Source organism: Filicampus tigris, chromosome 12, assembly GCF_054856515.1.
Source record: "Filicampus tigris isolate MCC_2025a chromosome 12, RoL_Ftig_1.0, whole genome shotgun sequence".
NCBI lineage: Eukaryota > Metazoa > Chordata > Actinopteri > Syngnathiformes > Syngnathidae > Filicampus > Filicampus tigris.
The window spans coordinates 12,069,173-12,294,223 of NC_141228.1; the positions used below are offsets into that span (position 1 = coordinate 12,069,173).

General features: G+C 41.4%; 8 protein-coding genes across 13 annotated transcripts; 4 read left to right on the top strand and 4 right to left on the bottom strand.

The window, feature by feature from the left end:
* The first annotated feature begins 2,180 nt into the window (after nt 1-2,180).
* On the top strand, nt 2,181-20,592 carry cers4a (ceramide synthase 4a). The gene is made up of 11 exons (XM_086047670.1): nt 2,181-2,323; nt 2,857-3,027; nt 8,037-8,154; nt 11,596-11,714; nt 12,416-12,473; nt 12,696-12,746; nt 14,310-14,402; nt 14,915-15,043; nt 17,794-17,900; nt 18,329-18,485; nt 18,775-20,592. The coding sequence occupies exons 2-11, from the start codon at nt 2,858-2,860 to the stop codon at nt 18,967-18,969; spliced, it is 1,197 nt and encodes a 398-aa protein (XP_085903796.1). The 5' UTR covers nt 2,181-2,323; nt 2,857; the 3' UTR covers nt 18,970-20,592.
* Nucleotides 20,593-21,624: 1,032 nt separating this feature from the next.
* LOC147138382 (kelch-like protein 23) lies at nt 21,625-24,330 on the bottom strand. Its single transcript, XM_086047308.1, has 3 exons — nt 23,370-24,330; nt 22,005-22,416; nt 21,625-21,928 (listed from the first exon to the last, which is right to left on the bottom strand). The coding sequence occupies exons 1-3, from the start codon at nt 24,292-24,294 to the stop codon at nt 21,625-21,627; spliced, it is 1,641 nt and encodes a 546-aa protein (XP_085903434.1). The 5' UTR covers nt 24,295-24,330.
* An 852-nt stretch (nt 24,331-25,182) lies between these two features.
* On the top strand, nt 25,183-26,425 carry lsm7 (LSM7 homolog, U6 small nuclear RNA and mRNA degradation associated). The gene is made up of 4 exons (XM_086047309.1): nt 25,183-25,250; nt 25,514-25,604; nt 25,681-25,752; nt 26,014-26,425. The coding sequence occupies exons 1-4, from the start codon at nt 25,245-25,247 to the stop codon at nt 26,154-26,156; spliced, it is 312 nt and encodes a 103-aa protein (XP_085903435.1). The 5' UTR covers nt 25,183-25,244; the 3' UTR covers nt 26,157-26,425.
* A 2,893-nt stretch (nt 26,426-29,318) lies between these two features.
* On the top strand, nt 29,319-37,262 carry tmprss9 (transmembrane serine protease 9). The gene is made up of 15 exons (XM_086047579.1): nt 29,319-29,457; nt 29,557-29,684; nt 29,776-29,843; nt 29,934-30,109; nt 30,219-30,263; nt 30,659-30,772; nt 30,864-31,029; nt 32,215-32,489; nt 33,037-33,179; nt 33,900-34,185; nt 34,262-34,375; nt 34,455-34,623; nt 35,329-35,594; nt 35,960-36,096; nt 36,699-37,262. The coding sequence occupies exons 1-15, from the start codon at nt 29,319-29,321 to the stop codon at nt 36,858-36,860; spliced, it is 2,388 nt and encodes a 795-aa protein (XP_085903705.1). The 3' UTR covers nt 36,861-37,262.
* Nucleotides 37,263-38,047: 785 nt separating this feature from the next.
* On the bottom strand, nt 38,048-39,851 carry timm13 (translocase of inner mitochondrial membrane 13 homolog (yeast)). The gene is made up of 3 exons (XM_086047321.1): nt 39,588-39,851; nt 39,276-39,344; nt 38,048-39,132 (listed from the first exon to the last, which is right to left on the bottom strand). The coding sequence occupies exons 1-3, from the start codon at nt 39,705-39,707 to the stop codon at nt 39,034-39,036; spliced, it is 288 nt and encodes a 95-aa protein (XP_085903447.1). The 5' UTR covers nt 39,708-39,851; the 3' UTR covers nt 38,048-39,033.
* A 5,410-nt stretch (nt 39,852-45,261) lies between these two features.
* enc3 (ectodermal-neural cortex 3) lies at nt 45,262-59,770 on the top strand. Its single transcript, XM_086047780.1, has 4 exons — nt 45,262-45,505; nt 48,219-49,254; nt 49,779-50,555; nt 58,594-59,770. The coding sequence occupies exons 2-3, from the start codon at nt 48,232-48,234 to the stop codon at nt 50,523-50,525; spliced, it is 1,770 nt and encodes a 589-aa protein (XP_085903906.1). The 5' UTR covers nt 45,262-45,505; nt 48,219-48,231; the 3' UTR covers nt 50,526-50,555; nt 58,594-59,770.
* A 20,175-nt stretch (nt 59,771-79,945) lies between these two features.
* Nucleotides 79,946-127,641, bottom strand: arhgef18b (rho/rac guanine nucleotide exchange factor (GEF) 18b). Of its 5 annotated transcripts, XM_086047356.1 has the most exons (33): nt 127,610-127,641; nt 126,557-126,709; nt 121,733-121,917; nt 118,473-118,975; nt 117,172-117,334; nt 116,365-116,491; nt 115,995-116,049; nt 114,683-114,727; nt 113,377-113,451; nt 111,905-112,013; nt 111,088-111,262; nt 102,882-102,949; nt 102,504-102,549; nt 101,994-102,201; nt 101,559-101,665; nt 100,186-100,326; nt 99,651-99,901; nt 99,440-99,565; nt 99,236-99,353; nt 98,872-99,126; nt 98,710-98,786; nt 98,280-98,458; nt 98,121-98,194; nt 97,053-97,238; nt 96,781-96,927; nt 96,351-96,466; nt 95,899-95,967; nt 95,722-95,769; nt 94,989-95,270; nt 94,762-94,911; nt 84,902-85,253; nt 83,270-83,413; nt 79,946-82,679 (listed from the first exon to the last, which is right to left on the bottom strand). In XM_086047356.1, the coding sequence occupies exons 2-33, from the start codon at nt 126,630-126,632 to the stop codon at nt 82,336-82,338; spliced, it is 5,001 nt and encodes a 1,666-aa protein (XP_085903482.1). In that variant the 5' UTR covers nt 126,633-126,709; nt 127,610-127,641; the 3' UTR covers nt 79,946-82,335. The 5 variants fall into 5 exon arrangements, with proteins under 5 accessions (XP_085903482.1, XP_085903484.1, XP_085903483.1 ...); XM_086047358.1 differs by lacking the exon at nt 114,683-114,727 and having other exon boundaries at nt 113,398-113,451; XM_086047357.1 differs by lacking the exon at nt 114,683-114,727.
* Nucleotides 127,642-132,184: 4,543 nt separating this feature from the next.
* Nucleotides 132,185-215,144, bottom strand: insrb (insulin receptor b). 2 transcript variants are annotated; one of them, XM_086048521.1, is made up of 23 exons: nt 208,809-209,990; nt 186,027-186,575; nt 155,799-156,007; nt 155,566-155,699; nt 149,186-149,325; nt 148,473-148,617; nt 148,178-148,392; nt 147,512-147,638; nt 147,133-147,383; nt 145,870-146,037; nt 145,592-145,790; nt 144,444-144,576; nt 143,959-144,112; nt 143,202-143,350; nt 142,512-142,668; nt 141,223-141,319; nt 141,004-141,071; nt 140,680-140,909; nt 139,837-139,947; nt 139,596-139,758; nt 138,929-139,058; nt 138,700-138,834; nt 132,185-137,243 (listed from the first exon to the last, which is right to left on the bottom strand). In XM_086048521.1, exons 1-23 carry the CDS (start codon nt 208,894-208,896, stop codon nt 136,889-136,891), a joined length of 4,107 nt encoding a protein of 1,368 aa, XP_085904647.1. In that variant the 5' UTR covers nt 208,897-209,990; the 3' UTR covers nt 132,185-136,888. The 2 variants fall into 2 exon arrangements, with proteins under 2 accessions (XP_085904647.1, XP_085904649.1); XM_086048523.1 differs by lacking the exons at nt 132,185-137,243; nt 138,700-138,834 and adding an exon at nt 215,123-215,144 and having other exon boundaries at nt 138,925-139,058; nt 208,809-209,995.
* Nucleotides 215,145-225,051: the final 9,907 nt, after the last annotated feature.

Here is a 225,051-nt window from a genome sequence, read left to right on the forward strand (position 1 = left end):
TTTACATCAAAGAAGTGTTGATGCTTCAAGCATAATTTCGTTGTTCCCGTAACAATGACAATACATCTTGAAATCTGAAATCTGAATCTGAATTTAGTTTTAAACCACTGCAAATTACGACCGCAGTGGCACATCCCAAGTCAAACGTAAGTGCAACATTTTGAAGTCCTATCGAAACTTTTGAGGAATAGTATTCCTCCGAAGTGAACCATACTGTAACGTAGAGTTCAAACCATCATCATGGGTGACATCACGTGAGACATCAGCAAATCCAAACAACAGTGATGATGGAATTTGATTAGTTCTTTTTAAGGCAAACTGGTTAATGTCGCTCACGTGAATGACGATGAAAGCTTGCCAACTAAATGGCACATTAACATCCCCTACCCTCTCCATTACTTGTCTGTCAAGTATCTTCAAAGGGTGAGTATTTTTATTTTAGTTTAGTTTTATTTAGTTTATTTTTCATAAAAGTTAGGTTTTCCTTATACTTGTGTGACTGTTTGAATTGTTAAAATGTTATTTAAAAAATTGCCTATAGAGTTAATTAAGGTTTTAAGATGGAAAACATTTTTTCTACATTGCATTATTTTCATTTGAATAACTTGGAACATATGCTCTGGATTTCTGCGGTATCACTTGAATAAAAATGCTTAATTCATACCTGTAATACAGTTTTAATCAATAATATGATACAGCACATTGTTCCCGTGATAAATTTGCCAAGATTGCAGCATGGACTGCATATGTTCTCCCAGAGGTCATGAGAATGAACAAAGGTACCAGATATATATAGGATGTACATATAGGAAGGCAAACGTTTGTACCGCTTATCTATTTTCTGGGTGGAATTTTCCTCCTATTTTTTTCCTACTGTTAGAGTATGACTGGTATGAAAAGCAGCATCATGTGAGCGCAGTTTTAAATCTTATCAGTGTAACCCCAAACTGATGAATGATATCAGTGACAGTTCAAATACCCAAAGCCACACACCCAATTTTGACACATGTAAAAATGTAACATTAGATGATAACTATGTAATGTAAGTAAATGTTAAATATCGTAATAATATCGACATCTAATTCAACACCCATATCACATATCGCATATAACTACTTGACAAAAAGCACCTCATTAAAGCAATTTCATTTGTGACGAATACGTGTATATGATTACTGGGGGTGTGCATCTCTCCACAAAAGACGATTCAATATAGTTTTCGATACGTAGGGTGCAAAACGATTCAAGGACAGTTCGATTTGAAAGTGGAACAATTCAATTCAGTTTGACTCAGTGGAATTCCAATTTGATTCAATATGGTACGGCTCAGTTGAAAAGGGTATATGATGCAATTACATTTTTCTTGTCATTTTACATTTGAATGAACTTCTCAGTTCTGTGCATGTGCTATTTCCTTCTCTTCTAAGATCCATATCGCCAATAAAAGACGATTTGATATGTATCTCGATATATTTTGAAATGGGACGATTCGATATGGTTCGATTGATACACTCGCATCTTTTAAATCAAGAAACGATTTTCCGATTCAAATTATTTTTTGTTACCTCCCTAATGATTACATACTTAAAAGACATTTGATACACCATCATTTTACAGGCACTGCACTGAATAACAATGCATGCAGTATAAACACAATAATAGTAATAATTTTTATGTTGCCTTGTTTTCCACTACAACTATAAATACTGTATATCCTAAACTGCCGTTATTTACTCTACAACACTAAATACTTACAGTATGTTCTTCCTTTCTATGAAGCTTTTATATTTGATTTCTTTTAATTTGTTTTTCTATTGAAAAGTTTTTTGAGTGCTAATCTGTTAAGAACCTACCTTTTCGTATATTGTATTTACAAACACCATAATTACATAATTAAAAGTACGTTATGTCCATAAATATAAAAGTCAAATGAAAAACCTTAAGTACACCAGTAAATGACCGTGGCCCAGCCTTCTTGTGCCACATGACGTTAGCAACCTCTTAACTCATGCTGGGACAGTTAAACACTTAATGTCGATTTAAAATACAACTGAGCATTATCATCTTTGTTTTGTTTGTACAGTGTTTTTTGTTTTGTTTTGTTTTGTTTTGTTTTTGTTATTCTGCTGCCTGTTATCCCCTCTTCCAGTGGCTGAATTATAGCTCCCCCGCAGCCACTTCCGGCAACCCCCCTCCCTCTCTCAGGCGAGGTAACGCTAATGACGTCTTAGCCCCGCCCCCAGCGTGAGTGTCTGAAGGCTCCTCCTCCATCAATTTGACGTTGGCTGTGCGCTTGTCATCCTCCTCACAGGAGCGCGAGCAGGTGAGAGATTTTGCGTTTGTCTTTCGGTCTTCTACTGCATTAATAAAATAGACGTGTATGATGTTATAAAAACAAACAGACAAACCACAGGCTGGTTTACATGGCTGTGTGTATATGTGTGCGTCATACGTGTGGTGTGTGTGTGTGGGGGGGGGAGGCGGGGGGGATTTTTCTGATATTTTCTAGCGTTCATGATGATGATTATTACAAATGTTAATACTGTAATAGCACATTGTGTCTTTTAAATACAAGCCCGTTTCTCCCGTAGAGAAGAAGTGGCGTTGTGTTATGAATTGTTATGAATGAATTGCATAGTGGGGCTTCCCTTTCTACTCAACACGTCAGTCAATCAATGTGACTGTCGAACCTATTAGAACTCATCAGCATGTGCAGTCACTGTTGTACGTGTGTTCGTTTTTTGCAAAGACTAATGCTGTGTGTCTTGCACTGTGATGTAAGCAGATTAAGTACAGTATATGATTGACATCCGTTTAAACAGGTCATTTTAAAAGAGCGCTCTCCTTTCCCCTTAGGATGGAGGCCCTGCTAAATGAGTGGCTGTGGCAGGACCGGTACTGGCTGCCTCCTGGCATCCACTGGCAGGACATGGATACGAACGAGGGTCACTATCCACTACCCAGAGATCTCGTGTACACCTTGCCAGTGGCCTTTGCTTTCATAGCCTTGAGATATATTTTTGAGAGGTGAGTGAAAGGCTTCCTGCTTGGATCTGACTTTTTTCATCACGGTCCATCACTCTGCTTGCCTTCCTATGTGTTACAACAGCTGTTAGTTACCGTAGCTTTATGAGGGGGTCTCAGTATGTTATTGTACAGTTGTACGCCATTAAAATCTACAACCACAACAGTAAACATATGGCTTGTGAGAGGGATTAATTGAGCATGAATTTTCCTCATGTCAATCTTAATCATCCCGCCTCAGTACTCTCAAAATAAATTCCCGTAGCTGATGTCATGTTTTGTCTTCCAACCGCAAACTATTTGAGACTTAGTCAAGAGCAACTCTCAATTTGGTATTGAAATGACAAAGGATTGTAACCATGGCCACAACATATCATAGCAATTCCCCTATGTTTCATGAATAGTATGCCCCCCGTGGCTGTGAGCGGCATAGGAATGACAATGAATTTCAAAAGGGGGGGGAATGTGTTGTTGGGTTTCCTCTGTGTACTCCGGCTTCCTCCCACTTCCCAAAAACATGCATGTTAGGTTAACTGAAGAGTCTAAAATGCCCATAGGTGTGAATGTGAGTGTTGTTTATCAATGTGTGCCCTGCAATTGGCTGACAACGAGCCCACCTCTCACCCAAAAGTCAGCTGGAAATGGCTCCAATGATGACATGCAAAATCGCGTATGGGTGGATGGTTGCAATAGGTGCCTCGACAAAAGCAGCTCGCCCGTCTTCTACCTTGTTTTGTGTCAGTTTAGAGTTCCTCACTATTAGTTTTGAGGTTTCCAATGTATGGATCACCGTCATGTATGTAAATGAATAAACTCTTACGCAATGCTAGAAACAAGCTAAAATGTGGTTGCCATAATAGGTCAAAAGGTCCAATACAGGTGATGACACTTATCTTCTTCAACAAAAGTTTAATATTTTCTCAATGGTACGTGTTTGGGTTTATGGGGTAGCTCACGCACCCGCAAAGCATCGTTGAAGATGCGTGATGATCAATGTCAAGGCAAAATGTTTGATGCAGCTCATATTGGATCCCATTAGATGCGGTGTACCATGTTGTGGTCGCTAGCTGTATAATTATGGGGGTGTCGAGTTCCTCCTTCAACTTGTGCCCGTCACGCTGGCTGGTTTGCTGCATTAGAGTGCGAGTGGTTAGGGGGGTGTTCTTCAGACGTGCAGGGGGAGGCTGACAATGTGAGTAGACACTTTTAGCTGCTGACTGCAGGTTCTCCTCTAAAAGCATCTGACCATACAGAACATAAAGTGGGTTTAACTTAAGTCAGTAAAAGCTGTGGTTGTATTTTTTTTTTTTTTTTTTTTGTGTTATAGCTCATATACTGTAGATGTTTAAATCAATCGTGGCTAATGGCTCTGTGCTGATCCACTACAAGCTTTCATATATATATGCCCAGTTGTGCTAATTACGCTATTCCCTGTGGAGCAAGCAGCGACAAAGGCAAGCAATGTCGTGGTGATGACAAGAGGGAATTTAGTGGTCCTATCTCGTGTGTATTGTATGATATAATAAATATACTCCTTGAGAAAAATTCAACAGAACTTTTTAAAGCCTGTGTTTTCATATTCAGGGCTATGCAGGGAAATGGCTGATGATTTTTAGAGGAGTTGAAACAATTACCCTGTGTGTCATTCAGCAAAATATTCAAAAGAAAGCTTTCAAAACAGGATTTGAGTTGATACTAGTGACAGCAGTTACGAGCGGCATGTGAAATATTCCCAGCTTGTGCTGCTTTCACTGCTTATAGATGGTGTATTGAAGCAAGAAAATAATAGGCGGATCGTTACTGATCATTTTGTGTTCTCAAATGCACTACACACAACTCCCAACGGTTATTTTAGCGTCATTATTACTACTGTTGGGTGAGAAATATACAGTCAGTGGGGACTTACTCAACTTAATCCACCTCTTCGTACCACCGCGATTATGTCGCAATTATAGAAACCATCAATACAATTCATAAACAGAAACACAATTATACAGCATGCCATTAAAAATAGAATAAAATACATCACACTCACCAAAGATGCTGTTTATTAAATGGATTGATGTGTGCAGATCGCTCGAACAAGATTTGCTCGGACCAACCAATCAGAGGACGGAAAAATGAGAATGTTGTTATGAGCCAGCAAAGATCCTGTCGAATGAATTTGAAATCTGGTTGGTCTGCTAATAAAGTAAAGTTACATCGACCAGCAGTATTGATTCAAAAAACCTTGGGCAGATTAGATTAACATAGCTGCACCGAGAGGCTGAAATCTGATTGGACAAAAAAGTCTGACATCATCTATGTCAGACGGCAATAAAATGTTGGGAATACATGAATACAATTTAATTGATTTACAATTATTAAATTCAGGTTCTAAATGTAGGCCAGTGCTCCTCGGAGTGTTTTAAGTCAGCAGAGAAGGCCTTCGTGGCCCTGACGGCTCACAACAGCCATGTCATCTTCCAAAGCGCTCATCCTGTACACGGTTGCGGGGAGGTGCTGGAGCCCATCCCAGCTGACAATGGGCAAAAGGCAGACTACACGCCGAACTGGTCGCCAGGGCACACACACAGACACACACTGAGCGGGAACCGATCCTACGCTCTCCCGCACACAACTCAGGCGTGTGTACCACTACACTATCAGTGACCTCGACCGGCTCACAACTGTGTAATACAAATGTAACTTGTTGAAAGAAACATTACGAGCCATAATTTTGGGCTTAGCGCAAGTCTTGAGTGGAGTTTTCGTTCCTTTGGTATTTTTATAGAGTGACGCAGTTAGAAAGGGGCGCTTGCGCCGTTGCGGGAGTGAAAACTACCGGCTTGCTTTCCCGGCCAATGGAAGCGGCTCCTCCCATTACCTTTAAATTCAGCGCAGGAGAGGCTCACACAGTCTTTGACATGTACGCAAAGTATATTTATAAGGAACCGCATATAAGGAACCGCACGCAGACCTCCACGGTGGATGATGTAAAGTTGGCCAGGGCGATCACAGATCATTGCTGTGAAATGGGCATTTGGAGACCGCCTTCCACCTCGATCGTTCATGTTCGTGTCTGTTAGACCTGCCCCGAGCTGGTCTAAGGTCAAGTCTACTTTCCGACACCAAATTGTTAGGTGCGTCGGGGGCATGTCAAAGAAAATGCCCTCGGTCCACTGGAACACCCAAATTCCCCAACCCGCTCAAACTACACTTGCTCCTGCACGAAAGTAAAGCTGCGGCAGTTTTTACACGGAGTGCATATGTGTGCTTTCTAAAAAAATATAGCCCTACTCTACATCTTTTTTGAAGAACAGTGGTTCAGGGAAAGGTTAAGGCGCACACTGGACTGGTTGGGCTGGCTGACAGCTTGTCAACAATAAGCAGCAGTCAACAGTGACAGAAGTCTAACGTAGCGATGTGATGATGAACAGATATGGAGCCTGTTTGACATTCCTTATCGCAGAGTCAATTTTATCGGCCCTAACACTGAGCATTAGTACAACGGGCTTGGTTTTATCCACGTCTAATCCCTTTTTAACTCCAGATGCCTATGTTGTACTGGTGTGTATCAGTGACAGTAATGAACCATCAGGGCTAGCAAGGCCATCTCTGCTGGCATAAACACGAGCAGATGCACTGACCTACATTTACTGACTAATTCTAATGTTTGTTTCATGAAATTGTAAGAATTTTTTCCCAATATTATACGGTTTTCAATCGTGTATCTCTTGGCTGCAGTGCTTCCAGTCCAGGTTAGATTTGTTTTGTCCATTAGGATTTGATCAAATCGGCAATAGTTAGACGTGGTTCCAGAAGGTGTAAAGTTTAGTCTACTCTCAGCCACCACATTGTCAGCATAGGCCAATTTTTACGCTACTAATGTAGAACCCACAGTGTCGCTTTTTCAATCTATTCTGCCAAGGGCCTTGATAATCTGTAGTGCTGGCCATTGTAGCTAAAACAATATTAGCATTGAGTCTCTGCCTGCAATTGACAATGATTTTAATAATTCGATTAATTTGATGATTATTTTGTCGATTAATCGGATAACATTTTTATCCGATTAATCGACAAAATCTTTTTTATATAAAGTTTTAAGTTCCATCCCTTTATTAAAAAATGGGACATTAGTTCAAATTAACAGTGCAGAAAACAAATTATGATACAGTTTCTGGTTTGGCCTGTAACAAGTCCGAAAATAGGCAAAAATGTGGACAAATGTTATTTTCCAAAGTAAAAGCAAATGTTTTACTTTGATTCAACTTAAAGATAATCAGTCTGCTATCATGGAGGACAACAGAAATCATAGAATAGTTACTATAGAGGATTTGGAGAAATTCAAATTAAGGTTGCATGCTGTCTTATTGCATTTTTGTATATTATACATGGTATCTATATTTGACTTTATATATACATGATGATTCAACATGACAGTGAGGTATCTAAAGGTGCATTAAGTTGTGCAAATCCCCAAAGAGGGATCAGATACCAAATCATGGCCCGCAACTGATCAGTGTTGTAATAATGTAGAAGTGAAAAAGATCAATGAGATATTCTGGGTGGCCATCATATCTTAACTGTGTGTGTGCTTTTATGTTTGAATGTGTGCTTGACATACCCTGAAACCAGAGGCTGTGTGCGTGTGTGTGTGTGTGTGTGTGTGTGTGTGTGTTTTTCCTGACCTTCTCATTCTTTCTGACCTCTCCCTCTCTGCCTGTTTCAGGATGATTATTTTTGAGATAGTGTTACAAACACACGCAGTAATCAAGCTCTCTTGTGAATACGACAACATTGTCCGTCTTCTTCCACGTCACTGTGCGGGACACACGCATGCGGATCAAGTGTCTCCTTGATGCCGTAGTCAAAGTCACAATGTGTCACACGGGAGCGGCTTAATGACCTATCTGGTTGCCGCTAAAAGTTACATTGCTGATGTGATGTCACGTTGGACAGCTGTTGATGACATGAATATTGAATGTGCTTGAGTAATTCATCCCCTTATATTCTCTTTCTGTCTTCGCCAGGGTCATGGCTGTCCCTTTAAGCAAACATTTAGGTGTGAAGGACCGGATTAGGATTCCAGTCACTCCTATTCCAAAACTGGAGAACTTCTACAAAAAGATCAATCGTCAGCCGTCACAAGTACGTGATTGTGTTCAGTGTTCCACCTTTTTGTTTATGTGATTCAGATAGCAAGCATGTGCAAAGGGCAGATGAAGCCGAATGGGATGTTCTGTGTGACCTTTACTATCTAAATTGGATCCTCTGAAAGGTCACGGTGGGAGTTTTAGTTTGGTGGGTGGAGAAGGTGTGTGTGTTCTATTAAATACTGCTGCATCACAACAGCCCTGGGTGTTCGCTGCTTCTCCAACTACAGAAAATGGATGGATACTGCATCCAAACAGTTTGTGAGCATCTTGACTATGGACACTGATTTCTATGAACAGGCCACAGCGCTGTGTCGTGGCACACTAGTATACCATTAGATATCATCGGGAAATTATCCAATTTCACTCAATTTGACGTAAACGGGTATGTGTGTATATAAATAATATATATATATATATCCATATTTATATATAGATATATATATACCGTTTATATATGTATATATATATATATACCAGGGCGGCACAGTGGTCGGTGGTAGCACGTCCGCCTCACAGTTCAGAGGTCGTGGGTTCGATCCCGGCTCTGGCCTCCCTGTGTGGAGTTTGCATGTTCTGCCCGTGCATACGTGGGTTTTCTCCAGGTCCTCCGGTTTCCTCCCACATTCCAAAAACATGCTTGGTAGGTTAATTGGACACTCTAAATTGCCCCTAGGTGTGATTGTGAGTGCGGTTGTTTGTTTGTCTCTGTGTGCCCTGCGATTGGCTGGCAACCAATTCAGGGTGTCCCCCGCCTACTGCCCGAAGACAGCTGGGATAGGCTCCAAGCACGTCCGCGACCCTTATGAGGATAAGCGGTATAGATAATAGATGGATGGATATACTGTATATATACCATAAACCTGTGTAGCTGCATGTTTACATTCATACAATAAATGAATCATAGCTTCCTGTGAGTATATCACCTTTGTGTTCAGGCCCACATTTCACAAGGAGTAACTACATTTGTGAGTAAATTGAGATTGTCACTATTTCAGTTTTCATACTTTTTGTGACATATTGTAAACATTGAGAAACACTGACCTACGGAACTTAATTAATACTGTAGTTTGTTCGCTGTGACGTTTATACGGATACAAAACCGTGCCTCTGGAAAATGATCAAATGCATAAACATGCTAAGCATTTCTGTATATTATTCTAAAGCTATCCGTCTATCTTTTTTGTTTTAACTGCTTTGTTGACGAATGGCGGTTGCCTAACAACTGCCGGTTGCACTGGAACCTATTTGGATGAGTACTTGGCACCTGTTTCACAACAAGGACCTGTTTGAAAAAGTACCTGTGAGACGAGCCATGATGACGGATGTGCCGTCACAGCAGTGCGATAACTCCTACAATCATTTTTCTGTGAGGAAATCCCTGTTGACTTCCACTACATAAATCCTAAAAATTAAAAAGGCGCAAGTTTAAAAACTGTAAAATTGGCGTGGCTAAACCGAGACAATTTTTTTCCCCATCATCGGTGAACAGACAAGTTTCAGACAGGTTCATTACAGGATCACACCTCCACCCTCATCTGCAATTTCCTCTGATGTTTCGTCATCAGCATTCATGTGCAGACAGGCCCGGTTTTGCACTCATTAAATATAAACGTGTGTGCGTGCGTGTGTGTTTTACGTTACATGCTTGCAAATAAAGTGGAGCAGCGCCACTGTTGTTTTTGTTTCACCCATCACTAGGCATGGGAAATGATACAATTTTTTTTACAATATTTCTATTTTGGATTCTTTTTAACCATTCAATTCTTTGTCAATTCTTTTATCGATACTTATTTGGGGAGGAAAAGAGATGAAACAAGTAGATTACAATCCATTTTGTTTTATGTCTTAATTGTATCGATAAACAAGATGCATTCTAGTATCTTGACCTTACAAACCCATCAGTGGGGTCTTAAGAGGGCCATATCCAGGGCGTCCCCAGAATAAAAAAAACATTTGTTTTGAAAATGCCGTATAAAATATATTCTTCAATAGAAATTTACAGAATACAACCTAGATTGTTCTGTGGCACTTACAGAATAATGTCCAGTAAGATTTCAACTCTCACATATAATATAAATGGGCATTCCATCAGACTGACAAACCAGTCTGTCAATCCGTCACTGACGGCCATTCATTTTGCTGACGATTGACGAATGACGGGACACCTTTTAAAATAGACGGACTGGCAAATGACGGAAGTGGGTTTCCATCCGTCAATGTAATCGTCACTAAGCCCGTCCGTCCGTCACTGGCGGACACCTGTTGTTCTGACGTTTTTGGGGGGACCGATTGACGGACCAACGGACTTCTGACGGACTGATTCAGTTCGTCTCGAAAAATGACAGACTGACGAATGACAGACGGATACCCTGGCTGCTGACGGATGACGAATGACTTAGTAAGATTTAGTAAAAAGCCGACCTCTGATAAGTATAACTACGTCAACCAGTGACAAATACATTCAACTCAAATCCAGCTGTGATCTGGGAACTCACTCTTTCCTTACTTGGCGAAAGGGGAACCTAGTAGTAGACTGGAGCTGGCACTACCAGTCTCTGAGCCAGTCAGACTCTGTCTCTCGTCACGCAGCAGGTTCTACAATAAGATCAAAATGTCACTAACATAGTTACCTGGACACAGGAGAGGATGTGGTCACGTTGACGCCGCTGCCGCTGTTGCTGCTTCTGAGTTGAGCACTATAGAGTGGATCAAAAGCGTGGCCGTCATCTAAAAGTTATCGCATGCTGTGTGTGCACATTGCTTTTTTGCATATTGGTAGTGGTATCGATTTTGCAAGTATTGCAAGTTGCCCTTTTGTTATCCTTTCTTGCCATGTTTCTTGCTAGCCGCGTTAGTAAATAACATCGCAAGGCATGTTGTGCTACGCAATGTGCGCGGTGACGTCATTGATAAGGAAATCGTTTATAACAATGACAAACGATGCCAAGAACTCAACAAGAACCGGTTTTCGATTCCCATCCCTACCCATCAGAAAAATCAGGAGATATTCTTAAATTACACTAGAACTGAAGATACAGTAATCCCGTTATATCTTGGTACCATATCACAGAGTTTTCTGTTAATCATCCATTTTTTTGTGTTTAAATATGTTTACAATTGGTGTCAAAAGTGTGTTTAAATAAGTCTCAGTGTGATTAGAGTGTTGATATCCTTGAAATATTAAACAACGTTAACAAAAGTCTGTTAGTGACACGTACATTACTGTTGCATCTAAGAAAAGTCAGCAATTTTACTTGTCAAGAAGGAGAATACAGCAGGATGAAGAAACACCACAAGCTCATTTGCATTTCCTCTAATGAAATGGCAACAGAAATGTCAGCCAACAAGGTTGAATACATTTTGCCTCTCACCCAGAGAGAGCCTGCAGTAGTGTGAAGCTGATGTTGAAATGGTGTCTTTGTGTTCCTCTCAGAGTGAACTGGCGATCTTGGGAAAGCTCTGTGGACTCTCCCAGTCAAAAATTCAAAGCTGGTTCAGGCACAGAAGAAACCAGGACCGACCCACCAACACCAAAAAGTTCTGCGAGGCCTCGTAAGTCTCAAACACATTTTCTTCTGCTCCACCGCCACAAGGGATCAAACAATCGGGAAATGGACATAAGGACACATTCCCCAATGGTCAAGTCTGCTCGCAACCCTGGAGCGTGTTTTTCACTTACTGAAGACAAAATATGCAAAAGTGATTAGGCCGTCTGCCTCAGAGCTCTGAGGTTGAGGGTTTGAGTCTCGGCTCCATGGCCTCCCTGTGGCTAGTTTGCCCATGTTGCTTTGCTTTCTCCAGATACTCCCAGCAGCATTACAATAGTTTGGGATTTTTCATTATGGTTAGTTTTTATTTCATTTTGTCTTTTGCTTTTAAATTCAGCTGGTTTTCATTCGTTTTTAGAGAGGGGTTGTTACTTTTCATTAGGCACACCAACCCTAAAGTGGACGAGCGCTATCCAAAATGGATGGATGGATGTCATTCAAACTGACATTCAAATTTACATTCGGGCCACTATTTCCAAATACGCTTGAGCCCTTGCAAATGGAGGTAATGTTCCTAATTGGACTGGACAAATGGACTGTCATTCCTAATTGGAGGATCATTTTGCGAAATTAGGAAATTGCGAAATGTTCAACTTTGATTAAGCAATTAATTGTTGAACGTCCACATCTTGACTGTTTAATTTCAAATCATAACAAGTCTGCCTAATAGCGTATTGTAAATTGTTTCCTTTTCATGTGTTGCAGTTGGCGCTTTGTCTTCTACCTCGCAGCTTTCACAGCAGGGCTCGGCTCTTTGCTCGATGTAAGTCTGCTGTTTGTTGAACTTAACGCTTCCCTTGTCTCATCTCATTCAAAGCAAACAAATTCAAGACATTTTGATGACGCTTACAGTGCTCCGCTTTGATTGACATGCAGTAGATACTGAAACTATATACTGTGTGTGTATGATTATAGTTCTATTTTGCAGTAGTGTAGTGACTTTGTTGATGTCAAGACTTAAGCTTATGTTTTTGTGACTTTCTAGGCTCCGTGGTTTTGGGATCACAGAGAGTGTTGGCAGGGTTTTCCTAAGCAGGTAAGAAAGTAAGGAGGGATTCTGGATATTACCTGATAGATTTCCGAGTGTGATAATATTACTCCTACTCATCTTCTTGTTTTATCAACAAACATTTTCTTTGGATTTTATTTTGTAGTAATGAGTCACAAAGATAGGGAAAATGTATTAAAGTATTCATTTTATTTAGGAACTGTGGTTGAGTTGAAGTGAACGTTTCCAGCAAAGTAAACAGCAGTGTATGGATTTGTGAAAATTCCATTTCAGCAGCGTAATGATGAGTTTGTACTCCATTACATTACGAGACTGAGTAGTAGTCACTGACGTAAATCAAACTGTCGCCAATTTTCAAAATCACTTCAACCACCGCGCACCTACTCACGCTGCTGTTAGCGCTGGTTTGGAAAGCTATTAACTCCGACGGCAGTTAGGCATGCCTGAAAGTCGGCATTCCTTCAGAGAAGCCAACCTTTCCTTTAGGGTTCATGGCCTCAAACTTACAACATCGAAAACAGATTTGGAGTTGTTGGGTGAATATCATGATCCTACTGCTTATATTGTTGCAGCTTTTCCTTTCTGGGGTTCTGTTGCCTCTCTGGGCTTCCTCTCATTGTCTTGAGTACTGCATGGGCGACAAGAGGTGTTTTCATTCCAGACTGTCACCCACCTCTTTTGAGATTTAAGAGCAGGCTGCCGCTTGGAATGTACTGTATATCATACATGAGTGGAAGGAACTTGTTATAGTCTTGAGCTTTTGAGACAAGTGGGTGGGGTGATCCTCTAACAGGAGACCAAACCACAAAATGCCCTCACCCCAAAAATCTTGAGATTTTTCTCCCAATCAAGTTGCTATCTTGCGGCAAATCCTTCTTGCTAAGCTTCAAACTGATATGATTGTCCATTCATCCTTTTTGCTGTAGCGCTTACCCACATTAGGGCTACAGTGTTGCTGTAGCCGAAATCCCAGCTGACTTCAAACATGCAGGCATGGTACACCCTGGAATTGTTGCCAAAAACATGAAATCTCACTTTTATGACCCTAGGGATGTATGACTTCAGAGATTCCACTCTATGTATCTCCAATCCATAAAACAGCCACTGTGTTACTTTCCACAGCGATGTTATTATAGTTAACGAAAACTAATGGAAGACTAAAACTAAAATTGAGAATTCGTTAACGAAATGCTTTTAAAAAACAAAAACTAACTGAAACGACATCAAATGTTTATAAAACAAACTAAATCTAACTATAATTCTAGTGAAAAATGTCCTTGGTTATCTTCTTTATCAATCACTATCATATATGAGCTTTCAGGGTTCATTTTAAATGTATTTATTTCGGTATTGATGTACAAAATAAGTCTTTTGAGAATTGCAGTTTACCTTTTTACACAATATGAATGACCTTTTTTTTTATCTTGCACTTGACAAATACTCCATATATAAAAAAATACAAATAATTAACAAAGCATTTTCGAAAACATAAAAATGAACGATCCTGCTCCAAAAATATAGTTAAAACAAACTGTATTTAAAAAATAAAAGTCAAAATGAAATGAAAGTACTTTTCATTTACTGTTTCAGGTTGTCACCAATGCCCATAGGTGGTATTACACCCTGGAGCTGGGCTTTTATCTGTCACTGCTTCTCTGTGTTTCTGTGGACGTGAAGAGAAAAGTAAGCGTAATCGATTCTATATCGTGCGCACACACACACACAAAAACTGCAAGTAGTTTGATGTTGCAATTCCACTGATTCAATCTGACTGGGCACATATTTTGTCAAAGTTGTCAAAAAACACACTTAGCTACATGGTTCTGTATTTCCTTTTGCTTTCTTCTTGCACTACAAATGTCGATTATTCACCAATTGTATGATGTTACATCACAACTGTTCATTTCTAACTCCTCCCACCAATAAATGAGTCAAATTTGGGTTTGATAAAAATTGCTATATTTTAAATGCTCAAAAAGGTTTCAATTATTTATCTTGGTCTCATTTGTATACCTCAAGCAAAAAAAGGAGTTTACATGTTTTTTCACACTCTTTACATCTGCTGTATATCTGTCATATTTAATATTTTAAGATGGATAATGCTGGACTGCAGTTTTGGATAATGCTGGACTTCTGTTAAGTCTGTGTAAATCTTCCGGACACTGCATAATCTTTTTAAAATGCGTGTGTTTCAGGATTTCAAGGAGCAGGTCATTCATCACATTGCCACCATATTTCTCATTGGCTTCTCCTACTGCGCCAACTACGTGAGAATTGGCACACTTGTAATGCTGGTGCACGACTCGTCCGACTTCCTGCTCGAGGTACAAATCGTGTCATCCCTTTCTAGCACTGAGAAAAATCTGTTCAAAATTGACTGTAAACATGGATCTGAAAATGTTGATTTGATAAACACCGATTCAGGCAGATGGACTCGGATTCAGAGTCAGTCATTATTTCTCATTAAGAATCACGGACTAATGAGAGATAATGATTGGAAACTTAAGTTGGAGAAAAAATGTGCATATTTAACCTTTGACCCCAGCATGTCATCTTGTGTCTGCTGCCATCAAAAACCAATAATGTCATAAGGGCTGAGAACATGAATCCCTATGGTTTGTAGAAAATCATTTGAAATCTGGCACCTAACTAGTAACACGTGCATAGTCTTAACTGATTTTTATTTTAAACGTCTTTAAAGACTTTTTTTTACGGGTTAATTTGATGTTAATATTAACAGTGACTGAATGATCCTTTTACACTTTTGTGACAGTTACGCATGTTCAATGTTACATAATTTTTTCAAGTTTTTTTTTTTTTTTCAATCCGAAGATGATTAAACTTGACTATATGACGGTGACTTTTTTTTTCTACAGTATGTACTCATGAGAGATCGAAGGGCATCGACAGTAATTCCAAACAGATTATTTTTTACAGTTAGGATACATTGTCACCATATTACATCACTAAACTACGTTAATGGAGTAGTAAAGTCATAATTACCGTATGACAAACGCTACAAGGCCATAAACATGAAATAATAAAACAGAAAAACATTAAGTACGGTGACAACTGAGCATGCCTTCATGCCGCATGATGACACCACTACGCAAGTTAGTTAGTCTACTACACACAGTGTGACCTTAATATGTCATAATTACAGTAAATGTTTGTATGAAAAACAATCGCAGGCCACAAATATAAAACAATCAAATCAAAAACAGGAAACAGTAAACCGAGCATGCCTTCTTGTGCCGCATATTCATCCTCCTGTCTTAATCTGAGGACCCCCCCATGTATTGAAAATTCTACAATTGGTGTCAAATGTCACATCATCAGCTCAAATTCAGTATAAATGATATCGACAATATACGTGAACTTCTTTAATTGCCGCCACATTACAACAAAAGATAAGGAGAAAACTATGGAGAAGTTGTCCTTTAAAGGAATCCTTGAATGAGGCTTGTCACAGGGTGTGTCATGATTGGCAGTGCATTATCTTTTCTAAATGTAACTATTTTTTTAGTGACATCACAAGTATGCCTGACTTGGAAAAAAATGCATTGTGGTTTTATCACAAAAGATATTCTTATTCCCACACACTGCCGTGTTACAAAAGCCCTTCTGTGGTTATGAAAGACTCGTGAAAGAATGGGTGCATTATTAATGATTTTACATAGCGGAATTCACTTACAAATTTGTTTGACGGCATGCAAAATACATGAACGCCTCCTAATGTGTGCTGCAGTAACATTTATTTTACAATTGAAATACAGTAGACGGTTCCATGCAAGTGTGCAAACGCCACTAATAGACTGGTTGTTTTAGTGACCTTTTTCACAACAATCATTTCATACTAGTAACACACAAGACTGTGTAGAGGGGAGATGCATGGGTAAAGGAAGACCCTCTTTAATTTTGATAAGGATCCAGTTGGTGAGTGGGACTCATTTTCAGCCCTGGAGTTTCAGGACTCCAAAACTCCAGGGCTCAGGCCATCACACTTTACTTCTCAATACATTACATACATACAATTTTACTCTTGTTATTAGTGTATCAGTTTAAAATATCGTTCCATTCCCTCCAACCATATTCATGTTTTACTTTATCAAATATAAAATGTACAATTGACTGTGCTCACGAGATCACAATCAGTGTTCATCAGAACAAGTGTGAGAACATACATTGTTAAAATGGGCAAACGCACAAAAAGGGACCAATAGGCAAGTATACATAACATGGGATAAGACATTTTACACTAGCGAGGCAGATTTTATCAAATGCTGTTAAGCTAGCAAGATTTAGACAGCTAACTTTGCACTTCAGGTTGGCGCTCTTATTTTGTAACCTATTCACACCACTTCTGTCTTAGGGTTAGAGCACTACTTAGCAGAGTGATGTTAACTTTACAACAGCAACAGTAATCGGAGGAGGCTTTCCTATCATGCTTTGTTGCTGTTACAAGTAACACTTGGGGTGTAGTATAGTAACAGTGTCGTTGTTTCTAGTCGTATATTAAATTCTTGCTACTTTTGGTCTTAAATGAATGTGACTTGATGGCACCCCTAGTAACTAAGAGGGTAGTCAGTTCTATATATAATGTAATGGCCTGCTGCAGGTGTTGATAATGCAGTTGTGAGAAGATAATAGGCTTGTTCAATGTGGGAGGTTGAGGCCCAGCGGGAAGTAACCAGACCGTCAAGATTACTCACTCCAGCCCCGTAAGGATCGAAATAGAAGTGCAGGGCCAGGAATTGTTTCATCGGTTTGAGTCAATTTGGCACGACGGGAACAATCCACCTGTCCTCCAACCCACTTGAACTACGAAGTATCATGGGAACCATTGTGGCCTCCACCAAGTGCCGTTGTAGGTATATCATGGGATTGCTAATACAATAAATCTGAAGGTCACCTTTTGCACACACACTTATTAACGGGTGTCGCGTGACTGACTTGACATTTTGGACTAAAACATGCCTCTCTTCAACATCTGGCAGTGTTTCAAGTTTATGTCACTCTGTAAAACTATGAGTTAATAAGGCTGCTTCTTTTTTTTTTTTCTTTTTTTTTTTAGTCGGCCAAGATGTTTCACTACGCTGACTGGACGAAGACGTGTGACTCACTATTCGTAGTCTTTTCTCTGGTCTTCCTGGTTACGCGGCTGGTAGTGTTTCCTTGCAGGTATGTCGACATTGTGGGAAAATGTGCTATTACATTGTGTTGTTTTTACAGTACAGTGCTGCCTTGAGACTGAGTTTTTGCCACATTTGTTGCTTGAATTCAATGGACATTGTGCTGCACCTTTAATTTTAATGTGCTTTAATTATATTTACTTTTAAAGCGTAAAATGTTGTTTCAGTTATTTCCCATTTTTTTAAAAGCATTCTGATTTTTATTTCAATTTTAAATTTAATGATTCCATTAATAACCTTGCCAAAGTCCCGCTGGGAAAGAAAAAGGCCCTCCCCAAACTGTTCCGACAAAGTTGGAAGCATTCATTGTCTTACCAAGACATTTTGGACAAACGAATAAATTATAGTCCGGAAGCCTTTCTCATGGCATTGGCATACATAACTTATATCTAATCATGCAAACTATTTGTTTTCCAGAATCATCCACACAACATTGGTGTTATCGCTTGACTTCTTCGAGCCCTTCTTTGGTTATTACTTCTTCAACGCCCTCCTGTTAGTGCTGCAAGCTCTGCACATCTTCTGGGCCTACCTCATCCTGCGTATGATCTGCAAGTTTATGTTCAAGGGAAAGGTGAGAACGTTTTTGGCTGAGCCCATGTGTATTCATTACCAAATCATCAAATTAACTTTGAATAAAATCAAACAAAAATTCCTGTATTACACCTTACTTAATTGCCAGTACTTTAGGAGCAGCATTTTTAAGATATTATGCCAAGACTGCATTCTCTCCCAAACCATTTGAGAAACTCTGAATGTGAAAGCAGCCTTATTTTGATCTGTCTGCACATCTTTGTCCTAACACAAAAATGATGTCACAATGACTTGTTGTTCAGCACTACCCAACTCATTTTCGTCTACAGGTGGAGCGTGACGAGCGCAGTGATGAGGAGAGTGAGGCGGACGAGGAAGAGGAGCCTGAGGAAGAAGATGAAAACAGTTGGGAGCAGAGGAAGGGTGCCATCAACTCCAAGCTGGCGTCGCTAGCGAACAACTGCGTGCTCAACAACCTGACCAACCAGAGGAATCTCAACAGCAGACTGCCCAAAGCCAGATAGAGTTCGGGCAAAGTTTTGGTCATTCTTGACAAACATACCTTACAATGGTCCATCGATTTCACGCCACCGTCAGCCTGCGTTTTTCGTTTCTTCATTCGACAAAAAGAGGCAGCAAAAAAAGCACAATTGATTGTAAATCTATGCGCCATTCCTCTTGTTATGTCACTCTTGTTTTCATTTTGTATTTATGACATTTATTTTCAGTGTTTTATACAGGATATATTTTAATGGAACATATTGAACATTGAATTTGTTGAGCAAAGGCCTCCCATTTTTACATTCCAAAAATCTCATGGCACACCAGCAAACAAAATGCCATAAAAAGTGTGAAAACTGAAATTATGATCCCGTCTCAGTTCTCTCACAAATTTACACATCAGTGGGAAATATGGACCTGTTCAAGTGATCACAAAGCGGATGCACTACAGGAAGTCATGGCTTAAACTGTTATACTTAAACTATGAATGGCAACAGCTGGATAATACGAAGGTTAATTGTACCTTCTGACATCTGCTGGGAGAGCATTTAATTGTTCTGCCTGTCACTATACGTCGCTGGAATAGATAGATAAACAAAAAATATGTTCGTAATTAATAAATACATGTAATCATTTTTGGACAAATCAAGTGAAACGGGAACATTTTCTACAAAACCCCTGACGATATCTAACAGCACACTAGTGTGCCACGGCACCCTAGTTGGCAATCACTGGTTTAGAAAACTATTTTTTTGTTTTGCTGATTGTCAAAGTCAAATTTCCCAGGAATACTGTATATGACAAATGTTTTAAACAAGAATTTCCATCATCATAGGCTGACTGTTCATAGGTGTTTCATGGGGAAATTTCTTTTTTTTTACCGCTTCAGCGACTATTTTTTATCATGTTGCCCATACGCCAATACATTAAGGAGTCAAGCTATTCTTCCAGCAATGCAACTTCTTTTCAGGGTGACCCTCCTTTGTACAAATGTGTGGAAACATTATGTCACGCAATTGTTTCCATTTTTTTTCACAATTTTGTTTTTCTCCGGGACAGCACGTGATTGCGAGACGTCTCAAAATACCACAACAGAGATACAACGCCCCCAGGTGGACGATGAAGAACATATCCTTGTATATAATATTCTCCCCATACCCCAAATACTGTTGTTGCCTTTTAATAATAGATGCTCCTATAGGCTTCGCTGTTATTTTCTACTTTAAATATCATGTGACATTTTTTGTTGCAGTTTTCTGTACAGCACTTTTGTTTTATGCCTTAGCCTTACTGTTTTTACACTACCCTGTGACGCTTTACAAACTGGAGGTCATGCATCGCTTAAACGTTTGGTGATCCAGTTGAGCATGGTATGCACACTAACGGGCATTACTGAAATGGACTATAAGGTCTATGAAGGCAAAAGTGGACTCTTTAAGAGCAAAACACTTGATCAAATATCTGTTTGAAAGGAGAAACATCATGAGTATGAATTTGTGGTTACCACTGGTATAGCACAGAGATACACTAACATAAAAGACAAGTGTGCGACAGCAAAGTGGTGGACAACAATATGGAGCACTAAAAGGGCTGAACAATCAACCTGTGGTCATATTTGTTTTTCATTAAAAGTGGCTAGAAACCTCCCTGCTAAGACTCCTGTCATGTTTTTCATGTATATAATTTTATGAAATTTTGCTTAGGCCACGGATGGGCAACTGGCGACCCCACACTTTGAGTAGCCCCTTGATTATTTTTATATTTTTATTTATAAATATCTATATAATAAATACAGACTTGAAATATCATTATTTGAACAAACCCAAAAGATTATTCAAAAATGCTGAGAAATTTTCAGTATGCGTTTTCTATGAAAAACAGGAAATCAAAAACATGAAAAAAAAAAAAGAAAAACATCTGCGACTATGCAAGTCTGCGGGTGCCGAACTGTAAATTTGCAGGGGTCAACTCTAAGTTTAAGTTGTAATATCACCAATCACCACTAGATGGCATACATGTCTTAGTTACGCTTACACTGGGTCTTGTACGTCCCTATATTACTATATAACTATATAACTTCAGTAGGCCTCATAATTTTGGGGCAGATTTGGAATTATTTGCAGGACAAACATAGTACCTCAATAATATTACAATTTTGAATGAGTTGATTTTTGTGGGGAAATGTACAGAATGACATCACTGTCGTGTGAAAGACACTTATGTCTAAATTTTAAATTTTTTAAATTATTATTTTACATGAATGCAGTTTCCATGTTGTTGACATTTTTTGTTTTTTAATGACAAAATTGGACATACATGTCTTTCACAGGACAGCAACGATCAGTTCTTGGTTTCTTGTTCAGCGGTTTTGTGCCGTCCTAGAAAAAAAATACAGGATGTGATTATTTTGTTGTTTGCTTCAAACCTTTTGTTGTTGGGTTTGGATAGTGGATTTTTCATACATGCATTGAAGAAATGTATTACCCAAAATGAAATATAGTAAGAGCATGTATTTTTGTAAGTGCATGGTACTATATGACCCTCCCACAACTGCTACCGTCCACCCCACCCGCAGTAGCATTGATGAAATATTGTGACCCAGCATTTAAAATGCCCATCCCTGGATTAGGTGTACTTAATGTTTTCAGTGAACGGATTTATTTCAACCTCGCACACATTCAAGTAAGCACTTTAATGGTGACACACCCTCTGAGTGGAACAGGACATGGTATAGCGTCGTCCACCTTGATGCAAGTGTCCACGTAAGGGTCAAACAAAACCATATTGGGGAGTGCTTTGTTACCCTTTTTCTCACACAACAGGAATATCTGGCCATTTACTGTGGTGCAGCCGCAGAAGAACTTTTTCTCCAGTGACTCCTCCTGCAGAACAGTCCACTCGTCTGTCTCCACGTCAAAGCGCAAAGCTTGCCCTCCAAACAGATAGATGGCACCATTCAGCTCAGTGGCAACCAAGTCATACCTAAGGAATGGTACGGATTATCCCACTATGCATTATCATCAAAAGGTCCATGCTTAAAGATTGTAAATTGACTCACCGTGGAAAAGGAGAATAGGAGACTACATCCCAATGATTCTCCCTGGAGTCATACCGCTGTATTCCACCAAATGCCTCTCCATTTTCATCCAGACCACACGCTACATAAATACACTGGCCCAGAGCGGCTACAGCTGCCCTCTCCACCGCCCGACTCATGGGGCTGACATTTTGCCAACCCCCGTCTGACCCCAGGATCAGTCTTTCAACATCAGCCACCAGCCCTTCGTCCATGCTGCCCCCCAAGACGTACAAGACGGAATCCAGCGCAATGGAGCAGTGGCTGTGCCTGGACTTCTGTAACGCAGGACCATCCACCCACCGCTGGCTCCCACATTCGTATCTTCTGACCCAGTCCACGCTGAACCACAGCACGTCACGGAAGTAGCCCCCTGTCACAACAACACTGTCTCCTACACGTAATGAGGAAATACAGAAAAATGTCAGGACAATAAACTGGCAAGTATATTAGATACACACACGTTGAAAGTGGTGTACACACATACTGACAAAAAGGCAGAAATGTAAGACTTTCTCTCCCTTGTGGTCAAGAAAGGCCCGATTATTAGATGTTTCTCAATGATTATCTTGGTGCATTATCATATTGTTCCTGCTCGACCTGCTCCGAAAATGGTTGAGTTGTCAATCATAAACGTTAAACCTGTTCAAAATGCACTTGTGCTGTTAAATAGAGGAGCAACATTGTGTTAAGTTTTTGTATAACATGTGTTAAGTTTGTGTATAACATGTCTCCCATCACCACAACAACAATGACAAGGAGATATTGTGCAGTTACCAAATAAGCTAACAGTTGGTTGCTACTTGCTAGCTTGAAGAGAAGCTAGCAACCAACTCTTTTCTTCCTCTCTTTCTCACCTCATCACCATCCATGTAACATGTTACTAACCTGTTTGTACTGTATTTATCTTTCTCTCGCTCCCATATGGGAGGTGCTCTCTGCTTCAAATGTATCTGCTTGTCATCTGCAGTGGTGAGACAGTGGGACGTTGGTCTTGGGAGCGGACCAATATCATTGTTGTTGCTGTTATCATGGAACTATTGTTGATACGGCTGTTGTTGTGCCCATTGGTCTCTCGAACCCTCATGCATGTGGGGTCTGACACGTTTAAAAAATTGGTTAAGATGTTAAAATCAGTATGTGTGTGTGCCCTGTTGTATGGCATCCAATACAAAACATGCATAGAAGGTTGCATTTGAAGGAGTCATTAATTTGGCATCACATTTCTGCTGCATTAAGATGTCTATAGCTTCAAAATAAAGCATCATTAAACAGTATCTTTATAAAAAAAAACTTATTAGATTGTGCAGGTCTGTTTAATGTGGCCAATCAATATCCAACCATTACCTACTGCTGCTACTGAGTACTGCGTAAGGTTCTTCCTCTGCAGAGGTGCACAATTTTGCCATCTCCCACTGAGTGGATGAAACTGGTAGGACGCCTGCTGTTCCTGATCATGAGGTCCTCCCACTACAAAGAGACTTTGTTTGGTCCTTATTAGTGACCTCCCAATTGACCAGGATGTCGGAAAATGTTCATTCAGCATGCAGATGAGTTTGGCTCTCGGGTCAGAACTGCTTGTCATAGTGTCCAAAAGTTTAGAGATGAATGTCAACGACAGAGACTCAGGTCTGACCAGCTCAATGAGCTCCAGGAAGTGTTGCTCTCTTTTTTTGTCAAATGACACCCAGCGTAGGGCGGCCTCCAGTGCCAAATCCTCTCTATAGATGGCCAGGTCGTCGCTGGCTAGAAGGTGTGACACGGTCTCTTTAGACAAGGACAGAAAGTCCTCTTCAGAGACAACAGCAGAGAAGTGTGTGAGGGCTACCTGCCTTGCTGCAGTGTAGAGCTGAGCGCAGCCGCGCTGCCAGGCAAAAGCCATCATTCCCAAACAATTGCATAGGTGGAGCTCACGTTCAAGGAACTTGCAACACAGCAACTTGGCTCGCTCCAGCTGGAGGAAATCCGCAGTCTCAAGGATCCCCAAAACATTTTCTCTGTCCAGAGTGAGAATGGAAGTCCGACTATGGTGCATTAACACCTTGAAATGCTGCAAGCGGACGCCTCTGAGCTCTATTTTCCTTTTTGTGCTTTCAACACCACAGCCAAAGAAGAGAGCCCGGAAGTAGGGGCTCTGAAGTGCAAGCTGATGACGGTTGGTGTAAAAAGACTCTCCTTCTACTTGTAGCGTGACGTCAGGCTGTAAAATAGAGTCATATTCCTCGTGTTGGTTTGTCCGCTCAAAGAGAATGTTGTTTGATCTACAGGCCATATCACAGCAAGCAATCGTCTTCTACATGGAGCCTAATGACCTTTGGGTTACAGCTGACCAACTGGTGATATTAATAGACTCCTTGCGCCCCTCCTGCCTGTCCAGTGCAACTTGGAGAAGTATTATGAAAACAAATCCTGAATCTCAGTCTGCTATGTTATTTTATTAAATTAAATTTAAATTTAATTAAATTTTAAAATAGACGGACTAAGCACAGTCGGAAGCCCATGTATTTAATCCGTCTTTCGTTTGTAGTCCGTCTTGAGTCTATTTTTCGCAGCGAGGCTTCGATGGCCACGGCAAGGTGACTTTTTGTTGCTTGGGGAACAGATTTGAGCGAATAACGGATGCTCAGTTTTTAGTAAAATGCCCACCTCTGCTAAACAATATAGCTCACAGGAATTTCTTGTGGCAATTGGCAACCCAAAAAAAAGCTGACATGGATCATCTTTTACATTATTTGGTAAAGACTCTTTATCTTCAAGGATTTGGTTTGGAGTATAGGCTACGGGTTATGGATTCAATAGTAGACCCGTTATATAAGTGAAGAATTTGTTATCAAGAATGGTACTTTTTTTCCCCATTTTTCTTTACTAATTTTCTACCCATTACATTACAAATTTCAACTGTTTCTGTTTGAAAATAGCCATATTCGCACAGAATGAATGTGATGTGTTCTCTATTTTAACCTACAACAGTACAGTATAGAAAGAAAGAAAGAAAGAAAGAAAGAAAGAAAGAAAGAAAGAAAGAAAGAAAGAAAGAAAGAAAGAAAGAAAGAAAGAAAGAAAGAAAGAAAGAAAGAAAGAAAGAAAGAAAGAAAGGATAACGAAAAGAAAAAGGGGGAGTCGGCAAACTATGACGTCACTCCCTCCATTTTGTGCGCAGGGAAATTTGATTGGCGGAGCCCCACCGAGGTCAAAGTTTCACTTCCGAGATCCGAAGCCAACATGGGGGTGAGTTCGCGCAGTTTGCGTTTTCATTTGAATGCCATACACTTTATTGTCATCAACGTTCACGCAAATATTCATAAGCGGCATCGTGTCGCCGTTCGCTATCATTTGTGATGTACAGCAAATGCTTGTTTGGGGATCATAGCCATTTTACAAGCTGCTAATCCTATGCCGAATATAGCTAGCCCGCTGCTAAACCACCGATAAATTGTGTGTGTTGCGAGTCTGCACGCTACTAATTAACAACATTTCACTGTGCTTGCAAGGACAAAGAAAAGAAGAAGAAGGAGAGTATCTTTGATTTGTCTAAATACATCGACAAGCCGATTCGGGTTAAGTTTCAAGGAGGACGAGAAGGTGAGTGCGCCGATGTTCCTTCGCTATGGTGTTACAATACAGTATGACTTATGTTTCAGTATGTTTTGCTTTTCAGCTAGCGGTGTCCTTAAAGGGTTCGACCCACTATTGAACCTTGTATTGGACGGTACCATCGAGTATATGCGTGGTAAGTGCTGTATTTTGTGTCTTTTTCCCCAGAATTAACCACTTGGTTCATGAAGTATACTCTGATTGCTTAATGTAATGTTTCCTAATGTAAAACATGTCTTGGAAAAACTGTGCTTACCTACCATTATTTGACACTGCTATAGTAAAACTACAACCATAATAATAAATATATTGTTAAACCTGAGATCTAATGTTATTTAGTCAGGTTTTTTGGTGGGTTCCGTTTTTTTTAACCTGCATTTTGTCCCTTTGTGTCCAGATCCTGATGACCAGCTCAAACTGACAGAAGACACCAGGCAACTGGGGCTGGTGGTCTGCAGGGGGACCTCAGTAGTGCTCATTTGTCCACAAGACGGCATGGAGGCTATTCCCAATCCTTTCATACAGCAGCAGGATGGCTAACACACCCCTTGTTGTATATATAAGTGCACATGAGGATATTTTGAAAGTATTTTTTTATGTTTTCCATTTTAAAATCATAGTAGCTGTCAGTTTTTGTGTTGTTTTTTAAACATGTAAGTTAGTCAGCTAAAAAACTTGCAAGCCCTTCACTTTGCCGTGTGAATTTCAGTTGAGGCTTGGAAAGTGTCAGTGTTTTGTCAGGAATGAGTCAACCCACTACCATTTGTTCTTGTTTTTGATAAAAATAAAGATATTTTGAGTTTAATACATTCATATTGTTTATGCACTTATTTATACATTATACATGTACTGTATATGAAATGCACTTTCAATTTGACAAGTGCAGCTCGACAACTTCAGGAAAGTTGTCATCGCACATGCGCAGTGGAAGCTCTTATCCCATCTCTGTAATGTTCCTGGAAGTGAATTTCTATAGGCAGTTGTATAGAAAATCATTTCCAGCTGGACATGAATGCTGTAGGTTATTCTAAATGCAGTTTTCAGCGGAGTAGAACTCCACGGTATCATACTGAGAGCTGTTTGTGATATTTTGCCCCTCCTGGCATAAACTTTAATTAACGCTATTATCATAAACACCTCAATCTGATACAGGGCAGTTCTATGCCGCTGCAAGCTATAACAAGCATATTGTGAAAGGGAAAAAATTGGATGCAGCTTTTGTACTGGATCCCACTCAGAGTTATGGCAGCACTTAGGTGGATCAATACAATGGAATACAGGATCATTTGTTTCAGTAGTTCAATTCATAAAGTGGAACTGAAACATTCATTAAATCACGGATGGGCAACACGTGCTCAGCGGCCACATTTAATTTTTAAAATAGTCGGATGGGCTTGCTCATTCTTAGATGAAGTTATAAAAAAGTCTTAACTAGGTTATTTTAAAAATCTGATCATTTATTCTCATGTTTTCATTTTATAATTACAGTAATTATTTAACCAATTAGGTAATCAAATACATTTTTTGTAAATGGCAATCTAGGTAGGATTGTGTATTTTACTATTTGTATATTTTTAATTTTACTATTTACTATAAATTAACCATTTACTATAGACAACAAAAACATTTAATTTCAATGTACATGTAAAATTGCTAATTTTATCAATATATTCGAATAAATAGAATAATTATTTAATGTTAAATGCATTTGTAAAATACTTTGTGAGGTCAAAGGTCAAACAGTTGTTTGAAATTGTATACCTGTAATTCATTACACAATTTAATGACCATTTTTTTATGTTGCACTCGACAAATACTCCATACAGTAAAGAAAATTTAAAACTAACACTAAATCTAATAAAAACTGAACTGAAATTAATCATTTTCAAAACCGAATTAAATCTCACTAAATTTTTAAAACAAAAGTCAAAACGAAATAACAACTAACTAGAATGCAAAATCCCAAACTATTATAATCCTGCTGTGTATTCATGTCAATCCTCAGGTGGAAACACCTTGTTCTTAAGTGCACCAGCCCCATCCTCTTTTTCAAACATTTCCCACTTTGTGTTTACTTGGTTCAGGGTGTTGCAAAGATGAGTCTGTGTGCGCACCAGCAAAGACACCTTTTGGGATTAACTTCTTTGAGCAAAATGTTGCCGGATGGATGCAACTCTGCAAGCAACCTGACGCTCTTGTTGGGACTGTACATTGAACACGAAGCAATGTGTGAACAGATTCAACAATTTGGGCACTGTGGACCTTTCCTGGTGATGTGATCCGGCATGGAAAAGGAATTCCAGCCTTCTTAGCTCCTCCTCTTTGTCCAGTCAGCGTGTCCATGGAGCACATAGGTGCAGGTTTGCATGTACAGGGAGAACAAGGAGGCTCTTCAGAGTAGCTTTAAGTTATCCTTATAGAAGTTGAGTTTTTTTTCTGTAGATAATGCAGGGTGTGACTTTGAACAAAACACACATTTAAGTCCAGAGAGGGATTCATGCCGATGGGAGGAGGGCGTAAAAGGGATTTGGGATGAAGCATCGGTTTGCTAAAGTCAACGGAAAAAGGTGAGTTACCTGTGGGACACGCCCCCCTGCTCAGGTGGAACAAATAGGGCGTCTTGCAGACCTTTCCTGATTCACTCATATCTTGCTGTGCGGGATGTTGTAAATGTCTTTTGGCAATGGACTGAGGGAACAAGAGGGTGAGTGAATATACGTTTTGTTTGTGATATTTTATACACACATATTTTATACATGCTCATTTGATGAGGTTTTTGTATTTTTTTTATCCAATCCACGCCATTTATCTTGAATGGTGGTGTGCTAATGTCAAAATGTACAGTGTAAATTGTTGACAGTAGATTTCCATTAGTTTTTAACCTGATATGAATATGAATTTATTATATTTTATATATTATACACTTTTATTGTTTATCCAAGCAAAATATTGGATCCATAGGAAGTAACTGTGCAGCTGTGTATTTCTTGTCTTCTTTTTGGACTGAAATGTAGTACAAGCCATTACACCATTATTGATTTATTTTTAGTACCCCTATAGGAATTTAAAAGTTGCCTATTTTCAAGAAAAAGTTGAATTGTTATGTTCGTAATTTTCAAGATAAATGTGCTGTAATCTTTACAAGAACAAAGACTTGTTTTGTCAGGATAAAAAAGCCATAATATTACAAGAATAAAATTGCATTTATTTAAGGTTAAGTTGCAATATTCTGATGTTAAAATGCATTTCGCAAGTACATTATACTCATAATAGTACGTATGTTACATATGTATGTACTTCATTCCTGTAAAATTAGGCCTGGTGTTGTTGGGAAAAAAAAGTAGAAAAAGATTTCATTGATGCAGGGATGTAAGATTTACGTGATGTTACATCGCAGTCATATCAGATTTTTTACTTGGACCAAAGCTAAGATAGGGAGGAGGAATCAGTAAATTGTGTATGTTTTATTGGTGTGACAGTACCCACGTGTACTGTAGTTATGTATATATATATGTACATATGTAATATAGTAACATATTCAGTAATATTTATTTGCCAAGGCAGAATTTCTCTTGTGCAAGTGTACCTAATGTTGTGGCCGGTGAATGTACTGTAAGTGACAGTATAACCATTTCAGAACGTGACCAGCTTTGGATTTCACCTGGCATGTGAATAGCCCAGTGTTGTAAATCCAACAAGGAGATGACGAATGATGGAGGCGGCACGTGGTCCACTCCTGGACCCTCACCTGCTCCCTCCAGCCCCACCTGCTACAGAAGTGCCCTCATATTCTGCCTCCTCTTCTTCCTCGTAGCTGGAATCTTTGTAGGACTGCTTATCGGTGATGGTTTTTTCTTCAATACCAACATCAAAGACATAGACAGCATTTTGTTATATTTTGAAAACATTTGTTGTCCTCTCCATATGCATATGTGTGCAGCATACTTGATACAGGAGCAGCATTACTTCATGGAGACAGTTGAGCTGAAGGGTCTCAAGCATGATCCGTCTCTACAGGATCCAAACTCGGGCTTCTCCCTAGTCCTGACATCTGTACTAAATTCAAAGGTATAGGGCAGGCTTTCACCACAATACTTCTCAACTCAACTCTCAACTCGTCTGACATTTTATGCCAAATTGTTCATATTTACTTTCACAGATCAAAAATATTTTCGCTTCCTCGTCCGTATCGCATCACTATGTCGGCTGTAACATTATTGCCTTTGGGTAAGTTCACCAAAGAAGCAAAATCACATCTTCATTTTTGAGAGATGGAAATGGAGCTTTTTTGTGTGTGTGTGTTTTTGTTTCCCTCAGCAACATGAATGGTGACGTGATGGCGACATTCAGACTGGTCTTCACGGTTTCCAAATTCCAGCAGTATTCGGAAAACTTCATTCAGGACCTGCTGAGGGCAGGGCTCACCTCAGTGATGCACGGCAATCCGCTGGAGGTCCCCGAGTTTGGACACATCAATGCTATCGTCTTACTAGGTTGGCAACAATAGTCATCTGTTATGTCCCTGAAACGGGCCTCAGCTGTGCATTGTCGTTCGGCTTGGACACATTTCACGTGGATTTAATCCTTCTACTTTATACCCAGGTGCAAGTGGGAAGTCGTTTTACAGTATTGGAGATGATACGCTGGGTGAGGGTGAGTGTGTTAGACTTGAAATACATTTCGCTCTTGCGATATTAGCATTTCTGTGGCTGAATACATACTCGTTTATAATGTGAGGTAACACACATTTCATAGAGAGCTGCATTTTATAAGGTTGCTACCTTGCTCAACCTCTATGTGAGCAAAAGTATTGGGACACCAAAAGGGAATAATAATGGGGGAAAATGACAACAATGGCAAAAGGTAACAAACTATCTATCTACAATTCGATTCGGTTTTGGATGAAATCTGGAGGCATGGATTTCATCCAAAATGATTTAGGAATTTCTTGCAAGATCTAAGACAAACGCTGATTGATTACTTCATTGATCTAGTGTTGTGTCTATACTCGTGTCTATCAAAGATTGTCCTCTAACTCTTAGACAGTTGTCCCGAGAGCGCCTTCACGTGTGACAACGGCGAATGTATCACCAAATTAAACCCGGAGTGTGACTTTGCATCAGACTGTGCAGATGGATCTGATGAAGCTCGTTGTGGTAAATGACTCCTTTGTCTTTTCTTTCCTTCTCGTTTTGTTGTTGTCTGTGATGATGAAATCCTTAATCTTATTCTATTCTTCCCCTCCAGCCTGTGGCACACGTAGTGCCACGGGGAATCGTATTGTGGGTGGCGAAGATGCCCGACAAGGAGAACTGCCGTGGCAGGTCAGTCTCAGGCTGCATGGACAGCACACATGTGGAGCCTCCATCATCAACGAAAGGTGGCTGGTCAGTGCCGCGCACTGCTTTGAAACGTAGGTCATTCGACTGTATTACGGACTGTAAATAAAACAAAGTAACGACTTAAAGGGGAAATCAACCCAAACACATTTTTTTCAAGAATATATCTGAGCCCTCAGCAGTTGTGATGTCATTTACAGTCGACAGAAGTGACAAAATGGCTGCCCCCGAGATGGTAAAAAAAAGGGGTGGATTTTGCTGCTTAACTCATATTCCACAAATGCAATTTTAATCAGAATGCCGTATTTCAACTAGTGGGCCTGCATAGAACATATTCTTGAAAAAAATATGTTTGGATTGTTTTCCCTCTTTAAGTACAAAAGTAAAGAGTAAAAAAGATTTTTGGAACGTGTATATGTCATGTTTGCTGCTATAACATTTTCTATGGAAGCTCTTCCATACCAAACTCATCCAATCATACTTTTTATGGACCTATGGACATTATGTTATGCCATGGGGCATATTCAAGTCATTCTCTAAACCTGGCATCACCAACTCTGGTCCTCAAGGTCCCCTATCCCTAATCCGCTTATTATATTTATTGTGATTCAAAATATAAAAATGATGAAAGTACAATTATACATACCGGTATATGTTTAGCATTTTTTGTAGTTATTTTGTTAAATAATTGTTTTTAAATTATAATACAATTAATCATAAATGTTTTTTTAATGTACGGACTGCTGCATACTTCAATCCAGCCCACTGAGCTTTTATGTTAAGTGTCCTCAAATATAGTTTATCAATTTTTGCATTTTATCATCCTAAGATTTGCTAGTTGAAATGTATTCAATAATTCTTCACTTAAATGGTTTATTTCTTTGCTTAAATAATACATTTAAAAATATATTATTAAATACAGTACATCTCATCTTTTTTGTTAAATAATTGGTTCATTTCTTATAATTAAATGAATTAGAAATAATACAATTAAAAATGAGAATAAATTATTGAAGTGCAATATTTGACACATTTTGCAGCAAGAGTTTTCCTTTTTTCGTTGTTGTTGTTTTTTGTTTTTCTTTTGCACAACTCTATCAATTTTTGTACAAATGACCTGGCTATGTGTCCCTTTTAAAATTCAAATGTGACCCTTAACACAAATTTTTGCCCACTACTGATATAGTGTATGAACACTAACTACAGTAATACAGTAGTGTTAGACATGCTATACATTGTGCTTTGTTTCCCATTTCTAGCGCCAACAACCCCAAAGAGTGGACAGCCCTGGTGGGGGCCAGTCTGGTGAGCGGGGAGGAGTCCGAGTCCAAAACAATAAACATCAAAACACTGACGATGTCTCCAGACTACAACTCCATGACCAGCGACGTTGATGTGGCCGTGCTGGAGCTGGAGAGCCCTCTCACCTTCAACCCTTACGTCCAACCTGCCTGTCTGCCCGCCTCGTCTCACGTCTTCGCTCCCGGCCAGAGATGTGTGGTGTCAGGATGGGGATCTCTGCATCAGTTTAGTTGTGAGTCACGAGCAGGGCTGCATCCCTGTGACACATATAAATAGTGCAGCTAAGGCTAAACTCAAGCCCATTTTTTGCGTGTTATGTCAAGCTGCATTCCAGCATTTAGGCCTAAGGTTACAAATTACAGGAATTTTCCCAAACGCTTGAACATTTCCACGGGAATTACCAGGAGTTTATACCGATACAGCTTAGCAGTTTGAAAAATGCAGTGCAACACAAATACGAAGCAAACGGGGTCGTGGGAGGTATAATTGTTAGAACAAATAAGTGCCGTCCCCCAGCAATGCTGCCCTGTGCAGCCACACATAATGCGCATGGGAAACCTCTGACTCTCATTTAGCTAAATCAGCTAACCAAAATGTTAAAACATCCCTCAGTATGATGTGGTTTTGAATGACTGCAAACTGCAACTGCATTCAAAAACAGTATGACTGTAAAAGGTATGTACAGCTCTACTGGATTTCCTTCGATCGTGCGGGCTACCTAACACTGTGGCCAATGCATGTATTAGAGTTCTTAGTGATTGCGCTCAACTGTCTTTCAGCTGAAATGCCTTCCACACTGCAGAAGGCCGTGGTGAAAATCATCGACTCCAAGCTGTGTAGTAAACTGCCTGTGTACAGAGGCGCAATCACTTCCAACATGATGTGTGCTGGATTCCTGCAGGGCAAGGTGGACTCTTGTCAGGTCAGTGCTGCTTATTGGAGCAACAAGAGCATCGATTCTGTCTTATCTTGAGGCACGGTTTGCATCATAAAATAGGGTAAATGTAATATTCCTATGACATTCAATATTGGAATCTATTCATCAGTTTTCTATGCCGCTTATCCTGATTCTAATTTAAAGCGGAAGTCAACCCAAACATATTTTTTTCAAGAATATGTTCTATGCAGGCCCACTAGTTGGAACGTGGCAATATGATTCATTTGAAATATGAGTTAAGCAGCAAAATCCACCCGATTTTGGCCATCTCAGGGGGCGGCCATTTTGTCACTTTATCACATAATCAATGACATCACAGTTGCTCAGGGCTCAGATAACGACCAATCACGGCTCACCTGATTTCTGAAGCTGAGCTATGATTGGTCGTTATCTTATCCCTGACGGTGTGTGATGTCATTTTCAGTCGACAGAAGTGACAAAATGGCCGGCTAAAAACGGTTGGATTTTGTTGCTTTAACTCATATCCTACAAACACAACATTAATCAGAATGCTGTGTTTCAATTAGTGGGCCTGCATCGAACATATTCTTAAAAAAATATATGTTTGGGTTGACTTTCACTTTAAAGTAGAAATATCATGCATTTTTTTTCCCAATATTTGTCAAATCAATAATTACAGCATACTTTGCACCCCCTTCTTTTGCTTAAACTGGACTTAGACTAAGTTGTGTGTTTTATTTCCAGGGTGATTCCGGGGGGCCTTTGGTGTGCGAGGGGGCTCCAGGGAGGTTCTTCCTGGCAGGGGTGGTGAGTTGGGGTATAGGCTGTGCCCAGATCTACAGGCCTGGGGTTTACTCGCGGGTCACCAAGCTCCGCAGCTGGATTCTTAGTCACGCAGACCCCAGCTCGGCCCATTACTTCCCCAAGCATGAGCTCACTCTGCCGGTCACTGCTCAAGCCACGAGCGCTTCTAATCCTCCACTTCCCAGGACAGTGGCCATGGATGTGCAATCCGGCCCAACATTTCCTGGTATCGTCCAAATGAACAATAGCAAATGTTTAATAGTTGATTGTTTGTCCAAACACATTCCCATAATGTCTTCCAGTCTCTAACTGCAGTGCAAGCTTCCAGTGCAGTGTCACTTCCTGTATCGACAAGTTAAATCCAGAATGTGACGGCGTTTCCGACTGCCCCAACCAGGCTGATGAAAGAAATTGCGGTTCGTTTAAATATTTCAAGCAGAGTCTGAAAATCAATTATGGGGAAGCATCTAAAGGTGATTTCATTTGTCTTTTCAGATTGCGGTGAGCGTCCCGCGTTGGGCGCCAATCGGATTGTGGGTGGCGTCACGGCTCGCAGGGGGGAGTGGCCTTGGATCGGCAGCCTTCAGTACCAGAGACTCCACCATTGTGGCGCCACTCTCGTTCACAGCAAATGGTTACTGACTGCCGCACACTGCTTCAAAAGGTGTGAAATGGGCATACTAAACTGCACAAAAAGAAAGGCGACACACACATCCCAGATCTTGATGATGAAATATTCCAGTTTCAATCAATTGATTACATTCCGCTCAGTAGTATGTATGTGCTCCAGATGCCTCTATGCACTTGCATGGTCCGGGCATGCTCAAAATGAGTCAACGGAAGGTCAAATATTTTGGTCACCTCATTTAACCCCATGGGAGGGAGAAATTATTAGAAAAGGCTCTTGGTATGATGTTTTGTGGTCCTGTGAATACTACAACCACAAAAATAGACGGGGCTTGACCAATACAGATTGTTTTTTCCTTTATTTATTATTTATTATTTAGTTATTATTCTTACAGTTGCTGTGCTGCTTGTCTCCAAATATCAGTTGCTTAAAGGTTTATATATGTTTTTCACATTATGTGTTAGCATTAGCATTGAGCTCTGACATTACGTATTACCTTTGTAGAAGCAAAATTTCTGAGACAACTCCTGTTGTATTGTTGTTTTACTTTCAGTATCTTACATTAAATTGAAAAAAGCACAATATGACTTTTGTACTGCTAATATAAATCATAGTGGGAGACCTAAACGGAGCGTTGTTATTTTTGTCATGGCTAGGTTTTTGTTTCAAATTGATGAGATTACTCAGGTTTTCCCACTGGTGTAGTTATGAACTTTGACTAACTTGAACTCACACTCACAGTGATCCCAGCCCCACCCACTGGGCAGTGAGCCTGGGCTCTGTGCTGCGCTCCGGTGTGGGAGCCGTGGTCATTCCCATCCAGCGGGTCATCATCCACCCAGCTTTCAACGGCACCAGCATGGACCACGATATGGCCCTGCTGGAGCTGCTCATCCCGGCCCCCATGTCCCACACCATCCAGTCCGTCTGTCTCCCATCACCTGTGCACCGCTTCTTGGAAGACGCTGAGTGCTACATCTCAGGATGGGGATCCATGAGGGAAGGCGGTAAGAAAACCTTTTAAACTTCTTAACCATCCATAAAGCCTTTCATTTTATATGCCGCTTTCGTGATTCCCAGTCACTGTGCCACAAACAATTTGCGAGATCATCACATATGCTGTGAGAAAGTATCCAAATGAATTTATTGTAATTGGTCTGAAAATTATTTATTTGCTACAAATAATAAAAGTATCTTTCTTTATCTATCTATGCTAGCATACTGACATTTCACCAAAAGCTTAATATCATACCTACTGTACAATATATGCCTTTGCTCAACATAGTTTGGTAAAAGTGGTCTAAACGGACTGATTCATTTCTCAATATCATCACTGTATAAATGACACTCACATACATTTCTCACTCGGAAGGTTCTCTGACCAACCTGCTGCAAAAAGCACCGGTGAGCACCATTGAGCAGGCAGACTGCCGGCAGTCGTATGGGAACAACCTGACTCCTCACATGATGTGTGCCGGTTACATGGAAGGAGGCAGGGACACCTGTTTGGTAAGATGGACAGTATATCTATATCTATATCTATATCTATATCTATACCTATATAGATTTGGAATAAAAGCACTTAAACTACAGTTCCCTTGTAAAAATGAGTGTGAATGCTGAGAATAGCTGTGATTGTCGCTTGTAATGTAATGGCTAAAAAAAATCAGCACAATAATCGCCAATAAACCTCACAAAGTGAAGCTCAAACTCAGTCTTGAGTACATAACAAAGGTGGGATGTGAAGGTGGTTTGATTTGATCCAATTTTAAACATTCTTTAATCTGTCAAAACAAGTGTGAAGAGAGAACTGTTAACTGGTGAATGTGAAAAGAATAAACCGAAAATACGAGTCGTAATGCTTTTTTGCTGCAATTTGTAGTAACCTACAGTAACCTAAGTTACTCTAGTAGTAACCTCTTCTTCTCTTACCTCCCTTTGTTGTGTGAATATGAAAAAGATTTTTAACAATACTATAGGGTTCTGTCATGAAAGTAAAGTGTCATGTTTTCTCCCAGGGATATAGAAATACCACTCTTATCTGGGTCCACTATTCAATCTTCTTATGTAAGAAACCCCACTTGTATTCCTGTCTCTTCTCGCTCATCCAGGGAGACTCTGGGGGTCCTCTGACTTGTCGTGAAGGATCCGGCCGATGGTTCGTCGCCGGGGTAACCAGCTGGGGACACGGATGCGGTCGCGTAGGTTTTCCGGGGATTTACACTCGAGTGACTTCTGTCCGGAATTGGATATCGTCATACCTGCCTTTCTGAAGTGAGTGAGGCAAAAATACAGCAGCTTTAACCAACAACAAGCCAAGTGGATATGATGGCATTCTTGATCAGGTCGCCTTACCTGCCGTTACATCAATCTCAGTCACTGCAGTATTGAGTGTGGCCTTGTGTGGTCATGGGTGCTGTTTGCAACACTGTGCAATCATCTCAACCATCTTTACTGGGACATCGCCTCTACGTATCAACATGTACTGACGATACAAGGATAACCTTCAACTATTGCTCATAGGCAATGGGAAAGCAAACTATTTAGTATTTATTCCATGTATTTATTCAAACCCAACCCAAACTGTGAGGCAGATGTGCTAACCACTGTGCTGCCCGTTACAGCATTATAAATTTTGCATGACCCCCAAATAACTGGAAAAAAAAGTTTGAAGAATCACCATACCACCAAAAAAAATTAATACACTATACAAAGACCAAAATAAGCAATTTCGCGTTGCATTTTATAGGTCAAAATTTTCATTTTGCACCTGAATAAAACACATTGAATAGCAAAACTGTGTTTTTTATTTTTTTCCGAATCAAGGAAACTGTCCCAAAAACCTTCAATGGGCTGGACACGCGCATGTTAAACGTTGCCGCAACACTTCGTACGTCACCTGCATGCGGGACTTAGGCGGTCAAGGTAAGCTCGGTGCTACCACAACCAGCTCGCTAGTAAAAAGCCTCATTTGGCTACTACTAGTATGGCAAAACACGTTGCGGACTCGCTCCTGAGTAAGTAATCTTCGCCTCAATCTCAGCGAATAAGATACACATCTGACAAGCATCGTTCTCACACAGGGATGCCTGCAAAAAAGTGCTCCTCAAATGAAGACATTGATTAGCCAAACTGCTCTGCAAAGAAAAAGTTATTTCCAGCCTAGCTATGTAAGGCTAATTCTGCTCCACCACATTTATACAGTTAAACTGCTTTCAAACTGCTCCCACTGCTACAAAAATTGCTTTCCTTTCAATTTATTCGAACGATACTGTATATGTGCGATCTCATATGTGATTTATGTGTTAAGAGACATACGGTGTATGGACGCATGCCCCTTGCAATGACTGTATGTTGTAAAGATTAGATTACAATCTAATTGGTTGGAATACACATTAGTGAGCGAAATACTGTACGCTTATCCAAACTTGCTCAAATAAGGTTACTCTTTTTGACAGTAAAATGAATGACAATTTATTGTTCCGGTAAACAATTCCATGTACAGCATTCACCAGCACGCCCTAAACCGCACCATTATGTTCAGAGGCAACCTCTGTGGGATTTTTACAGAAAAAAAAAAAAAAAACAAAACATTGGTTCTCTTTGACGTATGTGCACACCATGTAGGTTCTGTGCCCACTGCATCTTAAAGTAGGGCCTGCCGGAACAAGCCGCCTACTGTGGGGACGGTGGGGATAGTGTGACAGCTGGAAACAAAACTTGGTTTTGTTCTCAGAGTTTGGAGACATGCGAACATCGGTGCTTTTTTAACAATCAGATTTGTATATTAAGCGATGCAGCAATGAGATCCAACAAAAAAACATTGAAAAAGAGATTGAAAGTACATATTGTTACAAAATTAATGCGATCCAAACAACATCCATTTTGTACTCCCAAAATATCTGTTGCAGTGGCACACAATAACAGGACTGACATTTGTCTTCTGATATGATTCCTATTTATTTTAAGAAACCAAAATGTGTTTTATATATACACACACACATCACTGTGCAATCCAGTGGAAATTATTTTTATGGTAAGTGGATGTCAACCTCAATATGGTTGTGCTGAACAGAATTTCAAGTCAATCATTGCTCCATATCAGTCACATACACACATTACCAGATATTGGGACACATACAAGGGCCTGTGCAACACTTCTTTTAGGCACAATACCAGTTTGTCATTGCATAAAAAAAAAGCTAACAAAAAAAATATTTGTTACTGAATTTAATGTTGTCCACACTGTTATGGCTGCAGTCCACAGGCTGTGCCAGCCTGCTCGAGGTATTGTGGGGAAAGGCAGAAAAAAAAAAGAGCTGCGGTTGGTTGTGTAGCATCCATGAGGAACCCCAGAACATCATGTGACCTCAGACTTCCGTAGGTGTGCAGTGGTCAAAGGAGGGAAGAAAGGAAAGAATTAAAGGAGTGGGAAGGGATGCACATTCACATGCGAGCTCTTTCCTTCTGTAATCTGGAGTTATATGTTCGGGAAACGGTATTCCACGCATCCATATACCGGTCCATGCACATGGCGATGCATTTCTGTAAGATCAAAACAGGGAGAGAGAAATTACTAAAGAGAAATATATTTACAGGATCGTGATGATTGTAATATTTTTAAATATGAGAGTGTGAAAAAAAAAGAGATGAATAACCCCTAATAAACTTTGCATGAGTGAACGTACCTGCTCCGAGTTGTCCAGTGTACTACCAGGTTTCCCTATACACTTCTTGAAGCATTTGTCAGTCATTCTCTGAAACACCACAGAAAACAAAGTTAATTTACCATTAAGTCTTACATTTACACATTCTCACTAATCAACACTGGTAGTAGTGATAGTTAGTGATAGCATATTTGGTATTTCTATTCACCCACTAAAATAAAATGAAATGTTCTACATCGACCAAAATAAACGGTGGTTATTGTCCGTTTTTACATAATGTGATGTATTGGGTGAGCATTGCTAACTTTAGCCGCAGCTTCCATTGCTTTTTACCTGCAGCAGCTCCTGTGCGTTCGCCACAGCGATTTGAACTTTAACCTGCTCCATGATCGTGCCGGTGTCCACTTTACCACCTGCCCCACCTGCTGAAAAGTCCGAACCGAAGCTATCCATCGCTGGGAAAAGAGTAGTTTATTTTAGTCGTTAAAAGGTCGCCAGTAAATACACGTGCAGGACAGCCACTAAGAATTTAGCTAACGTAAGATCCTGGTGCCCTTGACAGCAACGGAAAATGGAAGACGTAATTTCCTGTATGTTTTGCCACAGAGATGGGAATTGTAGTTTTGGGGGATGTGCATCGCCCACTAAATTAAATCGCCCACTAGGTGGCAATGTAGTCCCCCGGGAAAAAAATCTAACACTCGTGTATTCAAGCTTCAATTAAATAAGAGATTTATATACAGTTACAATAATTGTATTTTTGTTAGAAATATGTCTGTCTGTCTCTGACTTTGTTAAATCATTAAATAGTTGTCGATAAGACTGGTCAGCAAATTTTTACAATTTACTTTAATGAGAGATGCAAGTAAACTTTTCTAGATGTTTTTAGCACCGATTCCGAATCAACCCTCGTTTTTCCTCTAGCACATCAGGTTTTCACAACCGTAATAATCATCATCCTCATCATCAACATCAAATAATAATATCATAGTATGTAGGACAGTAATATATTTAATAATATTTATGAATTAAGGGTTAGTTTCAGCAACAGGTGAAATTTTATTCTGAAACGTCAGAGCTATAAATTACAATGCAGAGTAAAATAATCAGTATTGTACAAGCTTTTATAGGTCAAATTTAAAAACAAAAAACTGACAATATCTCAAAAACATGATGTGCTGGAAAAATTAAAGACATTTTTGAAATCGGTGTCAAAAATATGTGAAGGGACACATAAAGCCATCTCTGATAAACATTTGCTGTTGACCAGTGAAATGATTTTTGAAAAATCCATGATCAATGTATTCACATAGATGAATAACAATAATTAATAATAACATATAATTAAAAGTAATTTACCCAAATTTGTTCCTTCTGAAATGCATATTAAAAAGGTAGCCCTCATTCATCAGTGCCCAAAAAGTTCATAGCTATCACTTTAAAAAAGTTAGTGACCCGTGATTTAATCTATCATAAACCAATTATTGTTTTGTTGCTTCCCGTGTTCAAATGTGAATATTTGTTGTTTTTAAAGGTTTTTAACGATAAAGAAGAAAATTAATTTCAGTACTTTGCAAAGTAAAGTCTAGCTTTGTTGTTTTAATTAACAGTCATTGAGACACGTGGACACAGGATTCTGATCCATTCCGACCTTAAAAACATGTACAGTATATAATTGTTTCATACTAAAATGAGTATATCCACAGATTGTTTTTCGATCAAACTTTTCAAATCAATCAAAACTATTGTAATGTACACCGTGTTTTTTATCATCTCCGTCCCTTGAAAACGGGTTCGATCTCATTTGACTTAATAGCTGAATAAGTGCATGCAACATTGTTTTAAAACTAAAATGCAATAAAGAGCAAGCAACTGAAATAGAATGTAACTGGAGTTTCATTATTGTTTTTAGTCTGGAGTCCTGACCATGAGGATGACCCCCCCCCCCCTTGTCCTCCTTATGTTTCAGACAGTATGACCTCACTGAGCAGACCACCTGCCTTGGCTGAGAAAATAAGTGTACAGTGAGTGTGCAGGCCAACAAAAGAGTGACGGTTACTGTCGTCTAAACATGCTTGCTAAGGGGATTGTTGCAATGCTGGGGGCACTGAGGAATAATCACGGGGGGTCTGATTAGTGGCGTGCCCGCCTCAGAGTAATTAATGTCCAGTTGCACAGTCAACACACATACACACACACACACACGGCCCCATAACACACATGTACACATAGGATCAGTTTGGCTTCAGGCCACAACACTTAGGGGGGGGTGGTTCAAGTGCCGCAAAATGAATTAACCCTAGATTACAATCATGAGTTCATTAAATCGTCTTAAATTCTTAATCTTCTTTGGGCACACTTGTGTGCATGAAAACATTTGGCCCCATCAGCTGAGAGGAAGGTGCAAATCAGCACTGACAACAATGGGAACGCATAAATTGACAGATAAAAGAGGCTTTTTATGGGGGGGATTCCCCAAGCAAAATAAGCACATTTACTCAGAAAATTAAGAATATATTGAAACCTCATGAGAAAACACAATTTTAAAGAAGTGTTGACAGCCTTTGCACATACATAAAGCTGAGAAGCAGCAGCAGCATCTTTTTAATCTCCCAAAAAAGCAGCTGCTGAGTGTCAGCGAGCAGCAAGATGAAACCTGAGCAGCAGCAGCAACAGCAGCAGAGCTTGTAGTGTTCTGGTGGAGGCTGACCGCCCCCACACTACTACCTCAAATGTGACAGTACAGCAAGTTTATAATAACAAAGAGAATCTGTGCTTTTTGTTGTAATTGTAATAATTTTCATTTATGTTGTTGTTACATTTTATAGAAGCAGCAAATTTTTTTTGTATTTTCATGAAAATTGGAATTACATGTATTATTATTATTATTATTATTATTATTATTATTATTATTATTATTATTATTATTATTATTATTATTATGTTTTACAAAAAGGACTTTGCATTGATACAGCCATACGTTATTCTCCCTGGGACTGACAGGTAGAAATGTAAAAATTGAATTACTTATCCTGTCAGACATGTTGGGACATGCCCGCACTTCTTCCTCATTTGAGTCCGCCGATCATCTATCATCCATGACCTAACAACAACAAAGAAACCTGTCTTGAATTTCCGATTCTTCTTTTTTCATCTTTTTACACTCTGCGAACATATTTGGTCAGCACAAGCTTTGTTCAGTAAATACTGTGATAGAGCAATTATAGGCATGAGCAGTGACATGAATTAGGGTTTGTTGTCATTTAGGTTTTACATTGTGGTGCAATTTGTTGTTCAATATGCTTTTCTTTTTCTTTGGCTTTCTGGTGTTTTTGTGAAGCCACGACTGAAGGATAACGTTGACGATACAAAGGAGATCTGTTAACACCGAACAACAAATTGAACTTACGGTGACATATGGGAAAGGGTCTGGGAGTTTTTATTTTAATTTAGTTTTATCATAAAGTCGTCAATTTCTCTTTGGACTGGTATGACAGTTAGGAATGTTACACTGTTACAAGACATAAACATTGCCTGAGGAGTTAAAAATGTTGACTGTAAGGTTCCATCTCATGGCGAAAACATTTCTTGAGAAGGCAACGAGCATCACATAACAAAATGTCTTGCTCTTCTTTAGAGGTGTGTATGTCTAGCAATATGTCAATAACTGTGTATGGTCATCATAGCACTTGCTAATAAACTACTACAATGATGGCCTGGCTTAGAATGTTGCACAGTATGTATAACATATCAAAACAGTGTCTACATTGACATCACACATTAATATGAATTTGTGTATAGCATTTGTTCACTATTCGAAGCAGCCTATAAAAGTATGTGCCTGTTGACATTGCATGCGCCTTATCGTGACGGCCTTCTTGGAACATCGACGAACATTCACAAAGCGCACAGGTATTTCAATTCTTCCGAGAATGCTTGGAATTCTGCCGGAGACACAATCCCATGGTTCACGGTGGAGCTTGAACCTGCCATCATATGATCGTTAAACACTTCTGGTTATGTGGAGCTGGCACATGAGCAAGGACAAGGTTAATCCTGGACATGCTGATTGTGAGGCATTCCTCAGAGTTATGGCAACTCTCAGTCAAACAGTGTGTCAGGGGTTACTGACAATAAGTTTGTTATTTTGTTTGCAGCTGTTTTGAATATATAGTGGATATGAAAAAATCTACACACCCCTGTTCACATGCCGGGTTTTTGTGATGTAAAAAAAAAAAAGACCAAGATAAAGTATTTAAAAGCAGACCTTTACAAATCAATTTATTTCAATATTTTTTTTCGAGAACTAACAACTGAGATATTGTGGTTGCACAGGTGTGCACATCCTCTTATAACTGGCGATGTGACTGTGTTCCAAATTAATCAATCCCATGCAAACTCATTGAATGGGAAACAGTCCACACCTGCCACCATTTACGTTAAAGTAGGCCTACCTGTGATTAAAGAGGAGGTCAATTAAAAAATTGTCTTGACAATAATATGTTCTTTGCCGGCCCACTAATCTAAGTACAGTCTTATGAATAATATTGCATTTGTGGAAGATGAATTAAGCAGCAAAATAAACTCATTTTTATCCATCTCAGGGGGCAGCCATTTTGCCACTTGCTGTCAACTGTAAATGACATCACAGTTGCGCAGGGCTCACTTAACGAACACACTTGTGGGAAATGTGGCCGAAAAGTTCAAACTTGGTTTCATTGGATTAGAATAAAACCTCCTAAACATATGTTGCAAAAAATGTTTCTCCGAGTTCTAACTCAAGAGCGCAATGGTGTTGGATGTTCTGCATGCTCTGTATTTGTCTGTACTGACAGTTTGGGTCATTTGCATTTCTCCGTCTGTACATGTCTTTTGCATATAGTGGTGGGAGGGCTACGTTTGCTTCTGCTTTATCTGATCAGGTCCATTGTTCTATGCATTTGTGAGACATCTAATTGTCTTCAGGCAGCTCAACTCGAGGAAAGCCTTTCCTGGATTCAGACATCTCCTGGCTTCCTAGCTAGCTAGCTGAACTGTGAGGCGGACGTGCTAACCAGTCGACCACCGTGCCGCCTCAATAAATAAATAATCATTTTTGTAAAAATTAAATGAACAGAAGATAGGCTGTGTCATTTCCTATCACAGGAATGCAAACACATGTTGTTGAGTAGGGTGTTCTTGTCGAAACTTTCTGTTAGAGGTAAAAAAAATCTTTTTTTTTTAAATAACAGAAATTGTTTTATAAAGGATCAGGTTCTGTCTATGGTTACCCCAATGTATAGGAGATGGGTAATGTCGAGGTCCTGATTTTCTTTGTGATCATTTAGGTCAGCTGTGTCAAACTTGCTTTCATCATGGGCCACATCGGAGTTTTGGTAGGTGGGGTGTGGGGGGGCAGTTATTAAATTCACAGTTCAGTTCACATTGGTGCCGTAGGGGAACAAAATGGAAAACAAACCGCTATTCTTTTGTGTAAACAAAAGTCTAATGACATTTAAAATGAAACATCAACAGCAAATTCATCCGCCAATCGTAGAGCATTCCAACCATTCACACACAACCATTCAAGCATCGGGAGAACATGCAAACTCCACACAGGCGCCTGGATTTGAACCCACGACCTCTGCACTGTGAGGCAGCCGTAGTCATCATTGATACCCTCTTAACATGCCTTTTAATATTTAAACATGCAATTTAGGGACCCCGATTGCAATTGAACCAATCCATTGTCATGGTTTGTGGACCCCTAGTTAGTCTCGCCACGATGCAGCGCAGTTCAACACAACTGCAAACCACAACCTATCAATGGTCAATGAAATGTCACCGTTGTTGCCTTTGTACCACAACGTGTACCTAATTAAGTGGCCCTATGTGGGTTGTAAAGAGTGGGACAAAGAATAAAATGCATCCCGATTCCTGAGTCTGATTGGCCAAGAGTAGCAGGAGGGGGAGGAGCCAGCAAACACTACAGAATGCTGCCGTGTGCTCCTCCTCCTCTTCATTTACTCACTGCAGGCTGTCGTGGAACCCAAGTAGCTTCCTAACTTTTCCTCCTCTCCGAAACTTTCCTCGGGATCGTGACAAATGGCTGACAAGCCCTCCGACTGTTTAACTCACAGAATAGTCTTAAACTGGGAAAGCTGGCTCGCTTAAATTGTGACTGAAGAAAAAGGCACGAAACACTTTTCGAGTGAAGTCGTCGAAAGCCGACAGAAAGAATCCGGAGACGCGTCGAGGCCATCTGTTTAGAGGTAAGTTTGTGTCCACCAAGCCTCCGTGTTTACTTGACTTTCCCGCATGCTTGACAAGTTATGTCGTCCCCCCGATACACACACACACACACATACACACACGCATTCCCGTCCTCATGAGCGCAATTTCACTTTTTGTGGGGTGCACAAAACCAATTGGATTTCACGCCGAGTCCGTCCACGCAAAGCCCACACAGTCCACCGAGATTCAAAAGGCGACTTAATGTGATCCGGCGTGGAACAAAAGATAGAATGGAGGCGAGTGGAGCTCTCAGTGCCATGCAGAGTTTATTACTGCTTTACGGCTTTCGGGTTGGTTTGCAATTACAATGAGCAGAAATGGCTTTAAACTTGTCAAAATGGGCCAGTCTTCCAAGGTTGCTTGCACAAGAATGTCACCCTCAACTTACTTGTTCAAGCTGTGGATTGATAACGTTAAGGGTTCTTTTGTGGTAGCCTTGACGTTTGACTTACATAACATAGTCTTTTAGAATATATCTTGTGATCTTTTAACCCTAATTTATACAGTGCAGTGCTATAAATTAGTGTTAACAAAAAATACCCCCCATGAACAACATTTGTAATCGTGCAATTGTTTATTACACCATTCCTTTGCTCAAATTATATAATGTATTTTAAAGAAAAATACATTTTCATTCTTACTGTTTTACAAAAAAATAGTACAGATTTGTATTTCGTGATTAAATTGTCAAAATCAGTTATTGACTTGCATTTCTGTACACAAAAGAAAACGTTTTAGTGCCTGAATATTATGCTTGAGAACAGCAGGGTGGGACTCGTGTTTAGCACTGCCTCACAGTTGAGAGGTTCTGGGTTCAAATCTCTTGTTCTCCCCGGGCTTGCATGGGTTGCTGTAGCTTCAGGCCACTTAACAAAAACACGCATGTTAGGTTCACTGAAGCCTCGAAATTTTTCCTAAGTGTGAATGGGAGACACCAGAATGTATCACGATCAAAGTCGTCTGGGAAAGGCTCCAGCTCAGCCGCAACACTAATGAGTTTAAGTGGAAAATTGATGGATTATTATTTCTTGATTAAGATGTCAAATTTGAGTCATTTGCTTGCATTCCTGAAGAGAAAAAGTTGTTTTAGGGGTTGAATGTTATTCTTGAAGGTAGTGAGGTGGTTAATTAAGTGTTTTACCACGTCTGCCTCACAATTTGGAGAAGGGTTCCATTCTCTGCTCCATACATCTTGTGTGGCGATATTTGCAGAATGACAATTTAGCCGAGAGTTTTTTTACATACAGAAACTAACGGTAAAATGTATTTGTGTATGTAATGATTAATATTCTTTATTAAATGCTTTGTGTGACTGACTGCAGCTCACCTTCAAGCCTAATGGGAAACGATCATTAAAAAAAATGCATGGATGGTGATTGATGGAAAGGTGAATTGAGTTTGAAAATTCTTCAGAGTGGGGAAAAGGTGGCGACCTCACTGAAACTGAAAGGCTCTGCATTAAAGTCCTAACGGTGATATATGACATGATACGATATGACAGGTGGTCTAATACATTTTTAAGCGCTGCATATGTCGAGCTGAACAAGCTTGGGGAAACCCCGGCGCTTCAACGGCACTACCTTTTTAGAAGGACGTACTGTACATTATTGTTGTTGACAAGAATATATATATATAGTGCCATCAAATGTACTAATTGTGTACCTGTTTCACACTAATCAAAATTGTCATCCTGCAGTTCAGAAACTTATTGTTGATAGATTGAGTGTCAAGGGACAGAAATGGACTATGACGACAGCAGTAACCTAACAAACACTATCCTAATATATGCTAACTGTAATATTGTTCTTTTAGGGGTGCGCAGTTTTTGTGCCCTTGACTTGGAAACATGCCCTTGCCATTTGGGTCCTAGAAAAGGCAGAAAAAATACCTTGGAGCCTAATAATTAGCCCAGTTATTGGGGACTGCACTTTGAAGGGAGAAAAACCGACTGTCTTCTATTCCTGACAGGTTTTAAAAAAACACTGCCTGTAGTTGGAGAGCCAGCAGGGTAATTCATTGGCTGTCACAGTGGCTGGATTTGACTCACAGGCTTGAAATGTTTATAGGGGTGGAAAAATGTGATATAAGAAGGCACACCGGTGTCATTAGTAACAGTGGCGTGTGTGAAGGCCAGTTGTTTGGACATTCTCACGGGTTTATTGATATTTTCTGTGGGAGTGCTCTGTGTCGGCTTGCCTTTTAACTCCCAAAAGTCTAGAGTTCATTTCCGTAGCAACACATCAAGCAGAGTTTTATTACTGCCTAACAACCTGCTGGACAACTACCTTTTTTTTTGTTTAATCAGGAAGGTAAAGCAGTGTTTGTACACGTATTCGTACATAGTCACCCCCATTCAAGCTGTTGGAAAATATATACAAGAGGTGTTCCATTAAAGCGGAAATGTCGTTAACATGGCAAAAGCCACGCTGTGTTACCACTGAGCTTACTGATTTTATAAAGATATATATAAGAAATATATGTATATGTATATGTTTGGCTAAAAACGTTTAATACAAATAGACACAGGAAGTTACCTCTAGGTTAGTAAAAGACTATGTCACATTCCCATGAATGTACAAATTCAGGATACACTGTGTAAACTGGACACAGTTGTAAGCCAAGGACCCCGTGTGCATAAAGCAGTGTGTTCTCTCAGCTAATATCGTGCATGTCTTTTTTGTTACTCCCCAGCTTCAAATTCAAAATGTCCGTCACCAGCCACGAAAACCGAAAGTCCCGCTCCAGCTCCGGCTCCATGAACATCCAACTGTTCCACAAGACGTCACATGCCGACAGCCTCCTGACCCAGCTCAACTTACTTCGCAAGCGTAAAGTCTTCACAGATGTGGTCCTGAAAGCCGGTAACCGGGCCTTCCCCTGCCACCGGGCCGTCCTGGCCTCCTGCAGCCGTTACTTCGAGGCCATGTTCAGCGGCGGGCTGCGAGAGAGCCGTGACGCCGAAGTCAACTTCCACGACTCCCTCCATCCGGAGGTGCTGGAGCTGCTGCTCGACTACGCCTACTCGGCCCGAATCATCATCAATGAGGAGAACGCAGAGTCCCTGCTCGAGGCCGGCGATATGCTTCAGTTCCACGACATCAGGGATGCGGCGTCAGAGTTTCTCGAAAAGAATCTCCACCAGTCCAACTGTCTGGGGATGATGCTGCTGTCAGACGCCCATCAGTGCCAGAGACTGTACGAGCTGTCGTGGAGCATGTGTCTGGCAAACTTCGCCACCCTCTACAAAACGGAGGACTTTCTAAACCTTCCCAGAGACAAAGTGCGCGAGCTGATCCTCAGCGAAGAGCTGGAGGTCGAGGACGAGAGCCTGGTGTACGAGGCCGTAATCGATTGGGTCAAGGCCGACATGGAGCAGAGGCACAGCGAGCTGCCGGAATTGCTGCGCTGCGTCCGTCTGGCGCTTCTCCCCGAGACGTACCTCCTCAACAACGTGGCTTCGGAGGAGCTGGTCATGTGTCACAAGGTGGGCCGAGAGATCGTCGAAGACGCCGTGCGGTGCAAGATGAGGATCCTTCAGAACGATGGCATCGTGACGGGATTCTGCGCTCGGCCCAGAAAAGTCAGCCAGGCCTTGTTGCTGCTCGGAGGACAAACCTTCATGTGCGACAAAGTCTATGTGATTGACAACAAGACCAAAGAGATCACCCCCAAAACTGACATCCCGAGTCCCAGGAAGGAATGTAGCGCCTGTGCCATCGGTTGTAAGGTAATCACGTTGTGAAATGTAAATCAAGCATTTGAGATCTTAAAGTGGAAGTCAACCCAAACACATTTTTTTCAAGAATTTGTTCCCAGCAGGCCCGCTAGTTGAAACAAGGCATTCTGATAAATATTGCGTTTGTGGAATATGAGTTTAAGCAGCAAAATCCACCCATATTACCAATCTCAGGGGGCGGCCATTTTGTCACTTCTGTCGACTGAAAATGACATCACAACTACTCAGGGCTCAGGTAACGACCAATCATGGCTCAGCTTCGGAAACAGGTGAGTTATGAGCCCTGAGCAACTGTGATGTCATTTTCAGTCGACGGAAGTGACAAAATGGCCGCCCCCAGAGATGTCTAAAAATGGGTGGATTAACTCTTATTCCACAAATGCAATATTTATCAGAATGCCTTGTTTCAACTAGCGGGCCCGCATAGAACATATTCGTGAATAAAATATGTTTGGGTTGACTTGCCCTTTAAAAAAAAAAAATCGTTTTAAGAGTGGCGCTATAATGTGTTGCAGGTCTATGTCACCGGTGGGCGTGGCTCTGAGAATGGGGCCTCCAAAGATGTCTGGACCTACGACACTTTGCACGACGAGTGGTCCAAAGCGGCGCCCATGCTAGTTGCCAGATTCGGACACGGCTCAGCAGAGCTGGACCACATGCTTTACGTTGTGGGAGGACACACTTCTCTTGCAGGATCCTTTCCCGCCTCGCCATCCGTGTCACTCAAACAGGTGGAGCAGTACGACCCGCAGACCAACAAATGGACGCTGGTGGCTCCGCTCCGAGAAGGCGTGAGCAACGCTGCTGTCGTCGGTGCGAAAAACAAGCTGTTCGCCTTCGGAGGAACCAGCGTCAACAGAGACAAATATCCCAAGGTTCAGTGCTTTGACCCTTGTCAAAACCGTTGGTCCGTTCCGGCAGCGTGTCCGCAGCTTTGGCGCTACACAGCGGCGGCGGTGGTGGGAAACCACGTTGTCGTGATCGGGGGCGACACCGAATTCTCAGCCAGCTCCGCATACCGCTTCAACAGCGAGACGTACCAGTGGTCCAAGTTTGGCGACGTGACTGCCAAACGGATCAGCTGTCATGCGGTGGCATCGGGAAACAGACTATACGTGGTTGGGGGGTACTTTGGGGCTCAAAGGTGTAAGACGCTAGACTGCTACGATCCATCGTCGGACTCTTGGGACAGCGTGACCAGCGTTCCTTACTCACTCATTCCCACGGCCTTCGTCAGTACGTGGAAGTACCTGTCGGCCTAGAAATGCACGGGCACGTCGAGCTCCCCTACGGTGAGTATTTCTAGTCCCCAAAACACCTTACACGGTCTGAGGTGAATGTCAGTTGGAGCCGGACTAGGCCGGTTTCCAAGCCTGCACTGTTGCCAGGGTTGCTACTGGTTACAGTTACACATTATCAAGCCACAGTGGTGACCGGGTGTTGGATAAACACGCCGGTCTGCAGAGCTGGAGGAATGTCAGCGGCGTTGCTAATTGCAGAGTGCCGCAACACAGGACCTCTGTCATTGGATCAGGCCTGCGCTTGCGGTGCCAGGTAGACGGATGAGCCGGCGTCAGGAGTCAGCACCCACAATTCAGCAGGTTCGAAAAGCAGAATGTAAATTAGGGCTGGGTGGGCAGTGGACCCTGTTAATCGAGGGATATGTTCCAGACCCGCCCGCAATGGGTGACAATCTGTGATATAGAGAGACTATATTAAGATTTCTTTTTTTAATCTACCTTCCCACAACAAATTTAAACGCGTTTTAAAAGTATTCCTTAGCACCTCTCTCCTGTTCAAACAGTTCTCCAAGTAAGAAGCCAAGTGTGCTTGCTTCAAGCTGTTTGTCACTCCCAGTTGATGTTTACTATAAATCTAAAATATTAAACACAATTCAACATACACATTGTATATTTAAAAACCACAATCTTCAATCAAACCAAATAATATTGTCTAAAAGTCCATTAGCTTAACGATAACTCTTCTAGGAGACCTCAGTGGTGCCAGCACGATGTGGTACTAAACTGAAGGTGCGCAACTTTGAGTTTAGACTCGACTGTATACTGAAAGTACCCATAAAGAAAAAAAAAGATGCTTAGAAATCTGCTTGCATCAGAAGCTGGTCGGTCCATAATGTTTTGGACGATTTCAGTAAATTGTCTCGGATAATGGAGGCATTCCGAGTTTCTGCTGGTACATGAAATTCATATTCAAGCACTCAATTGAGGGAAAGCCGCTTAGCGCTGTGCAACTCACTCGAGTCGCATTTAAAAGACTGCCGCGTCTTTTTAATTGTTGGTTGGCGGTTTGTCTTTATCGATCATTTAGGTTGAAAGTAAACTCGAGGCGGGGTTTTATTACGATGACGAGAGTCATTCAGCTGCACGCGTGTGCACTTAGGTTTATGTGCTGTTGATTCATTGGTTTTGAGGGATTGGTTTATTTTGATCACAGCCCATATTTTTTTTCTTCCTTCTCTTTCTTCCCTTTTTTTTCCCCAACCTACGGGCAGTTCCTCGTGCATAGAGAAGCTTTGATCTCCGTAACTGCATAGTGTATGTAATGTAAATAACAATTCTCTCTGTGTGTTGCCTTTCCTATAAGGCATGTTATTTTCACTTTGGCAGATCGTTTTTGGGGACTTGACAACAACCACATTTTTTGTCAGTCTGGTAAACAAGATTGTAACTTCCATACGGGCGTGTTTGTGCGATGCCAAGACGGTGACGTATAGCAGAGTGCGAGCGAGGGCGTCTGCTGCGCCGCCTGTGTTGACTGTACACAGCTGGTTGGGATGTGAGCTTGGGCGGGGGGGCAGCATAGCATGACTGCTGCTGAGGACCACTGTCTCTGTGGCAGGCATTTCGGTTTTTGGGGGCATGGTTGGAGACAGACAGACAGGCTGGCTTAGGAAAGATCAAGGCACCGCATCACTCTGCAGTTACCGTGGCGACAGCTCCAATGCTTTTGTTTAATTACAACAGAAGAGGGGTAAGAAGAAACAGAGATCAGGGGGCCAACTTGTTGAAGCAGGAGAGTAGTAGTGTGTGTGCGCTGTTGTCTTTTTGTGGCAATGAAAGAAAAAAAAACTACACGCACACACACGCGGAGTTGCAAGTGCAACGCAAGACCAGAAGTAGCAAAGCTATATTTTGCCCACTTTGGCAGCCGAAACTAACGCCTGCCTAAAAATACTTAGCTACAGAGGCTGTCAACTTTCAGCTGGGGTCAGAGCGGCAGAATAATTGTGTATCTGTAGTGCTTGCATGTGTTTCATTTTTTGTTTTTGGCAGGGTTGAAAACCTCCACTACTCAGCTGTTTATGAACTGCATTTATTTGTGCTTTTATGCAGTTGGAGAGCTTTTGCCGATCAATCTTTCTCTCTCCCTCTCCCTCTCTCTCTCCCTCTCCTATGTACAGTATGCATACACACAAAAAATATGATACACAGATTGACAGGGAGCTGCATTGCTCACATTGCCTGTCCTCCAAAAAAAAAAAAAAGCCATCCAACCTTATTCTAATTTTGGAGGAATGAGGTGCGGCCTACATTTTTAATAGTAAGGATGTGTGAATGTCGCCTGTAGGACGTTACAAGAATTCCACCAACATTGTGTTTGGCAATTTGTTGTAATGTGCAAATATGCTATATCTTGAAAGAGCACTAAAGGCAACCGTGATGTTTTGTTTTGGCTTCAAAACGTTTGGTGTCTATAGCGTTTTGTCCCCATTGGTGTTGCAGGTGAGCTGGAGCCTGTCACGCCTGACTTTGGTTAATAGGCGGAATATACCCTGGACTGGTTGCCAGTCGATGACAGGGCACAGCCAAGCGATTTTTTTTTTGAAAATGCTTGAGTCGCAACAAAAGCAAACATGGATTAGGACCATGGGGATGTTGTTGTCACTTCTCCAGCAACATTTACTATAACGTTATTATGATGAAGTCACATCGCCAACTAATGTTTTTCCTGCACAATCTTAATGTGCGCTCGGTTTCTGGCGTCAGCTTTTGAGCAGACAGGATGCAACCAGGCCTCTGTGCCTAAAGTTCAACACAATGTCCCCCTTGACACCAGTGAACTGTCACAACCTCGCAAATGACTGTTATCTATGCTTCGGCCTTTAGTCTCTCCACCCCCACCTCCCCCTCCGTCGCTCTCCACTCATCGCCTCTCGTCGCATCAAAATCACAAACATAAGCACCACTTTTAACGGCTTCAACTGAAGCCGTGTGATGGAGTACACCTGGCGGGGGTCCGCCCGGGGTGGGTGGGAGACGTCGGCGAGCTTGTGGCGTCCCAAGACAGCTGCTGTAAAACGGAAAGGTCGCAGTGGGATCAGGGAGAGGAGCGCCCGGGCCACCGCTCACTCAATACTAATGTTTTATTAATGCTGAGTCGTGAGGGCCACCAGGAGCCCAAAGTGAATGAGGCTTTTATAATTGCATCTGTGGACAACAACCCCCCCCCCCCCCCTTCCACACACACACACAGTTAGTAGCACGTGCACACACACACTTGGCGCCCAGTCCCTTGAGTAATCAATCTGCCGATTTGCATAATCCTAATGGACTTTTTATTAGGCTTTTCTCTTTGCTGTAAATTAAGAGAAAGGGAGCGGGGAGAAGATGCTTCAAATGGCTGAATAATCGCCCGCGCTAATTTGATTAGGCCCTCAGAAAGTGACGAGCCATCATACAGTTCCAGAGGCCTCTTTAGGGGAGCCAGCTGGCATGAGCTAAAGTGTGTCTGTGTGCCTGGTAATTAATCTTGAATGACGTAATATTTGTGCCTCTGAAGTGGTACCGAAGTGGCACGTATTGAGTTACAGAGGTCCTCTTTGTTCCACTCTTTTACCTCAAGGATGCCCCATTCTCCTCCACAGCTGCACCAAGACGCTGGTCCCGCCACTCGTTTACAACGCAAACAATTGCAAATGCATGTAAATGCCCGTGATTCACGTGAGGGTCTATACAGTGGAATGCTAGGAGGTGATTAGTAAGCACGGCACAGGCCTTGCTGGACTCGAAAAATGAAGAAGGTGGCCTTGTGAGTAAATGGGAAGACGTATTGTCTCATTGTGCGCAGGCAATTTGCTTGGTAAACATGATCTAAGTGTGTGTTGTGCGTTTCTTAATTGTTGGTGATTACCGTACTTCATTGTTGTTAGCCCACACGTTATTGTGCCTTGAATAACTTTCTTCGGGGGCAGCGCAGCGGATTTAGTGGTTAGCAGCCCTGCCTCGCAGTTCTGAGATATGCATGCCCTTTCTTGTGTGTTTCTGATAAGCTAGCACGGCCTTGCTGTCAAGGGTTAGTTATCGAGCCACTTGTTGCTTTGTCGTGAAGGCGTTTTCATACGGACGCAATTCACATCATTTAGAGTCTTCAATTACCTTAAGCGTGTTTTTGGAATGTTGAAGAGAGTAGGAGGACCTGTACAAAATCCATTCAAGCACATGGAGAACATGCAAACTGCACACAGGACGGCCCGAGTCAAGTTTCAAACCCGGGACCTCTTGACTGTTGAGGCAGTCGTGGTTAGCACATCTGACAAAATAACCAAGCTATATACATGTACATGTCCTGATACCTTTACATACTAACGTTCTAAAGGCGTGTTGAAATGTTTATGTGGATGGGCCGCACCTACAATCAATTCAATAACAGTTTCTCCAGGCAATGTTTTTTCATCTGGATTAGGCTTGAACTACTTCCCATAATAAGCCTAAGAAGTTAGGTAATGCTTTTAATTCTAATTAGCTTTCCATTTAGCAGTGTTGACCTCAGCGTGTACTCCGGGAGATCACGGGGGTCGTTCAGAGGATTGCGGGGTTGATACGCACAGAGACGTACGGTTCGTTTACCGCACTGGCATGTTCTTAGTGTGTAGCATTTGTTGTTAACAGGCCAGAAAAGATAGACATGAATACACTAGGTGAGTAATACACAAGTGATGACTCTGATTAAAAGTTAAAAGTTAGGCTGTCGCTCACCATTTCCATATTGTTAGGCCCGAACATGACAGACAGCTAGACGGTGAAGATGAGTATAAAAGACAGCTGACTCTTATTATTAAAAAGTAATGATGGCCGTCACTCAGTAAAGTACTAAGGAGTGAGAAACCGCTTTGTCATCATCTCCACTTGAGAAAGATTAAACGCGTGGTAGAAGCACTCGACAAGAGCAGGCATTAACTTGTACACGAGCAGATCAGTGGGTTCTTAAGTAGATTTTTTTTCAGGTATGCTTGAGTATTTCTGGCTTTTTACTTTTATTACGTATTTCCAATAATTGTATCTGCACTTTCTAATCCTTTGACACAGCATATGTTTTGTTCAGCGCAGGTTAGGGCGGCAGGACGATGGCGGCCTGGGTCAAGCTTGCCGTATTGGTCGCTGGTTGCTAAGTGATCAAACAGGAAGTGGCTTGGTGCCTTGTCCCTCGTGTTAGGACACGAAGTAGGCTACAACATGGCAATAAGGATTTGTGTCACATTTATGAAAAGCTGTGGCTTTTACTGACGAGGAGGAGATGAGCGGCAGCAAGAAAATGGGAATGTTTGTCCGATTATAAAGACACGGCAGGATCTTGGGGAGTTCAGGTTCGTCGGTGAGCTACAGCGATTTGGAGACTCTTTTGGAGGAAGTAATAAAGGAGACACCAATTGTCCTCTACGCGCTTCTTGTGTGTGAACAACAGTAGCATTGCAGCGCGGATCAGAGCAGGCTTCGGTCGGTCCTGTTTCATGATCCAAACAAAGCAACCGCAGTCAAACAGGTTGAGATTAGAGAGCAAGCGCTCATCCGCTGACAAACGAGGATAATTAGGGGTAAACATTGCGTTCCTCCCTTCGAATTTCCAGTGGAACATTCCATGCTAACTGCAGGGCACTGAATTATCTGCGGTGGCAGCTGGGGATCCCAGATGCCAAATATTTAACAGGAGTTGTGAAAATGGTGCTCAACTGCTGCAGGAATGTTAACACGGATCCAAGAAGGAGGCCGTCGTGTATTGGCCAGTTGCAGCAGATGGTTTGCACACAAGAGCGTTACCTCCTTCAGCGTTAGCAGTATTAGGCAAAAATCAATTTCCGTGCTATTAAATTTTGGAGAATAGTGCAGATCCATTTTTTTTTTTCTTACCCATGGTTTCCACAATTTTTTAACAATAGCTTAGCAACTCTTACCAAAGACTCAAGAAAACACTATCTGAGCTGGGTAAGGTAAGCGGTACAGAAAATGGAGGAGGTTATATTTCATTGTTATTGGTGGCTAAACTTGTTAACAAGTTCCTCAAAATGTTTGCCCTTTTTCCACTGTATGCTTCCTACATGCCTTGGGAGAGCTCGTCTCATTATTGATCAGGGTTCCCACACGTCCTGGAAAACGATTGAGCGATTTTCCAGCCACGGAAAACATTTGGAAAATGAGGAAAAAAATTGTCCTGGAAAAACCTCAAATTCTCTCTGCCTCGTGGGTGAACGCAAACAGGTTAAACAGACCTGTCTGTATGTCTCTTTTCAGCTGCCTCAAATGAGCAACATTGAAGTGTAGCGCTTTTCGGCTTCATCTCTGCTACTTGACACTACCAACCAATCAAATTGCATATTTCCTTCAAACAGTTGTGGTGCCCAGTGTTTCCATATGACTTTGTTGCTAGTTTTACAGCTTTTTCGGACCCCAAGGCTTTATTTTCTCCACAGAAGTGGCAAAACTGGCGACTTTGAGTTCATGAGTGTTGCTGTACATCGAGTGTAAGGTTTTTGTCCCTCTCTCAATTTCTTGTGTTGAGTGTCAGAGAGCTGTAGTGGGCGCGCCGTCACTTGGCTGTGCGCTCTGAGATGATATACAGCACATCTCTGGTTTCAGTAGAGCCGCAGCGACCATGACGACAGCTTCAAGAGAGCGACGGGTACCAGTAGTCTTACTGGGCCACATTTCACATTGCCCCATTGTCCGACAGCATCCATCCATTATCCGAGCCGCATATCACAGAAACAGAAAAGGTGCGAATGAGGAAAAACGTCATTAGGAATTCAGCTCTATTAAAATACGGTGTATGTGCAAAGAGCACAGAGCTTCAACTTTTCATGCAGTTTTTAGTTAGTGTTACGCCCCTGGGTCTGGCTATCAGTCTGGCTGATAAGGCACAATTGTAGATAATAACACTTGTCCAAATTTTGAGGGTGGAATTTATTAGTGTTCATTGTGATAACTTGACTTATACTGTAACTGATGAAATAGTCCTGGAAAATAATTTCAAGAAAAGAGTAGGAACCCTGTCGATGCGTTTTTTCAATAGTAAAAGCGAGTACTACGAGGTACCGTTTCTTGTACTAGAGTCCATATGGATGATGTCAACCATTGATGATCACGCACTGGGAAAGCAGATTTGTCACTGTCACGTTGTTTTAGGGATACACATGCTGTTCGCTATCAAGTTCGGATCTGACGGATGGAGGTCAATGCGGCGTTTTCTTCCTCGTTTTTGTGTTCTTTCTTAAATGCCCTAAGATGCTACACGATTCCACCAAAGCTCTGTCTGAATAGGAAAGTAGTACAGTAATTTGGTGTCAAGGAAGTATGTTGAAGTGATACATCTCGGCTGAAAAACTAGCTTCGTTGTCGGGGCGGAGCTAACTTTAGCCTGGGTTGTTAGTGGTAATTACGGAGTGTGTTTAGGAGTAATGTAAGATGAGTTTGAAATGATATTAAACTCTTTCGGAATCATAGTTTGTGATATGTTTACGGTTTAAACTATTCATATAGGCAATTGTAAACATTTGGGCAAGTGGAGCCTCTCATGTTTAGATACTATTTGCGGCAGGGCTCAGGTCCCTTTCCCCAGTGGGCTTACTGTACTATTTTGAAGTGGAAAACTTACCACTCCAATCTAAGGCGAGTAGAAATGGGTTTATGTTGAAATGTATTTCAAGAGCTCATGTATAGATATCTTTTCAAAGAACGATGCATACTGACAAAATTCACACATGTGCCACAGTTGGCGTAAAATGTCTTCTGCATTGGCAGAGTGTACACTAAGTCTTCGTGCTTTTAGTTATTTACGCAGAAGAGTACTGCAGTTTATTTCTTAGCGATTCGCACGAGGGGCTGGAGCATCTCAATCGCACATTCCACGGGGAAAGCGGGTCGGCGGCGCCGTTGACGCTACGCCTCATGAGCCGATGTTAAGCTGTATAGAATGTCTCTTTGACAAGCTGACGGGAGACCTGGAGGCCTCAACGCGCATTCTTGTGTGGTCATGTACCCTCGCTGGGTCGTCACCGGACCGGAACATTAATCTCCTTCTTTCACCTTCTCTCCACAGCAACGAGGATGAAGGGCCCCGTGTGTTCCCCCGCCGGCGTTCCCGGTATCGTCAACATTGGACTGGCTCGATTCCTGGAACGTGAAGACTGAAAGAGCGTCTTCATCGCCTCCTACCACCGGATGTGTTTACCCAGAACGTCTTGTGTAACTTTCCCATGTAGCCCCTAAGCCGGTTGCGGTTGCCATGCGCTCTTTGGAACATGCGAAGCACAGCCAGGGGAGGCCCCGGAGCAGAAAGCTCCATAACTTAACGGCTAATGTTTGACTGAAGTCCTGCAACATTTCGCCAAAAGCAAGTCTTTCCTTCCCTCCTCCTCGTCACACTGGGCTTTTCACTCAGGTGTACAGTGACGTATCGAACCGCTGACTGATCGACTGACTCCATCGAAACGTGCGTTGGCACACGAGTGTAGAAGTGGAGGAGACGTGCTAAAAGTGTATGATTTTATGCACTCTTCCTGTCTCTATTTTTAGACGTTGGACTTGGGCTTCCCTCAATTTTGGCCAGCTTAAATTTGGGTCTTCCTCCTGAAGTGAAAATACAAGCTGGCAAGGGCCGTTACAGCTGAAGAAGTTACTTATTTTTGTGTGTGTCTCAGGGTTATGTACATTTTTTTTTTTTTTTTTACTGCATGAAGAGGCATGAACTGTATTCGCCGAATGATGACCTCTTTATTGTCTGTTTTTAACAATGCTCTTCTTTGTGTGAATGTACAAGTTTGATGACAAAGGTTTTTTGAGATGACATCTGCAGTGTTTTTGCATCCGAAAGTTCAAACGTGTGCTTCTTATAGCGGCAGTCATATTGGAAACACAGACGCTGCCAAAACCTGACTAGTAAAACTTTGCGGCATCTTCATTTAAAGATATGTCCCAAGTTATTTATAGCTACTGTATCATGTTGTTTTTGTTTTTTTTTCATTTGAGCATCTTAAATAGACTGACAGATAGTTTTTATATTTTCTTAATAATTGATCATTTCTTTTTGATTTGCACAGTTTGTACGAGCTCTCCGTGGTCTTAACTTTATTACGTCTTTGTCTTAACCCGGCTTTGGGTCGTGCGAATGCTTTTTGAATCAAGCTAACTTAATTTGATCAGACATGCTGATAGACTGTCTGTGACTTCCCTTCCTCTTAATGTCAATAAAGTACGGTAATATTGTGTTCAAAGCAGCGCCCTTGTTGTCTGTCATCTGTTTTGCTGGGGATGCTTGGAATTAGGAAGCTCAAGCAACCTTATAATCACACAAGCTATCAGCAAACATAACCCTCAGTAAACCATGCTCCACACATATTTGGATAATTCGTTTTTATCATGTTGCCCTGATACAGCACCGCAGTGAATTTGAAATAAACACCACTGAAGATGTGAATTTGAGGATTGTTTGACCATATTCCTAATTTAAGAGAGCCCAGAAATTAAATTCTGTCTAGTCAGAATGTTTTTCAAATTGCTTGCAATTCGCGCAAAGGGTGATTTGAATATTAAACGGATCACGCTCTTAAATATTTAATCAACTCGAATGCAGCTCACTTAAAAAGGCGCCTATAGGTTATACAACACACACAAAATTGCTCCTAAAGTTTAAGGCCTATAACTGGAGCGGTGTTTTGCAAGTTAAATGTTTTTCAAGAGAGCCGAGGCGGACTGGGACTGTTAATTGGATGTAAACAAGAGGCGGCTCCGAAAATGCCCCAGTGAAGCTGTGACATTATGCCAGGAGCAGCCCACGCTTAGTGGAGCATGTAGACATGTTCGTGTCAGTGTGGGTCAGTGTTGCAAACTCATTTTCATGGGATGTTGCTAAAGGCAGCTCCATTTGTTGCTAAAGTGATAAATGATGTTGTTGCTGCTTGATGATGTCATTGTGTAAGTAGAACATTGCACAGATTTTACGCAAATTGACTGTGTATGTCAGCAAAAAATGATGATTAGATTATCATTATGTTTAATATAAACACAACACATAGGTTCATTTTGTTCATATTTCTTATACGTATTCAAGTCTATGGTCGTTTGGTTCTAACTGCGTGCACCGAACCGTGAAGCCCGTACCGAGACGGTTCGGGACGAATACAAAAACCGTTACACCCCATATATATATATATATATATATATATATATATATATATATATATGTATATATATATATATATATATATATATATTCGGAGAAGAAATAGATCGAAACAAATGTTGAAGAAAAATGGCGAGTGCAGGAGAAAGCATGGAATCGGAGAAGCATCTGCAGTCAGACGCTTCTACAGTGTATTGTATATATAGTATAATCAGCCGGGAACATTTCGGCTACTGTACGGCGGCGATGGAGTGCAGGGTTGCGGACGGTGAAGTGAACAAGAACTGTGTGTCGGCGTTGTTGGACCTCCGTTCGGGATGTTGCAGGTAACACTTCAAACATGCTAACATCACCCCGATACAGTTACCGGGGATCGAAAAAAAGAAAGCCGCTCAACACCAACAACTTATCCCCGCTATACTTTTAAGCAGCCTAGAGATGTGAAAGCAGACAGAGCCAAAGATATTAGTAATTACTGAAGCAATCGGCACATACATAGCAACATCTATGCGCCAATATGCTTTAGACGAGGAGCCGGGCTTCAAACGTTTATTAAACCTGCTGGAGCCCCGTTACAATGTTTCATCCCGGAAGCATATTAGCATATACAATCGCACAATACAATCGCACAAGAGTCGTTAGAAGAGCCGTGGTGGAGCATGTGCTGTCCTCTGCAGCGCCGTAACTTTTAAAATGAAGTTAAAAATTACTAGAAAAAAAAAAAAGGGCTTATGCATTTGAGATTTATTGCTGTACCGAACCCGTACCGAACCGTGACCCCCATACTGAGGTACGTACCGTATATATATATATATATATATATATATATATATATATATATATATATATATATATATATATATATATATATATATATATATATATATATATATGAATGGTTAATTCTGAACACAGTGACATTCTCAGTTAAAGAGGGTGTGCACACTTGTGCAACCAAATTATTTATTAACCGCCTTAAAAGGACGAGGACGGACGGGGTCGGAAGACGATAATTGTTATGAATAAAGACGGAGGGACGAGGACAGAAGGTGACCCAGGTCGCGGACAGACCGGCAAAAAAGGGTCGAGTGCCCAGCTCTGGTAATTTGGCATCGATGGGTGCAGCCACTCATCAAAGCTTCATTTATGGATTATTTAAGACAATGCACAAGTGCAGCAGAAGATGAAACACGCCTGTTTGAAAAGAAGAGTGGGGCAGGGGGTATAGTCGGCGACAAGGGGGGGCAGGACTGATGGGCCGGTCAATAGCTCCTATTGTGATGCAAACTGCACAAAGCGAGTGGTTTCAAACACAACTCGCCGACAACGCCATTAACCAGCGTGAAGAACTAGTCATTTGAACGTCGGCTGCAGACAAAAGAACATCAGAGGCCCCAAAACAAAACAAAAAAAAGATTAGGGAGGGGGCACTAACTGCCGTAACAATCTGTGCATATAGGAAGGGTGGGGGGTGATTTTGCGCATGTATGAGGTGGGAGGAGCGTTGTTTGGACTTGTTGTTAAAGGAAGCAGCGAGGTGGAACGGACAGAGACTTTTGCACAACCAAATATTGGTGTGCGTCTGCTGGCCTGAGACCCCCAGCTGGGGCCCCCCCCCGCCCGTCTCGCACGGACACAAAGACGCCTTGATGAGACCACAATCAACGTCCCTTCGGCATCCCGGAGGGGCGGGTGCCCGTGGGACGCGGCCACCATTGATGGTGGATCAATGTACACCTTCTGGCCAAAGCAGATTGGGTGTCTGATGTCTTCTAACTTTGAGGCAGCAGTGGAAGTCTGCTCAGTGGCAAGAGGGTCAACAAAGTATGGAAATCCGGCCTGATGGCGGCGAGGAGCCAGGCCGTTCTCTCGGCTCTCTGGCGCTGTGGGCGTGTCTGGTGAATGCATAAAACCATGATCCGCTCAACTGTCAATCAAATGCCACTACTTCAACCAGGAAACATGGATGCCACTTCATCTTTGCTTCTTTCTTATGGCTACACATAACTACCTGCACGATTTAGCCATGAAAATATACCCGCTTAAAGTCTCCAGTGACTGGAATACATCCCAGCGGGCCGCGGCAGTGCTTTTCCACGCAGCGATAACGACGCGGTCTAAAGCAGCCCTGCCAGCGTGAAGCCCCGGTCCACACGCTGGCTGTCACGTTGCATTAAAAAAAAATGTGCCTCTCGCTCCTCCGCCTTCTGTCTGTGACATGCGCGCACTGGCCAACAACAACAACGAGGCGCTCTAAAGCAGCCACCCCAGCGGACTACCCAAAGTATCGTGACATTTGTGCAACATTTTCTCATTTTGTTTTGTCTAAACTTAAATGGACTTTGAGTGGATTATTAAAACCACATGAACTGTGCACATGTATGCCAAGACCACGAGCACAGTATCGATTCAACTCTACTCGCCTTAGTTTGTTGGTTTTCCATTTCAGGAAATTACCAAAAAAAAACACGCCACGTTGAACACATCAGTTGGAACTAGACTTAACAGCATGAACGGAGGACATCAAGGGTGTCCAGAAGAGACAGAGGGCATGCTGCAGCAACGTAGAGACTGTGGAGTAAAATTGCCACGCCCAGATCACAAATCACAAACAGGGTATGGTAGGGTCCTCCAGTATTTTACTCCACAATCTCCACGTTGCTAAACTCGATTCTACAAAGTTTCGTTTGTGACAGCCCAACCGGTACCAAAGGGTGGACGCATTGCAGTCCTTTGATTGGCCCACAGTCAAGCGTCAATTTCACACGTCCAACAGAAATGCAATAGTAATAACACAAATGTTTACTGAATTTATCACAACGCACCTGTGTCACACTGCTACTGTAGGGTATCGCACTATTGACATTTTGCTCATCTTGCCAACACACCCCACAGTGCAAACACAAGCCAGGTCATGGTGCGTGTTTCCAAACTATACAGTAGCAAGCCACAAATGACTGTAGTGAAATGGCAAAACACTGCGGTAAGTGTACCGACCACAACAAGAAACATGTTCCCGCAATAAAAGCGAAGACCTCAGCTAGCACTGTTATTTTCGATCAATAACAAATGGAGGAGATCAAGGGTCGATGGAAGTTTGGAGATACTGTGCCGACCAATGGCCTCAACTATCTCCAACATATTACGTCTGATACCCTTGAAAGTAAGTACGAGTCTTGTTTTGACACCCCTCCAATGTCTATAGCACTTGTCCTTGCTAGGGCGGGGAATTGAAGCCTATCCCATGTGAGTTTGGGGCAACATGGCAATCTTCTAAAAAGAGGCTAAAAGCGGTTTATTGCCACGTTCAATTGATGATTACTGTCAAACTAAACATGATACAAAGAGAATTAAAACTCTGTAGGGCGAGCGACAGATCCATTTTTGTACTCGCGTATGACAACTTTGAAATATCACATTTTTCGCCAGGCCCGACGTGTGTGCAAAGTTCGGTGAGTTTTTGTTCATGCTGAGGTCCTCCAAAATACGAATCAGAAAGGAGATTAATAATAATCATTTCTGCAGAAACAACAGGGACATAGCAACAGTTGCTGCTCGGGCCCTAATTACACGTTGTGTATTTAAAACAACCACATGGCCTCTGCTACATTAATGCTAACATACAATGGGATCTCTATAGGCACACAAGATAATAATTTGCATCTATGTGGCTGGGTAGTGACCAGAGCTGGGCAGTGACCCTCCGTCCCTTGTTTCCGTCCTGCATATTCAATGGACCCACGTGGTCCCGGCAGGAAGGACCGATACTGTCGTACCGACAAGCCGAGACGGAAGCTTTATCTCCAGCACAGCATACCAGCCTGATTTGAACCTCAAAAATCAAAACCGGGAGGCAGACGTGATAACCACTTAGTCCAGCGCGCTGCTGACATTAATACCTAAAAGTTCTGTTTAAACGCGCCAATCAGACTTTAAATCTATCTGGTCAGAGATCATTTTGAAATATTAAAAAGCTGAAAGGCAATCACGGGCTTCCTAATGACACATTAAAACAAGATGACTAAAGAAGTGTACTGTGAGATGCTTGTGAAAGCACTGCAGAAGGATGTTTGTGAGCCAACATTTGCTCAAACACAGCCCCCCCCCCCCTGTGCTGAGGTCTCCCAGTGGAGTCATGAGGAGCAAACAGGAGGAGTGAGACAGACAGACTGTCAGCAGCGTGACCACTGGAGCGAAAGAAGACTTGTCCTGTGTCTGCCGTGTGTGCGTGCGTGCGTGCCACAAAGCCGTAGAGTGTGAAGAAAAGGTCCAGTTGTTGGTTGATGTTCAAGTGTTTCACTTTAGGCTGTTTTTCTAGCTAGTTTTAGCTGAAAAACATGTCGCTTAGCTAGTCATATTGGAAACCACTTATAAAACCAAACACTGAATAGTACAACCAAATGTTATTCATAGTTACTATTGTACTGTATAATGTTCTTTTCATTGCACATTTAAGCATCTTAAAAGGATTTTTGTGGATAGTTTCCTACTAGAGTGGAACGTCTAAGGATAAAAATGTGATCCATTCCGGGATGTGGGTTGACCTTCAATTTGTTTGGATTTAAAATGAGCTTTTTTCCATAACAAATATGGTAGGCTTATGAGTTGTGTTTAATGTTTAATTCATGCCATGACCAAGCACGGAACTCACTTGAAATGTCAAACTGTTCCAGCCCCGCAAATACAAATATTTGTTTTGTTGTGCTTTTAATACCGAAATATAACACTGTACATAGCTATAAACTATTGTAAGTGTGAGTGTAATACCTCACATACTGTGATATTCATGTGCTATGTGTGACTTTATGGGGCCTGGCCTAGTGAGTAAGGTCATGAGCGAGAGTCAAGTTTTCCAGTTAGTTCGGTGAGAGCTTCTGTGCATGAGTTCTTGTCATTTTGCATTTGCCTGTTTGTTCCATTCACTAAACAGCTGAAAGTGCATCGGCGAATGTGGTTCGCCGATTTGTGTAAATGTAAATGTGTAAATTCTTAAAATATTTCTTTTTTTTGGGGGGGGGGGGGCAACTTCCATTTTTCTCGGAAAACACTCATTGGTGGTATATCTCCACATACTTGAGAATTTTTGGGGTTGAAAAAAAAAACATTTTTTTCCCAATACAATTGAAAGGGCGTCAATTTTTCTCAGATTTTTTCTATTCATGGGCCGGGCCGGTCCCACGTACATACACAGCCTTAACTTTGACCAGTGGTTGTCCATTCCTTTATCAGTTTTCCACTCACAATTGGTAGTGGAATCTCAGAAAACAGGAAAAGAATCCCTTTTAACTAGTTTTTTTGAAATTCGTAGTTAAAGTGTGATTTCTTTTGAGCATCAAGCGGTTTGAATGACTGTATTCATTTTTTTTTTATTTAGCTTGTTTGTTCAGTTTAAAATAATAAATCACATGTTCAAAAGAAGCCTTTTTTTTTACGACTATTTTTATTACTTTTGAGTGTGGCAACACATCAATTTCCTTGCACAACACATTCATTAGCCAGCAACTGAAAGCCGAGAGGAGGTGAGGGGTCTCTGGTGATTTGTGACTCAAAAAATGCAAATGCTCGACCCAACTACTTTCACATTTGCCTTCAGATTCAAATCCCACCGAGTCAAATCCCGATTGTTGGAACAACGTACAATTTCACGAATGTGGGGCATCCTTTTGTCTTCCCTCCTTGCAAACACAGGTGGGAGGACCATCGCTGGATGAGAACATACAAGCGCACAAAAGCTTCCAGCCATAGAAAACAGCTGATGAGCAACAAACGCGAGTCGGTGGACATTCCCGGCGAGGCCGGCATACTTTGATTTATGCGCTTTGTTCAAAAGACGCCATTCCTCTTGCACACAAAGCCCTTTGCTGTGCTCACACTTTGCTCGCTTAATCGAAACTTCCGCTTATTCTCATTAATAAAACATACAGACGTGCTCCCAGCTGGGGTGGAGGAGAGCAATAGTCGGGTTTGATATGTTGCCTGAGGTGACGCGTGCACTCGCACACATGCATTTTAACCCACGCACACATGCCATCAATCAAAGGCTTGCCACACTTGCAGTTAATAAAACTTCAAACGCGTCACAATGGGCTCGAGTGTGACACATGTAAAACCCCCACCGACACCAAACTGAATTTTCAAGATAACACCCAGTGTGCGTGCGTGTGTGTGTGAGCATGTGTCAGTGTGTGTCATCATGTCCGGCTGACCACCTCAGATGGGATGTGACACAGAGGATGAATAATACAATAGAGGGATACCCGGACGTGTCCACAGCATCTGCTCCTGTCTGGGGGGGGGAGGGGGAGGCGGGGGGCTTGACGCGTACCCCACCCCACCACCTCATTTGGAAAATAATCAAGCAGACACGTGCTGGATTAGATACACAAACACACTTTGGGGCAACTGGAGGATCTGACCTTTAGGGGTGTGCAGCCCTCTCTTCAATTTACATAAGAATAATGTTTAAAACGAAAAATGTTGTACTTGGAGAAGTGGAGTGGTGTTCTCAAACAAATTGTGGAGTGCTGTATTTTTGTTGGTGTGATTTTCACAGAGGATGACATAAGACGACAGACTGTTCCAATATTAATTCAGTGCATTCTAAAAACAGTTGGGTTATTTCACTAACCCAATTTTTGGATTGTTTGTGTAGGGTCAAAATTCTGGGTTATTTCTTAAAAATTAACCCAATTGTTGGTTCAAATTAACTATATATTGGGTTATATGCCAGTAATGTTTTATGTCGGGTCAAAAATCAACCTTACGGGCCCATACACAGGTGCCTGATGTACACTTTGATTAAGTATGACTGGCGGCCATGACAGCCACCGACATACTGTTCATTTCTACACACGCAGCATCGTGGTCAAGTCAACGACACTTTTGACATTTGGATTTCTTCATTTATCACACTGTTTTGGTAAGTACTTCACACATTGTAATCTTTTGACAATGAGTTGCTTGTAACTGAGTGTATGTGTTGGACAGGACGAGTGCTGGAATCGTAAAAAAAAAAAAAAAAAAAAGGTATTAGTCTGCCGCCATTGTAGGATGTGACACTTCACAAGAACTGTGCGTTCTCCAAATAATGTTCCATATCAACTTTGTGTTTAATGTAATCCACACGAACACTTCTATGATTAACAGAGTGGTTCTGGTTACCTTGCTTGGAGATTGAAAACTGTTGAGCGCAACTCTCCTCAAGAGGTCAATATGTCTCAACACACTTTTCAAAATGGACCCACAACTCATCACAGCCCGTGTGAAAGTGTGAGGCAGTTGTCTGGTGATGACCGCAAGGAAGCAATGCTTGGTTTGAAGAACTGAAATAAATTGTATACCATTTTACAAATTTATCTATCTCATGCACTGAGTTGCATTTCCTGGCTGACAGCCAATCAGAGTGATTGTCACTGACACTACTTTGCAGACTGCCGTTGGTGTCTTATTCTTTCAATTCATATCAAAAAAGCACCATGAGACAAAATATATGACTTTGACATAATTCTAAACACTACTTTTTAATTTAGATTTGTTTTCACTTCCACCGTGAATGTGCTGAACAAAATTCTGGACACGTATGCATTCTACTTTTTATGTATATGAAATCACAACTGAGGACCGCTCAACAAACAATGACCTCCCTGTCATGTAACATACAGATATCACCAAGTAGGCCGAGATGAAATTTGCCTGCCTCGTGACCATGGTACATGCACAAGGGCCGATTAGTAGGCCGTACTAAAATCCACTTCCTCCTTTGCTAAATTGATTCCTTTTTTTTGCCCATTATCCCCTGCTGTTATTGTTGCTAAAATAATGTCACCACCAAGAATGAAGTGATTGAAGATAAAGACACATTTTTTTTAACTTTCACTTGTTGTTATTAGTACATTGTGGGGGAAGGGGCAGTATCTTTAGCATTATAAATAAAATAAATAAATAAAATAGTAGAATAACCCAAGTATTTGCATTGTTTTGACTCAATTTCTTGTGTTCATTTAACCTTTAATTTGGGGTCAAAATGGAATAACCCAATTTATTGTGTTCATTTAACCCTAAAAGTTGGGTCAAAACTGAATAACCCAATTTTTTGGTTCAAATTGACCCAAGTGTGGGTCGGTCCTTTTTTAACACAACATTTTGTTGACCCAACTGTGTTTAGAGTGTGTGACTCATCATGAGTCTACTGCCAAAACGCAATAATTTAGCTGAAGTTTGAAAAAACATATATGGTGAACGAATTGTAGAGGTCAGGAATAGATTCACTACCATTTGTGTTATTAGCTGGGGAAAGAGAATAATAAAAAAAAAATCTCTATTCACATTCTATTCATCCTAATTTACTTTGAAATTGATTGGGTTCCACACCTGCCACCAACCCCGTGAGTTTTAGCGTGAATCTAAATTTTAATGTGAAGACTAGCAACAAGGAAAAAAATAAACCCCAAGTCTAACCTGACATTGATGTAACAAAACCACAAGATAACCAAAACCCTAATCAAACCCCTAAACTGAACCAAAACTCTAACCAAATACTGAACCTACCCAATTCCTTACCCTAACGTAACCAAAACATTAACTTAATAACCAAACCTCGAACCAAAACCTAACGCAATCCTGGCCAAACCCTGACAAAACATGCCAAAAATCAACCGCCAGAAAAGTTCCATTTTGGGTCCAGATGCCTTCCTGTCCTGAAAACCAGTTGCGGCAGGACCCTGAATAAAATGGCAACATAACATCCAAAAATGTGTGCAGTATTTCCCTTTCATATTTTAACAAGAAGCTAAGCAATAATAATATATGGTCCCTGGCAAAATTACAAATTTAATGGAGGTCTAAGACCTTTGGCGCAAGGAGTACACTGCTTTTGATATTCCAAATGAAAAAGAAAAAGATGAGGGCTCAGCTGAGCCTTGATCCAAACAATGAATGATTTATGTGCTGGAAAGCAGTCTGGGACTGAGGCAGAGGTTTGTTGCTATTTCTGATCTAGCCGCTGCCTCCGTTGTCTGTCTGAGTCCTGACGGACTGACAAAGGAATGACGCAATCAAAAAAGAAATAGAAAAGTATGAGGTGACAGACATAAACAAGAGGGGTGGAGAAGGAAGAGGATGCAGCCGGCGACAATGGAGCTGTCTGGCTTAGTGGTGGAACAGGTTTTTTCGAGACCGCAGTGCTTTTCATTGGGCTTGCTGACACATAACTGTGTTATTCTATTTAATACACTTCCTCACACTTGGTGACACCCGAAAGAGCTGTGGAAGACGATCAATGGATTCAAAATTGAGTCACCTTTCATTTGGTTTCCCCTGAGCAGATGACTACACGTCAGTAAGGGACATTGACTGAACAAACTACAGTTAATTCAGTATGAATCACAGGTGACGGGTAAATATGTTTTCAAATGAATACCTTTCTCAGTGTTAGTCAGGTAGCAGTGAATTAAAACGACATCTACCGCTTGGATTCAGTGCGCGAATCGGGTGAAGGTGAGATTTACGCATAATTTGACACCGTTGTACTTCACGGGGCATATTTGCATATCACACAAGCATCTAGGGTAACATATTTCTTCTGATTAATGTTTCTTGGCTCAAAAAGTGACCCAAAAAAGAGAGCATGCGCAAGAACAGGCTGTGGAAATTTCGATTGTTATGAGGGCTTGAAGGTGAGGAACTACCACTGTACTGGGTTGCCTCTTGATATACTATCATGACATTTCTCGTCAGTACCATTTCGATGACAGCTTAGTTTAAGAGCATGAAATATTTTGAACATAAAAAAAGTGGTCCATTTCAGATTTCCAAACAGTCCCAAATGATTTCGACTGAGCGGCCGGCTTGGGTGGCGGTGTGGTTATTTCCCGACCTGAAGGTTGCGGGTTGGCTCGCCACTTTCCCAATAACTATTTTGAGTTATCAGCTGTGTCATCAAGGGGCGAATGAGGACACTGCGTTAAAGGACCTGTGAAGTGAATTCCGAGATTACTTCCAAATGTGTTTGACGACAATTGCTGAAAATGTGCATAGCCTGAGGACTCTGTAATACTTACTTGTGGAAATATAACATTAAACAGTATTTCACCCTTCCAATTTTCTGGATTTTTGGGGTGTGGCTAAAACGGCGCCCAGCGACACACTTGTCACACTGAGTCACCCCTCCTCCACTATATAACAACTGTCGCATGTAGTTAGCTAACTAGCTATGGCTACACTACATTATGAAAAAAGCAACTTCTTCATCAGCCACAATTTACACAGCAGCTTGGTGTCGTGATTTAAACTCCCAAGTGTATTTTGCATTATTGAGGCTACATAACTTGAGGCTATATAGCATGAAGCATGTGCTCAAAATATCTGCCAGGTAGTGTAAGGCACAGGCTGAATAATATGTCACAGGTATTTAATAAACGTCAACTTCGGCTGAAATTGTCTCCGCTATGCGGAACTACACGGTGACAAATTGGATGAGCCTGTTACCTGTCTGTGGTGTTTGAAAGCCTGTTAGCCCGCGCGCTACATGGTGGCTAGCACTTCTTGGTGCGGCGTGGAAAAGCCCAGCAACGACTCGATGGGCTATACAGTATTCCGGACACCAGAGGCTTTAAGTGTGGCATGGCTCATACATCTATGGATGTGCCGGCATAAGAAAGATGCTCCATGTTCAAGTGCGTTTGATTGACAGTTGACAGCTGAGCTGGCTGTGATTTCAGCACACTCAGTGGACACATCCACAGTGTTTGAGAGAGGCGAGAATGTTTTACTTTCACAGTTCTGAGACCTTATTATATATTGCAGATTTTTTTTTTTTTTTTAATTCATTCAAAATTGTCAGGCTTATGAAAACACGCTTCCCTGAGATGTCACAATTATAATTTTTACTTCCACTTTACATGGACTTTCAAGCAGTTGGAGTAGGGTGCTATTAGAAAAGTGCTGCATAAGTGAATCCATTAACTACCAGCATTACGCCAAAGAAAGCATGTGATGATTGAGGTGCTCTTTTGTGGGGGGACCCTTTGGAATAAAAACAGTGAAATGCTCAAGGCTGTTTTGCCAAAGCACCCTCCCTCGACCACTGCCAGTGCTAGCACTCAAACACCGTTTTGTCCTCTGCGCCGCCATGCGTGAATGCCTAGTCACCAGGTGCTCGCTCAAGCAACCTGCCTCCGGGCCTGCTTCTCGGGCAGGCTTTTAAGTCGTCACTCCAACAATTACACAAAATTCTGCAAAACGAGTGCGACGTAAAAATAGAAGTCAGTCAGATTTGAATTCAAATAATTGTTCAGCTCCAGCTGTCACTCACGTTTCAATATGTGCAACATGCGAGGATAACAAAAGGTGCTACCCGATACAGATGTAAATCACGGGAAATAAAAGCTGAAACGTTGGTCTCCTGTTCATCCTTTGATGTCAAAACCAAATGTTTTCAGTCTACAAAAGTAGAGGAATTACCCTCACTGTTCCAATACCTTTGTAAGGGAGAGTAGGACTGGCCTGGGAACACCTGACTAATGCCAAAGAAGTCTGCTTAGACGGCTGCCCCGTGACTTGGACCGGACCTGTATTAACGGATGAAAATGGATGGATGAAAAAATGCATACTGTACCGAAGTGAACCTAACCTGATTGTTCAGTGGAAAGGGATCTTTTAGTGGTCTTTATGTCCTTTGGTTGGGTCCTTCCTACTCCCCTAATAAAGCAACAAGAGAGTCATTGAGCATTGCCAGCTCTGCTCCTAAATCAGAGAGTGTGCTTTCAGTTGCCCCCCACCCCCCGCCTGTAGAGACACACTACACGGCTCCTCATCCACCGTGGCACAAAAGAAGGAAGTGCAGAGGAGGCTGTGCACAGTCACTGTTTGTCCATTTACTGCTCAATTTGGATCTTTATGGTTTGTGGAGTCTTGTTTACACTCCTCTTTTCCCTCCCGCTTTAGCCAACGCAACGCATAACAAAAAGGCAGCGACAAAGCGCTCGGACGCGTTTTCCACGCAAGCACACAAAACCTGAGCAACGTTTGAAGACCCTGAATGGTTTAACGCTGCTGAGAAGTGCACCACCTGAGGCGTGACTCTTGCAAAGAGCACCAACTCCTCGCCGAGGGCACCTTTGAGTGCACCGAGTAACAAAAGCGCATCTGCTTTACTTTACAGTGATGCCTCCAGACTCCTGAGAGTCAAACATCAGAGTTGTGAACTTCCCTGCAGGCCTTTTCTTCAAATACACGTACATGTGTTTCTGCCAAAAAGTGGCACATGCATCCATGCGCACTCTCTAAAACAACTGTGATAGCGGCAATAGAAACATTGCACAAATGCTGCTTCTTCGGGGGCCTTTCCCCAACACAAATTTGCCCACATCTTCAGTTTCTCACTTGGGGAAGATTTTCCGTGTGTAATGCCAGGAGGCTATTTGACTTGGCACCACTTGCGTGTTTGGCTTTAGGTACCAAATATGCATGTGTGTGTGTGTATGAGAGACGTTTTGAAAAATGCCACAGAGACCTCCCACACTGCTTGCTGAAACACAGATGGAAAATGCTTAAAACTGCGGACAGCTGGCTTAACCATCCAACACGGCGGTTGCTCTAATTGTTTTAGAACTTAGACATTAGTCAACAGTACTTACGAGAATGAATTGAAAACATGCTCAAGGTGTTCGTGCTTCCAGAAATGTCAGTAGCCTACCATTTGCACAGCGTCCAGTGGAAAAACAAATCCATAACATGTTTTTTTTTTTTTTTTGTGATTGCAAGGCCACAATAATATAATTACCGGTAAATATTCATAGATTTTTTTTTTTTAGTCTAGGATTAGCATGTAAAAAGGTTGTTGGTCAAACAACAGGGACACATATGGAAGAAGCTAAATAATGTGATGTTTCCATGGTCATTTTACTTGATTGTGAAATGATAACTGAAAAACTGGGAAAGAAGACACTAGCAATTTTCTTGTAGAGGGGCGGAGCTTGGGGTAGGGTAGGGGAACCTCATGGATTTTGGTTCAGTGCGGGACAAAGTCTGTAAAGAACTGTAGTGTTGTCAACCATACATTTCCAAGAGCGTCCGCTTGCATTCTTTTCTGTGACTCATCTGGTCTTCCAGTGCAACCTGCTGATGACACTCTGTGACTCACTGGCCACTTCCTTCTGAGAACATCTTGTTTGGCGATGTACTGATCAATCAATTGTTAAATGCTGTCTTGGGCTCATGTTGATGTCAAAATGTGACCAGTATGATGAAGAGGACTGTTTAAATACAAAGTCCAACTCAACTAGGAAATGTGCTGGTCCAGTCATAGATCAAACGCCTGTTGTGAATTTTGTAGTTCCAGCTCCTTTTTACAGAACAAGTTGGGCAAAAAGCACTGAAACGAACATTTGACTTCAAAACCTTAGAGGAGGTCAAATTAAGTTCTAATTAAGTTAGTCCTGAAATTTGACCCAAAAATTGGATAGAATTGAACAGAGGTTTTTGTGAGTGGTGTATATGTACAGACAACGGAGTGTGAACTCTGAATCGTACTACTTTCGGGGCATTATGCGGTGTCACATTTTTCTGCGGCAATCATCACAGTTGTTCCTTGTTGGCCTCTCTCTTGCAGAAGCCGGCATCTTTTGTTACTACAACATGAAAGATCAACAAAGAACTTCATTCATGCCTAGTTCAACTATGAATCAATGACTCAGACCACATGATAGCACACTGCAATAAATAGAGGCGAGTAACACCGATTGGACCATAAAGCAAAAAATAATAATTAAAAAGCGGTTTACAAAAAGGCCTTATCTCTGGCTAAGATTACGGGCCAGTCAACTGAGGTTACATAAGGAGTGCCTTCGAAAGACCTTATCTTTGTGGCATCATCTTGGATGTTAGCAGAGAGGACACACTGTGCGCTTGGAACAAAAGACAGCTTTGTGTTTGAGTGTGGCAACGGCGCTGAGCTAAAACATCCATCCAGAACATTCCTTCATAACCTCGCTTGATCAATTAGTCAAGAATATTCAGCCCGCGGCAAAAATAAAGAGGAGCGATACGACACATCTGTCATACGGTAATATGTTTATATTTTTCATAAACCAAGATGTGGGTGGGGTTGAATCTTTCTTGGCAGCTCCTTCCACTAACCTTGGTCTTTGATGTATCAGCCAATATTACCCATTAAGTGCTCGTGGGAATCTACTGTTGACAGAATTTTTAATCGTGTATTTTTTTTTAAGCCATTTTAAAGCCGAAGTCAACCCACACATATATTTTTTAAGAATATGTTCTATGCATTTCCACTAGTTGAAACACAGCATTCTGATTAATATTGTGTTTGTGGAATATGAGTTAAGCAACAAAATCCACCCGTTTTTAGCCATCTCCGGGGGTGACCATTTTGTCACTTCTGTTGACTGAAAATGAGATCACAACTGCTCAGGGCTCAGATAACGACCAATCATAGCTCAGCTTCAGAAAACAGGTGAGCCGTGATTGGATGTTATCTGAGCCCTGAGGGTGTGTGATATCATTTTCAGTCAACAGAAGTGACAAAATGGCCTGAGATGACTAAAAACGGGTGGATTTTGCTGCTTAACTCTAATTCCATATTAATCATATTGCCTTGTTTCAACTTGTGGGCCTGCAGAGAACATATTCCTGCAAAAAAATTGTTTGGGTTGACTTCCGGTTGAATGAATCATTTAACATTGAAACAACATGTTCAGATGTATATACAGCGCAGATGATTGTTTTGTTTGGGAATCTAGCATAGCGTCATCATTTCTAATACAGGAGGCTCTCAGTTCACAAGGGTACCGACGACATTTCAACTAGTTAGCACAGTGGCGTAAGAATACGTGGTCCATGGCGCAAGTAGGTATTTATGACCTAGAAGCGCTTCTTGTACAAATATTGTTTTATTATACCATAATTACGACTTCACTACTGCGTTAGCGTAGCCTGGTAAGTGAGAAGCTACGACATGGTCCAAATTACGTACAAGCTGCTAATCTCTTCACATTGTCCACTGCTAACGTTAGCTACTAGCGCAAACTCGGCACCGACTTGATAAATCCCTATACAGGTTGTCACACGTTGTTTTCATCGTTAACTTTTCACACTTCATGTGTCATAGTTGGTTGAAAAATGTTATGTATTAAGTGCATCAAAGAAGTGATTTAATTTCATTCTTTTGGAATAAAGCAGATTTTTAAGATTTTCAGAGCTGTTCGGGTTCTCAAACTGAAGTCCCCAAGATTCCCATGAATCCATGCCTGCAAAATAATTGTCATATCATTTCAAAAAGTGAAATGTAAAATGTAAAAGTGGGGACCGGCGCTTCAGGAATGCTAAATATTGAATTTAATTTGGTTAAATTCCTTTCTACTGCAAAAAAAAAAAAAAAAAAAAAAAAAAAAAAAAAAAAGCTCATGAATATTTAGATTGAATTGTTCAAGTAAACCATTTCATGGCATTTACACAAACACCACTTTTTGTTTAACTGGCATTAGGATTAGGAAGGAGTCCTTGGAAAATGTCTCCTCTTTAAGAGCTGCTCTAATCTCATTACATCAGTGTGCAAATTATTAAGATTGCTTTGGATCCTATTACATATAATCACTTTGGATCCCAAAGAAATTCAGAATCCGGCTCTTTTGGTTTTTCAGATCCTAATTCACTCATTGATTTTACAGCCTTGGTGTGCTCTCTGATTACTCTTGTATTTCTTTTATAAAGTAGGTTATTTTGTTTCGCTACAGTGTCAAACCATCGAATACTTTACAGAACGCAAGACTCCCAAAATGCTGAGATATAAAATTGAAACCAAATGTAACCCAAAAACTGAGATGCATGTGTGTGTTTGAGGCCTTCAGGGAGGTTTTGTGTGTGTATACACGTCTGTCTCTGCGGAGCATCTGTTTGTTTAACTTTGCGGCCAGAGGAGGCTCAGACGTGGAATAACTAACTGTGTGACATTAAATTCCTTAGAATTCCATCGTGGTTTGCTGGGAAGGTTTGATGTGCGGAGGTAAGGCTGCCCTGAGGGTCAAAATACTTCCGACTGTAATACTTAAGTCTCCAAGAACCACCATCACGATCAACAATAAAATACAGTAGCAGGCCCAAGTTAATAAAAAATGAGGGTTTTTTTCCCTAAAAAGTACATTTAATGTTATTGTAAGTCACAGTAATAATATGGACAGTTTGAGGATTAACACTGCACTGCAATATATGAAAATAACAAAACTATACTCAAATAATGTTTTTGCACATAAGAAAATAAGTAAAATTGTACCTAAATTTAGTTAAAAACTGAAGAGTTGTGAAAGATTAAATGCAATATTGTGCTAAAAAGTTAAATACACATTACTATATTTTACAGAAATGTGTTTTTAACCTAGTGTTAAAATGACGCCCAGCCAAATATGTTTGCAATTGCCTAAAGAGGCCACAAGATGGGTTTTTTCCATATTAGACAAGGCTATGGTTTAACTTTATGAAGCAGCTCCTGTGACCTCAACATAGCTCCTTGGCTCCACGATGCACAAGATGGCACCAAAGCAATATTTTTCTATTAGACATGGCTTTGGCGAGTAGGTGAGTTTTTCAGCAAACGCCGGATATATATGTGTGAGTTCACTTTATCACATAAATCTGACATCTCTGCTTGTGTGCAGCTCACAGGGTGTTTTCTCATCAAAGGTTGTACAGGTGAGGCAAGGCGAAAAATATTTGGCTTGAAAGTGAATACCTGGAGTCAAAAGTTTCCACCATGTGGAGAGATCAACGCTTTCGTAACGTGGCAACATGTCTTTCGCAATGTCCAGCGCAATTAACCTCTGTGAAGAAGGAGCAGCCTAAACAATGGTGAAAAAATTTGAGAAGAGTCCATAGAGGAAGCAAGCAGACACATTTAATTTTTTTTTCTTTAAACAGTGGCCATCTTATTTTTCCCCTTGCATGATGATTACAAATGTTCTAATGTCATCAAGTTTCAACTCATCCTGGCGTCAAAGCCACGGGTGGGCAACTCGGGTCCTTGAAGGCAGGATAGCCGCCCTCGAGGACCGGAGTTGCCCACGCCTGGTCTAAGCCGTGGCATGGACTTCAAAGGCCTTGTGTGTTTTGTTATTTGGTGAACTGTTTAGCTGGAAGTCGCCTGAGCGTAGAGACGTGGAGACTGGACGTAATGGTCCAAACAGCCCGAGAGAGACAGCAAGGAATCTGCTGCTTCCCTCCAGGGAGGAAACAGCCTGGAATAATAACAGTTGAAAGGAGACCAGAGGAAAGCCACTAATGATAGCAGACAATACAAGAAAAAAAAAAAAAAAGAAAAAGAGCCATTGCTGCAGTGTCCTCCTGGCCAGGACGCTAACACACACACACACACACACGTTCGAACCCACACAGATAGACGCACACAAACGAAGATAGACATACATACACGTATACACATGCACACACTAATGCATATGAACACAGGCACACTAACACATGGATGGACCAACAAACTGCCTAATTCACAAACTAACACAGCCAGCCATATACACAAATAGACACACACACACAAATAATACAAAGACACAGACACAAACTAACAAAGAGAGACACACACCCACACAAGCACAAATTTACACACTGATAGACCAACATGTACACTTTTAACAGACACACAGACCCCCCCCCCCCCACACACACACACGCACACACACTCCTGCACACACACAGTGGATGGTTGGGAATATTTTCATGACATCCAAATCATGATGCAGCATGACATGTAGAAGTTGCACAATTTAAGAGATTTGGTTGCATGCATTGTTGGGAAAACAAGAGCAACACAATAATACAAAGGTTTCAGCACATTTTCTTTGTTTGTTTTAATACTAAAACTTGTCTAAGGCAGCAGTCAATGTCCACATGTTTTTCTAACCTCTTGCAGTGAATAAAATAAAAATGATACAAAAACTCTTGTTGTGCACTACTAATGCCATCAGACAGCTGTTGGTAAATACAAACTCACAGTCATAATAAAAAATAAGCCTTAGAACAATCATTAATTTTCCCCTTCAAGTATGCTACTATCCAAAGTGACTAGTGTAAAAGTTGGCAGAGGAAATACAATTATTCACACATTAGAAACGTCCAACACGAGGATTAAAACAATACAAACAAACAACAAAAAGCATTAAAAGTGTTTTGTGTTTTTGTTGGTCAGCAACTGTCCAGTGATCCGACTGGCTGGCTTTACAGTTAAAAGAAATTTGAAGGTTAAACAGGTCAGCAATTAAGACTTGTAGCACAACTACAGTGATGTTTTTCCTTGCCCTCATGGAAAAAAAAAAGTTTCCATATAATGAATTGACAGTTTTCTCTCAATTTCTCGTACGAAGTGAACCGCAGTTAAGGAAAAACATATTGGCCTTCGAATGTCTTTGTATGGTTTCACTCACTGTGTCATATGATTAATGCCATATTCCTCACAAGTCTGTTGTCACGACAATTTAAAGGATTTGGTGGACCACCAGCTGACCAGGTACAAAAAGCAGGACCTGGTAGCCTGTAGCCATGCTTACATTGAGTATTTTATTCCGATTACAAAGAAAACAAACGGAATGAAAAGACTCCATATAAACACCTCGATCGGAATAAAAAGGCAGAATCGGATTCAGAGGTGGTATATTTTTTTTGCCAGTCTGAACCGATGTCACATAAACGGTTCAATAAATGCATAGTAAAGTGACATAATCATTTATGCGCTTGAAAATGGCGGTCTCCAACCAAAACTTGTCTGTGATGGGAAAGTTTGTTTTAAACTAACATATTTTTAACCAAGCTGTTGTTTGAATAAGGACGTCAAATCACAAAATGACCTTTACAATAATATTTTCTATGCACCCCCAATGGTGTAAACATGGTAAGGGCTCAGCTTGCAAATGTCACATGACCAAACCCTGAAAACAGGTGAGCTGTGACAGTTGCAAGCGGAGCCCTTAGGCACTGTGATGTCATTTTCAGTCGATAGCAAGTGGCAGAACAAGGCAAAATGGCCACTCCCTGAGATGGATTAAAAAAAAAAAAAAAAAAAAAAAAAAAAAAAAACGGGTGGAATTTTCTGCTTAAATTCAGTCCATAAACACATTACTGAGAATACCATGTTTAGACTAGTGGCGGTGCATAGAACATATTGTTAAAAAAAAAAAAAAGTTTGACTTGACTTCACCTTTAATTGAAGATTAAAAACAATGTGCTAAATAGACAACAGAACTACATCCTGATAAATCATGTGATGTTTATACCGGTCTGAGCAAATCACGTGGATGTAAAACGGCTCTTCTGATTAATACAATGGTGCATGTAAGCAGCAGATTGAAAGCGATCACATCACATGTGAACAATTGACCAGAGCTCTTCGATAGGAATGGCAAAAAAAAAAAGTCTACCATGTAAACTAAAGTCAAATTAAGTTCACCTGGAAACGTTATACATATATTTTAGGTTCATCCATAAATTTCACCCAAAAGCCGACTATCCCTAACTTTATGTGAGTAGCGTGGACGCCACGCAGTGGAAAAGAGACAACTGGGAAATATGCCTGCGAATATTCGGATTCATCCAGTTCATTTCATTCTCGGCACATTAAATCGATCGCAAGTGAACTGGTCTCAGATAACGTTTTGATGGGATCAGATCAATTCAATGCCATGAGAACAATGAAATATCATACGATATTCAGGTAATGAGTGTTTTGGTAGCATTTCCCCAGAGTATGCGGTCGTCCCCAAATGGGTAGTTAATTTTTTTATTGTCTTATACACTGCTTTCTTCCGCTCGCTTGTGTCTGTCACTGCAACTCAAAACGTGGCCAGGTTATAAAACATTTTGGGCTTCACTGGATGTTTTATGAGCCAAGACTGAACAGACGCTGCCAGCCCAGTTGTCTTTGCCAGTAGACGTTTGCTTGCCCAACCATCAACAATGCTGATGAGGACCACTTGATGGATGTTGAAATTAAAAAAAAAATAATAATAATAATAAATACTGCTTGATCAGCAGTTTTATAATCTTGATAAACTTCAGATGATTTCTGGTTTTGCACATGTAAAATCGTGTTTTGAAGAATATCAGTAATAGAGCACAATAAGAGCTGGGAGAGAAAACTAGTCAGTGTGAACGTCTCTTTGGTTGAGTGACATTTTGTGACGCATCACTAGTGAGGAATAAGAAAAAAAAATGGCGGGCAGTGCACCTTGACTTCAATGCTACATGAACACAAAAGGCATGAAAACGTCATTTTTAAAACACAACTGAGCGAATATGGTTTCTCTGACCGTCTATTAACACTATGTCAGCTAAAGTCTGTCCCTAAAGTAAAAAGGAGAAGAAAAGAGTATGTACACAAATCTACACAATATATACACGTGACAAAATGTCTGTGAAGGGATTCACAGACATTTCTGCTTAAGTTAATGGATGTCATGGGATGGGCATCTCCATGTTTCTTCAGTCACATTCAAGACTGACATCAGCTTTCTGCCACAGTACCTGCTAATGACACGTCATCGGCGATCAATCACACGCGCTCACACTCACACACACGCGCACGGTTGCTATAGCTGGTACCTTAGGCTTAAAATAAAAGTGTCATGTTCAAACATATATCCTATATAAGATATAGATATGACCCTAGTCTGACAGAAAAATGATCAGCGGGCCAAGACATGAACGCGTGACTCGTTCGCTGCGTGACTGCAGCTCAGAGAAGGGGAAGAGCGGAAGTGGGAGGAAGTGAGGAATGTGTTCAAACAGCTTCAAGCTTGTCCGCAGTAATGACCTTCAGGCTCTGTCCTGCGAGTCTCTGCATGATGGAATTACACTACAGGAAGGAATTTTGCCTTAAAGCGACAGGCCAAAAATATCAATCAATCAATGTCACAGCAATAATATAATGCAAGTATATTACGATTTGATGTCGGAATAGTTCTTGTTACACTTCAAATTTAAAAAGGGGCTTTTACCCTTAAAATTAAGTGACAGGTGATTAGTCAAGGGTGTACCGTCCAAGTCTGATGGGTTGGGCTGCCTATACAGAATAAACAGTATGAAAAAAAAAAATGGATGAATACGGGAGGGAAAGCAGATTTCAAGAAATTAATTCCAAGTGAGTCAAGGTGCGGTGTGCTCAATAGCTCATTTGCGGGCTTGTCCGAGCTGGAGAGCAGCACCTGACTGCAAATAAAATATTCCATGAACGCATAATTAAGAACAGAAGTGACTAAATTATCCAGACTACGAGTCTGACAACTGTACAAACCATTAAAAGAAAAAAAGAAAGAACCATAAAGACTCCTTCAAGAGTCAGGAATGGAGTATTTACACTGTGCAAACGAACCATCAAGCAAGACAGCGTTCCATCACTTGGGACTTCCTGCCAAGGCGCACACCAAATCGGACCTCGGCGCCTCCCTTCTTCAACGCTTCAGCACCTGGCAGTCTCGTCTTCAAATCACAGGCTGCCATCTTTGGATCAGTGTACGTTCATTTAAAGAATCCCAAGGTTGTCACGCTTGCGGTGCTTTTGTTTGGGTTGAGAAATGAGCTACAAAAAAAAAAAAAAAAAAAAAAAAAGACCACCAGGTGGCTGTTTCAAAGAGTCTCAGCAGAGTTTTAGAAGAAGATGACGTCTTCCTTGTTGAGGTCTTCTGTGTTGATGTTGTAGGGCGGCGGCGGCGGAGGCGGGAGCGGGAGCGGGAGCGGGAGCGGCATGCTGTGGCTGAGGCCGAGGCCCGGCACAAGCACGTGGGGGTTCGGGCCCAGGCCTTGCGGCTGCGCCTGGGCCAGGAACTGCAGCGATGCGGTGGTGTGCGAGTGGGCCGGGATGGCGGGAGGCTGCCCCGAAGACTGCAGAGTGGGCGGCACGGGGGGCTTCTGGATAGTTGCGGGGTGGCTGCCGCTAATAATGCTGGATTGAGAATCTGCTCCGTAAGCGTCCAAAGGATTTTGCTGATGATCTAATGAAGGTTTGATTTGACAAAGGTAACAATTAGAGTTGATTTCATCGTACTACTAAACTAATAATGTGTTTCGGGCATTTCGTTTCCCGTTCGGCAATATAGAGAGGACTTTTGTCTCGCACGTATGCTGCCGTTACCAGAATAAAACGCTCTGTGGTGCCAACGCACTCGTGATAATACAGTACATCTTTGCGAGTGACATGGAAAAAAACAAGAAAATTAGCTGCTTGTGGATGAGAATCATGATTAGCCTTGCTAGCTTTGGTAATTCCAATCATTGCAAACCAGCGGTGACGTACGAAGGCAATGGCGCAAAGTGAAGCTCCATTTTTGTCACCAAAATATTATGTCCAACAACGCGTGGGCAACAACTGTAATAGCGTTAAAGTGTTAAAACGGGGGTGCCAGGCTGCCATTAATCACCGTGTAGAAATGTGACACTGTTCGATATTTACACAGGGAGAGGCTGGGAGAAGAACAAAGATGGGTGGAGTCGGTGAATGTGTGTGTGTGCAATTCATTCAGCTATGTTTGTTTGTGAGAGAGAGTGTGTGCGTGTGCGTGTGTGTGTGTGTGCGTGTGCGTACCTCCGTGATGATGAAGGCTGGGAGGCAGAGGAGACGCAGACAGCGGTGCTTGCTGGTGGGGGCTGACCGAGCGTTTGGCTTTGAGGGCGTTGTCGTCGCGCGCCGACAGCTTCAGAGGGAGAATCTGCTTCATGTCCACTGAGGCTTGAGGGTGGGACGGACGGAGGAAGGGGGGGAGGCAGGGGAGGACGGAGGTGGAGAAGATTAAGAGGGTGGTTTCATTGTGAAATTGGATTCTAACACTAAATTGGAGCAGCTTAGCTTCTCTCATTATTTGATAAACAACGGGGCTGACCCAATTCGGAGCACTAACGTGATTCTAACGAGCCACTTAATTGATAATGCTCTCTGACACAGTTTGGTTATCTCTCACAAGGCGATGGAAGAACTTATTTTATATGTAACCAACACAATTCATTAAAAGTGTATAAAAAAAAAAAAACCCGTTGTGGCAGTGTGCAACTAAAGTGCATGAACCAGAGGGACGTATTCTGTAGTATAGGGTGAGCTCCACCCATGGAACTGCGTACAGGCTGTGGGCAGTTCATATCAAAAGGGATTATTATTATTATTATAGAAAAATTGTGAACATATGTGCATAAGAGGTGATTAGGCTTGCTAAGTGATGGTGAATGTGTTTTAATTGGTTCTCATTGAGGTTAAGGTTAAAAAAAAAAAAAAGCCCTGCACATCTCAGAGCATGTCTGTGTACAGATGTTGGCACATTTTGTCTCTAAATTAAATCCGGCGCTGTCCTGACTAATGCAACGTAATCCCCAAATTGCTTTTCATTTTCTTCCGCTTTTGATATTTTCGTCGCTACTTTCCACAATCGTTCTATTTGTCCACAGATCAAATCAGTTCTAATCTTTTAATTGCTATAACAGCAAACATCATGCACAGGACCAGTAATACCGCGGTGGAGCGTAGCACCTCGATTTATCTGCAATTAAAAGCAAATATGACAACCTTTCTTTATATTCTTATTCCTAGCAACAAGCCGTTTACCACACACTGTCAGGACTATTCCAGTAACACTTTGATAAAAAGTTCAACATCATCGTGTTAAGTTGCCTTCCTCACCAGCATAGCTCCTCCGTTTTTCAAAATCAAATTTCAATTCGGAGAAACAAGCCTGTCAGAGAGTATGTTTTAAGCCACGTCTTGCGAAACTGGGCGCAGAAACAAAGATCTGTGGCAAACTACCAAACTCCAATATCCGAAATAAACATTGCTTGACTCATACTTGAATGGCTCCTTTTGCAAAGAGCATGCGGGTGTACCTAATGTTGTGGCTGGTGATCATATACAGAATAAAGAGGAGATTTTATTTTGTATGGAAAGATGGTTTCAACTTGTTTTTTTTCCTCATGAGCCAGGTCCTTTAGATAGTGTGCATATGTGTCCATTTCAGTTGTTCCGGACACTTTTATTACAAGAAGATGAGTGCGTCCCAAAATAAACCTCGTATTTCACCGGCCTTCTTGGAAAGCGCAAGTCTGTGAGAATAACGTCCTTCCAACGAGTCTGGCTGACATAAGCAGGTTCCCGTGACAAATTCCTTATCAGGAGATGTCCTGCGGTTCACCTTGCCACATGCTGATTGCGTCAAAATGGCGCTTGGCTGCTTACCAGTGCTGTCAGTGCGCTGCGAGGCCTTCCCGCTCTTCACCCCCTTGCCTTTGCCGCTGCTGAGGGCGGCTAGCTTGGTGGGGATCTGCTGCTGCACCCCCAGCAATTTGTGCTGCTGATTGGTGGTGCTGAAGAGGTGCAGCGGCACCTCCGTCTTCAGCGGCAGGGTGGAGGAGCTGGCGTCTCTCCGCAACGTCACCTCGGGCCGTTCCGGGTAGTCGGCCGGCGCTACCGACATGCTGCCGCGCACCAGGGCCTTCGGGGGCAGGGGTGTGTCGGAGAGGCCGGAAGAGCTGCTGAGGCCAGATGATAAGAGGAGCTCGCCGTTTAGACTGCCGGACATGGGCGCCACCTGGACGGGAGAGGAGGGCGTAGGGGAATGTACAATTTTGAAACTCAGGGGTATTCATTTCATTGAGAAATTAAATACAGTTAATAGACGCCAATTTTATTTCATTTTATTTTTTTATTTTTACCCTAAGGGTCTACTTTACGGCGAAGTTAAGATGTAACCCGAATTTGAACGGCCCATAGTTTATCACTAACAAATTACTAACGTTATAATAATAATGAATAACATTATGTTATAATAACGAAAAACACGTCTTGGCCATAAATACAAAACAGTCAAACGGAATAAACAATAAGTACCGCAGTAACCGAGTGTGTCTTTTTATGTCACATGACAACGTATTGTTACGTCTCTGCGCAAAGTAGCCCATTGCTATCGTGCTATTCGTAACCTCAAAAGTGTTATCGAGAGCGTTGTAAACCGCTAGTACAATGAGGAATGAGCTACATTCTCAATATGAATACATGGTTGCAGATGACCATAACATCTGGCCTCATGAAGTTGTTTATAATACTGTATATTGTCGCTGTCATTCGCATCCATGTAAAAAAGAAATAAATAAAAAAATAAATGGCGATACGTGTTTTTCACAGGACAGCAGGACATATGTACCATAAAAGCTGTTCACCAAAACAATCAGGTTCCGATAATTAAGTAACTCAAATGAAACAGTCTTTCGAACAACATGGAATGAAAAATGTTCATTCAAATTTAAAACATTCTGGGTGAATCAACAAAAATCAGAAAGCCTTCAAAGAAGAGTTAATTGTATCGCTTTACATTTCCATCCATTCAATTCCTGTAGGGCAGAGTTCTTCAATCCTATTCCTCGAGGGCCGGCGCCCTGCCTATTTTCCATCCCTCTCTGCTGCAACGCACGCCTGATTCAAATGATCAGGATGGTTATCCAGCTTCTGCACACCTTGCTGATTATCCGATCGTTTGAATCGGGTGTGTGTTGCAGGGCCGAGAGACGGAAAACAGGCAGTGCACCGACCCTCGAGGAACGGGATTGAACACCCCTGCTCTAGGCTGTCGCACTTTTGTCCGTATCGTGTTTCAAACTAGTTAGTGCAGCCTTTGAAACATGAATTTGTAAGAGACAGTGACAGAGAATATACAATTCTTTTCATGGTAAACAAATACTAGTACCATATCATTTTCGCTTCCTTTAGGCACCAAGGCAGGCTCTCCCAACACTGTGGTCGCTCTACTGCATCTGTGGTTCAATTTTGTTAGGAACTAGAGGCGCTTGAAAGCAGACATGACACACGTGTATTGTAAAGCGTCTGCGTGGCTCTGCGCCATCAGCGAAACACAATCTGGAGAGCAGAAGGCGCATTTATGGGCCGCAGAGAGAATCAGAAACACATGCTGCTCTTTCTGCTGAGCACACGCTTCGCTAAGTTTGCCGCTTTTGAGCTTTTGATGTGTTCTGAAGACGCTCGAGGACGACACACACAAACGGACAATCGCCCAAAATGAGAGAACATAATCCCCCGTAATAGTCCCTGTGTACATAGAGGCGTGTCTGCCTAAAGAGGCTGTTTAGACACGCACGGGGGAACGTGTACATGTCCGAGGGAGCAAACAGTGCATTGTACACTGAATCACAAGAGAGTGTGAAAGATGATCTGCACATGACAACTTTATCGTCTAATCTACATTGACCAAAAGGACCTCTCGAACAATATTGAGTTCATCCTAGCTCCGGAGCTGCAGCCTTCATTATATTTACCATCGGCATTATTACAGTAGAACCTCAAATGACTTTTTGTTCACGGTTCAAACTACTTTTGCCCCATTGGAAATATTCATCCATCCATCCATTTTCTATTGTGCTTCTTCTCATTAGCATCGCAGGTGAGCTGGAGCCTATCCCAGCTGACTGTTTTTGGATTGCGGGAGGAAGCCAGAGTACCCGGAGAAAACCCACGGAAGCGCAAGGAGAACATGCAAACTCCGCTCCAGGAAGGCCAGAGATGAGCTTCAAACGCCAAACCTCAGAACCCCAAACCTCAGAACTATACTGGCAGTTTTTTAAGTAACACTTTTGTAAGTTAGTAACTACAGTCAGGTCTATAAATATTGGGACATCGACACAATTCTCATCTTATTGGCTGGGCACGCCACCACAATGGTTTTGAAATCAAACAGGCAAGATGTGCTTTAATTACAGACTTTCAGATTTAATTTGAGAGTATTGACATCCAAATTAGGTGAATGATGCAGGAATTACAACAATTTGCAAAGTAACTTCCACTTTTTAAGGGACCAAAAGTATTGGGCTAATTGGCTGCTCAGCTGTTCCGTAGCCTGATGCGTGTTATTCCCTCACTTGCCAAGTTACAAGGAGCAGATAAAAGGTCTTGAGTTCATTTCAAAAGTGCCATTTGCATTTAGAATCTGTTGCTGTCAACGCTCAAAATGAGATCCAAAGAGCTGTCACAGTCAGTGAAGCAAGCCACCATTAGTCTGAAAAAGCCAAAACAAACCCAGCAGAGATAGCAAAAAAAAAAAAAAAGGTTTTGGCCAAGTCAACTGTTTGGAACATTCAGAAAAAGAAAGAAGGCACTGATGAGCTCAGCATCACCAAAAGATGCAGAACACCAGCTGGTGAAAAAAATCCCCTTCTAAGCAGATGGCAAACTCAAGAACGCTATACTGGAGGTAGTGCATGTGTGTTAGAGCAACAATCAAGAGAAGAGTGAAAACAGAAGGATAAGATGTAAACCACCGATGAGCCTCAAAAACATGAAGGCCAGATTAGAGTTTGTCAAACAACCCTATTAAAAAAAAAAAACATTACATTATATTATTGAAGCATGGTGGTGGGAGTGTCATGGAGTGGGCAAGTATGGCTGCCAATGGAGCTGGTTGCGTGTGTATATTGATGATTTGCCTCCTAACAAAAGCAGTAAGATGATTTTTTTTTTAAGGCTTTATCTGCTCAAATGCTGCAGAGCTCATTAGACAGCATTTCACAGGATGGACAATAGCGCAAAGCATACTGTGAAAGTAACTCAAGAGCTTTTTTTTTTTTTTTTTGAAGGCAAAGAAGTGGAATGTTACGCAATCGCCTGAATTCAACTGAGCATGCATTTGATCCATTAAAACATGAACGTTTGAATTATGATCGTCCCATTACTTTTGGCTCCTTAAAAAGTGGCTCACACATTTACAAACTGTTGTAAGTCCTACACCATTCATCTGATTTGGATGTAAATACGCTCAAATTAATGATCATTCAGATGCTCACTGGATCTGTTAAGTGGTGCAAGATGGGAGGAGTCCAATTTTAGAGGCAGATTGAACTGAATTGTATAGCTCCAGGGTCATTTCAAAGAGAAATATTATTACAATATTTATTAGGAATACTGTAGTAGTAATGTAAGTACGAGCTCCATTTATTTGTCATATTATATACCAATATTGATACTGCTATCCTTATGTTCTTTGTTTACTCTTCTGGCTCCTATTCAGTCAAGGAAGATTGCCGCCCACTCTGAATCTTGGTTGTGTCCAAGGTTTGTTGCAGTTCCCCACCCCAACACTATAACACAGTTGTTTTTGTGCAATATTATTGTTTTAAGTAACACAGCCCAAAATCCTCTCCATGAAAAGTGATATGACAACTTTCTGAAATTTAACACCGTATAAAATGTTTATTTTGTTTGTGGTGCGGTATTAGCATGAACTCATTTTTCCCGTTATAGTAAATTTTACACACAGCTTGAAGTCTTTTGATGGGATGTTGCACGATATAAAAAAAGGTTTCCTGGTTGTTTAGAATATCCATTGCATCCATGCCATATTAAACATTTGGATGAACCACAGACAAACTTTTATTGGCCTTAAAATGATGATCATCAAACTGTCTCCATATGGAAGGTTCAGTCCTTTTGTTGTGGTTTATGTCTTTTGCGTTTCAATTTCCTTCTTCTTTACCGATTCCAGTCAGGGTTTTTTTTAAAGCAGATCCAGAAACAAAAATAAGAGGATGAGTAATAGATTAAATGGGATGAAAAGATGGAAAAGAAAATGAAGCAATTACTCACAATCTACTAAACTAAGAAAGCCCCCTTGTACTTGTATAGTCAAACGCACATTGACCAAAAATGGTTACTAAGTAGTAGTGATTGCCGGTATATAAATTGTCATGGCCATACTGTCGTTTTTTATGTCTAGCGAGATATGTATGTAAATGGCAGATTTTACTCTAGGTCACAAAGGTCGTCTTTAGTTTCTTGAAAAAAGAAGCAGAAAGCCCATAAAGCTGACTAGTATTAAAAGATAAAGGCCAAATAAACGTGAGAGTGTTTTAAATGGGCCATTTTATAGACCAAATGTGGGTATGCCGGACCGACACCGGCGTTAACGTAAACCTTGGCTTTTTGTCGGCGGTGCAAAGGCTACATGATGAGCGATGATGGGGAATACATCCTGAGGAGATAGGGAACACTTGGTGAGTCTTTTACAAGCCGAGGAGGGCGAACCCAATAGACTGTGACTGTGTCTGGAGCCCAGCTCAAACAGCTGAGCATGATGGGAAGCCCTGAGGCACAGAGAGGCCCTTCAGTGGGGAAAAGTCGGCAAAAGTCCCTTGTTCAACCCTGCTCCCTCCTTCTCCTTTGCCTCCATCAGTCTTCCTGCATGAACACTGGCTCGTCTTAGCACATAGACCTTCCATTGTTCCCGCTACAAGGTGACTGGCATGGAGCAGCAGAGGCGGCAGGTTTCCAGGGCAGGAAACTGCTCGGAAGCAGGGGAAACATAAACAGCCCTGACTGACAGCACACAAACAATTAGCACTGGCGGTCTTCCAGAGGGTTCTGCTAATGACAGGCTTGCGCTAGCTAATTATACAGCCGGGTTCCTCTCATCCTGAAAACCCTTCGGATACTCCCAAATCATAGAGCCCGACGAGCGCCTCGGTTGACACTACACAATGGGCTCACTTGAGGAGGGTGACGGTGGCTAACCTGCACTAGGTGATCAGAGGTAACGTGATCGTGTGAGAATGAGTTTCCATGGGCCATGTGAGCGGGGGCTGACTAGATCTGACAATTAAACTCGCCAAAGCTGAATCGGAATAGTGCTTACGTATTGTGTGAGCTTTATAAACAATCCAATCCACGGGGAAAAGAAAACGTACAAAAATAGATGCTAATTTAGAGCACAAAATGATACTCATTGGCTACAGCTTTTAGACACTGTAATTTCATAAATTTCAATACAAGAGCTGGATGAAAATATCCAAATGTAAAATCCAGAATTTTTTTTTCCCTGTGTTGCTCTTACACAGAATGGGCCATGACAATTTTCTGGCTATGGAGGTAGTATGTAACAGCCACTGTGATGTGTTTTCCTGTGATGGTGGCACCGGAGCGTTTAACAACCAAGACTCACTTCTCCCACCTTGTAGTGTAACACAATCGCCTCTGGAAACAAATATTTCACACTTCTCACAAGAGGCTGGCGCTGACACTGTTGTCTTCACGCATCTAATCAGATTGCAGGATTTGTGCTGTGTTGTGTGTGAAAACATAACACCGTTGAGGCAATATCCTCTATACTTCTATAAAATGTACATGCAAATAAATGCTGGATCGGCTCCGATACGCCATATAAGGCTCTTAGCTTTATATGTTTATTACTGTGCTTGTAGTTGATATAGACTACTGAGAGCCATTTCCAATATTTTTTGGTTCATTTATTTAGCTACACGGGAGGAGCAAATGACTAAAAATACCTCTCAGTATGATGTAGTTCATTTGTATACCAGTCCAAAACAAAACTATCCCTGCTTGGATGCAATTATATATCTAACTACACATTATTGCAAGCATGCATTATCGCTATGAAGAAGGATGATTTTTACATCATTACATAGAGCAGGTGGGTACACACTACACATGCAGCCGTCAACATACTCAATTTTCTTGAAAATATGTAATCAATCTTATCATAACACACTGTAGTATTTGGTGTCCTCTTGTATCTGAGCTGTTGATTAATTTTGTGAGCAAGTGGACAAGACTGTAGCAGAAGAGTCATACTGTGGTAAAAGGCAACAGATGGTAAGTGGCTGCATAGGCAGTGCCCCTGCATTCCAAAGTGCTCTCTCAAGATTTGCTCTCCACACAAATTGCTTCCGGCTGATTGTAGAAGAAAGCAGTCAAAGGTATGTAGGTGGAGGTGGTAATATTACTCATGGGGCTTTTTCAGCCTACAGGGCACACACTCAAGTAACATCACACAACAGCCTGGAGACAAGAGGTGACCGAGGTTCAAATGATAACTCAAAGTATAGAAAGCAAAGATACGGGTCAGTGTTTAACAAGTGACCTTGTACTATTGTTGTGTTTGTTAACAGATGTTTTTGTTTGTTTTTTTACAGTTGTTGACCACTTTACCATTCAAGCTAAATCTATTTACCGTAGTCCACCCTATGAGCAACCGCTCCGGGTAGACTATATTTAACTGAAAAACAAAAAAAATATCAGTGCTGTTCATTTACATGAAAACGACTAATTTGAGCTGGAACAATGGTTTCAAAGTGTACGTTGAAAAAAATAATACACACAGTCAGCTCCACATTCAGAGTCAGAATTGGAGGACATGCAGGTTAACTATTCAGTCTGGGCCGCTTGAGTGTGTCACAGCTAAAAAATCAAAAAGTGGGACACAGCACTGTAGGAGCAAAAGTGCTTCTAGAACTACTCCAGCAAAAGTGTATATTGCCTATAATGCTTTTATGCCCAGAGTCACATGATCCATGCCAAAGCCTACAACCACATGTCACATACTGCATGTTAAAAGTGTTGAAAAGATGGTTATGCCTGCATGTAGGGCAAGCACTCTGTGCAAGTAGAGGTTACGGGACTACATACTGGCCTGACATGGTGCACACTGAAATGATTGCTTTCGGTGTTTTTTGCACGACCGAACAGTGATCATTTTTGATAAGGTTGACTACTGTATTTGAAATGTTTCAAAGCAAATACTTTTTCACAAGGCCATTTGTTGCTGTGTGAATGTACCCTTAGGTTCTAAAGTATTCCAACTGTACTGTTGAGCTGCCATGAAAAGTTTTCAGGCTCATGCCGCGCAGTAACTGATTATTGTGCAATCTTCTCATGCTGGGTATGAGCCAATGGAAAAGTCTGTATCCAAGGCCTTCCTAATCAAAAGGGCCTACCCTGATCAGATGAGATAACACATGAAAGAAGCGCCTCTGAAGTCTTCACATGCTGCGACTCGCTCCATCCTCCCTCGCTCCTACATATGTTCAACTTCAGAGATACACAAACACGCGCAGAGGCGTGTCTTTTTTTTTTTATGAGGTCTAATTATAGCGCTACGGTTTGCTGATGACTCCTAATGTTTGGCGGTATAGGCATTAAATGGCTGCTGATATCAGGCTGGCCTGGAGCCTGGAACACAACCCAGGGTCGCGGCCGATGAAAAGGCTGTTTAATGTGTTTTTGATGAAGCCAGGGTGTGTCGGGCGGGGGGGGAGACAAACCACTTCCAAATTTCCCATTAACGCAGCCAAAAAAAAGTCCCACGGCACAGCCAACAATATACAGTAAACCCTGATCTGCGTGTGTACAAAACACACAAACAGGCGGAATGAAAACAAATAGTGGGGGGGGTGATGTCAGTGGGCGCCAAGTGCTGACATGGCCGTGTATCGCTCTGGCTTCAGGTCTCATCTTGCAGTATAATCTCACAAACAAACAAATAGCACTTTTGTGTGCATGGCTGTGTCAGTCAAAAGTCAAGGCTTGTAATTACAAGGTTGCTGACTCATCACAGGTCCATCCAGGACAATTATCCACTCCTTCTCACGATCACATGCCAATGCTTTTTTTTTGGGAAGAGGTTCTTCTCAAAGTGCAAGCCGCCATCGTAATGGGATGAAGAGAGAGATCGCGAGTGTTTACCCAAACTACAGAAACTGTAACATTGAACCACTTTACTTCAACTCCTTGCCACAGATGTTGGCACCAGGCATGAAATACAGCCAAGTGGTCCAAGCTTTCCATGAAACTCACAAAGTCTCACATTGTTGCGCAAGAAGGGAAAGCGGGATGGAAGCGTGGAAACACAGACGATGGAGAAAGATGTAAGGAAGAAGAATGGAAAGAGCTGTGCTAAGTAGGGAGATTACTGTCTTGGGCAGAAGTAGTTAGAAATGTGTGTGCGTGCGATGAAACACACTTGATGATGCCCGGGGGCTAGAAACAACAACTCTTACAACAACTAGCAGGATTTTCTGTAGCGAAGAGTGGAATTTCCTTCGAGGCGACGACTTCTTTTTTTATTTAAGTCTGTATATGTTATTGCTGAACAATATCCAATAATTTGAGACAATGACAAAATTGTAACAGCGTGTAAATATCAGCATCAACCTGTTGTTGTCCAGCGCATTATGTTGGTACCGTGATTTCCGGACTACAAAGCGCACTTGATTTAAAGCCACAACAGCTAAATCTAGCCATAAAAATAAATAAAGTATGCAAGGTTTTGCAACAACTTTCGTTGTAATTCAAAAATTTGAATCTGAGATGAACGGCCTTGCAACGGCGCAAATGTACTGCCAGATCAAATATGTCATGTCGTATTCTATGACCTTTCACAACAAAAATTGTTTCCAGGTACCAAGCTAGATCCAGCTTAGTGCCGCAAAGCCTTACCAATACACTATACATATTTTTTACAAAAATACTGACCATATTTACAATTTCATATGTACCTGTGGCTAAAAAGCAAGGCGTGGCGAGTCGGTTACTGAAATGCACAAGTGCAGTCAATGAAGGAGGCGATCACTGCCAACAGCCTCTCAAATAGCCACACTCCGCCTTTATTTCTCGCCCATTTCCTCTCTTTGTATGAGTATAAATTGCCACAGCGGCCAGGGGAATCAACTCCTTGACAATCCCACCATGTTGTTTGTCGATCGTTAACTCATTCACTGCCAGATATTTTCGAACCCTCTTTTACCCTAACATTTGAAAAAAATAATAAGTTCCTGGAATTGAAAAGACAAATAAATACGTCAATGGCAGTGAATGAGTTACAAATAATACAGTACTGTTTATGTCTTCATTAAAACGTTTCCAAATTAGAACACTCGGGGTCGCAGTTTTTCCATTGCATTAGTATGTCTGTGAGCCAGTTACATGACCAGTCAAATTTAATTTGTTTGCGATTGTCCAGTCCAGTCGAGTGCAGTGGGCCTAAAGCTTTGCCATAAAATTTACAGTTCACTATTAAAAGTAGTTCACACTTTTTTGCCCACGTGTGAGAGTTCAAAATGTTATAAACTGGTGTGTTTGAGGAGCGCGAGATGTGACATTACGCCTATAAAATTGAAGTTTGGTTGTCAATGTCTGATAAAGGCTTTGTGATTTCGACAGCATGACTGAGTATGAGATTTCATTTCCAAATTCAGCCATCGCTAACAAGTCAATGCCAGCCATTAATGTAGGCCTGTTCGCACCTCAATGGTTTTCCTCTTGATCTTCTTCTGGTGTTCCAGGCGTTCCTTCTCTCTCTCTACTGCACGAGTGGACTCTCTGAGCCTCTCCAGGTCCTGTTGGTACGTCTCTCTTTGCCTCTCCAACTCCACCCTCTCTTCTGCCAGCCGCTCCTGCATCCAATTTTTCCTCTGGTTAAGGTCCAAGTCACATAACCATCACAACTGTCAGGTAGGTCTGACCACTTTACCTCCAGCCGCCTGCATTCCTCCTCCCTTTGCCGCAGCCTGGCCTCGGTGGCCTCCACTTGTTGGCGGTGCTTCCCTCGCTCCTTCTCCCAGCGCTGCTGCTCCTGGCGATGCTGAGACTGCAGTTTGTGGAAGCTGGCGAGCTCCTCTCTCTGCAGGGCCAGCGTACGCTGCTTCTCCTGCTCCAGGAGCACGTTCCCGCGGTGGCGCCCCGGCAGAGAGGCGCGCTCTGTCAGCGAGACACGCTGCAGCTCAATGTGGCTGTCTTGCTGAGATATGATGGCCTAACCATGCAGACAGGAGGAAAGTGATACTTTATACCCATAAAATGCTCAAAAGAGAAATGTCACAAGCATTTTGGAGCCTGGAACGTTATGAATATTATATTCACCTGCACTATAAAACGGACCCAATAGAAGTGTTGGGTCTAAGTTTGCCTTCACAAGATGATAGTGACGCTATCAGAGAAGTCTTAGATTAGCAATAGGTTTAATATGATGAACGGCATTACACAGAGGTGTTTGTAATATGCTGCAAAGCAGTTCTACACAATGTTAAATTCAATTACAAAATTAAACATGGATCAATATCAGTGTCTGAGTATTGGATTTCATTCGATTCTTCGTGTTGGGCTGGTGGTGTATATGCACACAATTTTATTGGTAGATATTTGACTAGGTAAGGACAGTGTGCAAATGTAAACAAATCATTATAAGCGGCGAGGCATCGTGTTACCTGCAGACTGTAGAGCCTTTGAGAAAGCATTAATACTTTGTAAAAGAACTGGAAGGGGAAAAAAAGAGAAGGGTATTAAAATAAGGCATGTACAATCAAAATAACATTTGCAGTATATCCTCCCAATCCTGCAACGTATATGTAAGCAACGAACAGATAAAAAGAAGAGGCACAAACCTCCGCCTCAGGGAATGAGTCGGACCAGATCCTGTTCCATCTCGTCGGTGTGCAGCAACTCTCATCAACCTGGGCAACATCAGCCAAATAAAACAGGTTATTTTTTTCTTTTGTGCTACAACATAACACTGAAGCTTAAGTTCTTCTGAAACTAATATAGTGGAAGTAGCCAAGAAATTAGTATTTGGTACAAGCTGATGACTGTGATCTGTTTCATACAACTACTCATCCTCAAAGTCCGTATTTGTTTATGTGAACACTCAATGTTTATTTGATGTGTACCATTTAAATGTTCGTCCAGTGACGGCTTGTGTGTGTGTCTGTGATGAGAAATATTCTCGACGCCTGTTTGTTTGTTCAGAAAGGAAATAAATCATCCCAAGGTTGTCACCCTTTGTGATTTTTGTTGTGCTTGAAGTCAGAGCATGTGACTTTTTGTGCGTCAGAACTACCGTCTGCTCCAGAGTTTGGCTGCCACAGAGATCTTTGAGCTGAGGGTCAGAGCTGGCCCGCTGGCTTCGGTCTCTGTTTCTGGACTCGCTAGAAAAGTTCTTCTTCATATTGCCATCTGGCAGAGGAACACCCAGCCACAGACACAAACAATGACACAAAAATAACAGTGAGACCAAACAGACCAGAAAACAGAACCATTAACAACCACAAAATGTCAACAAAGACAACAAATGAATATATGTCATACTAGTTTGTGAATATCTTGTTTCTATAATTTGCTATAAATAATTTCAAACAGAAAAAGTGTGTGTTTTTGGGAGAAAACGCCATTTTATTAATAATTCACAAGTTATTCATTGCACAAAGTGCATGACAGTACAACGCATTAGATGGGAGGTTTCCTCAGGACAAGAAATGTACTGGACTCACTCTTAGTGAGGATGGAGCGTCTGCTGCCATAGCCCCCAAAGGTGTCTGCTCTCCTGGGCAGGAGTCCAGAGCTGCTCCCTTCATTTTGCTGTGATGACAGGACTTCGCCCCTCACTCCAGACTGGAGCAAATTCTGGAGGTTTTCAACTGAATTGACAGAGAGAGCAAGTTATGCTCCACATGTTGCCACAACAACAATTTCACATTCAGGGATTGGAGTTTATACGTGTGCCTATCTCAATGCCATGTTGTCTTCAGCAACACTGTCCTACCCTCAGTGATGGCTCCTTTGAGCAAGGCCTCCCCCTGCTGGAGATCTGAGGCATCACCCCGTAAAAGAAGTTTGGAGCGGGAAGCGGTGTCCTCCAGACCTGCCACAGACTCTGCCATGTCTGCAAAAAGTTGCAGCTTCTCAGAGAGCGCCTGGACAATCACGGCATCCTTCTGGCTCAGACTTTCTACAGGGTGAAATAGACATCATTGTGATAATTGGCCATTACTGCAACACATCATTCTCTTGTACATTGTTCTTTCTGCGAGACAGTCAATCATTAGGCATTTTATTGTGTCTTTCATATCCTCCTGTACCTAAAAATAAAACTACATCATACTGTCCATACCTGATTAACGTGGAAACATATTTTTTTCCAGAATATGTTCTGTGCAGGCCCATTAGTTCAGACAAGACATTCTGATTAATATGGCGTTTGTGGAATATGAGTTTAGCAGCGAAATCCACTTGCTTTTAGCCATCTCAGGGGGCGGCCATTTTGTCACGACTGAAAATGACATCACTGTGTCTCAGGGCTTAGATAACAACCCAGCTTCCGAAAATAGGTGAGCTGTGATTGGTCATGACCTGAGACACTGTGATGTCATTTTCAGTTTACAGAAGTGACAAAATGGCCGCCCCCAGAGATGGCTGAAAGCGGGTGGATTAACTCTTATTCCACAAACGCAATATTTATCAGAATGCTTTGTTTCAAGTAGTGGGCCTGTATAGAACATATTCTTGAAAAAAATATGTTTGGGTTGACTTCCGCTTTAATGCACTACTGTGGACCTCATCTATTCACGGGGGATAGGAACCGAGCCTTGCAGTGATGCTCACCCAAAAAGGTTTCAAATTGCCCATGAGTATTCTTTTTCTATTAGAGAAGGCTATGTCCTGCCAAAATAAAGCTTGGTAAATGAGGAACAATTCCCCTCACGTCAACATAGTTCCTTCGCATCTGAATGCCACAAGATGGCGCCAAAGCAATAAGCAAAAAAAAATGAATTTCATGATTGCTGAACTGTGAATATGCAAGGGCTCACTGTAGTTTATTAGATGTCAGTACCTTGAAATTCTTTGAACCTTGAAGCTCGAGCTTCCTCCTCCTCACTGAACAGCCTTTCCTCTGTATGAGGACAGCTAACAACAACAGGACAGAAGCCATTAATTGCCGTACTATGAAAATTATTTTCATAGTTTACATTTAAATTTGTTTCACAGCTACCTCTCAACAGCTTGCCGTATTTGCGTCATCCAAGTGTTTCTTTCCTCCTTAGAGGTCGTGTGGATCTCGTACATCTCCGGCTCATTGGAGGACGCGCAGATCAGAAACATGGCTCTCTCGGCATGGGCCACCTCCCTAACAATCAACTTCTGAAGAGAAATGACTGACGGTTTGTTGTCCTACGGGCATAAAAATGAGAAAGAATGAGTTAGGATACATTTTACAGTGGTCTTTCACCTTAATCCTACAGGAAGGCTTTTACAATGGTCAAAACACAGACAAACGCTACAAAAAGGCTTAATGGGTACTGTGAGCGAAATGAAGGAAAAACATTGACGTCACACGTGTCACACCATTCTAAAGGGCACCAATTGAACGTGCATCTTAATTACGCATGTACTTTACATAAAGAAAACTATGAATTACTCACCACTGCTGCAAATACATATCGCTGATCCTTCTCTTGTAGCAGCAGTAAGACATCAGAAAGGAGAACTGCAAGAATATCTGTGAGGACCAAATAACATCACAAGATTATTTCTTCAAATCTGAGTTGAGAAATAAACATTCTTTTAATGTGCCACAGTCCTACCTTTGAGTCTGCCAGAGGCAGCTTTCCAGTTGACAGTGCCCTCGTGCAGAAGACGTCTTCGACCCTGCGCCAAGTCTTCTCGGCGAAACACTCGGCCATCTTTGATTTTGCCCAATGCCTTTGGCTCCATTTTGTTGTGGATGTCACGGAGGCGACATGTCTTCTCGTGCAGATTAACCAATGAGTCCACTTGAACAATAGTGTCTTTAATCAAGCCAAGTGCACGGTTCAGCTCTGTGTGTTCTTCAGTACCCTCTGAGAGGACAAACAAAGATTCAAATGAATCTCAATGAACACGGGCGTGTTTTCTTCCTCAGTTAAATGTACAGACGATTTAGTAAGCACGAAATGAATACGACAAGACCTTCAGTGCTGTGCAGGATGCGCTCGACAAGTGCTGGGTATTTGGTAATGCGCTGTGTTACCAACAGAATACACTCAGGCACTCCTAACCTTCGTACAATGGACAGGTTGTTGATTTTCTGAGAGGGCAAAAGACAATAATACTCAAACTTTGTACACAGACGAGTTGGTATAAGGATCGCAGGCATGCTTTTGGTTGTCTCACCCTTATGATGCTGTGGAATCTCTTGTTTGTTTGCATCTGTTCTTTGTAATAGCTGACAGCCTCAGTGTGGTGACTGCAGAAATCACCGTAGCTGTCCTTCATCTTCTCACCTACATCACCTGAAAACTGCATGGATACGGAAGAAATAAGAAAAATGCAACAACCACAACAAACCTTTCTGACTTGCTTGTTGTGGATGCGCTTTCCTTACCTGCGCAATTACTATGTCTGCTATTCTGTCCACTGTATAGTTGCCCTCGGTGGGCGAAGCAACGCTTTCTTGCCTGCGTTCTTTAAGACAGGACAAGAAATGTATGTGGAGCTCCAGGAGGTTTTCCAAGCGTGGGAAGAGACATTCCAGTCTGCTCGAATCCATCTGGAGGTTCTCCTTCAACTCTCTGATGTAAACACGAAGCATTATCTTCAGTGTCCGTACGTGGTGCATTTCCGTCTGCATCAGCTCTGTTGTACATAAAGTGACAAATTACAATGTGTTTGTTTTTAAATGTTATCAGACTTTGCTTTGACGTGTGCCAATACAACATAATGTATCGTTTACAAAACACAGGGACAGACATGACAATGAGAAATATTTAATTGCAAAACTGGGACTCGTCTAAATTGAGTTTCAAGCTTAGAGAAAATCCAGGAGCCTACATTGTTATTGTAATGGTCTAATAGTAATATGTTTTGTTTGGTTTAAAAGGCAACATTAAACAAAGAGCATCCCATACAAATGCACGAACCATATATGACATCCTGCCTCTTCATGGCCTCTTTTGAGTGTCTCTTAACAAACTGCTGGTCAACGGCCAAACTCCAGGACTCTGCTTCCAGGTCCTGAGCATCACACTCCAGATCAGCTCGCACCGCAGCATAGTGAGCATCTGAGAAAAGGAGCAAACCAAATGACAGATTCTCGACAGCATACAAAGTGAACATCGCCTCAAATATCCTGCTATCTGCTCATTACAGAGCTGATATTAATTCGCAAACATTTACAAGATGATTATCAACCCCATACAGAAAAAATAAAATAAAACACTCAAATAAGAAAAAATTGAATAGTGAATGACTTTCAAGAGGATGTGCATTCTTGCTTAGGGGCATAGCAAAAATTATTCAACATTGGCAAAAATGATTGAGAATACTTTTGTTGGTATTCAGTAAACAAGTATACTGTATAACGGAAATAAAAAGTTTATTTCACAAACATACTTACGTACTACTCCACGCTGTAATTGGATCGGTGATTGGTTTATTTCTACTCGCTAATTGGTGATCAGCCCCAGATATCCTGATCGTGTAACGCCTACTTTTAATTTCTCTTGTTTTGGGGAAAGTAAGTAAAGAGCATTACAAAGTAAATGACAACTGCCAAAGAACTGTAGGAGAAAAAGCCAAGTAAGCAGTCATCTATATATGGATTCTTATATGATTTTTTTTTTTTTTTTTTTAATCCTACATTCTCTCCTTGAATCTGCACCAAATTAAATGTGGAAAGCAATTAAATATGTTTTGGACATGTATTAAAACAAAACCACATGCCTTTCTGTCAGATTACGTAGAGAATTTTATTTTCTTTATCTTTATCATTATCTATCAGGAAATTTTAACAGTCAGCTGCTCAATTTCACTCCAGACTAGACATTATAAGAATATTAGGAGTGGGCTCGATTAAATAAAATAAGCTACCATAGTTAATGACCGGTACAGGCTTCGTAATGAATTAATCTTGCTTACCGTACTTTCCGGACTATAAGACGCTACTGTTTCCCCATGCTTTTTAACCCTGTGGCTATTAAAGTGGCGTGATTTATTTAAAAATTTGTGCTGACGAGCCTCATGCAGCCAATAGATTTACAGATCGTCTCGTCACATCTGACCAATGAAATTACCAAACACATCAGAGTGGACCATCGTAACTGTCTGAGTCCGCCCTCAAACTGAATATTCATATCAGCGTAGTTTAGTGGGACTTCATTAAACACAGTACACTTGAGAAAACACACTTAGACTGAAAAAAACCCAACTACAATAGCTCTGTTTTGAAAAAGGTGGATGTGTGACAAAACAATTCCACAAATTAAACAAAATGTCACCAATCAAGTCAACTTACCTTCCACTATGATAGACTCAGTAGTGGAGGGAACGAGGGAAATGGTGTCTTCATTGCAGCGCTTAAAGCGAAGAGCGTCTGTTTCGTCCATCTCCCCAGGGAGAGATCTGGGGTGAAAAAAAAAAAAAAACATGAAACCCACAGTTTAAATTCATACCTAAAAAGAAATCCAGTACATCCTCTAGTGCAGGGGTCACCAAGTCCGGTCCTCAAGGGCACCTATCCTGCATGTTTTCCATCCCTCCCTGCTGCAGCACACCTGTTTCAAATGATCTGTATCGTTATCAGGCTTCTGAAAAGCTTGCCGATGAGCTGATCATTTCAATCAGGTGTGTTGCAGCTGGGAGAGATGGAAAACACTCAGGATAGGTTCTCTTGAGGACCGGACTTGGTGACCCCTGCTCTAAGTGAGTGATGCTTGACTGAGGTACTGACCCCGAGCTGCTGTGGTGGCGTAGGCTGTGGCCGAGGTAGAAAGCAGGAGCTCCAGGAGAGGTGATGTTATGCGTTGCACTTTGTTGGTTACTTGGTCCCCGAGGAATGATGGTCATGCCAGGGGGGCCGGCAAAAGTTGCATGGCCATTCAGGGCTTGTGATGAGGCTGCCCCTGACTGTTCCTGCTCTCTGTGGCGGTCTTTCAGTGCTGGGGGGCAAAACACAAGCGAGAACATGGTGAGAAAGGTGGAGTGAAAGAGAAGATGGCCAGCGAAGAAGACAAGGACAAGAGAAGTAGGTTGTACTCATCAATTCATATCTGAGACCAGTAAGATTTTTTGGATTTACTGCTGTAACATGCCTTATCTCATGTGGAACCACTGTAACATTTTTTCAGACTTCAGACTTTTGTCTTCTGTCATTCTCTATTCTATCTATTCCTCAACCCATCATGTAGAGGCAGATGGCCACCCCACTCTGATCCTTGAAAATAAATTGAATTATACTCGCCAAGATTAGGGGATCCAGACGGGCCTGTCCTTGATAAAGAATCTCTCTGTTTGAGAATGGACAGACAGAATGTTATTTTTAAGGCCATTTCATCCAAAATGTATTAGGTGATAAAAAGTTTACTTTGGCTGTCTGTTATTTTTTGCAAGAGGAAAAAGCACACAAAGCTTTCTGTGCACAGACCATTCAAGATTCAAGAGTGTGACTGTGACCGTCTTGCAACTTTTTTTTTTTTTACCCTATTCTGTGCGACAGAGTTGTGCCTGGTCAATGTGAGTACTGAGTAGTGTTTAAAAAAAAAAAACAGGCATTTGAATGCTTGGGGCAACTCTACTCTACTGTCAGCATTGTTTCTCCACGTTCCAGTGGAGTGTTTACCTTGTTCTTGGTGCTGGTGCACTCACCCAGCAGAGACTTGCAGCTCCTGTGAACATTCACAGCACAATCTGAAAAACAGTATCCAATAGTCAATATGACTTAGAATACAGTGTATAGTACTGTTTTATCATCAGTTGAATGAGACCCAAAGTATTATATTTAATTGGAATTCATAAATTTCACATATATTGTATACGTTTTGCCCTGCGTTTGGCTGGCAACCAATTCAGGAGGTCCCCCGCCTACTGCCCGAAGACTGCTGGGATAGGCTCCAGCACGCCCGCGACCCTTGTGAGGACAAGCGGTATAGATAATGGATGGATGGATGTATACGTTTTTACCCAAATTGTAATCATGTATGCTGTTAAAATCCCACTGAGATGATCTTAAGTGCAGTTTTTTTTTTTTATTCAAATGAATATAAACATTAACATTACAGGAAAAGTAGGTTTTAAGAGGTCGTGAAAGTAAAACACAAAAGATACAACAATACAAAGTCATCGTGCTATTTGGCTACAAAGAGAGGCCAAACAAATCCATGCAACCTGTGAGTCCAGCGAGGCCTTCAATGCAAACCCAACACACACCCAAAGGCCAAAATGCCAAAGCCAGAGAAGCTTCTCTGTACAGAGATGGTTCCATTGTAAGTGGCGACGTGTTGAAAACCTGAACTATTCATCCTTTTTGTAAGCCTATCCCAGCTGACTTCAGATAAATAAGTGGCGGGGTACAACCTGAACTGGCCACCAGGCACAAGGCCGATCAGTCACAGGAAGCATGTTGAACAGAATGAAATCATCTTAAAGTACATAATCAACAAGTGAACAGCTGCAATCTAATCTTAATGTATTCTAAAATACAGATTTTTCCATTAAAATGAAGTTTGAAATATCAAATATTGCAGACAGGAAGTGGTACACAAGTCAAAACAAAAGAAAACTGCGAACAAAATACACGCCAGGAAAGGTGAAAATCAACACCTTTCACGACAGCCCTGTTTACATCATTCAGGGCACATACAGTAGACAAGAGAAGCCTGAGGCAGAAACGTCACAACATTGTTTGAATGTGGTTGCATTGCTGTGTCAAAGGCAGCATTCCTGTCAACAACACAATGCAACGCAATACTAGTAATTTCCACGAAGAGATCATCAAAAAGGCTTCCGTACAACTTCCTGTACAGTAAAAGCAAGCATGCAGCGACAACAGCACATACTGGATTATTTTCATTTACATTTTTAGCTTCAGTCCACACCAAATCCCGCTAGTTTGTCCAAATTCAGCCACATAAATCCTGTCCGTGCTTCTAGTAGCTTATGGACTTTCTGGCCAAACTAAATGAAAAGTCAACAGAAAGTGGCTTGTGAATAAGCTTCAGCTTCAGTAGCAGTCCTGACCCTTGTTTTTTCTAAACTGGTCCAATATTACTGAACTGGCACGCTTCAAGACAGGCCAAAAATATAAATCATTAATGTAGCTCAGTAGAAATAACGATACTAATATGTGCATCACAACAAAGTGTACTGCTTTGGATCAGATTCAGACATCTGAGAAATGTGGGGTTTTTTTTTCTGAATAGAAAGATTTCAACCGTAATCCCACAGATCCAACAGATCTTACTCCAGCAAAGGTGTATAAAACAACAAGTCAAAAATAAAAAATAAGTCCACCATAGCAGCCTTACCTTCACCAAAGCTCAAACACACTGATGAGGCCAGTCAGTCAATAACAGCAAAGGCCAGTGTTTAAAAAAAACAAAACAAAAAAAAGACGACCTTGACAGGTAAGCAGATCTTCACAAAATATTGAAACATTCATTTAAGCGTCATCAGTGAAGAGCCAAAACGCAAGCTAAATCCTTTCAGGAAACGATGGCACACAAACTGCAATGACAAGAATTCTTCTTGGTAGAGGTAAAAGATTAGCCAAAGATAAGCAAGGACAGGGTGTTTTTCTGTTTGCTGATATCACGGCTCTTATCAGCACTCAGACCACCTCAAAGTCTGGCAATTGCACGCTCTGAGATGGCCCACGCAGAAAGCAGAGCTGGCTAAGATTGTAAAAACCAAGTCAGTCACCGAGAATATAAGAAACAAATCAGACATCATGTGCTGCTGTATCCGCAATGGAGCATCAGTGGAATTACAAGAATAGAATACATTTGGAATGTTAGGAAAACCGTCGCATGAATGTTTGAGAAATTTGTTTAAATTCCAGTCAAAAATCAGCTGTTATTGCAGAGCTTAAAAGCAACAAGCTCAAATACCGGTAATTAAAAACCCTTCTGTCATATTACATTGTTTTGCAAACAGAAAAAGAGGGGGCAGGGGGGAGTTTCACATTGTGTTATCTTAACTGACAAAAGTGGTTTAAGCAGCACTCAAGATAAGGGATTGGTTCTTCAGAGAACATTTTAGCATGATAAACATGCTTCCTCAGAAATTCTGCTTTCTTTCACTTGTTCAGGTGAACTTTTTTGGCTCTAATTTGATTGGATAAAATAAATGCAAGTAACTTGGAGTTCACAATTATATTCAACCCAAAAGCTACCACAAAACAACTTACTGTATAAGCATCTTGTTTTTGTAAATTATGAGATATGTTGACATTTGGAAGCAGCAATAAAAATGTTATTATCCTCAAACTGACAGAGTTGGTGGACATTCAAGATCAAATCCAAACTATTTCTGGCAACTTTCGCACCGCTAATTTTGCACTTAGCTGTTGTACTCGCTGGAGTTCCTATGTTGAAGTACAGTAGTTCCATATCGCCGCCGACATTATTTCTCCTGTACTTCACTGTTTTGTTTTTTTTCTCTCAACATGAAAAAGCAGCCTCGCCATTGGTTAAGATCGTCCGCTCCGGGCCAATAGCGACGGCTAATACTGAACAGTCACCACACACCAGTGTCGTGAATGAGCAAGATACAAGGCGCTGCATTCAATGTAAATTGAGTAGGGTTTGTTGTTGCGGTCAATTCCCCTTGTTAATGCTCGCTGACGCCGCCACCGCAAACCCTTGGTGCTCGTTCACATGCACGCCTCTTGCAACATTCGCTCTAGCTGGAGTTTCTATGTTGAAGTAGTTACATATCGCCAACATTATATCTCCTGTACCCGGAACAACACTAATCACAATACACATTTATTAAAGTTTTGTATTTAATATTGCTCTTTTGATTTTGAATTGATTGTAAATTCCCCCCCAAAAAATCCAAATTCAATCTGATGACATATAGTAGTAACAGTGCATCACAAATATGGTACTTTTCTGGGTTAACAAGTTAACAGGTCAGCATGAAGTCACACCTCCTGTTATTGATTGGTTGGTTTTCCTTAGGTGCGCCGGTTTCTTGCAAATCAAATTAGAGGCTCAAGATGCTGTCGGAGAGGAGATGGCAGATTTTTTTCAAAGATTATTTTACTTGTACTGCTGTCAGGTCTTAGTGACAGTTTTAACAAATTGTGACAAAAAGCTTTTTTTTTTTAATTGTAAAATACCCCCTTAAATACAGGGAAAAGAAAAAAAACGCAAACAAAAAAACAATGTTAAATTTTTAAAAATGTACTTGAACTACCGTAACAGTTCTCAAACACCTAATAAAAATGTTATTTTATGATAGGGTACTTAAAAGTTCAATGCACCGTACATAACTGTACTAAAAAATATAATGTACTTGTAAAACAGAACAATGCATGGTATTCGACACAAGATCCATTTTAATATGTGATTTTGTATTAATGTTTTAAATTCTGATTTTATTTGCATTTAATTCCATAATTCTTTTGTGTACCACTAGAGGTACTTGTACCACATGCTCTAAATGACCTTTTTTCTGCAATAAAGTCTAGAATAAGGTCTATTCGTTTACAAAATGTGCATGTTCCTCAGCAAAACTTCTTCCTGTTTGCAACTGTAACCCAGAAGTAAGCATGAAACTTCCTTTTGGTGCTACTGTTTACAATGTCTAATACTATATTTAAAAAGTGCATAGGGTTGATGATTTAATATGTTTAGATTCGAAATAAAATGGTTACAATAGTGTAGGTGCATGTACAGTATCTGTATAATACTGTAATAATACCAGAGCAATGTTATATTAAATCTCAATCTGTTTTAATCTTCAAATAAGAGAACAGATGATTTTTTTTTTCTATTATTTCCTATGGGAAACAGACAATAGTAAACCTCATATGGTTGACTTAACTACCCCCAATAAATGTATGGTTCTTCTGACAAATTAGGCAGAACACCCAGTGCAAATAATGCTCCAAGGCGGAGCAGCAATGCATGCAAGAAGTGCTGTGCTAAAACAAGGTGTGATGACTGAGGAGGGCTCTGTTCTGCTCTGTGGACCTGCCAAGTACAATCAGAATCAGAACCATGTGACCCACTCAGTGAGACAGCCAAGAAATGTCCCCCCATTTCATTCCAGTGGGGCACTGGAGGAGAGTAAGGGCATCACCTGCTCAGGCTGAGGAATGACAAGAATTTTGACACAGCACAAAACATGTTCAACACATCAAGGATAATGTGGTCCAATTAATGCCAAATTACATTTCTAATCTCACATTTCTTCCTGTTTGAGCCAATCAACTAGATTGGCACAACATGGATCAGGGAAAGATGGAGACTAAGTTGGGCTAGTTAAGGATGAACGTCAATGAGGAAAGTAAAGACAATTTTACTTTTATCCTCCATCTCAGTGATTCACAAGTAGTGAGTCGAAAAAGAACAGGTGTGTGGGAGAAATTATCCAATTCATCGAATTGAATGCATTTATTATAATAATTTCAATTATTGCTTCATTACTACAAATAATAATGTATGTCTACTCATTTATCTATGCCAGCGACGTACAGGTATAGTAACAGAAAACAATTAAATGCTCTTTTAATACCACCGCGACATTTTCGTAAACTCAATAAAAGATGTGAAACATAGCTGTAACGATTTGCCAAAGCAAAAATCTCTCACGCCGAGTTAATACAATAAAGATGAGCCTGCGTTCACAATCACCTGTTGAGCCTCAAGTATAACAGCGGCTAACAAAACTGGCGATAGAGTACACGAACTTACACCAAAACGATGTTTAGGGTTACATTTGAAAAAGCAGCATCATTACTGTGGTTATTAGGATAAACAGAATGGGTGCTATTTCAAGTGAAATACATTTGCTTAACAATTTAAAGCGGTTTTGGCCAAGCTACCTCGCTAGCAACAAGAGGCTATCGTTAGCTAGCCATACTGGTCAAGAAACGCCAAACTGTGATTTCCATTGAGTAAGTAAATACACGTTAGTCCGTCCGGTTAATACAAACACAATGAGGACACAATGGAAGCAATCGGCCGTAGTTAGTTAGCACTAGGTTAAGTGGCTAACAACTAAAGTGCCTGTAAAAGTCCACTGAAGGCACCGACGGGAATGATCCACCTGATCCCGCTACAGGAGCCGCTTCTTACCGTTATTAACAACGAGTCTCCGCTCCGGTTCGGATGGTTACGCCTGAAACAACAGCGGCTCGGCTGGATAACCACACCATTGACGTGGGTGGATGGCATAAAGTATCCCGCGTTCTTGTTTTGTTGTTTTGTTTGTTTTTGTTTTGTTCCACTTTAGTTAGCCGCTCTCTCCAGTGGGAACAATCTGTGGCATACAAACGGCGCATTCCAGAGGCTCAATCCCCACACCGCCACTTCGATGGCAGTCCCAGTTAAAGGGGCACTGCACTTGCTTGTTTTCTACCAAGCGCACCAAAAGAAAAAACAAGGAATAAGCAATTGAATTTAAATCTAATAATAGGCTAGGGCGATTAGTCGATCTGATTGATTAATTTGAGTTAAATTGTTATGATTTTTCAACTTCATTAGTTGCTGCACAGTATATTGAGGTTCAGTAGAAAATCTGCTTTGACAAAGTTGAACAACTCTCAGCTTTGACACTGTCAGTTTAAACAAGTGGTTGTATCATACTGATATTTAGGTGAATTTATTAAGCTACTTTCCTTATCCCAAAGGGGGAAAATATTGGTCACCAGCAATTTTTAATCAGAGATAGCTTTATGTGTCCCAAAATGTATTTTTTGATGCTGATTTTTTATTTTTTTTATTTTTTAATGTCTATACTGTTTTGAAGCACATCGGGTTTTTGGATATTTGTATTTTGTAGTTTGTTTTTAAGTGTGACCTATAAAACGTGCAATATGCATTTTACCATGTGTTTATAGCTAGGACGTTTCATAAAAAAAATCACCTGTCACTGAACCTAACCCTTAATTCCTAAATACTACTAAATATATGACTATTTTACATATTATTATTATTATCATTATTATTATTATTATTATTATTATTATTATTATTATTATGAAAGCGTGATGTGCCAGAGAAAAAAAGAGGGCAGATTCAGAATCAGCGCAAAAACATCATCAAAAAACTTTACTTGCATCTCTGATTTGAAAAAAATAAAAAGTAAAAAATAAATAAATAAAAATAAATAAATTGTTGGCCAGTGTAATATTTTCTGGTTCTGAGTAAACTATAGTGTTTGTCCTCATTAGTGTCACAGATGAACTGGACACATACTGACACATATGGACCATTTTGAGTCTTTGATGAAAATATCAGAAAAAAAAACAATTTTCCTTATGAACCATTGCAAAGTCGTCCAAACAGTCTCAGTGGGCGTAGCTAGTGTGCAACAGTGGACATCGACAGAGTTATAATTGAGCCCTATGAACTCTGCCAAGCAACAAACAGAAATCTGAAGTTACCAGGAAAGAGTATCTGACCAATTGTGTTGATGTAGGTTGCTAGTAACAACGGAGCAAAACAGACTTAGGTCATAGTTCCGCAGCTTTCATCAGAGCATGTACGCCCTCTATTAGTTGTACACTTCTTTCATTCGATATTGCTATTCTTATCAGCAGATAGAATGAAAGCAGCAAGGAAGTACGTGGTGTTGAAATGTCCTTCACAGGTCGTCTGCTTGTTGTGGTTGCTTGCGCACAATGCAGGCCTACTTTAGCTCACACAGTGCACCAGAGAAAAAACACAAACGATCTGGAAGTATAAAGTGAATGCGTGCTGTAGGATTTGGGTAAACAACTGTCAGAATACGGTGCTGATGAATGAGATGACCCGCCCCAGCAGAATGAAGCATTGTGCAATGCAAAGCAGTGAAACAAAATACAGATGCAGCATTACAGATGATGTTCTTGGAAACACTTCTCAAATATGGGAGGAAAGACACGAAACAGCAACAGTGGTTTCTTTCCAGAACATTTAGCAAAGCCATAGTGAGCATGACGGGAGATGAATTATCTGTAATCATCTGCCTAGAGATCACTGCCAAATAATATGACGCAATGGTTGACCTTTTATTTACTGTTCTTTCCGTAGTGTACACTCGTAGAATTCTACCTTTCCAAAGCTTATAATATTATGTTTTTATTGACGTTGTCAGAGATAAGGGAAATAAGGGAAAGGAAATACGATCCTAATATGATGTATAGTGCAAATTTACACAGCTGCAAAGCGCACTTATAATTGAAGAAATTATGCTTCTAATTTTAACAAGTTTAACATGCAATCTAATACATAGTTGGATTAAATCATAACTAAGAGTTTAATTTTTCCATCGAAAATCATCCGATATACTGATATACTATATCCTGGAAGATATACTGAGTGTGCTGCTACTGCTTTATTGTGTTTGTTTGAAATAACACATGGGGATAGGACCTTGAAAAAAATAATTGCATATTATTCGTAATCGCAATTTCAAAAGGGGGGGTGGGGGGGGGGTTGGGGTCGCACTTAGATTATTTTTGAAAATCAAACAGCCCACTTCATATTTTATATATTTTCTGCCAAAAACAAACAGCAGACAATTTGGACATACTGTACAGGTATGTGCTTTTCATTGGCCGGGAATGAAAATAAGAGTGTCACTCTACCTATTATAGAGAGAACAGTCCAATTTTCTTCAACCCAAGAAATGAATATTTGATACTGCCCTTGTAGTAAATTTCAAGCTTGTGCAGGATGTTGCTTGCTTGTTTATTAACGCGAGCATGTGTGCAAGCAGTAGCGTGGTTATAAAAAGCCACACGTTTGCATGTGAGCGCAGCACCTGCGCTCACGTGGGCGTGTACGTGAGAGGGACAAGCGTGAAGGGCGTGCGTGCACCTGCCATGTACTCACTCATGCACTGCAGGCTGTGCTTCTTCTGCAGCGTCTTGCCGCACAGAGAGCAGGTGGCGCAGCTGGAAAAAGTGCCCAGCGCTAAGAGATGCCCATTGTTGTGGCTGAACTCTGTCTCCTTGGCCTCCCTCTCCTTCTCCTTACCCCTCTGCTGCTCTTTCTCTCGGTTCTTACCCTGCGAGGACACAATGGTGGTTGATTAAGCGTCGTTACAAGTGTGTCACAGGCACGATGTGCAACAGGGTTTATGTAAGGAGATTAGCGCGCTAACATGTGCAGCGCCAGTTAACAATTAGGCCCGTGTAATGCAATTGATGCAACGGCCATTTTCTCACTTTATCGTCTGCTGTTGTGTTACGTGCCGAATAGTAGTCCTTTTTCATTTGCTGTGTCAAGGGAAGGGTTCAAATGTATCTATTGTGGTTAAAATGATTCATTTCACATATTTGTAAACATAGAGGGGGATTTATTTTTAATTTTCATTTATGAGACTTTAAACACATCAAGTCAGACTGACCCATGGGACATGATTGGTTTTACTGAGAAACAAATGTCACAGAAAAGTAAAAAAAATAAATATAAAAAAGTTTTAGCACGTTTACTTGTTAGCTAGTAGTGGGGTTATAATCATGAAATATAAATGCTTTTTTTTAGAGTTATACTGCACTTTTAAAGTTAAAACTAGTTTTTCCCCTTTGTGAAACTTTAGTATAATAAAATATGTCATGGTACAAATTGACCCATTTAAATGATTGCTGTTAATGTGACACAAACACAAACGGAGAGTTAAATAGGTTACACTACAGCATTTGACTACCTTATCTTTATTGAAGGATCCAGTCATCCTGTTCCTCAGTGAGCTGAGAGTCCTCTTTACCTTGGCGCCCTTTTCGACCTTCTCACTTCGATCATCCTCTTCCTCATTCCTGGTGGATGAAGAAGAGAATGTACACTCACCTCACAATATTAGGTAAAAGAAAATTAAAAAGAAGTCACATCAACCAGTCTGTTGTCATTTGCTGACAACAATATTTGGAATTAATGGCGTTGACTTCCAGATGTAGTGAAGGATATACTTATTTGATCACTCAGGTTTGCTCACTTTGGCTTCAGTTTTTACCGCTGTTTATTGCTTAGGGTAAGGATGGGCAACTTAAATGCTGACAGGGAGCCACAAAGGACCATACACTTCCTAATGTAGGGTGTTTCACGAAAATGCAATTTTAAAGATGGACAAAATATGTGGAAAACAGGGGCAGAGCCATGGGTGTGCACAGGCCCACCCAGATTGACAGACTGCCCACCCATTGAGATTCCTGAAAAAAATATACTTTGAAATTTTTTGTAAATTATTATGATATTATTTTTGAATTCGTGTTTCGGCGTGTTTTTTATTGTATTGAATATTTAAGAATGGCGTAATTGTGGTTGTTTAAGGAAGATCTGAACTTCAACTTTGTCATTTTATTTGAATATACGATGTGTCAGGAAAAGAAGACTGTGCTCAGTGAGAGAAATATTCAGGCCCACCCGCCCCTGGTGCAAAATACATGCTCTTAATATATTTCATTTTTGATCATACATTTTTCAATTCATGTACAAAAGATCCACAATCCAAACACAACGACAAAGTCTTTGAAGTAAACAACAAAAATAATCACACACTATTTTTTTTCCCATTGCAAACGGCTCTCTTGCATAAAAATTACCATTCAAAGACAGCACCAAACTGGTATATCGTCGCTGTCCTGTGAAAAACCCTCATGTTCAATTTTGTCTTTTTTTTTTTTAATGGAATGACTGTAACACGGAAACGCCAATAACGTAAAAAAATACATAAATAATTTTTTTTTTAAATTGGCATGTGTTTTTTCACAGGGTGGCACCATATATGTATATGTATATTTAATCAAGGGGCCACTGAGAGTGTGGTTGTGGGTTAGGGTAAAAGAACATATCAATTATGAGTCATTATTATTATTATTATTATTATTATTATTATTATTATTATTATTATTATTATTATTATTATTTTCCCCTCTGCAGTTGTCACCTGCTGCAGCAGAGGTCACTGTTGCGAATGCAGGCAAAAGTTACTTCTTTTTTTTTCAGCAAGTGTAACTGGAGTGCAGATACTGTATACAGGGATTTGTGTATAAGTTCTACTACTACTTCTACAATCAAGGTTAATGTATCTAAAACTGTAGAAACCTCGAAGCACACAATTGCACCGAGCCTCTTGTCAGCCTCGTGAAACCGTAATTTAGCAATATTAACAAGGGAACTTACTCATTAGAGAGGAACTCGTACCATGTGATATTTTCTGAATCTTTGTCATTGGCTTTGCTGTTCCTCTGCTTGGCTCTGTGAAACATAATGACAATATTTTATCATGAGAAGCCTTTTTCTGAAAATGTAAGTTGGGACAGCAAATGAAAACATGCGGAATATTGTGAGTGTTGTAGGGGAAAAAAGACTCAGCCTGTTATCAGAATCAAGCTGTTGGTCAAGAATTTGTACATCCTCATCGAGGAATTCAACTCGATATGGTGTATATAGAGAAATGTGAACATACGACAGTAGTCAAAATATCAGATTCATAATGTGCAATGATCATAACAGAATACCATTTACAATCACTAGAGTGCAGAGATGAATGTGAGAGATTATTGTGTAAAATCAAATAATTTTATAAAATAACACATTTCCTCAAATAGCGGCTCTAATAAGGGCCTTTCCCCAATTAGTCACAGATTGCATCTTTCGCTTAAAGAGAAGTCAACCCTAACATTTTTTTTTCAATAATTTGTTCTATACAGGCCCACTAGTTCAAAACACGGCATTATGATTAATATTGTATTTGTGGAATATGAGTTATTAAGCAGCAAAATCTACCCGTGTTTCGCCATCTGTGGGGGCGTCCATTTTGTCACTTCTGTCGACTGAAACTGACATCACAGGTGCTCAGGGTTCAGGTAATGACCAATCACAGCTCACCTGTTTTCTGAAGCTGCGTCATGATTGGTCGTTATCTGAGCCCTGAGCAACTGTGACGTCACTTTCAGTCGACAGAAGTGACAAAACGGCCGCCCCCACCGATGGCTAAAAAGGGGTGGATTAACTATTATTCTACAAACACAATATTTATCAGAATGCCTTGTTTCAACTAGTGGGCCTGCATAGAACATATGATTTGGGTTGACTTCCACTTTTAAGAGAACTACAAAACATCCCTCTCAAATAGATGCTCTTTCACACATGTGAGGGCCTTACAGATTCCTGGGCCAAAGCAACAGATGTCTTCCATAAAAATGTTTTTTTTTTTTTTTAAATGTACGATGTAGCAGGGCCAATGTAGGTCAATATAGCGGGGGAACACTGTCAGATTCGCCCATCTGCAGTTGAGTAAATACGCTATTAGCCACTATATGAGAAAACATGGTATTTCTGCAGTGTGCTCTTCCAAGGCCAATACAACCTGGTGACATGCACACACACTCGCACACACACACACACACACACACAAGCACAGTGCCTGAGACCGGTCACACACTGCTCGTTACTCCTCGTTTTGAGCAGCGGCCTGTTTACTTACCCGTGGTACAACTTTAGCTCTTGCAGAACTTTCTGTACCATCAGCCTAAGACAAACAAGACACTGGGGCTGAGTTGGAGCAAAGCAAAGGAAAGGAACCGACACACACGCTCACACAAGCGCGCATATACTCTAGACACACACACTGACGCACGCACGCACGCACGCACGCACGCACACCCGCCATCTAAGGGGATGCTGGGAGAGAGGACAGTAGTGGGAGGAGGTTGCAAGACACATGACATGGAGCAGAGATGTCAGCAGGGAATGGGGAAAGCCCCTCTGTGATGTGCTCTGTGGGAGGAGATGTCTGTTTGTATGAGAACATAACAGGCCGCAGATGCAGTACGCCGTGTGCACAGCAGAACTCAAGAACAACACAAGTGCACGGACAAAATCGTTGTGTACCTTTCGGCCTACATCTTTCAAAGACCAGTGGGGACTTGAGTGAATTGGGGTAGTTCTCTGGACCATTTGGACTTTTTATATTTAATGCAGAGGTGTTGATTCGGTTGAGAAATACTGTATATCTCATATTATACAGACGTATTGGTGTTGCGGAGTCATTGAATTGGTGTTTGCGTGACTTCCCGTTTCTATTGGCTCACCCTGGGGAGACCAGTAACGGGCTGTTACTCAGTTGGCCAATGAGGCCGTTTTAATTCAGACCTGTAAACTCTAGAAATGGAATTTAATTGAATGTAAGTGGTTTTATTTGAATTCATTTGAATTTTGTTTCGTAAGCACTTGATTTTAAAACTAACACAGTAAAACTGATTAAATGTATCAATTATGCGGTAAAAATCATAACCTAACCCTTCATTTGAAAATATTACTACTTATATTACTAAATTACATCTTATATTATTGTTATACAATTATGGAAACGAAAAGTGCATCTCTGATTAAAAAAAAAAAAAAAAAAAAAAAAAAAGGAAAAATCTGTTGATCACTGTAATTACTCTTATTGAGTGTAGACTGATACGCCACAATTGGATGACGACCAGTCCACTAAACGTCTTTTGGGATGAACTCCAGCTCAACCGTGACCCTAATGAGGATAAGCCCTATGGGAAATTGATAGATGGATGGCATGTAGAAAGCACCATGACACTCCTTCCTAAATTCAAGTCTTTTTCTGACAGACCGCAGTATCAGTTACTCCTGTGGGATCAACCAGAAAACCAGAAGAGTCTTCTTTTCAAGCATCATTAAGCCTGAGCAGATGGAGCCATGCGGCCGTGTACTGTAATGCTCTCTGAACTCACTCGAGAAGGTTTAAGCGCACTTCACTCATGATAGTGTTGACTTACATATGACTCTGCCCCTCATTGGAGTGCAGGTGTTCCTCAGGGTCAAACTCCTCCGCTACACGAGAGCAGGAGAGAATGTTAAAATGTGATGAAAGAGAGTTTTTAACTGTACTCAACACTTCGGGGTTTGCAAACGTTTTGGTCCAAAATGTTCTAATTTTTTAATAATTTCTCTTATTCCTAACGCCAATTAAACAGAGCTACCTCCATGCCATGAGAATTAAAAAGCTGCCTATTGTTGTAATGTTACCACAGCAAATTAGGATATCAAAATGTTATGAGTACAAAGTTGGACTTTTTTCAGGAATCGCTGGGTTATCCGGACCCCAATTTGCAAACCCCTGCTCTACACGTGTACAGTCAAACCCACCTCCTGCTGCCCTCGCAGCCTGTTTGGACGTCTGCACAATACGAGAGATGTGTGCCGCACGTGAACACTCGTCCGTGGCCAGGATCTCCGAGCGGGAATACACTTGCTTGCCGGGAACACCGTCGCTCTGAAATGTTTGCAAACATAAACACAGATCGATCTGAATTGTGTATTTATGGTTTATGGAGGTTGTCACAAGGTTGCCATTAGAGCACAATGAGTTGAAATGTTTAGATTCAATTGTGAAAAAACAATTGCTGTTTTTCAAGAATATGTTCTATGCAGGCCCACTAGTTGAAGCAAGACATTCTGATAAATATTGCGTTTATGGAATAAGAGTTAATCCGCCCGTTTTTAGCCATTTCAGGGGCGGCCATTTTGTCACTTCTGTCGACTGTCGAAAATGACATCACAGTTGCAGGTAATGACCAATCACAGCTCACCTGTTTTCTGAAGCTGAGCCATGATTGGTCGTTACCTGAGCCCTGAGCAACTGTGATGTCATTTTCAGTCGACAGAAGTGACAAAATGGCCGCCCCCTAAAATGGCTAAAAACGGGAGGATTTTGCTGCTTAACTCATATTCCACAAACGCTGTATTAATCAGAATGCCTTGTTTCATCTAGTGGGCCTGTATATAACATATTCTTAAAAATATATATGTTTGGGTTGACTACCACTTGACCATGACAGGCCCACTAGATGACTAATGACTAAGGACAGGGTTAAAAGTTGTCTGTCTTGAAGACTGGCTTTCAAACTCAGCTCTGTTAGCTGTATCCATGTGACACTGTTTCAGACTCTGTACCTTAGCAGTGAGACAGGAGAGCCCCTCCTTGGGACCATCTCTCTCCTCCAGTGGACGGGCTATGCAGCTGTCAGTCTTCTTCTGGCTGGACTGGAAGAGACCATTGTGCTCTGCTTCATCTTCATCACCATCACTATCCATGGCCACGGTGTCCAGACTCAGTCTGACAAGCACAAAAACAACACGCAAACAGCAGTCGTAAAAAAATGTCATTCAAACGAGTATCCTCTTCTCTTCTAACTCATTAACCTATATTTTGACCAATGCTGTCAATTACTTCTGCCAAGTTATTCTCACATGCACACATCTGGACAAATTAGAATCTTTACTGAATTTAATTGAAATTACATTTCGGATAAAGTGTCTGAATACATGTTGTCTTGACTCACTTTTTGGTACCGTACCTGCCCCAAAACAAAAATAGTATTGTCCTGTCCATAAGAGAATGCCGTTGTACATAAAGCCTACAGCCTACACCAAAAATGGTTATTGTGCACGTCCTCTTATAACTGGGGATGTAGATGTGATGAGAATTAACTTAATCACATTCAAACACACATTAAGTGTGAGTTAGCACACACCTGCCACCATTTAAAGTACCTCTGGTTGAATCCAAATAAAGTTCTGATGTTCAAATTTTTCTTTTTTTTTCCCCCCATGGGGGTGGATGCCTTCTCTCGCAAAGAAAAACATCCACAAACCTGCTATTGCCTGTTTTTTAAGTTGCAACTTTGAAAAGTATCATTAACATTGTCAAACATGAGAAATGACAGACTTAAAAAGACTTACAAGACCAAGACTTAAAAATCTGGATTCTGGATTCAAGGGAATAGCTAATATAATACGTATGTTGGCCGAGTAGGCAGACTGGTGATCTAGTGGTTAGCAAATCCGCCTCACAGTTCAAATTTTCAGGGGTCAAACCTCAGCTCAGGCCTTCCTGCGTGGGTCTTGCGTGTTCCCCCCGTTAAGAAATGTGCTATATAAATAAAGTTGTATTCTATTCTATTGTATTGTGCTTGCCAGTAACCCGAATGAGGACAGGCATTATAGAAAATGGATGGATGGATCATTCAGCTATAAAAAAAAAAAAGGGAATTCTTTCAAGTTTTTTGTCTTTCATCATTTACCTTTGTTTTTTTGTCTTCGATAAATGACTTTGACTTTGTACTTCTTTGATGTGTTGCACCATCATCAAAAAGTCTTAATATTTTGAAAACTTCAGACATGCAATTGAAAAGAAAAAGTGACACACTGGGTGATGGCAAATGGATATTTGAGTGAAATGAAGAGAGCAGTACCTCCTTCCCAGGTCGATGGGTGCAACGGGGACACCCCAGCTGTGTCTTCGTGAGGTGGACATGGATCTCGCTAAATTAGGAAAACTGTCAACATCCCCATTAAAATGCACTGTGTTTCCATGGTTACGTGGTTCTGTTTCGGTGCGAGTTGTTTCCATCGATCCCAACAGTCCGTCCAGATCAATGGTCACGCTAAGACCAACTCCCGGGCCCAAAGACTCGTGGTTGTCAATCACACAGCTCGGTAAGAGTTTGGGGCTCAGCTGGGTGACCACAAGAGCGCCGGGCGCCTCCTCGGATGTCGCTCGCTCAGTCAGATGGGGCGCTGCCGTCTGGGAGGTCAGCTCTGGACTGCTGCTTTTCAGAGGCCTGTCAAGATTCACCGCGAGGTCTCTGAAGTAGTCCGAGTCTCCAAAGGAGGAGCTGAGGTCCTGCAGGTCGTCCATGCTGCTGCTCACCTCCACGCCTCTCACCTCAGACTCGCTCACTACAGAGGATGCATCCTGCAAAGAGATAGGACAAAAGGTTTGCAAAAGCACTCACATTCTGTAATAAAGAATAGAAGTATTCAATTCAAGTAGTTCAACTCCTGTACTTAATTCAAAGCAAAGTAGAGCTTGTGAGACGTAATTAAAGGGGAATTTAAAAGTTGAATTCGCCTATATTAATTAAACTAAAAAATATATTTATATTTTAAATAATAACATTAAATCATAATTAATGCATGAAAGGGTTAAAAATATGTTTTAAAATGTAGATTAATTAATATAGGCGAAAGCAACTTTTAAATAGCTGTTCACTGTAGTGACCACTATGCATGAAAGGGTTAATATTGCCTTTGTGTTATATTTCACAAAGGCAATAGTAACCCTTAAGCAGCAAAATGCAGCCATTTTTAGCTAGCTAAGGGGGTGGCCATTTTGTCACTTCTGTCGACTGAAAATGATATCTCAGTTGCCCAGGGCTCAGATAACGACCAATCATGGCTCAGCTTCTGAAAACAGGTGATCTGTTATTGGTTGTTACATGAGCCCTGAGCAACTTCAATGTCATCTTAAGTCAACAGAAGTGACAAAATGGCCGCTACCTGAGCTAGCTAAAAATGGGTGGGGTTCTCATATTCCACAAACGCAATATTAATCAGAATGCCGTGTTTAGACTAGTGGACCTGCATAGAACGTATTTTGGAAAAAAATGGGTTTGGGTTGATTTTTAAGATTATATACAATACCCATTTTGAGAAAATGGCACGACAAAAACTACTTTGACAGAGTGCTAGTACTATGGGGATTTTTTTTTTTAATGTTGCATGTTGTTTAAAATTAGCGTTGGCTCAACTTTTATGCTATCAAAAAAAAAACATGTTCCCGTAGCATAGCAAATTAAGGAGTGGAAAGGATTTATATCTGTTTTAAAATAGGGCATAACAGTAAAAGGTTATCAGAAAAATAAATACATAAATAAATAAAAGTAGAGATGAGTAAAAACTTGTCTATCCTAAGTAAAATATTGAAGATACAACACCACTAAATTGATTCCCAGCACCCTTATGATTTGAGATATTATTTGTTTATTTAGTTCTATTGTATGTCTTTTTCAAACAAGCTAGAAAAGTGTGTAAAAAAAAAAAATACTAGGTTGAAAGGAGTTATCATCTTTTATCATTACCCTTGCTCATTTTTGTTGCATTTAGGTGATTGTTTATCTTGCTTGGGATTTTACATGTTAGTTTTTATCTGTTATTGCGTTTTACATGTTATGCATTGCATTTCATATAAACGTACACAGCAAAAAAGATCCAAGGTCCATTTTTGGTGCATGCGAGACACTGGGGCTGAAAAAAATGCATACTGTTAATGTCTATGTATGTATGAGGTACTGACGTATCAAATTTAAAAGTAAGACGGGTTACAGTATGTTTGTTTAATAAATCCAACCCATTCCTCTTTTGCTCTTGAAATAGCCTTTAATGGACTTGACATTTATCTTGGCTGGCCGGCAGCTCAGCACTCTGAAACCTCTGATCCTAGAATCGTCCCTGATTTGCCCTTCATTACTTCCAACCACTGGGAAGGACCAAGACTTGATTCATTGTCCACAGCATTAGGCACACAATTTACATTTACAGTGGTGTCAAACTGCTCTGCATCATACTGACAGCTTTTTCTAACATTTTGGTTTTAGCTACACTTCCCCGTATGATGCAGTGCACTTCTACACCACTGCAAACTATTATGATAAACATCCATCGATCGTCCATTTTTGATAGCTCTTGTTCTCATTAGGGTGACGGTTCGGTTGGAGTCTATCCCAGCTGACTGTAGGCGAGAAACAGGGCACACCGTGGACTAGTTTCCAGCCAATCAGACATACATATTGTTGAATTAGAACTGACCATTTTTCTCTCCACCAGCGAGATTAAGTTTTAATCCGTTGTTGTTCTTAAAAAGGGTTATGTAAGAGATCATAGTTATTAAACTTCATGAAAGTTGATGGAATAACTCAAATTAAACCTGAAAAAAAACAACATTTTCATTAATGAAATAAAATAAAAACAAGAGCGCTTTAAAAAAGCAAAACAATGAAAACTAACTGAAACTAAAATTCACATTTATAAAACGAACTCAAACTGACTATATTATTGTGAAAATGTCCTTCGCCTTTGTCGAATAATTACATACGTGAGATTTTGGGGTTTATTTTTAATGTATTTAATGCATTAACTTTGGTAATTGGAAGAAGAAAAGTTAAACAGATGTTTGGGAATTGTAGTTTACTTTATTACTTTATCAGTAATATACTGTGTATATATATATATATATATATAAAATATTTGATATTAACATTTTAAAAGAAAAGTAAGAAACTCGCTCTAAAAAGTAATTAAAACTAATTGAATTTAATAATAATAATAATAATAATAATAATAATGATAATAATAAAAATAATAATAACAATAATAATCAATGAATCTGTTGATTATTTTGTTGATTGTTGATCGATGAATCATATTTTTAAAAAGTATGCTTCAATTTGCTTTGTTTTTTTAAACAGGACCTTATTTCAAATTGACAGCCCAGAAAATGCACAAACATAAATTATGAGATTTGAATCTTGGCTCGGGCTTCTTGCTGCATTTCAAGTTCTATGATTTTTTTTAAGATGATTCTAAATCATTCAGGTGTGAATATGATCCTGACTGCCTTATATGTGCCCTGCAGTTGACTGGCAACCAGTCCTCTGTATTAAATATCAAATACCTGATCCTCGTTGGCGCCTCCAAAAAAGACATCCTCAGTGATGGAGGGCGGCGATGGAGAGGGCGAGGACATTGTCGCTGCAGGGGCAGGAAGCTGAGCATGTCCACTCGAGCGTCTACTTGCTTGTTTACTAGCATGTCCACTTGTTTGTCCAATTGGTCCGCTGTAGGGCTTGCACTCAGAGGCTGAAAAATAATGGACGAAACTGTTAAACAGGTAGGTAGGATCACATGACCTCTTTTCCTGTCAATCATAAGTGACCATTATTCATTTTGTATTGTTTTGATGGAGCTCATGTATTGGATCTCGTTGTGACGGTGTGCATAATATATTTTGAATGGGAAAAATGTGGCACCCTTTTCATATTTTAATAGAAGCATCTGAAAACTATTAGGGTGTCATGTCCGGGTTACCTTGGCGACTTCAGCCACATCATCAGCGAAGGGGAAAGCCAAAGTTATGACAGCTTACGTAAGTCTTATTTCATAAGAGTGTTTCCCGTGAAGCCGAGCCTGAGGCTAAGCCCGCCAGGCTCCACACTTCTTCACTCTTTTTTCTACTTGAATGGAGCTGACTGGCCTGTTTATTTTCTCCTCAAAAGGTCAAGTTCTTACCAATGCGGAAAAATAAGAAACATGCTCATGTAAAATACAGTACCTGACTCACTGGGGAAATATCGAACTTGAGAGGCATTATTTTAACAGTACATTTATTATTGTGCAGTACTGTATTCAGTCGCGAATTTAGGACGCTTAAACCGCAGGTTAATTACGCTGTCATTGTATGACACGGCACAGGTTTTCGGCGTTAGTGGCTAGCAACTGTTATCATTAGCTGGTAGTGCAACAGCTGTATTGTGGACCGAGATTACTTTGTAATGCGCTGTCCATATTTAACGGAAGGTGCCTTAAATTGCACTTCAAGGTATTTTACTTTATGAAAAAAATAAATAAAATTTTTGCTCACTAAATAATTCTAAGAAAACATTCAGCTCAAAATGTCTGGCAGGATACCGTAGAATTTATACATTTTATAAGAATGTATCCTGCCTTATATTGCGTTAAGTTGTGTTCTGAAATCCTAAATTGCCATATTAGACATTGGGAGGTTTTTTTTTTGTTTTTTGTTTTTTTATGGGCTAAAGCGTTTAATAAAATAAATAAATACAAAGTTCTATTTATCTTTTTTTTTTTTTTTTTAATCCCAAAAAACGATCCGATCCATGACTCAAAATCCTTTGGATCACTAGTGAGTACCAAAGACAATCTCCTGGTACTCAAGTGAGGACCCCTGTTTATAGTATTTCATTCACAAGAATTGCCTGGTGAGAACAAAATATTTTGGCAGAAAAAGATCGACCACATTTTAGCTTTGATTTAAAATACTTTAATTTACTTATATTTATATTTTTTTCAGTGCAGTGAGGAAGAAAATATGATAACCACAGAAAACACAGGCTAACTAATCCATTTATGACTGCTGCAGAAATTTAGTTTGCACTGCACTTTGTGTACATTTATATTGACTTCATCATCAGTCCTGTCTTTCTTTGTCCCCGTGTGCTATTATTGTACAGTAACTTAATCACAGCAGATTTCATTATTTAAAAATCTAATGCAGACTGGCGCAAGCAGCAATATACGACACGATAAACCACAAACATGGCAGCCAGAAAGACGCCGCCATGTAAACACAGCAGCAGACACGCTGACATATTGTACTGTACATCTACTGTATTTTCTATAAGACTAAATCACAAGCATTTGTAAACATGGAAGCTTGCAAAAGGCCTTTTATGGTTGCCCCTGCGTAATGGATAATACATCACAGCACGATCAACCATGTGTGCGTATGTGTGTGTGTGTGTGTGCGTGTGTGTGGGTGTGTGCATGTGTGTGTGTGGGCTTGTTATTGTCAGCTGAGTCTCCACCTCACTGGAAGTGATCTGCTGCTGAATTCAATGTCATCAATAATAAATCACTTTTACAAAGTCTCCCGAGACAACATTGAATGGTGGATTCCCTTTTACAAGTTTATCTATTTCATGTTTTATCCTTTGTATACTTCCGTATGCTTGTTCTAAATTAAAATTGCGTTATTATGTGTAGGGGAGACCGAGGCTTGATGTCACACCTTTAATATGCTTACATAGTTCTTGGAATCAATACATCACATACAAACAAAATGTGTACCAGATGAAAGTATCAGGTACATAGAATATATGTATTCTATGTACCTGAATATATGTAAAAACAGTGTTTTTCAACCTTTTTTGAGTCAAGGCACATTTATTTCATTGAAAAAATCCTGTGGCACACCACCAGTTGAAATTGTGAACAAAAAAAAAGCTTATTTTAACAATGTAAGAGTTTTTATTATTTGTATAAAAAAAATTTTAACATTGAAGAATGACGTTATATTATAACGTCTTGAATAGGAATTAAATAAACACAAAGAAAAAAGTATTTTATAAAGTTTCATATTGATACTTACTCAGTGTGAAACATGGGCTTGTTTGGATAAACATGCGTCACTAATTCGCTTGTCTCTAAACAAAGACAATTAGCTACCTGCTGCTGCTGCTACCTGCTGGTATGGAAGAGTACTACAATGTAGTAAAGACAGGATTACGCTACCAGGCGCTAGACCGCACAGGCACACAAATTAGATAATTTCCCACGGCACACCTGACAATATCTCACGGCACAGTTTGAAAAACACTGCTATAGAAAAAAACTAGTATTCCACTTTTTAGTTGTGCCCTCTAGTGGGGAAGATAATTGCAACGTGGCAATTTACCCATGTATCAACAGGCCTCGATCATTTACAAAATATTTGTGATATTGAGCTACAAAATATACGGATTACAATTATTTATTAAGTAATAACATAATCAAATAGAATGAAATAGTTTGTATATCAAGATCTCATACTTCAATTCAATTCATTATTCTGCTCCTTCTGGTGTGCCCACCTTGGCCACTGGGGGAAAGTGTAATATAATCTTTCAGTCATACAGAAACAAATAAAGTGTCACCACTACTCTCAGTGACTCCATAATACAATAATAAAAGTCTTTTTGTGTTGATGCACCATTTTTGTTCAAATATGACAAGACACTGCAACTATTGCTGCTCATCAAAGGCGTTTTAAATTGCATGTTATTGATTAAGGTGGGAACAAAAATTGTACCCACACTGCGTTATATGAAATGAATATATCATTTGAATCATAACAAACAAAAAAATCAACCATTATTAGAAGTGATATTGTTTTTAAGTCGTAAAAGCAAAGGAACAAAAGAGCAAAAGAACAAAAGGGAAGGGAAATGGGGAGCAGAACGTTGATCAGTGTGCGGAGCAGCATGACAAACACAAGAGGAACTTGATGGTCGTCATATGATTGAAACATGATCACTCGATGGTTACAAACACCAAGTTTTCTTTAAATGTCATTTTACTTTGCGTCCTCCTTGTAACTACGTGATGGTGAACATCTTGATACCAATTCAACTTGTTGAGCAATCAATCAATCGGTTATTGTTAAAGCGACCGTTGCTGAGCGCGTTACTTTATTTACATCATGGGTGTTCAGTGAACCCCTGTTTATCACGTGGATATCTTCGTGACCTAACCTCAATTGGTGAAAATCCGCAATACCAACCCAAATGGCTGTAAACTATGACTAGCATGATAATAACAATGGTGATGATGGTCATGATGATGATGATCATGATCACTATCATAATAGTAATATTGTTTATATTCGTTTTTTATTTTGGGCTACATTTCTATTGAATTAAAAGATTTTTTTAATGTCTGATAGCGAGAGAGGAGCATTTGAATTTTCATATTGTTATCAGATGTTTTTAACAAGCCACACACATGTACTGTACTCATGCATGTGCGCACACGCGCACTCAAACACAAGTAATATACAAGTAATTTACCCATATTGTCGATTTCCTGTGGAAAAACATTATGTTCAATTTTGGATTTTTCTTTTTTTTTTTTTCTTCACGTTAATGTGGCGTCTGTAACACAGAAACACCATTCACGTAAAAATAAGAAAAATGAAAAAAAATGGACTTAAGTGTTTTTCACAGGACAGCGACGATATATTACATTGAATTATAACACTTTCAAATTTGTCATCTGGCACTAATACAAGGGTGTCAAACAAGAGGCGGAGCCATGGGTGGGCCTGGGTGTGCACAGGCCCACCCAGATTCACAGACTGCCCACCCGGTGATTACAACTGATGAATAGTTGGGAGTGAAAACTTTTTTTCAGATATTATTGCATTTAGTTGAAAAGGTGATTGGTCACAAAAAATGTTTGCAGTATCTGAATTTTTTTTAAAGTGAAAACAATTTGCTATTTGGGTATTTTAGTAAAAAAAAAAAAAAAAAGCCATGAAGTCGATGCAGATAATTTTGTGGCGGGCCAGATCTGGCCTATGGGCCTTGAGTTTGATACCTGTGCTATAATGGTTAATGTCATAGTGGCTGGCGTTTTTGAATGTGTGTCGGTGTGTGTGGGCACGCGCGCATGTAAGATGCAACGTGCAAACAAGTGTGAGCTCTCAAAAATGCTTTGATGGTCTACCTCGTGCCTGAAAGCACACCTAACACTTCCTGTTTGTTTCTGTTCCGCCATATTGCTCTTGAACTGCCACCCATCGCGCATAATATGAGAATAGGGTTTGTAATTATCCTCAAAAAAGTATGTTTGCATGCTAAATGAATACCAATTGATTGCACACAGCCTTACAAGGTCCCAAAACGTATGTAGAAAAACAAATGTTGCAAAGTTGGACACGTACCTCTCTTGAAGGACCACCTCTTCATCCAGAGCTTGGAGATGGAGGGCCAGGAGTTATTGAGCGGAGCGTCCGCCATGCGAGCAGCCCGCTTTGGAGGTCAGCTGTACTTGTGGCACGCTGCTGCTGCTGCTGCTGCTGCTGCTGCTGCTGCTGCTATTGTGGTACCAGCAGTTGAGGAAGAGGAGGAGGAGGCAGAAGAAGAAGAGGAGGAGGAGTGAGCGTGATGGGAGGAGAGCACGAGGGGGTTCGCTGCTACGCTCAGGGATTACCTCAAACAAATGACAATTTTTTTTTTAAATTTTAAAAGTGGCAGATCCAGCGAGGCCTTTTCCGCTGGCGTAAGCATTATTGGAAGCAGCAATACCTCATTTTAATAGTCGTTCCATGAAATTGCTTAAATATATTCCTTAACAGTCTATTCTCTTCATTTGGTAGTCTCAGCTGCACTGCTTCCAGTACATGAACGTGACCAATCAAAATCTATTACATACACTTTTACTGTGACAACTGGCGGCCCAATGACAACGAAGCTCCAAACCCACTGTTTGGAAACCCTGTTTCAAATTCAGTGGCTTAGGCCTACTTTGCCTGATGTGCGCAACTCCAATGAACATTCAAAGTTACTTTGGAAAACAAAAGAAAACAAAGTCATTCCCATTTAAGAGATTACACAGTTTTCGTGAAAATGACAGAAACAGAAAAAGGGAAGTGTGCGTTATGCAGGGCTGTGGACCGGTGAAGCATTCTATTCTCAACCGATTCTGTACGGAATAAAAATAAGTGTAGATATGTTTTAAACAAATCTGTGCCTATCAAACACATTTTTAAGATGGCAACTAAATGGTCGCCACCTTTCTTGTGTAATACGCGGGATGAGTGTCAAGTTGAGTAGAGTGCACATGGAGTGGAAAAACTCTCAGCACTTTCCCACAGAGAGGGCAGGCACAAAAACATTCTGGCATACAAGACTCCGCGACGTTTTAAGTCAAGATAACACATCAATGAACATAGTGGTCACACACTTTTAGCAGACGTCAAAAAGTGCTTACTTACATTCTATAGGAGGTACGAGGATGTTCTCTTCCGACGTTGTCCTCGCACTGACTGACGATGATGACTGACAGATAGAGTTTGAGTCAGTGCAATTTCCTCTTTATGCCGTTCTGCACAGAAACATGACAAATTGTATCCATCCACTGGTGGATTTCCTCATGTGTGACACATTCACACACACACACACACACACACACCCACCCCCACGCACGCACGCACACACACACACACCGCCACATGTCTGATGTGCGGCAGATTTATGCACATCCGCTTGAACATTGAGCAATGTGGTTATTGTGGCATATTTTGATTGTTGTTTTTGTAAGGTTGACTACATAGTGTACATACTATGGTGCACAACTCTCTGATGTACTTTTTCATTTCAAAAAGGATTTTTGTCCACAAATTGCCCACTCTATCCTTTAACCTGGCCCTCCAAGCATTTAGATTATAAAGAGGCCTGTAATATTTATGCATTAATTGAGCTCATGTTCCCAAAAATTGTTTAATTAAATTATATTTACAGAATTATTTTTTATTTATTCATTATAAATGAAAAAATATTTGCTAAGTAAAATATATAACACATTTTATTTACAGTGTTCTGTTAATGTACTGATTAAGTTAATTATAATACAATTTGAAATGGGAATGAAATATTTGATTATTCAAAGAAACTATTTTACATCAGACTTTTTTATTTTATTTTATTTTTTTAAGTGGAAGACAACCCCCAAAATGTATTGACAATAATATGTTCTATGGATCCCCACTCGTCTATACAAGGCATTCTGGTTAAGACTGCATTTGTGGAATATGAGTTAAGCAGTAAAACCCACCCGTTTTTGTCCATCTAAGGGGGTGGCCATTTTGAAATTTGTGTCGAATGAAAATGGCATCACAGTTGCTCAAGGCAACACCTTGATGCACGCCTTTCGTCCATCTCTGGAAGACTTGTGTCTAACCACTTTATGAAAGTAAGCTCAGGAGGGCTTTCGTCTCACTGCCTCTCAACTAAGGTCAGCTTGGATAGGCTCATGTGACCTGTGACCCTAATGAGGACAAGCACTTTCGAAAATGGATTGATGGATGTTGGGTGATTTGGGAAGACTAGAAGTCACTGCTGCAGTGGGAGTAGTGTTCCTACGTCTCCTGATTCAAACTTAATTCCGCTCCAGTCCCCTTTATTATGTAACTGTCCATACTGTATATTTTTTGCTGTATAAAAGCATGCATTTGTATTACGTGACCGTCAACATTGCTATCGGAATACTATACAAGCACATCAACTTTGAGATATAAAAGCATCAAACTATATTAGGAATGGGCAACTGGCGGCCCACAGGCTGCATGCGTCCACACGCATGTGAGTGTCCCATTGCTTAATTTAAAAAAGAAGCCAATTTGGGTATTTTTTCCCCCCAATGTTTTTCAATGGGCGTAAATTATACACTGCATAATTTTAAGTTGTAATATCGCTACTCACCACTAGATGGCAGACATAGCTTAGTTGCACTTACGTGAGGAGGCCTAATAGTTTTTGGTATATTTGGAATGACATGCAGGACAAACATAGAAGTATGTATCTTTTATGCATACATTGAGAAAAGTATTATGAAAAATGAAAAGTATTAAAAGCACCTATTAAGTCCATATTTAAAATGGCATTTTCATTAAACAGGAGATTAGGAAGTGCATGGTCCTGTGTGTTCCCCCCAGAAACGATGAAAAATTGTAGGCCCCCTCCATCATTAAAGATGCCCATCCCTGACCTACCTGGACTGTTACGGACAATATTTCCAATTACGTCACAGTCAACTTACAGACGCTAAGGACAAAAAGAAAGAAAGAAAAAAATGGAGCATTACTACATGCTTACATGTTCAAAATGCCTTTCTGAGAATCTTATCAAGAAATTGATGAACATGAAAACTGCATGAAAAAAAATCTAAATAACCTATATAAAACACTTTAAAAAAAAGGTATACACCCTACATCAGTGTCTCTGCTAAGAAGTGAGAGAAAAGACATTCTTCAATAATTTTATTCATAATTTTAATATAAACAGTTAATTGTTGAATAATTTACACACAGCAAGATTTGTATTTTCATATCATTGCAACATTTTCTGTACATGTCACTACTTGGCTCTCCTTTTGAAAACATAGAAAAAATAAATTGTCAAGCGTTTCATTTAGTCATGGCACATTTTTTGTCTTTTGTTTTTGATCCTGTACAATATGCATCATGTAATTCTGTGTGTGTGTGTGTGTGTGTGTGTTGATATATGCGAGACATAAAGATAATGGCACATTTGGATCCAGTGTGAGGGATGAAGCAATCTCTCTGGGTTTGGACTATACTGTACAAACACACACACGCGCACACACACACACACACGCGCGCGCGCGCGCGCTGACTGCTGCAGACTCACAACAGGAACATATACGCAACATATCCCGAAAAATGAACACATTAGCATGAACAAAGATGAACAACAAAGAGGTAACCTGCACGACGACGACGACACAGCATGGTGGCCACTACAAGCGACTGTATGTGCACCGAGGAGACAACAAGCTAAACTAAAGTAACTGCTGTGTGAAACTGGAGCAGACCACTGGACAGGCACCCATCTGTCCATAACTAATAAGACAAACGTGAAATATCATTTCACTACTCTTCAGCAGTACTTTTGTTTTTATAATATATTCATTCATCGCCTTAAGAAGCCGTCGTACTCCGGCTTCACAAATTGGGGAAAGGGTAAAAAAAAAAAAAAAAAAAAGGTGGTTGAACCATCTTTATAGCTTATTTCATCACTCGTTTTCCTCCCTTTCCAAAGGATGTGCAGTGGTCTTGTCCAGTTTACACATTATTTAGCCCAATAAAATAAAAACAACACAAACTAAACATGCCTCATTGGTGCGTTCGGGCTCGCATTGGGAACATGCACTGGGTTGATTGAAGGCTGGTCAGGGGAGGGGGGGCCACAAAGTGTGTACGGTAAGAGTATGTTTCCACAGGCTCTTCTCCTGTGTAGTGTAGTGGGCTGTGTCATCATCATCATCATCATCATCATCATCATCAACAACAGAAAATATTCTCTTGATTTAGAAAACAACAAAAATGAAGTTATATACACAATGGCAAATTCATAATGTACAAGAGTAGTAAAATTTTACAGTTAGAAAAAAAAAAGGTCATTGTTTGCCCTCCCTACTTTGAGAAAAGAAAAGAAAAGAATAATCAACATCTCTCTAAAAGCTAATACTTTTCTCTTGGAAAAAAAACAACAACAACAAAAAAAAGAAAACAAATGCTTTGTTCTCAAGCTGCACTGACATGAGCAGGCTTGCAAAATCAATCCAGGAATTTTTAAATTTTGGACACTTTCAACGGGAATTAATTAAAGGGAATACGGGTAATTTACAGGAAGCGTAAACTTGCCTGGGTTGTGTGTAAAGGGAAATCAAATGTGGGATTTTGGATGGCATAATTGCGGCATGTATACACTGTGGGCCATACATAGGAAAATGTATTATATATATATATATATATATAAATATATATATATATACATACATACATACACACACACACCAAATGTATACATTGTATTCAAATTTACAATGCAACCAGTGACTTAAGACAGTAAAAAGTTCTACATTTATACAGTGTTCCCTCACTTGTCCCCCCAATATAAGTGAATTTCCGTGAAGTAGAGGTTGACCATTATTTATTTTAAAAGTTTATTTTGGGGAGGGGATTTACACCTCTATTAAGCCATTATGAACTTCCAACACGGTTCCCACTTTTAAATAGCGAGCTGCTGATTATAGGCGAGAAGCTGTCTCATTTTCATGGTTTTGGTTTTTGTAACACAAATTTCCCTTAAAAAACCAACAAACAACATTTTTTTGACTGGTCCAACTTAGAAGGAAGAAAAATAGAAAGAAAATGTGCCAAAATATCTTGGTAAAACTGCAATACGGGTACATGAGGTTATGGTCACAAATAACCGAAACGCGAAGTAGCAAGGGAACACCGTATTTGAATTGTAACAAGTCTGATTTTAAATTAATATAATGATTCAAAATACATTAATAAGTTATGTACATTTAATCTATTTTTTTTATCAGCCAATAAACCAATAGGGACATAAAAAAGGGTAAAAAAATACAAATATATTTTAAAATATTATTTGAAAGCTTGATTTTGAAACAGTTAGACAAAAAAAAAAATCATCCTAATTCCCAGTTAATTCCCGCAGAAAATATCTTGAGTGAATATTTCAAACGAATGTCCTTGCTAAACTTCCCAAGTAAAGTTGCCTGAAAGTTTCTCACGTCAATTGCTGACCTCTTTAGAACCCAAAAGATATGAGCAAGCTCTTCTTTTTTTTAAGGTCATGAACAGAGCCAACTTCTCTAAATCAAGTGCTTTCATTTTTCCAGGCAAAAGAGGAGGGGATCCACTGCTATTTACAGTTAAGAGCGACTTAATCAGCTTATTTTTCTGAAAGTTGGGTTATATATATATATATATATATATATATATATATATATATATATATATATATATATATATATATATATATATATATATATATATATATATGAATGAAAGAATCACATATATAAAGATCACAAAGAAGCTACCCGCTGGTATGTCTCTTTCCTTTTTCCATGCATGAAGCAAGCTTAGCAGAGCAGACACAAAACTTCCATTTGTTTCTTTTTTGGTACAAATCAGTCATAATAATCCCAAATGATAATTTTCTTTCATTAAACAGTTTGAGTTGCACAGAATTGGTTTAGAAAAGCAGATTTCATGGGCTTTTGTTTCATATTTGGAGGTACTCTCGAAGAGTTCAGTGGGTTCAAAGCAAGGCACTATTGTGGGTGAGTTTGCTTTGCAATGCTCCCATCCAGCCACCAGGGGCCAATCCAAGCTGGTTGACGTCAGCGAGCGGAGGGTTTTCCTGATTGTCTCCAAAAGCAGACAGGATGTCAATATGTTGAAAAGAGGAGATTGGAGGGGGAGGGTGGGCTTATCGCGTCCATTTTTGAAAGGATGCTGAGAACTTTCTCTTCAGTCACAACTGATATAAAAGGTAGCTAAGGTGTATCTCTTCTTCATCCTGCTCAGAGCATCAGGCCGCCTCCCTGAGACTGCAAATAGGTTACAATCGAGATTTTCTACGTCTGTTTTGAGTTTGTATGGCACACAAGATTGTTCCTGTCTTGCTTTGTCCAACCCAAAAGGGAGTGCGTTTGTAGGGGGGGACGACAGGGCGGAGTTAAGGGGCGCGGGGGTGCCTACTTTTCCTCCTGTTTAAAACCAGCCTCAACTGTCCTGATTGGCCATACACACCCAATCCGCACAAAGTTAATGTTATTCTCTTGATATTCACAGTAGAACACAAAGGACAAGAAAACCACAGGCACCAATACATTTAATGAACTAAAGTATTGGGACCAACTATTGAGATGCGCCCCTTGAATCCTTATTTGAGAAGACCCTTTTCTGTACCAATGCACTAAGCAAGATTCATGGTTGGATGGAAGATTTTCCTGACCTCACTAAGATCCAAAAACACAATTCCCTCAGACTAACCACAAAATCCTGTTTTTGTCATGAAGGGGGACAACCTTCACATTATTTCATTTCCGCTGTTTTAGTGTCCCAATACTGTGGACCATTTAGTGTACATAAGCACACGTGATTAGCCTTAAAGAGGACTGAAGTATCTTGAAGGAGCTCTAGTACAACATTAAATTCAAACATTCATGGAAAAAATTCAACCAAATGTGTGTAAGGCAGGAAGCAGACAGAAGGAGGTCACTCATGTGAGCAGTGTTTGAAAATGATTGGATGTCAGGCGAGCGTCTGGTGTGATTCCTCTGCGTGCACTGAGGTAGACTCCGGCCAAGACAACATTGACGACAACAACAACGATGATGACGATTAACAACCCACAAGCATTCGTCAACAACGACAAACAGGACTCCGGCATCGCTTCACCCTCACACACCCACCATTTTTTTTTTTTTTTTTTTTTTTAATACTTCAACCGCTTTGCTCTTGATCGTAACAAAATAAATATCTACAAGTTCGGGCACCATCTTGATGAGGAATTGCATATGCCACGAGAGGTGTCCGAGAGCTGTGCTCACCTTCTTTCATACGACATACTACTGAACCGGAGTCGCTTGTGTTCACAGTGACTTGAAAGGTATTGTAAAGCCAAACGGTGCCGTGTTATGTTCTATATCATATGTTAGTGCAGTGATTCCCAACCACTGTGCCCTGCCAATTACCCTATTTCATTTAATTGGTCTGAAAATGATTATTTATTTCATAGAGAAATGTATCTCTCTGTTCAGCTACTTATGCTAGCGATGTGTAGTGACAGAACAATTAAATGCTCTTCCACTAGATGGCATAAGCTACACGGTGCTACCTGTGTATCGATCTGTTGCCATTCAACAACAGAAGAGCTTTGTGTGAAGTGAACGGGATCAGATTTCACACATTATCGTTTGGTGATGTTGTTGTAATGTGTAATAAGCGTCTTGCCTCAATAAAGGTTGGGAAACACTGTTAGTGTGACACAGCTCAAGTCCATCATGATTCTGTCATGCATTAAATCTTTTTTTTTTTTTTTTAAACCTTAACTACATCACATATCATTTACAAGAGCCCGAATTATCTCAGCTCTACCACCTCACACAACCCCTATGATGCTCCGCAACTCCAAGTTGGAGAAGGCACTGGTATAAAACAGAAGGGCGTCTGAAAGATTCTGACAAGCTACCGAACGCTACCGGGGCCCGATTGGTGGCCGTGGTTGTCGGATTGCGCGCTCATTGACCGATATGGGTGAATTCATTCAAAGTAATCATGCTCCTTAAAAGGGAGACGTGATAAAACGAATAAACGTTGAGTGTTGAGGAGAAACGCGGCGCGAAGGTGGGATTCAGCGGAAGGCAGGAGAAAAACGTGAGTAAATCGCTGTTACTAAATCTCACAATGTCAGACCTGAGTGGACTTGCGACGCTTTTCCACTGCTCGGCTCTACTCGCCTGTTGGGTTTTCTACTGGAACATGAGCAAAACGGCTTCGGTTACAACAAAGCAGAAGGAGCGTCCCTTTTCTTTTTACGCCCTCCCTTTTTTTTTTCCAGAGGAGACTGAGGGCACGCTGCAAGTGGAAACGGTGGAGTATAATACCGCAATGTCCATAGCTAAGGCACTGCAACAGGGTAAGCAGGTGTTAACATTGACGTGTATCATCAAACCCTCAAAAATCCACAACCAATGAGCAACCAGCAGTGGGTTACGTTACCGGCGCCAGAGAAGCGTCAATCGGGTGCCCGTGCAGTGGAAAAGGGTCCGTAGACAACCACAATGCATACTACTGGATATCTTTGGGATGTTCTTAAGTGCTCCGCGTGGATGAACGCACAGTTGGGGCGTGCTGGGGAAGCTGCTAAATTACAGTTTCATTCAGTGATCAAAATTGGATCCAATTGTTAGCCCACATTTACATCTCAGGTGATGTTGCAATCACAAAAACACAAACTGAAGAAAACAATTAAATGTATCCCGGTGGGGTACAAATAATACAAGTGGCACACTCACATGCCCTCACTTAACGAGATCACCTTTGTGGCCATTGCGTGCAGGGTGGGAGTGGAACAAGGGGGAGATTGGGGAAGCGTTAGAAGTAGGAGAAACATGCAGAGGCAAACCCAACAAGGAGACAAAGGTGACAGTCGCGGATGTCTTCCCGCTGACAATAGACTGGATATCAGGCCATGTTTGTAGATTCCGACAAGTTCTGCTTGTTAAGTGGACAAAAGGATCACACAGGCCAACGCAACTCAGGACACTCGGAATCTTCCAACTAATACAGGACTAGTGTTGCCATTAAAAAGGAAGTACATTCATCGGGCCGCCCTCGGACCGAAGTGTGATCTGACGTCACGTAACCTCATCCGTCCTTTTTTTTTTTTTTTTTTTTTTTTTTTAAAGCTTTTTGAGTGTGTGTGTTTGTTATCATTGTAAAAAAAGGCTCTCTTCATACAGACAGAGGGTCCGAGGGGGGCTTAATAACATCAAGAATTAAAAAAAATAATAAAGAAACAATTGAGTGGGTTGAAGTTATTTCCCGTCCAGGTGGTCACAATACGAGAGAAGAGAGCACTGATGGTAGATTAGTGGGATATCTGGGGCTATAAAAATAAAAACATTTCAAGGAAAAACATTGGCAAAAAAATAAAATCTAGATACTAACAAAGCTTTTGATGAAAAATATTACAAATATGAACTATATACAAAAACATCAATGTCATATATTATATATATAAAATGTTGGTACCTTAATACCAATATTCCATATATACTATATATATTATATAAATTCATATATTTCTATACCTAGTAAAATATATCAAAGCAGCAGCTATTGGTCAGTCTGAGGAACTCCTTTGTCCAATTCTTAACTGTTTAAATATCCTTCAGCCATATAAGTGAGGACACAGATAGAAAAGAGAGAAAACAATGGTACAAGCAAATAAATTAAAACTATTCACCCGATGAATATGTGTGTCGTTTTGGAATTCTGCAGAACCAGAAGGGGGGGAAAAAAAAAAACCCTCAAAGCAAAACAAAAGCAAAAGACCCAACGTTCCTCTAGGATTAGACGTTTGTTCTATGATCAATTCATCCCACCGTTTGCAAACTGAAACGTAATCATCGTCGAAAGGGAACGAACACGAGCGCAGAGAGACACTTCTCTTCATGTATAGGCCACATATCCAAAGGCCACTATCTGAGTAAAAAAGACTGAGTCAGGAGAAGAAACGGAAAAGCAAAGAAACGCCCAGTGGAAGGGAGAGCCACGTCTTTCAAGAGGTCGAGCATAAGAGCAGCCTTGTGGTTGTCTAAGGTTCCTCGTGTTCACAGTTTTTTGTTTTTGTCCTCCGTTTCCACCAAAATGCGTCCTTGGAAACGTGGCGACAGCAAGAAACAAGAGGATGGTAGCAGAAAAACCCATGTGCTGTTTGCATCCCTTGCTAGCCTGTGTTTGGCAGTCATGAGGAAGAAAAAGTAAAAGTCCTGAGATCTGTGTGTGTGTGTGTGTGTGTTGAGAAGGTCTTCTCCAAGGATAAGGAAAGGAGGACTGTGAAGGATTCCGAGAGGGCTGCGGGAGAGAGGAAGGAAGGTTGAGGTCGGGCCAGTTCAACAAGTTCTTTCGGGACAACAGGAAACGTTAGGAAGGGCTGGATCTGGGCAAGGATAAGATTCGTCCGTTTTTCTTGCCACCGTTCATGTGTGTGTAGGGGACGTGCTCCTCATAGTTCCCCCTCAGGGCCACAGAGGGCCCGCTGTCCCTGCCTAAGCTCTCCTCTCTCTGGGAGTACGAGGACGGGTCCAGGGGGATGCTCTCCATGTTGTCCAGGTCCAAGTCAAACTCCTCGGCCTCAGGGACCTTGTTCTCCTCGCTGTAGAAGAAGGAGACCTCCTGGAAAGACGGATGCAGGTCCTCCCGCAGCATCTCGATGATCTCGTGGAACATCGGCCGCATTTTGGGATTATACTGCCAGCACATCTGCATTAAGTTGTGCCTGCATGTTTGAAAGAGGAAACTCACAAATTAGGAGGCGCAATCACAAGACACAAACATCCCTACTTTGTTAATAGAGAATGAAAATCGTCTATTTCTGACAGACTTACCTGAGTTCATTCAACAAGGGCAGTTATTAAATAAAGTAAACCGGCCACCATCATGGGTTCCAATTCCGCGGTCCCTCTATTTCGCGGCCTTTTTTTGAACAGTTAACAGTTACTTATATCGGGTGTATTTCCACTGTTTACCAATGGATGGCAGCACACTTTATCTTAAGATGGTGTAAATTTGCAAGAACAACAACAAAACAGGTAATACTGTCTTTTAGCACAGCCTAGTTTTTGTTGTACATTAATGAATGTCACCTGCTGTAATCCTGATTTATAAACCTACAGAAATCAACGGCTATACTGTAAGTTCATTTTATAATGTACCTCTTTGAGCATGATTATTGATGTATATTGTGAGATGATAAGGTGGTTATCTTGGAGAAAACAAAAATGGATTAGTTTACTGTAAATACACCGAACAATATTATTGTGTTATCCATTGCTCTTGCTCTCACTCAATATATGTGTTTAAATGTACTTTTATTATTTTAAAAGTGTGCCTGAAGAAATTAAATGCCGCAAATGCTCCAAAATATTTCTATATCGTGGACTTCACTTATTGCGGCGTTAGTCTGGAACATAACCTCCTCAATTTAAGGGGGTTTACTGTATTTTTTTATAACTTGAGTAGTCTACTGATTATCCCATCGATTAATCACATAAAAATTGGTTTTGCAGTATTGGACACAATAGCATGCAAATTAGGTGCACATCTTGTCCACTTGGGGCCGCCATCCTCACGTTCCACTGTACTTTGTGTGAGTTTAAGTGTGTATGGCTTTTAAAGGCGGATCCTGGGCCGGTGAGTGCCGTGGGCGTCGGCGAATGACGGTGTAGAGTCGGTTGGCTATTAACTGGCTAATCCATTATATTCAGTTTGTATGTTGAGTGACTCAGCGTGTTTGTTCTCTTAGCGTTTGTTCAATCAAGCGGTTGAAAGTGCAGCTCTCTATCCTTGACCAGCATAGCAATTCGTTCTAACTAGCGATGGTAGGCCAAATTCAATTAGCTAATATTGATACATTGTCAACATTGTGTTGGCATTCGTAGACATGCTGTTGTGAGACACATTGCACTATGTGTAAAAAGAACCCAAACTTTGGTCATTCTCTGCCTTTCAGATACTCTTTGCTCCTGCTACCGTGCCAACTTATTTTGACACAAAGTGGTGCATGCGACTACAGCAACAATAGTCTGTGTGTAAAAATGATCCCTGCTTCCACCTTTTTCTGTAATGGAATTATTTGAGTTAATCGATTCATTGTTGCAAAACACATGCGCAACCCACAAACACTTCTAATCTCAAGTGAGAACAACTGGCACAGTGTCTTTCAATTCACTCACATCCTCTCGGGACAGTTGTCCGGGCGGTCGAGGTATCCTCCGTCCATGACAAATTTGAGAACCTGCTCATTGGACAGGCCCTGGTAAGGCTGCTCTGCTAGTGTGCTGATCTCCCACAGCACGACGCCGAACGACCTGCGCGAGCGAAAAAATGTCTCAGGATGCATTGATGACAGGATCACATTTGCAGCTGTCAGGTGTGTGCGGGCCTGACAGGCTGGTCGCCTACCAGCAGTCAGAGTGGGCAGTGAAGACTCCGTCCTTCAGAGACTCGGGAGCCATCCACCTGACAGGAAGCAAGCCCTTCCCCCCTTTACGGTAGTAGTCGGTCTCATAGATGTCTCGCGTCATACCAAAGTCTAAGATGAAGGGAAAGGAGGAGAGCAAAGTGCAGTGAGTTAAAGGCGACTGTCACAGCAACATCATTAGGTACAGCTGAACATCCAACACAAGAACTGTTAGCTTATTTCGATGTACAGAATAATGTAAAAAAAAAAAATCTGACATTATCATGCAGAGCATTGTGACCAGGCTGCAAACTGCAAATGAAATAATAAAATGTTATTAAATTACAAAAGAAAACCACAATGTTGCTTGTCATGAAGGATCTCCTGATAAATGGTGACCAACAAAAAAAATCAGTTCCCAGCACTGAGGCCAGCTGAAAGGAATTTTGTCTTTTTATAACATTGACTTTATGAGGGAAAAAAACAAAACAATAGATACTGAAGATTTGTTTTCAAACTTCTATTTCAGAAACATAAAATAGGGGGAATTATCATTATCATTTTACGCTGGATGGCAACGAGTTGTGCCAAGTGTAAAACTCAGTACGTGTACAACTCAGTATAGAGAAAGGTTGATGCAACCAGTCAAAAAAACGCACGCATCGGTACCTCCAATCTTGACGGTGAAGTCCTCTGCCACCATGCAGTTTCTGGCTGCCAGGTCCCTGTGCACAAACTTCTTGGCGTTGAGGTAGGCCATGCCGTCTGCGATTTCCGCAGCCATCTGGATCATCTCCTTCAGAGTAGGTGGAGGACGGCCGGTTGGGTTGTTCTAAATAAATAAATCAAAAATAATGTGAAGACGTGGTGGAATCTTTGCAACGGCCATGCGTGTGCGGGCAGTGCCCACCTCAGAGTCAGGCCGGAGGCTTCGCAGATAGCTCTTTAGGTCGCCGTGTGTCATTAGCTCCATCACCACTAGGGTGGGCTGACCTTTGGACACAACACCTAACAGGCGTACCTATAAAAAAAAAATACATATATACAATGACCAAAATCCCATATTGGAAAACACATGAATATAGCCACGCTTCTATCATCAATCTCGGACCTGGTAATCTGAGCCAGCAGGAGTTAAAGCGGAAGTCAACGCAAACATATTTTTTTCAAGAATATGTTTTATGCAAGCCCACTAGTTGAAACAGGGCATTCTGATAAACATTGCGTTTGTGGAATATGGGTTAATCCACTCGTTTTTAGCCAGCTCTGGGGGCGGCCATTTTGTCTTCTGTCGACTGAAAATGACATCACAACTGCTCACAAGGACCAATCACGGCTCAGATTCAGAGAACAGGTCAGCTGTGATTGGTCGTTGTAAGCAGTTGTGATGTCATTTTCAGTCGACAGAAGACAAAATGGCCACCCCCAGAGATGGCTAAAAACAAGTGCATTTTGCTACTTAACTTATATTCCACAAGCGCAAAATTAATCAGAATGCTGTGTTTCAACTAGTGGGCCTGCTGGGAACATATTCTTGAAAAAAATATGCTTGGCTTGACTTCCGCTTTAAGAAATAAAAGAATGTTGGGACATATGGTAAGGCAGTAAAACAGCAATTACAAGTGGGAATGTTTGTTGTGCGAGTCAAACAGTGAGTCAGTTTGGTAGCGTCAACACAACAAGCCAGTCATGAATCTCTGAGTAATGAGCGCGTATGCTGGTTGAAGTGACTGATGAAAGCATGGTGACTTACCACATGGTGACAGCTGAAGGCCTTCATGACCGAGGCCTCATTGAGGAACTCGATCCTCTCTCGCAGGCTGGCCGATTCGTTGACCGTCTTGACGGCCACGCGCGTGTCCGGGTCACCTTTGACGATGTCCTTGGCGATTCCTTCGTACACCATCCCGAAAGAGCCCTGACCCAGTTCCCCGAGCACTGTGATCTTCTCCCGTGGAACTTCCCACTCGTCGGGAACATAAACTACACAAAATGGTGGAGTTGAGCGCGACAGTCAAATCACCGCCAGAAGAGATGGACGCTTTTTGCCCCCAAAGTTTGTTATGACGCTTCTTACCATCATTGGCACTGAGATACTCGGGGTTTGAGGAAGCAATGAGAGGTCCAGTTGGGCCTTCAGTCTGCCTGTAACAGATCCAAAGATTTTTTTTTTTGGGTGTGAGTTTTCTGTAAAATATGTGCTTTGGCTCCAAAAATGTTGGGAAACACTGCCTTGATGAAAAGCACGGCCCTTGGTCCTAAAGGTACTGCATGCCGATGCCAACATTGTACTTACTTTTTCTTGAAGACCACAAAGACGGCACCTCCCACGATCAACAGCAGGATGAAGCAGATGACTGGGCCAATTACAACCCCAATTATACCAGGATCTTCTGCAAGTCACATACACGTCTTTGGTCAGGTGACACCTACAAGTCTAGCCAATTGAAGGCAAGTTTATTCTACAAAGTAATGCCAATTTTTAAATCTAATGTTAGGTCAAAGCTATGTACCGTATCCACACGTGTGCTATATGTTGCGACAATCCATTTGTGTACTGTAGAACACTGCTTCCCAACCAGGGGTATGCAAGCAAATTGCAGGGGGTACATGGAGACACTTAATTTATTTCCAAGATGATAAGTAAATATTATTAGACATTTTATAATCTGGTCAAACGAATGGAATGTGTTTGCTACAATGTGTTTCCCTGGACAACAACCTGTGGCACAGCTGCACCAAAATTAGTAACTGCCGTGTGTCAGCTGAAGTGTTTCATTAAAGCTCAAATGACTGATGAAAAGAAAGTAAAACTGCTATAGTGGGTCTTAAAGCGGAAGTCGACCCAAACATTTTTTTTTTCAAGAATCTGTTCTATGCAGGCCCACTAGTAAAAAAAAGGCATTCTGATTAATATTGTGTTTGTGGAATAAGAGTTTTTAGCCACCTCAGGGGGCGGCCATTTTGTCACTTCTGTCGACGGAAAATGACATCACAGTTGCTCAGGGCTCAGATAACCAGCTTCAGCTTCGGAAAACAGGTGAGCTGTAATTGGTCGTTACCTGAGCATTGAGCAACTTCGATGTCATCTTCAGTCGTCAGAAGTGACAAAATGGCCGCCCCCTGAGATGGCTTAAAACGGGTGGATTTTGTTGCTTAACTCATATTCCACAAACGCAATATTAACCAGAATGAATTGTTTCAACTTGTGGGCCTGCATAGAAGTCATTTTTAAGGCAACATATTTTTTTTATGTTTACTTTGAGTTAAAAAAGAAGACGGTGCCTGACAAAATAAACGTGTTGCGTGCTCATGGTATGACAAAAAAGGTTTGGGGATACACGAGACAAAAAGATTGGGAAACACTACTGTAAGACTGTGCAGATTTGCTCACTGAGTTCACGATGCAGTAAAATAGTCACATAAAATTAGCCCGTTAAAATTATTTAGTGCTTGCATTACATCCAAAAAGCAAATTTGATGTCATAGTAATAAACCTTGACATGGATATAAATCAATAAAAGCATGAAGGAACACCCCTGTGCATGCTTTAAATTCAATTGACAGTATAACATTCAGCCTTACTGTTGGGCATGAAGAAGTAGGTGGCTTCTGTGAACGAGCCGTTTCCTGCCAAGGAGGTGGCGCGGATCCTCACGCTGTAGTTCCCAGGGTGCACCAGCGACAGCTTCGTGCCGCCAGACTTGAGGTACGCAGGCCGAGAAACACAAGCTGTGTGGACCTGGAGCCCCGCCCCCGCGACATAAAAATCAGTCGGGAATCTAAATCCATACTGAAGGTTTTATCGGTGTCACTCATGTATTTACATTATTAGTCTGCTAATTTCATCATTATGGACCAAAAAAAAAAAAGTTTCATTTGAAGGTCAAACATGCTATGCATTTTACTCGAGATTCTAGTTTGTTTCAGCTGCAGGATGCGTGCAGAGTGCAGTGCAGTGCAGTGGACATGCCTGTCCATCCCTGCGCCTGCATTCTAGTCTTCCTTCCTGCCTCTGTCACTATGGCAACAGAGCAGCTACTGGCTCCTGCACTCAGGCAGTGGCACCGTGAATAGCAAGGCAAGTCGAATTCACACATTGGTGCCACACAAACAACTCACAAATAAATATATGCAAACATACACAACACAGCAGAAGTAGCAGCGCTGCGGTTTTATGAACAAATATTTTCCTGCTGATTTTCTAGTCCTTACTCTCCGACTACATCGAGCATGGCTTTGTAACACAAGAGTGTAGTTACAAGTGGTACTGACCTCGGTCTCCCCAACCTTTCTGTAGAAGACTTCATACAGGATGATGAGACCATTCGGAGAGACGGGTGCCTTCCACTTAATGAACACAGACGCGGGCTCGCCGTTCATTAACTCATGGGTCACCTGGCTTGGGATGTCATCTGCTTTCTCTGTTCATATCAGACCATGAAGAAAAATACAGACAATGTAGATTATATTCCTTGCATGCTTCGGGAGCTGGACCGATGGTCATTTCTCAACTCGGTGGGTATGTCTGTAAAACGACACGTTTGTATTTAAAGGCGAATTCAACCCAAACACATTTTTTTTTCTCAAGAATATGTTCCCAGCAGACACACGAGTTGGAACGCGGCAATCTGATTAATATCGCAATTGTGGAATATGAGTTAAGCAGCAAAATCCATTCCTTTTTAGCCATCTCAGGGGGCGGTCATTTTGTCACTTCTGTCGACTGAAAATGACATCACAACTGCTCAGGGCTCAGGTAACGACCAATCATGGCTCAGCTTCAGAAAACAGGTGAGCCGTGATTGGTCGTTCAATGAGCCCTGAGCAGTTGTGATGTCATTTTCAGTCAACAGAAGTGACAAAATGGCAGCTACCAGAGATGGCTAAATATGTGTGGATTAACTCTTATTTCACAAACGGAATATTTATCAGAATGCCTTGTTTCAACTAGTGGGCTTGCATAGAAGAAATTCTTGAAAAAAAGATTGGGTTGACTTCCTCTTTAAACAAAGGGGCAATGTGGATTCACCTTCCGGCATAGTTCTAGCACTGATGTAAGTCGCCATACTGCAGCGCTTGAGGTCTGTGGGATGGTTGCAGGCCATGATCTCAATCTTATAACTGGTAAAGTGTTGCAGGTTGGAAATGACAGTTGATTCTTTCGAGAAGACCTTTAATTCAACCTATGCGTGGGGAAAAAAATTGAAAAAAAGGAAAAATCAAGGATAAGCATTATGCATATATATATATATATATATATATATATATATATATATATATATATATATATATATATATATATATATATATATATATATATATATATATATATATATATATATATATATATATATATATATATATATATATATATATATATATATATATATATAGTCACATTTTTTTCCTGCCAAACTGGAATGATCATGTCAGTCAAATGATCATGTCACTCAAGCCAGGATGGAAAAGCAACAATAATTTGAGAAAAAGAGAGAAAAAGACAGCATTTGAGACCTTAGCTCCCTCCTCATCCTCATCTTTAGGCGTGGCTTTGGTCGAACCGTTCGGAACGCCGGGCGCTGTGGGAAGAAGGAAAGGCATTTCGGTGGCGTTGGCCACTCCCACTGAACGCCGCCGACGCGACGGCCTGGAAAAGGAGCACATGAAGCATTTAGCAAAAGGTGAGAAAAAGACTATGAGGGACAAAAAGGTGGAGAGAATATGACAGTGTGTAGGCAGGCTCGGTCTGAACAGTTTGGAATCAGATTGTTCGCGGATAAGGCTCCCGATGCGAATGCATGTAATCGCAATTTTGAGATTTCCTCTCAGGGGCAGGTCTGACTGCTATCCACTTTTGTAACGGCCCACCTTCTAACTACCTCCGCTAGATGGTATTCATGAGCCGACGTCCACTTCCTGAAATGTAAACGCACCGCTGAACCCATTCAGCGAAACCTTCTCGCAGTGGTGTACTCACTGACTTTTATTAAAGCTACACTGTACTTCGCTTTCCGAGAGTTCAGAGTTGCAGGGTTGACTTAAAAAGCTACTCAGGTGGGAGAAAAACATCCTACATCCTCTTGCGTGACGGCAAAGAGGAACACTGAGAGGTCTTGCGTGACACTGACCTCTTACAGCATGGGCTCCGAGTCCTGCAGAGGTGTGTGTGAGGGACAATGTGTGTGTCCCCGAATGGCCGTCTGCATGAGTGCTCGCCTGACTGGCGTGAATGATAATGGCCACAGTAATCACTCCCGTAGGCAAGCCGCGACACAGCGTGCGTGTGTGTGTGTGTTTCAAGTGGATGGGTAAGGTGCGCTGGGGTCTCCAAAATCAGCACCTCCCACCATGTGCCCACCCACCGTGCTGCCCGGAACAAAAACAAGTCCACATAAACGACACACGCAAACATCGAAGGACGAGGGAGAGCTGGCACGGGGCGACAGTAGACAAACACAGACAAAAGACGGGCGATCGTGTCTGGCTGGTAGGAGGGCCTTCTGATAGTCTGCCGTGCCACTGAGAGAGTAATAACAGAGTCGCTGTCTGCTCTGCATGTGAAAGTCAATGTCAAAACACCGATAGCCCTTTGACTTTCGAACGGTCAAAGTGACCGGAAAACCAAAGCGCCGGCCGTTGACATGACATTTTCTGAAATGTACCTGCTCTCAAAGACTTCGTTGTGCAGGTAGTCCTCAAAGGTCTTGCGGTACTCAATCTCCTCCTGCTCCTTCTTCAGCTGAACGTCCGTCTTGGGGCAGGCGCAACACTTGCCCCCAATGTTGGGCTCGTCCGTGTGGTTCCACTTCTGCTCGTCGTCGCTATCCAGGTGAGTCGGCGTCCGTGATGGCAGCTTCATTCCTGTCCAGGGACCAACCGCGTTTGCGAGCGTGACAAACTGATCGTCTGAAAAAAACGTCCCGCGCGGTCGGGTGCCCACCTTGCAGACAGTAGTCGAACTTGTAGAGGTCGCTGTCCTCGGGCTGCTTGCGGCAGACAACTCGGTAGTGGGTGATGTTGCCGTTGGGATTGGTGGGAGGCTTCCACTTGAGGATGATATGAGAGGAGGAGTTGGAGGAGGAGATGGGATCCAGAGGCACTGAGGGCTCTGAGGAAGATTGAGGTAGACAAACGTTAGGGCGCAGCAATCTACAAACGTCTGGCTCGATCAGTCATCATTGATTTTTCTTCCCCGCTCTGTTATTGCTGCACGAAGGTAACCTGCCGAGTTTTTGTCCCCCAGCGGCACGGCGAGGCAATGATTTGAATGAGTCGGTCCTTTGTTTGCACGTTGGTGCGCATGTGTGTGCAAATGACGATAGTGGGGTTTTTGCCAAGTGTTTCACTCTGATCAGCAGTCAGCCGCGGTAACAGGCCAAGACACATCGGCTATTAAAATGCAGCGAGAAAACATCCTGCTACAAGCAGAGTTTCAAACAATGTTGCGTAAACAATTCATGACAACATTAACTAATCATTTACGAGTAAGTAATATTTGCTGCGCCTCAAGGTAGGGCTGTGCCATTAACCGGAATTCAATTACAATTACGATTATTATGCTCCACGATTAGGAAATTGACATAATCATAAAAAACGATTATTAATATACATTCATATACTTTTATTATATACTTTTCTTATTCTATAATAACAAATTTATAAATTATGTTACAAAAGGAATTTACTTACATTTATTTGTCTTTCTAATTTTACGTTTAAACATTTTCGTGTTTTGTACCCCCAAAAAATCAGTGATTGGTGGAATAATCGTGATTTCAATTATTACCAAAATAATCGTGCCTAATATTTTTTTTTTCATAACCGAGCAGCCCTACCTCAAGTACACACAAAAAGTTTTTGGGTGGATTACATATCGTGGCTGTCATGTGAAAAACACTTATCTCCATTTTTTTTCATTTTCTTATTTTTACCTGAATCATGTTTCCGCGTTACAGAAATCGCATTACAGAATTCTTTTTTAAAGTTTCCAAAATTGGAGATACGTGTTTTTCACAGGACAGCGGCGATATAAACAGTGCTTAAGACAAAACTACAAGACACCTGGAAGGCAAAGATGGTCAAAAGTTTCAATTTAGATTTTGACTTCTTAATCCCCCCCCCCCCCGCCCGTCTCAAATAATGGTCTACAATTAGTTACAATGAAGTCCACATTTGACTGTGGCTCCCAAGCAACGCAACTCACTGGAGGCATCGGTGCGGACGTAGATGATCTCACTCTTGGCCCCATGAACCTGATGCTCATCAGACGCAGACAGTTGGGTCTTGACCATGATGGCGTACTGGGTCCACGGCTTCAGGGGTCGGATCAAATGGCCCGGCTCTGCCTGCTCCTTGTTGTCGGTAACGCGGGCCGGCGGGTCGACGTCGGCGATCACCCAGCTGTTGGAACCACACGCATCCTGCCCATCAAACTCCGTCACGTTCTTGTACGGCCTAGAGGACACAAGGGAGAGGGGAGAAATCAACTGTGACATGATGGAAACATCAATGGCGGAATTCAGGTTAACACAGGAAGAGATCCTCAAAGACCAGTAAAACTATGACTTGTGTCAGACTCTTACGCTTCTTTGTAGAGGACCATAAAGCCCAGCAAGTCTCTGAAATCTAATGGCCAAAAAGGCCCCCACTTCACTAAAATCTTGTTTGACGCCGCCTTGATGAATGTGAAGTTCAGCAGCTTGGTTTCACCTGCAGGATAAAGCAGACGATTGGCATGTAACATTGATTTAAAAAAAAAAAAAAAAAAGATGTGTGTATGACATTATTCTCCATGAATCTGCAAAAATACAGATGGCCTAATAAAGCGAGGGGCACATGGGCTACATCTGCAAACATTGACAAAAACAATCTGAATAACGCACTAAAATAAAATGGAAATCATGTGCGGCTCTAGCGTCAAAATCACGCTGGGAATAAACAACAAACAACTTGTAAATGTCTTATGAAAGAACATTAAGGATAGTCTCAAACCACACAAAGGAGACAAGCCCAATAAAATTTGTTATCTACAGTAGTGACAATGCAGATTGAGCAAAACTGCATCCCATTTACCGTTGTGATCCAACTGGATTTTTCTTTTTTTTTTTCTTTTTCAGTAAAAGTACAATGTGATCCGGGACTCGCCGCTTAAACGATAAACAAACGCCGATTTTGGGTGCAAATCGGCGCTCTTGTATTTACTGCAATCACTCATCCAAGTTGCGCACACAGCGATCACATCAACTTACAGGAGGCTTGGTCCCCGTTGGTGCGCCCGGCAATGTCATTCTTTTGGTTGCGTTTGATGGTGCCCGTCACCTCCTCCATTTTGCTGATTTCAGACATGCACAGTTTGGAGTTATAGTGGAAGAAGGTGCGGCCGTGCTGGATGGTCAAGTTGTGCTTGGACCAGTCCCACAGCTCACGCAGATTCTGGTTGTCCAGTGCATAGAAGGCGTAGATGCTGAGAGAGATGGAGAGATGCGTTGTTCATTAGACACAGTGGGAGAGGGGGAGGAAGAAGGAAGGGGGACGAAGACTTACTCCCCCTCAAGATGCTCCCCCCTGATGATGCGCAGTTTCCGGAGGAACGAAAGGGACACGAGGGCGTAGGCTCTGCGAACCGTCAGGTAGCCTGTGATCTCCTCAATCTGACCCAAACTAGCCTCCAGCTCAACAGCTATGTTATCTGCAGGGTACAAAACGACGGCAGAGTCAGCTACTGGGGTAAAAAAAATAAATAAAATGAAAAAAATACATGCGCTTCATGAAGTCATGATGAAGAGCAAGCAATACACAGCTAAGTAGGGCTGCTTGATAATGAAAAAAATATTAATCACGATAATTTTGGTAATAATTACAATCACCATTATTCAAACGATCATTTCGTTTTTGGTACAAAACAAGAAAATGTTTAAACGTAAAAAAATATAACGACAAATTTCTTTCAAACACTATAATTATCTAAGTTCCTTTTGGATCAAACAACATTTTATAAATTAAAAAAAAAGTGTGAATGCATAAATTAAAGTATGATTTCCTTCTGTAAACAAACATAGGGTGTTTGATAGACATTTATATTAATCATTGTTTTTACAATTATGCCAATTCTGTAATCGTGGAGTGTAATAATCGTACTTGCAAGTGAATTTCGATTACTTGCGCAGCCCTACAGCTAAGACTGTATTCGAGCGAGAGACGAAGATGAAAATCCGAGCGTCTGGGAGGCCCAGCAGGGGGTGTGCAAGTGTACTCACTCCCGCCTCGAATCTTGATGATCATGTTGCCGTGGAGAACGGTGCAACCTCTCAAAGCCTGGGCCGAGGTGACCGAGTCGATGGTTTTGTTGCCCACGCAGAGTTTGGGACAGAGGCCTGCGCACGGCGAGCATGTCAACCTGCACGGAGTGAGAGGACCGTCAATAAAAACATCAGCATCCTAATGAGCGCGGCGAGGGCGGCACTTGCTGACATGATGCCGCTCGAAAAGGATCAATACAGACAAGCAAGGACGTTTTATGCATTGACTCCAAAAGGGATTAGTGCGTTCGATGCGATTCTGAGCTGAGGCAGGACTGCAATGGAGGCAATGCTGGAGGTCGCTAGAAGCACAATTTGCAGGCGGGGTGCCAGTGTGAGCTGTTACAACGCATTCTAACTTGACAATGAATTCAACCAAAGGAGAAACGGGGCATCGAAGACCAACAATGGAGCGCTTTGTTCTTTTATGGCGTGTGTGGTTTATTACATGAAGAAATGCAACCGGCCCCTCCCTCCTTTTTTTTTTTTTTGTAACAGCGTTTCATACACACTTTTATCCCTAGCCCAAACAGGAAATGTTGGAAGGAAAACGTGACAAATGTTAGACCCCGGAAGAAATCAATTCAAATGACCTACTATGGATTTCATTTTTGAAATGCCAACTAATCAAAGGTTAACCAACAGCGTTCTGCCTCTAAAGTTCCACTCTATTTTGGGATCCATTCACAACTTTTTGATTTGTAAAATGAATCAATTTGTATACTGTTGTCGAGCTGAACTGTACTGCTGTTTTGGGAAAGAGGCGGATGACTTTCAACATGACTGGATATATATATATATATATATATATATATATATATATATATATATATTGTGCCTGAAGTACACAAACAACTACCTGTTTTTTTTTTAACACTGAAAGCGAAAACAAAAACCACAAGTGCGCAGACTGATTGGACATGGAATGGGAGATGACCGAACGGAATGAAGCAGGAATGTGTTGTGATGTGCTGCTGTGCGTCGGTTTGGAGCGGGCATGACACAGCACTTTCGACACAACAAGGCCGAGAGTGTTCGGAGAAATTAAAAGCCCCTTTTGAACTGCAGTAAAAGACAGATTTTTTTCTGCCTTTCTCTGTGTTGCTGTTCTGTACATGCAGCAATGAGTGGGACCTAGTCGACCCAAAAATGTGTTTCCCTTACTGAAAGTAACTGAGCTGTAATGTCGACACCTGCGTGTAAAGGTATTCTGCAATGTCATGACAGCGGTGACAAGTTTAACAACCAAAACTCTGACACCGTGACACATCTAATTACCTTAATACTGTGTCAAAGAGCAGAGATACAGCAATAGCCCATTTTGCTGCCACGATGCAGCTATTACGTGGGATCTCTGTGTGAATGTGTCTTAAGGCGGAAGTCAACCCAAACATATTTTTTGCAATTATACGTTCTATGCAGGTCCACTAGTTGAAACAAGGTATTCTGATAAATATTGCCTTTGTAGAATAAGAGTTGATCCACCCGTTTTTAGCCATCTCAGGTAGCGGCCATTTTGACACTTCTGTCGACTGAAAATGACATCACAACTGCTCAGGGCTCATTTAACGACCAATCACGGCTCAACGTCAGAAAACAGGGGAGCTGTGATTGGTCATTAACTGAGCCCTGAGCAACTGTGATGTCATTTTTAGTTGACAGAAGTGACAAAATGGCCGCCCCCTGAGATGGCTAAAAATGGGTGGATTAACTCTTATTCTACAAACGCAATATTTATCAGAATTTCAACTCGTGGCCCTTCATAGAACATATTCTTGAAAAAAAAAAAGGTTGGGGTGGACTTCCTCTTTCAATAATATTTGATATTTGGTGGTCGTATAGCATTTCACAAAAAAGGACACAATATCTGTCTACTTCCATTTTAGTTCAAATTACAGTTAAAATGTGCCACTACATAATGGACATTTTCCAATAACAGTAAATTAATACTTCAAAGTGATGAACTTAGAAAATTGCGCAAGTGATTTTATCATTCATCACAGAGGTGGTTAAAGTATCCAGCCTGCCGAGCATTTGTTAATATAAAACACTTTGTTTCAAAGACGAGTTGAGTTATTAATGAAAAGTCAAATTTTTGTACATTTATTTATTTTCATGTTTGATTCTGGTACTAACAAAACACTGATAAGACAAAAATGTAGTTAAAGTCAAAATTATTTGTTCATTTTCAATTTTTTTTTTGTAAAGTCACAAAATGACAATGTTTGTAACAATACCAAAATGTAAATGTTAAAATAAAACCTGTTAAAGCTGTTAAAAAAATCTTTTAGTTATGAAATGAGTCATCATCGAAAATCAAATCGAATCAGGGCTTGAGTGAATCATTAGATCCTTAATTACCACTAGTGGTGCAGCAGATCACACAAGTCACGGTTCGGATGGGTTACGGATTTTGAGTCACGGAACGGATCGTTTTTCGGATCCGCAAAAACAAAAAAAACAACCAAAAAAAGATGAATAGAACTTTGTCTTCGTTTATTTTATGAAACGCTTTTGCCCATAAAAAAAGACAACAAAGACAGCATGAGGCTGTTTTGTTTCATTTGCACAATGAAGCATACAGGAGCGATGCTCCACATCCTTTGCACATACATAAACACAAACGGATGCACAAACCCCCCCAAAAAAAAGTGAGACACCAGCTCTAGTTCCCAACAGCCATTCTAGTGTTTCCCCTCTGAGATGCGTGTGCGGCGTTCTCTCACTGCAGACATGTGCTTCTGCACGTAATCACATACACGCGTATGCACTAGGAAAGGAGGTCTTCATAGTGCTGCCTTTCATGAAACCCATTCACAAAAGGCGAGCCTCGTCTAGCAAGCGGCCCGGGCGCGCGCGCGCGCACACACGCACGCACGCACAACCGCATGGAGGATAACGTTTCATTCACAAATGAGGCCTCTCAAAAGAAACATAATCCTGCTCTTTAAATCTGACTGAAGCCTTGACAGCTTTACCTCAAAAGATCTACCTCAAATGTACACTAAAAAGCTCTGCAGTCTTTTCCAGTTTGCTTCTATAACCATCTCCTCTGATGGCCATTGTTCTTATAAATGTAACAAGTCTGGCCATAAAAATGAAAGATGAACGCATGGATTTGGGGAGCGTAAAAATTCAACTTCCAAAGCAGCTTCTTTTGTTTGCTGGTTATGGCAAACAAAGGATGCTGTTTTTTTTTTTTTCTTGGAATGGAGACCAAGCAAGCGAGCATTAACTGCCATTTAATATTATGTTTATGCAAATGTTATTATCAGGCCCTTTCCCTGGGAAGCACGCCCAAGAGACAAGAATAGAAAATTGTTCAACCCTTCGACTCCCCATGCCACCTGGGGTTTAGGATGGAGGAGTGCTGTTGTGGATTTTTACATCACCCCCGAGTGGGTCAAACGGCCCATTACAGTTTCCTGAATATTAATCCTCCAAAAAGAATTTCCACCACTGAATATACATCACTTTTTTCTGCTTTATAACTTATTATTAAGTGGAAACACTCTGTTATGATGTCTACTAAACATCGGTAGGAGGCAAATCTCTTTGGTATTTTCGGGCGTCCACTCCCCCCCCCCCCCCTTCCCTTCCACACGGAAAATCGTATATTCAGCTCCTTCAGAAGTAACGCTCTAGTTGCAGTGTAGAAAGGGAGAATGTTTTGGCCCGTTGTAGTGAAAAACACAGACACACAGGCAGACAGCAGGCAGCTCTTAAAGGGCCAGTGTTTATCTGTCCGGTTGAACCCGGTGACTTGGGCAACGCTGTCTGGTAGAAGCAATCGGAAGAGTGGATGCAGGTCTGGCAGAACCAGAAGCTTCCCCGCCGTACACACCAACATGCTCTTTCTCAATGGCGCCGGTTTACTTTTATCTATCGAGCACTGTAGTAATACTAAAAGGTTAGAGCAAACAACCTTTTTGTGACTTCTCTCAAAAAAACGGACGGAAGTAAGAGAAAAAGCAGGCAAGCATTTAAAGCAGTCAACGCAATTGCGTTTTTTGGAAAACTTTTTTCCAACGTGAACATGTGTTCCATGTCATGTGATAATTGCCAGCAGCCATATGGATGACTGTTGCTTCCGCTAAGTCAACTTTAATGTTGTCATTTTAGTTGGTTTCTACTTCCTGTTTGCTTTCCAATTCCCGACTTTTAGCCAGAACCGATATTGACCAACCTTTTCTGCATAAAGAACTTTGATTATGTTTTTCTGTGACTGCTGTTGTGCATTTGGTTCTCACTTATTTGTGCTGTTTGGCCAGAAAAGGCACAGAGTGTGGAGGACATCAACCAACCTAAGTGTGTGGCAGTTACTGCTAAATCTGGATTTGAGGTGCATCAGACACTGCATTTATCAAAGTTAAAGGATGTTTTATTGCGTTTAACATTAATGTGAGACGGGTTCAAAACTTCACGATAATGGTGTTAAAATGTTACTTTAATTATTGCCTCCATCTATCCATCCATTTTCGATAGCGCTCAAGGTCGTGGGTGAGTTGGGCCTCATCCCAGCTGACTTTGTTCACAAGTGAATCACAGGGCACGTAGACACAAACAATCATTGATGTTCATATTCACAACTTACCCAAGGACAATTTAGAGTCTTCAATGAACTTAATGTTCATGTTTGGGGAATATGGGCTAAAGCTATTTTCCATTGGGTGTACTAAAAGCTCAGTGTGTGTGTGTTTTATTTTATTTATTTATTTTTTTTAAGCAAACAAAAACATTTATATCAACACACTTGCACAGGGGTAATATCTTTAATTATTTAGCCACATGATGGAGACATCCTCAGGGCAACCTTCTCTTATTAGAACACAAATACAAAGCGCTGTCCTTTTAATTCCCTCTTCCATCTGTCCTCCTTCTCCACACCCCACTAATATCTCTGCACGAGCAAAACTTGCTCGTCTTCCCACTAAAGACTCATCTTGGCCTGCCACTTGCTAAATGCATGTCAGATTTTCCGAGCCACAAAGGGACAACAGGAGTACTTTACCCAATGTTTTAGTCTCCCTGTCTAAACCTGGGTGAATATTTTGGAAAATTCTCCTCTTTTAGTAACAATTGGAAAATCTAAATCGGAAATCCACTGATGTGCTCTCTATGGTCTTCAATACACTCATATAGTATATATTAGACTTTTTATTTTTTGTTAACATTGCAATTTGCCTCTTTAGCCACTTTTATTCAAGGAATGCGGAGTAAACTGGACTACATGTGCATCGGTTATGCTGACCACAGCAACCGTTAACTCTGATTAAATCCCAAATAATAAAGAAAAAAAACATCAATCCTTAATACATTTGCTTCACATGAAATAATCACACTTAAGCCGCCTAAGTGAACAGGTTCCAAGTCACTGAGTAATCTTTCAAACAGGAAATTAATCACTTATTGGCAGCAAAATGACTCTGGCATTATAATGCAAGCCAGCTTCCAAAATAAGCAATGCTTGGCCAACGACTACAAATGTTAACACTAGGTAATTCACATTTACTTGGTAGTTGAGATAGCTTTAACTATTTTAGTGGGAGGGGTTACTTTCACATCTAGACTTTCAACTGTGAAGAGGTTTTGGGAGTACATCCTCACATTAAAAACACAAGTTCTTCCACTTGTCACAAGATCTAATTTACACATGTGATTTTTTTCAAGAATATGTTCTATGCAGGCCCACTAGTTGAAACAAGGCTTTGCGTTTGTGGAATAAGAGTTAATCCACCCGTTTTTTTTCTATCTCTGGGTCGGCCATGTTGTCACTTCTGTCAACTAAAAATAACATCACAGATACTCAGGGCTCAGGTAACAACCAATCATCGCCCAGCTTCAGAAAAACAGGTGAGCCGTCCCTTCGGAGATGGCTAAAAAGGGATGGATTAACTCTTATTCCACAAACGCAATATTTACCAGAATGCCTTGTTTCAACTAGTGGGCCTGCATAGAACATATTTTTGAAAAAAAGATGTTTGGGTTGACTTCCCCCCCCCTTTAACTGCTTGAATAGCATTAAGCACACTGGCGTAGAGGCAAACAAAAGGTGTGGGTGATGATTTGGCCTTTGCTTTTCGTCACTACTAAATATCTTTCTAAAGACCTCGAGTATAAACGTTCCTCAAAATGAAGAAGAAAAAAAAAAATCCGTCTTGGTGTTTCATGAACATCCAAATGTCATCCTTGCTTGTGTGCAAGTGAGCATGTTTACTAAGTGTGGCACCAAGCCTGTAGAGACAGTATGACAGCCGACGTGGGTGACTGATACCACGCGCCAGTCGCCACTATCAATAATGTCGATGGTGGCGTGTGCGTGCGTGCGTCAGACATACATGGAGGAGTTTACAGTGGTGTATCCAGAAGGACACTCTGGAATGCAGGCGCCGTTGTGGGTGACGTATTCATGGCAACCAGACTCCCGGCCCTGGTTCAGTCTCTTGGTCTCCTTACACTGGTTGTGGAGCGCCTGTAAAAAGCAGGAGGGACAACATATTCAACACATACTGTATATCTCTATCAGGGAGTCTATCAGGGCTACCTGGGTAAGATAGTCGCAACAACACACCTGACAGAAGGAGAAGCTGACACAGCGCCATCCCCGGAAGACGTAGTGTCCAGCGGGGCACTTCTCCACGCAGGTGTTTCCGTGCTGGAGGTTCCTGCAGGCCACACAGCTGCTGGCATTGCCCGGCTGCGAGCAGCTGCCCAAGCACTGGTCGTGGCAGCATTGGCCCTGGGGGTTGCATGCGCCATGCTTACAGCGGTCCAGGCACACTAAAGAGAGGCAAGAGGGGAGAAGGAAAAGAGGTGGTTAAGACCAGGCTGCACACTGGTGGGCAGTAAGAACCTCGTACTGTACGAAAACATAATGCTTGGCTGAAAACGTCTATTTAGTTTGCCCAAACGGACAGTATGACACGCTGACACTAATTACCATTGAAGTGCACACGATTCGACAAGCCCCAGCTGCAATTTGCATGCAAACATGCAATTGAATGACCGCTGATTGCTCACAGCCCCAGCGCGCAGCGCCACGGAGACGACTTTAATTGCCAATGGGCGGAACATTATATGTCATTGGCTCGTGTCAAGTTTCATTTGACCTATCGGGAAACAACGTTTGGTCCGAGAGCCAGAGTGTCAATGTGATTGGATTAGCCTTCAGGTTCGACCAGTGCCCTGTAATGATCTAATAAACGGGCGGTTATTGCCTCATCTGAGGCCCAGTAGAGACTCATTACGTCTCATACCAGCCACTGACCTTTCGACCAAATGCGCATTCTGACTGGCTGTGAACAAAACAGAGATCCGTAATAAATCACCCAAAGGGAAACGTTCCATTCAACATGTTGAGAAAGCAACGCTACTTTTTTTGATCGGCGATACGAATCTTAATATCAAACAGGTTGCTTTGATCTGCTTGTTTTGATGTCACTTGTTGTTACTGCTACCAAATGAATGTTGTTACTTGGCACTTGTTCCTAATCAAAAAGTGTTAAGTATCAATCCAAGTGCAATTTTTGTGAACAGATCCCGAGTCTTTATCTATTTTTTATTTATCTAAGATATATTATTTACTGTTCTAAATTTCAATGCCAATGTTTATTATAATACTAGCAGCATAAAAAAAAAAAACGATCAATGGCATTATCATTACTCAAGATAGTTTCTGGGAAAACTTATCAGTCTAAAAAAAAATGTGTTACTGTGACATGCCTAGGTGAGTGACCTACACGCATTAGATGTAGAGTTGTAACAGCTGCGGTTGATTAAGACGATAAGAACGATTTAATTTAAGGACTGATACGTTGACAAGCAATCCCAAACACAGAGCACTTCAAGCACCGATACATTTGGAAAGTCACCAGTCTTGTGGAATTGTGCTTCAAAAAAAGAACTTTATGATGACCTGATTGTTAGTACGGTCAAATTTACCGGGTAAATCATTTACCAGCCAATATTGCCTAAAAAGACAAGCAGACATTTTGTTTATATAAAAGAGTAAACCTATAAAATGTTATTATATTTTATCAGTCCAAAGTGGACATGCAAGTCATATAAATAATGTTGACATTGCCGGATGGAAGGACGGAAGTCATATCAAGAGAAAGAGCTTCGCTCTTTATAATGTCCATACAAGTTTACTCAAATATTAAAGAAAAAAAACTTATTTTACCAAGGAAAGTCGAAGGACATTTTAAAATTTTGACTTCACACCAAAATCTTCAGTAACAACGCGCTTTAAATGTGTGATGTTTGTAAAAGAATGAAGGTAAAAGAAGATGCAAGAGTAGAAACAAGTTTACCCGTAGTTACCGTGACATAAAAAGACCCATTTAAAGCAGACTTTTGTCCAACTTTACAGAGTGTTTCGGTGTCAGTGAGTGAGCCCAATGGCCCAAAGCGCGGATGGCTGAGCAGACTTAGCAGCATTGCTTCTGTTAAGACATGTTAAGCGCTGGTTGTTGGTTTGATTTTGGTAGCTTACTACTTCCTGTTTTTTTTCCAATCCCCTTTGGCTTGATAAAGTTGGACCTTAGCCAGTTTTGACCAAGTGTGGAACAAAGGATTTTGATTGGATCTTATGTGACTGGTGTGGTTTATTTGAGTACTATTCATCTGAATGGACTGTGGTTGATTTTCGGGGTTACACTTCACCCTATAGGATTTGAAAACATTTGAAACAACGTGAACGAAAATGTTGTTTGGGAGTGTTGTAACACAGTAAATGAGCTATAGAACAATGGCAGCACTGTATGCTAGCCTCTGTGGGATGCCAACTCATTGTGGCTCACATGAGCACTCATTGCCAAAGATACAGTTAGGACCCCCCCCACGCCCCCCACCACCACCAACCCCCCCCCCCCTTTCCACACGGGGGGCCTGCCTGTTGTGCTGCCTGTGCAAAAGCAAAGGACAGATGGGGTCATGGCAGGGGAGACTAGCGCTTTAGAAGGCTAGCGTAAAGAACAATGAGAAAAGGAACGGATGATGAAACGGAACCTCAGAGATTGTGCTGAAGTTGGAAAAAAAAGCACGGATCAATGCAGTTTGTTTGAGCTACAAAAGCCGCCACTTGCGCTCGGCTGAGGAAAAATGCTGCGCCCTCCCCCTCTCGACTGTCTGCAGTATGTGTACATGCTGCGCTTGCCGATCCGGCTCCAGTCGGGATTCCATGCCGGAGTGCTGCTCGAGCCCTAGATCCACCCTCAGTCTTAGCCAATGTGTTTGCTGGATGGGGGAGGCAGCTATTCAATGGCCTCTTCCATGTCAGGCAGGAGAGACGCCCAGGGTTAACCCTGGCCTCGCTGTGGCAGACAGGGGGCAGCGGAGTCAACAAGCTAGCAAAGACCCCGCTGCCGATGCTACTTAAGGGGAACGCGAACATGCACAAAACTCAGCTTTTCCTTCACATTCATGAATACAAGGTCATGAAAAGTGTTCTTTACGCTTCACCACCCTTGAAGAATACTATCGAGCGAGCGCTTGGGTGATTTGTCGTCCTCTCCTTCTGTGTGTAATGTAGGCAGAGATGTGGCGTCAACAGTAAGAGCGCCACAGCGCTGACTCCTGCCAGGCGACACAAGCTAACCGCTATGCCAAACATGCTCCGTTCAGCTGGCTCATTCATTCCTGGCCCCCTCCTCTCTGCCACAGCCTCACCCTGCACCACTATCTAGCTCTCTATCTGCCTGCCTTTCTAGGCCAGCCAACCCCTCCCACTTTCATTCATACGCCTTGTTTTGTTTTTATGCTGGCTTGGATGGGGGATGGAGGGAAGAAGGCATGGCTTTCGCAACATTGAAGAGGAGGGATTCCAAGAGAGCTTTATCGCTCATTAAGGTAAACACACACACGCATGTAAATTTCGGTGTCACACACTAATTTGCCCGCCACTTACCCACATGCAGGACCAGGTAGGGTTTTAAACGCCAAGCCTGATCAAAGGTTTGTTGTGTTTACCTTTCATCAGGCTCACGGCAGTAAAGAGCCCCGGCTGCTCAGTCAACAGGGAAGGAACATGGGAAAGACCGGACGGCCAATTGCGAGCAGCCACACACGGCAACACTTCCTGCTCTTAACACATAAAACCGCCCCTTTAATTGGCAGTGTTGTCTGTAGGCGAAGTGCTGGGAACAATAACAAACACGTTTTTGCCCCAGAGCCATTTACTCTGGAAAACACAAGCGCACACGGCCATCCGCACGCACACACGCATACAAAAGCTGCTGGATTCACGTTTACTATATTTGGCCACGGCGGGAGTCCTAAGCTTCAAAAGCTTTGCTATAAATGCTTTGGAGACCTGATGTAAGACAGTCGCCTGGAGAGTGCGGAGAGGTGTAAACAAAAACATCCAAGATCGACTCGTCGGGTACAGTATGGCACTAGATAAGCGTAATGCCAAATACCGCGTACAAAAAAAGTGTTTTGCGTGTATGTAATGTGCAATACCGCATACAAAAGCATGTTTTGTGCGTTCCAAAATGTGTTTTGCGTGTACAAAACCGTCCACACGCACGCAAAAGATCATTTTTACGCTTGTGTCTTCTCTCCACTACGCGGACAATATGCTGATTCACGTTTTGGGAAACAGGTGTTGTAATTGTGCCACAATTCTTAACCAATCAGGAGTCGGACAGTAAGGCTAATTCTGATTGGCTGTTTACCATCCAATCGCATGTTACAGCAGTAAGTACGACGTCCAGCAAGCCTCAAACACAAACAGTGGATGGAAGGGGTGCTATTTTTCTGGATTCTAACACACTTTGCTGTTCTTATTGTAGTAGTAACAATTCAAAAATATATATTTCTATGTTTACATATTTATATATCTTTGTTTGGTTTAACGATATTGTCCCTTGAGGCACCGGCAGTTGATTTTTTTTCCGATTTCTCCCGACCCCTTAGTTGGCTTAGCGGCTTGCTGGACGTCGTACTTACTGCTGTAACATGCGATTGGATAGGAAACGGCCAATCAGAATTAGCCCTACTGTCCGTCTCCTAATTGGTTAAGAATTGTGGCACAATTATAACGCCTATTTTGCAAGCTTGAATCGGCGTATTCTACGCTTAGTGAAGAGAAGACGCTAGCGTAAAAACAATCTTTTGCATGCGTGTGGACGGTTTTGTACACGCGAAACATATTTTTTAACACACAAAACATGCTTTTTTTGTACGCTGTATTTCACATTAAATACACGCGAAACACGTTTTTGTACATGTATTTGACATTACGTTTTCGTAACCGTGGCATAAATCTAACGCCATCGTCAGAGGGGGACGGTACACTGTATCCCCCGCCTATTCAACAGAAATAAAGCCACGTTATCACACAAAATAACACTTCAACAACCTCCTTTCTTTATTATTCAAGAACTTGTATTTACCATTTCAGAAAAAATTACAGTTACACCCACACTGAACCTTTTTACGCACAACTCCCCAAACACGTGTCAGTCAGATGTCGGCGTATTTGTCAGCAAGTTTAACCACTATGTATCATCTAGTTTATTGTCCCCAGACCAAAACAACCACACAATTCCCTTCATCGAGAGCCTGCCTACATTCAAAGGGAAGAGCACAGCACTCCAAGCGTCTCTTTTTCTCTGCGTAGCAGCCACTCCCTCTCAGGGTTATTGACACACAGATAAAGAGTAGCTATTATGCAAGCGACTTTCCAAACAAGGCGACCCAAGAGGTTCACATACAGTATGTGTCAAAGTTCCAATCTGTTTGTGCAGTAAAACACATGAAAACAAGCTGCGCAGGTTCATGCAAGAAATACAATGGGAAATGTATTTGTAGAAGATTTTAGAGGCCAGCTTATCCAAATTGAAGTGGGTTTTTTCCCCCCCCAGTGAGCGTGTCTATGTGTCCTATGGGGTTGAAGACACTGAGTAGTGTAGGCTACTGCTGCCATTAGCTGGCTGGGAAGAGAACACCTGTTTTCTCTATCACAACAATCACAACACAACAGCTAACAGGGTCAAGGTCACACTATCTCATGGTTATTACATACACTAGGGCTGCTCGATTGTGGAAAAAATATGAATCACGATGATTTGGCTAATAATTGAAATCACGATTATTCAAACGATCATTTATTTTTTTGGTACAAAACAAGAAAATGTTTAAATGTGAAAAAATATATAAATCTTACAAATACATTTCTTTGAAACACTATAATTATGTAAGTTCCTTTTGGACCAACCAAAATTTATATAATTATATATATATATATATATATATATATATATATATATATATATATATATATATATATATATATATATATATATATATATATATACACACACACACATATATATACACACATATATATATATACACACACACATATACATATACATATATATATATATTTTTTTTTTAACATGCAAATGTATAAATTCAAGTACAATTTCCTTGTGTAAGCAAACAGTGCATTGGCTATAAATGCATATTAATAATCGTTTTTTCCAATTATGCCAATTTTGAAAGTAAGTGAAAGTAAGAACAAGGGACAGCACTTGTGGTGGTTAAAAAAATAAAAAATCTCAATATTGTAAATTCAACTAAAATCCTCAGGAGAAAAATCACTTTTTAGTCTCACAGAAATCCAGAACCGCAATCATGCATGGCAACACGCTAGACCACATGGAGCAAATCTCTAGATTTGTTTTTTCTTTTGTGTTGTTGTTTGTACCCTCTTGTGTTAAGAGTTTGTTGTTTTTGTGCAAACCATGGTTAACTTCTTTTGACTCTTGTATGACAGTAAGGCACGTTACTTGCATGTCCCGTTGAGAGGTTTTAGCATGACATAAACAGTTTGACCTTGGTACAGATGATTAAAAATGGCATTATTTTCTTTGCGGGGAAAAATATTAACCAATCCGCAGCATCTCAAAATTTTTGCAGATTCCAATATTGCCACATCTATCTAGCACATGTATGCCAAAACCACAGCAGGCGCTATCAGAAAAAAAATGTTTACATTGGGAATAACAAGGACTTCTCATGGATATATTTAGAAATGAATAGTTCTGTTTTTTTTTTTTTTTACTTTCACATTTGGCAGACAATTTGTCCACATATCTGCATTCATGCCTCAACCTGCCAAGCTGTTAACTTTCCATCATCAGTAACTACTCATGTCCCTGGAAAAACAGCAACATGTGCAAGCAAACTATTTTACGTATTCCAAGAGGCAGATCAGGATGACCTGGTGGACAAATTGTGTGTGTGATAAGAAACACCATCAAAGAAAAATATAGCTTCACAAAGCGCCGCTTTTTGCCAGGCTTTGTCTGTCTGTTCATTGATTTCCTTTTCTGCGTCTTCCTGCACACTGGTCGGCCCTGCTGGCCCATCTTGTTACCATGGAGATGGGTCCAGACACAGACTGTCTGCAGTAATTAGCTATGTGCTCTCAACAGGCATTTTCTTAAATTTACCCCCACGTCATAATATGTGTCTGATCCTCATGACTCGCCCTCGTCTTTTAAAGCATCGCAAGCCTCTCTACTCCTCTGGCGTGTTTCCTTCACTCGCATCCTCCCCTCCTCTTGACCAACCTCCCACCGTCCCGCTCCGCCGTAGTGTCTTGCCGCAGGTGACAAATCTGCTCTTCCAGAAAACCACAGCCACTAGATCTCATTACAGACGCTAAGGATAGAGGCAAAATCGATGCGCTGCAATGATGGCCCTCCCTCGCCACTCCCTTATTCCTCTCTACCCTCACACATTTGTCGTTACTAACCCGCCATCGTCATTTGTCTTTCCAAAACTCTGACACACGTGCGCGCCCTGTCGGGCTGCACTCAACTCACGTAGACTACGCAAGAAAGCAGGAAAGGGACGCTCACAATACAGGGATGTAAAGTTTAACAGCCAACACTCACTCCTCCTGACCTTTTGTGCTGAAAGCAAGAGTGGCAGGTCGTCAAGTATTGTAAACAGTTATACCAATATCCCGTTTCACTGTGGCAAAGGCAGTTAAATGCTGGATCGTCTGTCAAGGCACCGATGAAGCAATTGTGAGTGAAAGGCGCTAGTGTCAATAATACAGCAAGATTCTGGTCCGACAGGACCTGCAGTGCAGCGCCGAGCTGATCTATTTTATATTCACAGCACAGTACCGAGCAGATTTACAGAGAGAAATATCAACTCACGTGCTCGTGCATTTATGCACACTGAGCTGAGCAGGTGATGGTGAGAGACTGTAGTGTTGTAACCATTGAGGGCTTGCGGAACGGAAGATGAAGAGATTGTGAATGGTGGATAATCCCAAAGAGAGCAATCAAACTTTCCTCAAAAGAAAGAAAAAAAAAAACAAAAACGCAGATTCCGAAGCAGTCCAGCAGACAGATTTGTCTCCTTCCTCGATCCACCTTCCTGGAAGGCCTCAGGAAGGCTGTTTATTGTGAGAGGCAGGAACTTAACTTGTGTCTAAAATAACAAAAGGCGCTGTATTTAATTCACATGTGAAGCTCCAGCCTGGTTTGGTTCTATGCCAAGAAACCGCCCCTGACATCCCCTTTAACATGTGCCCCCAAGACCGCCACGGTAAGCCCAAAAGCCAACAACATTCATGCCTTCTTATGCATTTAATGTATTCCGAAAGGGAGCCTTTGGAAGTGTGATGATAAATTAGAGTCCTACATCACAACCTTCACTCAGGTTGTTGAAGATTTGAGAGCCATCTTTCCACCCGCACAAAGACCGGCCAAGTAAAACAGCAAAGCAGACAGACCCAAGGTCTCCTGGGCCAGCTTGCAGGGGCTGATTGCAGAGAGTGTTAGTCAGAAGAAAAACACTGTATACTCTGATTTACACTTAAACGTGTCAACTGGTTTGGCGGGACAAAGTTGGGTGATCTGGAAAAAAATCGGCAAAAGTCATTTGGCTTTGTTGCTCTACTTTAGATCAGCCGTCCCTTGCTGCGGTTGAAGTGGACCAGAGACCAAGGTCGGGAATGAACGCTGTGTGCTGGTTCTTAAAAAAAAAGAAAAGAAAAAGCCTAAAACAAATGGAAATATAGTTGAACCCTACGTCAAAATGGTGGCGTGACTTTGAATGTTATAATATCAAGCGATAGTTTTGTGGAAATGCAAAGTAAAACACTAGAGGGTTCTCTTTGTTCTTAATTTGACAGGACTGATGTGACTGCAGGATGCCGACTCGTGCCTTCCTGCCAGTCGGCCCCTCCAACAAGCCTTTGTTGATCATGCTAATGCGGCGTGTGCCGCTCTAAAACCCTTCCCTAATTAAAATCTTAATTCCAATAACTGTCGGACTAAGGAGATTTGCCGCAAGCACAATATATGAACTGCCAAGCAGGGAGTAAAAGGGAGATGTTTGTCTCCTTTGCGGCGCATAAACAGCAATGCAGCACACACGCACACACGCCCGCGCTCGACGGATCTCACCACCTCTCTCTCCCTCCGTCACATTGAGGGCACAATGATGCCTCTATGAAAGACAGACGGTCTGTGATGGCAAAGGAATGGAGGCCAGAGGTGATTCACAAGTGAATACAGTAATATTGTACGGGGGAGGTTGGGGCTTGAGGGTGGGGAGAGGGTGAAGAGAGACTGAGGATGAAACACTAAGGACAGGCCTTGTAGCAGAGGTAACAGGTCACGGCAGCAGTAATTGGACACTCGAAAAATAGCCGGGTTAAAAATAACACCATTTTGGGTCAAAAATGGACCGCTCCACCAATTTGGGTCAATTTGACCCAACGTCTTGTGTTGTTTTGTACAAAATAACCCCAAAAATTGGGCTGTTTTGTACAAAACTGCCCATTTATGGGGTCGTTTTTGCAGAAAACAACCCAGAAAGTTGGGTCAAAATAACCCAAGTAGTGGATCGGTCCATTTTTGACCCCAAATTGTGTTATTTTTTAACCCACCTGTTTTTAGAGTGGACGGACCGGGCTTATCAATCCAATCTGATGTTCCACCTCTCTAGGCTCGCCATCCTCCCGAAGAGCCCTCAAAACACGATAAAATAGATGACTGGATTAGTTCACTTTTATTCGAGGCAGGAAAGCAAAAATAATCATTTCTTCATGGCTCATTTCATTTTTCACTGCGCACAACAGAAAATGGAGTTCAGGTGTGTCAGGTTACCTGAAGTTGCACGTGTGAATGTTGAACACTTAGGTCAACTGTTGTGAATATGTGTGGCAGCGACAACATCGGCATGGCTAAAGTTACCGGCACACAATGTGTAATGTGTTGCCAGGGTAAAATAACACGATGCAGCCTCCAATATTCAACGGCCAAAGCAGGCGTTGCTGTTAAAACGGAAACCAGTGTCTTCTTTTCATCCTTCTCTGACCTCATGTTTTGTCCAAGTGGGTTAATAAAAATTGAAAACAGCCGCACAGGAAAACAAACACCCTTGTGTGTCTGGCAGCGTGTAGTGCGCTGAATGAGGCGCAATTTAGTGTGAATTCATTGAGGGGCAATCATGGATAATGTGGACTTTGCAGGCGGCGGGTAGCAGCGAGCCGGGCCCTCAATCAGCCTCCGTGCCAGACTCAGGCACATGGCATCCCCCCAGGGGCCTGATTGAAAAACAAACCCCAGCTGAGGGATTTACACAGCGGGGCGAATGCTGGAGGAGAAGGGTCCAAACCACAAAGGAAAACCCGTTTGCACTGGTGTGTATGCATGTGTGCACATACATAATACATGCACACAGGGGTGTCGGGACAATAGACTAAGGAACACAGCACATGCGTTAGGAAAGGGGGAGAGGGTGTCAGGAGACTGACGAGGTCCTGCTTATCCATTGGGGCCCAGGTGTTGTCAACAGAGGCCCTTCAGCACACAGAGAAGAAGAAGTCGTTCATTGAAACACAGCTGTCCAAGGTACAGAGGGACCAAGCGTATCCTTACTGAGATGTTTCCAACAAAAAATGAATCTATTTTTTTTTTCTTTAAAGAAGAAATCAACCCAAACACATTTTTTTTCAAGAATACGCTTTGCGTAAGCCCACTAGTTGAAACACGGCATTTTGATTAATATTGCGTTTGTGAAATATTTTCACTTTTTAGCTATCTCAGGGGGCGGCCGTTTTGTCATTTCTGTCGACTGAAAATGACATTATAATTACCCGGGGGTCAGGGAATGACCAATCACAGCTTGTTTGTTTGATAAAGCCGAGCCGTGAACAGAAGTGACAAAATGGCCGCCCCCTGAGATGGCGAAAAAACTAGTGGATTAAGTCTTATTTCCACCAACGCAATATTTATCAGAATGCGTTGCCTTCAACTAGTGGGCTAGCATAGAACATATTCTTGAAAAAAATATGTTTGGGTTGAATTCCATTTAATGCTTTATTTTTTCTAACAACAGAAAAACAAAAACTGGAATTTTCAACAAATGGTTTAGATAAAGCGGAAGTCATTCCAAAATTTTCTTTACAAGAATATGTTCTATGCAAACTCACTAGTCTAAACACGGCATTGCGATCAATATTGCATTTGTGCAATATGAGATAAGCATTCAAGTCCACCCGGTTTTGTCCATCTCAGGGGGCGGCCATTTTGCCTCAGGTAACGACCAATCACGGCTCACTTGTTTTCTGAAGCTGAGCCATGATTGGTCGTTATCTGAGCCCTGAGCAACTGTGATGTCATTTTTATTCGAGAGAAGGGACAAAATGGCCGCACGGGTGGATTTTTGCTACTTAACTCATATCGCACAAACGCAATATCGATCAGAATGCCGTGTTTCGGCTAGTGAAGGCGCTTAGAACGTATTTTGGGGGGGGTTAACATCCCCTTTCCGAGTGTAAATGACAAGTCCACGCCAGAATGCAAAATATATTTACATTTCTTTGACTTTTTATCATTTTGATCTGTCGCAATGAAAGAAAAAGATTGTTACTGAGTTTTCAGTGCACAGCTAAGCATGATGTCTGTGGTCGTCTTGTTTTCCCGCACTATTGCATCACAGATGTCATTCACCGCCACACCACAATGAACAGCCACAGGTAAACAGCCGTGTGTGTGCATCTGTGTAATAAGATTTGAAAAAGTCCAAATGAGGTTTAAATCGAATCAGCGCGGACAAGAGAAGCCGGGTGGCCCTGGGGGAGAGCAGTTAACAGGAGACGGTAAACAGGTATTGGTGATGGATGCTATCAGCGGCCGTGGCCGACTCCCGATAGAGGGATAGGGGAACCGAGAGGCTCGTTGACATCTGTGGGCGTTACTGCTTTGGTCGTTCAAAGGCTGCACTTTCATAAGAGCTCAAAGATCTTATTCATATTTGCGGTTGAAATGAAACAGGGTAGTTCACTGATGTGGGACTTGAAATACAGTACCAAGGCAAGCATTATACATTTTTGACAATTTACCAAATACTCACGTGGAGTCAGACTTTTAAAGTTGAACACCACTGAGGTCACATTCAGAGTAAGACCTCAGTCTAGATCACAAGATGTTGAGTTTGAGAGGATTAGCCGCGCATGTTTTGCTTTTTCTTTGGCTACTTTGGAACTTTTCCTAAAAGAAGGAACAACAAGGAGCGGTAAGAGGAAAAAAAATGTGAGAACACAATAAAGTCAATGTGCACTGAATGCTCCGTGAAATAAGCAGGCACTCAATGCAGTAAAACTCCAGCATCACCACATGCCTTTTAGTTTGAGCATTTTATTTATTATCAAGTCTTACAGTCTTACAATAGTGGATAACTTCTTCTCACGCTTGGTTAAAATTGATATGTGTGAGCAAAGACCAAGACTTGTTTTACTCACTATGTTTCTTTGCCACTTCCACTAACACTTTCAATTCCATCACTTCAAACTTCCTTTTGCGTTTGTAGTGTTTTCCCAAACGTTCCATGGTGAAAACCTTCCGAGCTGCCTAAAGCGCACAAGCCTCTTTTAAATACGGCGGGCTCTATCACTTTTACACTTTTTGCCAATGTTGCAAGCAATCTGTTAAAGTGAACTTGCTGTTCGGGATCTTAGCCAAACACCGGGATCTTAATTAATCGAGCCCTGGTTAATCTGGTTAATTGATTTGAATCTGTTACACAACGGTAGTTGGTTTCTAGACTTGAATGACAAGAGAGAATGTAAAAAATGCTACGTATATTTTTTCTTGTACATGTTTTACGAAGGCAAAAGCAAATTTTTGTGCGATTCCGGAAAATCGGGCTGCTTGATTGATTGGGTTTGACTTTAGAGGTTTCGATGAGGTAAACGTTTTACTTGAATTTCATATTTTAACCTCGAGTGTAAATTCAACATGTGTCAAACCTTATAAAACATCCCGAAGACTACACTGTAGAGCAAACCTCAAGCAGTTTAGCCTGAAGGAGGTGGTAGAAAATGGTCACTCAGCTAATCCAAGCAGATAGCTGGTAAATTCATCACAGTCGCCGGTCCACATTGTAGGAAGTTACAGAAACAGCTTTCTCAGTCTTCACATACTCCGCACAGGACGGACTTTCATGCCAGGTAGTGCTCTCCAACACGTGTACAGTATACATTATGCCAAGGAAACTGGGAGTGGAGTGTGTCATCCATTTGCAATCCAGTCCTATTAACGGCTATTTATGTTGTACATGGATTTCGTTTTGAACAAATAAAACCCATGAAAATGTTAACCCCTCAACCAAGGGTGCCAAGTCCTTCCAATAAAAGGACACACCTGCGTCGCTCCACACTTGTTTACCCACAAGCCTTTTCAGCCAATTAGTTCAGTGGAATTGGCCGGAGGAACGCTCGTCTCCTTGCAGCATCTGCATGGATTGACTGACTAATACAGGCGGAAGACCAGAGAGGCACACACTGGCATTCCATCTGGAGGTTTACAGGTACATTCTTTTGAAGATCACAATTTGTTATCAGATGTGCCAGACAGCTATTTTGTGAGTTCCTGAACTAGCAAAAAAATGATGGTCTAATCTCACCTCGTTTATTTTCCCTGATTTGTGGGTATTGTATTTTCAAAATTGTAGTTGGTGTAATGATAGAAAAGATTGATAGGCCGAAGAAATACTACAGAACCGGCTGATGTCATTCAGCTCATTTACTACACCTCATTTCATTTACAATCTTTATTAATTTTACACACAATCAATCATGTAAGGCCACAGATAAGTCCATAAGTCTAAGGGTAGTATGTGTGTGTGTGTGTGTGTGTGTGTGTGTTTGTGGACATGGCCAGAGTCACGAGTGTAAATGATTTGTGATCTCAATTGTTCCTCCAAGATAATATAAACCTCCATGGGGAGAGTTGCCATTGTGCGTGCAGTATGTGTGGTTGACAGGCATCAAAACCTTTTTTTAGTTGCAACAATGCCATCACAAGGCTTGAGTCAGGCCCTGGAGAGAGCAGGCATGATAAATATTAGCTTGGTTGGACGTCATTCTGCCTTGTGATGCACACACACACACACACTCACTTGTAAGAGAATAGCTCGCTTAGCTCATAGCCTATTTAAGGGCTCAGCTTTGGCGCCATTCAGTGTCATCTCCGATCCATATTAGGAGGTGCAAACATGACATGCTGACTGAGTGCTGTTTCCTAAAACAATTAGTCACATGGACAAACCCTAAGTTCGAATAGATTTCAATTAAAAGTTTAAAAATGAATCGAAACAATGACTGAACAAGTAACTGAATCAGTTTCAACAAGGGCGGTTAGTTAGAGTGAAGATTCTAACAGTTGCATCTGTGCAGCTACCGCTTACTCATTTTTTTTTTTTCAATTTTGAAAGTCCTGACACACTTTCTAATTAATTTGACAACAAATTCATTTTGGAATTTGTATGTGTCATTTATGAGTCAACTTTTGGGGGAACTGTTTGGGGAAGGTTCCAGCATGAAAAAGCAAAGTCCATAAATGCATGTTTGGAGGAATGTGATGGGTTCACTTCCTGCACAATACAATCACACATCTTAAAATGACCGAAGAATTGGAAGATGTGTGCATGCACATGGGGAGCAACAAGCAAGCCGTGCTTGCTTTTTTCAACTCCAGTAGCTTGAAACTCAAAAGGATTTTTCTACGCAATCACTCTGCTTTCAGCAATCACGCCAAAGCTGGACTGTGAAAATAATACCCTCCCACGTGTCTGGAGTAGCCATTTCGCACATGTGAAAACACAAAACAGGATGTTTTTAACATCTGATGCTGAAAGGAAATACTCGATTGAGCAGACACAAAGGCTGCTGCAAGGGCATAGTGGACATGAATGCATACAAATCTTTGTCATTTTAAAAAATGCTTAAAAGTCAAGTATGAGCAGCTATATGTGAGTCTCCGTATTTTTCTTTCACTGAAGCTCTTAACGGCCAATGAAAACACGATGTGTCTTTTCTACTACTCACTCAGGGTCTTTCCTACAAATAAAATATGGTGATGGCAGCCTTTGCCGAATTTCGCGTCACCGTGCCCCGAGAAGCTTTGACAACCTCTTGAAACGCGTTAATTGACGAGTGTCATATTTGACTATTTATATATTTTATGCTGGAAAAATTCACCTGGTTGAGACATACTAAGGAAGGCATCCACGAATAAATTGTTTGATTGGTCCAAGGTGAAGACACCTCTTCACAACAGACTCAAAAAGAGGCTGCAGAGTGGCCATTAATGAACCAGGCCGGGAGGCACTGGATTATAAGGATTACATGAAAATATTTGATCAAATTAAAAATAGCACGCAGGAATATTCAGCCCCTGGTTGTGAAATAGTTCGATGAAATGTGTTCCATGACCATTTAACAGGGCCGCATTTAACTTGCATACAATACTATTGTGTTATACAGCTATGGAAATATTGAACAGGTTTATGATGATAACTGTAAAAATATATAAATCTACATTTCTGGTATGAAATCTATTAAGTGTGGTTTAAGTTATGTTTTTATATAATTACACCAGTGTTTTGTTGCTCCGAAAAATTTTGATTGGACAAATCAACTTTTTATTGGACAGGGAAATTGCATAGTACATATTGTATAGTATGATACTATATTACTTGTGATTATAGTCAAGGCCTTGTCATACCTGTAGAAATGTACACTCACACTCAAACAGTGTGCTTGAAATTCATACTTTTTGCAAACAAGCCCAGGCTCTGTGGACAAATAGGTTATGACCAATCAGATGGAGTGGAGCTCCATGCGCACCAATCACAGGAAGCCAGGGCAAATGCAGCCATCTTTAGTAACAGGAGCCAGGGTTGACAAGTTTGGTCTATCATTTTGAGGCCCAGAAATTCCTGCATGTCTGCATACCACAGCGTGCAAGGGGAAGGAACAGGGGGGGGGGGGGGGGGGGGGAGCAAGAGAGACAACGAGAGAGAGCACAAAGCGAAGGGACAGATGGGGGTGGGAAAAAAAAAAGGGAAAAGCGCTAAAAAGGGAGGATCTCTCCCAGAAGGCGGAGCAACAGGGAGGAGAAATGGGAGATCGAGAAAAGAAAGACAATGACAGGCATTTCTTCCAATTCTTCATCTTCCTGTTTTGTGTGACCCGTTTGTCCAGACGACTGGACGGCTAGACGCCCCAACTTTGTTGGCACAGTAACTATCAGCACCATCTCCTCCTAAGGGCAACGGGACGTCAAGCGGTACAGTGGAAGGCTTTACTACGACCGTGACTGCGGCCTTGTCCTGTGCTCCAAACACAGATAGAGATGGCAGTGGAACTGCAACAGCCATTTTTACTGCAGTCTTATAACTTTCACCGCTTCAGTACCCTCCACACACACACACACACACACACACACACACACATGGTTACATTTAGGAAAGTATTTATCACTGCACCTTTTATATCTGTCTTCCAACTTGTTGAGAGGGGGATGTCACAAGCAGCGGCCAGTGGAATTTATAGAATTTATGATTTGACATTAGTTTTCAGCCATGGGAGCACTCTGGCAGAGAGAGCAGTGCTCTGAACGTGTGACTGGCTGCCTCCACAAACCACTCAAGCAGTAGTTTACATTCACAATATATGCAGTCAAGACGTGAACTACTGAAAATGATGAAGTGGGTCCTTCTTAAGTGGGAGCTTCATCAAAGAGGAGCAGCAGAGAGACCAAAGGTTCCAGTGGAAAAAGAATATGGACATTTCCATCAATATTAAAAGGAGGCTTGGTTTGAATAGCAAGCAAACAGAAGAAGGCTAAATTAAGTCACGGAAAAGATGAGATTTGGTACAGATTACGCATTGCATCTAGATCTGGCTGGCAATGATATACTGTATATTGCAGTGCGACAGAAGCGTCTACCGTACGATATACGACCCTATATCGCTCGTATCATTATTTTGACGTGTCGGTGGTTGCGTTCGCTATCGCCACACTAATGTAGCATCCGAGACACTAATACAGCAACAGTCGGTCTTTCTGTTACAACATTCTTGTACCTAACTATCTAGGCATGATTTAGGGATTTACGCGTAATCCAACAGTTACAGTCGTGTAAACAGTTCAATTAAGTGTGGGTTGATTGGTCATGCCTGGAGAGGGGGGCACAGGGATGTGTTACGCTAGTCACTTGTGAGCCGAGTTCAACAAATGAAATCTGCGCAGTGTGCATGCGCTCCGATAGAGTACGAGTTCCCGAGGTTTTGTGCGACAACTGTGACTTTAGAGGCCGTACACCTCGAACGCTACACTAACATTGGCTACGTTTACATGGACAACATGTCTTTAATGCGATCAGAGTGCGGATTAAAATTTTGATCGGGTGCACTGTTTTCATGGACACTAAAAATGTTCATCAGATTAGGATTTGCGTGTTCATGCATCACACTTGCAAAAGGAACAAATTGTTTTGACATGCGCAAATTGACCAAATATACTGGACATAGTAGAAGAAGAAGGAGAAGCCGTAGCGACTTCTGTGTCAACAAAACTCAGTCTATTTCCACCTTAAACGTTAGCGTTATTCCACACATTTTTCCCATTTGGGCTGTTATGTCGAATTAACACTTCCTAATGGAGCTGGAAATGTATCAGAATATTCTGAATAGGGTGTGTATATGAAGCATTTTTATTCCGATCAGGCTTTTAATCCAAACATATGTGTCCATCTAAACGTAACCATTAAATCAACAATGAATGATGATTAGTGTAACTGCAACAACGCTGCTACTTATTTGTGGAAACGTGTTTAGATCACCTGTAAATACACATTTACGTGACTGCTAGAGGACCGTGGAAAAAAATCTGAATCAGCCGGCGTTTGGGGACAGACCTCATTCAACCTCAGCAGTTCCACTGGACTACAGTGAATTTCATCTTAAAACATAATATAGAACATACAAAAAAATGAGTACCGTACTCTATATACAACATTCTATGGGCCCTAGCGCCATAAAGGTAAGCGAAAGGCAGGCAGGTCAGCAGACTTGTAAATAAATAAGACATTTTATTGAAAATATTGAGGATGTTATTTTTATGATATATATGGCAGTGAAATCTGGCATATTTTGTGTGTTTTAGGCATACATTGCTGCAGAGACATGATTTGCTGTCATCATTGGTTATCAGCAGGTCCAGCCATGAATGAAGACATTATTTCTTCCAGTCTGTCTAAATACACACACATACACGCGCGTGCACCTCAGATGCACAAAGGAAGGCGACATTCTCCTTGTAACAATCCCCGGCATCTGTCCATCCCACCACCCGCATCCCAAAATGTACATTACATCACAAATAAGGCCTGAAATGAACAAAATGTCTGCAGTGTTCCATTACAGCCAAGAGTGAATTACTCCGTGTACTGAGAATTTTTTGTTCCTTGGACATTAAAAAACATTTTCCGAGTAGGGCTGAGCTCCCCGATAAGTGGCAAGTGAGTAAAACGTGTTCAGTGGTTCAAGGAAAAGAAGCATTTCTCGGACATAACTTTCGGTGAAGTGAGTTTGGTGAGTTTGGAGAAGCGTGGGCAAAAAAAAAATGTAGGCTTGGATGGAACTTCAAGGAAGAAGAGGTCACATGAGGATTCAATTGAGGAAAATCAAATTTAGAAATGTCGATTTCCAACGCTGAGCTCTCTGAACGCCGACGTCTTTGGAAGATTTTAGTCTGAGCTGCTTTGGCTGTTGTGTTGCATTTGTGCCACAATTACGAGCACGTAATGGGAAATTTGGAGGATAAAAGCATGTTTAGTGCTCACAAGAAGGTATTGTGTTGGGCTTAACAAGTTTGAAAAACGTCTTTACTCAATTTACTGCGATTTAATATGTGCTTGTTTTTTCAAGTTCCACTTCTCATGCATTTAAAAAAAAAAAAAAAAATTACAATAAATATTTTGTATATGTATTATACAAAAATGTTTTGGTCTTATACTGTTGGTTGGGCCAACGATAAAAGAAAGACAAATGAACCATGAATTAATTTTAGGGCAGTCTTCTTCATTTAAAGTTGACTTACTAAACTTGCAGTCTTTCAGCCGTTTGCTGTTCACTACAGCAACTTCACAAAATACTAAAAAAAAACAGTGTGGCACTGTTACACTGTATTTGAATTGTACGTGTAAGGGAATGCAAAGGAGAGCAAGAAAAATGAAGAAAATGGAAACTTTTACACAAAATATCGTCCGCAGTTCTTGCAAAAAAACAACACCACATTTTTGTTCACACGAGACATTTTAGTGCTCGAAATTTAGGATGATGTGCATGTCATTATGACACAATTCAAATGCCATAGGCTGTCTGTTCTGAACAGAACCATTGTGCAGAAAACATCAGGACCTAAATATTTGGAAAACAATCTATTTGTCATATGATTTATTGGGTGAACAAAGAAGAAATACCCACTTCAAATAAACGCTCAACCTGTGGGGAATGCGACTTTCCCATGAAGATGATGTAACAGATTTCTTGAGAATTTTAGAAGTTCAAATATCCCACCAACACCCTTCAGCTGAGCTGTCGGACCACCGTAAAGCCACTTGTGAAATGCAAAGAATTCGATGACGCTTAAGCCTCACATACTCCAAGTATAGAACATACCAGAAAGGTAGGTTCCAGACTTTGCAAAGGTGTTGTGATCACGTAGGCATGAACTGCGCCTATCCTGCAACAGTGAAGGACACTGAACCCATATTTATCGAGGGGGATACGCTCCAGGCCCAACCGCAAAAGCTAATAATCTGTTATTATTAAGACACACATGTTAAAATTAATTTTCAAATCTGTGTGAGTGTCATGAGCTGTGGCCAATAGTGTTTTTTGTGTGCATTTTAGAAGTGCAACGATTACTCGATGATTTGACAACTAATCTATTATCAATTGATTCGATCATTATTTTTGGATAATCAATTCATGGTTTGGAGTCCTTGTTTGATTTGAAATTGTCCAAATGCTCAAAATTTCCTTTTTAAGAATCTCACATTTCTGGAGTCCTCCATGAAAGCAGACGTATTATGTTTGATTTTCACATACTTTGGGTCAAAATCGATTTTGACTGTCAGCAAAGCACAATTGAACATTTCAGCCACATCTCCGCAAACTGGGAATGCTCATAAGCAGTACAAGGGACTAATAAGAATTGTGTCAATTGCATAATAGTTTGTTCATCATGTCGTAAAGCAACTGAGGCAAAATGGAGGGTACTGTTGTTGTTGGCAGCAGACGGCATAGCAGCTGTTGATACAGTTCCAACTAGTTTACAGTCTGAAAAAGAACAACATGAAGTCAGCGGCGGAGCGTTGACCTCCGCTACTCTCGCGGGCGGCGTGACTCTACTCACTAGTACACTGGCATGGAAACGCCAGTTCAGAATATTCACCCAGCTATCCGTTTATTTTCTACACCACTTATCGTCATTAGGGTCATCCATGAATGTGCTAACCACACGTCCGCTGTGCTGCCTTCAAAACATGAGAGGGATGATTCCATCCAGTTAAAAATAATACGCAATAAGTTTTTGTGTGCGTGTTGTGTTGATGTCCAAGCCGGAAGGAGGCGGTCATCTGATGCGACCAAACACCTGAAAACAATCCCCTTCTCTTGAGCGGAGGGAGGCTCGTCTTATATTCCCCTCGAACACGCAAACACAACTCATCTCAGTTGCCCTTACTCAAACATCCTCAAGGTGACTAGATGGATATTCAGACAACTTAATGGTTAGCATTTGGGTAAAGCTGGCCAAGCAATATCCCAAGTAAATGTTTCCGCCGGCGCATGGGGTTTTTGTGAATGGGCTCCTGCAAACTAGTTATCTTTCCTTTCACCGTCTCTCATATGTAAGTAATATCCCGGCGCCTCTCTCTCTGCCCATTAGCCTTCCCCCGGGGCTCAGTTGTACAGCTCAGCAGTAGGATGTGCTCTGGACAAAGGCAGGAAGTAATGAGGAAGTCCTTTCAGACAGCCCACGCTGTAGCAAGCACTTGGCTGCCGACAAGCTTTTCCTGAACAGCTCCGACATTTACACAGATGAATAGAGAAGCGTGTGAAAATAAATAAACCATCGTCGAGCCACACGTGAACATAGGAAATCAAACTGCTGCGCTCGTTAGGGAGCAATATTTAATGTCTGTCTCATTTTTCCAGATGCCGCACATGCGAAACGAGCGTCACTTCAATATGAGACGACAGAAGGAGGGGGGGGCGCCGCTCCCTCTTGTTTCGACACATTGTATCCTCAGACGCCCTCATCCTCTCAACGAGATAGGCTACTTACATCGCCGCTCGCAGCCAATCCCCTGTCGGAATAGTGGGCAGCGGCGTCAACCAGAGTGCTCTACTTCGGTTTGTGTGTACATTTGTGTTCCACTTGGCTCAGTGTGCCAGTGTGTAGTGTTCCCTGTGTCGATGCGCGCATTCGCTCGCATAGAATTGTGTGCGCGGAACAGGATGTGGGTGTGCCGGTCCATTGATGAGCTAGGGGAGAGGGTTTTCCAGATCCCCTAAGGGTGAGAGTAGGCGGGGTGCAATTCACACACCGACAAGGATGCGCATACATAACCGATGTCGGCTTATCAAAGTTCATTTGGCGCGGCCAGCGTGCTTACAAGCTGCGAGAGGAAAGGTGGCTACAAGTTCTCTTGTCTGTCACTTATTCCATACAAGATATTCATGGTACTTCAAAGAGCAGCCAGTGAGTGTGTGTTGATGTTAGCGTTAGACAAACTTGCCCATGTCCGTCGTAATAATTACATAGAGGAAGATGGACGCTGATGCAGGTAGCTCTAGGTGTGCCAGTGTGTTTTACATGAGTGAGGAGATCACTATCAGCATTGAAAGGGATGGGGGGGTGGAGAGAGTCTTTCAATATGGAGGGTTGTTTTTTTTTTTTGAATGAATGAAAGGACATCAGTGGCCTTTAAAAATATCTGTGTGCACAAGAAAATGGAATCACAGGCTGTCAAAAGTGGCACTCTAACCCCTAACCTTGGGCTATTTTAGAGAAGCACAAGGCTGAAGAAAGCCATTTCCAAAAAAGGCACAACAGCAACAATGGCAAATTGAGGATCAGGGGAAAACCGAAGTGAGGGTTGACAGTCAAGTGGGGCTACTCCTGCATACCACATTAGCATATGTATTGAGTAACAAAAAAAAAAAAAAGTTTACTCTAAGAGGGATGTCATCAAACATCCCAGTTTCCTGTATTTTAAACCACCGGGTCCTAAAACTAAATTTTTAGTGACTAAAAATTTGCATGTGCAAAAGGCCAAAATACATAGAAAAAAAATGACAATTTTAAGACCAGCTATGTTTACTTATTCGATGTAAGACTGGGATGGGCAACTTAAATGATAGAGGGTTGCCGCAATTTACCCTCAGCGCTACTTGAAGGCTAATTAAATATGACCACACACTTCCTAACCGGCTGTATGACAAAAATTACATTTTGAATGTGGAAAAATATGTGCCAGCCCATAAATAGTGACAATCTACGTGTAATTGACACCCACCGAAATGCACTGGTCACATGTACAGTATTTTTTTTTTTCCACAATGATGGTTGAACTGGAGAGAGAACCTTTATTTCTGGAATCTGCATTTTTTTTTTTTATTGAGCTTTCTGGGCATGTCAACTGATCACACCATGCACTGTTCCCAGTGTATGCTACTTTATTCATGGGCGCACAGGTGTTTTTTTTCCCTGGTGAATCTGGTGAAAAATAGATGATTCAGTTAAAGAGGTAGTCAACCCAAACTTATTTTTTTTTCAAGAATATGTTCTATGCAGGCCCACTAGTTGAAACAAGGCAATATGACTAACATAAAACATGAGTTAAGCAGCAAAATCCCCCCGTTTTCAGCCATCTCGGGGGGGGCGGCCATTTTGTCACGACTGAAAATGACATCACAGCGGCTCACCTGTTTTCTAAAGCTGAGCTATGATTGGTCATGATCTGAGCCCTGAGCGGTTGTGATGTCATTTTCAGTTCACAGAAGTGACAAAATGGCCGCCCCCAGAGATGGGTAAAATCGGGTGCATTTTGTTGCTTAACTGATATTCCACAAACACAATATTAATCAGAATGCTGTGTTTCAACTAGTGGGCCTGCATAGAACATATTCTTATAAAAAATATGTTTTGGGTTGACTTCCACTTTCATGGTGGGTGGAAGTGTATTTCTGAGCCTTTGCTACTCATAGGTTGTCCTTTGTTTTCCTCATACTGTATAAATACACACTGTACAAATTTGTCAGCTGTCTGTGAATATTCCCATTCATCAATCAATCAATCAAATTTTATTTATATAGCACTTTTCAAACATAGGATGCAACTCAAAGTGCTGTACATTAAAAATGTCAAAATACAACATAAAAAGAGAACCCGCTCCCGCCTTCCCTCCCTCCCTCCCTTGCAATATTGTATACACAAAGACAGACATCCACAAGGACTCCTGCACTGAAACACACACACACACACACACCCACACACGCACACACACACATAACCTTAAAAAGCGACATGGCAAGGCACAGAGAAACCATATGAGGAAAGAGTACCCAAGGGGAGCTCGTCCACGCTGAGAGGAATAATAGCCCATGGCCACGGGTAGCACCACCACCAAAGAGACCCCCGGGGCAGACCCTAAACATAGCGCATGGAGGCCAGCCACAACTCCCAGCGCGGAAGCCCCCCTTGAGGAAACACTGGAGGTAAAAACTGGATGAAGCTAAACGACAATGACAATGAAGCTAGAAAGACAAAGCAATAAAAGAAGCTAAGAAACTATAAAACAATATGATTAGATAAAAATAGTAAGAGACTAAGAATGATTATTTGAAAGCCAAACTAAAAAGGTATGTCTTGAGCTTCCCCTTAAAAATATCAACAGTCTCTGTGGACCTGACATCCTCTGGCAGGCTATTCCAGTTGAGGACCAAAATGGCTGAATGCAGCCTCACCATGCGTTTTGGTCCTCACCCTAGGAATAATTATAAGGCCGGTGCCAGAGGACCTCAAGATCTATGAGGGTTGGTATGACAAAAGCAAGTCCGATAGATAAGATGGGCCAAGACCATTAAGACATAAATAAACTAATAAAAGTACCTTAAAATCGATCCTGAAACAAACGGGGAGCCAATGCAGCAATTTTAAAACTTGTGTAATGTGCTCCCGCCCTCGGGTTCTCGTCAGCACCCGAGCGGCTGAGTTTTGCAGTAGTTGTAGGGAAGAAATACTCTTTTTGGGGAGACCAGAGAGCAGGGCGTTACAATAATCTAAACGACATGATATAAAAGCATGTATCAGCACCTCCGTGTTAGTGTGAGAGAGAAACGGGCGGGCTCTGGCAATATACTTAAGATGATAAAAACGATCTTGGTTACATTTTTAATGTGAGGAATAAAACCGAGCTCAGAGTCAAAAATGACGCCCTGGTTCTTTACACATTGTGACGGTTTAAAATCTAGTAATTTCGGTAACATTTCTCTCTCTGACCTTTAGGGCCGATAACTAAAACCTCGGTTTTGTCCTGATTGAGCTGTAGGAAATTCTCTGCCATCTATGACTTAATATCTAAAATACAATTTAAAAGGGTATCAATAGGTCCTGTGTCATCAGGAGAGACGCTAATGTACAGTTGTGTGTCATCAGCGTAACTGTGGAAGCTGATGCCGTGTCTTCTGATGGCGTCCCCGAGGGGAAACATATAAAGATTAAAAAGTATTGGAGCTAAAATTGAACCTTGGGGAACCCCACATTTAATTTCATGGGTTTTGGAGGAACAAGTATCCATGCTTACGAAGAAACTTCTGTCTGTGAGAGTTAAAAGCAGTACCGGAGATGGCCACCAGGTTTTTAAGTCTGTTTAATAAAATTTGATATTTCTCTAAAATTTTGTTTGTGCTTAAAAATTAATTTAACTGGAGGAAGACCAGTTTTTCAAAAATCTCATTCATCATTCATCCAGGTCATGTCATTCTCATGGCATTGAATTGATCAACTGGGCTGTTCTGATTGTCTTAGAGGTTTTAGTTGACGTCTTTTAAAGGTTTGACAGCCGAATGCAAAACAAGTTCCTGCTTCCAGGCACAATAGCTTTACTATCTTAAGTGACCTCTCATTGGGAAAAAAAACCCCACATCTGGATAAAAGCTCCAGTAGGTGAGACTCCAGACTGATCATATTGTTGTATTGCAACAGATTTTGAGCAGTGCGGGACAATTGTGCAAAGCTGACTGTTTTACTGTAAAAGCCTCTTCTCATGCTGTCTGAATGAAGTCAACTTTACAATTAAGAAAGGGCTTAATGTTTTTGCATAGTGGTAAGAGAAGCTGATGATGGGCTTTGTTGATGTGTTTAATGTGTTTCTCTTTTCGGCTGCTGGGGCTTGGCCACTTGCCACTCTGGCGACAATGTGTGGGTGTGCAGTTGCGGCATGTGTGTCCGTGTGTGCGTATGTACCTGGAAGCCAAACTTGAAACCCTCCACCATGTTTGTTTTTCTCTATTTATTTTTGCTTTGCCCAATGCTGAAACATCTCCTGGCCCCAACTCTTTTCCCCCCACAATGTCTGACTAGCTCAATTTGATAGCAGCAGAAATGAAACCCTTAATGTGAAGCGTCATTGAGGACAACTTTCATTACCAAGGTGATCTGCTGAATACCAGCAGAGGCCATGTAGAACTTAAAGGAAAATCTGGGGGGTTGCTAACTGATTATATTAGAAGCGTCAAAATTAATTGCTTAATCGACAATTAATCAATTTTCAAATTAATTGACTCGTTTAGTGGCATTGTTTAACTTAAAATGGTCAAAATCTTCTGATTCAGCACCTAAAAAGTAAATACTGGCTTCTCTTATTTCTGTGGGCCTTCATAAAATCAGACTAATCTTTGTTTTTAATCAAAAAATTTGGGGGGTTTTGTTAAATTATTAAAAAAAAAAACCAAATAGACAAAAATAATCCGTTTATAAACAGTAATCAGGAAAACTGGTTTTGTAATACATTTTAATGCCAATTTTTAAATCCGATTAGCTGATGGAATAATCTATAAAATATTTGATTCTAAAAATATTCGACAGTGACAGCCCTAAGATTATAACCAAATAGTTGGAGTCTAGAGTGCCTGATTACCCATCCAGTGTGAAGTTCAACAACCTAGTAAATCCTTTGTTCACTACAGTCTTCTGCAAATGTGTCTGTGAGCAAGCTGTTTTGGATTTTGCAAATTGTGATGTCACAATTGAGCTAGTTTATCTAATAACCAACCCGACAAAGACTTGCACCATGATTTGGCAGCTAGGCTGGCGAAAGACCCACCATTATCAAGCAACGGCCGCCAAACAACAAGGAAGCGCTGTAAAAAAAAAAAAAAAAAACTATTGAGAATCTCAGAATCTCCAATAACACCACAAAAAGTTACTAGATTTGTTGCTAGCATTTTTGTTTTCATAATTCATGGAGGTAGTGTTCTCATGATACCAACATTTTGACTTCGATACTATACCTGCATAAAATACCTCAATACCGGTACTGAAAGGATACCGACAAAAAATCCTTAAATCAGCAAAAGCAGCTAAATTAAAACTGACAAAAGAACATGCATCACAGAACAGATTGTGACTGACCACTGACAACAGTGAAAAAATTTGAAACAAAGTCTCCCAAGAGAAAACGGCGCCTTGAATTCCACACCAGAAGCTTTGACGGATTATGGAGGGATGCAAAGTACTTCTTTAAATGAACAGTGTGTGAGACAAGGCACAGACTGCTTCTTGGCTGACACTTTCTATTAGCTTCAGGTGAGTATGTGGAGAGCTTGTGCAGGTCTGATTCAAGAGACCATAGTGTGACAGAGTGTCACTTTGAAGAGGGTGACTGTGTGTGTGTGTGTGAGCATCGGAGTGTGTGTGCGAGTGCGTGTGTGAGCATCTGTGTGTGTGTGAGTGAGATGAGAAAACAATCACAGCGGGCAACAAAGCACGTAGGCAGAGGCAGAGTTCACTTTGACCTGAAACACATTCTCTCCTCCTGCGTGTGTGTGTGTGTGTGTGGGGGGGGGGGGGGTGTGTGTGTGTGTGTGTGTGTGTTTGTCGGTGAGTTGTGCAAACACGCAGTTTGTGAGGCTGAACATGTTGTGCCAGGCCTCAGCAACAGACAAAGTTTGATCCAAACGCCAGCATGATTGCGTTCTCTTATTGGTTTGTCTGTGACTATTAGTAAATCTGTTCATTCATCTGCACTTGGGTATCTATCGTCAGTCCAGTTGTAAACTGGCAGCAAATCTATAAAGGCAGTCCCTTGGAAAGGTCTGGAACGAGACTGCAACAAAAGCCAATTAACTAGAGAAAACATTGTTATTTTTGTAACTCATCTTAGTCTGCTATATCTTACATGGAACAACAATAGCTCATCAAACCTGAAGGCCAACTACTAGATGGGCTTGGCAATCAAATTCATTGTGTACACAAAGCACACTACAAGGTCATAAAAAAATAACAAAACAACTACATTAACTTTTTGAGCGCCATCGATGTGAAATGACGAGAAAAGTTAGCTATGGCCAGAAGATGGGAGCACTGGGTCTCTTTTGGTTGAGATCACCGCGTCTCAATGGAATGCAGAATCCCATGAACATGGCGGAATTTCGGAAATATGACGGTACAAGCTACTTGTGATTGATCAAAGAGTTTGTCATGTTACGTTGGCGGATACGCATGTAACTACGGTTCTATGAGTCCCGGATGACCAGCAGGGGTGGACGGACGTCATTAAACTACTACTAAGAGTGTCACAAAAGACAGAAAAGATATTATTAAAATTTACAAGTAGAAACACTGACGTACATACGCACGCACGCTACAAAATACTACTACTACGTAGCGTACATATTAGGGCTGCACAATATTGGAAAAAAGAAATGGTATAGTCGAAATTATTTCAGAGACTTTAAAATAATATTCGCACTATCCTTACAGCGCTTTAGCTAACAATTTAGGCAACAAAATATTGGGGCCTGAACTACATGCACCCTCTGCTGGTTTCTGCCAGGTCGGAAAATGACTCAATTGCTTCAAAACACATACTGTACTTATAGATCAGTCCAATTACAGATGGCAGTCATAGCTAAAAATGAATTTATCTCTCCCAACCATAGTTCAAACTTCCAGAGACATTTTTAGATTCAGCAACACATTCATCAATAATCTATGCTAACACACACACACACATGCGGTGGTTTTCCGGCATGTGTAAGATCAGAGGAATGTACGCTCTCCCTGTCTCTTACCTAAGGCAACTTAAAACCCTGTAAAAACAAAAAACACAACAGCAAAACCCCGCAGTTTACACACACACACAAATGTTATTGTTGCATCTAGTGTTCGACTGCTCTGCACCTGTGTGCACTAACTTTTAAAAAGAAACAGCAGTGAATTGGGAGAATTTGTTTTCAAAGGGATTCAGGCAAAAAGCGCAGCACTTCAGAATGACAGTCTCGTTTGTATACATTAAACACTAACACCTCAAACAGTCGGTGTAAAGTTATTATCCTTTATAGCACTCTCTCCCGTGCTTACACTGTTACCTGCGGCAGAGGCAAACAGCCCCTTGCATCATGTTCTAGAAATGGCTCCAGCTTTGACTACACTGGTCCCTATCACATGACGCGCATCATACCTCCCCTCCCGGCCTATCAGAGGCAAAGGAGACATGAACGCACATGCACAGACATTGCTTGACGTACCATAAACATGCTTGTGTTTATCAGTCGACGTCCCGCCAATCCCCCCCCCCCCCCCTCCTCCTCCAGCCCGTCATTGGTCAGGGCTATTTGTCTTTGAAATAGTCCTGTTCGACATGTAAACTGTCTACAGTACATGTTAACAATGCAAGAGGCGCACGGACACACACAAGGTCACTTCCTGTATCGCTTCCCTCGGCAGAACATTCTGGAAGGAGAGTGAGGAGCCAACGTAAATGCGGGCTGTGACAGTTGAAGTTCAAGTATAAACACGGCCGCGGTCGTTACGCTTTGAACGCGAGCCTCTCCGTCAGACACAGAGGCGGAGGAGAAAAAAAACAACACAAGCTATAATCGCTCTCAAAAAATAATAAGCATTCTCTCTGAGCGTCCTACAATAGACGCCATTCTCTGTGTTTATGGTAGGAGAGGAAAGACTGACTGGCCCACTGGCCAGCCGGACCTCTGGCAGGCCGACAGGCAGCAGCGCAGAGGAAAAGCCGCAGTTCTTTTTTTGAATAAAGGCAGAAAAGAAAATACCAACAAACATGTGTACTATACTGTTTATCCCTGTCCGTGCACCCGCTCCTTCCCACTGTACTTTTCTCCCATAATGCCTACCTTGGACTGTGCAGTTCCCTGACTCAACAATAACGCCTGAGTCATTTCGGACTTCAAGAAGATGGCCAGCCTCTAATTATGAATCACTTCCTCTGACACACATGCTCCAGTCAAAGAATGCTAATCAGAGGGCATTGCCTGTCCATGTTTCTTTGGCTGTGGATATCAGGAGTAAAATTATGCTGATATCCAAACAAATCGATTGCTTCAGTTGCTCTCTGAGAGGAACTACTGACATGTGTGTCTCATTGGGCTCCCTTGGCAACCAATAACGCAAATGAGGACAGCCCAAATTGTGATTTATCCTTTCCCATTCTTCCAAACTTTGGGCTGGGATCCAAAATGGTGGCAGGATGCCAAGTGTCAAAAGTATAATGCAGTTGACTATCAAACAGGCATTTCGTTTCTGGACTTTCCGATTCATATTCTATGTAAATAGGTCATATTTGCAGTAAACGTGGTGTACTCTAGCAAGCTGTAGTCCCACGCAAAAAACAAGTTTGTAATTCATGTCTCGTGCTGAAAAGCTTTATGAGATCCACTCGAGTTCATATAAACATCAGTCTTCAATTGAAGCCCGTCACAGAACTGTTTATCGCTTTAGAACACAGGTGTCAAACTCAAGGCCCGGGGGCCAGATCCGTCCCGTCGCATCATTTTATGTGGCCCGCGAGTAATGTCAACTTTCATGACCCTTGCTAAAATCTGTACCAAAATTTCATGTTCTCATGTGTAATAAATAATGATAATTTGCAATATTTTGATACCCTTTTTACAATAACTGCACAAGCCATTATCCTTAACTTCTGATTTCAAAACTAGAAATCCACCAATTTGTTGTGTACACGATACTGTATGTAATAGAAAGAGACGATTAAAAAAATGTATTTGGTTTCACTGTAATAACGGCCCTATGAGGGAAGCCGTAACTACAAAGTGTCCCATGACAAAAATGAGTTTGACATCCCTGCTTTAGAAGCTCAACTCCCGTGGAGAACAACAGCAGATATTTGGTCTTTCAAATGCACTTACTTCTCTGGCAGTGGTTCTGGGACCAGCATCTTCCCCTGAAGTGCCCGTTGATGGTGTTCTGTGGGCAGATGGTCTGACCTTGGGCCGTGCCGGGACACACGTCCCCGCACTCCCTGTCATTCTTGTTCTCCACGATGTAATTGTCTTCCACCGAGTCCAGGATCTTGGACCAGTCCAGAGTGGCCAGGTAACAAAGGTCCGGGTTCTTCTCAATCCGCACGGCGCCCCTGGTGATGTTCATGAGGCTGTGAAGGCCCACCTCCTTCAGTTGCAGCATCTCATAAATGACAAGGGCGTAGTTGAAGAAGAGGTTGTTGCCGCGGATCACGGTCAGGTTCGGGAAGAGATCGGTGAGGGAATCGAGGCCGTAGACCCGGAAGAGCAGCATGTAGTCGGTCACCACTTGCAGCTTCGGGAAGCTGAGGCCCCGAAAGTCATCGGTTTTGGTCTTGAACATAAGCAGGATCTTTAGGTGGCCCTCGATGATGGTACAGTTCTCCAGCGACTGGAGGTTGGTCACATTGTTGCGGATATCTTTGCTCTGACAAACTGCAAGAACAGAGGTGACACAAGTGAACATTTTCATATTTACTTGCTTTATCCAAGAACTGATTTAACATTTATTTTGTTTTATTGCCATGTCATCTTTTTTTGAGAGACCTCATATTATGTAATGTTTTCAAAAGGGAGCTATTAACTTGCCTCTTTGATCTTGCCCAAGACCAAATGTGCTTAAGTCAACGATCCTAATTTATTAGCAAATATACGGTAGTAGAAAACTATGATATTAAGGAATGAGAATATGACAGAAATTTCCTTGATCAAACGTGAGGAACATTAACGGTGTTGATTTCACAAACTAACTGTCGAGACATGCTGTTCTTTTCAAATATTTTAATGGGATGGGAGTAGTTGCATTGTTTCAATGTCAGTGAGAATAATAGTGCTGCGTGGGAGAGTTGTGCCACCAGCAAGGCCAGAGCTCAACTTCACATCGCAAATGTCATTCTTCATTAGACCACAAACTAGTTGGGACTGAATCAACTGCTGTAGTTAAGAGGTGCGCTCCAGTGTACTACAGTACAACTGTTATATTGACAACTTACACATTTATTCGAACACACTCTGAACAGCACAACAGGAATTCACTTCACATCATCTTACATCCATCCAGCCATCAATTTTCCCAACCACTAACTTAAATTTGCAACTTCACTAAAACAAATGTGAAAATACATTGAACATTCTTCTACCCCCAAATTAAGCCTTGAAACCTCACGTGAGGTTAAATTAAGTATAACAAAGCCATAAGGCAGTTCTACTCACTACTATCTCTCATCCTGTGAACATTTCATTTCCTCCAGAAAGCAAACTACTGTATGACACAACTGATCTGAATGACATAGACATGAGAGGGTTAACTGAGCCGTAGCCTGGAAGCTAAATGCGTATCCACGCTTATTCCCATACTTTCTTTCAGATGCAGAGTACTTGCACCGACACACAAACCCACATTTGTTTCAGCGGACCCACAAGCAGACGGGCACTCGCATTAGAGGAGCGGCAAATTCATTAGCAGGCAGTTACTTACGGAGATGCTCGGAAGTGAGCGGTGTGCGGCTATTGCTCCACACAATGTATTCAATATCGGAAATAAAGAAATAAAGAGAATAATTCTCAGGATTTTCCAGGCATGGAACTGTACAAAGATATAACAATTAAAGTGTAAAGTCATGACCCAAGGTATTACGGGAGACTTAGTAAGTTACTTCAATTATGGACTCAACACACTTTATTCTGCCAAGTGACCACTTTAAAAGAAAATGCTAAGAGTCTTCATGGCTCCAGGTGATACATAAAAAAGTGAGCCTTGTTTGTTGTTATCCTTCGTTGATGAACACCTAGCCAAACTACATTCGTTTCAGACACAGTGCTGTTTCATGATGTTTGAAATGAGTGTGAAAATGAGAGGAGGGTGGGGGGTTTAAATGTGCACAGACTCTTCTGTCAACATGCTACGACACCTGCCTGTGTATGAAGGTCCACAAACACTCATTTAGACTATAAGATGTGCTCCTCTCAAGTTTATAGCCTCAGATGTGTTAAACGTTTGGTGTGTAGAACATGGATAAACACAAAACATGGAGCAACAAACACACCATGGATAGTGTTTTCTCACACGGGATAGTTGGGATAATGGATGGATATTTATATATATATATATATATATATATATATATATATATATATATATATATATATATATATATAAAATGTAATTTTCCCAACAGCTGATCAAGGAAATTGACCGCTAGCCAACACAATAATCCGACTGCTTGCTTCTAATACTGCCTACACAGAATTAAAAAGAAAAAAAAATCAAAATGGAATACATAAAAACAGAGTCAAAACTCAACTGCTAGAGACAGCGTAGTTGTGGCTCAAATTATTCGTCATGAGGAAGCTACCTATTAACTTCCCAATCTGTTAATGGTTAGCGAAACAAACATGTCAACAGTCCAAGTACAAACTTTGACCAGCAGCATATAAATGGAACGGTTTAAGAGACTTCTAAATGGATTGCAGCCAGTAAAGCCTGTAATCACTAGACTGTCAAATAAAACCAGGTTGTTTACTACAACAGCATGCTGGCATTAGATGTGAGTCATTTCAGACTAGCATTTCGTCCGAGTGGACAAAGTTTAAAGTTAGAGCTCAAAAAGTCACAACACCTTCCGTTAGCTGACAACTGGAAGCGGCGACGGTATAAGTGACCTCTTTTGTCACCTTGGGGGTAGGGGTGGGGGTGGAGATTGAGGAAATGAAGAAAATGTGCAAAAAGCTCTGTGACTGCCGCCTCGCAAGTTGGCCTCTGGCTATGTGCTGGACCGCCTTGCCCCTCTCGGTTGCCAGGTCAGAAATCATCCAGTCATGTTTCAACGGCAAAACATAACTATTTATGACTCAAAATACAGCAATATTTCACGTGAAAGTCAAATGATTCAAAGTAATGTGGAAGTCACAACACCCCCGTTTCTGCTGCCTACTGCTTAACATTCCTCCATCCGACAAGCAACGCAAGATGAGAATTATTTTTTTGTCAGTTGTACCATCTTACCAAGACTTGTATTCTACTGTATATAATTGAGGGTTAAAAATCCTATTTTACTTTTGTATTTAAGTACACTTCCTGATTCTGTACATTTTTACTTTTAAAGCGGAAATCAACCCAAAACCTTTTTTTTTTTCAAGAATATGTTCTATGCAAGCCCACTAGCTGAAGCATGGCATTCTGATAAATATTGCGTTTGTGGAATAAGAGTTAACTGACACGTTTTTAGCCATCTCAGGGGGTGGCCATTTTGTCACTTCTGTCGACTGAAAATTACATCACAACTGCTCAGGACTCAGGTAACGGCCAATCACGGCTCAGCTTCAGAAAACAGGGCAGCCGTGATTGGTCGTTACCTGAGCCCTGAGCAGTTGTGATGTCATTTTCAGTCGACAGAAGTGACAAAATGCTGCCCCCACAGATGGCTAAAAACAAGTGGATTAACTCTTATTCCACACACGCATTATTTATCAGAATGCCTTGTTTCAACTAGTGGGCTTGCATAGAACATATTCTTGAAAAAAATCTGTGTTGGGTTGATTTCCCCCCTTTAAGTAATGAAAAGGGGTTGAATCAGTACTTTATTGTTGCGCAAGTGTTTTTTATACAGGTATATGTGCTTCTACTTAAGTACTTTTGCCCTTTCTGCCCATCAGGTATTTATAGTTCCAAACAACACTAGTGAGCCTAAGCCACATCCCCTTCGTCAGACGCTTACTGTAACAGGAACCAAAAGATGCACAAAAACAAACTACTTGTTTGCAGCAGTTGGTGTTATTCCCAGAGATAACGTCAACATTACACCTCGTGCGCCTTTTGCCTTATCACCTGGACATATCAAACAGGCCTTCGGGCCAAGCGCTCACTGTCAGCCTGCAGCAGCTAATTGGATACCCGTTGTGCAACGCAACAACAAACTGTATTGCACAACATCTGCAGGGTCAGAGTGTAACGCACAGTCTGCCCACTGTGGTCTTAAAGACACACCAAGAGGACAAACATGATCTCTCCCAACTTAATGTATTTTACATCTCAATGCAGGTCAGAAATACAAAAACAAATATTTTTGGGCTATGGTACTGCCGGGGAGCGCCACAAAATGGAGTCTTGTTTTTGAATAACAGGAAGAAAGTGATAACATATTCATCACCTTCGTTGAATTACTTTAGTAATTACCTTCTTACGCGAGACAAGTTTACCTTGGCATTGTTGCTAGTCAATTACGACTGCGGTAAGTGAAAGACATCATCAAGAGCTTACATTCAAAGCAACAATCAAACCACAAAACAAAAAAAAATGAACTGCCAAATGGAGAAGTGTCCTATCAGATCCAGTAGATGGAGCTGCAATGAATTAAATTTGTGTGAGGGGCAGTTGGTGCCCACTTTGTAATTTGCATTACTGCCACCAACACGATTGGACCAAAAACTGTCAACTTAGCATGTCAACTTCATATACAAATGGAATACAGTATATCATCAGTAACTAAATTTCGCTTTTGTCCACATGTACATATGGTTCTCTTGATCGTTGTTTCTGCATCGTTGGTGCGGCTTTTACTTTCTTCATGTTGATTATTGTCTAAAATTTCCGAGGGAATGCATTTTTCAATTTTTCAATTACTCTCTTTCCAACCCAAATATGCGTGCATGTAAACGGCATTCGGAATATGCGAATTGCACGGGACCCTCTGCGCGGACTCAACCGCAAGGAATCCCGGTCTTTGTAGGACAGGAAGTGCTTGTATGTGCGCTGTTTGGCACGTGACCCACCGGAAATGCACGTTTAGTGATAAACAAAACATGGCGAAAACTAAAGTACGACACCACACTTTTAAAGCAAGGAGGAAACCATTTGTTTCATTCGTGCGGTGAGTGACATGAATATAATGTGCTTTATTGACAGAAGCAAGTAACAAGCAGAAATGGCGTAAATTGCGTCATGCTGTCCGTGCGTCGCCATTTCAATCGGCGTATTCAAATGTGGGGGTAACTCTCTCCGCTCAAGCCATGTGAACGGGTTTTCCGAAAGACTCGTCAATCGGAATTTTGATCTCAACCTGAATATTGGCTGCATGCAAACGCAGTCATTGAGTGATGGGGGGAAAAGTGTGGCAGGCAAAAGAGGAGAAGAGGAGGTGAAAAGGGGAGAGGGACTGGAGAGCCAGAGAAGGCAGGAGTGAGCGGGGTGAAAGTGTAACTTGAGCCCCGGCAGGAACGCAGAATGACGTAAGGGACCTACAGGACGGTTGGTGATCACATGCATGAATGGAGGGCCGCTGTGGATCACTGTTACATGACCGCCAATGTGCGCACACACAAATGGCCTCACAGGGGGCAGTAGGGGAGGGGGCTTGCCTGCTGACTACTGGACACAAATTCCAAAAATGAATGTGCATCTGAAATGTAAAACAGCCATAAGCACATATTACACTGCATGTACGGCTGCCATCTTTCAGCAATTTAATAAAGTACGCAAGTACTGCAGCAAATACTAGTATGAACTCCTGATGTGATTCCCAAATGAACTTTCATAACCCTGCAGGTGGAGATGCATGCAGTGGTGGGTGGGCGTTCGGTTTGCTGGACAGTGACCGTGACCCCTCTATCACCCACCCTCCCACTGAGAGTGCTCTCACTGGCCACACAAGAGCTCTTAATTACAATAACAACCCAATCAGCCTCTAATGAGCCTTGGGGAGGCGTGGGGGACACAGAAGCGGGGCTTGTTTTGCCGTAGAGAATGTGTTAACAGAAAAGAGGAGCACAAAGTGGAACATACTGTACCACATTGCAGACCTCCAGAGAAGAAATGGGGGCAATCTATCTAACCACCCTCGCCGTCTCTTTCGCAATTTGGCAGGAGGAAAGACGGGAGGTGAAGATTGTGAAATACAAAGTAAAATGATTGGAAGAAAGTATACAACGGGAGGAAAGTTAAGTATACAGCATTCCCGTCCCCATATTCGTCTTTCGGAAACACCAAGATTCCACAAAGTGCCAACAAAAACCCTGTCTAAATCGGAAAGTCGTACAGTAATTGTCCAGGAAGTATGTTGAAAGTGATAACTCTCCTATGAAAGACGTACTTTGAATGTCGAGGAAGACACGTTTAGCCTGGGTTGTTAGCGGAAATTATGGAGAGTCTTTGCCACATGTGCATAATCTAATAAATTAACATTCACACAACTTGCCTGGATGTAAGTGTCAGGGGAATGAATATTTCAAGCAAGCGTCTACAGGTGTACGCAGCATCTTACACTTGCATGTTCTTTGGCTTAATTCAATGAGCCCCCACAGCTGCAGCCTAGCAGGGAGTAGCTGCAATTTCAGACAGATTCTTCTCTTATTTTTAAACGTGTGCGCCCTACTGAGAATTTAATCTGCATCAACCAACAGTGGCTGGCAGAGAGAGAGAGAGAGAGAGAGTGTGTGTGTGTGTGTGTGTGTGTGTGTGTGTGTGTGTGTGTGTGTGTGTGTGTGTGTGTGTGTGTAGATGCGGGCAGTTTTAACGGGTAAGATTGGAGCCCTCTGCGGCCCAAGCTCGCCTCTGCCTCTCACTGAAGCAAAGGGCAGCCACATGTTAGCTTAGTGTGAAACCAGACCTGTGTAGCATGAAACCAGGTGGCTGTCTAACTCTGGACTGTGACAAGTTTCCTCTCTCTGACATCTTGGCCGCATGTTGTCTCACATGAGGTGATCTGCTGATTATAGATTTGCCCGCAGCGCACTTGCTGAACTAACCCCGGGAAGAGAGAATATGTGGCAGTGGTTCCCAAGCTGCGGGGCGGCAGAAAAATGCATTTGTTTGTTAATATAGCTGTGGAAAGTCTGGAGCTGTTAAGCCAGCACCCTATGCTACCGATGCCAAGCTGTGGCTTCCACAGTGAAAAGTGATGCTAAGAAATTGCATGAGAGGCATTTTGATCAACACGTACCAACTTGCACTTCCAAAACAAAGATCTGTGGACCAAAATGACAGAATAGGTTACAGAGGAGTAATATGCTTGGTTGGGTAGAGGAAATTTGCTCCGCAAAAGTCAAATAAAGACTGGAATGGCGCTAGGTAAACGTGGACCTCCGCCAAGGATGCAATCCTAATTTGGAACAGCGCCAATTTGTACACCTTCATTCAAACCAACCTGGAAGGCAAAAAGAAAATAAATTCTCTGTTGGCATGGGAGAAATTCCTGCCTTTATACAGATCAATGCCAAAATGTAATTATTGTAACGTGTCACTACAAGGGCTGATTGAGCTGTACATATGAGGACATGGCAAGAAGGCACAGGGACGACTAAGAAGGGTGATGAGGGAGTTTGTGGGTGAGAGCACCTGTTCCTCCACTGGCCAGGGCCGCTATTGGGGAGCATGGCAAGCGGAGCTGGCCAGGCCTATTTATATACAAATGCTGGGTCCCATTACAGCCATGGCACGAGGCCAGCCTGTGGCCGATTGACGCGGGTAAAAAAGAGCAACACGCAGACCCGGTGCCTTCTGGTGACTAGTCAAAAGGAGTGAGGCCCAAACCAAATGGCACTGGTGGGGACTTTGGCTCAACTCCTCTCTACTTTCTGATTCTGGCATAAGAAAGAATGGCAGGATCGGCGCAGACAGAGGGAGACAGAGAGACAAGATGTCAAATTAAAATGAGCATTGGTGAGACGAAGAGGAGACGAGTCATTAGCACTTGTTTTGAAAAACAATGACTCATTATTTTCTTGGTTCAGGTTGACCCTTGGAATAGCAGTTGTGAAGACAATGTGGAAATGGAGAGACGTATTGATGACCCCATGAGTTTGCTTAAAAGGAATTGATCCTACAAGACCAGATCCAACAATTCTTGAGCTCGAAAGAAGCGGGTTCGTATCGCAGTTTGCAAATTTAGAACAACACTGTGAACAGCCATTTACATGGCAAGCAAGACGGACGCTACGTTGATTTTATTTTGGTCCTACGCGGCTTCTGACATTAATGTTAATGTACCTTACTAACATAAAGTCAAGGTGTTGGTCCCCCAACCACCGGAGCCGTGAGCATAACTACTCAATCACACGCGGCGGAAATGTGCGCGATTGCAACCAATCAGAGCTCAGCTTTCCTTCGAACTTCGGTTCGAAGTTTAAGTAAACAGAATCCTCCAATAAATGAAAGAAGAAGCAGTTAACAGAAAAGTAATAGTAACAATGAGCAGACGTGCAGCTAAACACGCAGCTGATGGACAGCCATGGCGTAAACCTTTCGAAGATGAAGCTTTTTGACAAGAAATGTTACTTCCATCTTGTGTGGCGGGACCTCCAGAACGACGTGGAGGAAGCCATTGTGGAAGGTAAGTCGTTAATAACAGGAACACAACAATCCCCTGTTGAAGCACTTGAGCAAGTAGCACCCAAGTGATGAAGTGGAAAGCGTGAAATTGCGAGCAGAGTTTGTAAAGCGTGCCAACATCCACATTTAGCAGCTTAGCCGCTAAATGACTAGCCGCTAGCCACCGAAAAAAAGCAGCAATCAATCGTGTCGTCTTTTGAGCATGCACATTTGCAAGTAGCAAAGATGCTAACGCTTTATGTAGGATCATAACTTGAAAATTATTATTATTAATAATAATATGATAATATTAGGTTTACATTTTAAGGTGTATTTATTATTCCGGGGGGGGGGGGGGGGGGGCATTTTCAGGAGTTCACTGGTTTTTTTTATATTGTTCTGCATTTGATGTACTGTTGAATAAAAATGCTTGAAATTAATGAAAAAAAAAAGTATGTTTATAAAAGGTTGAATTACTCTATACGTATTTTTGCTGTCAGTACCAATGCTTCAAAACTGGCAATTTACAAGCAATGTAAAGTTGATTTGTTTATTTTTAAGTGAATATAGCATTCATATCTTTGGTAAACTTACCGTAAGTGTTAATTGTAGATGCCTGCTTATCATTGTGACACATTTTACCGATGGTTGGATTTAATTTGTTAGCGTTGACATTTTGGTGTATTTCTATTGTACAGTCCCAAACCATAAAACACTTTCTTTGTGGAGTCAGTTGCAATAGTGAGGTATGGTTCGCTTTGGTATTAGGCTAAAGATGCGGATGTGCATTGCTTGGTTGACAGAGTAATCACATCTCTGTCAATGGAAGTGCAAGAAGAAAATAAAAAGAAAACAAATAGCACCAATTAAAAAAAACACCTGATTACGATAGTGTAAACTGGCGCCTTATGTGTTACTTGTTTACATACACCCTCACTGCTATAAATGTTGCTATTGACACCCCTGACGAAAGTATCATTATCGCACCTACATGAGCTGCAGTAAAAACACAAGCCTGAAGGGGATTTACTGATCGGAAATGTAATGTGGCGAATCTAAATGATCTGAATCACCTGAAGGAAACATAACTCAAGTCAAGTGTAAAATAATTCAAGACGTGGTTCAGGACGCTGTTGTCAGAGATGTTCCAAAAGTTATTATAAAAGATAGCGTGTCGTTAGAAACAACTCGCCAAGAATTCCGCATTTTTTCAACAATACATTTCATTTGGCAACTTTATGGATTGCCTGGTTCTCAGTAGGCTGCGTTGTCTTGTACGTTTGTTTTAACACTGAGAAGGCACACAAAAGGCCAAGAATTCAATCCATATGTGCTGCAGATAAGATGGTCATTGTCTCTGCATCCAAGGTTTTATTTTCCTTGCTGCGCAGTTCCCCATTCCATTTTTTTTTTTTCTCAGTCTTTCTTCCACAGATGCTTCAAATCGTCACAATGAGAAGCCTAGGCATGGCAGAACACTTTGTCTTTCGTTAGTTTGATGTAACAACACGTGATTGGAAAGACACACTCTTGCTTATTTCCACTCCCCCGTGGAAAAAAACAGAATTGGACGGCTTGTAGTGCTGCTAACCAAAGACAGAAAAATCCCAAAAATTCTGGCCCCGCTAGACGAAACGGCCAAACCAGGTGGTGCTTCAAATAAAAAGGCATGTTGGGGGAGAGAGCAGCATTCCTGACATAGTCAACACATTTGGCCACAGACACAGGGCTACGAAACAGGAGCAGGTAATCAACGGCAGGCGAGACTGTGCTTAGAATACAGCAAAAAGGGCAGACAACACACGCACACACAAAGCGGCACGCATGTGTGTGTATTACTCACTAAGTGTGAGTAATACAGAAAACATGTCATGTTCTTTTCATCTTCCCACGTTAGCGAGCGGAGCGCGCGGCACGGTCTTGGTGTGGTGAACCTCGGCCCGAGAGGGAGGCTGTCGGGCCCCAGTTGGCCTGCTTGACTCGCGGCCACACGGCAGCAGCTGCAGGGCCAGGCCACACCAACGCTCCGAGCCACAAACCAGAGCGACATGAGTCGGAGCTACGCCTGCCTGCCTGATGGCTTTGCCATATCAGCTTCTTCCATCCTGTTTTATGGCTTCCGAACATGTCTGTCTGCTTAGCCTATGGTCTCGACATTTGAATACTTGCACTGAGACGCCTTGTCAGTCCATAGAGGGAAAATATTTCACTGCGTGGCTCTTGAACGTTAATGCAGTTCGCATTGAAAGTACGGATATGAAGACGGACAACAAACTGGTTACAAGAGGGTGAGGTATGGTAGGACAGCTAATGCTAAAGTCTTTTTTTTAATGAACTTTATTAGGTGCAATATCAATGTACAGGTCGATTTTTTAGATATTTCCATACATAAGGCGCACTTGAGTTATAAGGCGCATGATCTTTGTGAAGCATTGTGTCTTCTTCAACAGTTTATTTTAATTGTACCGTTATTTTTTTTCTACATTTAGCGCTATTATGCTAGGGTCAGACCGGACCCGAAATATCGTTCAGCGCCGCATGTCTTGCTTGCTTTAGTTCGCCGTGCAACTACAAGGGGGTTGCTTCAAGTAGAGAAGAGAAGGGGATCCTCCAACAGATGAAAAAAATAATAATTTTTGAAGATCGCTAGTATATCTGGTGACCGGTGGTAGTTTTCACTTTGGCTAATGCTAAATGCTATGTAAACAAGTCAATGCACTAATCATTAACCAACCGTTTTTGCTTGGTCCCGGAAGCTATAAGAAGCTGGCCGCAGCGTTAAACTAGTTGGATTACATTTACTATGATTCTTCGACATGGAATTAGGAAGTGGTTCTAGTTCCAGTATGACGAAAAATGATGCCTACTAGCGATTTTGTGTGGATGTGAATGGGAACGTGAACACAATAGGAAGGAACTTGAATTAAAAACGACAAACTGTAAAGCCAACATCCATCCATAAGCATGCATAAGGTACACCGAATTACCAGGCGCACTGATAGTTTTTGAGAAAATTAAAGGATTTTAAGTGCATCTCATGATCCGAAAAATATGGTATTGCAATCCTACTAGTCCTAAGCACCAACAGAAAAAATGCAAAAGACCTATTGTGGAGGTTGCAATTTGTCTGGGGTTGCTATCACACTTGTATCTTTTTATGCTGGTTCTTTGTTAAAGTGTGAGGTAATGGAACATGTCTTTTTTTTTTGTGACACATTGTGGTTTTCTTGTATTTAGCGTAGAACAAAAACTGAATCAAGTTTACAATGCAAGACTTGAGGTGTGAAAACAACACCAACATGAGACGACAGTAACATGAAGGTTGTTAGGGTGTGCTGTTAGTTACAGTCGAAGGATCATGCGGAAACACGTTTTTCCCATGAATAATGCATTAGATTTAAGGAATAAAATACCAGGATTATAAAAAGAGGTGTCCATATATTTGAAACTGATCCAAATTAGGATTGTTCGGCCTTGGCAGGTCTGCGGTCGACTGAAACTGTTAAGAAGAATGAGACAAAAAAATGGGACAAGTAGACAAGGAGAAGAAATGGACTGGAAAGGGGAGGACGAACAGGAAAAAGGTAAAGAAGCTCTGCGAGAAAAGGGAATAAGGAAGATATGCCTTCTGGGAAAATGGACAAACGGAGACAGAAGAGAGGGAAACGTGAGGGGATAGCGGGTGGAGGGATTGAGAGCCCAAGGGCCAGGTCAGTTTAATGGCCCGTTTGTCTGTGCTGATCGACCACCAACTCTCGCTGGTTGCAGCCGGAAAACCACACACACGCACACTCACACATACAAGCTACTCTTTCCATATCTCTTCGTCACACTACCTTTTCCATTGCTCAGACCTGCACCCACTGCACAAACGCTATGAACAACAATCTACTGTTTGCCTTTATACTATCTTTACCCCTAACCGAGTGTAGGGTGTGTACTGTAGCCACAGCCATATTGTTAAATGGTATCCATTCCTTACACACTCATTTATCAGTGCAATATGATTTATTATGGCGCTGATAAGTGAATTACAAATACTTGATACAGGCCCGTCATGCGGGTGCAAGTTACTTGCCATGTGTCCATTCATTTAGTAATAGCAGCTTAAATCTTTGCCTTTGCCTTTTCTCCTTCAATATTTCTTCAGAGCTAAGCAGGTTATGGCCATAGTATCTGATCTGGTGACCAGTTAAACATTACAGTAGCTTGGAGCATGTGACGCAAACGCACACATGCCAACAACAAAAATGATGCTTTGGCAGATACGATTCAGGAAAACGGATGCTCATGTCAGGCTATAAATGGTATTTTTATTCATTTTCTCTTAAAATATTACACAGTAAATCACTATAATCTTTCAATTAAAAAAAAAAAAAAAAAAATCTAAATTTCAATTTCCTGTATTACATCGTAGTGATGATTTAAATCACATGGTAATCAAATTCGCAGATATTAACAGTAGCACTGCATGAACAGAATATTAATAGCTTATTTGATATGGTTTAAACTGGTAAACATGTCGTTAGCCGAATAGCAGTGATGCCTAGGTTATTTTTGAACATTTATGGACAACAAGATAAAAACAAACAAGAAGAGCAAGAGCGGTCGCCTTGATTCAACCTTGACCTGGATGACTGAGAAATCTTAAAAAAAAAAAAAAAAACGTTTTTAGCAAGCACATTGATATTTCTTTATTGATATTGTGACACCAAGTGGAAAATGACTTGGGCAATTACGCTATGAGCTTGATGATGTGAATAATCTGAGATATAGTGGAAACTCTAAACATCGAAAACATTGAAGCAGCCTCTACAAGGGGTGTTTGGAGGAGAAGAATGAGCAAAGAATATACACCGGAGGTTACGTGAACAAAGCACGCTCACACTCCAAGCAAGACTCTAGTGGTGGTGGCATTTGACAGAGGTTTATTTATTTTTACACTTACAAAATGTTAAAGCATGTGAAGTCACATCATTTGTTTTTCTCTTACTTGAACGGGTCAAGCCCTTCCTCTGATTAACTGAATGATTCAAAGGTCTTAAGACCCAAGAGTATATTTGTCCATGTTTGTGTGGGAGGTCTTTTTTCTTCTTTTATAGTTCTAAGAAAGTTTGGGGGGTAAGTACTGCTTTTTTTTTTTTTTATGCGCAAGTGTTGTAGAAAACAAGGAACATTCTTGGTTCTTAGAACTGAGCCTTGAGGAAACTTTTATGGCCCCTTCTTCGGGGGATGTTCCTTTGCGAGCGGAAGAGGATCCCGGAGTGATGTAACACAGTACATTCGTTGATCAAACGAGACAACGCAGCACCGTACGGTTTGTTTTTCACCATGTAAAATGATCACCGAACAGAAGTGCTGTTACGTCACATTTTTTACATGCATGTACAACAAAAATTCTAACTTTGCCATCTGTCAGCATGCACAAAAACGCATTTTAACTGGCCACCACATGCCCCCGTGTGCACACAATAACGTGCCTAATAAAATGCTCCCTTTTGAACGACACAGTGAGAGTTGGTTTAAGTGGTTGTGGTTTGCAGTAGCGTTAAAGTGGACTTAACTAGGCGGCGGCGCGATCATTTGGGCCAAAAATTGTTTTTCAGCAGGTCACTCTGACCTCAATAGGACATCAAGTACAACTGCTACATGTGTCCACAGTTAAAGCGGCGTTAGGAAACACGACTCAAGGCTTCATTAACACAGATTGATATTCAGGCAGTTCAATGCTTTGAGGTCAATAAGGATAAAGCGCGTGGAACTCCAGCACGGCACTTTCTGTCACCTTGGCAACTCATCTAAGGGCTAGTTCGTCAGGACACAAACACAACCTCGGCCTCAACTGACACGCACGTCGTCCACGAGCACAAACACGCAGAGATGAGGTGCTACATAAACAGAAAGTCAGTGCAAGCAAATGCTACGGTGAGCCTCGTGCAGGTGTACGTGGTCGGCATCGCTTGGGCACAGATGGTTGAAAAAGGGCAGAAATGCACAAAAAAAAAAAAAAAAGGGGGCGGTGGGATATGAAATGTCAAACAGGGTTGAAAGAGCGGTGAGTGTGTTGTGCAGGCTGAGTACATGTGCGGTGTGAAAGAAAAACAAATCAGTGGATAACAATGAACTCTCTTACCCCATCAGCAGAAGGGGGTGGGAGAGGACGTGGCATGGGCGTGGTGAGAGAGGGATAACATTTACAACGGGGGAAGAAAGACACTGCAAGATCAATATTTAACCTGCTCCAGCATTTTATGATCAGACCTGTTACAGATACTGTGTAGGACATGTCATGGAAAAATACGTAACGCACACCATGATAGCAAAGCGGAAGAGGGTAATGATCACAGCACCGGAATTGGAATGTGACTGTCCTGGCTACTCGGTACAATGTGGCTGAAGCAATTATTTAAAAAAAAAAAAAAAAAAAAGAGGAGCAGAAGCTGTGAGCTTAGGCATGATGTAAAGAGACCACCCTCCCAGGCACAAGCAGTAATGCTTGGCACGTTTGACATGACACCTGGCATCTGCATCTATCGCTTATCAAAATCAGAGTATGTCATTTTCACCTTGCACTATACCCTAATTAATTTTTTACAATTGTAGAGATTAACTGCTTCATATGTCGAACAGTCACGCAGTGAGCACTCCCTTTTAAGGACAAAAAAAAAAAGCAGTGTGGTAACATCATGCATCATTAGAACTAAAGTCAATGTTAAGTCAGTATTTACGGCAAGGGTTGTATTTATGAGCATGGGGGTTCTAGGTAAAGCCAGCAGAAATTTCATTACAGTCAAAATAATGTGTGGAATCACACGAGTGTGAGCGTGTTGGTGAGTTGGAGTGTGTCATCGGGCTGTGTGTCAGACGACCACTTCTCAGTCATATGACAGTCCTCAAAATAAATTGAATGCATCGGGTTCAGTTACATGGCATCCAGAGCAGTCAACACACACACATTCCTGTGCAGGTATTCAATTGTGCACATTTAGCGATTCAACAGAAAGACAACAACTGAGATTGTGCATTTGTGTGTTGACAAATTAAATTCAAACAGCTAATTTTAACCACAGGTAGCTTTATGTGTATCAAAACATTTTATTTTTAATTTCTTCACTTTGTTTTTAGCACATCAGGTTTTTGTGATATTTTGAGTTTATGTTTTTAAGTGTGACCTATAAAAGCTTGCGCAATACAGATTTTACCATGCGTTGTAATTTATGGCTATGATGTTTCCGAAAACAAAAACAAAAAAATCACCTGTTGCTGAACCTCACCCTTAATTTATAAATATTACACGTGAATATTTGGGACGGGCGAGTACCGATACCATTATTGGGCCGATACCAGCCTTATTTCAAGGTATTGGGTAATTGTGACAGATAACAGCCACTGATACTTAAAGCAACAAAAAAAAATTGACATTGAGCAAGTCTTCCTTGCCAGTAGTTGGCGCTACATTGCGGCCGTTTGACACATCGGTAAATCATCATGTGCATCAGAAAGGTCTCCATTCAGAATTATCTGTCATTGTGTTCATTAAGATTTTATGAATCATAAGTACAAGTGGTATCGGTACTTGGTATCGGTGAGCATTCAAGAGTGAATATTCCTTCTGGTGTCAGTCTGGGGGGAAAAAATGGTCTTGAACATCCCTACTAAATGTATATTTAGTATACTATATATACTTTATTAGATATGCTGCTGTTGTTACACTAATGTAGTGTAGCGGTAAGTCATTTTTCTATTACGTCACCTTAGTGCCTCACTCTCCAGGCATGACTAATCGATTTATGCTCAATCCAACAGTTACACTAATGTAGCAATTGGATGAAGCGTGGTTTGAGTGGTTAAAAATCAACAAAGAAAAAAGAAGTTAAATGGAGAAAAGATACAAGACAATTGCCATTCATTGCATGTAATAAGAAAAATACTATATTGGGATATATATCATTATTGGGGTACATTTGGTACACTTTGCAAAGCACAAATGTTAAGTGTCTACTGTCAAGGTCAGGTCACAAGTGCAGCTCATCACACAAAAGTACACTATGTTGCTTATTAATCCGACAATTTAAAACAGGAAAACTGAGAAACAATTAAATATACATTTGTTGTAATAAACTGGATCACCGATAAAATAAGTCAACTGAGAAGAACACCTGCAACGATCAGGGCGATATTCTTTCCTAGCCTTTTGTGTACCATTACGTCCTCAAATACAGTTGAGAAAAAGGTCAAAAGAGTATGACTTTCTACACACTTCATTTACCAAATTTTTCAAATCTACATATGGGTCGCTTACAAAACCGTACCGTTGCAACACGTAAGCCCCACTGCATCATGGGATCCAAATGGAAGCAAAGGTTTGACTTGAATTTGACTCACATTAGGACACAGCCACAGTCTAAGTAACTGGTTCCTGCAACGGACTCAAAAGGATTCTTTAGCTGATCCGCACATAGCAGTGACGGCTGAACTTGGATTTTACAGCGGAAAGCCACCAACGGTTATAACAGGACCGAACCAAACAGCAACAAGGACTATCAAATCAGATTGTTGCAGCATGGCGTAACGGTGCACTCTCTGTGCCCGTGTGTGTGTGCGTGATCCCCGGCACCCCCACTCCCTCCAACGCAGACCACATTTCTGTGCAGTGAGCAGAGGTTTACATAAACAGCCACAGAGCTCTCCATCGAGGAATGAGAGTCGGGGCCCGATGGCATCAGATAAGATCTGAATTAAAACAAACAGGCTTGCTGTAAAGACACGTGTACGTGTTGTAACCGCTCCCTTCATTCACAGTTTGACGCGACGCTGCGGCGGACACTCGGGAATCCTTTGATGTGAGCGCTCCAAAGGAAGAAATGGCAAGATAGTGACAAATCAGAAGTCCATCTTAAACATTTCCCCTTCAATTTCTGGGATTTCCACGGGTGGTCCGAAGAGCTGCAAGTGTATTCCGAAGCAGATTATTCACATTCTTTCACAATCATGCCATTTGGTTTAAAATGCAGCTGCACGACCAGTTAGACTCAGTACGAAAGGCATACAAATCTGCCTGTTTAGTATTTAAGAGGAAGTTAAAAGCAAACAAAAAGTTGTCTTTTAATCCCCTGCTTGTGTTGCCGTTGGCAAAGCCTGCGTGAAACAGCACCCTAACAAGGAAACAAGGGGGACAAATTGCCAAATTAGTTGACGTTGAAAAAGGAAACTTGGCGAGATAAGAGCAGTTGGAGGAAGCGTTTAAGAACCCCGTCAGTTAACTTCCTCTAGAGCAAAGGGCACCACCACGGTACCCACAAGCACCAGGTCACCCTTGCGGACCACATGCGTATCGCATGGGCCCGTTCTAAAAATAGCGATGGGACATTGTGATTTCCTAAGAATATTGTAGAAGTTATCATTTCAAACTGTAAACACCGTTGACAGTGTTTTAGTCATCGGTTCTGGGAGCAAAAAAGTGGATCTAAAAAGTCGTCACACCCCTGTTTTGGTGAAATATAGGTTTTTGGCTTTCTAGCAGAAGCCGGAAGGTTTTGCGCTAAAATTGACTGGCGTATGGAACTGTTCATGCATGCCTCCACCTTGACTAAGGCCCCAGTTCCAGTTGAAGAAAAAACATCCTCACAGCATGTTGCTGCCACTGATGCTTCACTGCAGGTTTGGGTGTTCTTTTGGGGATAAGCGGTGTTGGCCACAAAGTTCAACCTTGATTTCATCAGATCATAACAAAGCCTCCCAAACACGTGGGGAAATGCACTTAATTGTAGAAAACGTTTTTAAATGATTTTGGGGGGGGGGGGAAACAAAACATTCGAACAGGGGAGTGAAGACTTTACAACCAGTGGACAGGCAACCGCCATAAAATTTTAAACATGTTTATATTGGCGGACAACGCAGTTTCAACAAAAAATGCATGAGAACCCAAGATATTTAATATGATAAGGACATTTTAATAATTAAAAACAAACTCCACTGACTCACAATCTTCAATTAACTGATGAATTAGTTAGGGAACAGACTTGAGAATTACGGTTGTCTTGAAGCAATCGCATGCACGGCTTGACTGCAAGCAGTGAAATATAACATTCAAAAACTACAATAAATTGTACATTTTTCGCCTATTGTTCGATCCATCAACATTTAGTCACATGCCCAACTCTAGTGAAGGCCCGTATAAAACATGCCGGCATCGACAATAGAGACTTTCAACCTCAAAACCCGTCTCGCGCACAATTAAGGCAGCCTGACCTTTAAGGTGGACCGTCTGTGTTCATTTTACTGTTAGGCGGTTCCTACAAGTTTGGCTGCGGTGCTGCGACATGGTACACACTGTTCCCAAACCCGCCTCTTCCTAACGCACACACACAGTGAACATACATTGCCGGGAAGTGAACAGGTCGGGAGTTTAGGAGATGAGACCCAGCAGACGGCACCGGGTAACGGGGGGTGCATACTGATTGGCGTGCACACAACACGCACGCACACTGACAATAGCACAGGCATGGTGAGCCACTTCAAAGACATTCCACAACGTGCACCGCATTGTCGGAAAATGCCACTGTGCTCTTCAACACCAACAAACACTTGGAGGGGACCTTCTTCCTTCAAATCTGCCTGTTTTCAATCAGCTTTGTGTTAACACTGCTATGATATGCAAATTGAGAATATTCAACTTCCTTGCTGCTGCAACTACAGCTTCCTGACCTTTCAAACTAGACACCTAGCTTCCTCATTTAGAAACGAGCCAATATAAACTGAAGTTATTAACCAAACACCAACGGGCTGATAACGACGGGCGGTTCTGTTTTGTTCCGATCACGGCAATGTAAAAGCAACACGGGAGTGGCCTGGGAATGTTGAAGTTTTGAAAATCTGTATTCATTTTATGATGTGTACAGAAGAGGAATAGCCAGGTAACACCCAATTCGTTTTTCTCTGTTTTAACACCTGATAGAAAAATAAAATGTTACATTTTTACAACGGATTCACGCATCTGATTTTGAGCTGTACAGAGCCGATGAAAAACGCCTTTTGTTAATCATCTGCACAAAATGTTGAATTCATTACCCAAAGTTGTCATCACTTGGTTTATAAAAACAACAATGGGCTCTTGGCGAGACTGTCTTTAGAGAATTTGTTTTGTTTGGTAAATAATAATAATAATAATAAAACACGTTGACATAAGTCGTTTCGTGATGTGTTGACAATATGGAGATTCGCATCGTATTAAAAGTTAAACTCGTCATTAAGAGTGCAACTGCACAATGGCATCGGCTCTGATGTCAGTGCATCCCTGCGATGTATTGCGACGTTGAAGCCGTCGCTTTAGTCAGCTTGTTTTTCTGAACAGAGATGACATTAACAAATATTTCAGTGGTTGAGATGCTCCGGTTTGCAGGCGGACAGAGGCGGTTGCAGAAAGTCGGGCCGTGGAAAACATCCATAACATCACATGCATAAATACACACATACACGCTGGCCCTCTCCAACAGGCTGAGAGGAACAAGAAGGGGCCAGGCTCCCGGTTGCACAACTTGTTTTTCACAAGTTCGGCCAGGAGACAGCTCAGCAGTTACTTCAGAAAACTGTTTGCTGATAACTACGGCAAACAGGCCCATCCAAATCTATTCAAAACAGCCTACAAAACCAAAAAAAAAAAAAATCTTTACAACATTATCTAGGGCCCAGCTCATCGTAGCCACGGTGCAATAAATTGATCAATTCAGTTTCTTCTTTACCAAAGACCGACGTTGAGATATCGGGCAGATTCAGAACTAAGCATTCTTAGAACGCCATATTCCGAGTATTTTGGTTGTTGACCCCCGCACCCTCTTGAGCGTAAACATCTCAAGAGTGCCAAATATGGTCACTAAGCAGAGAATTGAGTAAATAAGGCGCCAGAAGCAGCCAATGGCATGTACCCCACTCCCCTAGAGGGACACACAGAAAGAGAGAGGGAAAGAAAGAATGAGGAAGGAGGGGTACAAGTAGCCCGGTCTCATAAGACCCCTTTCAGGGGCCTCTGCGCTGTCTGCATACATGACCTGTGTGGAGTGTCCACGGCATTTGCTTTGAACCTGGCCAGAGGAAGCAGCCATTTTAAGAAATGCAGGGCACAGTCTAAATAGCAACACTTGGCTGAAACAAGCACACACTAGCCACATTATTGTGGTTTGTTCTGTGATCACTTAACTGTAGTGTACACAGGAGCTTAATGTTCATGTAGCTTTACGGTGGACTTGCCAAGACTAATCATCGTTTAAAAACCTATCTCAAATTAGCCACTTTCTAACTTTTCTAAAAATTATACACAAGTTAATTAACAGAGGATTGTTGCCCTTGTTTTGGAAACTAAATCCCACACCGCCTGCCAAGCAATTCTAAACATAAATATAATCCCGGGGGAATTACTATAAAAAGCACTGAAACACTTGTCCTACAAATGATCACAATATATGCTCTAGTAAACAATAGCGTGTACTTTCATATATATGTCTGTAAATGTAAGAAAAGGGTCCGAGCAAGCATTTGGTAGAAATTTTCCATTATTAAGCAAAATATCAATGTTAAATCAATTTCATATCCACAGCGCCAATTCATAACAGAAGTTGCAGTTTACATTTGGAACATGTGTACAAACACGTTTGCCCCAAGTCAGATGGGGTAAATATAGTTAGGCTAATAACATAATTGTATAAATAACCAAGTTGACTATAATTTACTGTCACAATATCAAGAAATAAATACCAATGTGCTTGGAAACAGTTTTTTTTCTCCTTCATGTCCATATTAATGATTTTCAGTCATCCAGGTCATGGTAATGCACAAAGGTTGACTTGAGAAAACCTGATTCTTCATGTTTCTGTAATTTGTTGGTGTTTTTCTTGTTATCCAAAAATGTGTAAAAAGTGGCTTGGATAATTACGCTATCAAGCTAATATTGGTTATTGTTTTCTTAATCAGTTATTTAAATTATATTGCAGCCATTTCTACAGTATGAGTCAGTTAAATTGTGCTGGGTTGTTGACAAACTATAGCATTTCGTTAGCCTGAATAGCACAATTGCCCAAGCCAATTTTGACCGTTTTCAGAAAAACAAGAACAAAAACAAGTTCAACAAACAAAAGTTCAATTGCCTCGATTCAACCACAACCTGGAGGACTGAGAAGCTGAACAGGAAAAACAATATTAGCAAGCCCATCTGGTTTTTTTTGTTGTTGTTGTTTTTTTTTTAACAAATCGATTTTGTCACAGTAAGTTAAAATGACTTTGGAAATTACGATATTAAGCTTTGTTTGTAACAATAAATAATGCAATATAACAATAATTGTATGCATATAATGTGATGGTGTTCTGAGACATTACATACTTTTAACATTAGGTTGGCTCCAGGCTGCTCTGTACTTTATGAAAGCAAATCAAAGTAGAGTATTACATTTTTTATATCCTCTAAATAGGTTGAAAATTTGCTGTAGTGCAGTAGGCCCCCGGTTACAGAAGGATCATTATCACCGAACGGTTTAGATTAGACGTCGCGAAACTCCGATCAACCACTCGCCCCTCAAATTCATTGATAAAAACAACACACATCCTCTTGGCGGCGGGGGAGGGGTGCGCACCCCACTATGGCGCTCAAATGTTTTCATCCTGTGATGGTGGATAATCCAACGCTTCTCGTGCGTAATGTGTTTATGTCGTGGCTGTTGCGGGAGCGTGCGTGCGTGCGTGCGTGCATCGCCATGGAAGGGCCTAGCTGCCGCGCACGGTGGCTGCATCCTGCTGCTCCCACTTCGAACCCGTCCGAGCGGCCCACCCCGGCGATGACGCATCAGGCGCGGGCCGCTTCGACGCATCGCCTTCTCGGGGACGCCGTGCAGGGGTGAGAGGGGCTCGTAAACCTCCGAAAGTTTACGCAGGAATAGCAATTATTGGCGCGCAGCCACGCGCAGCATTGGGCAAAAACAACATAACCTTGTGCGCATGCGTCGTCCATATCAACATTACTCGCCTAATCAAGAAATACATCATCGCTGAAATAATACATATTAATCGTATTATAATATGAGTTATCACAAGCATAAACGTATCTAACATTTTCTCATATTTTTTAAAACTATTTTACATAATTTACTATTCTTTGTGGTTTATGATTATTCTGTCAATGTGGTTTCAATTTTATTAGATAGCCAAAATGATTTTGACTGTTTTTTAATCATTCTATGTTTCATTTTTAATTTTTGCACATGATTTCGATTTTGCGTCAATACATTATGTTTTAGTAATATTAGGTCACATTTGTAGATGTTCGCAATTGAAATCCGCAACCCAATACAACAATAAAGCACAAAAAAGCGTCTACTTACTTTCTCCCTTAATGAGTCCATGCTGGAATATGATGCAAACGATCCAAAGCACGAGTTGTGCTCCTAGTTCAACCGTCCACCGCCTCATTTTGAACCGAGGACACGTCAAACTTAAAAAAAACTCCAATGTGGACACCCCTCAAAAGGTGCTAGTTACCGGTCACTTTATTAAAGGGGTGCCCCCCCTCGGCCCGGTAATAAACAGATACCCCCTGGCCCAAGTTCGGGGCGTGTTCCCTAATAACGGTGGTCTTCGCTTCTGGCGACACACTTTTGTGTCGAAATATACATTTTCCATAGGTAAAGGCAACAGTCCCCGGTCATGTGTTCTCCTCAAGATCGTGGCATCGAACTGTGAACATTTGGTCTATTTATCGCAGGAAACAAGGAAAATAAAGTCTTCCGAGATCTGTATCTTCACGGGCGTAAAGAGCACTTTCCCGCGAGATCAAACTCCCTTTCGGCAGTTACGTGCAGGGTATGGTGCTTAGATGTGGAGCTGCGACCATCCCGTGAACTCCTTCACCTCCTCCGAGGTAGCAGCAGCCAACACCGTAAAAACGTCCAAAACGGTGCTGGGAAAGGGGGGGGGTGTCTCTCCAAAAAGGGCAAACGTGGGAGCTACTTGTCTCTTGTTCCACTTGGGGGGGGGGACGACGGTTACCTTGAGCCTAAAGTGGAGAAAAAGTCGTACCACGCTGCCTGTTTCTTTCCCTCAGATTATCCGAAGGAAGGAAGGGAGGAGGAGGAGGAGGAGAAGGACGACGAAGACGACGAGGACGAGGAGGAGCGCTGTAGCTAAACCTAGCTAGCTAGATAGCTAATCCAAAACAAACCAGCTTTCCGCGTCGGCGCCGGAGTTGAAATAGAAAAAACACACACGTCGAACGCGCGCCTGGTCTCCAACGCTCGACACGGTCAAAATGAGCTCCAGAAAATGAAAAATAGTTATTTAAAAAAAAAAAAAGACTGGTTGAGTGTAAAAAGTTCCCGTTGGTGGCTGTGTGGTTGGTTGTCTCTCCGTCAGGTTGCCCCTCTTTCCGTGTCTCCTTGCGCGAGGAGTCTCTCGCCCAGTAAACAACTCCTGCCACTCACCCCAGCTGGGCCAAAAGCGAGGGTAGTCCGCAAAACGCGGAACAGATCAACTCCTCTCAATAGGGCCGAGCCAAAGTCCGGATCCGGAGCGTCTGAAGGGGAAAGAACAACACCGGCGCTCTTTGTCAAGAAAGTATACAAATATCAGGAGCTTTGTTTTTTTTGTTGTTAAAAAATATCAGAGAACTTTGCAGTGGAATACTGGCTTTCATGATTATTTAGTTTCAAAAAGTCAGATTTCAATTGACGCGAACTAAAACCAAACCAATATTTTCCATAGGAAATAATGTACATCCAACTAATGGGTTCCACAAACCCAACAATACAAAAAAATAATAATAATTTCATTAAATACAACTAGTTTTACATAAGCTCCTACACTCACTTCAACATAGATCCTTGGCCCCAAGATGCCACAAGATTGCAGAAAAGCACACTTTGGTCTGAAATACGTTTTTCCTCCCCCTAACATAGTTCCTTGTCTCCAAGAAGCATTAGTTTTGTCCAAATCAGGGGTGCACAACATCCTGCCTGTTTTCCATCTGTCCCTGCTGGAACACACCTGATTCAAATGATCATATAATCAGCAAGGTCTGCAGAAGCTGGATAACGATCCTGATCATTTGAATCAGTTGGGTTGCACCAGGGTGACATAGAAAACATGCAGGGGAGGGCCGGAATCGCCCACCCTTAGTCTAAATGAAGCTCCTCAACTCACTTAACATTGTTTCTTGCCACAGAGATGCTGCCAAAACACTATATTTGTGTAAATGAAGCTCCTCAACTCAATTTAACAAAATTTCTTGGCACCAAGATACCACAAAGAACGTCTACAACGACCTGTAACATACAAAACTTTGTATTTCCTTGCACCAAGGATCCATAGGATGGTGGCAAAGCACTCATTTTGTCTAAATGAAGCTCCTCAGATCACTTCAACATAGTTGCTTGGCACCAAGATGTCACAAGATGGCCGAATGTGAATGACGAAACGTGAATATGCAGGAGTTCAATGTACTGTATATCGTATTCCCTTTTGGTAATCATCTTTTTTGAACAAGTTTCCAACCAGTTGTTGATGTCCTGAACGGTGGCAGAATGAAAGCAAAACAATATTCAAGTATCAAAACATCATCCTATTTTTGATGCTACCATTGCCTCTAGATTGTGGACAAAACAAAGTGGCAGTACAAACATTGCACGCCGCCTTGGCCTTGCAGCCAGGAAATAGAACACCTGCCTGCAGCCAGGAAGGTGCACACTGTGTTCCTTTAGATTTGCATAGCAAATATCAATTGTAATCAAACCTGTCCTGGCCACGAAGCTTAAGTGCACACAACAAAACCAAGTTCTTTCCTTTCTGACACGCCGGCCCCATCCGACCGCAGCTGAACCTGAATTGACGTAAGAATCGAAGCGAAAATATGAAAAAGAACATTGGCTCCTTCCCACTGGCATAGTAGGGGTGCTGTTTGTGTGCACGGATGGTTACACGCTGGCCTCGGCCCGCCAAGAGCTTGTGGAGCGGGGCTTGTTGTTTATCTGAGGAATGTTGTTACCCAGTGAACAGAGTAAATGAGGTCTTAGAGAGATTAAATGTCACGGGTCTGAAGGACTAAGGCCAATGGAATCTAGTCAAAACACATCGCTTTGTGCTCGCCGTGCTGTCTGACGCCGACGCTCAAATACACACGGGTCTTCTTTGCACCACACGCAGGTAGTACTCCGTGCAATCTAAACAGCTTTTAGCACATTAACCCGCCTGGAGCGCTGCTCTCCTGGCGTACTACTGCTGCACATTTTTGTAGGTGGCTCTAAAAATAAATGCCTTCAGCTGAATGAGTTTTAATTTCGCCATAATATAAACGAGCATCCATATGTTTCCAGTCCAACAGAATCGTCTGTCTGCGTAGTCATGGACGAGTCACGAAAGAGGCCATGCCATGCGTAAATGTGCCCATGAAGGTTCAACTTCAGAGTGAATGGGATTATGTAAGGGACAGTATGGCGGTTCTGGGGTCAAATCTCAATTCAAATTCCCCTGCATGGACCTCTCGCCCAAAATCAGCATAGAGAATTTTTTTTCTGGCATTCTGAAACAGTCGAAGCAAATGTCAACACAGCTCTAGTAATGGATGTAAATAGATTGTGCAGGTGTACCTAATGGAGTGACAATACAGAGCGCGCAAATGAACTAAAACTGTCTTGCAGACGCTTTAAAGGTTGGCCAATCATCCATCCATCCATTATCTGTACCGCTTCTCCTCACAAGGGTCGCGGGGCGTGCTGGAGCCTATCCCAGCTGTCTTTGGGCAGTAGGCGGGGGACACCCTGAACAGGTTGCCAGCCAATCGCAGGGCACACAGAGACAAACATCCGCACTCACAATCACACCTAGGGGCAATTTAGAGTAGGTTGGCCAATCATCCTCTATTAATTTGTTTGAATGAGAAGAGTGAATTCTTGCCTTGGTCGGTTGTCTATTGTCGTGGAAGGCTCAGCAATAAGCTAGGAAGCAGGTCGCGTCAAAGACGTCTAAATGTGGGCGAGCTACACCATGTCCACCAAAGAGGGGGTCATGATCTTAAAGAGACAAAGTGCTCCTGGATTATCCTCTTCAAATGTCTCCCCATTTTGTTTTGTTTGTACGTTACACTGTGAGTGTCTTGTACACACTGACAATAGCTCTCCTCGAGCCGTATTCCGAATACAATGGATGGGAAGATACCGGTCGATGGATGGATTCAGTTGATGGTGAAATAACAATGAACATGAAATGATCCTCTTGTAATCCTTCTCAGTTCACGGTGAGGTTAACGCGTGTGTTATTTATTGGTTTTGACCCCTCAGTAAACTAATCACATCGTAGAATTTGACCCCCTCACCCCGGCAAAGCCTTAAAGATTAGTGACATAGGTGTAATATAGCCTGGGTAAAAGCCCCCTTTGAGGCAGAAAGTGCTCTGCTGTTTTGTCGTTCAAGGTCACAAAATCTCGGCCAGGTTAGTTTTATTGTTATCGGAATTAAAACCTCTCACATATAAACATTTATCTGGATTAGGCTAATTTTAAAGCAGGGATGTCTTTATTATTATTATAAAGACATATTAATAGGATTTCTTACTTTTTGTCATTATTCCAATCTACATTTATACAGAATTTTATATATATATATATATATATATATATATATATATATATATATATATATATATATATATATATATATATATATATATATATATATATATATATATGCCAATAATTAATACATTAATAAATAAAATTAATGAACAGGCAAGGCATCTTATTTATATACTGTAGCACATTTCATACACAGGGCAACTCAAACAGAACGCTGAAGACATTTGCAGCGCGGAGAAAGAGAAAAAGAAACCAAAAAAAACATGCACAACCTTTAAGCATATTTGCACACAAAAGATTTAACAACATTTAAAAGCAAAGGAAAGAAATGAAAAGTGAGATTACTAAAACACCATATAGTATATACAGTAATGAAATTGATTTTAAAAATGCTTAAAATACCTTAAAGAAACGTGGAAAAGGCATCACTTTAAACCTGGATTTTAACCACTTGTAGCCTACTTGGGGCTGACGTAATTTACAATGGTAACTTATTCCATTTGCATGCAGCATAACAGCTAGTCAGGTCCGGGGTCGATCAGCACCCAAGATTTCAGACTTGCTATTTGATTTTTAAAAACAGTGACTCAAAGTGTTTACTAACAGCAGCCCTGATATCTTTACTGACCAAAACATTTGCCTCAGTTTTGTTTTTTAAGCTGAAGGAAACTTTTATTCATCAAGCTGTTAATTTTATTTAAGCAGTGAAACAAATCGTTAATTGAACCGCTGTCATCTGGGGAAACTGATAAATATGGCTGCGTGTCATCTGCGTAGCTATGATAGCCAACACTGGCATTTTGAAGAATTTGACCCAAGGGTAACTTACAGACTGAACAACAGCGGTTCAAGGACAGACCATTGAAGCACCGCGCACGTCCATTCGATCAGTTTTGATACTTCCAATCGTCACAAAATAACCTTCCCTGCGTCTGTGTTGAATCTTATGTGATCTTATGTTATTTAGTACTTCAATCAGTGCCGTTTACATACTGTGATGAGGTCACAAAACCTGATTGAAATTGATTTTCAGCACAGTAATAAAATAATATTAGAACTACAATTAAAATACATTTCAATAAAAGAAGAAAAATAGACCATCAAGCATGCAGTATAGTGGAAGTGAAAGAGTTCAATATTGGTGTGAAAGTTAAGAACACAATTGTGACAAACATGACTATCTCAACACAGAAGCTGGTTTTGGACCTGTTGTTTCCTTTGGCCGCGTACATTGCGTCAATGCTGACAAGTGTATTGTGCAGTCGCTTCCACGATAAAGTCATCGAGATGTATGGCAGGTTCTTTCCGAGAGGAAAGGCGGGACTTCCTCTTTAGTTGCGCCTGTTCTATCTCCATCACTCTCCTCTCTCTGTCGCGTATCCTCGTGTGTTCGCTACTCGTTTTGTGTGTGCGGAATTTTAAAGCCCCGTCACACACAGACACACACACAACAGTGTCAAGGTCATCGTTTTGTGCGTACACTCACCATCAGCCCTTTTGCTCCATAAAAACACAAAACCAAACACGAACCAAACACGGAGCCTCCACCGAGGCAATATGCTGTCAACGTCTTGCTACGACAACGACGACCAGCGCCCAGTTGAGTCACATTGAAAGGGATAACATTTAAATTATGGCATATTTTACTAAAAATACTTCAAAATAAACTATATGTATGTCTGTTGTAAGACTTTTGTTAAAAGTTACCATGGAGGAGCGCTAAGAGCTATCAGGCTAGTCCAACGCCCGTAACAACCGTAAATTCCTGTCACGAATCACCCAAAGCTTTTCTATTTAAAGCCATACTACCAATGTCATCTGCTCAACTTGTCACCGGTAATAAAAAAAACAAAACAACAAAAACAAAAATTGTTTTTGTGTGTGTTTTTTTTTTTAATAGTCAGCCACCCCAGCCCGGCAAAAACTACACCAGCCGCTATTGGCAACTACGTGACCGTAATTTGTAATCATTTCAGATAGCTGCCTTCATTTTGGACGATTTCCTGAAATTATCTTGAAATGCAGTATTGAGTTACGAAAGCGACCAATTCACAAAAATATAAAAAGTCGTCTCACTTTGTAGCATTAGCACTGTTTTTCTCAGGTCCTTTCTTATCCTTCCCGTCCTCTTTTTCCCTCCTAACTGCCGCCTGCTACTTCTCACCCGCTGATGCTCTGATAGGAGCTCCCCGAGACCACGTACTAAAGGGCCAGGGGATCAGGTTTTATCGCAAATAAGGACACGGCCCGGCCATCTCGAACCCCAGCGTCCTTCCTCGCTGGGGAGGATGTGTCAGTGACAGCTTTATCCGCATATTGTCATAGCGACACATTTGAGGCGGTATGAATACACCCCGTCAAGGTCAAGTCAATGTCGCGGGTTCCTAGGAGGCGCTGACTCGGGGTGGAGGCAGGGGAAGGTAAACACTATGTATGTGTGTGCGTGTGAGCGTGTGCTGCATTACATCAAACCCTTCCCCTCACACCGGGAATACAAGGACACGCTTGTTTGGTTGCTTCCTTTCGCACGCATGCACACGCACACGCTCCAATGTGATCACAGTGGCATTAGGGGACAAGGTTGCAAGTGCCCCCCTAGATCCATAACATGGGGCTAAGGCAACTTTGTAATGGTTGATTTTTCATTTTTGACTTTATCTGTCTGGTTGACATCTCTTCCTGACTAAAACACAAACATGTTTGCAATGCAGTGTTTTTGAATAAGGAAAATAGCAATCTATCATTTACATTATAACACATATACATACATATGATATGATAGTATTCATTTTTTTCAGAGGATAAATAATATACAGTTAGTATTGTTATTTATAATGTCTGTCTATGTATGTTGCTCCACCAGTTGTATTCAAACCACCATTGCTTTAAAGGGTTATAATACCACAACACAGATGATTTGCATTTGTCATGTATATGTCTAATTGTGTTTTGCATTGCTGGTTAGCATTAAGCTAAGCAGATTTGTCCCAAGACAAAGCTACGTGGCCATTTTAAATACATGCATATTCCTCCTTGTCCACGATCTAGCGCTTGTATCTCAGATTTTTGCTCACAACTAACGATGGCTTGTATTTTGAAAAACATACAAGTCTCAAAGGAAGCATTCTATATGAAATCGGTGATGATGATTAGCAAGTCTGCCTCACTGTTGAGAGGCTCTGGGTCCGAATCTGAGCTCATGTCTGTCCGTGTGAGGTTCCTTTGCCGACCCTCGTGAGGACAACTCACAAGGAAGATAATCTGAGAGTTTTCTTCTCCCGATTCTATGTGAAATATCTAAGAGGCCATATCTGAGGGCATATAAGATGAAAACATAAATAAATAAAAGATTCCCATGATTCCTATGACACACTGACATCCCGACCTTGTGTATGTCCTCGCCGAAACATTACGCGCCCCGGTGATTTAAATGCCCCCCAAAAGAAACGAAAGCTATTTTATGAGGGTCAATCATATTTCACTGCACCTAAGCTTTATCGTAGAAAGGTTTCCAAAAGGTCACATCGCTCACGTCAGAAATGACCTTCACTTGCAAAAATGTTATTGCTGATGGAGCTTTTTCTTTTTTTTTTTTACTTGCTTATTCACGTTTTATTTAATAATGGCGACATCTGCAACCCAGTGAGACGTAGCACAAGATCTGTAAAATAAATTCCGCCTGTATGAAGTTAATCAAGTTCCTTCGTGATTGACAATGTCAAAGAAGTAGAACCAATTTCACTTGTTTTGTAAAATCGATTGAGATTGCGCCTGTACATTGTCAGAAGACAAAAGCAAACACGAGAAACCGGCGCAGGTTGAGGTGTGCGCTGTTTTCCATAGCAATTAAGAGGAAAACATTACAAAATGTTCAAATAAAAGTGAAAATGACCCCTTTGACATCAATTATAAATGACACTCTTCTAAAGCTAAACATGATACTTAGCGTGGAATACTGATGTGAATCTTAAGAGCAGGTGCTTGTCAGCTGCTTGACAAATGGCCCCCAGTTCATGTTCATGCGTATGTGTGCGCGACCTGTTCTTTTCCATAGCGGAGGAGCCCAAGTGCGGGGAATCCAAGTGGGCATCAAGTCCTTTTTCCAGCCATGCTTTTTCAACTTCCTGCTTGTGCTGACTTTACGGCAGCGTTGCTCCGTGACCCCCCCCGTCATTGGGTCCCGAAACTTCCCACAACGAACATAATAAATAGAGCGCTTGTTGATGTTCTCACAGGGAGAGGGAAGCTGTGGATGGAAGAAGAGTGTAAAAGTTCACTGTGGGTTCCGGAAGGCCACAGACAATCAATTTTTTTCCCCAAAAGGATTTAATGGAAAGAAATACTGGTTCAGGGTCAAACAGGTGCCATTGTAAAATGTTCATTAATTGTATTTGCAATCTTTTGAGTCACATTTGAACAAGTGAGAAAAGATCTGACATTATAATAGAATTGAATTAAACACAAACCTGCAACACAAACAGGGAAGTGGAGAGAGAGGCTTGCTGAAAACATGTCTTCTTGATGTATCCCCTTTTATGGAATATTGGTTTTTTTAAAAATGGATTATAGACAAATGTTGGGCCTCAAGTGTGAAATGAAACATACACGTAAATTTTCATCTGCCTATTCTTGGAAATGTGTCTGCGAGCAAGCCGTTCTGTACACGTTGTCATGCCAGTGGGGCTAATTTACATAATAACAATCACTCACAACCGCCCCAGCGTTATGACAGTTTTTTCATTGTAGTTAGTTTTTAATTCGCTGTGAGTTTTGTTTTTTAAATTCAGTTAGTTTCAATTAGTTATTAGAGCGTCTCTGTTACTTTTTTTTTTTTTTAACATTTTTGAAAATGCTTTGTTTTACTTCAGTTTAATAAGTTATAATTTTTTTTGTAGTATATGGAGCATTTGTCGATTTTGAGATTAAATAAAAGGTCACTAAGTGTTGTGTAATAACGCAGTAAACTACAATTCCCAAACGACTGTTTGACCTTTCTTCTGTATAATATATAATATCATTAAAAAAATAACGGAAATAAGAAAAAAAAACAGTAAAAGTTCAATAACAAATTGTAGTGCCGTTCCCTAGAGAGGCATGGTCATGGCTCCAAAAGCCAAAGAAGGAAATACTACAAACACTGTAATACATATCCCAGCTATCCCCAGATGCCATGCAAAATATGTTCCCTATCATCTGCGATCTGTATGTATGACACTTATGCTGTTTTCCGACTGCACAGTACCAGCTTAGCTCTACTCTGGTCTGAGGTTTGGGGCAGTCAGTTTCCCACATCTAAGCACCGCAGGAAACGACAAAAACCACGACGCATTGAACGCATCGCACCCAATAAAAGATGCTTATAAAAACCTTAACAATAGAGGATAAAGAGAATCTCAAGTACTTTAAGTAAGGAGTAAGGAGACACATCAGCAAGTATATAACAAGGTAAGATAATATTAGTGTATGTCTATTTCTATTTTGGTCATTTCTTGCAGTGCATCCTAAAGATTTTACAAGGACAAATCTGCTCAGTGACATGGAAGACAATTTGGAACAATTCTTCTTTTCTCTTCTTTCCCTGTGAGGCCCTGAAGTCAATACAGGAAACTGCATTGTCAAGTACAAAGGCTGGAGCGAGTCTGGTAAGCAAACAAGCAGCCTCGCTATTGATTCGTGTGGCTCAAATCATGATGGACTGCAGAATGCTACAACAATAATCCCATGCGTATTCGCTGTTCGCAAATTCTCCTATTCAGTTTTTTTTTTCCCGTTATTCGATGAAAAAACACATCCGTGCTCTTTCTGAAATGCCCCGAGATGCCACAAGATGGTGCCAGATATGAAAGTAGTACAGTAATTGGTCGATGGAAGTATGCTGAAGTGATACATCTCAACTGAGGGACAAGTTTTGTATGTGAGGGAGGAGGTACGTTTAGTCTGGGTTGTTAGGGAGAGTCTTTTTTAAAACATGCATTCATCTATAACAAGGCTATTCTAGTAAACGAAAAACAACGAAACTAAAACTTATTAAAACTAAAACTAAAAGCTTTCTAAAAGCACTAAAACTAATTAAAACTAAATTTTATGTTCGTATATAAATAAAACTGTATTGTATTGTATAACTGACAAAAATTAACTATAATTTATAGCAAAAAAAATTTGTTTTAGTCTTTGGCAATTAATATACACGAGATGTCGGGGTACATACATACATACATACATATTGCACTCATCAAATACTCAATATTACAAAATTAAAACTAATACTAATACAATTTTTTTTAAATTAAAACGAAGCATTTTCGAAAAAATATCAAAACTAATAAAAGAAAACACACCTGCTCTAATTAAAACTAACTGAATTAAAAGAAAAACAAAGTAAAAAGTAAAAAAAAAAATTAAACATCAGAACTGTTACAACAACAAAGGAATTGTGGCACTTTTTTAATGAGGGGCTGGAATGGAGTCATTGTATTTACATTCATTCCTATGATGTACAAGTAATTTCTATATGATTTACAAGTAAATTGCATTGTAAACTTAGTGACGGGAAAAAGATAACTTGTATGGCACCGCTGTAGTAGAACACTATTTGCAGAGGATTGCTTGACGCCTTTAGAAAATGACAACAGATTCTGAATTTAAACGTAGTCCTTATGTCGGTGGAATTTTCGCAGACGTCACATCGTGACTGTAAGGTTGATTGTGACCTTGGAGGACTTCTTTGCCTTTTTTAAGCCAAAATGTAACTTTTTTGCATTTGCTATGAATCATGCACCATCTGGTTGGCCTTGACATTCCATCTCAGCGGACAAAACATCAGACAGACGAATGACGTTTAAGCTCCCCTTGAAAAAAACCTTGGTCCCAAACATCCTCACAAATAACAGCCCAGGAGCCAAGGATGTGGCCCTTTTTATCAACACACACACACACGCAAATTCACCCCCACACACACGCAAACCCACACTCACACCCACATGTGCATCAACTCAGAAGAGCTTCGCTTGTTTCCAAAACTGTCGTGCACCTGCAGGAGAACGTTGCGGGGGCGTTTGCTGGAGCAGCGTTGGAAGCCTCCTTATGCAGAAGCAGTTCAAGTTTTCAAAACTATTACAGGTTATTTACAGAAGAATCGAAACTAACTTTTTTTTGTTGTTTTAGGGATCAATAGAGTATAACTTTTTTCCCACCATTTCTGTGATGCCATTAATGACATTTTGTAGAAAATCTTATCAAGTGTTGATTATACATTTTACGCTGTAATTTTTTGAAGTGTTGACATTGAATAACTTTTCATTCTATTTGTTAATACTTTGTGTGAATCTCATATTGAACCACCGTTTTATGGTAACATTTTTTCTATAAAAGCTAAGTAAATTCTTGGAAGTTGGTCGAAATTAGTAGACTGAAACGCAAATGGAAGGAAGCCCATCTAAAATGATAGGTGGACCATTTTTAGTAAAATGCCCAGTTCTGAGTATATGTTCTACGAGAGCTCCACTAGTGTCAACATGGCAATCTGATTGATATTGTGTTTGTGGAATATGAATTAAGATGAAAAATACACCTGTTTCTCAAATAACAACAGTCATAGCTCACCTGTCTTCTGGGTTTGGTCATGTGATGTTGGCAAGCTGAGCCCTTAGGCACTGTGATGTCATTTTCAGTCGACAGAAGACAAAATAGCCGCCCCCAGAGACGGCTAAAAACGAGTGGATTAACACTTATTCCACAAATGCAATATTTATCAGAATGCTCTGTTTCAACTAGTGGGCTTGCATACAACATGTTCTTGAAAAAAAAAAATGTTTGCGTTGACTTCCGCTTTAAGAAAGAGATCTATTTTGTATTGTTTGTTTTTTTTCCCAAGTTTTTGTTGTCAATGTTATTTTTCTAAAATATTATTTTATATTATTTTGCTCATTTAAACCTTTCCAAGTATTTGATGTGGATTCTTCACAGACTGCAACTTCAATGGATGTTTGTCCTATTTCAAGGAAACATGAGCTCGTTTTCCCAGCATGAAGCCCTAAAGCCTGGTGGAGCACCCCCTCCAACCTCCCGCCGGGAGATCCCCAATCACTACTAGGTGAAGGAGCAAAAAAAAAAAAAAAAAAAAAAGGAAAAAATTAGACCTAAATTAAATCAGCAGTGCTCCGTGAGCTCCATGTATCAAACATGGCGGCTCTGCCCTCTCTGGGGACTTTTTGAGCTGCACGGTAGTGGCCGACAAATAGGTTCAGCGCATTAACCCTCGTGTTGACACTGGGCCGAGATCACACCGTGGGGAGGGGGTGGGAGTGACTTATTGCTCAAGTCTTAGGGGTGCAGTAAACATATGTGTACACTCAGGCATTCAGGCATTACACTATTACATTCTTTTTTTTTTAAATTTGGATTCAGGACATGTTCTTCCATAATGCGCTAGTGTTAGCAGCCATCGTAAAGAAGACGCTGCAGTAGCGGCGCGGCGCTGCCGCAACATCTGTGCTGAGCCCTCATTTGGGTGCAACGGTTGAGGAAGAGACAGACAATACAACCACACACGCACGCATTCAGATACAGAAGCACATAGCGTCTGGCACACTAGGAGGTGGGTTCTTGTCGAGGGAAAGCCTAACTGTGAAATGAAAACAAAAACAGCACCTGTGGAGATGAGAGATGGAAGAAGACCCCTTGTATTACCCCACAAGCTCATAAAGTCTGCTCGTTCTACCACAACATGAATATCGAGTCCGAAATGCGGCGTTGGTGCTTTGCTCAAGGGCACCTCATGGATCTTGGGGAAGTGATCAGTCATCTCTTCAGCAAGCAATCTAAATTATTCTACATTTTTGGGTAGCAAAAGAGCACAGCGAGTCTCCAGGCTGACACCTTCCAGTCCCCGAGGTCAATTTCTAACAAACGTGCCGCAAGCACCCCACAGTTGGTTGACGAAGGGTAGCTCAGCAGTGCTCGACAAACTGGAATCTCTCCAGCAGCCGGTCTCAATTTGACTTTTGTCTCCAGTGGATCTCAAAACTCCAACGATCGAGTTCTTGAACCTGCAGCTGCCATCGATGCAGGACATTATGTGGCTCATGGGCACCAGTGCGTCAGCAATGTGTTCCAAAGTTATGTCAGGCCACAACAGGTCTTGAACCTGCAACCTTCTGGTCTTCAAGTCTTACAGATGAGCCAGAGATATCTACCACTGCAGAGCATTCGGTTGCTCATAGGAACCTCAGCAGTGCTTTGCAAGAAAACGGAATTCACTAGCTACCAGTCGCAGATTCCTTCTGGTCCCTAAATTGTATGTGTGTGTGCTTGCACATTAACTGCTGGTTTTTATAACCCCATTAGGTCATTAACATTATACAGTGTGTGAAACTTTAATGAAATCGGGTGAAATGAAAACAGACCATTTACTACATTTACTCTCTCTGTAAAGTAGACGTGGTTGTGGGGAAACAATCCCAGTCTCTGTCGGAATCCCAAATCTTGACTGAGGCTGAGGCCAAAATCTAAATTAAAAACGACTCGCGACTTGGACGGCTCCCCCTCCCTTGCCTAACAATGTGTCGCGGGATTAAACGTATGAGATTAGATGAATACTCAAAAGGCACACGCAGTCCACACTCAGGTGCTAAAGGCAAAGCAGCCTTGAATAGAAGAATAAGTAGCACGCAAGCTAGGTGTTACATGATGATGATGACTAACGCGTTATAGCCGGCCATTAAAAAAGGATAGCTGTCTCTCGTATTGGATTTCATTGCATTAGGAGCACCTAAAGTTCGCAGGCCGCGAGTGTATATTTAAACAATGCAGTCCCCTCACTTATTAAATATCACTTGGCTATTTGTCACCACGTGGCCCCCACAAGCTTAATAAAGATATCTTCTAATAAGACGGCGCTGAATATGGGGCTACAAATATACACAAATATTTTGCACTAAGAACAAAGAAAATAGAGACAAAAACATTCACCAAAAAGCAATGCTAAAAGGAATAAGGTTGTAATACAATTACAAAAAGTTGTAATCTTAGATAAGATAAAGATGATGCAAATAAAAATTAGGGTAAATGACATTTTCCAAAATGGTGAGATTGAAGTAGTGATGCGAGAATAAAGAGAAAATTGTTAATGTTGCGAGGAAAGTTGCTTTTTTTTTTTCATGTAACAATTTGAACTCTCTGTCTCTCTTCAGAGACATTCCATTACATTGATTAATTGATTCAAATATTGTACATTTATTGTAGTCACAGTTTCCCTTTATTTTTGCAATCCGATGACTTCATTCCTATAGTAGTATTATTCGTATTTCCTATTGTAACAAATATGAAAGTAGTCATCGTGAGAAAAATGTCGATTTTTTTTACCTTAAATGACGTGAATTCAAGAAAAAAGTTGTAAGTCATACTGGGTTTCAAACTAAATTAAAAATAATGAGAATGTGCAATCTAACCAGCAAAGGGTGAAACGTTGAGACAAAAACGTTGTTTAAAAAAAAAAAAAGTTTTTTTAAAAATACATTTGTAATGTTACAATTAAGTGCTGATATTACAAGAGAAAATACAATGTTGACAAGAAAAATGTAATTTACTGTGAAAATAATTGTATTATTATGAGACCAATGTCGTTTAACCAGTTGCCACAATACCTACAGATACAGTGTAAACACAATAGTCATCTTCATTGAATATTTGTTAAAAACACTTGGAGGTGATGGGGTGGGACTTTTGTCCTAATATTATAAATTAATTCTTGTAAAATGTTGTCTTTGTTATCATATATTCATTACTTTATCCTTTTGGTAGTACAGTATTATCATTATTGTTTTTTATATATGTATTCAGGTATATATACTTACTACTTAGTATACTGTACTTTGTAATTCTGGATTTGAGAAGCCAGACGGCAAGCATGACGCATCTCAAATGACTTGCTGAATCCAAGAGGTGATGCCGGGGCATCCCTGACTGTGTGGCCAAAATAAGGAGTGTGTCGGAGCTAATGGGATGACCTGAATGTTGATGATGATCCTGAGTCTGCAGTGACACCACCTCTTTGGGCCTGCATAGCTGGGCTCCTAGCAGGAAAAACACCCGCCACTGTTCTTAAAATACACGGTGAGAGGTCCAAGTCAAGGCCCAGCCAAGCGTGAGGTAGAGCATGAGGCGGGTGGGAGGGAGAGAACGAACTACGTTTGGCGGGAGGGGGGGGGGGGGGGTTAAGCTTTCTGCAAGCCCGGACAAGCTACATGAAGCCACGCAGGCCTGAGGTGACACTGACAACAGGAAGGGAAGCAGGAATGTTCCCCTTCTGTTCTGGAACTTTCGCACGCGCGTTATCCCTGCAAGGAAAAAAAAATAAAAGTGTAAAAAAGAACTTTTGAAGCATGGTTGTTTCCTACCTCCAAAGTGAGACCAAAGCTCGCATATGCTTGGTGGCCAGCTGCCTTTATTTAGCCATATCTCAAGCTTCAGATCACTTCCAAATGAGAAGAGAGCTTGCTTTGGGACGCGTGGTGGAGGTCGCTGAGGTTATTATCTGTCATTAGCCGGAGACCACGCCTGACGCACGCTGGCCGCAGGAAGTCACTGCATGCGCTATTAATGTTAGGCACAAACAACGCACTCATCATGTGACATCGTTCTGAAGAGATTCCCCCAGTCAACCTCAGAGGAACACACGTAATAAGATGACATCCTGTACTGTATATGCTGCAAATGCACTCACTGGACACTTCATGAAGTATATCCAACCTCCACTTATGAAGCAAAATGCCTGCTTTGATGAGTAGTGTGGTCCGGCGAAAAAAGGTACCGTAGGGGGGTGTCGAAGTGGAATTTTAGGATGTGCCGAACATGCACTGTAACGTTTCAAGGTCAACTAACCTCTGAATTTGGAAAACTATCCTCCGTTTTAGGAATTTTTGCAAAACTTGCTCTTCACTGGGAAGGAGCTGAATGGCAAATTGACAAATTTGAATGGACCAACACAGACAATAAATTCAAGTCTT

Bases quoted from the DNA above. Each gene is read 5' to 3' on its own strand.
- cers4a (XM_086047670.1), top strand. From the start codon at position 2,858: ATGGAGGCCCTGCTAAATGAGTGGCTGTGGCAGGACCGGTACTGGCTG. The intron at 12,474-12,695 runs GTAAGTCTGCTG...GTGACTTTCTAG, and splicing joins GGCTCGGCTCTTTGCTCGAT to GCTCCGTGGTTTTGGGATCA. The intron at 17,901-18,328 runs GTATGTCGACAT...TTTGTTTTCCAG, and splicing joins CTGGTAGTGTTTCCTTGCAG to AATCATCCACACAACATTGG.
- arhgef18b (XM_086047356.1), bottom strand. From the start codon at position 126,632: ATGGCGGACGCTCCGCTCAATAACTCCTGGCCCTCCATCTCCAAGCTC. The intron at 96,467-96,780 runs GTGAGTCCAGTA...TTCCTCTGCCAG, and splicing joins ACGCTCCATCCTCACTAAGA to ATGGCAATATGAAGAAGAAC. The intron at 82,680-83,269 runs GTACGCACACGC...AACCTTCATTAG, and splicing joins CAGCCTTCATCATCACGGAG to ATCATCAGCAAAATCCTTTG.
- insrb (XM_086048521.1), bottom strand. From the start codon at position 208,896: ATGAGGCGGTGGACGGTTGAACTAGGAGCACAACTCGTGCTTTGGATC. The intron at 146,038-147,132 runs GTGAGTTGCGTT...AATCTTCCTCAG, and splicing joins CGTCCGCACCGATGCCTCCA to AGCCCTCAGTGCCTCTGGAT. The intron at 137,244-138,699 runs GTGAGTGAATTG...TCAAACATGCAG, and splicing joins GACAACTGTCCCGAGAGGAT to GCACAACTTAATGCAGATGT.
- lsm7 (XM_086047309.1), top strand. The intron at 25,605-25,680 runs GTGAGTGCGCCG...TTTGCTTTTCAG, and splicing joins GTTTCAAGGAGGACGAGAAG to CTAGCGGTGTCCTTAAAGGG. The intron at 25,753-26,013 runs GTAAGTGCTGTA...CTTTGTGTCCAG, and splicing joins TACCATCGAGTATATGCGTG to ATCCTGATGACCAGCTCAAA.
- timm13 (XM_086047321.1), bottom strand. From the start codon at position 39,707: ATGGATAGCTTCGGTTCGGACTTTTCAGCAGGTGGGGCAGGTGGTAAA. The intron at 39,345-39,587 runs GTAAAAAGCAAT...GTGGTGTTTCAG, and splicing joins ACGCACAGGAGCTGCTGCAG to AGAATGACTGACAAATGCTT. The intron at 39,133-39,275 runs GTACGTTCACTC...TTGATCTTACAG, and splicing joins CACTGGACAACTCGGAGCAG to AAATGCATCGCCATGTGCAT.
- LOC147138382 (XM_086047308.1), bottom strand. From the start codon at position 24,294: ATGGCCTGTAGATCAAACAACATTCTCTTTGAGCGGACAAACCAACAC. The intron at 22,417-23,369 runs GTAATGGTTGGA...CATTACGTGTAG, and splicing joins GTACTCAGTAGCAGCAGTAG to GAGACAGTGTTGTTGTGACA. The intron at 21,929-22,004 runs GTGAGTCAATTT...ACCATTCCTTAG, and splicing joins TCCTATTCTCCTTTTCCACG to GTATGACTTGGTTGCCACTG.
- enc3 (XM_086047780.1), top strand. From the start codon at position 48,232: ATGTCCGTCACCAGCCACGAAAACCGAAAGTCCCGCTCCAGCTCCGGC. The intron at 49,255-49,778 runs GTAATCACGTTG...AATGTGTTGCAG, and splicing joins CCTGTGCCATCGGTTGTAAG to GTCTATGTCACCGGTGGGCG.
- tmprss9 (XM_086047579.1), top strand. From the start codon at position 29,319: ATGACGAATGATGGAGGCGGCACGTGGTCCACTCCTGGACCCTCACCT. The intron at 30,110-30,218 runs GTTGGCAACAAT...CTTTATACCCAG, and splicing joins CAATGCTATCGTCTTACTAG to GTGCAAGTGGGAAGTCGTTT. The intron at 32,490-33,036 runs GTGAGTCACGAG...ACTGTCTTTCAG, and splicing joins ATCTCTGCATCAGTTTAGTT to CTGAAATGCCTTCCACACTG.